At 48.7% G+C, this 206,654-nt stretch overlaps 1 protein-coding gene across 2 annotated transcripts; it reads right to left on the bottom strand.

The window, feature by feature from the left end:
• Nucleotides 1–570: 570 nt before the first annotated feature.
• Nucleotides 571–196,191, bottom strand: GLE1 (GLE1 RNA export mediator). 2 transcript variants are annotated; one of them, XM_069237002.1, is made up of 16 exons: nucleotides 195,969–196,191; nucleotides 182,078–182,281; nucleotides 152,817–152,942; nucleotides 151,266–151,414; nucleotides 146,614–146,674; nucleotides 120,490–120,744; nucleotides 119,491–119,731; nucleotides 118,735–118,847; nucleotides 118,489–118,558; nucleotides 114,100–114,242; nucleotides 112,450–112,640; nucleotides 87,425–87,554; nucleotides 74,132–74,236; nucleotides 43,890–43,972; nucleotides 3,384–3,447; nucleotides 571–1,049 (listed from the first exon to the last, which is right to left on the bottom strand). In XM_069237002.1, the coding sequence occupies exons 1-16, from the start codon at nucleotides 196,062–196,064 to the stop codon at nucleotides 981–983; spliced, it is 2,100 nt and encodes a 699-aa protein (XP_069093103.1). In that variant the 5' UTR covers nucleotides 196,065–196,191; the 3' UTR covers nucleotides 571–980. The 2 variants fall into 2 exon arrangements, 1 of the variants encoding a protein (XP_069093103.1); XR_011204710.1 differs by lacking the exon at nucleotides 43,890–43,972.
• Between the last annotated feature and the right edge of the window lie 10,463 nt (nucleotides 196,192–206,654).

The following is a 206,654-nucleotide window of genomic DNA, read 5'->3' as shown; positions in this document are numbered from 1 at the left end:
GAAGAATTAGAGATGGCAGCAATGCTTTGTCCCTTATGTATCTGGTCTACACAGTGGATGTTGTGAACCATGTTTCTGTAATGAAGAGGGCCTCAAGCGTACGCTAAGAGATGAGGTCTGCGATTCCGGTGCGAGGAGTTGACCATACATGAGCTGGAATGTTTATTTTGTAGTCTGAGGGTGTGCGGTGGCTGGTGGGGTATGTATGAGTCTGGGTCTCTGTGTTTCGTGAATGTTATGTGAGTGTCTGTCTCGTCTACATCTGAGCGTGGTTGTGGGGACTGGCAATATGGACCCCTGAGTGAGTCACATGATTACATTTTACCTTGCAAGTTTCAGTGGAGCTGGGGTTTTTCTTGCCCAAGGCCCTTCCTGGCAGTAACAAGCCATGCCCTTGTGTGTGTAAAGTGTAAAAACCCATCCTAGTACAAATTAAAGTTTCATTAAAAACGTATCTTGTTCCCTTTTTCAGTATTCATATTAACATCTGTGAAGAGCTCCCGCAATCACATTACAGCACAAGATGCAATTCCCTTCTTATTCACAACAGAAAAGGGGTCAAAACGCCAGTCACATTAAAAACGTTTTATTATAAAAGCAGTGAGAGGAGTTTCTTTGAAATTCACAACCCTGAGCAGAAGTCTCTATACATTTATATAAAAGTTTCAATATACATACTATACAAATGTACATTTCATCACCAACGTAACCTGAAAAGCATAAGGTTCCGGAAGAAATCCCTGATTTTCAGGGCAGGTCTAGACAGAAGTTACTACGAGGTGTTCCTCTGTCCGGGGCAGGAACCACTTTGCTCTACTCAGGACCTCAAGGCCACACACAGCAGTGAGAAGCCCACACGTGGCGCTCTTTGGTCCAGGGGAAGCACCTGACACCCCTTTTAACCATCTCACAATCTTCATGACACGAAGACTGAAGCCCACACCAGGTGGTTCGCGTCCAGAGGCACCAGTGGACCCACCTCAGGATCTCCAGAAGGAGGATGGAAGGAAGCCTTTGGGCAGGGGGATGTCCTTGCGCTGTAGGCATTGCTGGAAGAGAGCAAAGGTCAGCGGGGTCAACTCAAAGACACCAAGGAGAGGTGATGAGATCAGGTTGTCAGCAGGGGGCATCTTAGACAGAAGAGACAGCAAGGACGGTCAGGTGGGCTAGGAAGAATGAGAAGGGGCAGCAGGAAGACAGAGGACAGTAGCGGCGATCAGGAGGCCAAGTGGGAGAGAGCATCAGAGAATGCTGTGGAGAGAGAGAGAGCGAGAGAGAGCGCGTGAGAGAGAGCGCGAGCGCAGCAGAAACCAAGATGGCAGCATAAAAAACAAGCACTAGCAAACCCAACTGCTCTTGCCTAAGCCAGAACTATTGGCTTTGCCAATGTCTTTAAGCCATGTTGTACAGCAGCTTGGAGTGGTGCAGAGTAAAGAGGAGTGGAGTAGGTAAAGAGGAATGAGTGGCGTAAAGAGGGGCGGTGAAGGTGGAGTGGCATAAAGGTGTGGAGTGGAGTAAAGCTGCGTAAAGAGGTGTGGAGTGGAGTAAAGCTGCGTAAAGAGGAGTGGAGTGGCATAAAGAGGAGCAGTGTAAAGAGGAGCGGCATGAAGAGGAAAGAGGTACAGGATAGTAGAGCAGCGTAGACTAGAGTGGTATGGACGGCATAGAGTAGGGTGGCAGAGATGAGTTGCGTACAGAAGAGCAGAGTGGAGTGGCGTACAGTGGAATGGGGTAGATTGGGCTGACAGTGGACGGAAGAGTGGAGTGGGGAGATGTAGAGTGCACAGCAGAGTAGGCTGAAGTGCCGCAGAGTGGCGTAGAGTTGAGTGGAATAGCGTAGAGTGGAGTGGAATAGCGTAGAGTGGAGTGGAATGGCGTAGAGTTGAGTGGAATAGCGTAGAGTGGAGTGAAATGGCGTAGAGCGGAGTGGAATAGCGTTGAGTTGAGTGGCAAAGAGTAGTACGGCTGCGGGCGTAACTAACTAAAGCATCACTATTTACACAGCAGAAATAAAAGCCATATGCCTGTGTTACAAGTAGGTTACAAGTAAGAAAGCACAGGGCGGAACAAACAAGAAAGGAAAGGAGGCCTATGGGAGCTAAACAATTGAAAGATTGCAAATGAGAGTGACAAAGAAAACAACTATTGGTTTGCTGAGGGCAGGTCATCGGTCCACTGAATTGTAAACAATAGGTCTCGCAGCACAGGCACCTCAATGTAGGCAAGGTCTAACAAGGGGCAGCCGAGAGGGGGGAGGCCGGCGGGGAGAGAGATGGGGAGGGAGAGAGAGGGAGGCCAGCGGGGGGAGAGAGATGGGGAGGCCAGCGGGGGGAGAGAGATGGGGAGGCCAGCGGGGAGAGAGAGATGGTGGGGTGGGGTGGGGGGGGAGAGATGTGGAGGCCAGCGGGGAGAGGGAGAGAGATTGGGAGGCCAGCGGGGAGAGAGATGGGGAGGCCAGGAGGGAGAGAGATGGGGAGGCCAGGAGGGAGAGAGATGGGGAGGGCAGGGGGAGAGAGATGGGGAGGGCAGGGGGAGAGAGATGGGGAGGGCAGGGGGAGAGAGATGGGGAGGGCAGGGGGAGAGAGATGGGGAGGGCAGGGGGAGAGAGATGGGGAGGGCAGGGGGAGAGAGATGGGGAGGGCAGGGGGAGAGAGATGGGGAGGGTAGGGGGAGAGAGATGGGGAGGGTAGGGGGAGAGATGGGGAGGAGGGCAGCAGGAGGGCAGAAGGCTGCAGAGAGTTTGCAGGGTATAAGAGAGGCTGCAGAAAGGGAGAGAGAGGTCAGCAGGGAGGAGGAGAGGCAGCAGTAGCGGAGAGGGAGGGGAGCTGGGAGAGAAAGATGCCAGGAGGAGAGAGTAAGCAGGAAGACAGGGCAGCAGAGTGAGAGAACAGCAGAGTGATAGACTGCAGCGGGGGAAACATAAGGAGAGCAAGGGTGAAGGAGAGAGGCGAGGAGCCGCAGAGTGCAACAGGGACAGCGAGGGACTGCAGCAGTGAAAAGGAAGAAGGAACAATCAATAGAGAGCAGGATGGGGAAGCAGAAAGACAGGGGTGGCAAAGACCAGCAGGAGAAAGGGAGGGAGGCCAATCAGACGACCATGGGGAGTGAGGACAGCAGGGGTGCAGAGAACAGCAAGGAGAGAGGACAGCACAAGGAGAAAGGGAGCATGAAAAGAGGGCAGCAGCGAGAGCGTGAACAGGAGGACCCAAGGCTGGAGCAGGGTGTGGTGTACCAGGGAGGAAGAGAACAGGGAGGGGGGGAGAAAGGAGGGTGCACCAGACATCCTGCATGTAAGCTACAAGAAGCTGGGAACAGTATAAGAGTGGAAAAGGGGAAAGCATGGACTATGCACCCCACCATACAAAAGGGAGCACAATGCTTACCTCCAGGAACTGCTTCAAGCGTGTGAGCGAGCCCATCTGACCTGAGGAGGTGATCTTCTCAATCCTGCAGAGACAGAAAGAAGTCACTGGGTGCAGAGGGTAAATACTTCTGTGCAGAATGACATGTTCAGCTGCAGTATTTCTTAAGGTGAAAAAGATCTCTGCAGAGTGTAAGGTTCTGCTATAATACAGTACAACACAGTGAGAAGATTGCGGCTTCTCTGCAGAGTGTATGGTTCTGCTATAATACAGTACAACACAGTGAGAAGATTGCGGCTTCTCTGCAGAGTGTACGGTTCTGCTATAATACAGTACAACACAGTGAGAAGATCGCTGCTTCTCTGCAGAGTGTAAGGTTCTGGAATAGTACAGCGCAGTGAGAAGATTGTTGCTTCTCTGCAGAGTGTACGGTTCTGCTATATTACAGTACAGCGCAGTGAGAAGATTGCTGCTTCTCTGCAGAGTGTAAGGTTCTGGAATAGTACAGCGCAGTGAGAAGATTGTTGCTTCTCTGCAGAGTGTACGGTTCTCCTGTGGCACAGAAGAGCGCAGTGAGATTGCTGCTTCTCTGCAGATTGTAAGGTTCTGCTATAATATAGTACAGCGCAGTGAGAAGATTGCTGCTTCTCTGCAGAGTGTACGGTTCTCCTGTGGCACAGAAGAGCGCAGCGAGATTGCTGCTTCTCTGCAGAGTGTACGGTTCTCCTATGGCACAGAAGAGCACAGTGAGATTGCGGCTTCTCTGCAGAGTGTACGGTTCTCTTATAATATAGTACAGCACAGTGAGAAGATCGCTGCTTCTCTGCAGAGTGTAAGGTTCTGCTATAATATAGTACAGCACAGTGAGAAGATCGCTGCTTCTCTGCAGAGTGTAAGGTTCTGCTATAATATAGTACAGCACAGTGAGAAGATCGCTGCTTCTCTGCAGAGTGTAAGGTTCTGGAATAGTACAGCACAGTGAGAAGATCGCTGCTTCTCTGCAGAGTGTACGGTTCTCCTGTGGCACAGAAGAGCGGAGTGAGATTGTTGCTTCTCTGCAGAGTGTAAGGTTCTGCTATAGCAAAAAAGAGCACAGTGAGATCGCTGCTTTTCTGTAGAGTGTACGGTTCTGCTATAATACAGTACAGCACAGTGAGAAGATTGTTGCTTCTCTGCAGAGTGTAAGGTTCTCCTATAATACAGTACAGCACAGTGAGAAGATTGCTGCTTCTCTGCAGAGTGTACGGTTCTGCTATAATACAGTACAGCACAGTGAGAAGATTGCTGCTTCTCTGCAGAGTGTACGGTTCTCCTGTGGCACAGAAGAGCACAGTGAGATTGCGGCTTCTCTGCAGTGTACACGGTTCTGCTATAATATAGTACAGCACAGTGAGAAGATCGCTGCTTCTCTGCAGAGTGTAAGGTTCTGCTATAATATAGTACAACACAGTGAGAAGATCGCTGCTTCTCTGCAGAGTGTACGGTTCTGTTATAATATAGTACAGCACAGTGAGAAGATCGCTGCTTCTCTGCAGAGAGTAAGGTTCTGCTATAATATAGTACAGCACAGTGAGAAGATCGCTGCTTCTCTGCAGAGTGTAAGGTTCTGCTATAATATAGTACAGCACAGTGAGAAGATCGCTGCTTCTCTGCAGAGTGTAAGGTTCTGCTATAATATAGTACAGCACAGTGAGAAGATCGCTGCTTCTCTGCAGAGTGTAAGGTTCTGCTATAATACAGTACAGCACAGTGAGAAGATCGCTGCTTCTCTGCAGAGTGTAAGGTTCTGCTATAATACAGTACAACACAGTGAGAAGATCGCTGCTTCTCTGCAGAGTGTAAGGTTCTGCTATAATATAGTACAACACAGTGAGAAGATCGCTGCTTCTCTGTAGAGTTTAAGGTTCTGCTATAGCAAAAAAGAGCACAGTGAGATTGCGGCTTGTCTGCAGAGTGTAAGGTTCTGCTATAGCAAAAAAGAGCACAGTGAGATCGCTGCTTCTCTGCAGAGTGTAAGGTTCTGCTATAATACAGTACAGCACAGTGAGAAGATTGTTGCTTCTCTGCAGAGTGTAAGGTTCTGCTATAATATAGTACAGCACAGTGAGAAGATCGCTGCTTCTCTGCAGAGTGCAAGGTTCTGCTATAATATAGTACAGCACAGTGAGAAGATCGCTGCTTCTCTGCAGAGTGTAAGGTTCTGCTATAATACAGTACAGCACAGTGAGAAGATCGCTGCTTCTCTGCAGAGTGTAAGGTTCTGCTATAATACAGTACAACACAGTGAGAAGATCGCTGCTTCTCTGCAGAGTGTAAGGTTCTGCTATAATATAGTACAACACAGTGAGAAGATCGCTGCTTCTCTGTAGAGTTTAAGGTTCTGCTATAGCAAAAAAGAGCACAGTGAGATTGCGGCTTGTCTGCAGAGTGTAAGGTTCTGCTATAGCAAAAAAGAGCACAGTGAGATCGCTGCTTCTCTGCAGAGTGTAAGGTTCTGCTATAATACAGTACAGCACAGTGAGAAGATTGTTGCTTCTCTGCAGAGTGTAAGGTTCTGCTATAATATAGTACAGCGCAGTGAGAAGATTGTTGCTTCTCTGCAGAGTGTACGGTTCTCCTGTGGCACAGAAGAGCACAGTGAGATTGCGGCTTCTCTGCAGTGTACACGGTTCTGCTATAATATAGTACAGCACAGTGAGAAGATCGCTGCTTCTCTGCAGAGTGTAAGGTTCTGCTATAATATAGTACAACACAGTGAGAAGATCGCTGCTTCTCTGCAGAGTGTACGGTTCTGCTATAATATAGTACAGCACAGTGAGAAGATCGCTGCTTCTCTGCAGAGTGTAAGGTTCTGCTATAATATAGTACAGCACAGTGAGAAGATCGCTGCTTCTCTGCAGAGTGTAAGGTTCTGCTATAATATAGTACAGCACAGTGAGAAGATCGCTGCTTCTCTGCAGAGTGTAAGGTTCTGCTATAATACAGTACAACACAGTGAGAAGATCGCTGCTTCTCTGCAGAGTGTAAGGTTCTGCTATAATATAGTACAGCACAGTGAGAAGATCGCTGCTTCTCTGCAGAGTGTAAGGTTCTGCTATAATACAGTACAACACAGTGAGAAGATCGCTGCTTCTCTGCAGAGTGTAAGGTTCTGCTATAATATAGTACAACACAGTGAGAAGATCGCTGCTTCTCTGTAGAGTTTAAGGTTCTGCTATAGCAAAAAAGAGCACAGTGAGATTGCGGCTTGTCTGCAGAGTGTAAGGTTCTGCTATAGCAAAAAAGAGCACAGTGAGATCGCTGCTTCTCTGCAGAGTGTAAGGTTCTGCTATAATATAGTACAGCGCAGTGAGAAGATTGTTGCTTCTCTGCAGAGTGTACAGTTCTCCTGTGGCACAGAAGAGCGCAGTGAGATTGCTGCTTTTCTGCAGAGTGTAAGGTTCTCCTATGGCACAGAAGAGCGCAGAGTGAGAAGATTGCTGCTCCTCTGTAGAGTGTAAGTGTAGGAAGTTGGCTCTGTATGCACTATTTCAAAGTAAGGAATAGTGTGCACAGAGTCCAAGGGTTCCCCTTAGAGGTAAGATAGTGGCAAAAAGAGATAATACTAATGCTCTATTTTGTGGTAGTGTGGTCGAGCAGTAGGCTTATCAAAGGAGTAGTGTTAAGCATTTGTTGTACATACACACAGGCAATAAATGAGGAACACACACTCAGAGACAATTCCAGCCAATAGGTTTTTGTATAGAAAAATATCTTTTCTTAGTTTATTTTAAGAACTACAGGTTCAAATTCTACATGTAATATCTCATTTGAAAGGTATTGCAGGTAAGTACTTTAGGAACTTTGAATAATTACAGTAGCATATATACTTTTCACATAAAACACAAATAGCTGTTTTAAAAGTGGACATTTAGTGCAATTTTCACAGTTCCTGGGGGAGGTAAAGTATTGTTAGTTCTTGCAGGTAAGTAACCCACCTACTACAGGGTTCAGATTTGGGTCCAAGGTAGCCCACCGTTGGAGGTTCAGAGCAACCCCAAAGTTACCACACCAGCAGCTCAGGGCCGGTCAGGTGCAGAGGTCAAAGAGGTGCTCAAAACACATAGGCTTCAAAGGAGCGGCGGGTGCCCCGGTTCCAGTCTGCCAGCAGGTAAGTACCCGCGTCTTCGGAGGGCAGACCAGGGGGGTTTTGTAGGGCACCGGGGGGGGGACACAAGTCCACACAAAAAGCACACCCTCAGCAGCGCGAGGGCGGCCGGGTGCAGTGAGCAAACTAGCGTCGGGCTTCCAATGGGAGTCAATGGGAGACCAAGGGGTCTCTTCAGCGGTGCAGGCAGGCAAGGGGTGGGCTCCTCGGGGTAGCCACCACCTAGGCAAGGGAGAGGGCCTCCTGGGGGTCACTCCTGCACTGAAGTTCTGTTCCTTCAGGTGCTAGGGGCTGCGGGTGCAGGGTCTTTTTCAACCGTCGGGATTTTAGAGTCAGGCAGTCGCGGTAAGGGGGAGCCTCGGGATTCCCTCTGCAGGCGTCGCTGTGGGGGCTCAGGGGGACAACTTTGGTTACTCACAGTCTCGGAGTCGCCGGAGGGTCCTCCCTGAGGTGTTGGTTCTCCACCAGTCAAGTCGGGGTCGCCGGGTGCAGTGTTGCAAGTCTCACGCTTCTTGCGGGGATTTGCAGGGGTCTTTAAATCTGCTCCTCTGTAACAAAGTTGCAGTCTTTTTGGAGCAGTGCTGCTGTCCTCTGGAGTTTCTTGTCTTTCTTGAAGCAGGGCAGTCCTCTGAGGATTCAGAGGTCGCTGGTCCTGGGGAAAGCGTCGCTGGAGCAGGTTTCTTTAGAAGGCAGGAGACAGGCCGGTAGGTCTGGGGCCAAAGCAGTTGGTGTCTTCTTTTCTTCTTCTGCAGGGGTCTTTCAGCTCAGCAGTCCTCTTCTTCTTGTAGTTGCAGGAATCTAAAGTTTTAGGTTCAGGGAAGCCCTTAAATACTAAATTTAAGGGCGTGTTAAGGTCTGGGGGGTTAGTAGCCAATGGCTACTAGCCCTGAGGGTGAGTACACCCTCTTTGTGCCTCCTCCCAAGGGGAGGGGGTCACATCCCTAATCCTATTGGGGGAATCCTCCATCTGCAAGATAGAGGATTTCTAAAAGTTAGAGTCACTTCAGCTCAGGACACCTTAGGGGCTGTCCTGACTGGCCAGTGACTCCTCCTTGTTTTTCTCATTATTTTCTCCGGCCTTGCTGCCAAAAGTGGGGGCCGTGGCCGGAGGGGGCGGGCAACTCCACTAGCTGGAGTGTCCTGCGGTGCTGGAACAAAGGGGTGAGCCTTTGAGGCTCACCGCCAGGTGTTACAGCTCCTGCCTGGGGGAGGTGTTAGCATCTCCACCCAGTGCAGGCTTTGTTACTGGCCTCAGAGTGACAAAGGCACTCTCCCCATGGGGCCAGCAACATGTCTCTAGTGTGGCAGGCTGCTGGAACCAGTCAGCCTACACAGATAGTTGGTTAAAGTTTCAGGGGGCACCTCTAAGGTGCCCTCTGGGGTGTATTTCACAATAAAATGTACACTGGCATCAGTGTGCATTTATTGTGCTGAGAAGTTTGATACCAAACTTCCCAGTTTTCAGTGTAGCCATTATGGTGCTGTGGAGTTCGTATTTGACAAACTCCCAGACCATATACTCTTATGGCTACCCTGCACTTACAATGTCTAAGGTTTGGCTTAGACACTGTAGGGGCACAGTGCTCATGCACTGGTGCCCTCACCTATGGTATAGTGCACCCTGCCTTAGGACTGTAAGGCCTGCTAGAGGGGTGACTTATCTATACTTGCATAGGCAGTGAGAGGCTGGCATGGCACCCTGAGGGGAGTGCCATGTCGACTTACTCGTTTTGTTCTCACCAGCACACACAAGCTGGCAAGCAGTGTGTCTGTGCTGAGTGAGGGGTCTCCAGGGTGGCATAAGACATGCTGCAGCCCTTAGAGACCTTCCCTGGCATCAGGGCCCTTGGTACCAGAGGTACCTGTTACAAGGGACTTACCTGGATGCCAGGGTGTGCCAATTGTGGATACAAAACTACAGGTTAGGGAAAGACACTGGTGCTGGGGCCTGGTTAGCAGGCCTCAGCACACTTTCAATTCAAAACATAGCATTAGCAAAGGCAAAAAGTCAGGGGGCAACCATGCCAAGGAGGCATTTCCTTACACAACCCCCCCCCCAAACGAAAGAGGATGAGACTAACCTTTCCCAAGAGAGTCTTCATTTTCTAAGTGGAAGAACCTGGAAAGGCCATCTGCATTGGCATGGGCAGTCCCAGGTCTGTGTTCCACTATAAAGTCCATTCCCTGTAGGGAGATGGACCACCTCAACAGTTTTGGATTTTCACCTTTCATTTGCATCAGCCATCTGAGAGGTCTGTGGTCAGTTTGAACTACAAAGTGAGTACCAAAGAGGTATGGTCTCAGCTTCTTCAGGGACCAAACCACAGCAAAGGCCTCCCTCTCAATGGCACTCCAACGCTGCTCCCTGGGGAGTAACCTCCTGCTAATGAAAGCAACAGGCTGGTCAAGGACATCATCATTTGTTTGGGACAAAACTGCCCCTATCCCATGTTCAGAGGCATCTGTTTGCACAATTAATTGCTTGGAGTAATCTGGAGCTTTTAGAACTGGTACTGTGCACGTTGCTTGTTTCAGGGTGTCAAAGGCCTGTTGGCATTCTACAGTCCAGTTTACCTTCTAGGGCATTTTCTTGGAGGTGAGTTCTGTGAGGGCTGTCACAATGGATCCATATCCCTTCACAAACCTCCTGTAGTACCCAGTCAAGCCAAGGAATGCCCTGACTTGAGTCTGGGTTTTTGGAGCTACCCAGTCCAGAATAGTCTGGATCTTGGGTTGGAGTGGCTGAACTTGGCCTCCACCTTCAAGGTGTCCCAAGTAAACCACAGTTCCCTGCCCTATCTGGCATTTGGATGCCTTGATAGAGAGGCCTGCTGATTGCAGAGCCTTCAAAACCTTCTTCAGGTGGACCAGGTGATCCTGCCAGGTGGAGCTAAAGACAGCAATATCATCAAGATAAGCTGCACTAAAGGATTCCAACCCAGCAAGGACTTGATTCACCAACCTTTGGAAGGTGGCAGGGGCATTCTTTAAACCAAAGGGCATAACAGTGAACTGATAATGCCCATCAGGTGGGGAGAATGCTGTCTTTTCTTTTGCTACAGGGGCCATTTTGATTTGCCAGTACCCTGCTAAGTCAAGTCAAAGGTACTTAAGAATTTGACAGCCCCTAATTTATCAATCAGCTCATCAGCTCTAGGAATGGGATGGGCATCTGTCTTGGTGACAGAATTAAGACCTCTGTAGTCCAAACAAAACCTCATTTCTCTCTTTCCATCTTTGGTGTGAGGTTTGGGGACTAAGACCACTGGGCTAGCCCAGGGGCTGTCAGAGTGCTCAATTACTCCCAATTCCAGCATCTTGTGGACTTCCACCTGGATGCTTTCCTTAACTTGATCAGACTGTCTGAATATTTTGTTTTTGACAGGCATGCTGTCTCCTGTGTCCACATCATGGGTACACAGGTGTGTCTGACCAGGGGTTAGGGAAAAGAGCTCAGCAAACTGCTGCAGGACCTTCCTACAGTCAGATTGCTGTTGGCTAGAGAGGGTGTCTGAATAGATCACTCCATCCACTGAGCCATCTTTAGGGTTTGATGAGAGGAGATCAGGGAGAGGTTCACTCTCAGCTTCCTGGTCCTCATCTGTTACCATCAACAGATTTACATCAGCCCTATCATGGAAGAGTTTTAGGCGGTTTACATGGATCACCCTCTTGGGGCTCCTGCTTGTGCCTAGGTCCACCAGGTAGGTGACCTGACTTCTTTTCTAGGATTGGGTAAGGGCCACTCCATTTGTCCTGAAGTGCCCTGGGAGCCACAGGCTCCAAAACCCAAACTTTCTGCCCTGGTTGAAATTCAACCATTGCAGCCTTTTGGTCATACCAAAACTTCTGGAGTTGTTGGCTGGCCTCAAGGTTTTTACTTGCCTTTTCCATGTACTCTGCCATTCTTGAGCGAAGGCCAAGTACATAGTCCACTATGTCTTGTTTAGGCTCATGAAGAGGTCTCTCCCAGCCTTCTTTAACAAGAGCAAGTGGTCCCCTTACAGGGTGGCCAAACAGAAGTTCAAAGGGTGAGAACCCTACTCCCTTCTGAGGCACCTCTCTGTAAGCGAAAAGCAGACATGGCAAGAGGACATCCCATCTCCTTTTGAGTTTTTCTGGGAGCCCCATGATCATGCCCTTTAATGTCTTGTTGAATCTCTCAACAAGGCCATTAGTTTGTGGATGATATGGTGTAGTGAATTTTTAAGTCACTCCACACTCATTCCACATGTGTTTTAGGTATGCTGACATGAAGTTGGTACCTCTGTCCGACACCACCTCCTTAGGGAAGCCCACTCTGGTAAAGATACCAATGAGGGCCTTGGCTACTGCAGGGGCAGTAGTTGACCTAAGGGGAATAGCTTCAGGATACCTAGTAGCATGATCCACTACTACTAGGATGTACATATTTCCTGAGGCTGTGGGAGGTTCAAGTGGACCCACTATGTCCACACCCACTCTTTCAAAGGGGACCCCCACCACTGGAAGTGGAATGAGGGGGGCCTTTGGATGTCCACCTGTCTTACCACTGGCTTGACAGGTGGGACAGGAGATGCAAAACTCCTTAACCATCTGGGACATGTTGGGCCAGTAGAAGTGGTTGACTAACCTCTCCCACGTCTTGGTTTGTCCCAAATGCCCAGCAAGGGGAATATGATGGGCTAAGGTCAGGATAACCTCTCTGAACTCCTGAGGCACTACCACTCTCCTAGTGGCACCAGGTTTGGGATCTCTTGCCTCAGTGTGCAGGAGTCCATCTTCCTAATAGACCCTATGCGTTCCATTTTTATTGCCTTTGGACTCTTCAGCAGCTTGCTGCCTAAGGCCTTCAAGAGAGGGACAGGTCTCTTGTCCCTTACACAACTCTTCCCTAGAGGGTCCCCCTGGGCCCAAGAGCTCAACCTGATAAGGTTCCAGCTCCATAGGCTCAGTTCCCTCAGAGGGCAGAACTTCTTCCTGAGAAGAGAGGTTCTCTTTTTCTTGTTGGGTTGCAGCTGGTTTCCCAGTTGACTTTCCTTTTCTCTTGGTAGGCTGGGCCTTTCTTCCAGACTCCAGCTCTACTTTTTCACCCTGTGCCTTGCATTGTGCCCTTGTCTTGACACACACCAGTTCAGGGATACCCAGCATGGCTGCATGGGTTTTCAGTTCTACCTCAGCCCATGCTGAGGACTCCAGGTCATTTCCAAGCAAACAGTCTACTGGGATATTTGAGGAGACCACCACCTGTTTCAGGCCATTGACCCCTCCCCACTCTAAAGTTACCATTGCCATGGGATGTACATTAGTTTGATTGTCAGCATTGGTGACTGGATAAGTTTGTCCAGTCAGGTATTGGCCAGGGGAAACCAGTTTCTCTGTCACCATGGTGACACTGGCACCTGTATCCCTCAGGCCCTCTACACTTGTCTGTAAGGAAATGCCTCCTTGGCATGGTTGCCCCCTGACTTTTTGCCTTTGCTGATGCTATGTTTACAATTGAAAGTGTGCTGAGGCCTGCTAACCAGGCCCCAGCACCAGTGTTCTTTCCCTAACCTGTACTTTTGTATCCACAATTGGCAGACCCTGGCATCCAGATAAGTCCCTTGTAACTGGTACTTCTAGTACCAAGGGCCCTGATGCCAAGGAAGGTCTCTAAGGGCTGCAGCATGTCTTATGCCACCCTGGAGACCTCTCACTCAGCACAGACACACTGCTTACCAGCTTGTGTGTGCTAGTGAGGACAAAACGAGTAAGTCGACATGGCACTCCCCTCAGGGTGCCATGCCAGCCTCTCACTGCCTATGCAGTATAGGTAAGACACCCCTCTAGCAGGCCTTACAGCCCTAAGGCAGGGTGCACTATACCATAGGTGAGGGTACCAGTGCATGAGCATGGTACCCCTACAGTGTCTAAACAAAACCTTAGACATTGTAAGTGCAGGGTAGCCATAAGAGTATATGGTCTGGGAGTCTGTCAAACACGAACTCCACAGCACCATAATGGCTACACTGAAAACTGGGAAGTTTGGTATCAAACTTCTCAGCACAATAAATGCACACTGATGCCAGTGTACATTTTATTGTAAAATACACCCCAGAGGGCACCTTAGAGGTGCCCCCTGAAACTTAACCGACTATCTGTGTAGACTGACTAGTTTTAGCAGCCTGCCACAAACCGAGACATGTTGCTGGCCCCATGGGGAGAGTGCCTTTGTCACTCTGAGGCCAGTAACAAAGCCTGCACTGGGTGGAGATGCTAACACCTCTCCCAGGCAGGAATTGTCACACCTGGCGGTGAGCCTCAAAGGCTCACCTCCTTTGTGCCAACCCAGCAGGACACTCCAGCTAGTGGAGTTGCCCGCCCCCTCCGGCCCGGCCCCCACTTTTGGCGGCAAGGCCGGAGAAAATAATGAGAATAACAAGGAGGAGTCACTGGCCAGTCAGGACAGCCCCTAAGGTGTCCTGAGCTGAGGTGACTCTAACTTTTAGAAATCCTCCATCTTGCAGATGGAGGATTCCCCCAATAGGGTTAGGATTGTGACCCCCTCCCCTTGGGAGGAGGCACAAAGAGGGTGTACCCACCCTCAGGGCTAGTAGCCATTGGCTACTAACCCCCCAGACCTAAACACGCCCTTAAATTGAGTATTTAAGGGCTACCCTGAACCCTAGAAAATTAGATTCCTGCAACAAGAAGAAGGACTGCCCAGCTGAAAACCCCTGCAGCGGAAGACCAGAAGACGACAACTGCCTTGGCTCCAGAAACTCACCGGCCTGTCTCCTGCCTTCCAAAGATCCTGCTCCAGCGACGCCTTCCGAAGGGACCAGCGACCTCGACATCCTCTGAGGACTGCCCCTGCTTCGAAAAGACGAGAAACTCCCGAGGACAGCGGACCTGCTCCAAGAAAAGCTGCAACTTTGTTTCCAGCAGCTTTAAAGAACCCTGCAAGCTCCCCGCAAGAAGCGTGAGACTTGCAACACTGCACCCGGCGACCCCGACTCGGCTGGTGGAGATCCGACACCTCAGGAGGGACCCCAGGACTACTCTGATACTGTGAGTACCAAAACCTGTCCCCCCTGAGCCCCCACAGCGCCGCCTGCAGAGGGAATCCCGAGGCTTCCCCTGACCGCGACTCTCTGAAACCTAAGTCCCGACACCTGGGAGAGACCCTGCACCCGCAGCCCCCAGGACCTGAAGGACCGGACTTTCACTGGAGGAGTGACCCCCAGGAGTCCCTCTCCCTTGCCCAAGTGGAGGTTTCCCCGAGGAACCCCCCCCTTGCCTGCCTGCAGCGCTGAAGAGATCCCGAGATCTCTCATAGACTAACATTGCGAACCCGACGCTTGGTTCTACACTGCACCCGGCCGCCCCCGTGCCGCTGAGGGTGAAATTTCTGTGTGGACTTGTGTCCCCCCCGGTGCCCTACAAAACCCCCCTGGTCTGCCCTCCGAAGACGCGGGTACTTACCTGCAAGCAGACCGGAACCGGGGCACCCCCTTCTATCCATTCTAGCCTATGTGTTTTGGGCACCACTTTGAACTCTGCACCTGACCGGCCCTGAGCTGCTGGTGTGGTGACTTTGGGGTTGCTCTGAACCCCCAACGGTGGGCTACCTTGGACCAAGAACTGAACCCTGTAAGTGTCTTACTTACCTGGTAAAACTAACAAATACTTACCTCCCCTAGGAACTGTGAAAATTGCACTAAGTGTCCACTTTTAAAACAGCTATTTGTCAATAACTTGAAAAGTATACATGCAATTTTGATGACTTGAAGTTCCTAAAGTACTTACCTGCAATACCTTTCGAATGAGCTATTACATGTAGAATTTGAACCTGTGGTTCTTAAAATAAACTAAGAAAAGATATTTTTCTATATAAAAACCTATTGGCTGGATTTGTCTCTGAGTGTGTGTACCTCATTTATTGTCTATGTGTATGTACAACAAATGCTTAACACTACTCCTTAGATAAGCCTACTGCTCGACCACACTACCACAAAATAGAGCATTAGTATTATCTCTTTTTACCACTATTTTACCTCTAAGGGGAACCCTTGGACTCTGTGCATGCTATTCCTTACTTTGAAATAGCACATACAGAGCCAACTTCCTACATTGGTGGATCAGCGGTGGGGTACAAGACTTTGCATTTGCTGGACTACTCAGCCAATACCTGATCACACGACAAATTCCAAAATTGTCATTAGAAATTGATTTTTGCAATTTGAAAAGTTTTCTAAATTCTTAAAAGACCTGCTAGGGCCTTGTGTTAGATCCTGTTTAGCATTTCTTTTAGAGTTTAAAAGTTTGGTAAAAGTTTGAATTAGATTCTAGAACCAGTTTTAGTTTCTTAAAAAGTATTCCAACTTTTAGAAGCATAATGTCTAGCACAGATGTGAATGTGGTGGAACTCGACACCACACCTTACCTCCATCTACAGATGAGAGAGCTAAGGTCACTCTGTAAACTAAAGAAAATAGCAATGGGCCCCAAACCTACCAAAGTACAGCTCCAGGAGCTTTTGGCAGAGTTTGAAAAGGCCAACCCCTCTGAGGATGGCAACTCAGAGGATGAAGATAGTGACTTGGAGGGAAATTCCCCCCCTCCAGTCCTACTTAGGGAGAGCAGGGCTTCTCAAGCCCTGACTCCACAAATAATAGTCAGAGATGCTGGTTCCCTCACAGGAGGGACCAACAACTCTGAAATCACTGAGGATAACTCCAGTGAAGAGGACATCCAGTTAGCCAGGATGGCCAAAAGATTGGCTTTGGAAAGACAGATCCTAGCCATAGAGAGGGAAAGACAAGAGATGGGCCTAGGACCCATCAATGGTGGCAGCAACATAAATAGGGTCAGAGATTCTCCTGACATGTTGAAAATCCCCAAAGGGATTGTAACTAAATATGAAGATGGTGATGACATCACCAAATGGTTCACAGCTTTTGAGAGGGCTTGTGTAACCAGAAAAGTGAACAGATCTCACTGGGGTGCTCTCCTTTGGGAAATGTTCACAGGAAAGTGTAGGGATAGACTCCTCACACTCTCTGGACAAGATGCAGAATCTTATGACCTCATGAAGGGTACCCTGATTGAGGGCTTTGGATTCTCCACTGAGGAGTACAGGATTAGGTTCAGGGGGGCTCAAAAATCCTCGAGCCAGACCTGGGTTGACTTTGTTGACTACTCAGTGAAAACACTAGATGGTTGGATTCAAGGCAGTGGTGTAAGTAATTATGATGGGCTGTACAATTTATTTGTGAAAGAACACCTGTTAAGTAATTGTTTCAATGATAAACTGCATCAGCATCTGGTAGACCTAGGACCAATTTCTCCCCAAGAATTGGGAAAGAAGGCGGACCATTGGGTCAAGACAAGGGTGTCCAAGACTTCAACAGGGGGTGACCAAAAGAAAGGGGTCACAAAGACTCCCCAGCAGAAGGGTGATGAGACAACCAAAACTAAAAATAGTAAAGAGTCTTCTACAGGCCCCCAAAAACCTGCACAGGAGGGTGGGCCCAGAGCCTCTTCACAAAACAATGGGTACAAGGGTAAAAACTTTGATCCCAAAAAGGCCTGGTGTCATAGCTGTAAACAGCATGGACACCAAACTGGAGACAAGGCCTGTCCCAAGAAAGGTTCCACTCCAAACTCCCATCCAGGTAACACTGGTATGGCTAGTCTCCAAGTGGGATCAACAGTGTGCCCAGAGCAAATCAGGGTCCACACTGAAGCTACTCTAGTTTCTGAGGGTGGGGTGGATTTAGCCACACTAGCTGTCTGGCCGCCTAACATGCAAAAATACAGACAGCAACTCTTAATTAATGGGACTAGAATAGAGGGCCTGAGGGATACAGGTGCCAGTGTCACCATGGTGACAGAGAAACTGGTTTCCCCTGGCCAATACCTGACTGGAAAAACTTACACAGTCACCAACGCTGACAATCAGAGAAAAGTACATCCCATGGCAATGGTTACTTTAGAATGGGGAGGGGTCAATGGCCTGAAACAGGTGGTGGTCTCCTCAAATATCCCAGTGGACTGTCTGCTTGGAAATGACCTGGAGTCCTCAGCATGGGCTGAGGTAGAGCTAAAAACCCATGCAGCAATGCTGGGTATCCCTGAACTGGTGTGTGTGAAAACAAGAGCACAGTGCAAGGCACAGGGTGAAAAAGTAGAGCTGGAGTCTGGAAAAATGGCCCAGCCTACCAAGAGAACAGGAAAGTCAGTTGGGAAACCAACTGCAACACAGCAAAAGAAAGGGAACCTCTCTTCTCAGGAAGAAGTTCTGCCCTCTGAGGGAACTGAGCCTTTGGAGCTTGAACCTTATCAGGTTGAGCTCTTAGGCCCAGGGGGACCCTCAAGGGAAGAGCTGTGTAAGGGACAAGAAACCTGTCCCTCTCTTGAAGGCCTTAGGCAGCAAGCTGCTGAAGAGTCCAAAGGCAAGAAAAATGGAACACATAGGGTCTATTGGGAAGATGGGCTCCTGTACACTGAGGCCAGAGACCCCAAACCTGGTGCCACTAGGAGAGTGGTAGTGCCTCAGCTGTTCAGAGAGTTCATCCTAACATTGGCCCATGACATTCCCCTTGCTGGACATTTGGGACAAACCAAGACGTGGGAGAGGTTAGTCAACCACTTCTACTGGCCCAATATGTCCAACATGGTTAAGGAGTTTTGCCTCTCCTGCCCCACCTGTCAAGCCAGTGGTAAGACAGGTGGGCATCCAAAGGCCCCCCTCATTCCACTTCCAGTGGTGGGGGTGCCCTTTGAAAGAGTGGGTGTGGACATAGTTGGTCCACTAGAACCTCCCACAGCCTCAGGAAATATGTATATCCTGGTAGTAGTGGATCATGCTACCAGGTATCCTGAAGCTATTCCCCTTAGGTCGACTACTGCCCCTGCAGTAGCCAAGGCCCTCATTGGTATCTTTACCAGAGTGGGTTTCCCTAAGGAGGTGGTGTCTGACAGAGGTACCAACTTCATGTCAGCATACCTAAAGCACATGTGGAATGAGTGTGGAGTGACTTATAAATTCACTACACCCTACCATCCACAAACTAATGGCTTAGTTGAGAGATTCAACAAGACATTAAAAGGCATGATCATGGGGCTCCCAGAAAAACTCAAAAGGAGATGGGATGTCCTCCTGCCATGTCTGCTTTTCGCTTACAGGGAGGTACCACAGAAGGGAGTAGGGTTCTCACCCTTTGAACTTCTGTTTGGTCATCCTGTAAGGGGACCACTTGCCCTTGTTAAAGAAGGCTGGGAGAGACCTCTCCATGAGCCTAAACAGGACATAGTGGACTATGTACTTGGCCTTCGCTCTAGAATGGCAGAGTACATGGAAAAGGCAACCAAAAACCTTGAGGCCAGCCAACAGCTCCAGAAGTTTTGGTATGACCAAAAGGCTGCACTGGTTGAGTTCCAACCAGGGCAGAAAGTCTGGGTTCTGGAGCCTGTGGCTCCCAGGGCACTCCAGGACAAATGGAGTGGCCCTTACCCAGTACTAGAGAGGAAGAGTCAGGTCACCTACTTGGTGGACCTGGGCACAAGCAGGAGCCCCAAAAGGGTGATCCATGTAAACCGCCTTAAGCTCTTCCACGACAGGGCTGATGTCAATCTGTTGATGGTAACAGATGAGGATCAGGAGGCAGAGAGTGAACCTCTCCCTGATCTTCTGTCATCAGACCCAAAAGATGGTACAGTAGATGGAGTGATCTACTCAGACACCCTCTCTGGCCAACAGCAAGCTGATTGTAGGAGAGTCCTACAACAGTTTCCTGAACTCTTCTCCTTAACCCCTGGTCAGACACACCTGTGTACCCATGATGTGGACACAGGAGACAGCCTGCCTGTCAAAAACAAAAACTTCAGACAGTCTGACCATGTTAAGGAAAGCATCAAGGTGGAAGTCCACAAGATGCTGGAATTGGGAGTAATTGAGCGCTCTGACAGCCCCTGGGCTAGCCCAGTGGTCTTAGTCCCCAAACCTCACACCAAAGATGGAAAGAAAGAGATGAGGTTTTGTGTGGACTACAGAGGGCTCAATTCTGTCACCAAGACAGATGCCCATCCAATTCCAAGAGCTGATGAGCTCATTGATAAATTAGGTGCTGCCAAATTTCTAAGTACCTTTGACTTGACAGCAGGGTACTGGCAAATAAAAATGGCACCTGGAGCAAAAGAAAAGACAGCATTCTCCACACCTGATGGGCATTATCAGTTTACTGTTATGCCCTTTGGTTTAAAGAATGCCCCTGCCACCTTCCAAAGGTTGGTGAATCAAGTCCTTGCTGGCTTGGAGTCCTTTAGCACAGCTTATCTTGATGATATTGCTGTCTTTAGCTCCACCTGGCAGGATCACCTGGTCCACCTGAGGAAGGTTTTGAAGGCTCTGCAATCGGCAGGCCTCTCTATCAAGGCATCCAAATGCCAGATAGGGCAGGGAACTGTGGTTTACTTGGGACACCTTGTAGGTGGAGGCCAAGTTCAGCCACTCCAACCCAAGATCCAGACTATTCTGGACTGGGTAGCTCCAAAAACCCAGACTCAAGTCAGGGCATTCCTTGGCTTGACTGGGTATTACAGGAGGTTTGTGAAGGGATATGGATCCATTGTGACAGCCCTCACTGAACTCACCTCCAAGAAAATGCCCAAGAAAGTAAACTGGACTGTGGACTGCCAACAGGCCTTTGACACCCTGAAACAAGCAATGTGCTCAGCACCAGTTCTCAAAGCTCCAGATTATTCTAAGCAGTTCATTGTGCAGACTGATGCCTCTGAACATGGGATAGGGGCAGTTCTGTCCCAAACAAATGATGATGGCCTTGACCAGCCTGTTGCTTTCATTAGCAGGAGGTTACTCCCCAGGGAGCAGCGTTGGAGTGCCATTGAGAGGGAGGCCTTTGCTGTGGTTTGGTCCCTGAAGAAGCTGAGACCATACCTCTTTGGGACTCACTTCCTAGTTCAAACTGACCACAGACCTCTCAAATGGCTGATGCAAATGAAAGGTGAAAATCCTAAACTGTTGAGGTGGTCCATCTCCCTACAGGGAATGGACTTTATAGTGGAACACAGACCTGGGACTGCCCATGCCAATGCAGATGGCCTTTCCAGGTTCTTCCACTTAGAAAATGAAGACTCTCTTGGGAAAGGTTAGTCTCATCCTCTTTCGTTTGGGGGGGGGTTGTGTAAGGAAATGCCTCCTTGGCATGGTTGCCCCCTGACTTTTTGCCTTTGCTGATGCTATGTTTACAATTGAAAGTGTGCTGAGGCCTGCTAACCAGGCCCCAGCACCAGTGTTCTTTCCCTAACCTGTACTTTTGTATCCACAATTGGCAGACCCTGGCATCCAGATAAGTCCCTTGTAACTGGTACTTCTAGTACCAAGGGCCCTGATGCCAAGGAAGGTCTCTAAGGGCTGCAGCATGTCTTATGCCACCCTGGAGACCTCTCACTCAGCACAGACACACTGCTTGCCAGCTTGTGTGTGCTAGTGAGGACAAAACGAGTAAGTCGACATGGCACTCCCCTCAGGGTGCCATGCCAGCCTCTCACTGCCTATGCAGTATAGGTAAGACACCCCTCTAGCAGGCCTTACAGCCCTAAGGCAGGGTGCACTATACCCTAGGTGAGGGTACCAGTGCATGAGCATGGTACCCCTACAGTGTCTAAACAAAACCTTAGACATTGTAAGTGCAGGGTAGCCATAAGAGTATATGGTCTGGGAGTCTGTCAAACACGAACTCCACAGCACCATAATGGCTACACTGAAAACTGGGAAGTTTGGTATCAAACTTCTCAGCACAATAAATGCACACTGATGCCAGTGTACATTTTATTGTAAAATACACCCCAGAGGGCACCTTAGAGGTGCCCCCTGAAACTTAACCGACTATCTGTGTAGGCTGACTAGTTTTAGCAGCCTGCCACAAACCGAGACATGTTGCTGGCCCCATGGGGAGAGTGCCTTTGTCACTCTGAGGCCAGTAACAAAGCCTGCACTGGGTGGAGATGCTAACACCTCTCCCAGGCAGGAATTGTCACACCTGGCGGTGAGCCTCAAAGGCTCACCTCCTTTGTGCCAACCCAGCAGGACACTCCAGCTAGTGGAGTTGCCCGCCCCCTCCGGCCAGGCCCCACTTTTGGCGGCAAGGCCGGAGAAAATAATGAGAAAAACAAGGAGGAGTCACTGGCCAGTCAGGACAGCCCCTAAGGTGTCCTGAGCTGAAGTGACTAACTTTTAGAAATCCTCCATCTTGCAGATGGAGGATTCCCCCAATAGGGTTAGGATTGTGACCCCCTCCCCTTGGGAGGAGGCACAAAGAGGGTGTACCCACCCTCAGGGCTAGTAGCCATTGGCTACTAACCCCCCAGACCTAAACACGCCCTTAAATTTAGTATTTAAGGGCTACCCTGAACCCTAGAAAATTAGATTCCTGCAACTACAAGAAGAAGGACTGCCCAGCTGAAAACCCCTGCAGCGGAAGACCAGAAGACGACAACTGCCTTGGCTCCAGAAACTCACCGGCCTGTCTCCTGCCTTCCAAAGATCCTGCTCCAGCGACGCCTTCCAAAGGGACCAGCGACCTCGACATCCTCTGAGGACTGCCCCTGCTTCGAAAAGACAAGAAACTCCCGAGGACAGCGGACCTGCTCCAAGAAAAGCTGCAACTTTGTTTCCAGCAGCTTTAAAGAACCCTGCAAGCTCCCCGCAAGAAGCGTGAGACTTGCAACACTGCACCCGGCGACCCCGACTCAGCTGGTGGAGATCCGACGCCTCAGGAGGGACCCCAGGACTACTCTGATACTGTGAGTACCAAAACCTGTCCCCCCTGAGCCCCCACAGCGCCGCCTGCAGAGGGAATCCCGAGGCTTCCCCTGACCGCGACTCTTTGAATCCTAAGTCCCGACACCTGGGAGAGACCCTGCACCCGCAGCCCCCAGGACCTGAAGGACCGGACTTTCACTGGAGGAGTGACCCCCAGGAGTCCCTCTCCCTTGACCAAGTGGAGGTTTCCCCGAGGAACCCCCCCCTTGCCTGCCTGCAGCGCTGAAGAGATCCCGAGATCTCTCATAGACTAACATTGAAAACCCGACGCTTGTTTCTACACTGCACCCGGCCGCCCCCGCGCCGCTGAGGGTGAAATTTCTGTGTGGGCTTGTGTCCCCCCCGGTGTCCTACAAAACCCCCCTGGTCTGCCCTCCGAAGACGCGGGTACTTACCTGCAAGCAGACCGGAACCGGGGCACCCCCTTCTCTCCATTCTAGCCTATGTGTTTTGGGCACCACTTTGAACTCTGCACCTGACCGGCCCTGAGCTGCTGGTGTGGGGACTTTGGGGTTGCTCTGAACCCCCAACGGTGGGCTACCTTGGACCAAGAACTAAGCCCTGTAAGTGTCTTACTTACCTGGTTAACCTAACAAATACTTACCTCCCCTAGGAACTGTGAAAATTGCACTAAGTGTCCACTTTTAAAACAGCTATTTGTGAATAACTTGAAAAGTATACATGCAATTTTGATGATTTGAAGTTCCTAAAGTACTTACCTGCAATACCTTTCGAATGAGATATTACATGTAGAATTTGAACCTGTGGTTCTTAAAATAAACTAAGAAAAGATATTTTTCTATAACAAAACCTATTGGCTGGATTTGTCTCTGAGTGTGTGTACCTCATTTATTGTCTGTGTATGTACAACAAATGCTTAACACTACTCCTTGGATAAGCCTACTGCTCGACCACACTACCACAAAATAGAGCATTAGTATTATCTATTTTTACCACTATTTTACCTCTAAGGGGAACCCTTGGACTCTGTGCATGCTATTCCTTACTTTGAAATAGCACATACAGAGCCAACTTCCTACATTGGTGGATCAGCGGTGGGGTACAAGACTTTGCATTTGCTGGACTACTCAGCCAATACCTGATCACACGACAAATTCCAAAATTGTCATTAGAAATTCATTTTTGCAATTTGAAATTTTTCTAAATTCTTAAAAGTCCTGCTAGGGCCTTGTGTGTTAAGTCCCTGTTTAGCATTGTCTTTTAGAGTTTAAAAGTTTGTTAAAAGTTTGAAATTAGATTCTAGAAACAGTTTTAGATTCTTTAAAAAGTATTCCAACTCTTAGCAGAATAATGTCTGATACAGAGATGCAGGTGGTGGAACTCGACACCACACCTTACCTCCATCTTAAGATGAGGGAGCTAAGGTCTCTCTGTAATATCAAAAAAATAACCATTGGCTCCAGACCTACCAAAATTCAGCTCCAGGAGCTGTTGGCAGAGTTTGAAAAAGCCAACCCCTCTGATGATGACATCACAGAGGAAGAAATTAGTGACTTGGAGGCCAATGTCCCTCCTCCAGTCCTAAATAGGGAGAACAGGACCCCTCAAGTCCTGTCTCCAACTGTGTTAGTCAGAAATAGTGAGTCCCTCACAGGAGGGTCCCACATTTCTGAAATCACTGAGGATGCTCTCAGTGAAGATGACCTCCTGTTAGCCAGGATGGCCAAAAGATTGGCTTTAGAGAGACAGCTCCTAGCCATAGAAAGGGAAAGACAAGAGATGGGCCTAGGACCCATCAATGGTGGCAGCAATATAAATAGGGTCAGAGATTCTCCTGACATGTTAAAAATCCCCAAAGGGATTGTGACAAAATTTGAAGATGGTGATGACATCACCAAGTGGTTCACAGCTTTTGAGAGGGCTTGTGTAACCAGAAAAGTGAACAGATCTCACTGGGGTGCTCTCCTTTGGGAAATGTTCACTGGAAAGTGTAGGGATAGACTCCTCACACTCTCTGGAAAAGATGCAGAATCTTATGACCTCATGAAGGGTACCCTGATTGAGGGCTTTGGATTCTCCACTGAGGAGTACAGGATTAGGTTCAGGGGGGCTCAAAAATCCTCGAGCCAGACCTGGGTTGACTTTGTTGACTACTCAGTGAAAACACTAGATGGTTGGATTCAAGGCAGTGGTGTAAGTAATTATGATGGGCTGTACAATTTATTTGTGAAAGAACACCTATTGAGTAATTGTTTCAATGATAAACTGCATCAGCATCTGGTAGACCTAGGACCAATTTCTCCCCAAGAATTGGGAAAGAAGGCGGACCATTGGGTCAAGACAAGGGTGTCCAAGACTTCAACAGGGGGTGACCAAAAGAAAGGGGTCACAAAGACTCCCCAGGGGAAGAGTGATGAGACAACCAAAACTAAAAATAGTAAAGAGTCTTCTACAGGCCCCCAAAAACCTGCACAGGAGGGTGGGCCCAGAGCCTCTTCACAAAACAATGGGTACAAGGGTAAAAACTTTGATCCCAAAAAGGCCTGGTGTCATAGCTGTAAACAGCATGGACACCAAACTGGAGACCAGGCCTGTCCCAAGAAAGGTTCCACTCCAAACTCCCATCCAGGTAACACTGGTATGGCTAGTCTCCAAGTGGGATCAACAGTGTGCCCAGAGCAAATCAGGGTCCACACTGAAGCTACTCTAGTTTCTGAGGGTGGGGTGGATTTAGCCACACTAGCTGTCTGGCCGCCTAACATGCAAAAATACAGACAGCAACTCTTAATTAATGGGACTAGAATAGAGGGCCTGAGGGATACAGGTGCCAGTGTCACCATGGTGACAGAGAAACTGGTTTCCCCTGGCCAATACCTGACTGGAAAAACTTACACAGTCACCAACGCTGACAATCAGAGAAAAGTACATCCCATGGCAATGGTTACTTTAGAATGGGGAGGGGTCAATGGCCTGAAACAGGTGGTGGTCTCCTCAAATATCCCAGTGGACTGTCTGCTTGGAAATGACCTGGAGTCCTCAGCATGGGCTGAGGTAGAACTAAAAACCCATGCAGCAATGCTGGGTATCCCTGAACTGGTGTGTGTGAAAACAAGAGCACAATGCAAGGCACAGGGTGAACAAGTAGAGCTGGAGTCTGGAAGAATGGCCCAGCCTACCAAGAGAACAGGAAAGTCAGTTGGGAAACCAACTACAACACAGCAAAAGAAAGGGAACCTCTCTTCTCAGGAAGAAGTTCTGCCCTCTGAGGGAACTGAGCCTTTGGAGCTTGAACCTTATCAGGTTGAGCTCTTAGGCCCAGGGGGACCCTCAAGGGAGGAGCTGTGTAAGGGACAAGAAACCTGTCCCTCTCTTGAAGGCCTTAGGCAGCAAGCTGCTGAAGAGTCCAAAGGCAAGAAAAATGGAACGCATAGGGTCTATTGGGAAGATGGACTCCTGTACACTGAGGCCAGAGACCCCAAACCTGGTGCCACTAGGAGAGTGGTAGTGCCTCAGCTGTTCAGGAAGTTCATCCTAACATTGGCCCATGACATTCCCCTTGCTGGACATTTGGGACAAACCAAGACGTGGGAGAGGTTAGTCAACCACTTCTACTGGCCCAATATGTCCAACATGGTTAAGGAGTTTTGCCTCTCCTGCCCCACCTGTCAAGCCAGTGGTAAGACAGGTGGGCATCCAAAGGCCCCCCTCATTCCACTTCCAGTGGTGGGGGTTCCCTTTGAAAGAGTGGGTGTGGACATAGTTGGTCCACTAGAACCTCCCACAGCCTCAGGAAATATGTATATCCTGGTAGTAGTGGATCATGCTACCAGGTATCCTGAAGCTATTCCCCTTAGGTCGACTACTGCCCCTGCAGTAGCCAAGGCCCTCATTGGTATCTTTACCAGAGTGGGTTTCCCTAAGGAGGTGGTGTCTGACAGAGGTACCAACTTCATGTCAGCATACCTAAAGCACATGTGGAATGAGTGTGGAGTGACTTATAAATTCACTACACCATACCATCCACAAACTAATGGCTTGGTTGAGAGATTCAACAAGACATTAAAAGGCATGATCATGGGGCTCCCAGAAAAGCTCAAAAGGAGATGGGATGTCCTCTTGCCATGTCTGCTTTTCGCTTACAGAGAGGTGCCACAGAAGGGAGTAGGATTCTCACCCTTTGAACTTCTGTTTGGTCATCCTGTAAGGGGACTACTTGCTCTTGTTAAAGAAGGCTGGGAGAGACCTCTCCATGAGCCAAAACAAGACATAGTGGACTATGTACTTGGCCTTCGCTCTAGAATGGCAGAGTACATGGAAAAGGCAACCAAAAACCTTGAGGCCAGCCAACAGCTCCAGAAGTTTTGGTATGACCAAAAGGCTGCACTGGTTGAGTTCCAACCAGGGCAGAAAGTCTGGGTTCTGGAGCCTGTGGCTCCCAGGGCACTCCAGGACAAATGGAGTGGCCCTTACCCAGTACTAGAGAGGAAGAGTCAGGTCACCTACTTGGTGGACCTGGGCACAAGCAGGAGCCCCAAGAGGGTGATCCATGTAAACCGCCTTAAGCTCTTCCACGACAGGGCTGATGTCAATCTGTTGATGGTAACAGATGAGGATCAGGAGGCAGAGAGTGAACCTCTCCCTGATCTTCTGTCATCAGACCCAAAAGATGGTACAGTAGATGGAGTGATCTACTCAGACACCCTCTCTGGCCAACAGCAAGCTGATTGTAGGAGAGTCCTACAACAATTTCCTGAACTCTTCTCCTTAACCCCTGGTCAGACACACCTGTGTACCCATGATGTGGACACAGGAGACAGCATGCCTGTCAAGAACAAAATCTTTAGACAATCTGACCATGTTAAAGAAAGCATCAAGGTGGAAGTCCACAAGATGCTGGAATTGGGAGTAATTGAGCGCTCTGACAGCCCCTGGGCTAGCCCAGTGGTCTTAGTCCCCAAACCTCACACCAAAGATGGAAAGAAAGAGATGAGGTTTTGTGTGGACTACAGAGGGCTCAATTCTGTCACCAAGACAGATGCCCATCCAATTCCAAGAGCTGATGAGCTCATTGATAAATTAGGTGCTGCCAAATTTCTAAGTACCTTTGACTTGACAGCAGGGTACTGGCAAATAAAAATGGCACCTGGAGCAAAAGAAAAGACAGCATTCTCCACACCTGATGGGCATTATCAGTTTACTGTTATGCCCTTTGGTTTAAAGAATGCCCCTGCCACCTTCCAAAGGTTGGTGAATCAAGTCCTTGCTGGCTTGGAGTCCTTTAGCACAGCTTATCTTGATGATATTGCTGTCTTTAGCTCCACCTGGCAGGATCACCTGGTCCACCTGAGGAAGGTTTTGAAGGCTCTGCAATCTGCAGGCCTCTCTATCAAGGCATCCAAATGCCAGATAGGGCAGGGAACTGTGGTTTACTTGGGACACCTTGTAGGTGGAGGCCAAGTTCAGCCACTCCAACCCAAGATCCAGACTATTCTGGACTGGGTAGCTCCAAAAACCCAGACTCAAGTCAGGGCATTCCTTGGCTTGACTGGGTATTACAGGAGGTTTGTGAAGGGACATGGATCCATTGTGACAGCCCTCACTGAACTCACCTCCAAGAAAATGCCCAAGAAAGTAAACTGGACTGTGGAATGCCAACAGGCCTTTGACACCCTGAAACAGGCAATGTGCTCAGCACCAGTTCTCAAAGCTCCAGATTATTCTAAGCAGTTCATTGTGCAGACTGATGCCTCTGAACATGGGATAGGGGCAGTTTTGTCCCAAACAAATGATGATGGCCTTGACCAGCCTGTTGCTTTCATTAGCAGGAGGTTACTCCCCAGGGAGCAGCGTTGGAGTGCCATTGAGAGGGAGGCCTTTGCTGTGGTTTGGTCCCTGAAGAAGCTGAGACCATACCTCTTTGGGACTCACTTCCTAGTTCAAACTGACCACAGACCTCTCAAATGGCTGATGCAAATGAAAGGTGAAAATCCTAAACTGTTGAGGTGGTCCATCTCCCTACAGGGAATGGACTTTATAGTGGAACACAGACCTGGGACTGCCCATGCCAATGCAGATGGCCTTTCCAGGTTCTTCCACTTAGAAAATGAAGACTCTCTTGGGAAAGGTTAGTCTCATCCTCTTTCGTTTGGGGGGGGGGTTGTGTAAGGAAATGCCTCCTTGGCATGGTTGCCCCCTGACTTTTTGCCTTTGCTGATGCTATGTTTACAATTGAAAGTGTGCTGAGGCCTGCTAACCAGGCCCCAGCACCAGTGTTCTTTCCCTAACCTGTACTTTTGTATCCACAATTGGCAGACCCTGGCATCCAGATAAGTCCCTTGTAACTGGTACTTCTAGTACCAAGGGCCCTGATGCCAAGGAAGGTCTCTAAGGGCTGCAGCATGTCTTATGCCACCCTGGAGACCTCTCACTCAGCACAGACACACTGCTTGCCAGCTTGTGTGTGCTAGTGAGGACAAAACGAGTAAGTCGACATGGCACTCCCCTCAGGGTGCCATGCCAGCCTCTCACTGCCTATGCAGTATAGGTAAGACACCCCTCTAGCAGGCCTTACAGCCCTAAGGCAGGGTGCACTATACCCTAGGTGAGGGTACCAGTGCATGAGCATGGTACCCCTACAGTGTCTAAACAAAACCTTAGACATTGTAAGTGCAGGGTAGCCATAAGAGTATATGGTCTGGGAGTCTGTCAAACACGAACTCCACAGCACCATAATGGCTACACTGAAAACTGGGAAGTTTGGTATCAAACTTCTCAGCACAATAAATGCACACTGATGCCAGTGTACATTTTATTGTAAAATACACCCCAGAGGGCACCTTAGAGGTGCCCCCTGAAACTTAACCGACTATCTGTGTAGGCTGACTAGTTTTAGCAGCCTGCCACAAACCGAGACATGTTGCTGGCCCCATGGGGAGAGTGCCTTTGTCACTCTGAGGCCAGTAACAAAGCCTGCACTGGGTGGAGATGCTAACACCTCTCCCAGGCAGGAATTGTCACACCTGGCGGTGAGCCTCAAAGGCTCACCTCCTTTGTGCCAACCCAGCAGGACACTCCAGCTAGTGGAGTTGCCCGCCCCCTCCGGCCAGGCCCCACTTTTGGCGGCAAGGCCGGAGAAAATAATGAGAAAAACAAGGAGGAGTCACTGGCCAGTCAGGACAGCCCCTAAGGTGTCCTGAGCTGAGGTGACTCTGACTTTTAGAAATCCTCCATCTTGCAGATGGAGGATTCCCCCAATAGGGTTAGGATTGTGACCCCCTCCCCTTGGGAGGAGGCACAAAGAGGGTGTACCCACCCTCAGGGCTAGTAGCCATTGGCTACTAACCCCCCAGACCTAAACACGCCCTTAAATTTAGTATTTAAGGGCTACCCTGAACCCTAGAAAATTAGATTCCTGCAACTACAAGAAGAAGGACTGCCCAGCTGAAAACCCCTGCAGCGGAAGACCAGAAGACGACAACTGCCTTGGCTCCAGAAACTCACCGGCCTGTCTCCTGCCTTCCAAAGATCCTGCTCCAGCGACGCCTTCCAAAGGGACCAGCGACCTCGACATCCTCTGAGGACTGCCCCTGCTTCGAAAAGACAAGAAACTCCCGAGGACAGCGGACCTGCTCCAAGAAAAGCTGCAACTTTGTTTCCAGCAGCTTTAAAGAACCCTGCAAGCTCCCCGCAAGAAGCGTGAGACTTGCAACACTGCACCCGGCGACCCCGACTCGGCTGGTGGAGATCCGACGCCTCAGGAGGGACCCCAGGACTACTCTGATACTGTGAGTACCAAAACCTGTCCCCCCTGAGCCCCCACAGCGCTGCCTGCAGAGGGAATCCCGAGGCTTCCCCTGACCGCGACTCTTTGAATCCTAAGTCCCGACACCTGGGAGAGACCCTGCACCCGCAGCCCCCAGGACCTGAAGGACCGGACTTTCACTGGAGGAGTGACCCCCAGGAGTCCCTCTCCCTTGACCAAGTGGAGGTTTCCCCGAGGAACCCCCCCCTTGCCTGCCTGCAGCGCTGAAGAGATCCCGAGATCTCTCATAGACTAACATTGAAAACCCGACGCTTGTTTCTACACTGCACCCGGCCGCCCCCGCGCCGCTGAGGGTGAAATTTCTGTGTGGGCTTGTGTCCCCCCCGGTGTCCTACAAAACCCCCCTGGTCTGCCCTCCGAAGACGCGGGTACTTACCTGCAAGCAGACCGGAACCGGGGCACCCCCTTCTCTCCATTCTAGCCTATGTGTTTTGGGCACCACTTTGAACTCTGCACCTGACCGGCCCTGAGCTGCTGGTGTGGTGACTTTGGGGTTGCTCTGAACCCCCAACGGTGGGCTACCTTGGACCAAGAACTAAGCCCTGTAAGTGTTTTACTTACCTGGTTAACCTAACAAATACTTACCTCCCCTAGGAACTGTGAAAATTGCACTAAGTGTCCACTTTTAAAACAGCTATTTGTGAATAACTTGAAAAGTATACATGCAATTTTGATGATTTGAACTTCCTAAAGTACTTACCTGCAATACCTTTCGAATGAGATATTACATGTAGAATTTGAACCTGTGGTTCTTAAAATAAACTAAGAAAATATATTTTTCTATAACAAAACCTATTGGCTGGATTTGTCTCTGAGTGTGTGTACCTCATTTATTGTCTGTGTATGTACAACAAATGCTTAACACTACTCCTTGGATAAGCCTACTGCTCGACCACACTACCACAAAATAGAGCATTAGTATTATCTATTTTTACCACTATTTTACCTCTAAGGGGAACCCTTGGACTCTGTGCATGCTATTCCTTACTTTGAAATAGCACATACAGAGCCAACTTCCTACACCACCCTTCCCCTGGGGAGGTTTTGTGACCCCTTTCTTTTGGTCACCCCCTGTGGAAGTTTTGGACACCCTAGTCTTGACCCAATGGTCCGCCTTCTTTCCCAATTCTTGGGGAGAAATTGGTCCTAGGTCTACCAGATGCTGATGCAGTTTATCATTGAAACAATTACTTAATAGGTGTTCTTTCACAAATAAATTGTACAGCCCATCATAATTACTTACACCACTGCCTTGAATCCAACCATCTAGTGTTTTTACTGAGTAGTCTACAAAGTCAACCCAGGTCTGGCTCGAGGATTTTTGAGCCCCCCTGAATCTAATCCTATACTCCTCAGTGGAGAATCCAAAGCCCTCAATCAGGGTACCCTTCATGAGGTCATAAGATTCTGCATCTTTTCCAGAGAGAGTGAGGAGTCTATCCCTACACTTTCCTGTGAACATTTCCCAAAGGAGAGCACCCCAGTGAGATTTGTTCACTTTTCTGGTTACACAAGCCCTCTCAAAAGCTGTGAACCATTTGGTGATGTCATCTTTAGTTACATATTTAGTTACAATCCCTTTAGGGATTTTCAACATGTCAGGAGAATCTCTGACCCTATTTATGTTGCTGCCACCATTGATAGGTCCTAGGCCCATCTCTTGTCTTTCCCTTTCTATGGCTAGGATCTGTCTTTCCAAAGCCAATCTTTTGGCCATCCTGGCTAACTGGATGTCCTCTTCACTGGAGTTATCCTCAGTGATTTCAGAGAGGTTGGTCCCTCCTGTGAGGGAGCCAGCATCTCTGACTATTATGCTTGGAGTCAGGGCTTGAGAGGCCCTGTCCTCCCTAGATAGGACTGGTAGGGGGGAATCATCCTTCAAGTCACTATCATCATCCTCTGTGTTGCCATCCTCAGAGGGGTTGGCCTTTTCAAACTCTGCCAACAGCTCCTGGAGCTGTAGTTTGGAAGGTCTGGGGCCCATTGATATTTTCTTTATTTTACAGAGTGACCTTAGCTCCCTCATCTTAAGATGGAAGTAAGGTGTGGTGTCGAGTTCCACCACATTCACATCTGTACTAGACATTATGTTTCTAAAAGTTGGAATACTTTTTAAGAATCTAAAAACTAGTTCTAGAATCTAATTCAAACTTTTACCAAACTTTTAAACTCTAAAAGCAATGCTAACAGGGACTAACACAAGGCCCTAGCAGGACTTTAAAGAATTTAGAAAAATTTCAAATTGCAAAAATCAATTTCTAATGACAATTTTTGGAATTTGTCGTGTGATCAGGTATTGGCTGAGTAGTCCAGCAAATGCAAAGTCTTGTACCCCACCACTGATCCACCAATGTAGGAAGTTGGCTCTGTATGCACTATTTCAAAGTAAGGAATAGTATGCATCGAGTCCAAGGGTTCCCCTTAGAGGTAAGATAGTGGCAAAAAGAGATAATAGTAATGCTCTATTTTGTGGTAGTGTGGTCGAGCAGTAGGCTTATCAAAGGAGTAGTGTTAAGCATTTGTTGTACATACACACAGGCAATAAATGAGGAACACACACTCAGAGACAATTCCAGCCAATAGGTTTTTGTATAGAAAAATATATTTTCTTAGTTTATTTTAAGAACCACAGGTTCAAATTCTACATGTAATATCTCATTTGAAAGGTATTGCAGGTAAGTACTTTAGGAACTTTGAATAATTACAGTAGCATATATACTTTTCACATAAAACACAAATAGCTGTTTTAAAAGTGGACACTTAGTGCAATTTTCACAGTTCCTGGGGGAGGTAAAGTATTGTTAGTTCTTGCAGGTAAGTAACCCACCTACAGGGTTCAGATTTGGGTCCAAGGTAGCCCACCGTTGGAGGTTCAGAGCAACCCCAAAGTTACCACACCAGCAGCTCAGGGCCGGTCAGGTGCAGAGGTCAAAGAGGTGCTCAAAACACATAGGCTTCAATGGAGAGCAGGGGGGTGCCCCGGTTTCAGTCTGCCAGCAGGTAAGTACCCACGTCTTCGGAGGGCAGACCAGGGGGGTTTTGTAGGGCACCGGGGGGACACAAGTCCACACAAAAAGCACACCCTCAGCAGCGCGGGGGCGGCCGGGTGCAGTGTGCAAACTAGCGTCGGGTTTCCAATGGGAGTCAATGGGAGACCAAGGGGTCTCTTCAGCGGTGCAGGCAGGCAAGGGGGGGGGGCTCCTCGGGGTAGCCACCACCTAGGCAAGGGAGAGGGCCTCCTGGGGGTCACTCCTGCACTGAAGTTCCGTTCCTTCAGGTGCTGGGGGCTGCGGGTGCAGGGTCTTTTCCAGCCGTCGGGATTTTAGAGTCCGGCAGTCGCGGTAAGGGGGAGCCTCGGGATTCCCTCTGCAGGCGTCACTGTGGGGGCTCAGGGGGGACAACTTTGGTTACTCACGGTCTCGGAGTCGCCGGAGGGTCCTCCCTGAGGTGTTGGTTCTCCACCAGTCGAGTCGGGGTCGCCGGGTGCAGTGTTGCAAGTCTCACGCTTCTTGCGGGGATTTGCAGGGGTCTTTAAATCTGCTCCTCTGTAACAAAGTTGCAGTCTTTTTGGAGCAGTGCCGCTGTCCTCGGGAGTTTCTTGTCTTTCTTGAAGCAGGGCAGTCCTCTGAGGATTCAGAGGTCGCTGGTCCTGGGGAAAGCGTAGCTGGAGCAGGTTTCTTTAGAAGGCAGGAGACAGGCCGGTAGGTCTGGGGCCAAAGCAGTTGGTGTCTTCTATTCTTCTTCTGCAGGGGTCTTTCAGCTCAGCAGTCCTCTTCTTCTTGTAGTTGCAGGAATCTAAAGTTTTAGGTTCAGGGAAGCCCTTAAATACTAAATTTAAGGGCGTGTTTAGGTCTGGGGGGTTAGTAGCCAATGGCTACTAGCCCTGAGGGTGGGTACACCCTCTTTGTGCCTCCTCCCAAGGGGAAGGGGGCGCATCCCTAATCCTATTGGGGGAATCCTCCATCTGCAAGATGGAGGATTTCTAAAAGTTAGAGTCACTTCAGCTCAGGACACCTTAGGGGCTTGTCCTGACTGGCCAGTGACGACTCCTTGTTTTTCTCATTATTTTCTCCGGCCTTGCCGCCAAAAGTGGGGGCCGCGGCCGGAGGGGGCGGGCAACTCCACTAGCTGGAGTGTCCTGCGGTGCTGGAACAAAGGGGTGAGCCTTTGAGGCTCACCGCCAGGTGTTACAGCTCCTGCCTGGGGGAGGTGTTAGCATCTCCACCCAGTGCAGGCTTTGTTACTGGCCTCAGAGTGACAAAGGCACTCTCCCCATGGGGCCAGCAACATGTCTCTAGTGTGGCAGGCTGCTGGAACCAGTCCGCCTACACAGATAGTTGGTTAAAGTTTCAGGGGGCACCTCTAAGGTGCCCTCTGGGGTGTATTTCACAATAAAATGTACACTGGCATCAGTGTGCATTTATTGTGGTGAGAAGTTTGATACCAAACTTCCCAGTTTTCAGTGTAGCCATTATGGTGCTGTGGAGTTCGTGTTTGACAAACTCCCAGACCATATACTCTTATGGCTACCCTGCACTTACAATGTCTAAGGTTTGGCTTAGACACTGTAAGGGCACAGTGCTCATGCACTGGTGCCCTCACCTATGGTATAGTGCACCCTGCCTTAGGGCTGTAAGGCCTGCTAGAGGGGTGACTTATCTATACTTGCATAGGCAGTGAGAGGCTGGCATGGCACCCTGAGGGGAGTGCCATGTCGACTTACTCATTTTGTTCTCACCAGCACACACGAGCTGGCAAGCAGTGTGTCTGTGCTGAGTGAGGGGTCTCCAGGGTGGCATAAGACATGCTGCAGCCCTTAGAGACCTTCCCTGGCATCAGGGCCCTTGGTACCAGAGGTACCTATTACAAGGGACTTACCTGGATGCCAGGGTGTACCAATTACAGGTTAGGGAAAGACACTGGTGCTGGGGCCTGGTTAGCAGGCCTCAGCACACTTTCAATTCAAAACATAGCATCAGCAAAGGCAAAAAGTCAGGGGGTAACCATGCCAAGGAGGCATTTCCTTACAGTAAGGTTCGGCTATAGTATAGTGGAGCACAGAGTGATAGTGTTGCTTCTCTGTGGAGTGTAAGGGTTCTGCTGTAGTACAGAAGAGCACAGAGTGAGAAGATTGCTGCTTCTCTGTAGAGTGTAAGTGTAAGGAAATGCCTCCTTGGCATGGTTACCCCCTGACTTTTTTGCCTTTTATTATATGGTTATTATGCCAGGGTTATTATATGGAAGGATTTTTTTGTGGCGATATTTGTGGGAGGAAGGATGAATTGTTGTCGGCACCCTATGAAGATCATTGTTTGAGGCTGGTGTCCCGGCCCAGTGGGGGGCTGCTTCCTTCTTCCACCTTGCTTGCTATAGGCTGCCGAGGGTGGTTGATGGTAGGCCTGCTAATAGGGAGGCTTGTATTACGATTGTGTGGGTGCGGCCTCAGGTAACCACCTCTGAATAAAAGAGAAACCTCTGCCTCTGGCTCCTCGAAAGGGCGATATTTTATACTGCAGCGTACAGAGAGACCTGGCAGTGTCTGTATCCATTTTGATTGCCAATAAAGCTGCATCTATAAGCCTCCCGAATAAAGATTCGCTATTGTACGCCATGTGTAGAATTTTGGATTGGACCTATGGTCGAAATAAAGTGGCCTTCTGTCATCCCTGGCAGGGCAGAACCAGTGCCCCGGCTGGTGGAAACCTGTGGAGGCGATGTCTAAGGAGCAATCAATGATTTCTGCCGAGGTGGGTTTGCCCTCCTGTAATATCTTCCCAGCCTCAGGTTGTTTGTTCTCCAGTATGAGGGCAATGAAGCTACTCACATCCAACCACATCTGGCAGTCATAGCACCCTAGAATCACTAGGGTATTGGGTGCGCGAACAGTGATAGACGACATAAGGGAGAACCTCTTTCCCATATTGTCCAAGTGTCTGCGTTCCTTGTCTGGTGGGGCCGAAACAGGAATGGGAGGGTTCTTGGAGTGGCGTTGGACAGCTCGGGATACAACAGTCTGGTTTTGGATGGCCAATTAATCAAGCCAGGGAGTCCCTGTAGCTTTGTATTTTTTATCTAGATGAGGTGAGGTACTGTAGCTGGATTCAATATTTTAATCCCCTTGCTCCATGTATAGTCAATTATGGGGCTAGCCCTGACAGACTTTGTAAGGAAATGCCTCCTTGGCATGGTTACCCCCTGACTTTTTGCCTTTGCTGATGCTATGTTTTGAATTGAAAGTGTGCTGAGGCCTGCTAACCAGGCCCCAGCACCAGTGTTCTTTCCCTAACCTGTACTTTCGATTCCACAATTGGCACACCCTGGCATCCAGATAAGTCCCTTGTAACTGGTACCTCTGGTACCAAGGGCCCTGATGCCAGGGAAGGTCTCTAAGGGCTGCAGCATGTCTTATGCCACCCTGGAGACCCCTCACTCAGCACAGACACACTGCTTGCCAGCTTGTGTGTGCTGGTGAGAACAAAACAAGTAAGTCGACATGGCACTCCCCTCAGGGTGCCATGCCAGCCTCCCACTGCCTATGCAGGTATAGATAAGTCACCCCTCTAGTAGGCCTTACAGCCCTAAGGCAGGGTGCACTATACCATAGGTGAGGGCACCAGTGCATGAGCACTGTGCCCCTACAGTGTCTAAGCAATACCTTAGACATTGTAAGTGCAGGGTAGCCATAAGAGTATATGGTCTGGGAGTCTGTTTTACACGAACTCCACAGCACCATAATGGCTACACTGAAAACTGGGAAGTTTGGTATCAAACTTCTCAGCACAATAAATGCACACTGATGCCAGTGTACATTTTATTGTAAAATACACCACAGAGGGCACCTTAGAGGTGCCCCCTGAAACTTAACCGACTATCTGTGTAGGCTGACTGGTTCCAGCAGCCTGCCACACTAGAGACATGTTGCTGGCCCCATGGGGAGAGTGCCTTTGTCACTCTGAGGCCAGTAACAAAGCCTGCACTGGGTGGAGATGCTAAAACCTCCCCCAGGCAGGAGCTGTAACACCTGGCGGTGAGCCTCAAAGGCTCACCCCTTTGTCACAGCACAGCAGGGCACTCCAGCTTAGTGGAGTTGCCCGCCCCCTCCGGCCACGGCCCCCACTTTTGGCGGCAAGGCTGGAGGAAACAAAGAAAGCAACAAGGAGGAGTCACTGGCCAGTCAGGACAGCCCCTAGGGTGTCCTGAGCTGAAGTGACTAACTTTTAGAAATCCTCCATCTTGCAGATGGAGGATTCCCCCAATAGGATTAGGGATGTGACCCCCTCCCCTTGGGAGGAGGCACAAAGAGGGTGTACTCACCCTCAGGGCTAGTAGCCATTGGCTACTAACCCCCCAGACCTAAACACGCCCTTAAATTTTGTATTTAAGGGCTCTCCCTGAACCTAGAAATTAGATCCCTGCAACTACAAGAAGGACTGCTGAGCTGAAAAACCCCTGCAGAGGAAGAACAGAAGACACCAACTGCCTTGGCCCCAGACTTACCGGCCTGTCTCCTGCCTTCCAAAGAAACCTGCTCCAGCGACGCTTTCCAAGGGACCAGCGACCTCTGAATCCTCTGAGGACTGCCCTGCTTCGAAAAAGACAAGAAACTCCCGAGGACAGCGGCACTGCTCCAAAAGAACTGCAACTTTGTTACAAGGAGCAGATTTAAAGACCCCTGCAACTCCCCGCAAGAAGCGTGAGACTTGCAACACTGCACCCGGCGACCCCGACTCGACTGGTGGAGAACAACCAACTCAGGGAGGACCCTCCGGCAACTCTACGACTGTGAGTAACCAAAGTTGTCCCCCCTGAGCCCCCACAGCGACGCCTGCAGAGGGAATCCCCAGGCTCCCCCTGACCGCGACTGTCTGAACTCCATTTCCAGACGGGTGGAAAAGACCCTGCACCCGCAGCCCCCAGCCCCTAAAGAAACGGAACTTCTGTGCAGGAGTGACCCCCAGGAGGCCCTCTCCCTTGCCTAGGTGGTGGCTACCCCGAGGAGCCCCCCCCTTGCCTGCCTGCACCGCTGAAGAGACCCCTTGGGCTCCCATTGAAAACTGAAGGAAACCCGACGCGTGTTTGCACACTGCACCCGGCCGCCCCCGCGCTGCTGAGGGTGTACTTTCTGTGCTACTTTGTGTCCCCCCCGGTGCCCTACAAAACCCCCCTGGTCTGCCCTCCGAAGACGCGGGTACTTACCTGCTGGCAGACTGGAACCGGGGCACCCCCTTCTCTCCATTGAAGCCTATGTGTTTTGGGCACCTCTTTGACCTTTGCACCTGACCGGCCCTGAGCTGCTGGTGTGATAACTTTGAGGTTGCTCTGAACCCCCAACGGTGGGCTACCTTGGACCAAAAACTAAAAACTGTAAGTGACTTACTTACCTGTGAAAACTAACAATAACTTACCTCCCCCAGGAACTGTGAAAATTGCACTAAGTGTCCACTTTTAAAACAGCTTATTGTGTTTTATGTAAAAGGTATACATGCTAAAGTAATGATTCAAAGTTCCTAGAGTACTTACCTGCAATACCTTTCAAATGAGCTATTACATGTAAAATTTGAACCTGTGGTTCTTAAAATAAACTAAGAAAATATATTTTTCTATAACAAAACCTATTGGCTGGATTTGTCTCTGAGTGTGTGTACCTCATTTATTGTCTATGTGTATGTACAACAAATGCTTAACACTACTCCTTGGATAAGCCTACTGCTCGACCACACTACCACAAAATAGAGCATTAGTATTATCTCTTTTTACCACTATTTTACCTCTAAGGGGAACCCTTGGACTCTGTGCATGCTATTCCTTACTTTGAAATAGCACATACAGAGCCAACTTCCTACAGACTTCCTGACCTGCTCTTTGAAGTCATGCAGTAAACAATTTGTGTGAGATATAGAAGTTGGCAGATGGAAACATGTGGCAGCCCTATAAATCAAATTGCGGAAAACCTCACCCGACACTCTCACACCCTCACTATCCTCAGGGGGAGAGTCCGATGGGCGAGGATGAGGGGGTGACGGCATAGGGGCTAAATGGCCATCCCATCTGTCATCAGTATGTTGGGGATCAATGAGTTCCCCCTCTCGTCTTCCGAGGAGGTATCAGCCTCTCTGGGAGGTGCAGCCATTGTAGAGGCTGGTGTAACCAGAGGTGTTGTTGGAGGCGGAGATATGTTCCTCGGCGTGACCGTAGAAGTAGTGTGAAGTTGCGTAGGCTGCGGTCACTGATCCAGGGTAGAACCCAGAAACCTATGCTTGTAGTCTTGTAGCATGGTCTGAAGGTCTCGAGTAAGTGACACAGGCATCTGTACTGCATTACCTCCTGGTGAGAATACTGGAAAGGTTGACAGTGTTTGCCTTGATGGGTGTGATACGACTCACAGTCCTGCGGGTTATACTCATCATTGTCATCTTGATATTTGACATGCAGTTCTGATGGACTGTGTGCGTCCCCAGAGGGTCCCTCATCCTCAGACTCTTCCCTGCCCAAAAAGTGGCTGGGCAGCAGTGTGACACTGCTTGGGGACGTTTCATCAGGACTCAAAGTAATTCTCGTGACTTTGGCAATTCGGGGAGCAGTATGCCGAACCAGCAGCTATAGTGTACTGTGACACTAACGCCTCTTTTATGGAAGGTGCTGTAGCCGACGGTGGTGTCATCGGCGATGATCGCGTCGTCAATGATGGACTTGTCGACAATGTTGCCATTGGTGTTCACGGTGTTGTCGATGGTGCTTTGTCAATGGCGGAGTTGTAAATGGTGTAGAAGATCACGTCAACACGGTTCTGAAGGTAGCTTCATCAACAGAAGTTCTTTTCTTAATTGATGGAGATGTTAAATCCACTGTGTAGGAAATACCCTCTTTTTGGCATGGTTACCCCCACTTTTTGTCTGATGTTAGTGTTTTGACTGTGTTCACTGGGATCCTGCTAACCAGGAACCCAGTGACTGTGCTCTCTCCCTCTAAGTTTGGGTGTTCCTATCTTTGTACATCCCACAATTGGCATACAGGTGCCCCCATTAAGTCCCTAGTATATAGTACCTAGGTACCCAGGGCATCTGTGCACCAGGGGTCCTCCATGGGCTGCAGCATGCAAAATGCCTCCAATGGGAGCCAATGCAAAATGTGTCTGCAGGCCTGCCATGGCAGCCTGCGTGAAGTACCTGTGAGTGAGGGGAACCCTGCATGAGCAGAGATGCCCCTACAAACTCCAACTCCATTTTCCTGGACTTCGTAAGTGCACGGAAGCCAGTTTACCCGTGTACTAGGCACCTGTGTCCAGCTACATAATGATAAGTCCGTACCTGGCATGTTTGGTATCAAACATGTCAGAATCATGCCCAACTACTTTTGATAGTATTGGTTTTATGATTCCATGCACTCTGGGGGCTCCTTAGAGGACTTTTTCCCTGGCAGCCCATGTTGCTGCCACCCCTCAAACAGGTTTCTGCCCTCCTGCTGCTTGACTAGCATAATCAGAGAAAGGCAGAACAAAGGATTTCCTTTGGGAGTGGGAGGTAACAACCTCTCCCTTGGAAATAGATGTTACATGGCTTGGGACGGATAGCCTCCCCAAGCCACCGGTATGCTTTGAAGGGCACATTTGGCGCCCTCCTTGCATAAACCAGTTTGTGCCAGTCCATGGACCCCCGTCCCTGCTCTAGCACAAAACTGGACAATGGAAAAGGGGTTGACAACTCCCCTGTCCATCACCACCCCAAGGGTGGTGCCCAGAGCTCCTCCAGGTGGTCACTTTATTCTGCCATCTGGAATCCAAGGTGGGCAGAGGCCCTCGGGAGCATCTGAGTGGCCAGGTCATCCCCTCCTGATAGGTGGTCACCCTGCTAGGTGACCAACCCCCCCCCCCCCCCCCCCTTCCTGGGCTATTTAGGGTCTCCCTCTTGGGTGTGTCCTCAGACTCAACATTCAAGATTCCAGCAGGACTCCTCTGCATCGTTTACTTAATCTTCTGGCCACCAGAACTGCAACTGGACCTTCCAGGAACCAAAAATCTGCAACTCTAGCGACGACTCCGCTTTGCAACATTGTTGCTCAGGCCCCTTCCAGCAACTGCAACATTCCCCTGTCTGTGCATCCTCTGAGGGTAACAAGTCTTCAGCCTGTAAAGAAATAAGAAGGAATCTCCCGTGGAGTGAAGAAGTCACTCCCCTGCATCCACAGGTACCAACTGCAATGACGACCAGCTGCATGGATCCTGTCTCATCAGGGACTGCATGGATCCTGCACCACAGGTGGCGGTACGGAGTGGTTACCTTATCCTCTCTACCAGCTGTCCAACTTGGGAGAGGGTAAGCCCTTGCCTCTCCTTGCAGGACAGTACCCCTGTGCACCGTGATTCTTGCAACTACCAAGGCATGTCGGCTCTTCCTCCAAGTAATCTTCTGGCTCCGTGTAGCCCCGGTCTCCAGCACTCGTCCCTGCAAAGCACAGTCTCCTGCCTGCTGCTCCTGCGACGTGGTACTCGTCTCCAGGTGTGCTGAGTGTGCCTCACTGCGACTCCTGTGCCTGCTGCCTGTGAGGGCTGCATCCTTGACTTCTGGCTCTCCTCACTGCTGAGGGTCGCCTGGGAATCCCCTCCTTGAGTTGAGTCCCCCTGGACCTTCCTGGTCCACAGCAGCTCTGCAACTCTTCATCTTCGACTCTTCCTTTGTCAAGGCTTGTTCGTGGTTCTTCCACACCACTGACTGCAACACTTCTTCAGACGTGCTTCACTCCTGGAAGTCTTCCCCTGCTCCAGTGCTGCACAGCAGACTCCTGGTCTTCACTGTCGACCTGGTCCTCCATCTCCAGAAGGGTGGGTAGTGGCTCCTGTCCCAACCTGACACACAAACTGGAACTGGATGTGGTACCATTTATTTGCAGGTCCTCTTCTGTCAGGATCCATCTTTTTGCAGTCTTGCACAGTCCTTCTACAAAGTTTAAATGTGGGTTTGGGGAAAAAGCATATACTTACTTCTCTCCTGGCCACTGGGCAGCAGTCCGGTACTTACCTTTAGGGGTTCCTAGTTCCTCCAGCTTCCCTCGACAGATTCCACTTCCTCGGGTGGGGGACTGACGTTCGCATTCAACTTACTTAGTATATGGTTTGGTCTCCATTATTATCTGATACTTCACTGTTCTCTACTGCTTTCTATGCCCATTTCTGACTTCTAATGTGTATGTAATAGTGTGTTTACTTACCTGCTAGTAGAGTATCGCCAATACAGTATTTTAGGATTTGTGTTACCATAAAATAAAGTATCTTTATTTTTGTAACACTGTGTGGTTCTTTCATGTGTGTAAGTGCTGCGTGGCTACAGTGGTATTGCATGAGCTTTGCATGTCTCCTAGATAAGCCTAGGCTGCTCATCCAGCGCTACCTCTAGAGAGCCTGGCTTCTAGACACTGCCTACACTACACTAACAGAGGATACCTGGACCTGGTATAAGGTGATAACACCATCAGTGCTCACCACACGCCAGGCCAGCTTCCTACACACCGTGCCTGAAGGTGTTGTGCCACATACCGTCGCTGAGGAAGCAGGCGTCTGAACGGCCGTCGCCGACAGTGTCAGTGACGACGATGTCCTCGTCGACGAGATGGTGGTGACCGTGGATGTGGTCGTCAACAGTATTATCGATGGTGGTGTCGAACGGATTTTCAATGATGTTTTTCTTGATGTCGATGGTTCAGAGGAAGGCGAACAATCACAAGTCTCCTATTCTTTATATATGGAGTGGATGGCTGCAGTGAGGCTCTCCCTGCGGTGACCAGGTGAATTTTCTCCTTTAGAGGGTCCTTATGATGAGTTTTAAGTCTCTCTTCTCGCCTCAGCATGCCCCTGGTCAGAGGATCTTGACCTTTTTGGGGTTTAGAGGCTGTGTCGCTGTCTTCACCTGAAGTGCTGGACTTCGCCTGCAACCATAGGAGAAGCCTTCCTTTCCTCCCTCAGAGTTTTAGAGGAGAAGGCGCGACAGATCTTACAGTGCTTCACCTGATGTTTAGGGTACAGTTAATACAGACAGACTCTGAGGATCATCTACATGCAGCCTTTTCTTCCCACAGGATTTGCTGTGGCGAAAAAGGCTTTTCTGAGAGGAATCTGATATCTTAGCTGTGGAAAAGTACCTTTCACAGGAAAAAAAACAGAGCTCAGGGAGATGCCACACGACGTGCGGTTGAAAATTTGAGGGAGGGAGCCTCTCGTGGGACTATTCTAGCGGGTGCTAGCATCTGATTGGTCATAGGTCAAGTTTGGTTCGTTTTTTAAAAGGACATAGATAGGCTATTTAATTTATGGCTCCTGCCATTATAGCCTGCTGTGATTCTTGCATACTGCTTTCCTAATGTACCGTGGGACTCCCACTTCGATGACGGGGAATGATTCAAGCATTAAAGACCCAATACTGGATAACCCTGGTGCTACCACCATCCTGTGAGCCGCTCATACGGCATGGGGCAGCGGCAGCATAATACCCAAGCAGTACATATGCAGCACGGCCAGAGCCTGTGTAGCACATTCTAAATGAAATGTTCTGCTGCATCGAGAGCAAAGCACAAGTAATAGTTGCAAATGGAAGTCATGTGATGTAGCCACTGTATTGACAGCTACTTTGTTACAGGCCTCTTTGTGGAAGGGAACTCTACCTCTCCTGGCCAGCTGTTGAACTGAGTGCTCAAAGTTGGGGCAAGGAGTGTTGGTCTGAGTGAGTAACTCTCTCGGGACTCCCACATTTTATGCTTTATCGATAGGGTGATGGCTGTGGGTCTTCAATCCACTCTTACCTTGGGAAATATTCCTCCTTAATTAGCTGGATCATCTTCAAGAACTGACCCTGGTACTGCTTCATAAGCGCATTTCCACATACCTGTAAGAGTGAAGAATGGATGAGACATGCACATGTACACAAGAGTCTCAATACTCCCTACACACAGATACCTGGTGGAAGAAACTGCAGGAGGAAAACACAAGATGACCCAACAGCCTCAGGAACCCTCACACACCTCCAAGCTAGAAATGGGTACATGTGGACACACCTGACTCAAACACTCTTCCCACATACCTGCACTCGCAAAATACATATGGGAGTCTTGTTTGTCAAACCTGACATCACATACACCTGGAGGAGTCAAGAGCAGGTAAGAAGCACAAGGGGACACCACTCCAGTGTGAGGAGTACCAGCTCATCCACCCTCCCACTCCCAAGGAAGTGATGAGCAGGTGCAAAATACAAGCACAGAGAAACACACACAACAAAGTGACCGACACAACCAGAAATACATTTTTAGTGAGCTTCCCTACAATCTCACATTTTGGGAAAAACGTGGGAACCAGAAACAGAAAACTACCTGTAGGTCCCTGCGGTATGCACACGCAAGCAGAAACGTGATGCACAATGAGGATTGTAGGAAGTTGGCTCTGTATGTGCTATTTCAAAGTAAGGAATAGCATGCACAGAGTCCAAGGGTTCCCCTTAGAGGTAAAATAGTGGTAAAAAGAGATAATACTAATGCTCTATTTTGTGGTAGTGTGGTCGAGCAGTAGGCTTATCCAAGGAGTAGTGTTAAGCATTTGTTGTACATACACAGACAATAAATGAGGTACACACACTCAGAGACAAATCCAGCCAATAGGTTTTGTTATAGAATGAAAATGTCACTTACCCAGTGTACATCTGTTTGTGGCATCAGTCGCAGTAGATTCGCATGTTTTGCAATAGCTCGCCATCTGGTGTTGGGCCGGAGTGTTACAAGTTGTTTTTCTTCGAAGAAGTCTTTCGAGTCACGGGACCGAGTGACTCCTCCTTTTGTCTCCATTGCGCATGGGCGTCGACTCCATCTTCGATTGTTTTTCCCCGCAGAGGGTGAGGTAGGAGTTGAATTGTAGTAATAGTGCCCATGCAATGGAGTGACTAAGTATGCACCTATTTAAGGTTGAGATGATACATATACAAATAGTTGAAGGTAACTTCCAAACTGCTACAGGCTACCGGGGAGGCGGGTGGGCACATGCGAATCTACTGCGACTGATGCCACGAACAGATGTACACTGGGTAAGTGACATTTTCAGTTCGATGGCATCTGTCGCTGTAGATACGCATGTTTTGCATAGACTAGTAAGCAGTTATCTCCCCAAAAGCGGTGGATCAGCCTGTAGGAGTGGAAGTAGTCTGAATGAAAATGTCACTTACCCAGTGTACATCTGTTCGTGGCATCAGTCGCAGTAGATTCGCATGTTCTGCAATAGCTCGCCATCTGGTGTTGGGCCGGAGTGTTACAAGTTGTTTTTGTTCGAAGAAGTCTTTCGAGTCACGGGACCGAGTGACTCCTCCTTTTGTCTCCATTGCGCATGGGCGTCGACTCCATCTTCGATTGTTTTTCCCCGCAGAGGGTGAGGTAGGAGTTGAATTGTAGTAATAGTGCCCATGCAATGGAGTGACTAAGTATGCACCTATTTAAGGTTGAGATGATACATATATAAATAATTGAAGGTAACTTCCAAACTGCTACAGGCTCCCGGGGAGGCGGGTGGGCACATGCGAATCTACTGCGACTGATGCCACGAACAGATGTACACTGGGTAAGTGACATTTTCAGTTCGATGGCATCTGTCGCTGTAGATACGCATGTTCTGCATAGACTAGTAAGCAGTTATTTCCCCAAAAGCGGTGGATCAGCCTGTAGGAGTGGAAGTAGTTTGAAATAATGTCCTTAATACGGCTTGACCTACTGTGGCTTGTTGTGCGGATAACACGTCTACACAGCAGTGCTTGGTGAATGTGTGAGGCGTAGACCATGTGGCTGCCTTACATATTTCTTGCATTGGGATGTTTCCTAGAAAGGCCATGGTAGCACCTTTCTTTCTGGTTGAGTGTGCCCTTGGTGTAATGGGCAGCTGTCGTTTAGCTTTAAGGTAGCAGATTTGGATGCATTTAACTATCCATCTGGCTATACCTTGTTTTGAAATTGGGTTTCCTGCGTGAGGTTTTTGAAATGCAATAAAGAGTTGTTTAGTCTTTCTGATGTTTTTTGTTCTGTCAATGTAATACATCAATGCTCTTTTGACATCTAATGTATGTAGTGCCCTTTCAGCTACGGTATCTGGCTGTGGAAAGAACACTGGAAGTTCCACTGTTTGATTTAGATGGAACGGTGAAATAACCTTTGGCAAAAATTTAGGATTGGTCCTTAGGACGACTTTATTTTTGTGTAGTTGTATAAAAGGTTCTTGTATAGTAAACGCCTGAATCTCGCTTACTCTTCTCAGGGAAGTAATGGCGATGAGAAATGCCACCTTCCAGGTTAGGAACTGTATGTCGCAGGAGTGCATGGGTTCAAAAGGTGGACCCATAAGTCTAGTTAGGACAACATTTAGGTTCCATGAAGGAACAGGTGGTGTTCTTGGTGGTATAATTCTCCTAAGGCCCTCCATGAATGCTTTAATGACTGGTATTTTATATAGGGAAGTTGAATAGGTAGTCTGCAGGTATGCAGATATTGCTGCAAGGTGAATCTTAATGGAAGAGAAAGCTAGGTTAGATTTTTGTAAGTGAAGCAAGTAACCCACTACATGTTCTGGAGTTGTGTGTAATGGTTGTATTTGATTAATATGGCAGTAGCAAACAAACCTCTTCCATTTACTTGCATAGCAGTGCCTGGTGGATGGCCTTCTTGCTTGTTTTATGACTTCCATACATTCTTGGGTAAGTTGTAAGTGCTCGAATTCTAGGATTTCAGGAGCCAGATTGCTAGATTCAGCGATGCTAGATCTGGGTGTCTGATCTTTTGGTTGTGCTGTGTCAACAGATCTGGCCTGTTGGGCAATTTGATGCAGGGTACCACTGATAGGTCTAGCAGCGTTGTGTACCAGGCTTGCCTTGCCCAAGTTGGTGCTATCAATATGAGTTTGAGTTTGCTTTGACTGAGTTTGTTTACCAGGTAAGGAAGGAGAGGGAGAGGAGGAAAAGCGTAAGCAAATATCCCTGACCAGTTCATCCATAGGGCATTGCCTTGGGATTGTTTGTGTGGGTACCTGGATGCGAAGTTTTGGCATTTTGCGTTCTCCCTTGTTGCAAACAAGTCTATCTGAGGTGTTCCCCAGAGTTTGAAATAAGTGTTCAGAATTTGGGGGTGAATTTCCCATTCGTGGACCTGTTGGTGATCTCGAGAGAGATTGTCTGCGAGTTGATTTTGTATCCCTGGTATAAACTGTGCAATTAGGCGAATTTGGTTGTGAATTGCCCAATGCCAAATTTTTTGTGCTAGCAGGCTTAACTGCGTGGAGTGCGTCCCTCCCTGCTTGTTTAGATAATACATTGTTGTCATGTTGTCGGTTTTGACGAGAATGTATTTGTGAACTATTATTGGTTGGAAAGCTTTTAGTGCTTGAAAAACTGCTAGAAGTTCTAGGTGATTGATATGCAGTTTTGTTTGATGTACGTTCCATTGTCCTTGTATGCTGTGTTGACCGAGGTGTGCTCCCCACCCTGTCATGGAAGCATCTGTTGTTATTACGTATTGTGGCACTGGGTATTGGAAAGGCCGCCCTTTGTTTAAATTTATGTTGTTCCACCACAGAAGCGAGAGGTAAGTTTGGCAGTCTATTAACACCAGATCTAGAAGGTGACCCTGTGCTTGAGACCACTGTGATGCTAGGCATTGTTGTAAGGGCCTCATGTGCAGTCTTGCGTTTGGGACAATGGCTATGCATGATGACATCATGCCTAGGAGTTGTAATACCATCTTTGCCTGTATCTTTTGTGTTGGATACATGCGTTGTATGATGGTGTTGAAATTTTGAATTCTTTGTGGACTTGGAGTGGCTACTCCCTTTGATGTGTCTATTATGGCTCCCAGGTATTGTTGTACCTTGCGTGGCAGAATTTTGGATTTTGTGAAATTGACGGTGAACCCGAGTTTGAAGAGGGTTTGTATGATCTGATTTGTGTGATTTGAGCACTGTATGAACGAATGGGCCTTGATTAGCCAGTCGTCCAAATATGGGAACACATGTATTTGCTGCCTTCTTATGTGTGCAGCGACTACCGCTAGACATTTGGTAAAGACTCTTGGTGCGGTTGTTAATCCGAAAGGCAGTACCTTGAATTGGTAATGTATTCCTTTGAAAACAAACCTTAGGTATTTCCTGTGCGATGGGTGTATTGGTATATGGAAATAAGCATCCTTGAGGTCTAAAGTTGCCATGTAGTCGTGTAGTTTTAGCAATGGCAATACTTCTTGTAGTGTGACCATGTGGAAGTGGTCTGATTTGATGAAAGTGTTCACTACTCTGAGGTCTAGGATTGGTCTGAGCGTTTCGTCCTTCTTTGGTATCAGAAAGTACAGTGAGTAAACTCCTGTGTTTATTTGTGTGTCTGGCACTAATTCGATTGCATTCTTTTGCAATAGTGCCTGCACTTCTATCTCCAGGAGATTGGAATGGTGTGTTGTTAAATTTTGTGCTTTTGGTGGTATGTTTGGAGGGAATTGTAGAAATTCTATGCAATAACCATGTTGGATAATTGCTAGAACCCAAGTGTCTGTAGTGATTTCCTCCCATGCTTTGTAATAATGACCTATTCTTCCCCCCACTGGTGTTGTGTGGAGGGGGTGAGTGACATGTGAGTCATTGTTTAGTAGTAGGGGTTTTGGGGCTTTGAAATCTTCCTCTATTTCTAGGGAATTGCCCTCCTCTATATTGTCCCCGAAAACCTCCTCTATACTGTCCCTGGTAAGTGGACGGTGTTGCTTGTGAGGTGCTGGCTTGTGTGCTTTGACCCCGAAACCCCCCTCGAAAGGGCGTTTTACGGAATGTGCTGTAATTCCCTCTGCTCTGCGGGGAGTAGAGTGCGCCCATGGCTTTGGCAGTGTTCGTATCTTTTTTGAGTTTCTCAATCGCTGTGTCCACTTCTGGACCGAACAGTTCTTTTTCATTAAAAGGCATATTGAGAACTGCTTGTTGAATCTCTGGTTTAAATCCAGACGTTCGGAGCCATGCATGCCGTCTGATAGTTACAGATGTATTAATTGTCCGTGCAGCTGTATCTGCAGCGTCCATGGAGGAACGTATCTGGTTGTTGGAGATGGTCTGTCCCTCCTCAACCACTTGTTTCGCCCTATTTTGGAAGTCCTTGGGCAGATGTTGAATGAGATGTTGCATCTCGTCCCAGTGGGCTCTGTCATAGCGCGCAAGTAGTGCCTGGGAGTTCGCGATGCGCCACTGGTTTGCAGCTTGTGCTGCGACTCTTTTACCAGCTGCATCAAACTTGCGGCTTTCTTTATCTGGGGGTGGTGCATCTCCAGATGTGTGAGAGTTGGCCCTTTTCCTAGCTGCTCCTACAACAACAGAGTCTGGTGGCAGCTGTGTAGTGATGAAAACCGGGTCCGTAGGAGGCGGCTTATACTTCTTTTCCACCCTTGGTGTGATTGCCCTACTTTTGACCGGCTCCTTAAATATGTCTTTTGCGTGCCGGAGCATACCAGGGAGCATAGGCAGGCTTTGGTAGGAGCTGTGGGTGGAGGAGAGTGTGTTGAACAAGAAATCATCCTCGACCTGTTCTGAGTGGAGGCTTACGTTATGAAATTGTGCTGCTCTAGCCACCACCTGAGAGTACGCGGTGCTGTCTTCTGGTGGAGATGGCTTTGTAGGGTAGGCCTCCGGGCTGTTATCTGACACTGGGGCGTCGTATAGGTCCCATGCGTCCTGATCTTGGTCACCCTGGCTCATGGTGGTGTGAGCTGGGGAGTGAGATGGAGTTTGTGCTGGTGAAACGTTAATCACGGGCGGAGGAGAGGGTGGTGGTGTAATTCTTTTAACCACTTTTGGTTGTGGTGCTTGCTCCGTCTGGAACTCCAACCTTCTCTTTCTCCTAATGGGGGGAAGGGTGCTTATTTTTCCTGTCCCCTGCTGAATGAAGATACGCTTTTGCGTATGGTCCACATCAGTTGCTTGTAGCTCTTCCTCAAACCTATGCTTTTGCATTTGGGAGGTTAGCGAGTGCTCTTCTGTATAAGAGCCTGAAGCTGGGTCGCTTGCAGTTTGTTTCGGCGTCGAAACTTTGTCTGCGTGTTTTTTCGGCTCCGAGGTGACTTTTTTCCTTTTCGGGGCCGAAACCTCTCGGCGTCGATCTGTTTCGGTGCCGCTGTCTCGGCGTCGAGCCGTGTCCACACCGGCATCTCGGTGTCGAGGCTTGTCTCCAGCACTTTCTCGGTCCCGAGAAGGCTGCGTGCCGGTGTCTCGACCGGAGTCGGACGATCTCGGCACTGTTTTGGCCTTTTTCGGTGCCGACGGTCGGTCACCGAATTTATGGGTGGAGCCATGGCCTGGTGGCAGTGGCGTCCCCTGGGCCTTGTAAATGTTTCTTTGTGTGGTTTTCGACGTCTTACTCACGGTTTGTGTGTCGTCGAATCCTTCGGAGTCTGAGTCTTGGAACGAGAAGGTACCTTCTTCTTCCTGTTCCTCGAACTCCCGTTGGGCTGTCGGTGCGGACGCCATTTGAAGTCTTCTGGCTCGACGGTCTCGGAGTGTTTTTCGGGACCGGAACGCACGACAGGCCTCGCAGGTGTCTTCGCTGTGCTCAGGTGACAGGCACAGGTTGCAGACCAAGTGTTGGTCTGTGTAGGGGTATTTATTGTGGCATTTGGGGCAGAAACGAAACGGGGTCCGTTCCATCGGCGTTCTTCAGCACGCGGTCGGGCCGACCAGGCCCCGACGGAGGATCGAAAAACTACCCCGAAGGGCACCGGAGCTCTTCGATCTTCGATGCGGTGTGAAATCTAAGTACGCCGATCCCGAACGCAACAATACCGACGAAAATCTTCCGAAATTAGCTAATTTTCCGTTCCGAAACTCGGAGCGACAGGAACACGTCCGAACCCGATGGCGGAAAAAAAACAATCGAAGATGGAGTCGACGCCCATGCGCAATGGAGACAAAAGGAGGAGTCACTCGGTCCCGTGACTCGAAAGACTTCTTCGAACAAAAACAACTTGTAACACTCCGGCCCAACACCAGATGGCGAGCTATTGCAGAACATGCGTATCTACAGCGACAGATGCCATCGAACATAATGTTCTTAATACGGCTTGACCTACTGTGGCTTGTTGTGCGGATAACACGTCTACACAGTAGTGCTTGGTGAATGTGTGAGGCGTAGACCATGTGGCTGCCTTACATATTTCTTGCATTGGGATGTTTCCTAGAAAGGCCATGGTAGCACCTTTCTTTCTGGTTGAGTGTGCCCTTGGTGTAATGGGCAGCTGTCGTTTAGCTTTAAGGTAGCAGATTTGGATGCATTTAACTATCCATCTGGCTATACCTTGTTTTGATATTGGGTTTCCTGCATGAGGTTTTTGAAATGCAATAAATAGTTGTTTAGTCTTTCTGATGTTCTTTGTTCTGTCAATGTAATACATCAATGCTCTTTTAACATCTAATGTATGTAGTGCCCTTTCAGCTACGGTATCTGGCTGTGGAAAGAACACTGGAAGTTCCACTGTTTGATTTAGATGGAACGGTGAAATAACCTTTGGCAAAAATTTAGGATTGGTCCTTAGGACGACCTTATTCTTGTGTAGTTGTATAAAAGGTTCCTGTATTGTAAACGCCTGAATCTCGCTTACTCTTCTTAGGGAAGTAATGGCGATGAGAAATGCCACCTTCCAGGTTAGGAATTGTATTTCGCAGGAGTGCATGGGTTCAAAAGGTGGACCCATAAGTCTAGTTAGGACAACATTTAGATTCCATGAAGGAACAGGTGGTGTTCTTGGCGGTATAATTCTCCTAAGGCCCTCCATGAATGCTTTAATGACTGGTATCTTATATAGGGAAGTTGAATAGGTAGTCTGCAGGTATGCAGATATTGCTGCAAGGTGTATTTTAATGGAAGAGAAAGCCAGGTTAGATTTTTGTAAGTGAAGCAAGTAACCCACTACATGTTCTGGAGTTGTGTGTAATGGTTGTATTTGATTAATATGGCAGCAGCAAACAAACCTCTTCCATTTACTTGCATAGCAGTGCCTGGTGGATGGCCTTCTGGCTTGTTTTATGACTTCCATACATTCTTGGGTAAGTTGTAAGTGTCCGAATTCTAGGATTTCAGGAGCCAGATTGCTAGATTCAGCGATGCTGGATCTGGGTGTCTGATCTTTTGGTTGTGTTGTGTCAACAGATCTGGCCTGTTGGGCAATTTGATGCAGGGTACTACTGACAGGTCTAGCAGCGTTGTGTACCAAGGTTGTCTTGCCCAAGTTGGTGCTATTAATATGAGTTTGAGTTTGTTTTGACTGAGTTTGTTTACCAGGTAAGGAAGGAGAGGGAGAGGAGGAAAAGCGTAAGCAAATATCCCTGACCAGTTCATCCATAGGGCATTGCCTTGGGACTGTTTGTGTAGGTATCTGGATGCGAAGTTTTGGCATTTTGCGTTCTCCTTTGTCGCAAACAAGTCTATCTGAGGTGTTCCCCAGAGTTTGAAATATGTGTTCAGAATTTGGGGGTGAATTTCCCATTCGTGGACCTGTTGGTGATCTCGAGAGAGATTGTCTGCGAGTTGATTTTGGATCCCTGGTATAAATTGTGCTATTAGGCGAATTTGGTTGTGAATTGCCCAACGCCAAATCTTTTGTGCTAGCAGGCTTAACTGCGTGGAGTGCGTCCCCCCTTGCTTGTTTAGATAATACATTGTTGTCATGTTGTCTGTTTTGACGAGAATGTATTTGTGAACTATTATTGGTTGGAAAGCTTTTAGTGCTTGAAAAACTGCTAGAAGTTCTAGGTGATTTATATGCAGTTTTGTTTGATGTACGTTCCATTGTCCTTGTATGCTGTGTTGATCGAGGTGTGCTCCCCACCCTGTCATGGAAGCATCTGTTGTAATTACGTATTGTGGCACTGGGTCTTGGAAAGGCCGCCCTTTGTTTAAATTTATGTTGTTCCACCACAGAAGCGAGAGGTAAGTTTGGCGGTCTATTAACACCAGATCTAGAAGATGACCCTGTGCTTGAGACCACTGTGATGCTAGGCACTGTTGTAAGGGCCTCATGTGCAGTCTTGCGTTTGGGACAATGGCTATGCATGAAGACATCATGCCTAGGAGTTGTAGTACCATCTTTGCTTGTATCCTTTGTGTTGGATACATGCGTTGTATGATGGTGTTGAAATTTTGAATTCTTTGTGGACTTGGAGTGGCTACTCCTTTTGATGTGTCTATTATGGCTCCTAGGTATTGTTGTACCTTGCGCGGCAGAATTTGGGATTTTTTTGAAGTTGACGGTGAACCCTAGTTTGAAGAGGGTTTGTATGATATGATTTGTGTGATTTGAGCACTCTATTAACGAATGGGCCTTGATTAGCCAGTCGTCTAGATATGGGAACACATGTATTTGCTGCCTTCTTATGTGTGCAGCGACTACCGCTAGACATTTGGTAAAGACTCTTGGTGCGGTTGTTAATCCGAAAGGCAGTACCTTGAATTGGTAATGTATTCCCTTGAATACAAACCTTAGGTATTTCCTGTGCGATGGGTGTATTGGTATATGGAAATAAGCATCCTTGAGGTCTAAAGTTGCCATGTAGTTGTGTAGTTTTAGCAATGGCAATACTTTTTGTAGTGTGACCATGTGGAAGTGGTCTGATTTGATGAAAGTGTTCACTACTCTGAGGTCTAGGATTGGTCTCAGCGTTTTGTCCTTCTTTGGTATCAGAAAATACAGTGAGTAAACTCCTGTGTTTATTTGTGTGTATGGCACTAATTCGATTGCATTCTTTTGCAATAGTGCCTGTACTTCTATCTCCAGGAGATTGGAATTATGTTTTGTCAAATTTTGTGCTTTTGGTGGTATGTTTGGAGGGAATTGTAGAAATTCTATGCAATAACCATGTTGGATAATTGCTAGAACCCAAGGGTCTGTAGTGATTTCCTCCCATGCTTTGTAATAATGACTTATTCTTCCCCCCACTGGTGTTGTGTGGAGGGGGTGAGTGACATGTGAGTCACTGTTTAGTAGTAGGGGTTTTGGGGCTCTGAAATCTTCCCCTATTCCTAGGGAATTGCCCTCCTCTATATTGTCCCCGAAAACCTCCTCTATACTGTCCCTGGTAACTGGACGGTGTTGCTTGTGAGGTGCTGGCTTGTGTGCTCTGACCCCGAAACCCCCCTCTAAAGGGTGTTTTACGGAATGTGCTGTAATTCCCTCTGCTCTGCGGGGAGTAGAGTGCGCCCATGGCTTTGGCAGTGTCCGTATCTTTTTTGAGTTTCTCAATCGCTGTGTCCACTTCTGGACCGAACAGTTCTTTTTCGTTAAAAGGCATATTGAGAACTGCTTGTTGAATCTCTGGTTTAAATCCAGACGTTCGGAGCCATGCATGCCTTCTGATAGTTACAGATGTATTAATTGTCCGTGCAGCTGTATCTGCAGCGTCCATGGAGGAGCGGATCTGGTTGTTGGAAATGGTCTGTCCCTCCTCAACCACTTGTTTTGCCCTATTTTGTAAGTCCTTGGGCAGATGTTCAATGAGATGTTGCATCTCGTCCCAATGGGCTCTGTCATAGCGCGCAAGTAGTGCCTGGGAGTTCGCGATGCGCCACTGGTTTGCAGCTTGTGCTGCGACTCTCTTACCAGCTGCATCGAACTTGCGGCTTTCTTTATCTGGGGGTGGTGCATCTCCAGATGTGTGGGAGTTGGCCCTTTTCCTAGCTGCTCCTACAACGACAGAGTCTGGTGGCAGCTGTGTAGTGATGAAAACCGGGTCTGTAGGAGGCGCCTTATACTTTTTTTCCACCCTTGGCATGATTGCCCTACTTTTGACCGGCTCCTTAAAGATTTCTTTTGCGTGCCGGAGCATACCAGGGAGCATAGGCAGGCTTTGGTATGAGCTGTGGGTGGAGGAGAGTGTGTTGAATAAAAAATCATCCTCGACCTGTTCTGAGTGGAGGCTTACGTTGTGAAATTGTGCTGCTCTAGCCACCACTTGAGAATACGCGGTGCTGTCTTCTGGTGGAGATGGCTTCGTAGGGTATGCCTCCGGACTGTTATCTGACACTGGGGCGTCGTATAGGTCCCATGCGTCTTGATCTTGGTCACCCTGGATCATGGTGGTGTGAGCTGGGGAGTGTGATGGAGTTTGTGCTGGTGAGACGTTAATCACGGGCGGAGGAGAGGGTGGTGGGGTAACTCTTCACCACTTTTGGTTGTGGTGTCTGTTCAGTTTGGAACTCCAACCTTCTCTTTCTTCTAATAGGGGGAAGGGTGCTTATTTTTCCTGTCCCCTGCTGTATGAAAATACGCTTTTGCGTATGGTCCACATCAGTTGATTGTAGCTCTTCCTCAAACCTATGCTTTTGCATTTGGGAGGTTAGCGAGTGCTCTTCTGTATAAGAGCCTGAAGCTGGGTCGGTTGCAGTTTGTTTCGGAACCGAAACCCTGTCTGTGTCCTTTTTCGGCTCCGAGGTGACTTTTTTCATTTTCGGGGCCGAAACCTGTCGGCGCCGATCTTCTTCGGGGCCGCTGTCCCGGCGTCGAGCCGTGTCTACACCGGCATCTAGGTGTCGATGCTTGTCTCCAGCACTTTCTCGGTGTCGAGAAGGCTGCGTGCCGGTGTCTCGACCGGAGTCGGACGATCTCGGCACTGTTTGGGCCTTTTTCTGTGCCGACGGTCGGTCACCGAATTTATGGGTGGAGCCATGGCCTGGTGGCAGTGGCGTCCCCTGGGCCTTGTAAATCTTCTTCTGAGTGGTTTTCGACGTCTTACTCACGGTTTGTGTATCGTCGAATCCTTCGGAGTCCGATTCTTGGACCGAAAAGGTTCCCTCCTCTTCTTGTTCCTCGAACTCTCGGTGGGCTGTCGGCGCGGACGCCATCTGAAGTCTTCTGGCTCGACGGTCTCGGAGTGTCTTTCGGGACCGGAACGCACGACAGGCCTCGCAGGTGTCTTCACTGTGCTCAGGTGACAGGCACAGGTTACAGACCACGTGTTGGTCTGTATAGGGGTATTTATTGTGGCATTTGGGGCAGAAACGGAACGGGGTCCGTTCCATCGGCGTTCTTCAGCACGCAGTCGGGCCGACCAGGCCCCGATGGGGGATCGAAAAAACTACCCCCGAAGGGCACCGGAGCTCTTCGATCCTTCGACACGGTGTTGAATCTAACTACGCCGTTCCCGAACGCAACAATACCGACGAAAATCTTCAGAAATTAGCTATCTTTCCGTTCCGAAACTCGGAGCGACAGGAACACGTCCGAACCCGATGGCGGAAAGAAAACAATCGAAGATGGAGTCGACGCCCATGCGCAATGGAAACAAAAGGAGGAGTCACTCGGTCCCGTGACTCGAAAGACTTCTTCGAAGAAAAACAACTTGTAACACTCCGGCCCAACACCAGATGGTGAGCTATTGCAAAACATGCGTATGTACAGCGACAGATGCCATCAAACAAATATATTTTCTTAGTTTATTTTAAGAACCACAGGTTCAAATTTTACATGTAATAGCTCTTTTGAAAGGTATTGCAGGTAAGTACTCTAGGAACTTTGAATCATTACTTTAGCATGTATACCTTTTACATAAAACACAATAAGCTGTTTTAAAAGTGGACGCTTAGTGCAATTTTCACAGTTCCTGGGGGAGGTAAGTTATTGTTAGTTTCAACAGGTAAGTAAGGCACTTACAGGGTTCAGTTCTTGGTCCAAGGTAGCCCACCGTTGGGGGTTCAGAGCAACCCCAAAGTTATCACACCAGCAGCTCAGGGCCGGTCAGGTGCAAAGGTCAAAGAGGTGCTGTAGGAAGTTGGCTCTGTATGTGCTATTTCAAAGTAAGGAATAGCATGCACAGAGTCCAAGGGTTCCCCTTAGAGGTAAAATAGTGGTAAAAATAGATAATACTAATGCTCTATTTTGTGGTAGTGTGGTCGAGCAGTAGGCTTATCCAAGGAGTAGTGTTAAGCATTTGTTGTACATACACATAGACAATAAATGAGGTACACACACTCAGAGACAAATCCAGCCAATAGGTTTTTATATAGAAAAATATCTTTTCTTAGTTTATTTTAAGAACCACAGGTTCAAATTCTACATGTAATATCTCATTCGAAAGGTATTGCAGGTAAGTACTTTAGGAACTTCAAATCATCAAAATTGCATGTATACTTTTCCAGTTATTCACAAATAGCTGTTTTAAAAGTGGACACTTAGTGCAATTTTCACAGTTCCTAGGGGAGGTAAGTATTTGTTAGGTTAACCAGGTAAGTAAGACACTTACAGGGCTTAGTTCTTGGTCCAAGGTAGCCCACCGTTGGGGGTTCAGAGCAACCCCAAAGTCACCACACCAGCAGCTCCGGGACGGTCAGGTGCAGAGTTCAAAGTGGTGCCCAAAACACATAGGCTAGAATGGAGAGAAGGGGGTGCCCCGGTTCCGGTCTGCTTGCAGGTAAGTACCCGCGTCTTCGGAGGGCAGACCAGGGGGGTTTTGTAGGGCACCGGGGGGGACACAAGTCCACACAGAAATTTCACCCTCAGCAGCGCGGGGGCGGCCGGGTGCAGTGTAGGAACAGGCGTCGGGTTCGCAATGTTAGTCTATGAGAGATCTCGGGATCTCTTCAGCGCTGCAGGCAGGCAAGGGGGGGATTCCTCGGGGAAACCTCCACTTGGTTAAGGGAGAGGGACTCCTGGGGGTCACTTCTCCAGTGAAAGTCCGGTCCTTCAGGTCCTGGGGGCTGCGGGTGCAGGGTCTCTCCCAGGCGTCGGGACTTTAGGTTCAAAGAGTCGCGGTCAGGGGAAGCCTCGGGATTCCCTCTGCAGGCGGCGCTCTGGGGGCTCAGGGGGGACAGGTTTTGGTACTCACAGTATCAGAGTAGTCCTGGGGTCCCTCCTGAGGTGTTGGATCGCCACCAGCCGAGTCGGGGTCGCCGGGTGCAGTGTTGCAAGTCTCACGCTTCTTGCGGGGAGCTTGCAGGGTTCTTTAAAGCTGCTGGAAACAAAGTTGCAGCTTTTCTTGGAGCAGGTCCGCTGTCCTAGGGAGTTTCGTGTCTTTTCGAAGCAGGGGCAGTCCTCAGAGGATGTCGAGGTCGCTGGTCTCTTTGGAAGGCGTCGCTGGAGCAGGATCTTTGGAAGGCAGGAGACAGGCCGGTGAGTTTCTGGAGCCAAGGCAGTTGTCGTCTTCTGGTCTTCCGCTGCAGGGGTTTTCAGCTGGGCAGTCCTTCTTCTTGTAGTTGCAGGAATCTAATTTTCTAGGGTTCAGGGTAGCCCTTAAATACTAAATTTAAGGGCGTGTTTAGGTCTGGGGGGTTAGTAGCCAATGGCTACTAGCCCTGAGGGTGGGTACACCCTCTTTGTGCCTCCTCCCAAGGGGAGGGGGTCACAATCCTAACCCTATTGGGGGAATCCTCCATCTGCAAGATGGAGGATTTCTAAAAGTTAGAGTCACTTCAGCTCAGGACACCTATGGGGCTGTCCTGACTGGCCAGTGACTCCTCCTTGTTTTTCTCATTATTTTCTCCGGCCTTGCCGCCAAAAGTGGGGCCTGGCTGGAGGGGGCGGGCAACTCCACTAGCTGGAGTGTCCTGCTGGGTTGGCACAAAGGAGGTGAGCCTTTGAGGCTCACCGCCAGGTGTGACAATTCCTGCCTGGGGGAGGTGTTAGCATCTCCACCCAGTGCAGGCTTTGTTACTGGCCTCAGAGTGACAAAGGCACTCTCCCCATGGGGCCAGCAACATGTCTCGGTTCGTGGCAGGCTGCTAAAACTAGTCAGCCTACACAGATAGTCGGTTAAGTTTCAGGGGGCACCTCTAAGGTGCCCTCTGGGGTGTATTTTACAATAAAATGTACACTGGCATCAGTGTGCATTTATTGTGCTGAGAAGTTTGATACCAAACTTCCCAGCTTTCAGTGTAGCCATTATGGTGCTGTGGAGTTCGTGTTTGACAGACTCCCAGACCATATACTCTTATGGCTACCCTGCACTTACAATGTCTAAGGTCTTGTTTAGACACTGTAGGGGTACCATGCTCATGCACTGGTACCCTCACCTATGGTATAGTGCACCCTGCCTTAGGGCTGTAAGGCCTGCTAGAGGGGTGTCTTACCTATACTGCATAGGCAGTGAGAGGCTGGCATGGCACCCTGAGGGGAGTGCCATGTCGACTTACTCGTTTTGTCCTCACTAGCACACACAAGCTGGCAAGCAGTGTGTCTGTGCTGAGTGAGAGGTCTCCAGGGTGGCATAAGACATGCTGCAGCCCTTAGAGACCTTCCTTGGCATCAGGGCCCTTGGTACTAGAAGTACCAGTTACAAGGGACTTATCTGGATGCCAGGGTCTGCCAATTGTGGATACAAAAGTACAGGTTAGGGAAAGAACACTGGTGCTGGGGCCTGGTTAGCAGGCCTCAGCACACTTTCAATTGTAAACATAGCATCAGCAAAGGCAAAAAGTCAGGGGGCAACCATGCCAAGGAGGCATTTCCTTACAGGTGCCCAAAACACATAGGCTATAATGGAGAGAAGGGGGTGCCCCGGTTCCAGTCTGCCAGCAGGTAAGTACCCGCGTCTTCGGAGGGCAGCCCAGGGGGGGGGTTTGTAGGGCACCGGGGGGGACACAAAGTAGCACAGAAAGTACACCCTCAGCAGCGCGGGGGCGGCCGGGTGCAGTGTGCAGACACGCGTCGGGTTTCCTTCAGTTTTCAATGGGAGACCAAGGGGTCTCTTCAGCGATGCAGGCAGGCAAGGGGGGGGCTCCTCGGGGTAGCCACCACCTGGGCAAGGGAGAGGGCCTCCTGGGGGTCACTCCTGCACAGAAGTTCCGTTTCTTTAGGGGCTGGGGGCTGCGGGTGCAGGGTCTTTTCCAGCCGTCGGGAAATGGAGTTCAGACAGTCGCGGTCAGGGGGAGCCTGGGGATTCCCTCTGCAGGCGTCGCTGTGGGGGCTCAGGGGGGACAACTTTGGTTACTCACAGTCGTAGAGTCGCCGGAGGGTCCTCCCTGAGTTGGTTGTTCTCCACCAGTCGAGTCGGGGTCGCCGGGTGCAGTGTTGCAAGTCTCACGCTTCTTGCGGGGAGTTGCAGGGGTCTTTAAATCTGCTCCTTGTAACAAAGTTGCAGTTCTTTTGGAGCAGTGCCGCTGTCCTCAGGAGTTTCTTGTCTTTTTCGAAGCAGGGCAGTCCTCAGAGGATTCAGAGGTCGCTGGTCCCTTGGAAAGCGTCGCTGGAGCAGGGTTCTTTGGAAGGCAGGAGACAGGCCGGTAAGTCTGGGGCCAAGGCAGTTGGTGTCTTCTGGTCTTCCTCTGCAGGGGTCTTTCAGCTCAGCAGTCCTTCTTCTTGTAGTTGCAGGAATCTAATTTCTAGGTTCAGGGAGAGCCCTTAAATACTAAATTTAAGGGCGTGTTTAGGTCTGGGGGGTTAGTAGCCAATGGCTACTAGCCCTGAGGGTGAGTACACCCTCTTTGTGCCTCCTCCCAAGGGGAGGGGGTCACATCCCTAATCCTATTGGGGGAATCCTCCATCTGCAAGATGGAGGATTTCTAAAAGTTAGAGTCACTTCAGCTCAGGACACCTTAGGGGCTGTCCTGACTGGCCAGTGACTCCTCCTCGTTGCTTTCTTTGTTTCCTCCAGCCTTGCCGCCAAAAGTGGGGGCCGTGGCCGGAGGGGGCGGGCAACTCCACTAAGCTGGAGTGTCCTGCGGTGCTGTGACAAAGGGGTGAGCCTTTGAGGCTCACCGCCAGGCGTTACAGCTCCTGCCTGGGGGAGGTGTTAGCATCTCCACCCAGTGCAGGCTTTGTTACAGGCCTCAGAGTGACAAAGGCACTCTCCCCATGGGGCCAGCAACATGTCTCTAGTGTGGCAGGCTGCTGGAACCAGTCAGCCTACACAGATAGTCGGTTAAGTTTCAGGGGGCACCTCTAAGGTGCCCTCTGTGGTGTATTTTACAATAAAATGTACACTGGCATCAGTGTGCATTTATTGTGCTGAGAAGTTTGATACCAAACTTCCCAGTTTTCAGTGTAGCCATTATGGTGCTGTGGAGTTCGTGTAAAACAGACTCCCAGACTGTAGGAAGTTGGCTCTGTATGTGCTATTTCAAAGTAAGGAATAGCATGCACAGAGTCCAAGGGTTCCCCTTAGAGGTAAAATAGTGGTAAAAATAGATAATACTAATGCTCTATTTTGTGGTAGTGTGGTCGAGCAGTAGGCTTATCCAAGGAGTAGTGTTAAGCATTTGTTGTACATACACATAGACAATAAATGAGATACACACACTCAGAGACAAATCCAGCCAATAGGTTTTTATATAGAAAAATATCTTTTCTTAGTTTATTTTAAGAACCACAGGTTCAAATTTTACATGTAATATCTCATTCGAAAGGTATTGCAGGTAAGTACTTTAGGAACTTCAAATCATCAAAATTGCATGTATACTTTTCAAGTTATTCACAAATAGCTGTTTTAAAAGTGGACACTTAGTGCAATTTTCACAGTTCCTAGGGGAGGTAAGTATTTGTTAGGTTAACCAGGTAAGTAAGACACTTACAGGGCTTAGTTCTTGGTCCAAGGTAGCCCACCGTTGGGGGTTCAGAGCAACCCCAAAGTCACCACACCAGCAGCTCAGGGCCGGTCAGGTGCAGAGTTCAAAGTGGTGCCCAAAACACATAGGCTAGAATGGAGAGAAGGGGGTGCCCCGGTTCCGGTCTGCTTGCAGGTAAGTACCCGCGTCTTCGGAGGGCAGACCAGGGGGGTTTTGTAGGGCACCGGGGGGGACACAAGTCCACACAGAAATTTCACCCTCAGCAGCGCGGGGGCGGCCGGGTGCAGTGTAGAAACAAGCGTCGGGTTTTCAATGTTAGTCTATGAGAGATCTCGGGATCTCTTCAGCGCTGCAGGCAGGCAAGGGGGGGATTCCTCGGGGAACCCTCCACTTGGGCGAGGGAGAGGGACTCCTGGGGGTCACTTCTCCAGTGAAAATCCGGTCCTTCAGGTCCTGGGGGCTGCGGGTGCAGGGTCTCTCCCAGGCGTCGGGACTTTAGGTTCAAAGAGTCGCGGTCAGGGGAAGCCTCGGGATTCCCTCTGCAGGCGGCGCTGTGGGGGCTCAGGGGGGACAGGTTTTGGTACTCACAGTATCAGAGTAGTCCTGGGGTCCCTCCTGAGGTGTTGGATCGCCACCAGCCAAGTCGGGGTCGCCGGGTGCAGTGTTGCAAGTCTCACGCTTCTTGCGGGGAGCTTGCAGGGTTCTTTAAAGCTGCTGGAAACAAAGTTGCAGCTTTTCTTGGAGCAGGTCCGCTGTCCTCGGGAGTTTCTTGTCTTTTCGAAGCAGGGGCAGTCCTCAGAGGATGTCGAGGTCGCTGGTCCCTTTGGAAGGCGTCGCTGGAGCAGGATCTTTGGAAGGCAGGAGACAGGCCGGTGAGTTTCTGGAGCCAAGGCAGTAGTCGTCTTCTGGTCTTCCTCTGCAGGGGTTTTCAGCTAGGCAGTCCTTCTTCTTGTAGTTGCAGGAATCTAATTTTCTAGGGTTCAGGGTAGCCCTTAAATACTAAATTTAAGGGCGTGTTTAGGTCTGGGGGGTTAGTAGCCAATGGCTACTAGCCCTGAGGGTGGGTACACCCTCTTTGTGCCTCCTCCCAAGGGGAGGGGGTCACAATCCTAACCCTATTGGGGGAATCCTCCATCTGCAAGATGGAGGATTTCTAAAAGTTAGAGTCACTTCAGCTCAGGACACCTTAGGGGCTGTCCTGACTGGCCAGTGACTCCTCCTTGTTGCTTTCTTTGTTCCCTCCAGCCTTGCCGCCAAAAGTGGGGGCCGTGGCCGGAGGGGGCGGGCAACTCCACTAAGCTGGAGTGCCCTGCTGGGCTGTGACAAAGGGGTGAGCCTTTGAGGCTCACCGCCAGGTGTCACAGCTCCTGCCTGGGGGAGGTGTTAGCATCCCCACCCAGTGCAGGCTTTGTTACTGGCCTCAGAGTGACAAAGGCACTCTCCCCATGGGGCCAGCAACATGTCTCTGGTGTGGCAGGCTGCTGGAACTAGTCAGCCTACACAGACAGTCGGTTAAGTTTCAGGGGGCACCTCTAAGGTGCCCTCTGTGGTGTATTTTACAATAAAATGTACACTGGCATCAGTGTGCATTTATTGTGCTGAGAAGTTTGATACCAAACTTCCCAGTTTTCAGTGTAGCCATTATGGTGCTGTGGAGTTCGCGTTTGACAGACTCCCAGACCATATACTCTTATGGCTACCCTGCACTTACAATGTCTAAGGTTTTGTTTAGACACTGTAGGGGTACCATGCTCATGCACTGGTACCCTCACCTATGGTATAGTGCACCCTGCCTTAGGGCTGTAAGGCCTGCTAGAGGGGTGTCTTACCTATACTGCATAGGCAGTGAGAGGCTGGCATGGCACCCTGAGGGGAGTGCCATGTCGACTTACTCGTTTTGTCCTCACTAGCACACACAAGCTGGCAAGCAGTGTGTCTGTGCTGAGTGAGAGGTCTCCAGGGTGGCATAAGACATGCTGCAGCCCTTAGAGACCTTCCTTGGCATCAGGGCCCTTGGTACTAGAAGTACCAGTTACAAGGGACTTATCTGGCTGCCAGGGTCTGCCAATTGTGGATACAAAAGTACAGGTTAGGGAAAGAACACTGGTGCTGGGGCCTGGTTAGCAGGCCTCAGCACACTTTCAATTGTAAACATAGCACCAGCAAAGGCAAAAAGTCAGGGGGCAACCATGCCAAGGAGGCATTTCCTTACACAACCCCCCCCCAAACGAAAGAGGATGAGACTAACCTTTCCCAAGAGAGTCTTCATTTTCTAAGTGGAAGAACCTGGAAAGGCCATCTGCATTGGCATGGGCAGTCCCAGGTCTGTGTTCCACTATAAAGTCCATTCCCTGTAGGGAGATGGACCACCTCAACAGTTTAGGATTTTCACCTTTCATTTGCATCAGCCATTTGAGAGGTCTGTGGTCAGTTTGAACTAGGAAGTGAGTCCCAAAGAGGTATGGTCTCAGCTTCTTCAGGGACCAAACCACAGCAAAGGCCTCCCTCTCAATGGCACTCCAACGCTGCTCCCTGGGGAGTAACCTCCTGCTAATGAAAGCAACAGGCTGGTCAAGGCCATCATCATTTGTTTGGGACAAAACTGCCCCTATCCCATGTTCAGAGGCATCAGTCTGCACAATGAACTGCTTAGAATAATCTGGAGCTTTTAGAACTGGTGCTGAGCACATTGCTTGTTTCAGGGTGTCAAAGGCCTGTTGGCATTCCACAGTCCAGTTCACTTTCTTGGGCATTTTCTTGGAGGTGAGTTCAGTGAGGGCTGTCACAATGGATCCATATCCCTTCACAAACCTCCTGTAATACCCAGTCAAGCCAAGGAATGCCCTGACTTGAGTCTGGGTTTTTGGAGCTACCCAGTCCAGAATAGTCTGGATCTTGGGTTGGAGTGGCTGAACTTGGCCTCCACCTACAAGGTGGCCCAAGTAAACCACAGTTCCCTGCCCTATCTGGCATTTGGATGCCTTGATAGAGAGACCTGCAGATTGCAGAGCCTTCAAAACCTTCCTTAGGTGGACCAGGTGATCCTGCCAGGTGGAGCTAAAGACAGCAATATCATCAAGATAAGCTGTGCTAAAGGACTCCAAGCCAGCAAGGACTTGATTCACCAACCTTTGGAAGGTGGCAGGGGCATTCTTTAAACCAAAGGGCATAACAGTAAACTGATAATGCCCATCAGGTGTGGAGAATGCTGTTTTCTCTTTTGCTCCAGGTGCCATTTTTATTTGCCAGTACCCTGCTGTCAAGTCAAAGGTACTTAGGAATTTGGCAGCACCTAATTTGTCTATGAGCTCATCAGCTCTTGGAATTGGATGAGCATCTGTCTTGGTGACAGAATTGAGCCCTCTGTAGTCCACACAAAACCTCATCTCTTTCTTTCCATCTTTGGTGTGAGGTTTGGGGACTAAGACCACTGGGCTAGCCCAGGGGCTGTCAGAGCGCTCAATCACTCCCAATTCCAGCATCTTGTGGACTTCCACCTTGATGCTTTCCTTAACATGGTCAGACTGTCTGAAGATTTTGTTCTTGACAGGCATGCTGTCTCCTGTGTCCACATCATGGGTACACAGGTGTGTCTGACCAGGGGTTAGGGAGAAAAGCTCAGGAAACTGTTGTAGGACTCTCCTACAATCAGCCTGCTGTTGGCCAGAGAGGGTGTCTGAGTAGATCACTCCATCTACTGTGCCATCCTTTGGGTCTGATGACAGAAGATCAGGGAGAGGTTCACTCTCTGCCTCCTGGTCCTCATCTGTTACCATCAACAGATTCACATCAGCCCTGTCATGGAAGAGCTTAAGGCGGTTCACATGGATCACCCTCTTGGGGCTCCTGCTTGTGCCCAGGTCCACCAGGTAGGTGACCTGACTCTTCCTCTCTAGCACTGGGTAAGGGCCACTCCATTTGTCCTGGAGTGCCCTGGGAGCCACAGGCTCCAGAACCCAGACTTTCTGCCCTGGTTGGAACTCAACCAGTGCAGCCTTTTGGTCATACCAAAACTTCTGGAGCTGTTGGCTGGCCTCAAGGTTTTTGGTTGCCTTTTCCATGTACTCTGCCATTCTAGAGCGAAGGCCAAGTACATAGTCCACTATGTCCTGTTTAGGCTCATGGAGAGGTCTCTCCCAGCCTTCTTTAACAAGGGCAAGTGGTCCCCTTACAGGATGACCAAACAGAAGTTCAAAGGGCGAGAATCCTACTCCCTTCTGTGGTACCTCCCTGTAAGCGAAAAGCAGACATGGCAGGAGGACATCCCATCTCCTTTTGAGTTTTTCTGGGAGCCCCATGATCATGCCTTTTAATGTCTTGTTGAATCTCTCAACTAAGCCATTAGTTTGTGGATGGTAGGGTGTAGTGAATTTATAAGTCACTCCACACTCATTCCACATGTGCTTTAGGTATGCTGACATGAAGTTGGTACCTCGGTCAGACACCACCTCCTTAGGGAAACCCACTCTGGTAAAGATACCAATGAGGGCCTTGGCTACTGCAGGGGCAGTAGTCGACCTAAGGGGAATAGCTTCAGGATACCTGGTAGCATGATCCACTACTACCAGGATGTACATATTTCCTGAGGCTGTGGGAGGTTCTAGTGGGCCAACTATGTCCACACCCACTCTTTCAAAGGGCACCCCCACCACTGGAAGTGGAATGAGGGGGGCCTTTGGATGCCCACCTGTCTTACCACTGGCTTGACAGGTGGGGCAGGAGAGGCAAAACTCCTTAACCATGTTGGACATATTGGGCCAGTAGAAGTGGTTGACTAACCTCTCCCACGTCTTGGTTTGTCCCAAATGTCCAGCAAGGGGAATGTCATGGGCCAATGTTAGGATAAACTCTCTGAACAGCTGAGGCACTACCACTCTCCTAGTGGCACCAGGTTTGGGGTCTCTGGCCTCAGTGTACAGGAGCCCATCTTCCCAATAGACCCTATGTGTTCCATTTTTCTTGCCTTTGGACTCTTCAGCAGCTTGCTGCCTAAGACCTTCAAGAGAGGGACAGGTTTCTTGTCCCTTACACAGCTCTTCCCTTGAGGGTCCCCCTGGGCCCAAGAGCTCAACCTGATAAGGTTCAAGCTCCAAAGGCTCAGTTCCCTCAGAGGGCAGAACTTCTTCCTGAGAAGAGAGGTTCCCTTTCTTTTGCTGTGTTGCAGTTGGTCTCCCAACTGACTTTCCTTTTCTCTTGGTAGGCTGGGCCATTCTTCCAGACTCCAGCTCTACTTGTTCACCCTGTGCCTTGCATTGTGCTCTGGTTTTCACACACACCAGTTCAGGGATACCCAGCATTGCTGCATGGGTTTTTAGTTCTACCTCAGCCCATGCTGAGGACTCCAGGTCATTTCCAAGCAGACAGTCCACTGGGATATTTGAGGAGACCACCACCTGTTTCAGGCCATTGACCCGTCCCCATTCTAAAGTAACCATTGCCATGGGATGTACTTTTCTCTGATTGTCAGCGTTGGTGACTGTGTAAGTTTTTCCAGTCAGGTATTGGCCAGGGGAAACCAGTTTCTCTGTCACCATGGTGACACTGGCACCTGTATCCCTCAGGCCCTCTATTCTAGTCCCATTAATTAAGAGTTGCTGTCTGTATTTTTGCATGTTAGGCGGCCAGACAGCTAGTGTGGCTAAATCCACCCCACCCTCAGAAACTAGAGTAGCTTCAGTGTGGACCCTGATTTGCTCTGGGCACACTGTTGATCCCACTTGGAGACTAGCCATACCAGTGTTACCTGGATGGGAGTTTGGAGTGGAATCTTTCTTGGGACAGGCCTTGTCTCCAGTTTGGTGTCCATGCTGTTTACAGCTATGACACCAGGCCTTTTTGGGATCAAAGTTTTTACCCTTGTACCCATTGTTTTGTGAAGAGGCTCTGGGCCCACCCTCCTGTGCAGGTTTTTGGGGGCCTGTAGAAGACTCTTTACTATTTTTAGTTTTGGTTGTCTCATCACCCTTCTGCTGGGGAGTCTTTGTGACCCCTTTCTTTTGGTCACCCCCTGTTGAAGTCTTGGACACCCTTGTCTTGACCCAATGGTCCGCCTTCTTTCCCAATTCTTGGGGAGAAATTGGTCCTAGGTCTACCAGATGCTGATGCAGTTTATCATTGAAACAATTACTTAACAGGTGTTCTTTCACAAATAAATTGTACAGCCCATCATAATTACTTACACCACTGCCTTGAATCCAACCATCTAGTGTTTTCACTGAGTAGTCAACAAAGTCAACCCAGGTCTGGCTCGAGGATTTTTGAGCCCCCCTGAACCTAATCCTGTACTCCTCAGTGGAGAATCCAAAGCCCTCAATCAGGGTACCCTTCATGAGGTCATAAGATTCTGCATCTTGTCCAGAGAGTGTGAGGAGTCTATCCCTACACTTTCCTGTGAACATTTCCCAAAGGAGAGCACCCCAGTGAGATCTGTTCACTTTTCTGGTTACACAAGCCCTCTCAAAAGCTGTGAACCATTTGGTGATGTCATCACCATCTTCATATTTAGTTACAATCCCTTTAGGGATTTTCAACATGTCAGGAGAATCTCTGACCCTATTTATGTTGCTGCCACCATTGATGGGTCCTAGGCCCATCTCTTGTCTTTCCCTCTCTATGGCTAGGATCTGTCTTTCCAAAGCCAATCTTTTGGCCATCCTGGCTAACTGGATGTCCTCTTCACTGGGGCTATCCTCAGTGATTTCAGAGGTGTTGGTCTCTCCTGTGAGGGAACCAGCATCTCTGACTATTATTTTAGGAGTCAGGGTTTGAGGGACCCTGTTCTCCCTAGATAGGACTGGTAGGGGGGAATTGTCCTCCAAGTCACTATCCTCTTCCTCTGAGTTGCCACCCTCAGAGGGGTTGGCCTTTTCAAACTCTGCCAAAAGCTCCTGGAGCTGTATTTTGGTAGGTTTGGGGCCCATTGCTATTTTCTTTATTTTACAGAGTGACCTTAGCTCCCTCATCTTAAGATGGAGGTAAGGTGTGGTGTCGAGTTCCACCACAGTCACATCTGTGCTAGACATTTTGTTTCTAAAAGTTGGAATACTTTTTAAGAATCTACAACTGTTTCTAGAATCTAATTTCAAACTTTTAACAAACTTTTAAACTCTAAAAGACAATGCTCAACAGGGACTTAACACACAAGGCCCTAGCAGGACTTTTAAGAATTTAGAAAAATTTCAAATTGCAAAAATCAATTTCTAATGACAATTTTGGAATTTGTCGTGTGATCAGGTATTGGCTGAGTAGTCCAGCAAATGCAAAGTCTTGTACCCCACCGCTGATCCACCAATGTAGGAAGTTGGCTCTGTATGTGCTATTTCAAAGTAAGGAATAGCATGCACAGAGTCCAAGGGTTCCCCTTAGAGGTAAAATAGTGGTAAAAAGAGATAATACTAATGCTCTATTTTGTGGTAGTGTGGTCGAGCAGTAGGCTTATCCAAGGAGTAGTGTTAAGCATTTGTTGTACATACACATAGACAATAAATGAGGTACACACACTCAGAGACAAATCCAGCCAATAGGTTTTTATATAGAAAAATATCTTTTCTTAGTTTATTTTAAGAACCACAGGTTCAAATTTTACATGTAATATCTCATTCGAAAGGTATTGCAGGTAAGTACTTTAGGAACTTCAAATCATCAAAATTGCATGTATACTTTTCAAGTTATTCACAAATAGCTGTTTTAAAAGTGGACACTTAGTGCAATTTTCACAGTTCCTAGGGGAGGTAAGTATTTGTTAGGTTAACCAGGTAAGTAAGACACTTACAGGGCTTAGTTCTTGGTCCAAGGTAGCCCACCGTTGGGGGTTCAGAGCAACCCCAAAGTCACCACACCAGCAGCTCAGGGCCGGTCAGGTGCAGAGTTCAAAGTGGTGCCCAAAACACATAGGCTAGAATGGAGAGAAGGGGGTGCCCCGGTTCCGGTCTGCTTGCAGGTAAGTACCCGCGTCTTCGGAGGGCAGACCAGGGGGGTTTTGTAGGGCACCGGGGGGGACACAAGTCCACACAGAAATTTCACCCTCAGCAGCGCGGGGGCGGCCGGGTGCAGTGTAGAAACAAGCGTCGGGTTTTCAATGTTAGTCTATGAGAGATCTCGGGATCTCTTCAGCGCTGCAGGCAGGCAAGGGGGGGATTCCTCGGGGAACCCTCCACTTGGGCGAGGGAGAGGGACTCCTGGGGGTCACTTCTCCAGTGAAAATCCGGTCCTTCAGGTCCTGGGGGCTGCGGGTGCAGGGTCTCTCCCAGGCGTCGGGACTTTAGGTTCAAAGAGTCGCGGTCAGGGGAAGCCTCGGGATTCCCTCTGCAGGCGGCGCTGTGGGGGCTCAGGGGGGACAGGTTTTGGTACTCACAGTATCAGAGTAGTCCTGGGGTCCCTCCTGAGGTGTTGGATCGCCACCAGCCGAGTCGGGGTCGCCGGGTGCAGTGTTGCAAGTCTCACGCTTCTTGCGGGGAGCTTGCAGGGTTCTTTAAAGCTGCTGGAAACAAAGTTGCAGCTTTTCTTGGAGCAGGTCCGCTGTCCTCGGGAGTTTCTTGTCTTTTCGAAGCAGGGGCAGTCCTCAGAGGATGTCGAGGTCGCTGGTCCCTTTGGAAGGCGTCGCTGGAGCAGGATCTTTGGAAGGCAGGAGACAGGCCGGTGAGTTTCTGGAGCCAAGGCAGTAGTCGTCTTCTGGTCTTCCTCTGCAGGGGTTTTCAGCTAGGCAGTCCTTCTTGTAGTTGCAGGAATCTAATTTTCTAGGGTTCAGGGTAGCCCTTAAATACTAAATTTAAGGGCGTGTTTAGGTCTGGGGGGTTAGTAGCCAATGGCTACTAGCCCTGAGGGTGGGTACACCCTCTTTGTGCCTCCTCCCAAGGGGAGGGGGTCACAATCCTAACCCTATTGGGGGAATCCTCCATCTGCAAGATGGAGGATTTCTAAAAGTTAGAGTCACTTCAGCTCAGGACACCTTAGGGGCTGTCCTGACTGGCCAGTGACTCCTCCTTGTTGCTTTCTTTGTTCCCTCCAGCCTTGCCGCCAAAAGTGGGGGCCGTGGCCGGAGGGGGCGGGCAACTCCACTAAGCTGGAGTGCCCTGCTGGGCTGTGACAAAGGGGTGAGCCTTTGAGGCTCACCGCCAGGTGTCACAGCTCCTGCCTGGGGGAGGTGTTAGCATCCCCACCCAGTGCAGGCTTTGTTACTGGCCTCAGAGTGACAAAGGCACTCTCCCCATGGGGCCAGCAACATGTCTCTGGTGTGGCAGGCTGCTGGAACTAGTCAGCCTACACAGACAGTCGGTTAAGTTTCAGGGGGCACCTCTAAGGTGCCCTCTGTGGTGTATTTTACAATAAAATGTACACTGGCATCAGTGTGCATTTATTGTGCTGAGAAGTTTGATACCAAACTTCCCAGTTTTCAGTGTAGCCATTATGGTGCTGTGGAGTTCGTGTTTGACAGACTCCCAGACCATATACTCTTATGGCTACCCTGCACTTACAATGTCTAAGGTTTTGTTTAGACACTGTAGGGGTACCATGCTCATGCACTGGTACCCTCACCTATGGTATAGTGCACCCTGCCTTAGGGCTGTAAGGCCTGCTAGAGGGGTGTCTTACCTATACTGCATAGGCAGTGAGAGGCTGGCATGGCACCCTGAGGGGAGTGCCATGTCGACTTACTCGTTTTGTCCTCACTAGCACACACAAGCTGGCAAGCAGTGTGTCTGTGCTGAGTGAGAGGTCTCCAGGGTGGCATAAGACATGCTGCAGCCCTTAGAGACCTTCCTTGGCATCAGGGCCCTTGGTACTAGAAGTACCAGTTACAAGGGACTTATCTGGCTGCCAGGGTCTGCCAATTGTGGATACAAAAGTACAGGTTAGGGAAAGAACACTGGTGCTGGGGCCTGGTTAGCAGGCCTCAGCACACTTTCAATTGTAAACATAGCACCAGCAAAGGCAAAAAGTCAGGGGGCAACCATGCCAAGGAGGCATTTCCTTACACAGACCATATACTCTTATGGCTACCCTGCACTTACAATGTCTAAGGTTTTAGGTTTAGACACTGTAGGGGCACAGTGCTCATGCACTGGTACCCTCACCTATGGTATAGTGCACCCTGCCTTAGGGCTGTAAGGCCTGCTAGAGGGGTGTCTTACCTATACTGCATAGGCAGTGAGAGGCTGGCATGGCACCCTGAGGGGAGTGCCATGTCGACTTACTCATTTTGTTCTCACTAGCACACACAAGCTGGTAAGCAGTGTGTCTGTGCTGAGTGAGGGGTCTCTAGGGTGGCATAATACATGCTGCAGCCCTTAGAGACCTTCCCTGGCATCAGGGCCCTTGGTACCAGAGGTACCAGTTACAAGGGACGTATCTGGATGCCAGGGTGTGCCAATTGTGGAATCAAAAGTACAGGTTAGGGAAAGAACACTGGTGCTGGGGCCTGGTTAGCAGACCTCAGCACACTTTCAATTCAAAACATAGCATCAGCAAAGGCAAAAAGTCAGGGGGTAACCATGCCAAGGAGGCATTTCCTTACAAGGATACATTCTCTTTCAACATCCCTCAGCCTTTTACTTAACCACACATTTTAAAGTCGAAAATTTCATGGCTCTCTGTCACAGATATCAGCTCAACCCCTCCATTAAAAATGGGTTCCATGGAGTACCAAAGTAAGAAAGATGGGAATAAGAGAAAGGAAGGGTAGCAGACACATTCAACACGAGCCAGTGCTAAAACAGGAGCCGGAGGTAGATAGTCCAACACAATCAATCATAACCTAGAGTTCAGAACGCAAGTCCTGTAGCTCCCCAAGCGCCCATCGGGCTTCTGGCATCGAGTCCCAGAAACAGATATGACCCACAATTAATTGGAATTCAAGCAGTTCTTACCCAGGCTCCAAGCAGGAGGACTGGAGCACAGTGCACTTACTAATGACCAAAGCAGGAGGACTGGAGCACATCGCACTTACTCATGACCCAAGCAGGACTGGAGCACAGTGCACTTACTAAAGGCCCAAGGAGGAGGACTGGAGCACAGTACACTTACTAATGACCCAAGCAGGACTGGAGCAGAGCACACTGCACTTACTCATGACCCAAGGAGGAGGACTGGAGCACAGTGCACTTACTCATGACCCAAGCAGGAGAACTGGAGCACAGAGCACTTACTAATGACCCAAGGAGGAGGACTGGACCACAGTGCACTTACTCATGACCCAAGCAGGAGGACTGGATCACAGTGCACTTACTAATGACCCGAGGACGAGGACTGGAGCACAGTGCACTTACTAATGACCCAAGGAGGAGGACTGGAGCATAGGGCACTTACTCATGACCCAAGCAGGAGGACTGGAGCACAGAGCACTTTTTCATGACCCAAGCAGGAGGACTGGAGCACAGTGCACTTACTAATGACCCAAGGAGGAGGACTGGAGCACAGCGCACTTACTCATGACCCAAGGAGGAGGACTGGAGCACAGCGCACTTACTCATGACCCAAGGAGGAGGACTGGAGCACAGCGCACTTACTCATGACCCAAGCAGGAGGACTGGAGCACAGCACACTTACTAATGACCCAAGCAGGAGGACTGGAGCACAGCACACTTACTAATGACCCAAGGAGGAGGACTGGAGCACAGTGCACTTACTAAAAGCCCAAGGAGGAGGACTGGACCACAGTGCACTTACTAAAGGCCCAAGGAGGAGGACTGGAGCACAGTGCACTTACTAAAGGCCCAAGGAGGAGGACTGAAGCACAGTGCACTTACTCATGACCCAAGCAGGAGGACTGGAGCACAGTGCACTTACTAATGACTCAAGCAGGACAGATGGAGCACAGTGCACTTACTCATGACCCAAGGAGGAGGACTGGAGCACTGTGCACTTACTCATGACCCAAGCAGGAGGACTGGAGCACAGTGCACTTACTAATGACCCAAGGAGGAGGGCTGGAGCACAGTGCACTTACTAATGACCCAAGGAGGAGGGCTGGAGCACAGTGCACTTACTCATGACAGAAGCAGGAGGACTGGAGCACAGTGCACTTACTAATGACCCAAGGAGGAGGAGCGGAGCACAGTGCACTTACTGATGACCCAAGCAGGAGGACTGGAGCATAGGGCACTTACTCGTGACCCAAGGAGGAGGACTGGAGCACAGTGCACTTACTAATGACCCAAGGAGGGGGACTGGAGCACAGTGCACTTATTAATGACCCAAGGAGGAGGACTGGAGCACAGTACACTTACCCATGACCCAAGGAGGAGGAGCGGAGCACAGTGCACTTACTAATGACCCAAGGAGGAGGACTGGAGCACAGTGCACTTACTCATGACCCATGCAGGAGGACTGGAGCCCCTTAAACCTTTATAGGGAGAGCACATAATTAACAAACTACAGCTGGTCCTCCAACACTAGACGCCCAAAAGTACTGCAGATGCTGAAAACCACTGCAAACCATGCTTCAGAACACACTTTGCTAATCTCTCTGTCATACTGCACACCTGGTGAGACAGCTGCTGCATGCAGAGATGAAAAGACACTCACCTCCAGGAAATCAAACAGCAGCGTGGCGGTCACATCCACCAAAGGCTCCGTGTTTAACATCTGAGCGAACCACTGCCACCCATGATTCAACCCGTGAGGATGACCCTGCAGGAGAGGACACAGGTACAAACACTGAGTCAGCAGTAAACTCCATCAGACACTAACCTTCACCTAGCCAAGAGCTCATTTAAATTTAATAGGATGCACTCAAAGGAAACAAATGCTTTTTATAATACACAGAGAAAGGATTGTGCAAAACAAATGCAGAAAGGAAGAGTTCAAAGTAAATCAAGGAGAGAAATTTAACGGCAGAGTCACAGGAGGGTAAAGGGAGCATGGTGGTCACTCTTGGAATCAGTTTCTGTGCCTCGCACTTCAGACACACACATCTGCCTGAATGAGATTCCAGTGTCTTCCAGGGAGTGTCTCCAATGCACCTCACAGCTCCAGCCCACAAAAGAGTCAACAGTATGTGTGTTGTTAGCAGGTGGTTTTAAAGATCAGGAGTCAATCTGCACAGTTGCAGTCCCCACTTCGATGGTCCACTGCAAACAAAGGTTGCATACCAGATGTCTGGCATTCTGGGAGAACTTGTGGTGGCAATTTCTGCAGAACTGGAAAGGTAGTTCCCCATTAGGCCGTCGAGGGAGCTGTCAGCACGGGCATTCTCCATAAAAAGTCGAAGAAACTCCCTCTTCTTCTCCCTCGATCTCCCAACCAGGTATCTTGGTGTTCCTTTGTACCTTCCTTAAACGTTTGACGATTTTCTCCCAGAAAATCGTGAAATTTTCCTTCCAAGTGTTGGAGACTCTGCAGTATGCGTCCAGACCCAACAGTGGAAAAAACAAAACAAACTGAAGATAGAGATCTTTTTGCGCCCAAGGGTGGAAGCTTCTGGAGGAAGCACAACGACAACACAAGGGACATCAAATGGAGGTACATCTGTGCTCAACAACAAAAAAACAAAAATAGTGGGAAGACAAGACTTTTGGAGACCATTCGTGGCCCAGCCACTAAATGGCAGAATAATGCACAGCAAGCGAATCCAGAAACGATTCACATTGCAAAACTGTTAGTAGATGGTTTTAAAGATCAGGAGTCAAAATCTGTACCTCTTGCATTTAAAAACATCATTAATTATTCTAAAGAGGTATAAATGTTTATTTATATAAGGCTTCATGAAAACCCTGTCAGAAAAATCACAGTATTAGAATGTTGGTGTTCTAGAATAAAAATGAAAAGTTACAAATGTCACCGGATTTCACAACCAACAGTGTGAGAGAGGGCAAAAAACAGAACAGATTTTCCAACTTTCCCACCGATGTCCTTGGAATACAAAAAACCGTCTGCCCTGCTGTTCACTGGAAGTAAATTGTTTTGTGAAAAGAACACACATCTACTCATCAAGCACATTCTGCAAGTATCTAGAAGAAGATCGAACAGGTTATACTAACCTTAGTGGTTTTGAGCTTGAAAAGCTTGGGATTCACATGCTCTGCATTATTCTGCCATCTAGTGGTTGGGGCCAGAACTGTTCCCATTTACATCTATCAGACAGACACAGACAGACAGACACACACACCGGTCACACCTACCAGAAAGAGCAAGCTGTCTGAATGGAAAAACACCTATTGTTAGCTTACGAAGAACTTAATAGGTGCCTATAGCCCTCCCATTGTTTACCATTAGCCTACTTTGCTGCCACTCATTCACATGCGTCTTAGGCGATTGCTTGCCTTGTCCCGCCCCTGTGGCAGTCTTGGAGTCCTTCCACCACCCACTTTTAGGGAACTACTTGCATTCATTTGGTTAAGTGCTCCATGAGAGTGTATGTTTTTCCAGCTGTCTTTTGTGCTTCTCCTCTCCCTCCCCCATGCTCTCTGCTGCGGTTTCACCCATGTGCTTCTCTCCACTTCCCTCATGCTGTACTCTCCCCTGTGTTGCGCTCTCCCTTGTATGCTTCTTCATCTCTTCTTCCACCCTTTGACGGTCCCTTTCTGGTTTGCTGCTTTTCTACCCTCCTCCACCCACTCCGCGTTACTTTAACCCATCCGCGCCCCATCTGTTCTTCTGCTGCCCTCACGCCACCTGCGGTCCTTTAAAGGTTTTTTTCTTATTTGGGGCGCCGAGCAGCTCTCATATTCTGCTGGGCCACTCCACTGTGAGAAATGCGTTTTAGCACCAATAAAGGTTTATTTCTATTCACCTGTCCACGGCGCTACCATCTTGGATTGGTATAACAATGACACAGGATGTCACGGCCACTTTTTATTTGCTTTCTAAAGTATTTCCGATATTAATGCTCAGGTGCACGATTTTACAGCAAGTCTGATTTTGTTTTTACTTCAGTGGTGCAAACTCGACAAAGTGGCGCGCCACTCACCTGAGGATTGTGCGTTTCATAAGCGTGCAGAGTCCACGAGGAAATGATGCAGCGTGGCAGTAGCTGTTGGGCTCAACTGAAGTAATTCTAACTTGTGCCCTCGCCCTGCAAGGGTTGGCATCAATGATGTCATAGAACGTTTCATGAGTGATGTAATATGTGAGGGTGCACAATACAGTTACTTCAGTTAACTATAACTAAGGCTGCCTGTTTTGCATTTTTACAGGTAAATGCAGAAAACTGGACTTCATTGGAGCGACTATCCATGCTGTCGTATATGAATTTCAGGCCAGGAAGTCAGGGCTCTCTAGTGGTAGCTGTGGTGAGCAGCCAAGACCTATCTAGGAGGAGTGTGAAGCACTTGCAATGCCACAGTAGTAGCACAGTAACTTATCACACATCAAAGGAACCACACAGGGTTACAGAAATACTTTATTACAGAAACACTGAACTAGATTACTTATGGGCAGTCCCCCAACTGGAGGTAAGTATACACCATATACATATACACAGTAAGTACCAGGAATTAGTATATAGAAACAACAAGCATTGTCAAGAAATAGTGGAAAATAGCTGGGGCCCTATAAAAGGATGAGGGGGGCATATACTAAGATAGTGGAATGCAAAGTTACACCCCCGCCCAAGAATGTGGAGTAGTTAGTAGGGAGGTAGGAGAAATAGGAACCTCAAGAGGGGAGTACCTGGGTCACCCCCAGCAACCAGTAGAGTAGAGGTAAGTTACCTGGTCTCCCTAGACACTAACAAGGGGACTTGGGAAAGGAAGTTTGTAAGAACAGGGCCAGTCCGGTGGAACTCAACTGTAGATTCCACATGAACAGCACCTGCAAAAGAAGGAGACAGCGTCTAGTCAACGCAGGAATGCCCAGGTGGGGCAGGAGCCACTGCCCACCCTTCTGTAGAAGACCCAAGTCGAAGATGGAGGTCAGCTGCGGAGCCCAGGAGCTGCAGAGGAGTCCCTGAAGTCATGCAGACGTTGTCCCACATCGGTTGTAGATGGGCCAGTGGTCAGGAGGACTACCAACAAGCCTTGGCAAACGCAAACCCGGGCAGAAAAGGATTTGCAAAGCTGAAGAGGACCAGCAAGGACTAGAGGACTTGACCCTTGGAGAGGAGTCCAGGCTGACCCTCAGCAGTCAGGAGAGCCAGCAGAAGCAGTCACAGCCCCCACAGGCAACCCACTGGCAGCGGGGGCAGTAAGTTGCAGTGAGGTCCAGTCAGCACACCTGGAGAGGAGTCCCACGCCGCTGAAGCAGCAGAAAGGATGAAGTGCTGGAAGCCGGGGCTACTTGGAGCCTGAAGATCTCTTGGAGCAGGAGTGTAGGAAGCTGGCTCTGTATATACTTTATTAAAGTGAGATAGAGTGTGCACAGAGTCCAGGGGTTCCCCAGAGGCTTAGCAGAGCTAAAGTAGATAATGCTCTCTTGTGGTAGTGTGGTTGAGCAGTTATGCTTATCAGAGGGTAGTGCAAAGTATTTGGTTTACACACACACACACACACACACACACACATTGGAAGAAGCAAACACTCAATAACTTAACTCCAGACCAATGTTTTTTATATAGCAAAAATATATTTTCTTAATTTATTTTCAGAATCACAAAATTCAAGTTGTAGGTGAGTACTTCAATAGATTCGGATTTCACACATGTATCAACAGTACTTGGTTTGAAATCGATAAGTTATGCAGTTTTTGAAATATTGGCAATAATCTGTTTTACAACAGAGTGCAATTTTCAGAAACAGTTCCTATGGGGGGGAAGAAAAGTTAGATAGATTTGCAGGTAAGTACAACACTTACAGTTCCAGTCTCCGGGGGTTAGGAAGTCCAAAGGTTGGGGTTCAAATTAACCCCAAACACCCATCACCAGCAACACGGGGCCGGCCGGGTGCAGAGGTCAAAGTGCAGGCAAAATTAAAGTGGGCTCCTATGGGGACTGGGGGCACTTTGTTTCAGATCTGCAGGCAGGTAAGTACCCACATCTTTGGAGGAAAGACCTGGGGGTTTTACAGGAGCACGGGGGGATGGGTGTGGGCACAAGTAGGCACCAAACATACACCCTCAAAGGCACAGGTGCGGCCAGGTGCAGGGTGCAAACAAAGCGTCAGTCTCCAATGATTCTCTAAGAGGAGACCCCGGGGTCACTCAGATGCTGCAGGCGAGGTCTAGGAGGTTGTCTCGGGCAAACCACAGGCTGGACGGGGAGGAGGGCCACCTGTGGAACATTGCTACACCAGAGGTCAAGTTCTCCAAGGCAGGGAGACTGCAGATGCAGTAAGTCGGCGGTGGATATCTTTGTCTGGAGCTTTTGCGTCCCAGCTTGGGCACTTGCTCAAAACCACCTCGGGATACTCTCTAGCTGGTGGGGTCACCTGGACACGGGCCGTGGGCATTAGGTGCAGAGTGGTCAAAACATACGCATTCAGAGTGGGGCTGGAGTCATTAGTTGTTGTTTCTTCTTGGGCAGGGCCTCTGTCCACAGGAGTTCTTGGTCCTTTCGAGTGCAGGGCAGTCCTTTGGAGCTTTGCGGAGGTGGTTGGTCCTGCGGGATGCATCGCTGTTCTTTTGCAGGTTCTGTGAAGCAGGAGACAGGCCGGTAGGGCTGGGGCCAAATCAGCTGTCGTCTTCCTTCTCCTCACCAATGGCTACTGTCCCTGAGGGTTGCTACACCCCTTGTGTCCACTCCCTTTGGGGAGGGAGGCACAATTCTAACCCTATTGGTCCCTGCCCTCTAAACCAAGATGGAGAATTCTGTGGGGGCGTCACCTCCGCTCTGGACACCTTAGGGGTGGCCCTAGCTGGGGTGTCACTCTTCACTGTTTTTCCTAAGTTTCCCACCAAACTTGCCGCCAAAAGTGGCCCTTTGTCTGGGGGGTGGGCATCTGCACTAGCTGGGATGCCCTGGGGCACTGTAACATGAGGCCTGAGCCTTTGAGGCTCACTGCCAGGTTTTACAGTTCCTGCAGGGGGAGGTGTGAAGCCTGTCTGCTAGTGGCAGGCTGGCACAGACCAGTCAGTCCTACACTAGAGGATTGGGTAAAATACAGGGTGCATCTCTAAGACGCCCTCTGAGTGCTTTTTAGAATAAATCCCACAATGGCATTATTGTGGGTTTATTGTGCTGAGAAGTTTGATACCAAACTTCCCAGTAATCAGTGTAGCCATTATAGAACTGTGGAGTTCGTTTTGGCAAACTCCCAGACCATATACTTAATAAGGCCACATTGCACTTACAATGTCTAAGAATAGACTTAGACACTGTAGGGGCACATTGCTCATGCAGCTATGCCCTCACCTGTGGTATAGTGCACCCTGCCTTAGGGCTGTAAGGCCTGCTAGAGGGTTGACTTACCTATGCCACAGGCAGTATTTTGTGGGCATGGCACTCTGAGGGGGATGCCATGTCGATGTTGCCTTTTTCTCCCCACCAACACACACAATCTGCAATGGCAGTGTGCATGTGTTAGGTAAGGGGTCCCTCAGGGTGGCACAACATATGCTGCAGCCCTTAGGGACCTTCCCTGGTCACAGGGCCCTTGGTACCACTGGCACCGTTTACAAGGGACTTATCTGTGTGCCAGCGGTGTGCCAATTGAGGAAACAATGGTACAGGTTTATAGAAAGAACACTGGTGCTGGGGCCTGGTTAGCAGGGTCTCAGCACACTCTCAGTCAAGTCAGCATCAGTATCAGGCAAAAAGTGTGGGGGTAACTGTAACAAGGGCCAGTTTCCTACAAAGAGTCAACAAGCTTTGGTTGCTGCGAGAGTCACGGTGCCCAGGGATTTGGTCCTGTAAGGAAAGGCAAGGACTCACTGTCTCCCAAGTTGGACAGAAGGCAGAAAGGACCAAGAAAGCCACTCAGAATCACCACCACCTGTGTTGGCGGATCCACGCAGATCCTGTGGAGAACAGATCCCAGCAGCCAGACGTTGTTGCCTTAAGTGCCTGTGGATGTAAGGGACTGACTCCTTCACTCCAAGCGAGATTCTTTCTTGCTTCTTTGGTGCAATCGAAGTCTTGCAGACCCCAGAGGATGCGCAGCCGTGGAAACGTTGCAATTGATGGAAGGAGCCAGAGAAACAATGTTGCAAGGCGAGGTCGTCTCAGGAGTTGTAGGCTTGTGTAAGGAAATGCCTCCTTGGCATGGTTGCCCCCTGACTTTTTGCCTTTGCTGATGCTATGTTTACAATTGAAAGTGTGCTGAGGCCTGCTAACCAGGCCCCAGCACCAGTGTTCTTTCCCTAACCTGTACTTTTGTATCCACAATTGGCAGACCCTGGCATCCAGATAAGTCCCTTGTAACTGGTACCTCTAGTACCAAGGGCCCTGATGCCAAGGAAGGTCTCTAAGGGCTGCAGCATGTCTTATGCCACCCTGGAGACCTCTCACTCAGCACAGACACACTGCTTACCAGCTTGTGTGTGCTAGTGAGGACAAAACGAGTAAGTCGACATGGCACTCCCCTCAGGGTGCCATGCCAGCCTCTCACTGCCTATGCAGTATAGGTAAGACACCCCTCTAGCAGGCCTTACAGCCCTAAGGCAGGGTGCACTATACCATAGGTGAGGGTACCAGTGCATGAGCATGGTACCCCTACAGTGTCTAAACAAAACCTTAGACATTGTAAGTGCAGGGTAGCCATAAGAGTATATGGTCTGGGAGTCTGTCAAACACGAACTCCACAGCACCATAATGGCTACACTGAAAACTGGGAAGTTTGGTATCAAACTTCTCAGCACAATAAATGCACACTGATGCCAGTGTACATTTTATTGTAAAATACACCACAGAGGGCACCTTAGAGGTGCCCCCTGAAACTTAACCGACTATCTGTGTAGGCTGACTAGTTCTAGCAGCCTGCCACAAACCGAGACATGTTGCTGGCCCCATGGGGAGAGTGCCTTTGTCACTCTGAGGCCAGTAACAAAGCCTGCACTGGGTGGAGATGCTAACACCTCTCCCAGGCAGGAATTGTCACACCTGGCGGTGAGCCTCAAAGGCTCACCTCCTTTGTGCCAACCCAGCAGGACACTCCAGCTAGTGGAGTTGCCCGCCCCCTCCGGCCAGGCCCCACTTTTGGCGGCAAGGCCGGAGAAAATAATGAGAATAACAAGGAGGAGTCACTGGCCAGTCAGGACAGCCCCTAAGGTGTCCTGAGCTGAGGTGACTCTAACTTTTAGAAATCCTCCATCTTGCAGATGGAGGATTCCCCCAATAGGGTTAGGATTGTGACCCCCTCCCCTTGGGAGGAGGCACAAAGAGGGTGTACCCACCCTCAGGGCTAGTAGCCATTGGCTACTAACCCCCCAGACCTAAACACGCCCTTAAACTTAGTATTTAAGGGCTACCCTGAACCCTAGAAAATTAGATTCCTGCAACTACAAGAAGAAGGACTGCCCAGCTGAAAACCCCTGCAGCGGAAGACCAGAAGACGACAACTGCCTTGGCTCCAGAAACTCACCGGCCTGTCTCCTGCCTTCCAAAGATCCTGCTCCAGCGACGCCTTCCAAAGGGACCAGCGACCTCGACATCCTCTGAGGACTGCCCCTGCTTCGAAAAGACAAGAAACTCCCGAGGACAGCGGACCTGCTCCAAGAAAAGCTGCAACTTTGTTTCCAGCAGCTTTAAAGATCCCTGCAAACTCCCCGCAAGAAGCGTGAGACTTGCAACACTGCACCCGGCGACCCCGACTCGGCTGGTGGAGACCCGACACCTCAGGAGGGACCCCAGGACTACTCTAATACTGTGAGTACCAAAACCTGTCCCCCCTGAGCCCCCACAGCGCCGCCTGCAGAGGGAATCCCGAGGCTTCCCCTGACCGCGACTCTTTGAACCTAAAGTCCCGACGCCTGGGAGAGACCCTGCACCCGCAGCCCCCAGGACCTGAAGGACCGGACTTTCACTGGAGAAGTGACCCCCAGGAGTCCCTCTCCCTTGCCCAAGTGGAGGTTTCCCCGAGGAACCCCCCCCTTGCCTGCCTGCAGCGCTGAAGAGATCCCGAGATCTCTCATAGACTAACATTGAAAACCCGACGCTTGTTTCTACACTGCACCCGGCCGCCCCCGCGCTGCTGAGGGTGAAATTTCTGTGTGGGCTTGTGTCCCCCCCGGTGCCCTACAAAACCCCCCTGGTCTGCCCTCCGAAGACGCGGGTACTTACCTGCAAGCAGACCGGAACCGGGGCACCCCCTTCTCTCCATTCTAGCCTATGTGTTTGGGGCACCACTTTGAACTCTGCACCTGACCGGCCCTGAGCTGCTGGTGTGGTGACTTTGGGGTTGCTCTGAACCCCCAACGGTGGGCTACCTTGGACCAAGAACTAAGCCCTGTAAGTGTCTTACTTACCTGGTTAATCTAACAAATACTTACCTCCCCTAGGAACTGTGAAAATTGCACTAAGTGTCCACTTTTAAAACAGCTATTTGTCCATAACTTGAAAAGTATACATGCAATTTTGATGATTTGAAGTTCCTAAAGTACTTACCTGCAATACCTTTCGAATGAGATATTACATGTAGAATTTGAACCTGCGGTTCTTAAAATAAACTAAGAAAATATATTTTTTTCTATATAAAAACCTATTGGCTGGATTTGTCTCTGAGTGTGTGTACCTCATTTATTGTCTATGTGTATGTACAACAAATGCTTAACACTACTCCTTGGATAAGCCTACTGCTCGACCACACTACCACAAAATAGAGCATTAGTATTATCTATTTTTACCACTATTTTACCTCTAAGGGGAACCCTTGGACTCTGTGCATGCTATTCCTTACTTTGAAATAGCACATACAGAGCCAACTTCCTACAGCTTGTTTGGTTCCTGTGAAGTCCAGCAGCGGTTCCGGTGGCCAGAAGCTGAAAAGGTTGATGCAGAGGAGCCCTGGTGAAGCCTTGCACAACGAACCCGCAAAGGAGTCCCTAAATAGTCCTAAAAGGGGGGTTGGAAACCCTGCATGGTGATCACCTATCAGAGGGGATCACTGATGTCAGTTACCTGCCCCGACAAACCAGATGCTCCCAGGCACCTCTGCACATCTTGTTTCCGAAATGGCAGATTAAAGTGGCCACCTGAAGGAGCTCTGGGCACCACCCCTGGGGTGGTGATGGACAGGGGAGTGGTCACTCCCCTTTCCTTTGTCCAGTTTCACGCCAGAGCAGGGACTGGGGGCACCCTCTGTGCTTCCTTTAAGATTCTCTCAGAAGCACAAGAGGCCGCGCTAGTGTCCGTGAGAGACCCGTGGGATCGAAGCACTGCAAAATAATTATTTATATATTACATATATATATATATGTATGGGGGTCCCTCTCGAATCCCGCATCCATCTGTTCCCTCCCTCCCCTCCACTCCCCACAAGGCCATTTTAAGCCTTAATCTGAAAAACTAGTGAACAGATTTACAACATATAACAAAGAACAAGCTTTCTGGGCAAAGATATAGCTTTCTGCCAAATTTGGTTTAACTTCGTTCAGCCATTTTGGCAGGAGTGGTGTCCAAAATTCCCTATAGGAGTTGCATGGAGAAATCGCATTTGGGACCTCCCTTTTTTCTCAGCCTCCACTTGACAGATCAACTCAAAACTTTCAAGGAAGGAGCTGAGGTGGATGAAGCTTTTTCAGAAAGTTTCATGAAATTTGTCCAACGGTGCCTAAGTTATTAGCAAACCCAAAAAACATATTTCCTATGGTAACTAGATACAAACTAGTAACCACTGTGTAAAACATATATATTATAGATATATAGGGTCTTGCTTGGAGTATTCATATTTCACCACCACTCTGGGTGTTGCTGCTTTATAAGGGGCACGATCCTTCAAAGCTAATCATGGAGCGGGAGCCTCTCTTCACAGCTAATCATGGAAGCGGGGGGCATCTCTTCACAGCTAATCAGGGGAGCGGGGAGCCTCTCTTCACAGCTAATCAGGGGAGCCTCTCTTCACAGCTAATCAGGGGAGCGGGGAGCCTCTCTTCACAGCTAATCATGGGAGCGGGAGCTTCTCTTCACAGCTAATCATGGGAGCGGGGGGCATCTCTTCACAGCTAATCATGGGAGCATCTCTACACAGCTAATCACGGGAGCGGGAGCTTCTCTTCACAGCTAATCACGGGAGCGGGAGCCTCTCTTCACAGCTAATCACGGGAGCAGGAGCTTTTCTTCACAGCTAATCACAGGAGCAGGAGCTTTTCTTCACAGCTAATCGCGGGAGCTTCTCTTCACAGCTAATCATGGGAGCGGGAGCCTCTCTTCACAGCTAATCATGGGAGCGGGAGCTTCTCTTCACAGCTAATCGCGGGAGCGGGAGCCTCTCTTCACAGCTAATCATGGGAGCGGGGGCATCTCTTCACAGCTAAGCACGGGAGCAGGAGCCTCTCTTCACAGCTAATCATGGGAGCAGGAGCCTCTCTTCACAGCTAATCATGGGAGCGGGGGCATCTCTTCACAGCTAATCATGGGAGCGGGGGCATCTCTTCACAGCTAATCATGGGAGCGGGAGCCTCTCTTCACAGCTAAGCACGGGAGCGGGAGCCTCTCTTCACAGCTAATCATGGGAGCGGGAGCCTCTCTTCACAGCTAATCATGGGAGCCGGAGTCTCTCTTCACAGCTAATCATGGGAGCGGGGGCATCTCTTCACAGCTAAGCGCGGGAGCCTCTCTTCACAGCTAAGCGCGGGAGCCTCTCTTCACAGCTAAGCGCGGGAGCCTCTCTTCACAGCTAAGCACGGGAGCGGGAGCCTCTCTTCACAGCTAAGCACGGGAGCAGGAGCCTCTCTTCACAGCTAAGCACGGGAGCAGGAGCCTCTCTTCACAGCTAATCATGGGAGCGGGGGCATCTCTTCACAGCTAATCATGGGAGCGGGGGCATCTCTTCACAGCTAATCATGGGAGCGGGGGCATCTCTTCACAGCTAATCATGGGAGCGGGAACCTCTCTTCACAGCTAATCATGGGAGCGGGAACCTCTCTTCACAGCTAATCATGGGAGCGGGAGCTTCTCTTCACAGCTAATCATGGGAGCGGGGGGCATCTCTTCAGAGCTAATCATGGGAGCGGGAGTCCATCTTCACAGCTAATCATGGGAGCGGGAGTCTCTCTTCACAGCTAATCATGGGAGCGGGAGCCTCTCTTCACAGCTAATCATGGAAGAGAGGGCATCTCTACACAGCTAATCACGGGAGCGGGAGCTTCTCTTCACAGCTAATCGCGGGAGCCTCTCTTCACAGCTAATTATGGGAGCGGGAGCCTCTCTTCACAGCTAATCATGGGAGCGGGAACCTCTCTTCACAGCTAATCATGGGAGCGGGAGCCTCTCTTCACAGCTAATCATGGGAGCGGGAGCCTTTCTTCACAGCTAATCGCGGGAGCTTCTCTTCACAGCTAATCATGGGAGCGGGAGCCTCTCTCCACAGCTAATCGCGGGAGCGGGAGCCTCTCTTCACAGCTAATCATGGGAGCGGGAGCTTCTCTTCACAGCTAAGCGCGGGAGCCTCTCTTCACAGCTAATCATGGGAGCGGGGGCATCTCTTCACAGCTAATCACGGGAGCTTCTCTTCACAGCTAATCATGGGAGCGGGAGCCTCTCTTCACAGCTAATCATGGGAGCGGGAGCTTCTCTTCACAGCTAATCATGGGAGCGGGGGGCATCTCTTCACAGCTAATCATGGGAGCCGGAGTCTCTCTTCACAGCTAATCATGGGAGCGGGAGCCTCTCTTCACAGCTAATCATGGGAGCGGGAACCTCTCTTCACAGCTAATCATGGGAGCCGGAGTCTCTCTTCACAGCTAATCATGGGAGCCGGAGTCTCTCTTCACAGCTAATCACGGGAGCCGGAGCCTCTCTTCACAGCTAATCACGGGAGCCGGAGTCTCTCTTCACAGCTAATCATGGGAGCCGGAGTCTCTCTTCACAGCTAATCACGGGAGCCGGAGCCTCTCTTCACAGCTAATCACGGGAGCCGGAGTCTCTCTTCACAGCTAATCATGGGAGCCGGAGCCTCTCTTCACAGCTAAGCACGGGAGCCGGAGTCTCTCTTCACAGCTAATCATGGGAGCCGGAGTCTCTCTTCACAGCTAATCATGGGAGCCGGAGCCTCTCTTCACAGCTAATCACGGGAGCCGGAGTCTCTCTTCACAGCTAAGCGCGGGAGCCTCTCTTCACAGCTAAGCGCGGGAGCGGGAGCCTCTCTTCACAGCTAAGCGCGGGAGCCTTTCTTCACAGCTAATCATAGGAGCGGGAGCCCCTCTTCAGAGCTAATCATAGGAGCGGGAGCCCCTCTTCAGAGCTAATCATGGGAGCGGGAGCCCCTCTTCAGAGCTAATCATGGGAGCGGGAGCCCCTCTTCAGAGCTAATCATGGGAGCGGGAGCCCCTCTTCAGAGCTAATCATGGGAGCGGGAGCCCCTCTTCAGAGCTAATCATGGGAGCCGGAGCCCCTCTTCAGAGCTAATCATGGGAACAGGAACCTCCCTTAACAGCTAATCCACTGAACAGGAGGCTTACTTTATATTTAATCATGGGAACGGGATACTTCCTTCATGCAATCACAGGTAAATAAGGGAACAGGAGGCTACATACATATATAAACTAAGAATAGAAGCCTGCCTTTATATCCAGTAATATGAACAGAACCTCCCTTTATAGCTGATGATCTGAAACTGGGCTCCGTCCTAACCTAATCAGGGGAACAGAAGCCTGCCTTCTTATCCAATCATCTGAGCCGAGACTCTTCCGTACCTAATCACAGTAACAGGGGCCCTGCTTCACTGGTAATCATGACAATCGTAGGAACAGCAGCATCCCTTGAAAGCATATCATGAGAACGGGAGCCTTTTTCACAGGTGCACATGTAGTGACATCACAGCGACGTCAGCCCTTGGCGCGCAGCACACCTACCCCTTGTTTGTCCCTGTATGGCCATCGGAGCTGTATGACGGCAGCGTACAGCCGGATCATCCCAGACATCCTTTTCAAGAAGTTGTCCTGCTGCTCCACATTGCCATCTAGTACCTGGTACCCAAGTGCCCTGTGCCAGAGAAGAGAGACGGGTCAGTGCAAACATGATTCAACATCCAGGACACTTCATTGTATTCAATGTACATGCTCCAGGAGCACACCGTTATCTGCATCGATGCTGGCAGCGTCTTCTGCCTGCAACCGTGTCATCATTACCCGCTCCCTCACTCTTCGCCAGAACCCACGTTCTCACCCTTAGTCGCCATCTTCAGATTGTTTTTTTTCTCTTCCATCTTCTAGGTGGAGGTGGGTGGCTCACCTGTGAATCCTGAAAATTCTTCAAGCTGCAAAACTACACCTACAGGTTAAAAAAACCTTTATTTTGCAGCATGAATTCTTTCTGGATTCACAGGCTGTGCATTGATTTTAAAGCGGTATTTATTCTTGTTGTGGCTGGGTTGAAGATGGAACCCAATTTGAAAATAAATGTAGAACCTTTTGCCTACTTGTGCTTCCTTGTTCATTTGAGTATCAACACAATAATGTTTTGTAAACGTGTGAATTGACTATGTTGCTGCCTTGCATATTTCCTGTAATGGAGTATTTGCTAGAAAAGCAATAGTTGCTCCTTTTTTGCTGGTTGAGTGAGCTTTTGGCGTTTCTTGCAAAGCTTCTCTGACATTTTGTGACACAATGAGATTGTCTGTGCAAACCACCTGGCTATAGTGTTATTTGTTACTGGTTTTCCTAGGTAACCATCTGCAAAAGAGACAAATAATTGTTGTGTTTTTCTGTGAGGGTTTGTCTTTTCAATGTAGTACGAGTGACCTTCTTGCGTCTAATGTATGTAAAGTTCCTTCTGCTTGTGTCTTTGGATTTTGAAAGAAACTTGGGATTCCTACTTTCTGGTTTATGTGAAACTGAGATACCACTTTTTGGTAAAACTTTGGATCTGTCCTCACGACTATTCCATCTTTGTGAACGAAATGAAAATGTCACTTACCCAGTGTACATCTGTTCGTGGCATCAGTCGCTGTAGATTCGCATGTTTTGCATAGCTCGCCATCTGGTGTTGGGCCGGAGTGTTACAAGTTGTTTTTCTTCTAAGAAGTCTTTCGAGTCACGGGACCGAGTGACTCCTCCTTTTGTCTCCATTGCGCATGGGCGTCGACTCCATCTTCGATTGTTTTTCCCCGCAGAGGGTGAGGTAGGAGTTGAATTGTAGTAATAGTGCCCATGCAATGGAGTGACTAAATATGTACCTATTTAAGGTTGAGATGATACATATACAAATAGTTGAAGGTAACTTCCAAACTGCTACAGGCTACCGGGGAGGCGGGTGGGCACATGCGAATCTACAGCGACTGATGCCACGAACAGATGTACACTGGGTAAGTGACATTTTCAGTTCGATGGCATCTGTCGCTGTAGATACGCATGTTTTGCATAGACTAGTAAGCAGTTATCTCCCCAAAAGCGGTGGCTCAGTCTGTAGGAGTGGAAGTAGTTTGATATAATGTTCTTAATACGGCTTGACCTACTGTGGCTTGTTGTGCGGATAACACGTCTACACAGTAGTGCTTGGTGAATGTGTGAGGCGTAGACCATGTGGCTGCCTTACATATTTCTTGCATTGGGATGTTTCCTAGAAAGGCCATGGTAGCACCTTTCTTTCTGGTTGAGTGTGCCCTTGGTGTAATGGGCAGCTGTCGTTTAGCTTTAAGGTAGCAGATTTGGATGCATTTAACTATCCATCTGGCTATACCTTGTTTTGATATTGGGTTTCCTGCATGAGGTTTTTGAAATGCAATAAATAGTTGTTTAGTCTTTCTGATGTTCTTTGTTCTGTCAATGTAATACATGAATGGTCTTTTGACATCTAATGTATGTAGTGCCCTTTCAGCTACGGTATCTGGTTGTGGAAAGAACACTGGAAGTTCCACTGTTTGATTTAGATGGAACGGTGAAATAACCTTTGGCAAAAATTTAGGATTAGTCCTTAGGACGACCTTATTCTTGTGTAGTTGTATAAAAGGTTCTTGTATTGTAAACGCCTGAATCTCGCTTACTCTTCATAGGGAAGTAATGGCGATGAGAAATGCAACCTTCCAGGTTAGGAACTGTATTTCGCAGGAGTGCATGGGTTCAAAAGGTGGACCCATAAGTCTAGTTAGGACAACATTTAGGTTCCATGAAGGAACAGGTGGTGTTCTTGGTGGTATAATTCTCCTAAGGCCCTCCATGAATGCTTTAATGACTGGTATCTTATATAGGGAAGTTGAATAGGTAGTCTGCAGGTATGCAGATATTGCTGCAAGGTGTATTTTAATGGAAGAGAAAGCCAGGTTAGATTTTTGTAAGTGAAGCAAGTAACCCACTACATGTTCTGGAGTTGTGTGTAATGGTTGTATTTGATTAATATGGCAGTAGCAAACAAACCTCTTCCATTTACTTGCATAGCAGTGCCTGGTGGATGGCCTTCTGGCTTGCTTTATGACTTCCATACATTCTTGGGTAAGTTGTAAGTGCCCGAATTCTAGGATTTCAGGAGCCAGATTGCTAGATTCAGCGATGCTGGATCTGGGTGTCTGATCTTTTGGTTGTGTTGTGTCAACAGATCTGGCCTGTTGGGCAATTTGATGTAGGGTACTACTGATAGGTCTAGCAGCGTTGTGTACCAGGGTTGCCTTGCCCAAGTTGGTGCTATTAATATGAGTTTGAGTTTGTTTTGACTGAGTTTGTTTACCAGGTAAGGAAGGAGAGGGAGAGGGAGAGGAGGAAAAGCGTAAGCAAATATCCCTGACCAGTTCATCCATAGGGCATTGCCTTGGGACTGTTTGTGTGGGTATCTGGATGCGAAGTTTTGGCATTTTGCGTTCTCCTTCGTCGCAAACAAGTCTATTTGAGGTGTTTCCCAGAGTTTGAAATAGGTGTTCAGAATTTGGGGGTGAATTTCCCATTCGTGGACCTGTTGGTGATCTCGAGAGAGATTGTCTGCGAGTTGATTTTGGATCCCTGGTATAAATTGTGCTATTAGGCGAATTTGGTTGTGAATTGCCCAACGCCAATTTTTTTGTGCTAGCAGGCTTAACTGCGTGGAGTGCGTCCCCCCTTGCTTGTTTAGATAATACATTGTTGTCATGTTGTCTGTCTTGACGAGAATGTATTTGTGAACTATTATTGGTTGGAAAGCTTTTAGTGCTTGAAAAACTGCTAGAAGTTCTAGGTGATTTATATGCAGTTTTGTTTGATGTACGTTCCATTGTCCTTGTATGCTGTGTTGATCGAGGTGTGCTCCCCACCCTGTCATGGAAGCATCTGTTATTACGTATTGTGGCACTGGGTCTTGGAAAGGCCGCCCTTTGTTTAAATTTATGTTGTTCCACCACAGAAGCGAGAGGTAAGTTTGGCGGTCTATTAACACCAGATCTAGAAGATGACCCTGTGCTTGAGACCACTGTGATGCTAGGCACTGTTGTAAGGGCCTCATGTGCAGTCTTGCGTTTGGGACAATGGCTATGCATGAAGACATCATGCCTAGGAGTTGTAATATCATCTTTGCTTGTATCTTTTGTGTTGGATACATGCTTTGTATGATGGTGTTGAAATTTTTAATTCTTTGGGGACTTGGAGTGGCTACTCCTTTTGTTGTGTCTATTATGGCTCCTAGGTATTGTTGTACCTTGCACGGCAGAATGTTGGATTTCGTGAAGTTGACGGTGAACCCTAGTTTGAAGAGGGTTTGTATGATCTGATTTGTGTGATTTGAGCACTCTATTAACGAATGGGCCTTGATTAGCCAGTCGTCTAGATATGGGAACACATGTATTTGCTGCCTTCTGATGTGTGCAGCGACTACTGCTAGACATTTGGTAAAGACTCTTGGTGCGGTTGTTAATCCGAAAGGCAGTACCTTGAATTGGTAATGTATTCCTTTGAATACAAACCTTAGGTATTTCCTGTGCGATGGGTGTATTGGTGTAAGGAAATGCCTCCTTGGCATGGTTGCCCCCTGACTTTTTGCCTTTGCTGATGCTATGTTTACAATTGAAAGTGTGCTGAGGCCTGCTAACCAGGCCCCAGCACCAGTGTTCTTTCCCTAACCTGTACTTTTGTATCCACAATTGGCAGACCCTGGCATCCAGATAAGTCCCTTGTAACTGGTACTTCTAGTACCAAGGGCCCTGATGCCAAGGAAGGTCTCTAAGGGCTGCAGCATGTCTTATGCCACCCTGGAGACCTCTCACTCAGCACAGACACACTGCTTGCCAGCTTGTGTGTGCTAGTGAGAACAAAACGAGTAAGTCGACATGGCACTCCCCTCAGGGTGCCATGCCAGCCTCTCACTGCCTATGCAGTATAGGTAAGACACCCCTCTAGCAGGCCTTACAGCCCTAAGGCAGGGTGCACTATACCATAGGTGAGGGTACCAGTGCATGAGCATGGTACCCCTACAGTGTCTAAACAAAACCTTAGACATTGTAAGTGCAGGGTAGCCATAAGAGTATATGGTCTGGGAGTCTGTCAAACACGAACTCCACAGCACCATGATGGCTACACTGAAAACTGGGAAGTTTGGTATCAAACTTCTCAGCACAATAAATGCACACTGATGCCAGTGTACATTTTATTGTAAAATACACCCCAGAGGGCACCTTAGAGGTGCCCCCTGAAACTTAACCGACTATCTGTGTAGGCTGACTAGTTTTAGCAGCCTGCCACAAACCGAGACATGTTGCTGGCCCCATGGGGAGAGTGCCTTTGTCACTCTGAGGCCAGTAACAAAGCCTGCACTGGGTGGAGATGCTAACACCTCCCCCAGGCAGGAATTGTCACACCTGGCGGTGAGCCTCAAAGGCTCACCTCCTTTGTGCCAACCCAGCAGGACACTCCAGCTAGTGGAGTTGCCCGCCCCCTCCGGCCAGGCCCCACTTTTGGCGGCAAGGCCGGAGAAAATAATGAGAAAAACAAGGAGGAGTCACTGGCCAGTCAGGACAGCCCCTAAGGTGTCCTGAGCTGAAGTGACTAACTTTTAGAAATCCTCCATCTTGCAGATGGAGGATTCCCCCAATAGGGTTAGGATTGTGACCCCCTCCCCTTGGGAGGAGGCACAAAGAGGGTGTACCCACCCTCAGGGCTAGTAGCCATTGGCTACTAACCCCCCAGACCTAAACACGCCCTTAAATTTAGTATTTAAGGGCTACCCTGAACCCTAGAAAATTAGATTCCTGCAACTACAAGAAGAAGGACTGCCTAGCTGAAAACCCCTGCAGCGGAAGACCAGAAGACGACAACTGCCTTGGCTCCAGAAACTCACCGGCCTGTCTCCTGCCTTCCAAAGATCCTGCTCCAGCGACGCCTTCCAAAGGGACCAGCGACCTCGACATCCTCTGAGGACTGCCCCTGCTTCGAAAAGACAAGAAACTCCAGAGGACAGCGGACCTGCTCCAAGAAAAGCTGCAACTTCGTTTCCAGCAGCTTTAAAGAACCCTGCAAGCTCCCCGCAAGAAGCGTGAGACTTGCAACACTGCACCCGGCGACCCCGACTCGGCTGGTGGCGATCCAACACCTCAGGAGGGACCCCAGGACTACTCTGATACTGTGAGTACCAAAACCTGTCCCCCCTGAGCCCCCACAGCGCCGCCTGCAGAGGGAATCCCGAGGCTTCCCCTGACCGCGACTCTTTGAACCTAAAGTCCCGACGCCTGGGAGAGACCCTGCACCCGCAGCCGCCAGGACCTGAAGGACCGGACTTTCACTGGAGAAGTGACCCCCAGGAGTCCCTCTCCCTTGCCCAAGTGGAGGTTTCCCCGAGGAATCCCCCCCTTGCCTGCCTGCAGCGCTGAAGAGATCCCGAGATCTCTCATAGACTAACATTGCGAACCCGACGCCTGTTCCTACACTGCACCCGGCCGCCCCCGCGCTGCTGAGGGTGAAATTTCTGTGTGGACTTGTGTCCCCCCCGGTGCCCTACAAAACCCCCCTGGTCTGCCCTCCGAAGACGCGGGTACTTACCTGCAAGCAGACCGGAACCGGGGCGCCCCCTTCTCTCCATTCTAGCCTATGTGTTTTGGGCACCACTTTGAACTCTGCACCTGACCGGCCCTGAGCTGCTGGTGTGGTGACTTTGGGGTTGCTCTGAACCCCCAACGGTGGGCTACCTTGGACCAAGAACTGAACCCTGTAAGTGTCTTACTTACCTGGTAAAACTAACAAAAACTTACCTCCCCCAGGAACTGTGAAAATTGCACTAAGTGTCCACTTTTAAAACAGCTATTTGTCAATAACTTGTAAAGTATACATGCAATTTTTATGATTTGAAGTTCCTAAAGTACTTACCTGCAATACCTTTCGAATGCGATATTACATGTAGAGTTTGAACCTGTGGTTCTTAAAATAAACTAAGAAAAGATATTTTTCTATATAAAAACCTATTGGCTGGATTTGTCTCTGAGTGTGTGTACCTCATTTATTGTCTATGTGTATGTACAACAAATGCTTAACACTACTCCTTGGATAAGCCTACTGCTCGACCACACTACCACAAAATAGAGCATTAGTATTATCTATTTTTACCACTATTTTACCTCTAAGGGGAACCCTTGGACTCTGTGCATGCTATTCCTTACTTTGAAATAGCACATACAGAGCCAACTTCCTACAATTGGTATATGGAAATACGCGTCCTTGAGGTCTAAAGTTGTCATGTAGTCGTGTAGTTTTAGCAATGGTAATACTTCTTGTAGTGTGACCATGTGAAAGTTGTCTGATTTGATGAATGTGTTCACTATTCTGAGGTCTAGGATTGGTCTCAGCGTTTTGTCCTTCTTTGGTATCAGAAAGTACAGTGAGTAAACTCCTGTGTTTATTTGTGTGTTTGGCACTAATTCGATTGCATTCTTTTGCAATAGTGCCTGCACTTCTATCTCCAGGAGATTGGAATGATGTTTTGTCAAATGTTGTGCTTTTGGTGGTATGTTTGGAGGGAATTGTAGAAATTCTATGCAATAACCATGTTGGATAATTGCTAGAACCCAAGTGTCTGTAGTGATTTTCTCCCATGCTTTGTAATAATGACTTATTCTTCCCCCCCACTGGTGTTGTGTGGAGGGGGTGAGTGACATGTGAGTCACTGCTTAGTAGTAGGGGTTTTGGGGCTTTGAAATTTTCCTCTATTCCTAGGGAATTGCCCTCCTCTATATTGTCCCCGAAAACCTCCTCTGTACTGTCCCTGGTAACTGGACGGTGTTGCCTGTGAGGTGCTGGCTTGTGTGCTCTGACCCCGAAACCCCCCTCTAAAGGGTGTTTTACGGAATGTGCTGTAATTCCCTCTGCTCTGCGGGGAGTAGAGTGCGCCCATGGCTTTAGCAGTGTCCGTGTCTTTTTTTAGTTTCTCAATCGCTGTGTCCACTTCTGGACCGAACAGTTCTTTTTCGTTAAAAGGCATATTGAGAACTGCTTGCTGAATCTCTGGTTTAAATCCAGACGTTCGGAGCCATGCATGCCTTCTGATAGTTACAGATGTATTAATTGTCCGTGCAGCTGTATCTGCAGCGTCCATGGAGGAGCGGATTTGGTTGTTGGAAATGGTCTGTCCCTCCTCAACCACTTGTTTTGCCCTATTTTGTAGGTCCTTGGGCAGATGGTCAATGAGATGTTGCATCTCATCCCAATGGGCTCTGTCATAGCGCGCAAGTAGTGCCTGGGAGTTAGCGATGCGCCACTGGTTTGCAGCTTGTGCTGCGACTCTCTTACCAGCTGCATCGAACTTGCGGCTTTCTTTATCTGGGGGTGGTGCATCTCCAGATGTGTGGGAGTTGGCCCTTTTCCTAGCTGCTCCTACAACGACAGAGTCTGGTGGCAGCTGTGTAGTGATGAAAGCCGGGTCTGTAGGAGGCGCCTTATACTTTTTTTCCACTCTTGGTGTGATTGCCCTACTTTTGACCGGCTCCTTAAAGATTTCTTTTGCGTGCCGGAGCATACCAGGGAGCATAGGCAGGCTTTGGTAGGAGCTGCGGGTGGAGGAGAGTGTGTTGAATAAAAAGTCATCCTCGACCTGTTCTGAGTGGAGGCTTACATTGTGAAATTGTGCTGCTCTAGCCACCACTTGAGAATACGCAGTGCTGTCCTCTGGTGGAGATGGCTTCGTAGGGTATGCCTCCGGACTGTTATCTGACACTGGGGCGTCGTATAAGTCCCATGCGTCTTGATCTTGGTCACTCTGGCTCATGGTGGTGTGAGCTTGGGAATGTGATGGAGTTTGTGCTGGTGAGACGTTAATCACAGGTGGAGGAGAGGGTGGTGGGGTAACTTTTTTCACCACTTTTGTTTGTGGTGTTTGTTCAGTTTGTAACTCCAATCTTCTCTTTCTTCTAATAGGGGGAAGGGTGCTTATTTTTCCTGTCCCCTGCTGTATGAAAATACGCTTTTGCGTATGGTCTACATCAGTTGAGTGTAGCTCTTCCTCAAACCTATGCTTTTGCATTTGGGAGGTTAGCGAGTGCTCTTCTGTATAAGAGCCTGAAACTGGGTCGGTTGCAGTTTGTTTTGGCACCGAAACCCTGTCTGCATCTTTTTTCGGCTCCGAGGTGACTTTTTTCTTTTTCGGGGCCGAAACCTCTCGGCGTCGATCTTCTTCGGTGCCGCTGTCTCGGCGTCGAGCCGTGTCTACACCGGTATCTCGGTGTCGATGCTTGTCTCCAGCACTTTCTCGGTCCTGAGAAGGCTGCGTGCCGGTGTCTCGACCGGAGTCGGACGATCTCGGCACTGTTTGGGCCTTTTTCGGTGCCGACGGTCGGTCACCGAATTTATGGGTCGAGCCATGGCCTGGTGGCAGTGGCGTCCCCTGGGCCTTAAAAACCTTCTTCTGAGTGGTTTTCGACGTCTTACTCACGGTTTGTGTTTTGTCGAATCCTTCGGAGTCCGATTCTTGGATCGAAAAGGTTCCCTCCTCTTCTTGTTCCTCGAACTCCCGGTGGGCTGTCGGCGCGGACGCCATCTGAAGTCTTCTGGCTCGACGGTCTCGGAGTGTTTTTCGGGACCGGAACGCACGACAGGCCTCGCAGGTGTCTTCACTGTGCTCAGGTGACAGGCACAGGTTGCAGACCAAGTGTTGGTCTGTATAGGGGTATTTATTGTGGCATTTGGGACAGAAACGGAACGGGGTCCGTTCCATCGGCGTTCTTCTGCACGCGGTCGGGCCGACCAGGCCCCGACGGGGATCGAAAAAATTACCCCGAAGGGCACCGGTACCGACGAAAATCTTCCGAAATGAGCTATCCTTCCGTTCCGAAACTCGGAGCGACAGGAACACGTCCGAACCCGATGGCGGAAAAAAAACAATCGAAGATGGAGTCGAAGCCCATGCGCAATGGAGACAAAAGGAGGAGTCACTCGGTCCCGTGACTCGAAAGACTTCTTCGAAGAAAAACAACTTGTAACACTCCGGCCCAACACCAGATGGCGAGCTATGCAAAACATGCGTATCTACAGCGACAGATGCCATCGAACATACTGTTTCTGTAGTTTGAGTGCCAGTAATTCACTTACTCTACTTTTTTTTTTTTTTAAACAATATTTTATTGTCATTTTATTTTTATACATTATTAATATAATTATAACTTGTACAATAGTCCGCATTAATTATTGCCAACAGTTGTTGTAACGTTCTAATCTGTGGATAGTGCCTGCATGAGCGTATTCGTGGTCTATGTAGCTTCTCAGTAGGTATTCTTAAGAACTATTTACATGATGGTGGTTAATTGAGGTGAATGTTCCTAGTAGGGAGGGTTAAGGACTAGTTAGCTGGGACTGGAGTTCTCTTGTTAAGTTTAATCTCAACTGTCTACTCAGGGGTTATTTGGTTGTGTGTGTGGGTGCCTGGGCTGGCTCCTGATCAGAGTTATGTAGCGTCGCTCACTCCCATGTGGCTGCTGCCCTCCTTGGCTATCTTACACTCTGTGCTAGATTCAACTATCTTCCCCTTCAGTTCGTAGTGTGTGTTTATGTGTTCTGGTCTACCTAATTACTCCTGGCCAGATGGTGTCTCGGCTACTCTCCTTGTGTTTCCTCGTCGCTATCTCGAGATTCCCATCCTCTTAATATTTCCTCCCATAAAGGGGCAATGGGTTTCTGGCGCAGTCCCCTCAATTCTTTGCGCTCCAAGACCTGAAGTTCTGCTCTGGCCCATTTCGTGACTTCACGTCGCCAAGCTTCCAATTGGGGGGGGGGGGGGAGGGGGGGGGGAGTTAGAAGCTTTCCAGTTTAGTGTTATTTGTCTCCTATAGAGTGCCAGTGCCAGGCCCAGAAATCGGGTAGCTACTGCACCCAGCGCCAGTCCCAAGTGCAGTCCCAGCAAGCACAGCAATGGGGTCTGTGCCAGTTTGACACCCAGTGATTTCTCAAGTTCGCCCAGTATCTCCTCCCAGGACCGCCGGATGCCCGGGCAGTGCCATACCATATGGTCCAGGTCTGCATCTGGGGTCACTTACTCTACTTAGTGAAGTAATTGCTACCAGAAACGCTGTTTTGAATGTTAACATTTGCAGGGTAACATTTTGTATAGTTTCAAATGGTGTCCACATTGGCTGTGTTAGTACCACACTGAGGTTCCATTCAGGAGCCAGTATTTTTCTTGGAGGTGCTAGTCTCTTTGATCCTTCCAAGAATTTATTAACTACCGGTGCTGTGAACAAGCTTGTCTTTACATATCCTCTTGGCTTTGCCTCCTTTAGTACTGACATTTTTTTTTGGGTAGTTTTAAATGTCCAAACTCTTAAGTCTTCATGAGCCAGGCTTTTTTCGATTCTAGCTCTGGGTGTAACACCTCCCCCATTCTATCAAAAGTAGATCTTGATGTTTGGGCAATCTCTGTACTCTTCCTTGAGCTAGATTAATTATTTCTGAGTACCAAGCTTGTCTTGACCACTGTTGCATTTGCTGAGTACCCTGTGCAACAATGGGATTGGAGGAGAAAGCATATGCAAATGTCCCTGACCAACTTATAGAAAAGGCATTCCCCAGAGACTGATGGTGCAATTGTCTGGAGGCAAAGAACTGGCATCTCTTGTTCTGTGGTATTGCAAGCAAGTCTGTTGCTGGAGTCCCCCACCTGTCGAATAGTTTCAGTACTACTGACTGTTTAAGTTCCCACTTGTGTGCGCATGAAGCTTGTCTGCTCAGTCTGTCTGCTTCTACATTTTCCTTCTCTGGTAAATGTATTGCCCGTATCTCTATATTCCTCTCTATTGCCCATTTCCATAGTTATTGAGCCAGCTTTGATAAGGGTGATGACTGCCGCCCCCACCTTTGCTGATGTAAAACATGATTTTGTGTTATCAGTTTGAATCAAGATTTATTTTTCCCAGAGGTGTTTTTGGAATGCTTCGAGTGCTAGCCAAGCTGATCTAGGAAGCTGGCGTGTTTGACTGCATCCTCTTCCCTCCAAAACCCTTTTATCCCGAGGACCCCCATATGTGACCCCCATATGTGCCCCCCTCCCTATATGAAGTGTCTGTTCTGAATGTCACTGATGGAGTTGGCTGTGCAGAAAGCCTTCCTAGTACATTTTTGTCCTTCCACCATGCGATTTCCTCTTGCATCCTCTGCGTGACAACCACTAGATCTTCCTAACTCCCCATCGACTGTGACCATTGGTTGTGCAGCCATTCCTGCCTGTATAGGTCTTGTATGAAGTTTCGCATATGGGATTAAGGGAATGCATGAAGTCTGCTTTCCTAGTACCTTCCCACCGTCCTCGTTGTCAGAGTTTGCCTCCTGCGGTAATGGTCGAGTTTCCTCCTGCAACAACTGTGTCCTCATCATGCTGGGAAAGGCTTTCCCCTTTTATAGGGTTTAGCTTTGCACCCAAAAATACCTTTCCTTGTTTTGATTCTGGGAATCATTTTTCTATATCTAATGAGAATCCTAGAGTATGCAGTGTTCTCATTACCTCTTGGATGTCTTGTTTGCATTTTTGGTACGACTCCGATCCAACCAGCCAATCGTCGAGATATGGATACACATGTATTCCCATCCTTCTGGGTGTGCGGCTACTGCAGCGAGGCAGTACCGTAAATTGATAAAATGTTTTTTGCACCACAAATCTTGGGTATCTTTTGTGTTTGCATTCATTGGAATGTGCAAGTAAGCATCCTTTAGGTCTATAGTTGCCACGAAATCTCTTGTATTTGTGTTAAGATCTCCTGCAGAGTTGTCATCTTGAATCTCTGGGTTTTTATGAATTTGTGGACTTAAGGATCAGTCTGGTTTTGGAATTAGGAAGCATGTTGAGTAAATTCCCTTGTTAGTTTGTATTTTTTTGGACCAGCTCTACTGCCTGCTTGTCTAACAATTCTTCTACTTCTTTGAGAAGTTGTTTTGCCTCCTCTTTTGAGTGTAACTTTGTTGTTGGTGGTTTCTTTATTGGAGGGAACTTTGTCATCTCTATGCAGTATCCATATTGGATTGTGTTTAGTATCCATTTGTCTGAAGTTATTTTCCTCCACTCCTGGAGGATTTTTTTTTTTTTATCTTCCACCCACTGCTGAGATGTGACTTAAGTCTTGCTTTGTGTGTACGGTTATCACTTGTGCCGGTTTTTACCCTCTATGTAGTCACTTATTTGTAGTGTTTGTACTTCCTCTATTTGATTGACCCCTTCCTCTAGGTCTTCCTCAAAAGGAGCCACGCCCCCTTTGTTGATAGTGCCAACAGCCTTGTTGTGTTGGGGTACCCTGTTGTCCACTTTGAAAAGTTTGATACGAACTCCCCGCTTCAAAACTACCCTTTGCAGAGGGTCGTCTTGATGTGAATGTGCGTCTTTTTAGTCCTCCTCGAAACTGTAGCGTCCCCATGGAGTTTGCGGTTTCATTATCATTTCTGAGTTGATTTAAACTTTCATCCACTGAACTTCCAAATAACTGCTTTTCTGTTAGAGGGGGTATTTATAACATTTACCTCAGGATTAAAACCTAAGATTATCAGCCTTCAATGTCTTCAAAGTTTAATTCCCATCACCATTTGTCTACTAGCAGTGTCCGCTGCATCTTGAAAGGATTTTCAACATGCTTTTGCATTCTTTCCACTCTCTATTAAACGCACTATTTTAATGCATTGTTCTGGGAGGTGTTTTAGTAATTCTCCCACCTCCTCTTCCTCCTCCTCCCAATGTTCATGGGCGCGTCTATTGAGAAGTGCGTTTGAATTTGCAATGCGCCATTGATTCGCCACACTGCATTCAAGTCTGCGTCCCATGAGGTCTATTCTTTTGTTTCCCTTTTCTGGTGGAGGCCCATATGTGGATGGGATATTGGCTCTTTTCCTGGCTGTGGAGGTAATAACTGAATCCGCATGCACCGTGCCCTTAATATATGGTGGTTTTTTTTATAACTATTTATACTTCTTTTCAGCCCTTGAGTCACTGCTCTACAAGTAGCTTGTTCTTTAAAGGATTTTCTACCCTGGTCGAGAAGGCTGGGATGCATGGGCAGGAATTGGCTTTCAAGAAGGAAACTGGCTTGAGGCTTATCCTTCTTGAGCTGCACATTAAACCTGTCTTCTGCATTTTCATCACCATATTGTATGCACCAAGGTCGTCTGGTGGCGAGGGTTTCGATGGGTAAGCCTCAGCACTCTCATCCGGCGAGTACATCTCAAGTGTCTTCCCACTGTTCAACGAAATCCCCTTCAACTGAGGCCGGATACAAAAATTCTTGTTCTTCGTCGAAGAACACCTCTTCTTCCTCGTCCTGTAGCTCAGGAGTGAGAGGAGCCTGTATTTCGCCGACCTCCATTTCTGCAGAATGTCTTTTTGTTGTGGATTTATGAGGAATCCTGAATTCTTTGAGGCTTACGTGAAGTCTCTTCTTCTTTGTAGAAGTGCCTGCATTTCGTCTTTAAGTCCCTTTCTTTTTCTCTCTATTTCGACCTCCCAATCTTCGAGATTTGTGGTGCTTGATTTAAACGTCAAACCGTCTTTCAACGACGATGATTCAGTTTTTGAGCTTTTCTGCTCAGCCTTTGACTGTAGTGTAGGAAGTTGGCTCTGTATGCACTATTTCAAAGTAAGGAATAGTATGCACAGAGTCCAAGGGTTCCCCTTAGAGGTAAGATAGTGGCAAAAAGAGATAATTCTAATGCTCTATTTTGTGGTAGTGTGGTCGAGCAGTAGGCTTATCAAAGGAGTAGTGTTAAGCATTTGTTGTACATACACACAGGCAATAAATGAGGAACACACACTCAGAGACAATTCCAGGCCAATAGGTTTTTGTTATAGAAAATGAAAATGTCACTTACCCAGTGTACATCTGTTCGTGGCATCAGTCGCTGAGATTCACATGGGCTGCATAGCTCGCCATCTGGTGTTGGGTCGGAGTGTTACAAGTTGTTTTTCTTCGAAGAAGTGTTTGAGTCACTGGACCGAGTGGCTCCTCCTTCTGTGCTCATTGCGCATGGGCGTCGACTCCATCTTCGATTGTTTTCCCCGCAGAGGGTGAGGTAGGAGTTGTACTATAGTAATAGTGCCCGCGCAATGAAATGTGTAAGTATGTACCTATTAAAGGTTTAAATAATATATATACAAATGTACAAAATTGAAGGTAACTTCTGAACTGCTACAGGCTTCCGGGGAGGTGGGTGGGCCCATGTGAATCTCAGCGACTGATGCCACGAACAGATGTACACTGGGTAAGTGACATTTTCAGTTCGATGGCATCTGTCGCTGTAGATACACATGGTCTGCATAGACTAGTAAGCAGTTATTTCCCCATAAGCGGTGGATTAGCCTGTAGGAGTAGAACTTGTCTGAAATAGAGTTCTTAATACAGCTTGACCTACTGCGGCTTGTTGTGCGGATAGCACATCTATACAGTAGTGTTTGGTGAATGTGTGAGGCGTAGACCATGTGGCTGCCTTACATATTTCATGCATTGGGATGTTTCCTAAAAATGCCATTGAAGCACCTTTTTTCCTGGTTGAATGTGCCCTGGGAGTAATGGGCAGTTGTCTTTTTGCTTTAAGGTAGCAGATTTGGATGCATTTAACAATCCATCTGGCTATACCTTGTTTTGATATTGGGTTACCTGCATGAGGTTTTTGGAATGCAATAAATAGCTGTTTAGTCTTTCTGATGTTCTTTGTTCTGTCAATGTAGTACATTAATGCTCTTTTGACATCTAATGTATGTAGTGCTCTTTCAGCCACAGAATCTGGCTGTGGGAAAAAAACAGGTAGTTCTACCGTTTGATTTAGATGGAACGGTGAAATAACTTTTGGTAAAAATTTTGGATTAGACCTTATTTTTATGTATTTGTATAAAAGGTTCCTGCGTTGTGAACGCTTGAATTTCACTTACTCTTCTCAGAGATGTAATGGCGATGAGAAAGGCAACTTTCCAGGTTAGGAATTGTATTCCGCAAGAGTGCATGGGTTCGAAAGGTGGGCCCATGAGTCTTGTTAGGACCACGTTTAGGTTCCATGAAGGAACAGGTGGTGTACTTGGTGGTATAATTCTTTTAAGACCTTCTATGAATGCTTTGATGACTGGGATCCTATACAAGGAAGTTGAATAGGTATTCTGCAGGTATGCAGATATTGCTGCAAGGTGTATTTTAATAGAAGAGAAGGCTAGCCTTGCTTTTTGTAAATGGAGCAAGTAATTTATTATATGTTTTGGAGTTGCGTCTAGTGGTTGTATCTGATTATGATGGCAGTAACAAACAAATCTTTTCCACTTACTTGCGTAGCAGTGTCTAGTGGATGGCCTTCTGGCCTGCTTTATGACCTCCATACACTCTTGGCTAAGTTGTAAGTGTCCGAATTCTAGGATTTCAGGAGCCAGATTGCTAGATTCAGCGATGCTGGATCTGGGTGTCTGATCTGTTGGTTGTGTTGCGTTAACAGATCTGGTTTGTTCGGCAGTTTGATGTGGGGTACTACAGAAAGATCTAGCAGTGTTGTGTACCAGGGTTGTCTTGCCCACGTTGGTGCTATTAAAATGAGTTTGAGTTTGTTTTGACTCAATTTGTTCACTAGATAAGGGAGGAGAGGGAGAGGAGGAAAAGCGTAAGCAAATATTCCTGACCAGTTCATCCATAGGGCATTGCCTTGGGATTGCTTGTGTGGGTATCTGGACGCGAAGTTTTGGCATTTTGCGTTCTCTTTTGTTGCAAATAAGTCTATCTGAGGTGTTCCCCAGAGTGTGAAGTAGGTGTTCAGAATTTGTGGGTGGATTTCCCATTCGTGGACTTGTTGGTGATCTCGAGAGAGATTGTCTGCCAGTTGATTCTGGATCCCTGGAATAAACTGTGCTATGAGGCGAATTTGATGGTGGATTGCCACTTCCATATGTTTTGAGCTAATAAGCTTAACTGCGTTGAATGTGTCCCTCCTTGTTTGTTTAGATAATACATCGTTGTCATGTTGTCTGTTTTGACAAGGATGTATTTGTGGGTTATGATTGGTTGGAAAGCTTTTAGTGCTTGAAAAACTGCTAATAATTCTAGATGATTTATATGCAGTTTTGTTTGATGTATGTTCCATTGTCCTCTTATGGTGTGTTGATTGAGATGTGCTCCCCACCCTGTCATGGAAGCATCTGTTGTTATCACGTACTGTGGCACTGGGTCTTGGAAAGGCCGCCCTTTGTTTAAATTTATACTGTTCCACCATAGAAGCGAGAGGTAAGTTTGGCGGTCTATTAACACCAGATCTAGAAGATGACCCTGTGCTTGAGACCACTGTGAGGCTAGGCATTGTTGTAAGGGCCTCATGTGCAGTCTTGCGTTTGGGACAATGGCTATGCATGAGGACATCATGCCTAGGAGCTGTAGTATTGTTCTTGCTTGTATTGTTTGATTTGGAGACATGTGTTGAATGACTCTGTTGAAATTGTGAATTCTTTGTGGAGTTGGCGTTGCTACTCCTTTTGTCGTGTCTATTATGGCTCCTAGATATTGCTGTACTTTGCTTGGCTGAATGTTGGATTTTGCAAAGTTGACGGTGAACCCTAGTTTGTAGAGGGTTTGTATGACTTGATTTGTGTGGTTTGAGCATTGTGTGAGCGAACTGGTTTTGATTAGCCAGTCGTCTAGATACGGGAATACATGTATTTGCTGCCTTCTGATGTGTGCAGCGACTACTGCGAGGCATTTTGTGAATACCCTTGGAGCGGTTGTTAAACTGAAAGGCAATACTTTGAATTGGTAATGTATTCCTTTGAATACAAACCTTAGATATTTTCTGTGTGATTGATGTATTGGTATATGGAAATATGCGTCTTTGAGGTCTAGGGTTGTCATGTAGTTGTGTTTTTTGAGCAATGGTAACACTTCTTGTAGTGTGACCATGTGAAAGTGGTCTGATTTGATGAATGTGTTTACTACTCTGAGGTCCAGAATTGGTCTCAGTGTTTTGTCCTTTTTTGGTATCAAGAAGTACAGTGAATAGACTCCTGTGTTTATTTGTGTGCTTGGTACTAATTCTATTGCATTTTTTTGCAGTAGTGCTTGAACTTCTATCTCTAGAAGCTGTGAATGGTGTTTTGATAAATTCTGTGCTTTTGGTGGTATGTCTGGAGGGAATTGCAGGAATTCTATGCAATAACCATGTTGGATAATTGCTAGGACCCATGTGTCTGTAGTTATTTTCTCCCATGCTTTGTAATAATGACCTATTCTTCCCCCCACTGGTGTTGTGTGGGGGGGGTGAGTGACGTGTGAGTCACTGCTTGTTGGTAGTGGTTTTGGGGCTTTGAAATCTTCCTCTATTCCTAGGGAATTGGCCTCCTCTATACTGGCCCCGAAAGCCTCCCCTGTACTGTCCCTGGTAGGTGGACGGTGCGGACTGTGAGGTACTGGCTTGTGTGGCCTGACCCCGAAACCCTCCTCTAAAAGGTGTTTTGCGGAAGGTGGTATAAGATCCTCTGCTCTGCGGGGAGTAGAGTGCGCCCATGGCCTTGGCAGTGTCAGTGTCCTTTTTGAGCTTTTCTATGGCTGTGTCGACCTCCGGACCGAACAGCATTTTTTCGTTTACTGGCATGTTAAGTACTGCCTGCTGAATTTCCGGCTTGAATCCAGACGTTCTGAGCCATGCGTGCCTACGGATGGTAACCGACGTATTAATGGTCCTTGCGGCTGTGTCTGCTGCATCCATAGAGGAGCGTATTTGATTGTTGGAAATGTTTTGACCCTCTTCAACAACCTGTTTTGCTCTTTTTTGTAGATCTTTTGGGAGATGTTCAATGAGATGCTGCATCTCATCCCAGTGGGCTCTGTCGTATCGCGCTAGCAGCGCTTGTGAGTTTGCGATGCGCCACTGGTTTGCTGCCTGGACAGCGACCCTCTTCCCGGCTGCATCAAACTTTCTGCTTTCTTTATCTGGGGGAGGTGCATCCCCAGAAGTGTGTGAATTTGCCCGTTTTCTGGCAGCCCCTACCACCACAGAATCTGGTGGCAGCTGAGAGGTGATGAATACAGGGTCCGTAGGAGGCGCCTTATACTTTTTGTCCACTCTAGGCGTTACTGCCCTGCTTTTGATTGGCTCTTTGAAGATCTCCTTTGCATGGCGAAGCATGCCTGGGAGCATAGGCAGGCTTTGGTAGGAGCTGTGGGTGGAGGAGAGGGTGTTAAATAAAAAGTCATCCTCTACTTGTTCAGAGTGTAGTTCCACATTATGGAACTGAGCTGCTCTAGCCACCACTTGTGAATAGGCTGTGCTGTCCTCAGGTGGTGATGGCCTAGTTGGGTATGTGTCTGGGCTGTTATCAGACACTGGTGCATCGTACAAGTCCCACGCGTCTTGATCTTGGTCGTCGTGGCTCATGGCGGTGTGAGCTGGCGAATGTGACGGGGTGTAAGTTGGTGAAGCCGGAGTTACAGGTGGAGGCGAGGGAGGAGGTGTTACCGTCTTTGCTGTTTGTTGCTGAGGAGCCTCTCGTGCTACAAACTGAAGTGTTCTCTTTCTTTTGACAGGTGGAAGGGTACTGATCTTCCCTGTCCCCTGCTGAATAAAGATACGCTTCTGCGTGTGATCCACTTCAGTGGATTGCAGTTCCTGTTCGAATCTGTGTCTTTTCATTTGTGAAGACATAGAAAGTTCTTCAGTATAGGAGCCTGAAACTGGGTCTGTTGGTGCTTTTTTCGGCTCCGAAAACCCTGTTGTTTGTTTTTTCGGCTCCGAGGTAACCTTCCTCTTCTTTTGTGCCGAAAAATCTTGGCCTCTATGATCTTCGGCGCCACTGTCTCGGCGTCGATCCGTGTCGACACCGAACTCTCGGTGTCGATGCTTCTCTTTAGCACTCTCTCGGTCCCGAGGAGGCTGCGTGCCGGTGTCTCGACCGGAGTCGGACGATCTCGACACTGAATGGGCCTTTTTCGGTGCCGATTGTTGGTCACCGTGAATTTGGGTTGAGCCATGGCCGGTTGGCAGTGGCGTCCCCTGGGCCTTTTTGCCTTTCTTAATTTCTGATCTCGACGTCTTACTCACTGTTTTTGGATGGTCGAGTTCGTCGGAGTCTGAATCCTGGATGGAAAAGGATTCCTCCTGTTCCTCTTCTGTCTCGAACTGTCGATGCTCTTTTGGCGTGGACGCCATCTGCAGTCTTCTCGCTCGACGGTCGCGCAGAGTTTTTCGGGACCGGAACGCCCGACAGGCCTCACAGGATTCTTCGCTGTGCTCGGGTGACAGGCACAGGTTACAGACCGAATGTTGGTCCGTATAAGGATATTTGTTGTGGCATTCAGGGCAGAATCGAAACGGGGTCCGTTCCATCGGCGTTGTTCTCCACGCGGTCGGGCCGACTAGGCCCCGACGGTGTGCCGAAATCTACCCCGAAGGGCACCAAAGCGCTTCGATGTTCAATGCGTTGTCGTATGTGTTTATCTCGAACCGGATCGCAACGATACCGTCGAAAATCTTCCGTTTTCAGCTATCTTTCCGTTCCGAAACTCGGAGCGACAGGAACACGTCCGAACCCGATGGCGGAAAGAAAACAATCGAAGATGGAGTCGACGCCCATGCGCAATGAGCACAGAAGGAGGAGCCACTCGGTCCAGTGACTCGAAAACACTTCTTCGAAGAAAAACAACTTGTAACACTCCGACCCAACACCAGATGGCGAGCTATGCAGACCATGTGTATCTACAGCGACAGATGCCATCGAACATATATTTTCTTAGTTTATTTTAAGAACCACAGGTTCAAATTCTACATGTAATATCTCATTTGAAAGGTATTGCAGGTAAGTACTTTAGGAACTTTGAATCATCACAATAGCATTTATACTTTTTACATAAAACACATATAGCTATTTCAAAAGTGGACACTGCAATTTTCACAGTTCCTGGGGGAGGTAAAGTAATGTTAGTTCGTGCAGGTAAGTAAACCACCTACGGGGTTCAAATTGGGGTCCAAGGTAGCCCACCGTTGGGGGTTCAGAGCAACCCCAAAGTCACCACACCAGCAGCTCAGGGCCGGTCAGGTGCAGAGTTCAAAGTGGTGCCCAAAACACATAGGCTTCAATGGAGAAGGGGGTGCCCCGGTTCCAGTCTGCCAGCAGGTAAGTATCCGCGTCTTCGGAGGGCAGACCAGAGGGGTTTTGTAGGGCACCGGGGGGGACACAAGTCAGCACAGAAAGTGCACCCTCAGCGGCACTGGGGCGGCCGGGTGCAGTGTGCAAACACGCGTCGGGTTTTCAATAGGTTTCAATGGGAGACCAAGGGGTCTCTCTAGCGATGCAGGCAGGCAAGGGGGGGGGGGCTCCTCGGGGTAGCCACCACCTGGGCAAGGGAGAGGGCCTCCTGGGGGTCACTCCTGCACTGGAGTTCCGATCCTTCAGGTCCTGGGGGCTGCGGGTGCAGGGTCTTTTCCAGGCGTCGGGATTTTGGATTCAGACAGTCGCGGTCAGGGGGAGCCTCGGGATTCCCTCTACAGGCGTCGCTGTGGGGGCTCAGGGGGGGGACAACTTTGGTTACTCACAGTCTCTGAGTCGCCGGGGGGTCCTCCCTGTAGCGTTGTTTCTCCACCAGTCAAGTCGGGGTCGCTGGGTGCAGTGTTGCAAGTCTCACGCTACTGGCGGGGATTGCAGGGGTCTTTAAATCAGCTCCTCTGGACACAAAGTTGCAGTCTTTGTTGAACAGGGCCGCTGTTCTTGGGAGTTTCTTGGTCTTTTGAAAGCAGGGCAGTCCTCTGAGGATTCAGAGGTCGCTGGTCCTGGGGAAAGCGTCGCTGGAGCAGTTTTCTTCTGAAGGAGGGAGACAGGCCGGTAGGGCTGGGGCCAAAGCAGTTGGTGTCTCCGTCTTCTCTGCAGGGGTTTTTCAGCTCAGCAGTCCTCTTCTTCGTAAGTTGCAGGAATCTGATTTCCTAGGTTCTGGGGAGCCCCTAAATACTGAATTTAGGGGTGTGTTTAGGTCTGGGAGGGCAGTAGCCAATGGCTACTGTCCTAGAGGGTGGCCACACCCTCCTTGTGCCTCCTCCCTGAGGGGAGGGGGGCACATCCCTATTCCTATTGGGAGAATCCTCTTTCTACAAGATGGAGGATTTCTAAAAGTCAGAGTCACCTCAGCTCAGGACACCTTAGGGGCTGTCCTGACTGGCCAGTGACGACTCCTTGTTTTTCTCATTATCTCTCCTGGACTTGCCGCCAAAAGTGGGGGCTGTGTCCAGGGGGCCGGCATCCCCACTAGCTGGAGTGCCCTGGGGCATTGTAACAAGAAGCTTGAGCCTTTGAAGCTCACTGCTAGGTGTTCCAGTTCCTGCAGGGGGGAGGTGTGAAGCACCTCCACCCAGAGCAGGCTTTGTTTCTGTCCTCAGAGAGCACAAAGGCTCTCACCCCATGGGGTCAGAAACTCGTCTCTCAGCAGCAGGCTGGCACAGACCAGTCAGTCCTGCACTGAACAATTGGGTAAAATACAGGGGGTATCTCAAAGATGCCCTCTGTGTGCATTTTTTTTAATAAATCCAACACTGGCATCAGTGTGGGTTTATTATTCTGAGAAGTTTGGTACCAAACTTCCCAGTATTCAGTGTAGCCATTATGGAGCTGTGGAGTTCGTTTTTGACAGACTCCCAGACCACATACTCTTATGGCTACCCTGCACTTACAATGTCTAAGGTTTTGCTTAGACACTGTAGGGGTATAGTGCTCATGCACCTATGCCCTCACCTGTGGTATAGTGCACCCTGCCTTAGGGCTGTGAGGCCTGCTAGAGGGGTGACTTACCTATGCCACAGGCAGTGTGAGGTTGGCATGGCACCCTTAGGGGAGTGCCATGTCGACTTAGTAATTTTCTCACCACCAGCACACACAGGCTTGTAAGCAGTGTGTCTGTGCTGAGTGAGGGGTCCCTAGGGTGGCATAATACATGCTGCAGCCCTTAGAGACCTTCCCTGGCATCAGGGCCCTTGGTACCAGGGGTACCAGTTACAAGGGACTTACCTGGGTGCCAGGGTTGTGCCAATTGTGGAGACAATGGTACATTTTAGGTGAAAGAACACTGGTGCTGGGGCCTGGTTAGCAGGGTCCAAGCACACTTCTCAGTCAAGTCAGCATCAGTATCAGGCAAAAAGTGGGGGGTAACTGCAACAGGGAGCCATTTCTTTACATGTAGTGTTTGACACTGAACAGTATTCTACCGCTTCGCCCTTTGACGCTCTGCATTTTTCTTTTTTTAGAGCCTTGCTTTCCGCGGAGCCCCCTTTGAGGTTTTTCTAAGACTCCTTTTTGAGGGTACTGCCTATGGGGGTTGGAGGGGCGAGTGTTTTGACTCCAAAGCATTTTTTAGAGTGAGTGTTTTTTTGTTAATCAGAGAATTCTGCGGAGCGTCCACTGTCTCTTACTTCCTGCTTTTCTTGTGTCTCTGTTCTTTGCCATTGGTGATGTCTCGATCTCCAGCCGCTGGGTTCACCTTCAGCACCTTCAGCGACGCTCTCCTCATTGCTCACCAGGCCAAAATCTTATAGGGATGGCGCAGACTTGTGGCCCTGCAACGCCTGGGGGGGCCATTCTCTGTTGTGATCTTACTTTTAGAGTCTTCGGTGCGAACGCGCCGCTGGCCACGTACTCTTCACTCCTGTGATCTAGGTGGAATTGCTGATCTTTCTGTGCTTATTTGTGTGAACGGGGTGTTCTCCATTACCGCAACATGTAGGCCCTCTGACAGGCACTCCAACTGCTCCGTCGTGAGACACCACAATTTCTGCTGCCTTCTTCCTTCCACCGTTCTCCGATGATTTTTACTTCGGTAAACAAGTACTGGTACAAAAACATTTGACATTTTTCATTTTTTCGTCAAACTTTTCCTCGTGTTGGGGTCCTCTTCTGTAACATCCAGACCAAATGCAGAAAACAAATCTGAAGCTGGCGACTGAGGGTGAGAACATCCGGAGGAAGTAGGACGGCGTCACCAGGGGACATCAAATAGTATTGCCATCGATGTCCACCAACAAACAAACAAACAGCATATATGAGACATGAATAGTATGCAGATCAAAGGTAGCAGAGCTCAAACGAAATCAATCACTCGGCTATGGAATGACAACTGCCGAGGTTGGTATTCTCATCAGGTAGGGAATGGTAACAGCCCGGCTGGGTTTGTCATCAGCTAGGGAACGGTAACTGCTCAGCTGGGTTTGTCATCAGCTAGGGAACAGTAACTGCCCAGCTGGGTTTGTCACCAGCTAGGGAACGGTAACTGCCCAGCTGGGTTTGTCAACAGCTAGGGAACGGTAACTGCCCAGTTGGGTTTGTCATCAGCTAGGGAACGGTAACTGCCCAGCTGGGTTTGTCAACAGCTAGGGAACGGTAACTGCCCAGCTGGGTTTGTCAACAGCTAGGGAACGGTAACTGCCCAGCTGGGTTTGTCATCAGCTAGGGAATGGTAACTGCCCAGCTGGGCCGGTCACCCGAACCAAGTGGAAAGGCTCACATAACCAAAAACACCAACTGACGTCACAAGGTATTTTAGTAACAGCAGAAATAATCATTGAAATCAAACACTCAAATCCATTCACCCTGTATATGTGACATGTAAGCAACATATTAAGCCCTCCATGACGAACTATAAATTATAATGTTTTTTTTTTTTTTAAAGTCTTCTTTTAAAAAATGTTTGAACCTTTCTTAATAAGAAAAACATGCATACTAGTAAGAAACATGCCAACAACAAATGCACAGAGGATTTGTTTTTTAGACAAAATAAATCTGTTTTTAAGAAATTTTAACCAATTCATTAGTGCCACTGTACAATTATGATTTCATATCTCATGCACAATTGTTCAGTGCAGAGCAAACATGGACAGAAAATCGTTGACTTGTTTCCAAGTCTTTTCATTCCACCTTCTTCAGGACTTTAATTCATTTACACTTACCTCAGCAAATATCTAAAACATGTAAATCACAAGCTAGAACATAAAAAAGTAAGAGATTATAGCAGATTGCACATTGGAAAACAATCATGCGGCTTGTACTATCCAATAGTCCTTACTCTGCTCTGCCCCTGCAGGGTATGTGGCTTAGCACAACTAGGAACAGAGGGTGATTATTATAAAATAAACAAGCTTCCATTTGCCCTAATGTTTGATCTGTCGTCCTAAGGGCTTGTGTCACTGGAGGGTACAGAGGAGCCAGGTGTAGTCAAAGAAACGGAGCCAGTGGCCTTTACATCTTTAGTGAGAATCACAGGCACAACAGTCCCTTCCCTCTTCAGCAGACTAAGATGCAGCGACGATGTTGGTAAACGTCACTATACTCACTCGTGACTGTTCCAGAAATAAAGCAGTGACTCCGTTTCTTTGACTGCACCCAGCTCCTCATTTGTGCCACTTGTTTGCAGACACTTTGGATGTGTACAGTGGGTAGGCCACTAAGCTGTAGATTCAATGGTTAGCTGTGTAGGCTGCACGATTGAGAATATACTGGAACCAAGGCCGGTCCATCTCAGAGGGGGTCAGAGTCAACATCATAAGCTTACCTCTGATATTCCTCCAGGGGGGTTCCCTCCTTGTAAGCAGGATAAAAGGGTACAGCGTATGGGCACTTCTTTTGCAAGTGAGCGAGCAGAAGGTCCCCCACTTTGGGATGCAGCTCCCATATTCCAGATGCCACCACAGCAATAGGGAACGCTGCCTCATGGTGAGAGGCCACTTCCTCCTCGCCTTGTTTCTGTAAATATAAACAGGTTGCATAGTCCAAGTGCTCACTTTCAAGTGGAAACAGTAAGATCACTGCAAACACTCTCAACGAGGGGTTCCACGGTCTACAGAATAACACTAGCTCACTTCTATGACCACTCTAGAAAACATCTAAACACCCATCATGTCAAAAGGAAGCACTTGTGACTTCAGCATGTCTGCTCTTTCCTCCACAAATCCAGGCAAACACTGGGGTCACTAGTCACCCAATCGTGCCAGCCAAAACACCTCCACATCTGTGGAATTCCCAACACTTTCACACTGACAGGCCACCAACAAATGCACTTGACGACCTGCTCAAGGCACTTTGACTTCTCAAGCGCCTCACTGAGGAACATATTCAGGGCTTGTGAGAACAACAGACTAGCAAACCTTCTCAAAGGAGGCAGGATCGCCTCTCTTGTCCAACAGCCAGGAGCCCCACCTCCCATGGAACACTTCTTGCATAGTCTGTACAGAAAGGTATAAAAAGAATGGCGTCCAGGTGGGGAGTCAAAACCGTCAGGCTAACGATGATGCTCTGTCCATAGGGAATGTCCTCACCCTCAAAACTACACTGAGGCCTGGAGCAGAAACTGCTGATGCCAAATGCCTTTGGGGTCACATTTACAGCAAGGGTGTATGTGGAGTCCACAAAAGAGCTGAGCAGGGGCTGCTGCACTTCTGATGCTAGTCTGTCTACAGAGGTCATCTACACAGGTGGACCCTACATGAGGCAGAACAAGGCAGAGACTTACTACTGAGGCCCAGACCCATCACTTCAAAGTTTACGAGGAAGATCCTAGCCAGAAATATGCTGAGAGTTTTTATTCAAGGAGTGACCTCAATAAGACACGCTGCATGGCTTTAAATAAGGGGCACCCTCGTAGCACATATGTGAGACAGAATCACGATGCAGCAAGTTACCAAGCTGCAAGGACTTTAAGCATTGCTCACTGCCGTGCGGCTGGAGCATAAGGCAGAAAGTCAAAGGGCACGTTGTGATGGCTGCACCATGCAAGTAAGGACTGGAGCAAGCGGAAGTGCAGAGATCTCATCCAGTGACTAGGAGGCAAAGCTCATGATGCGGTCCTTAGCCATCTCCCCCACTAATCCCTTCCCCCTCGAAGTGTGATGTGTTTGGGGCAGTCCCATCTGGGCTTGCCTCATTCTGTAAGGCTTCTTGTTTCTGCTGTAATTACTTGCACATTTCCTCCATTTATTACAACAATTCAGTTGTATTTTGGCTACTTCAGTCTGTACCAACACATTCTGCAACCATTCAGTACTCCTCAGAAGGAAAGCATCCTCTCTCGATACCTCTTTCTTCCATTAGGTGAATCATGCCAATGAGTTTGGATCAACACCCCCAGCACAGAGCAGCCCCTCCCCATTAAACAGTAAATGCAGAAGAGGAATGGGACATCGCTTAACAATGGGACTTGACTCACCACAAACTTCTCTGCCAGTTTATAAAGCACAAAGTCCAGGCCCTCCGGATGCTGAGTCACGGAGACACTATGACCACCAGACTTGATCGGTTTCCCAGAAAGTAGGTTATTGATCTTATCAAATATCTCCCTCAGCTGTGAACCTGCAGAGAAAAAAAAGATCACACAACAATAGGAAAAGAGGCAGAGAACAACTCAAAATCCACAGCCAAACAAACATCTTCAAACAAGAGCTGTATGATTCCTTGGAATAGCAAGTTTAGTGCAGTGCACGTGCAGCCCCAGACATCTAAAAGCATCACAGGCCTGTTATTGCTTGAGCTATAGCTGTTAAAAAAGATATTAGCCAAGCTGTTCTAAAAGCAGAGATAATGAGGGAACCCATTTATGAAGAAGTATTAAACAATGTCGCAACAGAATATGGTGAAGATCACAAAAGCAACTGCCTCTTGTATTCGTAAGCAACTGCCTCTTCTAAACGTCTGCAGCAAGAACCTATTGCGGACTCCCATGCTCTCCATTATCCTGGTGGGACTAGCATTTCAAAAGATGGCGTCAGCCATGGGCATGTCTTGTCAGAGACCACTGTGATACTTCCGGGGCCCTCACATAACCTCACAACTATCACCATCAGATTGTTTTTTCCTTTTTATTGGTTAAGGGTCACAAGAGAGTGGATAAAAGCTGGATGCTAACACACAGGAAGAGACATTCAGCTCTGTATGTGCTTCTTAGGGTCACCAATCAATGCGCTGCACACGAGAGTAGGTAAAATGTTTACGTAGTTATAGAAATTGTAGTTACTGGTTTGAGAACATCTGTTGCAGTAAACTTTCCCTTTGAGCCTTGCAGCAGGGCATCTGTTGGCACCCCTGATTAGACAAGCAGACACTGTTCAGGCCTTGTGTGCTTTAAGACACTGACACATCACGTAAAGACAAGAACAGTACACTCAGGTATCTCAGGAGACAAAATCTCTAAAATCAGAAAACGGATCATGCTGAAGTCCCCAGAGGATGCCATCTTGAACTCGAACATAACACTGAAAAAAACAAACGTTGAGTCCAAAGCCTCCTAATTTGAACCTGTTGGTCTCAAAGATATCAACAGGCTTGACCCCCAAACACCCAACTGCACACACATCTAAAGGGAAGTTGAAGAGCAAACGACAAAAGAAAGGGCGGTCCTGTCCACCCAACTCCTAAGTTAAAGCCTGTGGGGACCAGCCACCGAAGCTTCAAGGAAATGTTGGCCTCAGCCACTAACAACTCTGAGCCAAATCATCCAAAAAAGTAGAAACTAAAGAACACAGTGAGGTCATTAGCCAATCCACCGCTGACCCAAAAGAACAAGACAGAAGAACATAGTTTCACAATCAATCCAACGGAATAGCAGAATAAATGTATCATAATTTTGTTCCGGGCTGGAATTCTCAGCAGGATAAAATAATTTATTAGGTGCTTGACCCATCTACAGAGGGCTCAGGAATATTTAAACAAAACTTCAGAAGGTAGCCCCCTACGCTTGTTACTTCTTTGCAAATGCCAGAATCATAGTGTAAAATGTGCTATTCTACTATGAACTCATGGAATGGCTCAGCAACTGCGCCAACACCCTCGCCCCCCTCAAGACACCCCACTACAGAAGCACAGCCAAGAAAGCAAACTGGTTCACCCCCCACACTGAAAGAATTGAAGCAGGTCTGCAGACGTCTAGAGAGGAAATGGCACACCGACAAGACCCCCGCAAAGCACAAAACCTTAAAAAACGGCATCAAACATCACCACCAGCTCATTAGGACCACCAAAAAACGTGCCCTGCAAAAACGCATTAATATAAATGCCCACAACAGCAAGGAACTTTTCACCATCAAAGAGTTCACCAACTCCACCGACATCCCCCCTGCACCAAGAACTCCGCAAAAGCCTCGCCAACTACTTCCATCGCAAGATCGCAGACATTTACGACAGCTTCACCACCCGGGCCCCCCTCACGACTCACCACCACCCCGTCGACCGAAGCATCACCACACCCCCAACCCTCCTCCGCTGGAATAATATCACCAACAATGAGACCCACAACCACATGGCAACCTTCCACTCAGGAGCACCCACCAACCCCTGCCCTCACCACATCTTCAACAAAGCCAGCGACACCATCGCACCCAAACTGCGGCCTACCATCAACCGCTCCTTCGAGACTGCCACCTTCCCAGAGAGTAGGAAGCACGCCGAGATCAAACCTCTACAGAAGAAACCCACTGCCGACCCGACAGATCTCAAGAATTACCGGCCCATCTCTCTGCTCCCCTTTCCAGTCAAAGTCATTGAGAAGGCAGTCAAACAACTCACCGCCTTCCTGGAAGCCAACACCATCCTGGACCCCTTTCAGTCAGGATTCAGAAGCCACCATAGCACCGAGACCACCCTCCTCGCCGCCACAGACGACATCCGCACCCTCTTTGACCGAGGCGAGACCTTCGCCCTCATCCTCCTGGACCTTTCTGCCGCCTTCAACACAGTCTTACACGACACGCTACGCACCCGTCTCCACGACTCCAGCATCTAAGGCTCTTCTCTGCAATGGCTCTCCTTGTTCCTCACCGGCAGAACACAAAGGGTCCGACTCCCCACTTTCTCTCGGAAGCCACCAAGATCAGCTGCAGCGTCCCCCAAGGATCCTCGCTGAGTCCCAGCCCCTTCAACCTTTACATGACCCCACCAGCCACCATCGTCAGAAGCCACGCACTCAACATTGTCGCCTACACCGACAACACCCAACTGATAGTCTCCTTCACCAACAACCCAACCACCGCCAAGAATAATCTTGACAAAGGAATGAAAGCAGTCGCCGCCTGGATGAAAGATAGTTGCCTCAAACTCTACTCGGACAAAACAAGTCCTCATCCTCTGCTCCACACCCTCCGCCTGGAACGATTCCTGGTGGCCGACACCCTCGGAAACGCCCCTACCGACCATGCCTGCAACCTCTGCGTCATCTTAGACTCCTCGCTCTCAATGGACCGACAGGTGAGTCTCATCGGGTTGCTTCCACACCCTGCGCATGCTTCAATAATCTATAAGTGGATCCCCACCGAAGCCAGAAGGACAGTCACCCAGGCCCTTGTCAGTCGCTGCCTCAACTACAGCAATGCACTCTACGCTGGAACCACCGTCAAGACCTGAAAAAGACTACAACGCACCCAGAACGCCTCCGTCCGTCTCATCAAGAACGCTCCACGACACAGCCACACCTCTGCCCTTCTAAGAGACCTACACTGGCTGCCTATCGACAAGAGAATTACCTTCAAGCTCCTGACCCATGCCTACAAGGCCCTACACGACGCCAGACCAGCCTACCTCAACCACAGACTTTCCTTCTACACTCCCGCCAGAGAACTCCGCTCCACCAACCAGGCCCTCGGCAACATCCCCTACATCCAGAAAACCACGGCCAGAGGAAGATCCTTCTCCCATATCGCCGCCAAGATCTCGAACACCCTCCCCATCCACCTCATGCAATCCCCCACCATCAGTCCAGAAAGGACCTCAAGACCTGGCTCTTCAACTTATCCTCCACACCTGTCCCCACCACCTTCAGACCCTCACAGGTGAGTAGCAGCGCATTACAAATCCCTGACTGATTGATTGATTGTAAATTTCATTGGAATTCTAACCTTCTCATAGTGCTTTGATCACTAATACCTCTCGGTGGTAATTCAAATCTTTGCATCCATCAGTTTCTTGATGTGGGGTGGAAGTCACTCAAGTTAAAAGGAGTTCTACTTTGGGTGGAGCCTCATGTCCAGCAGAGATGAGACCTCTGCTGGTGAGCAACATCAACAAAATCACAAAGGGCAGCTGCAGGGGCGGCCTAGGACAGTCTCCATGGAATAGAACATACCATGGAGGTCCGAATGGTGAAAGCAGGAAGCAGAGCGGCACTAGGATACTGTTCCCAGACATTTAAATAATACAAACTATGCAGGTACCAACCTAATATCAAATGATGGTCATCCTTTGCTACACAAGTGTGCCACAGCTGGATTCCCTCACTCACCCAACACCACCCCCTCCCTCCAGGACCAGAGCCCGAGACCCTCGTGTACTCAGTCCAGCATCTACTCATCACTAACATTATATCCAAACTGCCCCCAGCTCTTGCTCCATCCAAGCCCACCTATAACCCCAGCACATGTATAGGCTGCACCCTCTATGAAAGCCTCATGCAATCCATGCCCGTTCACTCCCCCGCACCCAATGTCCGATTAAACCCATTCTAGGTCACAAGACTAATCCCAAACAATCCCTAAACACGTCACCCGACCCACTCACGCAGAGGCAAAGACTGCGCTCTCAGTAAGGTCCACCAGCCTCGGATGGTGCTCACCGGAGATAGTGCTGATCTGACTCACAGGAATCGTTGCTGCTTTCTGTAATTCCATCTTTATCTTCTTTGTCTGCAAAAAATGAGAGAATCACGAAGATGACTTGGGATGCACTGGACCAGCTAACAATTTCTCAAGAACCGGAAGAAAAGTTTGAGAGCTTTACCTGATAGAAAAGAAGGTGGAGTTCAGCAAACGGCAGAGTGACAAGGAAGAACAACCCACTGAGGGCTTCATGCTGCACTCACCTGAGTATCTTTGGGGCTTGCTAGCCCGCTGAAGGCAGAGAGGCACTGAGCACAGTTGTCCTGTAGCTGCTTATACCGCTGCATTACCAGGGTGTCGGGCTTAACACGCAGACCTGGGAGAGGGAGGAACAGTTACTAGGCCAGTGGTATCACAGGTTGCTCAGAAAAGGATGAAAGAAGACAAATACATTTGTGAAGTGTGCGGTCACCCTGAGGGGTTTCCCAGATCTCAATGATCTTGGTCCGGCTCCTGAAGATGAAAAGTTCAGGGAAGCTGAAAGACCACATCTTCAGAGGAAGTCAGATGGTCATGGGTACTGGTACTACGAAGGAGGCTCCAAGAGCATTAATAAGATTTGGGGTATTGACTTTGGACATTGTCTGGAAAGGACAGGCTTGGGAATGTCGCAAAGAGTGAAGTTAGGTTTAGGAAACTGATGGGAAAAGGGTTACATAGTGGTAAGTCTCAATAGAAGGAGTGGATGGCATGACTGGGATACAACAAAGATAAGAAAATATGGGGTCAAAAAGATGTCCCCCAACATGCATGGGGCTTTTAACTCTTTGCTGGAGGCCAAACACTGAAAGTGTTAAGGAGCTCAGCAGTGTCAGACCACTCAGACATGGTAAGATGGACAATTCGTCCCTACATCACCCATATTTCCTGCTACACCCTCCTATCCTACAGTCTCCTGCGGTTCTTTGGCTCCCTGTGTCACTTGGGGCAGAACCGGATAGGGTCCGACTAGCACACACCTTCTACTGGCGGTTTTCCCCCAGTATCCTCGAGCGGTGTCGCTGAGTGAAGCTTCATCTGTTGCTGCTGCTTCTCGGCCTCCTTCTGGCGCTCGGCTGCAGCCGCCGCCGCTGCCTCCGCATCCTTTCGTATCTTCTCTACGGCAGCCGCTAGCTCCTGCTGCATGCTGCCCACCAGTCCTCGCATTTCCACAAGTGCACGCTCTCCAGTGCTCACATCGTCCTGCGTAGGAAGGGCCCGCTGCCAGAACAGAGAGGAAGACAGCGTGAAATCAGCCAAGGGAATAAGAGGAAGAGGTTAGAAAGGTAGAAAAGGAGAGGAATCCAAAGGTGCTCCCCAGGATATAGGAGGTACTCAGTATGACAAAGGAGCGCTCAATTAGGTACCCAAGGGAACAGGTGTCCTTACCAGGACAAACAAAAGTTCACAGATCTACGTAGGCATGCCGGAGGACTCGCCAGGGGAAGGAGCCCAGAGGTCTATGCAGGGGTACAGGAGGCCTCATTGGGAGCAAGAAGAGCTCACACATCTATCCAAGCATAAAGGGGGACATCACCATGTCAGACAAGCTAAAAAGGCACCTGAAAGTCCGGAGGCCTTACCAGAGTAAAGAGGAGCTTATAGACCTAAGCAACAGACCTCACAGGACAGAGGAATTCTTAAATCCATGCATGGGAGGCTGCATGAGGCAAGGAGGAGCTCACAGATTTATACAAGGTTAAAAAAAACACTTCACCAGACATCAACCCATGTATACGACGAAAGCTCAAAGAGGTACCTAAAAGTGCAAGAGGATGTAGCAGGACCAGGAACACACGTTTACCAAGAGGCACAAGAGGCCACCATCATGACAAAAAGAGCCACATTCGCATATCTTGCAGGGGTACAGGAAGCATTCATCAGAAGAAAGTCCCCCGGAGCTATGCATGAAGCAAAGAAAGGCAGTAACTCCCAGAGGAGCAAATGAGCCAGTGCACACCAGAACGAGCGCTAGTTACCTCTCTGCTGCTCCGGATGATGCCAGAAAGAAGCCCACAGATCTGGTTGCCACGGTTGCTATATCCTGAAATGTCGACATGCAGCACCTCTTTGTGTTCGTAATTTGGGTCAATTTGCTGGTTGAGCTGCAGCACCTCTTCCTGGATGGAGTAGAGGCGCTCAAGGCGGGCACGGCCCTCTTCCTGCCTAAGGCGCTCTTGCTCCTCCTGTCGCTGCTTCTGCAGCTCTGCGTCACGCAACTTGAGGTTAATGATCTGAAAAAAAAGTCATTAAGTAATGCAATGCAGGTGCACAACTCAAGTGAGATCTGGTGCCCCTTGGAACATCGACCTCTTCTGTGTAGCGAGGTACTCTCAGTTTAACTAGTGTCACCCCCATCAGACTCTCATGGATTAGGGTCTTCAAAAGTCGTCCTTACCTGTGAACTCCCACACCAATTTCCTAAACTGAGTGTAAGGAAATGCCTCCTTGGCATGGTTGCCCCCTGACTTTTTGCCTTTGCTGATGCTATGTTTACAATTGAAAGTGTGCTGAGGCCTGCTAACCAGGCCCCAGCACCAGTGTTCTTTCCCTAACCTGTACTTTTGTATCCACAATTGGCAGACCCTGGCATCCAGATAAGTCCCTTGTAACTGGTACTTCTAGTACCAAGGGCCCTGATGCCAAGGAAGGTCTCTAAGGGCTGCAGCATGTCTTATGCCACCCTGGAGACCTCTCACTCAGCACAGACACACTGCTTACCAGCTTGTGTGTGCTAGTGAGGACAAAACGAGTAAGTCGACATGGCACTCCCCTCAGGGTGCCATGCCAGCCTCTCACTGCCTATGCAGTATAGGTAAGACACCCCTCTAGCAGGCCTTACAGCCCTAAGGCAGGGTGCACTATACCATAGGTGAGGGTACCAATGCATGAGCATGGTACCCCTACAGTGTCTAAACAAAACCTTAGACATTGTAAGTGCAGGGTAGCCATAAGAGTATATGGTCTGGGAGTCTGTCAAACACGAACTCCACAGCACCATAATGGCTACACTGAAAACTGGGAAGTTTGGTATCAAACTTCTCAGCACAATAAATGCACACTGATGCCAGTGTACATTTTATTGTAAAATACACCCCAGAGGGCACCTTAGAGGTGCCCCCTGAAACTTAACCGACTATCTGTGTAGGCTGACTAGTTTTAGCAGCCTGCCACAAACCGAGACATGTTGCTGGCCCCATGGGGAGAGTGCCTTTGTCACTCTGAGGCCAGTAACAAAGCCTGCACTGGGTGGAGATGCTAACACCTCTCCCAGGCAGGAATTGTCACACCTGGCGGTGAGCCTCAAAGGCTCACCTCCTTTGTGCCAACCCAGCAGGACACTCCAGCTAGTGGAGTTGCCCGCCCCCTCCGGCCAGGCCCCACTTTTGGCGGCAAGGCCGGAGAAAATAATGAGAATAACAAGGAGGAGTCTCTGGCCAGTCAGGACAGCCCCTAAGGTGTCCTGAGCTGAGGTGACTCTAACTTTTAGAAATCCTCCATCTTGCAGATGGAGGATTCCCCCAATAGGGTTAGGATTGTGACCCCCTCCCCTTGGGAGGAGGCACAAAGAGGGTGTACCCACCCTCAGGGCTAGTAGCCATTGGCTACTAACCCCCCAGACCTAAACACGCCCTTAAATTTAGTATTTAAGGGCTACCCTGAACCCTAGAAAATTAGATTCCTGCAACTACAAGAAGAAGGACTGCCTAGCTGAAAACCCCTGCAGCGGAAGACCAGAAGACGACAACTGCCTTGGCTCCAGAAACTCACCGGCCTGTCTCCTGCCTTCCAAAGATCCTGCTCCAGCGACGCCTTCCAAAGGGACCAGCGACCTCGACATCCTCTGAGGACTGCCCCTGCTTCGAAAAGACAAGAAACTCCCGAGGACAGCGGACCTGCTCCAAGAAAAGCTGCAACTTTGTTTCCAGCAGCTCCAAAGAACCCTGCAAGCTCCCCGCAAGAAGCGTGAGACTTGCAACACTGCACCCGGCGACCCCGACTCGGCTGGTGGCGATCCAACACCTCAGGAGGGACCCCAGGACTACTCTGATACTGTGAGTACCAAAACCTGTCCCCCCTGAGCCCCCACAGCGCCGCCTGCAGAGGGAATCCCGAGGCTTCCCCTGACCGCGACTCTTTGAACCTAAAGTCCCGACGCCTGGGAGAGACCCTGCACCCGCAGCCCCCAGGACCTGAAGGACCGGACTTTCACTGGAGGAGTGACCCCCAGGAGTCCCTCTCCCTCGCCCAAGTGGAGGTTTCCCCGAGGAATCCCCCCCTTGCCTGCCTGCAGCGCTGAAGAGATCCCGAGATCTCTCATAGACTAACATTGAAAACCCGACGCTTGTTTCTACACTGCACCCGGCCGCCCCCGCGCCGCTGAGGGTGAAGTTTCTGTGTGGGCTTGTGTCCCCCCCGGTGCCCTACAAAACCCCCCTGGTCTGCCCTCCGAAGACGCGGGTACTTACCTGCAAGCAGACCGGAACCGGGGCACCCCCTTCTCTCCATTCTAGCCTATGTGTTTTGGGCACCACTTTGAACTCTGCACCTGACCGGCCCTGAGCTGCTGGTGTGGTGACTTTGGGGTTGCTCGGAACCCCCAACGGTGGGCTACCTTGGACCAAGAACTGAACCCTGTAAGCGTCTTACTTACCGGGTAAAACTAATCAAAACTTACCTCCCCTAGGAACTGTGAAAATTGCACTAAGTGTCCACTTTTAAAACAGCTATTTGTCAATAACTTGAAAAGTATACATGCAATTTTGATGATTTGAAGTTCCTAAAGTACTTACCTGCAATACCTTTCGAATGAGCTATTACATGTAGAATTTGAACCTGTGGTTCTTAAAATAAACTAAGAAAAGATATTTTTTCTATATAAAAACCTATTGGCTGGATTTGTCTCTGAGTGTGTGTACCTCATTTATTGTCTATGTGTATGTACAACAAATGCTTAACACTACTCCTTGGATAAGCCTACTGCTCGACCACACTACCACAAAATAGAGCATTAGTATTATCTATTTTTACCACTATTTTACCTCTAAGGGGAACCCTTGGACTCTGTGCATGCTATTCCTTAATTTGAAATAGCACATACAGAGCCAACTTCCTACATTGGTGGATCAGCGGTGGGGTACAAGACTTTGCATTTGCTGGACTACTCAGCCAATACCTGATCACACGACAAATTCCAAAATTGTCATTAGAAATTGATTTTTGCAATTTGAAAAGTTTTCTAAATTCTTAAAAGACCTGCTAGGGCCTTGTGTTAGATCCTGTTTAGCATTTCTTTTAGAGTTTAAAAGTTTGTAAAAGTTTGAATTAGATTCTAGAACCAGTTTTAGTTTCTTAAAAAGTATTCCAACTTTTAGAAGCATAATGTCTAGCACAGATGTGAATGTGGTGGAACTCGACACCACACCTTACCTCCATCTACAGATGAGAGAGCTAAGGTCACTCTGTAAACTAAAGAAAATAGCAATGGGCCCCAAACCTACCAAAGTACAGCTCCAGGAGCTTTTGGCAGAGTTTGAAAAGGCCAACCCCTCTGAGGATGGCAACTCAGAGGATGAAGATAGTGACTTGGAGGGAAATTCCCCCCCTCCAGTCCTACTTAGGGAGAGCAGGGCTTCTCAAGCCCTGACTCCACAAATAATAGTCAGAGATGCTGGTTCCCTCACAGGAGGGACCAACAACTCTGAAATCACTGAGGATAACTCCAGTGAAGAGGACATCCAGTTAGCCAGGATGGCCAAAAGATTGGCTTTGGAAAGACAGATCCTAGCCATAGAGAGGGAAAGACAAGAGATGGGCCTAGGACCCATCAATGGTGGCAGCAACATAAATAGGGTCAGAGATTCTCCTGACATGTTGAAAATCCCCAAAGGGATTGTAACTAAATATGAAGATGGTGATGACATCACCAAATGGTTCACAGCTTTTGAGAGGGCTTGTGTAACCAGAAAAGTGAACAGATCTCACTGGGGTGCTCTCCTTTGGGAAATGTTCACAGGAAAGTGTAGGGATAGACTCCTCACACTCTCTGGACAAGATGCAGAATCTTATGACCTCATGAAGGGTACCCTGATTGAGGGCTTTGGATTCTCCACTGAGGAGTACAGGATTAGGTTCAGGGGGGCTCAAAAATCCTCGAGCCAGACCTGGGTTGACTTTGTTGACTACTCAGTGAAAACACTAGATGGTTGGATTCAAGGCAGTGGTGTAAGTAATTATGATGGGCTGTACAATTTATTTGTGAAAGAACACCTGTTAAGTAATTGTTTCAATGATAAACTGCATCAGCATCTGGTAGACCTAGGACCAATTTCTCCCCAAGAATTGGGAAAGAAGGCGGACCATTGGGTCAAGACAAGGGTGTCCAAGACTTCAACAGGGGGTGACCAAAAGAAAGGGGTCACAAAGACTCCCCAGCAGAAGGGTGATGAGACAACCAAAACTAAAAATAGTAAAGAGTCTTCTACAGGCCCCCAAAAACCTGCACAGGAGGGTGGGCCCAGAGCCTCTTCACAAAACAATGGGTACAAGGGTAAAAACTTTGATCCCAAAAAGGCCTGGTGTCATAGCTGTAAACAGCATGGACACCAAACTGGAGACAAGGCCTGTCCCAAGAAAGGTTCCACTCCAAACTCCCATCCAGGTAACACTGGTATGGCTAGTCTCCAAGTGGGATCAACAGTGTGCCCAGAGCAAATCAGGGTCCACACTGAAGCTACTCTAGTTTCTGAGGGTGGAGTGGATTTAGCCACACTAGCTGTCTGGCCGCCTAACATGCAAAAATACAGACAGCAACTCTTAATTAATGGGACTAGAATAGAGGGCCTGAGGGATACAGGTGCCAGTGTCACCATGGTGACAGAGAAACTGGTTTCCCCTGGCCAATACCTGACTGGAAAAACTTACACAGTCACCAACGCTGACAATCAGAGAAAAGTACATCCCATGGCAATGGTTACTTTAGAATGGGGAGGGGTCAATGGCCTGAAACAGGTGGTGGTCTCCTCAAATATCCCAGTGGACTGTCTGCTTGGAAATGACCTGGAGTCCTCAGCATGGGCTGAGGTAGAACTAAAAACCCATGCAGCAATGCTGGGTATCCCTGAACTGGTGTGTGTGAAAACAAGAGCACAATGCAAGGCACAGGGTGAAAAAGTAGAGCTGGAGTCTGGAAAAATGGCCCAGCCTACCAAGAGAACAGGAAAGTCAGTTGGGAAACCAACTGCAACACAGCAAAAGAAAGGGAACCTCTCTTCTCAGGAAGAAGTTCTGCCCTCTGAGGGAACTGAGCCTTTGGAGCTTGAACCTTACCAGGTTGAGCTCTTAGGCCCAGGGGGACCCTCCAGGGAGGAGCTGTGTAAGGGACAAGAAACCTGTCCCTCTCTTGAAGGCCTTAGGCAGCAAGCTGCTGAGGAGTCCAAAGGCAAGAAAAATGGAACGCATAGGGTCTATTGGGAAGATGGACTCCTGTACACTGAGGCCAGAGACCCCAAACCTGGTGCCACTAGGAGAGTGGTAGTGCCTCAGCTGTTCAGAGAGTTCATCCTAACATTGGCCCATGACATTCCCCTTGCTGGACATTTGGGACAAACCAAGACGTGGGAGAGGTTAGTCAACCACTTCTACTGGCCCAATATGTCCAACATGGTTAAGGAGTTTTGCCTCTCCTGCCCCACCTGTCAAGCCAGTGGTAAGACAGGTGGGCATCCAAAGGCCCCCCTCATTCCACTTCCAGTGGTGGGGGTTCCCTTTGAAAGAGTGGGTGTGGACATAGTTGGTCCACTGGAACCTCCCACAGCCTCAGGAAATATGTATATCCTGGTAGTAGTGGATCATGCTACCAGGTATCCTGAAGCTATTCCCCTTAGGTCGACTACTGCCCCTGCAGTAGCCAAGGCCCTCATTGGTATCTTTACCAGAGTGGGTTTCCCTAAGGAGGTGGTGTCTGACAGAGGTACCAACTTCATGTCAGCATACCTAAAGCACATGTGGAATGAGTGTGGAGTGACTTATAAATTCACTACACCTTACCATCCACAAACTAATGGCTTAGTTGAGAGATTCAACAAGACATTAAAAGGCATGATCATGGGGCTCCCAGAAAAACTCAAAAGGAGATGGGATGTCCTCCTGCCATGTCTGCTTTTCGCTTACAGGGAGGTACCACAGAAGGGAGTAGGGTTCTCACCCTTTGAACTTCTGTTTGGTCATCCTGTAAGGGGACCACTTGCCCTTGTTAAAGAAGGCTGGGAGAGACCTCTCCATGAGCCTAAACAGGACATAGTGGACTATGTACTTGGCCTTCGCTCTAGAATGGCAGAGTACATGGAAAAGGCAACCAAAAACCTTGAGGCCAGCCAACAGCTCCAGAAGTTTTGGTATGACCAAAAGGCTGCACTGGTTGAGTTCCAACCAGGGCAGAAAGTCTGGGTTCTGGAGCCTGTGGCTCCCAGGGCACTCCAGGACAAATGGAGTGGCCCTTACCCAGTACTAGAGAGGAAGAGTCAGGTCACCTACTTGGTGGACCTGGGCACAAGCAGGAGCCCCAAAAGGGTGATCCATGTAAACCGCCTTAAGCTCTTCCACGACAGGGCTGATGTCAATCTGTTGATGGTAACAGATGAGGATCAGGAGGCAGAGAGTGAACCTCTCCCTGATCTTCTGTCATCAGACCCAAAAGATGGTACAGTAGATGGAGTGATCTACTCAGACACCCTCTCTGGCCAACAACAAGCTGATTGTAGGAGAGTCCTACAACAGTTTCCTGAACTCTTCTCCTTAACCCCTGGTCAGACACACCTGTGTACCCATGATGTGGACACAGGAGACAGCATGCCTGTCAAGAACAAAATCTTTAGACAGTCTGACCATGTTAAGGAAAGCATCAAGGTGGAAGTCCACAAGATGCTGGAATTGGGAGTCATTGAGCGCTCTGACAGCCCCTGGGCTAGCCCAGTGGTCTTAGTCCCCAAACCTCACACCACAGATGGAAAGAAAGAGATGAGGTTTTGTGTGGACTACAGAGGGCTCAATTCTGTCACCAAGACAGATGCTCATCCAATTCCAAGAGCTGATGAGCTCATTGATAAATTAGGTGCTGCCAAATTCCTAAGTACCTTTGACTTGACAGCAGGGTACTGGCAAATAAAAATGGCACCTGGAGCAAAAGAAAAGACAGCATTCTCCACACCTGATGGGCATTATCAGTTTACTGTTATGCCCTTTGGTTTAAAGAATGCCCCTGCCACCTTCCAAAGGTTGGTGAATCAAGTCCTTGCTGGCTTGGAGTCCTTTAGCACAGCTTATCTTGATGATATTGCTGTCTTTAGCTCCACCTGGCAGGATCACCTGGTCCACCTGAGGAAGGTTTTGAAGGCTCTGCAATCTGCAGGCCTCTCTATCAAGGCATCCAAATGCCAGATAGGGCAGGGAATGAAAATGTCACTTACCCAGTGTACATCTGTTCGTGGCATCAGTCGCAGTAGATTCGCATGTTCTGCAATAGCTCGCCATCTGGTGTTGGGCCGGAGTGTTACAAGTTGTTTTTCTTCGAAGAAGTCTTTCGAGTCACGGGACCGAGTGACTCCTCCTTTTGTCTCCATTGCGCATGGGCGTCGACTCCATCTTCGATTGTTTTTCCCCGCAGAGGGTGAGGTAGGAGTTGAATTGTAGTAATAGTGCCCATGCAATGGAGTGACTAAGTATGCACTTATTTAAGGTTGAGATGATACATATATAAATAATTGAAGGTAACTTCCAAACTGCTACAGGCTCCCGGGGAGGCGGGTGGGCACATGCGAATCTACTGCGACTGATGCCACGAACAGATGTACACTGGGTAAGTGACATTTTCAGTTCGATGGCATCTGTCGCTGTAGATACGCATGTTCTGCAATAGACTAGTAAGCAGTTATTTCCCCAAAAGCGGTGGATCAGCCTGTAGGAGTGGAAGTAGTCTGAAATAATGTCCTTAATACAGCTTGACCTACTGTGGCTTGTTGTGCGGATAACACGTCTACACAGTAATGCTTGGTGAATGTGTGAGGCGTAGACCATGTGGCTGCCTTACATATTTCTTGCATTGGGATGTTTCCTAGAAAGGCCATGGTAGCACCTTTCTTTCTGGTTGAGTGTGCCCTTGGTGTAATGGGCAGCTGTCGTTTAGCTTTAAGGTAGCAGATTTGGATGCATTTAACTATCCATCTGGCTATACCTTGTTTTGAAATTGGGTTTCCTGCATGAGGTTTTTGAAATGCAATAAAGAGTTGTTTAGTCTTTCTGATGTTCTTTGTTCTGTCAATGTAATACATTAATGCTCTTTTGACATCTAATGTATGTAGTGCCCTTTCAGCTACGGTATCTGGCTGTGGAAAGAACACCGGAAGTTCCACTGTTTGATTTAGATGGAACGGTGAAATAACCTTTGGCAAAAATTTAGGATTGGTCCTTAGGACGACTTTATTTTTGTGTAGTTGTATAAAAGGTTCCTGTATAGTAAACGCCTGAATCTCGCTTACTCTTCTCAGGGAAGTAATGGCGATGAGAAATGCCACCTTCCAGGTTAGGAACTGTATGTCGCAGGAGTGCATGGGTTCAAAAGGTGGACCCATAAGTCTAGTTAGGACAACATTTAGGTTCCATGAAGGAACAGGTAGTGTTCTTGGTGGTATAATTCTCCTAAGGCCCTCCATGAATGCTTTAATGACTGGTATTTTATATAGGGAAGTTGAATAGGTAGTCTGCAGGTATGCAGATATTGCTGCAAGGTGAATCTTAATGGAAGAGAAAGCTAGGTTAGATTTTTGTAAGTGAAGCAAGTAACCCACTACATGTTCTGGAGTTGTGTGTAATGGTTGTATTTGATTAATATGGCAGTAGCAAACAAACCTCTTCCATTTACTTGCATAGCAGTGCCTGGTGGATGGCCTTCTTGCTTGTTTTATGACTTCCATACATTCTTGGGTAAGTTGTAAGTGCCCGAATTCTAGGATTTCAGGAGCCAGATTGCTAGATTCAGCGATGCTGGATCTGGGTGTCTGATCTTTTGGTTGTGCTGTGTCAACAGATCTGGCCTGTTGGGCAATTTGATGCAGGGTACCACTGATAGGTCTAGCAGCGTTGTGTACCAGGGTTGCCTTGCCCAAGTTGGTGCTATCAATATGAGTTTGAGTTTGCTTTGACTGAGTTTGTTTACCAGGTAAGGAAGGAGAGGGAGAGGAGGAAAAGCGTAAGCAAATATCCCTGACCAGTTCATCCATAGGGCATTGCCTTGGGATTGTTTGTGTGGGTATCTGGATGCGAAGTTTTGGCATTTTGCGTTCTCCCTTGTCGCAAACAAGTCTATCTGAGGTGTTCCCCAGAGTTTGAAATAAGTGTTCAGTATTTGGGGGTGAATTTCCCATTCGTGGACCTGTTGGTGATCTCGAGAGAGATTGTCTGCGAGTTGATTTTGTATCCCTGGTATAAACTGTGCAATTAGGCGAATTTGGTTGTGAATTGCCCAATGCCAAATTTTTTGTGCTAACAGGCTTAACTGCGTGGAGTGCGTCCCTCCCTGCTTGTTTAGATAATACATTGTTGTCATGTTGTCTGTTTTGACGAGAATGTATTTGTGAACTATTATTGGTTGGAAAGCTTTTAGTGCTTGAAAAACTGCAAGAAGTTCTAGGTGATTGATATGCAGTTTTGTTTGATGTACGTTCCATTGTCCTTGTATGCTGTGTTGATCGAGGTGTGCTCCCCACCCTGTCATGGAAGCATCTGTTGTTATTACGTATTGTGGCACTGGGTCTTGGAAAGGCCGCCCCTTGTTTAAATTTATGTTGTTCCACCACAGAAGCGAGAGGTAAGTTTGGCGGTCTATTAACACCAGATCTAGAAGGTGACCCTGTGCTTGAGACCACTGTGATGCTAGGCATTGTTGTAAGGGCCTCATGTGCAGTCTTGCGTTTGGGACAATGGCTATGCATGATGACATCATGCCTAGGAGTTGTAATACCATCTTTGCTTGTATCTTTTGTGTTGGATACATGCGTTGTATGATGGTGTTGAAATTTTGAATTCTTTGTGGACTTGGAGTGGCTACTCCTTTTGATGTGTCTATTATGGCTCCCAGGTATTGTTGTACCTTGCGTGGCAGAATTTTGGATTTTGTGAAATTGACGGTGAACCCTAGTTTGAAGAGGGTTTGTATGATATGATTCGTGTGATTTGAGCACTCTATTAACGAATGGGCCTTGATTAGCCAGTCGTCTAGATATGGGAACACATGTATTTGCTGTCTTCTGATGTGTGCAGCGACTACCGCTAGACATTTGGTAAAGACTCTTGGTGCGGTTGTTAATCCGAAAGGCAGTACCTTGAATTGGTAATGTATTCCTTTGAATACAAACCTTAGGTATTTCCTGTGCGATGGGTGTATTGGTATATGGAAATAAGCATCCTTGAGGTCTAAAGTTGCCATGTAGTCGTGCAGCTTTAGCAATGGCAATACTTCTTGTAGTGTGACCATGTGGAAGTGGTCTGATTTGATGAAAGTGTTGACTACTCTGAGGTCTAGGATTGGTCTCAGTGTTTTGTCCTTCTTTGGTATCAGAAAGTACAGTGAGTAAACTCCTGTGTTTATTTGTGTGTTTGGCACTAATTCGATTGCATTCTTTTGCAATAGTGCCTGCACTTCTATCTCTAGGAGATTGGAATGGTGTGTTGTTAAATTTTGTGCTTTTGGTGGTATGTTTGGAGGGAACTGTAGAAATTCTATGCAGTAACCATGTTGGATAATTGCTAGAACCCAAGTGTCTGTAGTGATTTTCTCCCATGCTCTGTAATAATGACCTATTCGTCCCCCCACTGGTGTTGTGTGGAGGGGGTGAGTGACATGTGAGTCACTGTTTAGTAGTAGGGGTTTTGGGGCTTTGGAATCTTCCTCTATTTCTAGGGAATTGCCCTCCTCTATATTGTCCCCGAAAACCTCCTCTATACTGTCCTTGGTAACTGGACGGTGTGGCTTGTGAGGTGCTGGCTTGTGTGCTTTGACCCCGAAACCCCCCTCGAAAGGGCGTTTTACGGAATGAGCTGTAATTCCCTCTGCTCTGCGGGGAGTAGAGTGCGCCCATGGCTTTGGCAGTGTCCGTATCTTTTTTGAGTTTCTCAATTGCTGTGTCCACTTCTGGACCGAACAGTTCTTTTTCATTAAAAGGCATATTGAGAACTGCTTGTTGAATCTCTGGTTTAAATCCAGACGTTCGGAGCCATGCATGCCTTCTGATAGTTATAGATGTATTAATTGTCCGTGCAGCTGTATCTGCAGCGTCCATGGAGGAGCGGATCTGGTTGTTGGAGATGGCCTGTCCCTCCTCAACCAATTGTTTTGCCCTATTTTGGAAGTCTTTGGGCAGATGTTCAATGAGATGTTGCATCTCGTCCCAGTGGGCTCTGTCATAGCGCGCAAGTAGTGCCTGGGAGTTCGCGATGCGCCACTGGTTTGCAGCTTGTGCTGCGACTCTCTTACCAGCTGCATCAAACTTGCGGCTTTCTTTATCTGGGGGTGGTGCATCTCCAGATGTGTGAGAGTTGGCCCTTTTTCTAGCTGCTCCTACAACAACAGAGTCTGGTGGCAGCTGTGTTGTGATGAAAGCCGGGTCCGTAGGAGGCGGCTTATACTTTTTTTCCACCCTTGGTGTGATTGCCCTACTTTTGACCGGGTCCTTAAATATGTCTTTTGCGTGCCGGAGCATACCAGGGAGCATAGGCAGGCTTTGGTAGGAGCTGTGGGTGGAGGAGAGTGTGTTGAACAAGAAATCATCCTCGACCTGTTCTGAGTGGAGGCTTACGTTGTGAAATTGTGCTGCTCTAGCCACCACCTGAGAGTACGCGGTGCTGTCTTCTGGTGGAGATGGTTTTGTAGGGTATGCCTCTGGGCTGTTATCTGACACTGGGGCGTCGTATAGGTCCCATGCGTCCTGGTCTTGGTCACCCTGGCTCATGGTGGTGTGAGCTGGGGAGTGTGATGGCGTTTGTGCTGGTGAAACGTTAATCACGGGCGGAGGAGAGGGTGGTGGTGTAACTCTTTTCACCACTTTTGGTTGTGGTGCTTGTTCCGTCTGGAACTCCAACCTTCTCTTTCTCCTAATGGGGGGAAGGGTGCTTATTTTCCCTGTCCCCTGCTGAATGAAGATACGCTTTTGCGTATGGTCCGCATCAGTTGCTTGTAGCTCTTCCTCAAACCTATGCTTCTGCATTTGGGAGGTTAGCGAGTGCTCTTCTGTATAAGAGCCTGAAGCTGGGTCGCTTGCAGTTTGTTTCGGCATCGAAACTTTGTCTGCGTGTTTTTTCGGCTCCGAGGTGACTTTTTTCCTTTTCGGGGCCGAAACCTCTCGGCGTCGATCTGTTTCGGTGCCGCTGTCTCGGCGTCGAGCCGTGTCCACACCGGCATCTCGGTGTCGAGGCTTGTCTCCAGCACTTTCTCGGTCCCGAGAAGGCTGCGTGCCGGTGTCTCGACCGGAGTCGGACGATCTCGGCACCGTTTGGGCCTTTTTCGGTGCCAACGGTCGGTCACCGATTTTATGGGTTGAGCCATGGCCTGGTGGCAGTGGCGTCCCCTGGGCCTTGTAAATGTTTCTTTGTGTGGTTTTCGACGTCTTACTCACGGTTTGTGTATCGTCGAATCCTTCGGAGTCTGAGTCTTGGATCGAGAAGGTACCTTCCTCTTCCTGTTCCTCGAACTCCCGTCGGGCTGTCGGTGCGGACGCCATTTGAAGTCTTCTGGCTCGACGGTCTCGGAGTGTTTTTCGGGACCGGAACGCACGACAGGCCTCGCAGGTGTCTTCGCTGTGCTCAGGTGACAGGCACAGGTTGCAGACCAAGTGTTGGTCTGTGTAGGGGTATTTATTGTGGCATTTGGGGCAGAAACGGAACGGGGTCCGTTCCATCGGCGTTCCTCAGCACGCGGTCGGGCCGACCAGGCCCCGACGGAGGATCGAAAAACTACCCCGAAGGGCACCGGAGCTCTTCGATCTTCGATGCGGTGTTGAATGTAAGTACGCCGATCCCGAACGCAACAATACCGACGAAAATCTTCCGAAATTAACTATTTTTTTCTGTTCCGAAACTCGGAGCGACAGGAACACGTCCGAACCCGATGGCGGAAAAAAAACAATCGAAGATGGAGTCGACGCCCATGCGCAATGGAGACAAAAGGAGGAGTCACTCGGTCCCGTGACTCGAAAGACTTCTTCGAAGAAAAACAACTTGTAACACTCCGGCCCAACACCAGATGGCGAGCTATTGCAGAACATGCGTATCTACAGCGACAGATGCCATCGAACCTGTGGTTTACTTGGGACACCTTGTAGGTGGAGGCCAAGTTCAGCCACTCCAACCCAAGATCCAGACCATTCTGGACTGGGTAGCTCCAAAAACCCAGACTCAAGTCAGGGCATTCCTTGGCTTGACTGGGTATTACAGGAGGTTTGTGAAGGGATATGGATCCATTGTGACAGCCCTCACTGAACTCACCTCCAAGAAAATGCCCAAGAAAGTGAACTGGACTGTGGACTGCCAACAGGCCTTTGACACCCTGAAACAAGCAATGTGCTCAGCACCAGTTCTCAAAGCTCCAGATTATTCTAAGCAGTTCATTGTGCAGACTGATGCCTCTGAACATGGGATAGGGGCAGTTTTGTCCCAAACAAATGATGATGGCCTTGACCAGCCTGTTGCTTTCATTAGCAGGAGGTTACTCCCCAGGGAGCAGCGTTGGAGTGCCATTGAGAGGGAGGCCTTTGCTGTGGTTTGGTCCCTGAAGAAGCTGAGACCATACCTCTTTGGGACTCACTTCCTAGTTCAAACTGACCACAGACCTCTCAAATGGCTGATGCAAATGAAAGGTGAAAATCCTAAACTGTTGAGGTGGTCCATCTCCCTACAGGGAATGGACTTTATAGTGGAACACAGACCTGGGACTGCCCATGCCAATGCAGATGGCCTTTCCAGGTTCTTCCACTTAGAAAATGAAGACTCTCTTGGGAAAGGTTAGTCTCATCCTCTTTCGTTTGGGGGGGGGTTGTGTAAGGAAATGCCTCCTTGGCATGGTTGCCCCCTGACTTTTTGCCTTTGCTGATGCTATGTTTACAATTGAAAGTGTGCTGAGGCCTGCTAACCAGGCCCCAGCACCAGTGTTCTTTCCCTAACCTGTACTTTTGTATCCACAATTGGCAGACCCTGGCATCCAGATAAGTCCCTTGTAACTGGTACTTCTAGTACCAAGGGCCCTGATGCCAAGGAAGGTCTCTAAGGGCTGCAGCATGTCTTATGCCACCCTGGAGACCTCTCACTCAGCACAGACACACTGCTTACCAGCTTGTGTGTGCTAGTGAGGACAAAACGAGTAAGTCGACATGGCACTCCCCTCAGGGTGCCATGCCAGCCTCTCACTGCCTATGCAGTATAGGTAAGACACCCCTCTAGCAGGCCTTACAGCCCTAAGGCAGGGTGCACTATACCATAGGTGAGGGTACCAATGCATGAGCATGGTACCCCTACAGTGTCTAAACAAAACCTTAGACATTGTAAGTGCAGGGTAGCCATAAGAGTATATGGTCTGGGAGTCTGTCAAACACGAACTCCACAGCACCATAATGGCTACACTGAAAACTGGGAAGTTTGGTATCAAACTTCTCAGCACAATAAATGCACACTGATGCCAGTGTACATTTTATTGTAAAATACACCCCAGAGGGCACCTTAGAGGTGCCCCCTGAAACTTAACCGACTATCTGTGTAGGCTGACTAGTTTTAGCAGCCTGCCACAAACCGAGACATGTTGCTGGCCCCATGGGGAGAGTGCCTTTGTCACTCTGAGGCCAGTAACAAAGCCTGCACTGGGTGGAGATGCTAACACCTCTCCCAGGCAGGAATTGTCACACCTGGCGGTGAGCCTCAAAGGCTCACCTCCTTTGTGCCAACCCAGCAGGACACTCCAGCTAGTGGAGTTGCCCGCCCCCTCCGGCCAGGCCCCACTTTTGGCGGCAAGGCCGGAGAAAATAATGAGAATAACAAGGAGGAGTCTCTGGCCAGTCAGGACAGCCCCTAAGGTGTCCTGAGCTGAGGTGACTCTAACTTTTAGAAATCCTCCATCTTGCAGATGGAGGATTCCCCCAATAGGGTTAGGATTGTGACCCCCTCCCCTTGGGAGGAGGCACAAAGAGGGTGTACCCACCCTCAGGGCTAGTAGCCATTGGCTACTAACCCCCCAGACCTAAACACGCCCTTAAATTTAGTATTTAAGGGCTACCCTGAACCCTAGAAAATTAGATTCCTGCAACTACAAGAAGAAGGACTGCCTAGCTGAAAACCCCTGCAGCGGAAGACCAGAAGACGACAACTGCCTTGGCTCCAGAAACTCACCGGCCTGTCTCCTGCCTTCCAAAGATCCTGCTCCAGCGACGCCTTCCAAAGGGACCAGCGACCTCGACATCCTCTGAGGACTGCCCCTGCTTCGAAAAGACAAGAAACTCCCGAGGACAGCGGACCTGCTCCAAGAAAAGCTGCAACTTTGTTTCCAGCAGCTCCAAAGAACCCTGCAAGCTCCCCGCAAGAAGCGTGAGACTTGCAACACTGCACCCGGCGACCCCGACTCGGCTGGTGGCGATCCAACACCTCAGGAGGGACCCCAGGACTACTCTGATACTGTGAGTACCAAAACCTGTCCCCCCTGAGCCCCCACAGCGCCGCCTGCAGAGGGAATCCCGAGGCTTCCCCTGACCGCGACTCTTTGAACCTAAAGTCCCGACACCTGGGAGAGACCCTGCACCCGCAGCCCCCAGGACCTGAAGGACCGGACTTTCACTGGAGGAGTGACCCCCAGGAGTCCCTCTCCCTCGCCCAAGTGGAGGTTTCCCCGAGGAATCCCCCCCTTGCCTGCCTGCAGCGCTGAAGAGATCCCGAGATCTCTCATAGACTAACATTGAAAACCCGACGCTTGTTTCTACACTGCACCCGGCCGCCCCCGCGCCGCTGAGGGTGAAGTTTCTGTGTGGGCTTGTGTCCCCCCCGGTGCCCTACAAAACCCCCCTGGTCTGCCCTCCGAAGACGCGGGTACTTACCTGCAAGCAGACCGGAACCGGGGCACCCCCTTCTCTCCATTCTAGCCTATGTGTTTTGGGCACCACTTTGAACTCTGCACCTGACCGGCCCTGAGCTGCTGGTGTGGTGACTTTGGGGTTGCTCGGAACCCCCAACGGTGGGCTACCTTGGACCAAGAACTGAACCCTGTAAGCGTCTTACTTACCGGGTAAAACTAATCAAAACTTACCTCCCCTAGGAACTGTGAAAATTGCACTAAGTGTCCACTTTTAAAACAGCTATTTGTCAATAACTTGAAAAGTATACATGCAATTTTGATGATTTGAAGTTCCTAAAGTACTTACCTGCAATACCTTTCGAATGAGCTATTACATGTAGAATTTGAACCTGTGGTTCTTAAAATAAACTAAGAAAAGATATTTTTTCTATATAAAAACCTATTGGCTGGATTTGTCTCTGAGTGTGTGTACCTCATTTATTGTCTATGTGTATGTACAACAAATGCTTAACACTACTCCTTGGATAAGCCTACTGCTCGACCACACTACCACAAAATAGAGCATTAGTATTATCTATTTTTACCACTATTTTACCTCTAAGGGGAACCCTTGGACTCTGTGCATGCTATTCCTTACTTTGAAATAGCACATACAGAGCCAACTTCCTACACTGAGGCACTGAGAGAAACCAGTCTTATTCCGAGAGAGGACTATTGCACCAACAGATGCAATGGAAACAAAGCCCCACAAACAGAACAGCCAGCTGAGACACGCCCATCACAAACAAGAGTCCTAACAAAAACTGAAGCTCTCAGTGACCTGCAAAGAAACAAAAGGCCACGTACTACAATGTACACAAACGTCTCTCACCTGAAGGATTATTAGACTTAAGTAAACACTATCAGCAGGTAGAACCTGCCACAGAACCACGCTCAACACTGGATATGGTTTGGACATCAATGGAACAAAAGAAAACAGAAAAGCTGAAGTGCTGTGAGAAAGTAGCCTCTTTCTAGCCTTGTTACCCCCACTTTTGGCCTGTTTGTGAGTGTATGTCAGGGTGTTTTCACTGTCTCACTGGGATCCTGCTAGCCAGGGCCCAGTGCTCATAGTGAAAACCCTATGTTTTCAGTATGTTTGTTATGTGTCACTGGGACCCTGCTAGTCAGGACCCCAGTGCTCATAAGGTTGTGGCCTATATGTGTGTGTTCCCTGTGTAGTGCCTAACTGTCTCACTGAGGCTCTGCTAATCAGAACCTCAGTGGTTATGCTCTCTCATTTCTTTCCAAATTGTCACTAACAGGCTAGTGACCATTTTTACCAATTTACATTGGCTTACTGGAACACCCTTATAATTCCCTAGTATATGGTACTGAGGTACCCAGGGTATTGGGGTTCCAGGAGATCCCTATGGGCTGCAGCATTTCTTTTGCCATCCATAGGGAGCTCTGACAATTCTTACACAGGCCTGCCACTGCAGCCTGAGTGAAATAACGTCCACGTTATTTCACAGCCATTTTACACTGCACTTAAGTAACTTATAAGTCACCTATATGTCTAACCTTTACCTGGTAAAGGTTAGGTGCAAAGTTACTTAGTGTGAGGGCACCCTGGCACTAGCCAAGGTGCCCCCACATTGTTCAGAGCCATTTCCCTGAACTTTGTGAGTGCGGGGACACCATTACACGCGTGCACTACATATAGGTCACTACCTATATGTAGCTTCACAATGGTAACTCCGAATATGGCCATGTAACATGTCTATGATCATGGAATTGCCCCCTCTATGCCATCCTGGCATAGTTGGCACAATCCCATGATCCCAGTGGTCTGTAGCACAGACCCTGGTACTGCCAAACTGCCCTTCCTGGGGTTTCACTGCAGCTGCTGCTGCTGCCAACCCCTCAGACAGGCATTTGCCCTCCTGGGGTCCAGCCAGGCCTGGCCCAGGATGGCAGAACAAAGAACTTCTTCTGAGAGAGGGTGTTACACCCTCTCCCTTTGGAAAATGGTGTGAAGGCAGGGGAGGAGTAGCCTCCCCCAGCCTCTGGAAATGCTTTGTTGGGCACAGATGTGCCCAATTCTGCATAAGCCAGTCTACCCTTAGCCCTGCTCTGGCGCAAAACTGGACAAAGGAAAGGGGAGTGACCACTCCCCTGACCTGCACCTCCCCTGGGAGGTGTCCAGAGCTCCTCCAGTGTGCTCCAGACCTCTGCCATCTTGGAAACAGAGGTGCTGCTGGCACACTGGACTGCTCTGAGTGGCCAGTGCCACCAGGTGACGTCAGAGACTCCTTCTGATAGGCTCCTTCAGGTGTTAGTAGCCTATCCTCTCTCCTAGGTAGCCAAACCCTCTTTTCTGGCTATTTAGGGTCTCTGTCTCTGGGGAAACTTGAGATAACGAATGCAAGAGCTCATCCGAGTTCCTCTGCATCTCTCTCTTCACCTTCTGCCAAGGAATCGACTGCTGACGGCGCTGGAAGCCTGCAAACCTGCAACATAGTAGCAAAGACGACTACTGCAACTCTAACGCTGATCCTGCCGCCTTCTCGACTGTTTTCCTGCTTGTGCATGCTGTGGGGGTAGCCTGCCTCCTCTCTGCACCAGAAGCTCCGAAGAAATCTCCCGTGGGTCGACGGAATCTTCCCCCTGCAACCGCAGGCACCAAAAAGCTGCATTACCGGTCCCTTGGGTCTCCTCTCAGCACGACGAGCGAGGTCCCTCGAATCCAGCGACTCTGTCCAAGTGACCCCCACAGTCCAGTGACTCTTCAGTCCAAGTTTGGTGGAGGTAAGTCCTTGCCTCACCTCGCTGGGCTGCATTGCTGGGAACCGCGACTTTGCAGCTACTCCGGCCCCTGTGCACTTCCGGCGGAAATCCTTTGTGCACAGCCAAGCCTGGGTCCACGGCACTCTAACCTGCATTGCAAGACTTTCTAAGTTGGTCTCCGGCGACGTGGGACTCCTTTGTGCAACTTCGGCGAGCACCGTTTCACGCATCCTCGTAGTGCCCGTTTCTGGCACTTCTCCGGGTGCTACCTGCTTCAGAGAGGGCTCCTTGTCTTGCTCGACGTCCCCTCTCTCTGCTGGTCCAATTTGCGACCTCCTGGTCCCTCCTGGGCCTCAGCAGCGTCCAAAAACGCTAACCGCACGATTTGCAGCTAGCAAGGCTTGTTGGCGTTCTTTCGGCGGGAAAACACTTCTGCACGACTCTCCACGGCGAGAGGGATCCGTCCACCAAAGGGGAAGTCTCTAGCCCTTTTCGTTCCTGCAGAAACCTCAGCTTCTTCTGTCCAGTAGAAGCTTCTTTGCACCCACAGCTGGCATTTCCTGGGCATCTGCCCATCTCCGACTTGCTTGTGACTTTTGGACTTGGTCCCCTTGTTCCACAGGTACCCTAGATTGGAAATCCACAGTTGTTGCATTGCTGGTTTGTGTCTTTCCTGCATTATTCCTCTAACACGACTTCTTTGTCCTTAGGGGAACTTTAGTGCACTTTGCACTCACTTTTCAGGGTCTTGGGGAGGGTTATTTTTCTAACTCTCACTATTTTCTAATAGTCCCAGCGACCCTCTACAAGGTCACATAGGTTTGGGGTCCATTTGTGGTTCGCATTCCACTTTTGGAGTATATGGTTTGTGTTGCCCCTATCCCTATGTTTCCCCATTGCATCCTATTGTAACTATACATTGTTTGCACTGTTTTCTAAGACTATACTGCATATTTTTGCTATTGTGTATATATATCTTGTGTATATTTCCTATCCTCTCACTGAGGGTACACTCTAAGATACTTTGGCATATTGTCATAAAAATAAAGTACCTTTATTTTTAGTATAACTGTGTATTGTGTTTTCTTATGATATTGTGCATATGACACTAAGTGGTACTGTAGTAGCTTCACACGTCTCCTAGTTCAGCCTAAGCTGCTCTGCTAAGCTACCATTATCTATCAGCCTAAGCTGCTAGACACCCTATACACTAATAAGGGATAACTGGGCCTGGTGCAAGGTGCAAGTACCCCTTGGTACTCACTACAAGCCAGTCCAGCCTCCTACAAGTGCCACTTTGGTACGGTTAACCCCACCATCAGAGAAGCTGGCGTGCTACTTTCCTACACCATTTCGGGCCAACATCACTTCCCAGTGTCACTTCAGCGTGGCCCATCTCAGTCAGTTCACTTCATGGTGATCCTCATCTTGGTCTGGTATGGACACAACCAGTGCTTATGAATGTCCCACGGCACAGTACATCAACACCTCATGTCCCTCCAAGGAAGAGCCCTCACTAGTCACCTAACAATTTGCAGGCTCCTATTTTAATGGCAGTGGTGCAGACAATCTGCAATATTTTAATCAACATCACAAACTCAGCTTCCAGTGCACAGCTTCTACCTGCTGTTATTGGCACACAAGCCACAAACATCCTTGCAATCCTCAGCTTGCACCCACTCCAACTTCTAAACCCTCGTCAAATTCTACCATCAACACTCAGGAACGGACAAATGTTACAACCCATTAATCCTGTGCCTTATCACTCAACCATTGCTCACATAATGACAACCCTACAACATACTTCTGCATGAGCCTCCTATACCTAGCCTCTCCGCAACACTTTGCAACGCTAGCTGGGTTTCCACATTTTCTTCTTTCATCGCTTGCATCTGTAAGGTCAGGTCCTCAGACCTATTCATCAATCCCTTACTTTGCATACTACAAATACTGTCAGATCTACCGCCAGTGATATCTGCACAACAATTTCCAAAGTCGCCATTTGAGCTAAGATGCACTTCCCTGCCCACCAGGTGACCACGTCGACTGGCCACTATCTACACATTCCAGTGTCACTCTCTGGTTGAAACAATGAGCATGGATTTCATGACTTTCTGTACGCACTACGCCTCACATCAGGGTAAAGTGCACACTCACTGCTTCCACAACACTAAGCCTCTTTTACAATGGCCTTCTCATATACTGCTGTTAGATGCATTACTACTCATCTCATCCTCTGTAAACCACTCCTGTTCTACTCCTTCGGCAGCAAGGACACACAGATACAGCATTCCCTCCCCTTGGCATTTGAAGGAAGATACGTTCATATAGAACGTCTAGACTCCTTTCTGCATCTCCACTAGCCAAAGGCAACTGCACACTCTCTTTAAACAACATTAAACTCCTCCAATGGGCTATTATATTGCGAATGATAAAGGGTGGCTATTGAGCATTTCACAATATACTCTACATTAAAGTCTCACCGGCATGAAAAGCACTGATATGTTATTATCCTGATTACTGACTCTCAATCAATTTTGTGAAGAGAAAGCCCACGTCAATAGCTCTCTTCTCATCTGTTCCTAGTTAACCAACAATTAGGGGTCTCCCTTACGACGAACAGTGCTGATCCCAGGCAATTAATACCTTAGCACCCAGACTCAATGTGTAGACTGGTTTATAGAACCGCTACAAAATAAAAAGGTACTGGATTAGAAGTGAAATAGCGGGTGGAGGTGGCTACTGTACACTGTCAGCAAGAAAAGGCACCTCAGAATATCACTGTGGCGTCTGATTCCAAGACCTTTTAAACTCAATACAATGCGTTCTCAACCTTAAGGGATCCTCACTCACCAGCAATAAATCAAAGGGGCGATGGGATGCAATTCCAGTCAAGTAACTGCTAAACTCGGTGTCATCCCAATTGTATTAACTCAACCTGGCACCCCTTGCAATCTCAGTTCACCCAGCAGTCCTCTTTAGTCCCGTCTTGGAGGATAAGGTAGTTATTTGTTGAAATATGTAAAAGGAAGACGCATGCCTTAAGATGCTGCACAATGGTGGTTTTTATCCCCGTTTCTGAATTGGTTTGCCAAGACTAATGTGTCTCTCATCAAAGCCTCCATCAGCGGAGGGACAGTACCAGGACTGCTAAAGTAGGCTTCACCTCTCCAGGAGACCGAACCTAGATCAGAGAAAGTGAAGGCTTCGTGCAAGGGTATCAGTTTATGGTGGGCACTTGAGGGACAGTAGCAAAGCAACCAAAGAAGCTTCTTGAAAATGCCCAATCCTTGGATTCCAAGCACCTGAGATGTCGCCATAAACATGGCAGAGGCACCTCACTGGTGTGAATGTATGGTCAGTCACAAATGGAGAAAGACAGGTCAGGTCAGCTGGTCTGGCTGGACCTCGGACACCAAGGATTAGGATTTATGAAGCCAGCGCTCGAGGAGACTGTTGGTGCTGGTCACCCAATCATTAGCTGGTTGTAGTCTGTAAGCCAAAGGGGCTAGCAAGTTGAACTTTTTATTTCTCCACCCACTACAGCAGTCAGTGTTGTCCTCAAGGGTTCACCCCTTCCCTTTCATTTTCAATGTCTGTACGAGATATCTTTTGGATATTACACGTGGTCATCAGTTATTGTTTCAAACATATGGTTATGACTTGCAAATTATGTTGAGGCCATATTGGCTGCCTATGTCGAGCTGGTGATCCTGCAGTATCTTCAATCTTCTCCCATTCCAGAATAATACCCATGCTGCCCATATCTCTGACACAGATGGACTAGGAGGTCTATCTGTCTTCCGCACAGTCTCAGGGTGGGAGCAAGGGAAGGTCATCCCGAGTCTGAAGCGTTGCCCCGAGTCTGAAGCATCGTCCCAGCGACATGATGTCAAAGATACTGACATTTAAAGTCCTGGTTCAAGTCCGCTTCCAACAAAAACTGGCAAACTCTTTGGTTTCATTGAGTGTTCCGAGTCCTGTGGATGGTTCAATTGTAATACAGGGCCCCTCGAAAGGGGGTACCTCCGGGAACAGCACACTGACTTACTATAATATCTGCTCCCATTCGGAATATAAACAACTCAGCCCTATACAGGTTCTTTGAATCCAGGAGACCGTGACCTGACAAGGCTCCTCTCCAGTCACCACCGATTAAAACATCACAACTTCGAACACTCCAAACTGCACCAGTGACTTCAGGGGGTGAGACCTTTGCTGTCTGGGTGGTGGGTTTTGGGATCCAGGTATACTGGACTATTTTGCTGTAGACTGCCTGCGCCTATGCAGCCAAAGCATTTGCCCACCAAGAAGCCTCACCTGGTATCCAGTACAAGGACTTAACCAAAAACACTCAGTAAGTATCTCAAGCTCAATCGGAATGCCATGCGAGGGAAAGTCCTCACTTAAAGAGCAGATCTGAACTACTAGGTAGAGCACAGATCTACAGGTTATCAGAGACCACAGAGCCAACGCTACGGAAACATTAGCACTTCCTGCTAAGGTTTCTACCAGACCAATGACGATTCTCTCTGCCCTAAAGCGTGGAAGCTTCTTATGGTTCTTAACTTTTCATTTTACAAACTTGTTAAGTTCTAGTTACCTTTGAAATTCTACAACAAGCTGAACTATTAAGTGTTATGTAATGTATGACTCGAAGCCTTTGCACCTCATGGAGTAAAACTTATGAGACTACAGGGCTCTCCGCCTTGTGGGGTACGTTTTTAACAGAACTGATGAATTGGTATATACGAAATAAGAGTAGCATGGTTATCTAACTACAGTATGTTGAAGAAGGACCATACCCAAACTGGGTACCGCCCAGTAACTGCTGATGTTCAACGAGCCCATGAAATATAGGCGCCCATGATATACACCCACCCCGCTCTGGACCTCAGCACACACCTCAGAACAGGCAGACCATGCAAGACAATCCTACATCAGCACCACCAGTGCTCCAAGAGCCAATGAAATACACCCAGCAAACTCTGGACCTCAGCATGCACCTCAGAACAGGTAGACCCTCGTTGACAATTATCCTCCATCAGCACCACTGGTGCTCCAGAAGCCCACGAAATACACCCAACTCAGGAGCCCATGAGATACACCCACACTGCTCTGGGCCTCACCGTGCACCTCATAAGAGGAACACCCTACTTGGTAATCCTCCATCAGCAGCAGTGGTGCTACAGGAGAGAACAAAATACACCCACCCAGGAGCCAATGATCTACACCACCATGCTCTGGACCTCAGCACACACCTCAGAACAGGCAGACCCTCCAGGACAATACATCAGCATCGCTGCTGCTCCAGGAGGCCATGAACTACACCCACCCAGCTCTGGACATCAGTGCGCACCTCAGAGCAGGCACAGACTCCCGGACAATCCTACTTCAGCACCGCTAGTGCACACTGAACCCATGAACTACATCCACCCAGCTCTAGACCTCAGCACCCACCTCAGAGCAGGCACAGAGTCCCGGACAATCCTACTTCAGCACCGCTGGTGCTCCAGGAGCCCATGAACTACACCCACCCAGCTCTAGACTTCAGCACGCACCTCAGAGCAGGCACAGACTCCCAGACAATCCTACATCAGCACCGCTGGTGCTCCAGGAACCCATGAACTACACCCACCCAGCTATGGACATCAGCACGCACCTCAGAGCAAGCACAGACTCCAACACAATCCTACATCAGCACCGCTGGTGCACCCAGAACCCATGAACTACAACCACCCAGCTCTGGACATCAGCACGCACCTCAGAGCAAGCACAGACTCCCGGACAATCCTACTTCAGCACCGCTGGTGCACCCAGAAGCCAGGAACTACACCCACCCAGCTATGGACATCAGCACGCACCTCAGAGCAAGCACAGATTCCCAGACAATCCTACTTCAGCACCGCTGGTGCACACTGAACCCATGAACTACATCCACCCAGCTCTGGACATCAGCACGCACCTCAGAGCAAGCACAGACTCCCGGACAATCCCACTTCAGCACCGCTGGTGCTCCAGGAACCCATGAACTACACTCACCCAGCTCTGGACATAAGCACGCACCTCAGAGCAGGCACAGACTCCCGGACAATCCTACATCAGCACCGCTGGTGCACCCAGAACCCATGAACTACACCCACCCAGCTCTGGACATAAGCACGCACCTCAGAGCAAGCACAGACTCCAACACAATCCTACTTCAGCACCGCTGGTGCTCCAGGAGCCCATAAACTACACCCACCCAGCTCTGGACATAAGCACGCACCTCAGAGCAGGCAGACGCCCAGACAATCCTACATCAGCACCGCTGGTGCTCCAGAACCCATGAACTACACCCACCCAGCTCTGGACATCAGCACGCACCTCAGAGCAGGCACAGACACCCAGACAATCCTACATCAGCACCGCTGGTGCACTCTGAACCCATGAACTACACCCACCCAGCTCTAGACATAACCACGCACGACATATAAATGCCTGATAGCTACACATTGGAAGGCCCCAAATGCCCCTCGCTACTCTCTCTGGCTTCGAGACCTACACGACTACACATTGGCGGAATCCCAAACCCTGAGGCAATTACAACACAGAGGCCAGATACAGAGCGGGACTGAAAGCTGGGACCTCTTTGTAGTCAGAATTGAATCCAGAGATGACAAATACCCACCATGAATCAGCCCCTTCAAAATTCCTAGGATACGCTATTACTAAAATTATTAATAATAATTGAGTTTGCCCTAAACAACCCCAAGATATTGTACCACTGGGCCTTGCCCTTATTATACCTACTCATCAGCCGCTCCATGATACTGCTATACCCTCATACCAAAGCGCACATACGGAAATGTAGCCCTTTAGAGCCTGTACAATTATATGCTTCCACTATAATAATTGACGCCAACATATATATGTAAGAATAACATATCTCCATGTCAAGTGTTACTAGTTATATAATGTTTAAGGAAAGCCAGTACACTAAAATACAGCAGTGTTGTGCAAAGAAATGTACAAATGCTCAGAAAAGCATTTGGAGAGAGGATGGGTGTTTTCCCACCAAATCATATGTAAAGTACTGATATTTTTGTGCCTTGTTTTATATCAAGTTTAATAAACAGATTAAAAAAAAAAAAAAAAAAGACATAAGCACGCACCTCAGAGCAGGCACAGACTCCCGGACAACCCTCCGTTGGCACCCAACTTAAAAGATCCCGCCCCACTCCTAGCCACACACCTTGGCCCTGTGACGATGCTCCTCTTTTAGCTTCTCCTGCTTTCCCAGCACTTCCTTGGAGCTAAGAGGCAAAAGAAAAGTTTTTTGTTACACTATTCTATATCATATATAAATATACAAAATGATTCAAATAGCAAAACCATACTAATATCAAAAATGCTAATTATACTAGTAAAACAATAACAAATGTATTACTCATTTTCTGCCAGTCGATAAAAAATGTACAATTGCCCTCTCTGGACACACCGCTCAATATTATTTCTCTAGATTCAACACAAGGCCTATCAACTAACAAAAATAAGAGTTTGTCCTGGGTGCTGGCGAAGTTCTGTGAGGCCCTTCAAATGCCAAGGACATAACATTTATGGCATTTATGCCAAGGACATAACATTTATGGCAAGAAAGTTCACAGCAATCCTTTAATTTTCAGGAATAGACTTGGGATCACTCCCACACCCAGGAACACATGTCAAGTGTGAATGAAGCCAAGATATCCATGGATGGTTCAGCTCCAAGGAATCCTTCAAGTTCCAAGGAATAGTTGCAAAGGTGATTCAAATGAAGGTATCTCTGAATTAGAGACTGCCTGGGACTTTTGCATAATTGCCTTCAGATGCAGTCAATGCAGTGATAGGATGTTTGCAACAAAAAAACAGCCTCAAATAGTTTAGTCTTCTTGTTTGGAAAAATGGACCAAAGTCAGAACCTGATAAGGCCTCCATAGGCCTTACTTAGCTGAGACGTATATATAATATTAAGGGATAGGGTGGATTTGCCATTGGTTGAAAGCAAGGTCAAACTGGCAGTGAAAACACGGTCCTTCAAGTTTGCAGTGGTCGCTGGGAGCCATCTTGTGTCTTGTCACATGAAGGGTGGCACAAACATGGCTCCACCTTAAGTGGACACACTGCCTTACATGTCTTGGGTACCATATACTAGGGACTTATAAGTAAGTCAGGCCTTGCCAACTGGGGATATCTAATTGTAAGGAAATGCCTCCTTGGCATGGTTGCCCCCTGACTTTTTGCCTTTGCTGATGCTATGTTTACAATTGAAAGTGTGCTGAGGCCTGCTAACCAGGCCCCAGCACCAGTGTTCTTTCCCTAACCTGTACTTTTGTATCCACAATTGGCAGACCCTGGCATCCAGATAAGTCCCTTGTAACTGGTACTTCTAGTACCAAGGGCCCTGATGCCAAGGAAGGTCTCTAAGGGCTGCAGCATGTCTTATGCCACCCTGGAGACCTCTCACTCAGCACAGACACACTGCTTACCAGCTTGTGTGTGCTAGTGAGGACAAAACGAGTAAGTCGACATGGCACTCCCCTCAGGGTGCCATGCCAGCCTCTCACTGCCTATGCAGTATAGGTAAGACACCCCTCTAGCAGGCCTTACAGCCCTAAGGCAGGGTGCACTATACCATAGGTGAGGGTACCAGTGCATGAGCATGGTACCCCTACAGTGTCTAAACAAAACCTTAGACATTGTAAGTGCAGGGTAGCCATAAGAGTATATGGTCTGGGAGTCTGTCAAACACGAACTCCACAGCACCATAATGGCTACACTGAAAACTGGGAAGTTTGGTATCAAACTTCTCAGCACAATAAATGCACACTGATGCCAGTGTACATTTTATTGTAAAATACACCCCAGAGGGCACCTTAGAGGTGCCCCCTGAAACTTAACCGACTATCTGTGTAGACTGACTAGTTTTAGCAGCCTGCCACAAACCGAGACATGTTGCTGGCCCCATGGGGAGAGTGCCTTTGTCACTCTGAGGCCAGTAACAAAGCCTGCACTGGGTGGAGATGCTAACACCTCTCCCAGGCAGGAATTGTCACACCTGGCGGTGAGCCTCAAAGGCTCACCTCCTTTGTGCCAACCCAGCAGGACACTCCAGCTAGTGGAGTTGCCCGCCCCCTCCGGCCCGGCCCCCACTTTTGGCGGCAAGGCCGGAGAAAATAATGAGAATAACAAGGAGGAGTCACTGGCCAGTCAGGACAGCCCCTAAGGTGTCCTGAGCTGAGGTGACTCTAACTTTTAGAAATCCTCCATCTTGCAGATGGAGGATTCCCCCAATAGGGTTAGGATTGTGACCCCCTCCCCTTGGGAGGAGGCACAAAGAGGGTGTACCCACCCTCAGGGCTAGTAGCCATTGGCTACTAACCCCCCAGACCTAAACACGCCCTTAAATTGAGTATTTAAGGGCTACCCTGAACCCTAGAAAATTAGATTCCTGCAACAAGAAGAAGGACTGCCCAGCTGAAAACCCCTGCAGCGGAAGACCAGAAGACGACAACTGCCTTGGCTCCAGAAACTCACCGGCCTGTCTCCTGCCTTCCAAAGATCCTGCTCCAGCGACGCCTTCCGAAGGGACCAGCGACCTCGACATCCTCTGAGGACTGCCCCTGCTTCGAAAAGACGAGAAACTCCCGAGGACAGCGGACCTGCTCCAAGAAAAGCTGCAACTTTGTTTCCAGCAGCTTTAAAGAACCCTGCAAGCTCCCCGCAAGAAGCGTGAGACTTGCAACACTGCACCCGGCGACCCCGACTCGGCTGGTGGAGATCCGACACCTCAGGAGGGACCCCAGGACTACTCTGATACTGTGAGTACCAAAACCTGTCCCCCCTGAGCCCCCACAGCGCCGCCTGCAGAGGGAATCCCGAGGCTTCCCCTGACCGCGACTCTCTGAAACCTAAGTCCCGACACCTGGGAGAGACCCTGCACCCGCAGCCCCCAGGACCTGAAGGACCGGACTTTCACTGGAGGAGTGACCCCCAGGAGTCCCTCTCCCTTGCCCAAGTGGAGGTTTCCCCGAGGAACCCCCCCCTTGCCTGCCTGCAGCGCTGAAGAGATCCCGAGATCTCTCATAGACTAACATTGCGAACCCGACGCTTGGTTCTACACTGCACCCGGCCGCCCCCGTGCCGCTGAGGGTGAAATTTCTGTGTGGACTTGTGTCCCCCCCGGTGCCCTACAAAACCCCCCTGGTCTGCCCTCCGAAGACGCGGGTACTTACCTGCAAGCAGACCGGAACCGGGGCACCCCCTTCTATCCATTCTAGCCTATGTGTTTTGGGCACCACTTTGAACTCTGCACCTGACCGGCCCTGAGCTGCTGGTGTGGTGACTTTGGGGTTGCTCTGAACCCCCAACGGTGGGCTACCTTGGACCAAGAACTGAACCCTGTAAGTGTCTTACTTACCTGGTAAAACTAACAAATACTTACCTCCCCTAGGAACTGTGAAAATTGCACTAAGTGTCCACTTTTAAAACAGCTATTTGTCAATAACTTGAAAAGTATACATGCAATTTGGATGACTTGAAGTTCCTAAAGTACTTACCTGCAATACCTTTCGAATGAGCTATTACATGTAGAATTTGAACCTGTGGTTCTTAAAATAAACTAAGAAAAGATATTTTTCTATATAAAAACCTATTGGCTGGATTTGTCTCTGAGTGTGTGTACCTCATTTATTGTCTATGTGTATGTACAACAAATGCTTAACACTACTCCTTAGATAAGCCTACTGCTCGACCACACTACCACAAAATAGAGCATTAGTATTATCTCTTTTTACCACTATTTTACCTCTAAGGGGAACCCTTGGACTCTGTGCATGCTATTCCTTACTTTGAAATAGCACATACAGAGCCAACTTCCTACACTAATTCAACATGTAATTTGTATGGGGTTAAAACACTGGCACCGAAGTCTGGTTAGCAGGCCTCAGTGCACTCTCAGAGTCAAAAAGCCAGAAGCATCAGTCCAAAAACGTGAGGGTGACCACACAAAAGAGACATTTCCTTAAAGATTCAAGTTCAAGGGCCCTCCTGCACTATCCTTTGCTGACTCTTACTCCCCCATCTTCTAAGTTCCTCCCCTCCGTATCTAGGCCTATATCACAATCAAACCACAGTTCTGATTAGTTGCTCCCTTCATAGTGAAGGCCTGGGATAACCCCTGTGCGACTACTTTATATGATTGTGCTCGATTTGTGGTCTGAGAAACATTTTTGAATGAAATCAAAATAAAACACTTTAAAAAAAACACTCAAGAACCATACAATAGACTAGAGTGAATAAAAAAACCTGAGCGCATCACCTCAAGGAGGCAACACACAGGACATGCATCAACAGTAAAACTTTTAGGCAAGACAAGATTGTGCCACGGTGCTGAGAAGGTGATTATTAAGAGTTGAATGGCTGATGTACCTTGTAAACATGCTGCAGGGGCAGAAAAACAGACAATGATGAAATATCCACACAGAAAAGTACAGCAATATGAGACTTCCCTTCCTAAGTGGACCAAGGGGGTGCTTCCTCGCACCTAGGACTAGCTCCCAAGAAGTCTTTAAACGCCATAACCGTCATTTGTCGTTAAGAATTGTGCTAGAAAAGTGTCAATGTGCAACATATATTTCATACTATTTTTGACAAAGCGTAAACACCCGGTGCAAATAATTCTTCCCATTTCCCGGTGACAAGGTGGCTTGACAGAGAAGCTTCCCGGTGACACTTGTCAGGATTTTGGGACAAGACAAAACGTGTCTCCTACTCATCTCCCCGTCAACTGCCCTTGCATGTTCAGATATTCCTAGTGCCATCCGAGTCATGACTAGGGAGACAAACGGAGCGTCACACCTCACTCACCTCTCCTCCATCTGCTCCTGCATGCTCTGGTACTCCTGGTGACATTTCACCTCCATCACCTCCTCGAAGCGCTTCAGCTTCTCTGATGCAATGTCCGAGGCAACCCTTCCAGTCTCCTCCTGAAGTGCCTGTCGAAGCATCAGTTGTTCCTAGACACCGGTAGGAAACTAAGTATTAAATGTCATCTGTCAGAGAGCTCAGGGGATAGATCCCATCAAGAAACTGAGGGTGGTGACTCAAGAGCCCAAGAAATGGAGGCCTGTTAAGCAGACCCATAGGATGAGAGGCCTTCTTGCCTGAATGCCCTAAGGGAAAAGGAACCAATGTCATGCAGCCCCAGAGTAGTTGGTCTGTACAAGATGTCCAATGGGAAAGGTCCTCTAGTTAGGGAGTGTCAGGGAGAAAGGCAATAGAGCAGACAAGTGAGACCAACCACCTTCATCCCAGGAACTGGTTCTAGGACCTCATCTTTACTTCCAGAGCAAGGTTCTTCCACACTCACTCTTCAACAGAGGGATAGGCTCCAGCTCCCTTCACACCTAGGCCAAAGCTCCTGCGCCTTCACTCTTTACCTGCAGGGATCCATATACGATCCCCCACACTCACCCTTCAACAAAGGAATAGGCTCCAGCTCCCTTCAAATCTAGGGCAAAGCTCCTTCACATTCACTCTTTACCTGCAGGAATCCACACCCGATACTCCACACTCACCCTTTAACGAAGGGATAAGCTCCAGCTCCCTTCAAATCTAGGGCAAAGGTCCTGCACATAGACTCTTTACCTGCAAGGATCCTCAATCAATCCTGCACACTCACCCTTCAACAAAGGGATAGGCTCCAGCTCCCTTCAAACCTAGGGCAAAGCTCCTTCACATTCACTTTTTGCCTGCAGGAATCCACACCCGATACTCCACGTCCACCCTTTAATGAAAGGATATGCTCCAGCTCCCTTCAAATCTAGGCCAAAGGTCCTGCGCATTCACTCTTTACCTGCAAGGATCCACATACGATCCCCCACACCCACACATCAACAAAGGGATAGGCTCCAGCTCCCTTTAAACCTAGGCCAAAGTTCCTGTGCATTCACTCTTTACCTGCAGGGACCCACTCCTGCAAGCTCACCCTTTAGTGCTAAGGAGAGGCCTCTAATCAATCGACCAGTTAGCCAAAGGGATTGACACCCTCACCAGTCACATCCAGAATAAAGCTCCAGCAAATTCACCTTTCACACGCTGCAAATGGTTCTTGCGTTTAGACTTTTAGCACACAAAAAGGCTTCAACACCTCATCTTCACCCAGGGAGAGGTGCTGGCACCTTCACACTCACCCAACGAACAGGCCCGGCACCCTAACATTTCACTCAAACGTCAGGCTCTGGCACCAGACTGTACAGTAAAGCTTTGGCACTCTCCAGGGAAGCTTTGCCACTCTCCAAGGAATAGTGCTTACTCAGTGCAAGAAGTGCTAAATGGTAGAGCTGCAGACATTCATAGTGCATGCACGGAAGGCATCACTCGCTCAATGCAGAGGGTCTACTGAACTCCAAATCTCACCTTTCCTCTGATCCTAAGGTCTTCTTCATATCGCCGAATGAACGCTTCCACCTCAACCGATCTGGGTGACAGCAGCAGAAAAGGCGCCTCTGGAACTGCAGGAGCAGACCGTGAATCTGCAGGACTCTGGGATATAACAACATTGTTACGTTACACATCACAGTCAATTTACAAACAACAAAGGCTTCATTTACCATAGTAAACTGTTCTACGTGGTTAGACCAACACAGTGAGCATAGATCTGTCTGTACAGACAGCGCTACATAAAATGGTCCATAAAGAAGAATATTAAAGAGGTAGGACCATAGAGAATAGAGTGTCTATAGAAAGAGTATTCTATGCAGCCGACAGGTCCATACAGAAAGCATTTCCTTTAATGTGACAGGTTTTTTATTTGGGTGCTTTATATAGCTCTGCGTGTCACCCAAATCACTTCCCAGGCCTGAAAAAAAGAGGCAGATACAGTGGAAATTCCTGATTACATGACGGTTAAGAGTACAGCCAGGGGCAGAAGACTGACACAGATCAGGTGTCAATCTGGAATGGACCATGGAAATCATTAAAAGTCTGAATGAAAAGTTCAGTTTCCTGAACTAAAGCAGCTTCAGTTCTAGGATGAAACCCAAGACTAATTTCTGACTCTGGACCCCCAAAGAACTTAAGTGCCTTAAAGAAGTTATTTGGCCCGGTGAGTTGATGAGGAGCATTGCGTCTGATGGGAGAAGTGTGGAATTTTAGAAGCTCACTCACTTAGTCTGCCTGGTATAATACTCTTTCCAAACTAGAGGCTAATGCGGCATACATTACGGTACTCCAGTGGGGCCAAGGCCTGATCACCTCTATTCAATGCTCAGTATGGAAAAGGAAGACCTTGTGGAGTCTGATACACAAAGAGTTGTGTGTGCGTAGGTTTGACTTATGCTTCAGTTACTGCTGATTTTTAAATGGCCTGATCGCAACAGGACACAACATATTTACAGAAGTAATACTTCCTTATGTGCATTCATTACTTTAACTTAAAATTTTCTACAAAATATTTTTGACAGTCGCTTTGTGCCACTGCTCTGTGCTAGCTTAAACACAAAATCTTGAACAAGTAGTTGTGTGACACCGGTTCTGTGGAGTGGACAGTGACGTTTTCACTCTGCCCACTCACTACCTTGTCGAAGGATTGTTTCCATCTGGAGCTAATTTGTGCTTTTGTTGCTTTAATTCATTGCACATCCCAGGCTGCTCGCTAAAAGATTTATGCCAGATATCAATTTATTTATGTTCCTCATTTAACACATATATAAAAGAGGAAATGGCTGCTCAAATTAGTAATTCTACAAATGCGTAGACACCATATTGCACCGTCATGCGCGGCAGGAGGTTCTCAGCCATTTATTTTGCGGGACTTAAACTAGTCATGGGCTGAAAGTACAATAATCCATCAACTGCACTATATGTAAGGGATTCCACACGTATGCTATTTAAGTGTTTTCACACAGCAACTTAACTAGTATATGGTATTTATCATTTTTACACTCCATCTGCAATATCGTTCATGTGCTCCGTTTACAGTAATCCTGACCTGATGATGGCCTTTCATTCGCATGTAGGCTGAAACGCTGTCAACACTTGTGGTTTTAGATTAGCGGCATGCGCTCTAGTTCAGGCTAACTGGGAGTTCATCAGCTACGTGGTTCTCAATACAATAGATTTCCAGTCCATACCTTGTTTTTGTAACCTGCACTGCCTTTGATTTTGCAGTGCGAGCACCACTGAGCACTTTATTTCAAACTTGTGTTCGTAACTTGATGAAATGTTACTGGGAAATGTAATTCTGGATGCTTGTGATTACTTGGAGTGCTTCTATTCAGATAAACTGCTATTCAATAATATCCATGACTTGTTAAAATGGATCTAGAGTAGCCTACTATTATAGAGTATTCTAAGTAGGCTGGTGGATTCAGAGAGAGCACAGAACATTATTTAAACCAGATCTATGCAAAAGACAGGAAGTATTCTACACAGACTGGTGGACACAAAGAGAGCCGAACAATCTACTGAGCTATTCACAAGCCCAGTCTGCACAGCTGCTAGGCCCACTGAACACCAGACTGCTGGCTACACTTAAGCCCAGGTCCTCACTCTCACACTGAACTGTCTATCTGAAAGACTGATCTTTCATGACTGATCCATGCTCAAGACACAAAATCTTCTCCATGCTTGACCAACTCATCCACCTCCTGGCATCAAGAGCAACGAGCGAAGAACAAGGGTAGCTGGAACAGCCTGACAGCTAAACCGGGCTGATGACCCTGCCAAGCAGACATTGTCAATCAATCAATGGCCAAACAATCAACCAACAACCCTGCAGCATACCAGAAAAGATGCACTTGGCATTTTAGAAAAAAACATGCCTTACTTATCTGCCCTAAAGATTATGTCATGTTGGATTTCTAAGAGGTACACATGCCAAACATAGCTTGGTTTTGACATGAAAATAAAAACACACTGACCACATACCTACCCTGCACAAAGAAAGCTTTTAAGCGTTTTTTGAATTTCTGGGGGTCCTCAACTGTACAAAAACACTGGAGAGATGGCTGCTAATTCACCCTTGCAAGTGTTGCTGGGATGTGCTCGGCAGCAGAGACTGAAAGCGGAGAATGAGTGGGTGTACACAAGGCTGAAATGAGCTACTGCTCACAAGGAGTGTGCCACATTTAGGGGCACTGAATTTACATGTTACACGTTTTCTCTCCCTTGCTCCCCCCCACCTTGCCTCTGGAGGGCTTCCAGGCTCTTGTGAACACTTTTTTTAGTTGGATTAATTTTCATTTTTATGATTTCCTTCTAATAGGGTACTTCTTGGCACGCCATTTGTTTTGTTCTTTGAAATTTAGTTTGCTTTGTCTGGTGAGTTTTTTTTGGCCCATTTTTCAGACCCTCCCTGAACATGGGAGGTGCAGCCTGGTAACCTTGTTTTAATCAAGGAAGACCAGTGAATGCCATAAATGGCTGCGCACTGTGGAGTTTTAATGCACCTTAGGCAATCGCATCTGTGCCTGTCCACTCTATGAGGTGACCAACCAATAGTCCCACTGACTCAAGGAATAAGTCACCTATTGTCTATGATGAGTGGTTTCTTCTTTTATTACTTTTTTCACTTTATCATGTAGAAGTTGCATCAAAAAAAGTTAAAAGGACGAAAACCATGATCATCAGGTACCATGAAAACAGCACACTCAGGTTTTCCTGTTCAGAATTTAATGTCAGAGATTTGCTAGAGAAGTGTTTGATTGCTTATGAAAAACTGGCACTGTGGAATTTCATCACAAATTAAATTTGTGGAGCCGATTCTACATAATATGATTTTTTTTCTTTTATCTAAACAATTTGATACACAAAAAACTGTGAACCAGAGAGAGACAAACAGAACAGAGCAGTAAACACCGAACAATGCAAAGTGGAGCATGTACACAACACAAAGGCCCTCATTTCAACTTTGGTGGTAAAAACCACCTACCGCTTCGTCGACAGCCTCCAAAAGACCGTTGCGCAGCTACCAGCCTTCCACCATATTATGACCACAGCCGGATTTGTGCCACAAGAAGGGCGGAAATCCGGCTGTGGCCATGCCGGCGGATGGCGGTAAGGTGGCGCTGCTACCACCAGCAGGGCCACGCCAGTAGACCACCGCCAGCCGTATTATGACCAATAATACGGCCTGGCGGTGTTCTGCTGCGGGGGCTGCTGGCGGTAGCAGCGCCCCGTTTCGTCTTCTGCTGGAGGACCCCCTGGATCCAGGTACGTCGGGTCTCCGACAGGGGAGGAGGGTGTTGTGTGTGTGTGTGTGTGTGTGTGTGTGCATGTACGGACGTGTGAGTGTGAGTGTGTGTATGTTGAGAAATGTGACTGCGTGTCTGCGTGCATAGAACATTCCTCAAATTCTACTCTATGTAGGGAAGAAAAAGCATGACAGAGTCTGCTCTTGTGTAGAGAACACTGACCTTTCTCAAAAACGAGGCAAAGAGCCATCTGTATTGTAAGGAGAAATCAGGGCAGACCAGCTCCAACATAACGTAAATCAAATGTTGAACAAATACATGTACCCTGGAATAAATAAATACTTTGCTTTTGTAAAATCGTACACAATAGTAAAACATAACCTGAATAAAATGACCTCTACATTAAAAAAATCATAGGCACATAAAATATATTTCTCACACAAATAAAGTCAATAAAATATGAGCCATCCTACAAACAGGACAGCTTCCATGCTGTTTTCTGATGTTGTCTATCATTGCTGTAGGAATTTTAAGAAGTTATCTGTAAAAGACATGAATTTAATCGTACACTCAAAACTTTTACCAGGCTGTCCCTTGTAACAGAGCAATCGCCTCCTGGATTGTCCTAACTCTATTGATCTTAAACACAGGGTTGAGATATAAATAGGAACCATTGTTTCCTGGTTTTAAAGGAACAGACATTCAATGTTAGCAATTTTATACCAAGATCCTGCAAATTGCAGCAGCAGTGTGCCATCCTTTTTAAGAGCCACACACGACTCTTCCACCAGATACCCTAGGCTCACACTGCAAGCACAGGGCCCTAGACACAGCACTGCATCCAGCTGTTAAGAACTGAAGCATCAGACACTGGTGGGACTGGGAGAAATGGAACAATCCATGCAGTGACATTGCACATAATGTAAAATAAAACATTTCTGTACAGTAAAAAGGGTCTCTCGGACAGCACTTTAAAAACAAAAACTGGACATGACCAATGCAACCCTCCCCCATTTATACAGCACAGTTTCAGAGAGGTAAGACAACACTTCTCTCTCAGACACTAAGGCTCAAGCGTCCATCACACTCACAATACAGCACACGCAGCAGCAGTGCAAGCTTCTCAAACACACAGAGAGCATGCAGTATGATTAACAGCACTGCTAGCTCACAGCACAAGCAGCAGCAGTGCAAGCTTTTCAAACACAGAGCTCTGGCAGAGGAGTAACAGCATTGCTAGCACCCAGGACAGGCAGCTGATGTGCAAGCTTCTCTTACACAGCACACATGCATCAAAGGCAGCAGCAGTGCAAGCCTCTCTCACAGCACAAGCAGTGTAAGCTTCTCAAACACACAGAGTGCATGCAGTATGATTAACAGCACTGCTAGCTCACAGGACAGGTAGCTGCTGTGCAAGCTTGTCAAACACATAGATGGCACGCAGTATGAGTAACAGCATTGCTAGCTCGACGCTGCTGCGCAAGCTTCCCTCACACAGCCGTCGCATAGGCTCTCATTATCCTAATGAGACTACTGGATTTTGAGCGGCAAGATCATGCACAGTGTGGGGGACTAAGTCTGACCCACGGTGAAGGACCCTTGTCACTCTAAATCCGGGTTTTGCTCCGGCTCACTAGCAGTGCCTCATCTCTCCCAAAGGGAAGAGACAATTGGGCAACCGAGCGCATTACATCTTTGCACTTCCCAAGGAAGTCGTGGTCACTCAGGGCACAACCGGTTCTCTCATACACAGTACGGTCTCACATAGAAATGACAAAGGCAGTTTAAGTTTTAAAGATTGGTTTAATAAAACGACTGCATTTTTGATAGCAAAGCGTGACCTGCAATAACCAGAACTACACAACACAGTAGGATTAAAATAGTAACAATGAGAGTGAAGCACAAGAATAAGGCTATCAGTGCCGCTAGATTATGTTCTCTCTAAGTTATATTTCGAGCACAGCATGTGAAGCTCTAAACCTGCCTTTCAGGTTCCCCTGGGAGGACATCAACCCTCATACCTGAGCAAAGGCCTGTAATCTGCATCAGCATCTGCAACGGGGCAGTCAGCATCTAGTTGTGGGTTCCTGGCCGGAATCTCCCTCTGACGTGTACTAGGACTAGGAAGTGTTTTTATAACTAACATGCAGATGTTCTAAGAAAATGTCCCTACGTAAGGATGTGTATTTTCTACTAATACTGGAGACTAAAATTCTACCACGTTTATCGGCAATGTACCAGACTGTAGCCTTGACTGAAGCACAGGGTGATCAAGAATGCATTATTTGAGAACACAGTGCTGAACTAAGCTAAACAGTGTGATAGAAGGAAATTAAAACAAGGCCGTAAAACTGGTTATTGTAAAATAACAGTGCGAGGCTGAATAAAATGTATCTAGGGCAAAGTGCACAGTGGCCTAGTGTAGGAAGTTGGCTCTGTATGCACTATTTCAAAGTAAGGAATAGTATGCACAGAGTCCAAGGGTTCCCCTTAGAGGTAAGATAGTGGCAAAAAGAGATAATACTAATGCTCTATTGTAAGGAAATGCCTCCTTGGCATGGTTGCCCCCTGACTTTTTGCCTTTGCTGATGCTATGTTTACAATTGAAAGTGTGCTGAGGCCTGCTAACCAGGCCCCAGCACCAGTGTTCTTTCCCTAACCTGTATTTTTGTATCCACAATTGGCAGACCCTGGCATCCAGATAAGTCCCTTGTAACTGGTACTTCTAGTACCAAGGGCCCTGATGCCAAGGAAGGTCTCTAAGGGCTGCAGCATGTCTTATGCCACCCTGGAGACCTCTCACTCAGCACAGACACACTGCTTGCCAGCTTGTGTGTGCTAGTGAGAACAAAACGAGTAAGTCGACAAGGCACTCCCCTCAGGTTGCCATGCCAGCCTCTCACTACCTATGCAAGTATAGGTCAGTCACCCCTCTAGCAGGCCTTACAGCCCCAAGGCAGGGTGCACTATACCATAGGTGAGGGTACCAGTGCATGAGCATGGTACCCCTACAGTGTCTAAACAAAACCTTAGACATTGTAAGTGCAGGGTAGCCATAAGAGTATATGGTCTGGGAGTTTGTCAAACACGAACTCCCCAGCACCATAATGGCTACACTGAAAACTGGGAAGTTTGGTATCAAACTTCTCAGCACAATAAATGCACACTGATGCCAGTGTACATTTTATTGCAAAATACACCCCAGAGGGCACCTTAGAGGTGCCCCCTGAAACTTAACCGACTGTCTGTGTAGGCTGACTAGTTCCAGCAGCCTGCCACACTAGAGACATGTTGCTGGCCCCATGGGGAGAGTGCCTTTGTCACTCTGAGGCCAGTAACAAAGCCTGCACTGGGTGGAGATGCTAAAACCTCCCCCAGGCAGGAGCTGTAACACCTGGCGGTGAGCCTCAAAGGCTCACCCCTTTGTCACAGCCCAGCAGGGCACTCCAGCTTAGTGGAGTTGCCCGCCCCCTCCGGCCACGGCCCCCACTTTTGGCGGCAAGGCTGGAGGGAACAAAGAAAGCAACAAGGAGGAGTCACTGGCCAGTCAGGACAGCCCCTAAGGTGTCCTGAGCTGAAGTGACTAACTTTTAGAAATCCTCCATCTTGCAGATGGAGGATTCCCCCAATAGGGTTAGGATTGTGACCCCCTCCCCTTGGGAGGAGGCACAAAGAGGGTGTACCCACCCTCAGGGCTAGTAGCCATTGGCTACTAACCCCCCAGACCTAAACACGCCCTTAAATTTAGTATTTAAGGGCTACCCTGAACCCTAGAAAATTAGATTCCTGCAACAACAAGAAGAAGGACTGCCTAGCTGAAAACCCCTGCAGAGGAAGACCAGAAGACAACAACTGCCTTGGCTCCAGAAACTCACCGGCCTGTCTCCTGCCTTCCAAAGAACTCTGCTCCAGCGACGCCTTCCAAAGGGACCAGCGACCTCTGACTCCTCTGAGGACTGCCCTGCTTCGACGACGACAAGAAACTCCCGAGGACAGCGGACCTGCTCCAAAAAGACTGCAACTTTGTTTCAAGAAGCAGCTTTAAAGAACCCTGCAACTCCCCGCAAGAAGCGTGAGACTTGCAACACTGCTCCCGGCGACCCCGACTCGGCTGGTGGAGAACCAACACCTCAGGGAGGACCCCCGGACTACTCTACGACTGAGTACCAAAACCTGTCCCCCCTGAGCCCCCACAGCGCCGCCTGCAGAGGGAATCCCGAGGCTTCCCCTGACCGCGACTCTCTGAAACCTAAGTCCCGACGCCTGGAAAAGACCCTGCACCCGCAGCCCCCAGGACCTGAAGGACCGGACTTTCACTGGAGAAGTGAGCCCCAGGAGTCCCTCTCCCTTGTCCAAGTGGAGGTTTCCCCGAGGAAGCCCCCCCTTGCCTGCCTGCAGCGCTAAAGAGATCCCTTGATCTCTCATAGACCAACATTGAAAACCCGACGCTTGTTTCTACACTGCACCCGGCCGCCCCCGCGCTGCTGAGGGTGAAATTTCTGTGTGGGCTTGTGTCCCCCCCGGTGCCCTACAAAACCCCCCTGGTCTGCCCTCCGAAGACGCGGGTACTTACCTGCAAGCAGACCGGAACCGGGGCACCCCCTTCTCTCCATTCTAGCCTATGCGTTTTGGGCACCACTTTGAACTCTGCACCTGACCGGCCGTGAGCTGCTGGAGTGGTAACTTTGGGGTTGCTCTGAACCCCCAACGGTGGGCTACCTTGGACCAAGAACTGAACCCTGTAAGTGTCTTACTTACCTGGTAAAACTAACAAAAACTTACCTCCCCCAGGAACTGTGAAAATTGCACTAAGTGTCCACTTTTAAAATAGCTATTTGTGAATAACTTGAAAAGTATACATGCAATTGAAATGATTCAAAGTTCCTAATGTACTTACCTGCAATACCTTTCAAACAAGATATTACATGTTAAATTTGAACCTGTGGTTCTTAAAATAAACTAAGAAAAGATATTTTTCTATAACAAAACCTATTGGCTGGATTTGTCTCTGAGTGTGTGTACCTCATTTATTGTCTATGTGTATGTACAGCAAATGCTTAACACTACTCCTTGGATAAGCCTACTGCTCGACCACACTACCACAAAATAGAGCATTAGTATTATCTCTTTTTACCACTATTTTACCTCTAAGGGGAACCCTTGGACTCTGTGCATGCTGTTCCTTACTTTGAAATAGCACATACAGAGCCAACTTCCTACATCTATTTTGTGGTAGTGTGGTCGAGCAGTAGGCTTATCAAAGGAGTAGTGTTAAGCATTTGTTGTACATACACACAGGCAATAAATGAGGAACACACACTCAGAGACAAATCCAGCCAATAGGTTTTGTTATAGAAAAATATATTTTCTTAGTTTATTTTAAGAACCACAGGTTCAAATTCTACATGTAATATCTCATTTGAAAGGTATTGCAGGTAAGTACTTTAGGAACTTTGAATCATTACATTAGCATGTATACTTTTCACATAAAACACAATAAGCTGTTTTAAAAGTGGACACAGTGCAATGTTCACAGTTCCTGGGGGAGGTAAGTTTGTTAGTTTTGTCAGGTAAGTAAGTCACTTACAGGTTTCAGTTTTTGGTCCAAGGTAGCCCACCGTTGGGGGTTCAGAGCAACCCCAAAGTTATCACACCAGCAGCTCAGGGCCGGTCAGGTGCAAAGGTCAAAGAGGTGCCCAAAACACATAGGCTATAATGGAGAGAAGGGGGTGCCCGGTTCCAGTCTGCCAGCAGGTAAGTACCCGCGTCTTCGGAGGGCAGACCAGGGGGGTTTTGTAGGGCACCGGGGGGGACACAAGTCAGCACAAAAAGCACACCCTCAGCAGCGCGGGGGCGGCCGGGTGCAGTGTGCAGACACGCGTCGGGTTTTCAATGGTTTCCTATGAGAGATCAAGGGATCGCTTCAGCGTTGCAGGCAGGCAAGGGGGGGCTCCTCGGGGTAGCCACCACCTGGGCAAGGGAGAGGGCTTCCTGGGGGTCACTCCTGCACAGGAGTTCCGTTCCTTCAGGTGCTGGGGGCTGCGGGTGCAGGGTCTTTTCCAGCCGTCGGGAAATGGAGTTCAGGCAGTCGCGGTCAGGGGGAGCCTCGGGATTCCCTCTGCAGGCGTCGCTGTGGGGGCTCAGGGGGGACAACTTTGGTTACTCACGGACTCGGAGTCGCCGGAGGGTCCTCCCTGAGGTGTTGGTTCTCCACCAGTCGAGTCGGGGTCGCCGGGTGCAGTGTTGCAAGTCTCACGCTTCTTGCGGGGAGTTGCAGGGGTCTTTAAATCTGCTCCTTCGAAACAAAGTTGCAGTCTTTTTGGAGGAGTACCGCTGTCCTCTGGAGTTTCTTGGTCTCTTGGAAGCAGGGCAGTCCTCTGAGGATTCAGAGGTCGCTGGTCCTGGAGAAAGCGTCGCTGGAGCAGGGTTCTTTAGAAGGCAGGAGACAGGCCGGTGGGACTGGGGCCAAAGCAGTTGGTGTCTTCTTTCTTCTTCTGCAGGGGTTTTCAGCTCAGCAGTCTTCTTCTTCGGTAAGTTGCAGGAATCTAAATTCTTAGGTTCAGGGAAGCCCTTAAATACTAAATTTAAGGGCGTGTTTAGGTCTGGGGGGTTAGTAGCCAATGGCTACTAGCCCTGAGGGTGGGTACACCCTCTTTGTGCGCCCTCCCAAGGGGAGGGGGTCACATCCCTAATCCTATTGGGGGAATCCTCCTTCTACAAGATGGAGGATTTCTAAAAGTCAGAGTCACCTCAGCTCAGGACACCTTAGGGGCTGTCCTGACTGGCCAGTGACTCCTTGTTATTCTCATTATTTCTCCTGGACTTGCCGCCAAAAGTGGGGGCTGTGTCCAGGGGGCGGGCATCTCCACTAGCTAGAGTGCCCTGGGGCATTGTAACACGAAGCTTGAGCCTTTGAAGCTCACTGCTAGGTGTTACAGTTCCTGCAGGGGGAGGTGTGAAGCACCTCCACCCAGAGCAGGCTTTGTTTCTGTCCTCAGAGAGCACAAAGGCTCTCACCGCATGAGGTCAGACACTCGTCTCTCAGCAGCAGGCTGGCACAGACCAGTCAGTCCTGCACTGAACAATTGGGTAAAATACAGGGGGTATCTCTAAGATGCCCTCTGTGTGCATTTTTTAATAAATCCAACACTGGCATCAGTGTGGGTTTATTATTCTGAGAAGTTTGATACTAAACTTCCCAGTATTCAGTGTAGCCATTATGGAGCTGTGGAGTTCGTTTTTGACAGACTCCCAGCCCATATACTCTTATGGCTACCCTGCACTTACAATGTCTAAGGTGTTGCTTAGACACTGTAGGGGCATAGTGCTCATGCACATATGCCCTCACCTATGGTATAGTGCACCCTGCCTTAGGGCTGTAAGGCCTACTAGAGGGGTGACTTATCTATACTGCATAGGCAGTGTGAGGTTGGCATGGCACCCTGAGGGGAGTGCCATGTCGACTTACTCGTTTTGTTCTCATCAGCACACACAAGCTGGCAAGCAGTGTGTCTGTGCTGAGTGAGGGGTCCCCAGGGTGGCATAAGATATGCTGCAGTCCTTAGAGACCTTCCCTGGCATCAGGGCCCTTGGTACCAGGGGTACCAGTTACAAGGGACTTACCTGGATGCCAGGGTGTGCCAATTGTGGAATCAAAAGCACATTTTAGGTGAAAGAATACTGGTGCTGGGGCCTGGTTAGCAGGGTCCCAGCACACTTCTCAGTCAAGTCAGCATCAGTATCAGGCAAAAAGTGGGGGGTAACTGCAACAGGGAGCCATTTCTTTACACCTAGTATGTAAAACTAACGTGCATAAAGCTATATTAAAAATAGCTACTCTACACCCTCCCCTTGTCGGTAGAAAGTGATTAAAGCCGAAGCAAAAATGCCCTAAGCTAAAATATATTTAAAACCCTATCCAAATTTTAACAAGTCAAGAGGACACACAAGCATACTAATTTGCCAATTTAAAAAATGAGCAGGCAGCCAAATGCCGAATTCAAAGAAAAATTACAATTTTAGGATAAGCCCAAATCAAGCATTATTCATAGAAAGCAGGAGATTCTCCACCTCGGCAGATGACACAACCAGTAAATCCACACCAAAAACTACCAAGAAGCAGGTGTGTTCCAGAGCCCCAGTATCAACCAAGGTGGCATCCCGTGCAGTGCCTACGAACGAGTTAATATCAACTTCCTCCAGGAAGGGTAGCTCGTAATCTGCTTCTCTGAGCAAACGCAGCCACAGCGCGCATGTCTGGTAATGAACCCTCATCGAGAACATCAGCAGATAAGCATCAACCACTGGGGGGCGTTGCTGTGAGAGACAAACGTCCAGTGCATGTTCAAAAGAGCACCAACGGCACCGAAACACGGGCTGCACACAATCCAAAACCGGTCTGAATGACAGAGACCAGTCACACTCCAAATCTTCCAGGAGTGTTGCTCCAAAGTGCTGCATCATGCGTTCACGACACAGCTGCACTGATGGGAGCGCCCACATTCGTCATTGTTGCGGCGAGACAGCCATTGCGGAAAAACAACAGCAAAATGCCGGCTAATAAAGCCAAAGTTATCGGAAATCCCACAAAAATGCTTCCGAAAATGGAATGAATAGCCGAAGGTATTACATCGAATATGAAGGAAAAGGTGTGAACAAAACCAATACCAACAGCTTTGAAAAAAATAGCTAATCCAGCTGTGCTGGACGCATTAAATATACGTCCCACAAGTTCAAAGTATCTCGGAAAGTTTGTATTTAACAGGGACTGTATTTCCACCAATGACCTTGCCACCTGAAGTGCGTAGGTCTTACGTGCAGATGTTAGGGCCACATGCTTCTGAAACAATAAAGCCTTTAGTCTACTTAACTTATCGAAATTCACCTTGGAAGTAGCAATGTGAGGCCAAATATCTGCTACCTCCCTAATTCTGGTGGGGGGAAACAACACGTTCCCGCAGCAAGTAACGACCTTAGTGACCGAAACAACGTAAACTATTCCGGCCCGCATGCCACAACAGTCTTCACTATGGAGGAGGACGTAGCTGCCGTTTGAAAGCACCTGGAACGTGCGTTTAATCAAGGGGACTGGAACCCCCTTCAGATAGCAAGCCAAATTCGCAACCGAAGCATTACACGCCCCATGCAAGGATAGCTGCTTACAAATCATCGAATGGCTGACTGAAGTCTCACATTCACTACCGCTAAGAAAGACCTCTTTCATGCCATTGAGGCATTTGTACGAGAAGGGAAGCTCCCACACCTCATGGATGTAACTATCTCCCAACTTTTCATATCTGCCTACCGAACATGTTTCAAACAAGAAGTGAATTGTAATGTAGAAATAGGCAGATTAATAACCCCGTGTATCAACCACTCTGCTGAGGGAATCTCAGCCACAGTAAAAGTCAATCTTTCTAACTTTTCAATGTTGAGCATGACGTAAGTCGCCTCCTTCTTAGCCATTAGTAGTAGTTGTCGCGTTAAATTAAAGGAAAAAAATATTTCCCTGGCACCGATGTGCTGCCACGGAACATGACCAGCCTTCAGTGTCTGAAGCGTCCAACCCAACTGCATAATGGACATGGTCTGACTCTGTCCATGATATAAAGAAGACATATCAGATCGTATAATGTCTATAGCAGAAGAAACAATGTTGTTAATTGTATATATCCGGTTGGACAAGATGTGAATTCCATTATCCACAACAGCTAATGTCTTCTTCAGATTTTCCTGATCTATCTGCCTTAACCAGGCTGCAGCCTCCTGTTGGGAAAGTTTCCATATTTCATTGTATACTTCATACAAGAAACATTTCCTACGTGGTATCTTTGGACCTGACAAAAAATCTTATAAGTCAGTGTTATTAGACAGGAGAGTGAGATGTGTCTTAACTGCATCTAGTGAGGATGATTTTAGCCACTGTTGGCACAACTTTCCCACACTATATGTCATAATTATTTCAGCATGTCCTGGAGATATATAGTGAGGGTCTGACCTACTCATTCAGAAACCCCCCCGAGGAGGTGACAAAACGTTGATGACAACCATTGGTATCTATTGGCCACAATAACCACCCGCCTGGACGTGTCAGTGAAGTGTTAAATGTACCATTCTGGACCCATTCATTAAGCTCACTAAAAGTTGCATTTGTGTACTTTTGCCAGTTATTACATTTGCAGGGGCAGGTATGCTGGGCATGTTTAATTCTCCGATTGTAGCTAAGTGTAGGAAGTTGGCTCTGTATGTGCTATTTCAAAGTAAGGAATAGCATGCACAGAGTCCAAGGGTTCCCCTTAGAGGTAAAATAGTGGTAAAAATAGATAATACTAATGCTCTATTTTGTGGTAGTGTGGTCGAGCAGTAGGCTTACCCAAGGAGTAGTGTTAAGCATTTGTTGTACATACACATAGACAATAAATGAGGTACACACACTCAGAGACAAATCCAGCCAATAGGTTTTTGTATAGAAAAATATCTTTTCTTAGTTTATTTTAAGAACCACAGGTTCAAATTCTACATGTAATATCTCATTCGAAAGGTATTGCAGGTAAGTACTTCAGGAACTTTAAATCATAAAAATTGCATGTATACTTTACAAGTTATTGACAAATAGCTGCTTTAAAAGTGGACACTTAGTGCAATTTTCACAGTTCCTGGGGGAGGTAAGTTTTTGTTAGTTTTACCAGGTAAGTAAGACACTTACAGGGTTCAGTTCTTGGTCCAAGGTAGCCCACCGTTGGGGGTTCAGGGCAACCCCAAAGTCACCACACCAGCAGCTCAGGGCCGGTCAGGTGCAGAGTTCAAAGTGGTGCCCAAAACACATAGGCTAGAATGGAGAGAAGGGGGTGCCCCGGTTCCGGTCTGCTTGCAGGTAAGTACCCGCGTCTTCGGAGGGCAGACCAGGGGGGTTTTGTAGGGCACCGGGGGGGACACAAGCCCACACAGAAATTTCACCCTCAGCAGCGCGGGGGCGGCCGGGTGCAGTGTAGAAACAAGCGTCGGGTTTGCAATGTTAGTCTATGAGAGATCTCGGGATCTCTTCAGCGCTGCAGGCAGGCAAGGGGGGGGTTCCTCGGGGAAACCTCCACTTGGGCAAGGGAGAGGGACTCCTGGGGGTCACTTCTCCAGTGGAAGTCCGGTCCTTCAGGTCCTGGGGGCTGCGGGTGCAGGGTCTCTCCCAGGCGTCGGGACTTAGGATTCAAAGAGTCGCGGTCAGGGGAAGCCTCGGGATTCCCTCTGCAGGCGGCGCTGTGGGGGCTCAGGGGGGACAGGTTTTGGTACTCACAGTATCAGAGTAGTCCTGGGGTCCCTCCTGAGGTGTTGGATCTCCACCAGCCGAGTCGGGGTCGCCGGGTGCAGTGTTGCAAGTCTCACGCTTCTTGCGGGGAGCTTGCAGGGTTCTTTCTTGGAGCAGGTCCGCTGTCCTCGGGAGTTTCTTGTCTTTTCGAAGCAGGGGCAGTCCTCAGAGGATGTCGAGGTCGCTGGTCCCTTTGGAAGGCGTCGCTGGAGCAGGATCTTTGGAAGGCAGGAGACAGGCCGGTGAGTTTCTGGAGCCAAGGCAGTTGTCGTCTTCTGGTCTTCCTCTGCAGGGGTTTTCAGCTAGGCAGTCCTTCTTCTTGTAGTTGCAGGAATCTAATTTTCTAGGGTTCAGGGTAGCCCTTAAATACTAAATTTAAGGGCGTGTTTAGGTCTGGGGGGTTAGTAGCCAATGGCTACTAGCCCTGAGGGTGGGTACACCCTCTTTGTGCCTCCTCCCAAGGGGAGGGGGTCACAATCCTAACCCTATTGGGGGAATCCTCCATCTGCAAGATGGAGGATTTCTAAAAGTTAGAGTCACTTCAGCTCAGGACACCTTAGGGGCTGTCCTGACTGGCCAGTGACTCCTCCTTGTTGCTTTCTTTGTTCCCTCCAGCCTTGCCGCCAAAAGTGGGGGCCGTGGCCGGAGGGGGCGGGCAACTCCACTAAGCTGGAGTGCCCTGCTGGGCTGTGACAAAGGGGTGAGCCTTTGAGGCTCACCGCCAGGTGTTACAGCTCCTGCCTGGGGGAGGTGTTAGCATCTCCACCCAGTGCAGGCTTTGTTACTGGCCTCAGAGTGACAAAGGCACTCTCCCCATGGGGCCAGCAACATGTCTCTAGTGTGGCAGGCTGCTGGAACTAGTCAGCCTACACAGACAGTCGGTTAAGTTTCAGGGGGCACCTCTAAGGTGCCCTCTGGGGTGTATTTTGCAATAAAATGTACACTGGCATCAGTGTGCATTTATTGTGCTGAGAAGTTTGATACCAAACTTCCCAGTTTTCAGTGTAGCCATTATGGTGCTGTGGAGTTCGTGTTTGACAGACTCCCAGACCATATACTCTTATGGCTACCCTGCACTTACAATGTCTAAGGTTTTGTTTAGACACTGTAGGGGTACCATGCTCATGCACTGGTACCCTCACCTATGGTATAGTGCACCCTGCCTTAGGGCTGTAAGGCCTGCTAGAGGGGTGGCTTACCTATACTGCATAGGCAGTGAGAGGCTGGCATGGCACCCTGAGGGGAGTGCCATGTCGACTTACTCGTTTTGTCCTCACTAGCACACACAAGCTGCAAGCAGTGTGTCTGTGCTGAGTGAGAGGTCTCCAGGGTGGCATAAGACATGCTGCAGCCCTTAGAGACCTTCCTTGGCATCAGGGCCCTTGGTACCAGAAGTACCAGTTACAAGGGACTTATCTGGCTGCCAGGGTCTGCCAATTGTGGATACAAAAGTACAGGTTAGGGAAAGAACACTGGTGCTGGGGCCTGGTTAGCAGGCCTCAGCACACTTTCAATTGTAAACATAGCATCAGCAAAGGCAAAAAGTCAGGGGGCAACCATGCCAAGGAGGCATTTCCTTACACTAAGCCTAAGCAACTGGTCTGTTGTACAGTTTCATTTAAAGAAATCATTTGAACGGGGATGAGACATGCTCTAAACAATGTTTCTCTACCCTTGGTTTGCCAATTTTTTGTTCCCCAAACACTTTTCATATCAACATTTTTTTTACCAACATTCATAACCTTCAATTGATAACTGGGAAACAAAGGAGTCCGAATATATACATTTCGTGTTGGTCAACAACATCTGTTTATCCCTAATTGGAGTTATCTTAAAATAATATGACTCAACATTTCTTTGATGATGCCCAGAAAAATACGTACATTTTTCAAAATAAGTTTTTGAACTCCCTTGTGGGGGAGTTGGGCAATGTTCCCTTTGCGTATAATCAAATATCGTTTTTGGACTGCTCGCTTTATGTATGAAGTGGTGCCCATAATAACCATAATTGTCCTTAAACTGGTAAACATCCTCATTTTCATAGACAGTATAATGTTGCAATTCTGTCATCATTGAGTCAACTGTTTTCACATCCCAATCATCAGATACAATGCCTGGTATGACTATATCATTCATGGATAACTTTAGCACATACTGTATTTGAATTATTTTAGTGGGACTGTATATATCAAACATTACTTTATCCCACACAATCCCATCTGGAATTGGCACTGCAGAAATGTTCACAAAGGACAAGTCTCTTCGAACCTTATGTGATGAAAAATGTGGTTTCAATACCTCCTCCACCTGTTCAACCGCTGATCTCCCGGGAAGAAAACGCCCATGTATTAACAGAAAAAAAGGTAATGACAAACCTAATTCAAAGGAAAAATGCTAGGACAGTCAATAAAAGCCACAAATAGTTCCATGGAAAAATAAAATATGTATCTTAAAGCCAATGTATCAGCTTACGTGGACCTGACAGGTCAGCAGTCGAAGAGGCAAACGAGTCCGATAGACCATCGTTGTTGTCGGCAAAAGTAACCAGAGGCAGTTCGTGCAAAAGGCGTTGCTGTTGTCAATGGAGGAGTTGGTGTTTCCCGTGGTGGTACACTGTAAACAGCACCATCCGTCACGTTTGTAGTCATGGTGACTTGATCAAATGTTTCTAAATTGCTCGTTGTTAGTGGAACTAATGTGAGATCATCATCCACCCTCCCCAAGCTTGGAGAGGCAACAGTGTTGGTATAGACAACTTGAAGCGGAACTTCTTCTCCAGTAGTGAGAGGGATTTGGGAACTACTGGACGTTCCTCTTGGTCAGCTGTGTAGAATCGGCCACATGTTGTAACTTGACATTGTCAATAGAAACAAAGCGATTTTCTTTGGCACCTGGCAACGGAGGTAGAATAACAGTTCTGGTACCGTGTATCCCCAACACAGGGACTGGTGCACGATAAGAAGGGCCAAATTATTTTTTCACTGCGACCTTTTCACGCACAAGATCCCCAACCCTGGGAATCCAGCCGGTAGGTGTTACTGGCACATCCTTGATTCCTGTGGAGGCAACACTTTTAGAAGAGTTATCTTCGCGGAACTGCTGTAAATCCTGCAAAACAGCAACACGATCATTTATGTCAAAAGGTGTTTCCGCCGCCTCCACACCAGGACCATCAAGATCCGGAACAAACATTTGTGTTCCGAACAGGTACTCATATGAAGTATGACCCCCCAGGGACCTTCTAGGCAGGTTGTTTAGTGCTCTCTGAACTCCAACCAGGTGGGTTAGCCAACTGCGACCCGTACCTAAGACTCTGGCTGTTAAGGATTGCTTTAAATCGCGGTTTAATCGCTCCACAACAGAATTTCCCTCGGGATGAAATGGAGACGAGTACTGGAGCTGGACCCCCAACGAAGCCATTGTGTCCCTGAATGCCCTTGAGGCAAAAGCAGGGCCCTGGTCCGAATGGAACGCCGCAACTGCATATGTACCGACAAAGACTTGCAAATCTTTAATAACAGCCTGAGCGTCAGCCGAGCATTGTGGCCATACCCACACAAATCTGGAGCAAGAATCAACAGCGACTAGTATATATTTGTATGCACTAGCTGGTGTTAATGGACAGCAATGATCCAGGTACACCCATTGTAATAGTCTGTTTGAGATTAAGAGGGGGCGTCTGTGGCGGTCGCTTAGCTGTTGAAACTTTAATTTGTTGACAGATGTCACAACAAAGGACATACTGCTTAGTCTCTTTATAGAGACCAGGCCACCAATAACAGGCCTGCAAGAGTGAAATTGTGGCGGCCACACCAGCATGTGCAGATGCCACCCCCTCATGCGCTGCTTTAATCAATTGTGGTCTTAAATCTTTATTGGGGATGTCGCGTACGCCTACGCCTACGCCTGGAATTTTAACTTCAACGTTCAGCATACTTCCCATCTAGTATTGATACTTATTAGGAAATCCTTTAGGATAAGGCGAACCATCAACTGTAGCTTTTATGGCAGCCATAATGTCTGTGTCTGGTTTGGAACTCGAACAAGCCACTGCAGCTACAGTGGCAACTGCCACTGCTGACTTTGCGGCTTCATCAGCCAAGGTGTTTCCAGCTACGTGTATTCCAACGCGCTGGTGTCCAAGTGTATGCACAACATGGACTTTGGGTAGCGTCTCTTTCAGGTCTGCTACCTTCCCCCATAGTAGTCTGTGTTTTATGGTGTTGCCTTACGAATCTCTGAACCCATTCAAGCGTCAGTAATGCAGGTATTCATTAAAAGACTGGATGCAATAATCCGAATCACAAACAATCAGCGTGAACTGTGTCGGATCTGTATGTTCTAGTGCCATTAGAAGAGCTTTTAGCTCAGCCAATTGTGCTGTACAATCCCCTAGGATTTGTGTATAGGTATGTTGGGGACAGAATTTCTTCCCCTCCATATATGCGCCAACAACCGCACATGCAGCAGAATATTGATGTTTTGTTACAATCGCTGGTTGCGCAGCCATCGGTGTACATGACTACCTGATATCGATCAATAGGCAATGTGTCAGCGGGAACTGGATATTCAACTTCATATTGTAAAAACGCCTGAGTTTGTAACTTTGGGTCAAAAATGTAGTCTACATCAGTTGCTGTTAAAGACGTAGCCCATTGTATCCATCGTGGGTGAAGTGCTTTTGCGTTCAGGGCGCTAGCTTTTTTAACAGGCTCCAGGGCCGGAATAGGAGAAACAACAATAATGCGTCTTCCTTGGGAAAGAGGTCTTTCTTTAATAACAGCCATCTGTACAGCAGTGAGAATTTTCTCTCGGGGTGCAAAGCGTTGTTCAGCAGCGGAATACAAGTGTGACTTGTATGCAATCGGGACTGTCTCGCCTTCATTAAATGTTACATAAGTAAACCCAATGGCCCCAGCTATCACCCTGATGACCAAATGCGTCTTATTGTTCCGTGTGTGTAAATGTTTTGCTGCTAGCATATCTGCTTGTAACTCTCGAAGAGTATGTGTATGTTCAATTGTCCAGAATTTGCTTGAAAAATCAGGACGTATCAATTCATATAAAGGTTTTATGCGCGTAGCATAATTAGGAATGTATGTTCTGCCAAAATTTAGAATTCCCAACAATGATTGTAGTTTGTTTAATCGTATTTGGTGGTTGTAATTGTGCAAATTTTTCTAAAAGTTGTGGCGCTAGGCTCTTCCCTTCATTCGACAGCTCATATCCCAGGAACAGGAAGCGGAGGAAGGCAATCTTAGATTTTTTGAAGTTAAATTTTTAACTGATTTCGGCAAACCCTACAACGATGCGGGCTACCCGTCTTAAATGTTGTAGTATCTCGTCATCCGTGAGATATATATCATCCACATATGACAACGCTTCAGGGTCTATCTCGTGTAAGATAGCAGTCACACAAGCTGAAAACAGTCCTGGGCTGTTCTTATACCCTTGAGGCAAACAACAGAATTTTTTCTGGGAGCCTAGTGCGCTAAAGCTTGTTAAATCTCTGCTTTCAGGTGCTATATTCTGGCAGAAGAATCCATTCGAGATATCCAAAGCCGTTTTATATTTTTTCCGCACAATGTTGCTCCTTAGTGCAGTGCTATGCGAATTCTGTATAGCATATGTACGTGTATGTCCATTTAAATGTCTGTAGTATAAGACTATTCTATATGAATGGTCCGGTTTAGCTACAGGGTATAAGGGATTATTCATCGGCAAGACACAGGGTTCAATCACCCCCTGGTATTCTAGCTGCGTATGTATTTCTCTCACCGGTGCCCTTGCTTCATGTTTTATGGGATACTGCGGTTGTGGCTGCGGTTCACCTTTAATGGGAATTACATGGTATGGAGAATCCCGGTCCCACCCTACGTGATTTCTATATAACGCAGGTGCCTGTGCGAGAGCCCATTCAATAGAACAGCACTCAGCGAGTTCCTCAGGAACAAGGGGCGAAAAGGAAGGTTTAATAACTTCCTCCCCAGCAGGGCAGGTGCGGACAAAATCAGACGGCCAATCTTGTCATATTTTGACTACACAATCCCAAAAAATTGCGTGTATGGTGCGTTCAATGTCTCCTTCCAATTGTAGAGTTACTCTATACACCCTATCGGGTTCGGAGACACGCATATCTGCGGTTTCTACTTGTATGAAGTCTTCAGCTGCTTTCACCTCCAGATGCTCTAGAAGATTCCGGCGAACTATTGTGACCTCTGCCGCGCTGTCTAGCAGTGCTAGAGCCCAGTTCTTGTTCTTCAAGAGAACCCTCTTCCTGAGTGCCATGTCGAACTGAGACTGCTGCCACTTTTTTTCTTTTTAAACTGTTGTCTTTGTTGTACTGGTTTCTCTTCCTTCTTAACAGAAACCACGAAGAGCGTGGTGATTCCTGTCTCAGTTTCACGTACTCTGTTCTCCGCTCACCTCTCTTATTTCTCTTTTCCGATGAGTCCTGAAAGGAACGAGATTGGCGTGTATCAGTATATTGATGTCTATCAGGCGATTTTTTATTCTCTCTATTTCTGAGATTAGACCTATTCAGTGGGGCCTCCGTGCGTGGAGATTTCCCCCCTTTCTTTTTTAGGTGTTTGTTGTTTTTTCTCCCAGCGCTTCTTATTACCCTCAGGTTGTTGTTTAGTATTGTCTTTATTCATTTTACCCTGAAATTGAGGTTTTTGTGGTCTGGCACCCAGGCTATCTCGACCAATACTGGAATAAGTTTCCGCTATTATTTTAGGCAGATCCCGCTCCTGATCTTGTTGCGGAACGTCAAGAAGGCGCACGCGCACTGCAAGTGCAACTGCTTCCCCTTTAAGATTACTTAGGATAATTGAAGAAACCGTGGCAACGTTGCCCATCAGTTGCATTCCTAAATCTAAGGCCGGGGCAGCCCCGTATTCATCTTGAATTTGTTTAAGCACTTCCGGGAGGTTGGCTAGTGTCAGTGTGCCGTGTGCCGTTGTATAGCATGCGGCAAATACCGTGCCCCATACAGTGTTCAACTGTAGGAACCATCCCAAAGGGCAAGCACATAGTTAATATTCTATGTTTATCCTGAGGTCCCGTATGGGGAAATAATGCCTCCAGCGTTTTAAGACAGGGTCTTTTTTCCTTTTAAGGTTCAAGCTTGAACAACCACCGCTGTAAAATAGGGTTACCTATACAGCGGTGGTGGAAATCCTCAGTATCACGGACGTCTCCGTATACGAAACCGAGGGGTCATTATATTATATGAGACCAAGGTATACCGGTGGAGCCGAAAATTACAGTCTGGCCAAACGTTGGCGGCGCCATGTCACGTAGGCTCTCATTATCCTAATGAGACTACTGGATTTGGAGCGGCAAGATCGTTCAGAGTGTGGGGGACTAAGTCTGACCCACGGTGAAGGACTCTTGTCACTCTAAATACAGGTTTTGCTCCAGCTAACTAGCTGTGCCTCATCTCTCCCAAAGGGAAGAGACAATTGGGCAGCAGAGCGCATGACATCTTAGCACTTCCCAGGGAAGTCGTGGTCACTCAGGTCACAATCGGTTTTCTCATACACAGTACAGTCTCACATAGAAATGTTAAAGGCAGTTTAAATTTTAAAGATTGGTTTAATAAAAACGACTGCATTTTAGATAGCAAAGCGTGAGCTGCAATAACCAGAACTACACAACACAGTAGGATTAAAATAGTAACGATGAGAGTGAAGCACAAGAATAAAGCTATCATAGTGCCGCTAGATTATGTTCTCTCTAAATTATATTTCGAGCACAGCATGTGAAGCTCTAAGCCTGCCTTTCAGGTTCCCCCGGGAGGACATCAACCCTCATACCTGAGCAAAGGGGCAGTCAGCATCTAGTTGTAGGTTCCTGGGCAGAATCTCCCTCTGACGTGTACTAGGACTAGGAAGTGTTTTTATAACTAACACGCAGATGTTCTAAGAAAATGTCCCTACGTAAGGATGTGCATTTTCTACGAATACTGGAGACTAAACTTCTACCACGTGTACTGGCAATGTACCAGACAGTAGCCTTGACTGAAGCCCAGGGCGATCAAGAATGCATTATTTGAGAACACAGTGCTGAACTAAGCTAAACAGTGTGATAGAAGGAAATTAAAACAAGACCGTAAAACTGGTTATTGTAAAATAACAGTGCAAGGCTGAATAAAATGTATCTAGGGCAAAGTGCACAGCGGCCTAGTATGTAAAACTAACGTGCATGAAGCTATATTAAAAATGGATACACTACAGCACAAGCAGCTGCTGCACAAGCTTTCCTCACAAGCTTGTCAAACACACAGAGCGCAGGCAGTACAGGTAACAGCCCTGCTAGCCACCAGGACAGGCACCTGCTGCGGAAGCTTCCCTCACATCACACATGCAAAGACAGCAACAGTGCAAGCTTCTCAAACACACAGCACAGGCATTACGGGTAAGAGCGCTGCTAGCACAGAGAACAGGCAGCTGCTCTGCAAGCTTCTCTCGCAGCACACAGGACAGGAAGCTGCTGTACAACCTTCTCAAACATTCAGTGCCTGCAGTATGAGCAACAGCACTGCTAGCTCCCAGGACACACAGCTGTTGTGCAAGTTTCCCCTCACATAGCACACAAGACAGGCAGCTGCTGCTCACGATTCCATCACACAACACTTGCATTAAAAGGCAGCAGCAGTGGCAGCCTCTCTCCCACACAGCACAAGCAGTGCAAACTTCTCAAACCCTCATAGCGCATGCAGTATGAGTAACAGAGCTGCTAGCACCCAGGACAGGCAACTGCTGAGCAAACCTCTCAAACACAACACACATGCATCAAAAGCAGCTGCTGTGCACTCTTCTCAAACACACAGAGCGCATGCAGTGTGGGTAACAGCACTGCTAGCCCAGAGGACATGCATTAAAGACAGCAGCAGTACAAGCTTCTCACACACAACACAAACAGCAGCAGTGCAAGCTTCTCAAACAAACAAGAGCGCAGGCAGTACAGGTAACAGCACTGCTAGCCCACAAGACAGACAGCTGCTGAGCAAGCTTCTTTCACAGCACACATTCAGCAAAGGCAGCAGCAGTGCAAGCTTCTCAAACAGAGCACAGGCAATATGAGTAACAGCACTGCTAGCCCACACAACAGGTAGGTGCTGCGTAAGCTTCTCAAACACAGCGGATGCAGAATGGGTAACAGTATTGCTAGCTCACAGGACAGGAAGTTGCTGTGCAAGCTTCTCTCACACAACACCCATGCAACAAAGGCAGCTGCCATGCAAGCTTGTAAAACAGAGTGCATGCACTGGTAACAGCATTGCTAGCTCACAGATCAGGCAGCTGCAGTGCAAGCTTTTCACATACAGCAGCAGTGCAAGCTTCCCAAACACACAACACAAAGGTACAGCACAGGCTACAATATGCAGGATTCATTTTCCTCACCAAAAAGCACAACCCATGGAGAAAATCAAAGGCGCAGAATGCTATTGCGATACTCTCTCAAGACCCCAAGCTAGCTCGAGGTGTCTCACATATGACTTGAGGACACTTTACAGCTACAAACAGCAACAATTGAAAGAACACTCTCTAAACTGTCTTCTACAACAATGGCAATTTACACCTTTTGGAAATGGACAACGCTGTATTAAATGCATGGGTAGGAGTGATTTCTTTCAGAGCCCCCAATGCAGAGTCCAGAAAGCTGCCATGGTTTCTAAATGGGATATCTTTGAACTTGAGGGCATGTCCATCTCAGATTTTACAAGTTAACTTGAAGTTTACAGTCTATACGGTTTGCCTTTATTGGACCCCCTCACCAACTAATCAAAGAATTCCTAATCTCAGCTGAAATACCGTTCACGTTACTGGCTCAATCACAACCACCAATACACATTGAAAAGGCAGCAGCAGTGCATGGCCCATTCGCATAAACGGCCAATCGCAGCTAAGGGTTTTCACTTGGCAGCCAAGTGGAAGCAACAAGAGCACGGGTGAAGGAGATGGGTTTCAGTGCTGTGTGCCATCCTGAGCTGCCCTCACAGGAGTTGGTGGACAACCAGACATGTAGAGGAAAGATTAGCAAGTGTGTTTCACAGGAAATACAATTCCGTCATCAGCCTGTAAATTACTTCCAGTTCAGCTGTGAATAGGAAACACCATTATAAAGGAAATGGAATTTAATATTTGTTTCATCCCCTGTTGTGGGGAACTAGGGGTTCCTGTTTCAAACAAATTAAATCCTCTATTTGGATACAAAGGGAGTGTACCACCTTGCCTGCACCAATATGCACCAAGATACAAGCAAGGAAGGGCTCTTCTAATACCAACACAATAATTTCAATCTAGTGCTAAGCCTCCCCATGCAACACAAATCTGAGAAAAGTAATAAGCGCCCTCCTGTAGAAGTAGGCTGGAGCCGCGAGGCACCCTCACAACCAATCACCACAGACATTAAAACCACTAAACCTGGCTTAAAAGGGTTTCCTCTTTCCACAGGCGAAGTCTGTATCCAGTAGTATGTAGTAGACAGCAGTGGAAATCACATTATTACTTTCCTGTTTACTCTTACTTTGTTCTCATGCAAAAGGTATTTGCATCAAGTCTTTTTACAAGTTGTAAGGAAATGCCTCCTTGGCATGGTTGCCCCCTGACTTTTTGCCTTTGCTGATGCTATGTTTACAATTGAAAGTGTGCTGAGGCCTGCTAACCAGGCCCCAGCACCAGTGTTCTTTCCCTAACCTGTACTTTTGTATCCACAATTGGCAGACCCTGGCATCCAGATAAGTCCCTTGTAACTGGTACTTCTAGTACCAAGGGCCCTGATGCCAAGGAAGGTCTCTAAGGGCTGCAGCATGTCTTATGCCACCCTGGAGACCTCTCACTCAGCACAGACACACTGCTTACCAGCTTGTGTGTGCTAGTGAGGACAAAACGAGTAAGTCGACATGGCACTCCCCTCAGGGTGCCATGCCAGCCTCTCACTGCCTATGCAGTATAGGTAAGACACCCCTCTAGCAGGCCTTACAGCCCTAAGGCAGGGTGCACTATACCATAGGTGAGGGTACCAGTGCATGAGCATGGTACCCCTACAGTGTCTAAACAAAACCTTAGACATTGTAAGTGCAGGGTAGCCATAAGAGTATATGGTCTGGGAGTCTGTCAAACACGAACTCCACAGCACCATAATGGCTACACTGAAAACTGGGAAGTTTGGTATCAAACTTCTCAGCACAATAAATGCACACTGATGCCAGTGTACATTTTATTGTAAAATACACCCCAGAGGGCACCTTAGAGGTGCCCCCTGAAACTTAACCGACTATCTGTGTAGGCTGACTAGTTTTAGCAGCCTGCCACAAACCGAGACATGTTGCTGGCCCCATGGGGAGAGTGCCTTTGTCACTCTGAGGCCAGTAACAAAGCCTGCACTGGGTGGAGATGCTAACACCTCTCCCAGGCAGGAATTGTCACACCTGGCGGTGAGCCTCAAAGGCTCACCTCCTTTGTGCCAACCCAGCAGGACACTCCAGCTAGTGGAGTTGCCCGCCCCCTCCGGCCCGGCCCCCACTTTTGGCGGCAAGGCCGGAGAAAATAATGAGAATAACAAGGAGGAGTCACTGGCCAGTCAGGACAGCCCCTAAGGTGTCCTGAGCTGAGGTGACTCTAACTTTTAGAAATCCTCCATCTTGCAGATGGAGGATTCCCCCAATAGGGTTAGGATTGTGACCCCCTCCCCTTGGGAGGAGGCACAAAGAGGGTGTACCCACCCTCAGGGCTAGTAGCCATTGGCTACTAACCCCCCAGACCTAAACACGCCCTTAAATTGAGTATTTAAGGGCTACCCTGAACCCTAGAAAATTAGATTCCTGCAACAAGAAGAAGGACTGCCCAGCTGAAAACCCCTGCAGCGGAAGACCAGAAGACGACAACTGCCTTGGCTCCAGAAACTCACCGGCCTGTCTCCTGCCTTCCAAAGATCCTGCTCCAGCGACGCCTTCCGAAGGGACCAGCGACCTCGACATCCTCTGAGGACTGCCCCTGCTTCGAAAAGACGAGAAACTCCCGAGGACAGCGGACCTGCTCCAAGAAAAGCTGCAACTTTGTTTCCAGCAGCTTTAAAGAACCCTGCAAGCTCCCCGCAAGAAGCGTGAGACTTGCAACACTGCACCCGGCGACCCCGACTCGGCTGGTGGAGATCCGACACCTCAGGAGGGACCCCAGGACTACTCTGATACTGTGAGTACCAAAACCTGTCCCCCCTGAGCCCCCACAGCGCCGCCTGCAGAGGGAATCCCGAGGCTTCCCCTGACCGCGACTCTCTGAAACCTAAGTCCCGACACCTGGGAGAGACCCTGCACCCGCAGCCCCCAGGACCTGAAGGACCGGACTTTCACTGGAGGAGTGACCCCCAGGAGTCCCTCTCCCTTGCCCAAGTGGAGGTTTCCCCGAGGAACCCCCCCCTTGCCTGCCTGCAGCGCTGAAGAGATCCCGAGATCTCTCATAGACTAACATTGCGAACCCGACGCTTGGTTCTACACTGCACCCAGCCGCCCCCGTGCCGCTGAGGGTGAAATTTCTGTGTGGACTTGTGTCCCCCCCGGTGCCCTACAAAACCCCCCTGGTCTGCCCTCCGAAGACGCGGGTACTTACCTGCAAGCAGACCGGAACCGGGGCACCCCCTTCTATCCATTCTAGCCTATGTGTTTTGGGCACCACTTTGAACTCTGCACCTGACCGGCCCTGAGCTGCTGGTGTGGTGACTTTGGGGTTGCTCTGAACCCCCAACGGTGGGCTACCTTGGACCAAGAACTGAACCCTGTAAGTGTCTTACTTACCTGGTAAAACTAACAAATACTTACCTCCCCTAGGAACTGTGAAAATTGCACTAAGTGTCCACTTTTAAAACAGCTATTTGTCAATAACTTGAAAAGTATACATGCAATTTTGATGACTTGAAGTTCCTAAAGTACTTACCTGCAATACCTTTCGAATGAGCTATTACATGTAGAATTTGAACCTGTGGTTCTTAAAATAAACTAAGAAAAGATATTTTTCTATATAAAAACCTATTGGCTGGATTTGTCTCTGAGTGTGTGTACCTCATTTATTGTCTATGTGTATGTACAACAAATGCTTAACACTACTCCTTAGATAAGCCTACTGCTCGACCACACTACCACAAAATAGAGCATTAGTATTATCTCTTTTTACCACTATTTTACCTCTAAGGGGAACCCTTGGACTCTGTGCATGCTATTCCTTACTTTGAAATAGCACATACAGAGCCAACTTCCTACACAAGTGCACTTCACAAAATACACAGAACCAGAAACACTTGCTTGATTAAAAATTGAAGAATAAAGTTGGCACGTAAACTGGTCACCTTAGCGCTCCACATACTTTGGGAACAGCTTAAGCCTTACTTAGAAAGTCGGGAGTACAATAATTTCTTAGGCAGTAATAAAAACGAATTTTGTTCAATATTTTAAAAAGGTAAACAGTATTTTTACTTTTAAAAAACTGGACATTTATTACATAACCCATGCTTTCTTTGCAGCTGGAAATTCCATTAATGATACTGTATTTTTCACATAAAGCCCCACGTCAGATCAGGCAGCTTTAAAGATGGCGCACTCTCTTGCGGAGGGTCACAGCTAATACTATCAGACTGGCTGTATTGCTGTGCGGCTTAAAGTTTTTTGCCTCCATTATTCCCTGTGTTGTTCCATTAGGCATGACTCCTACATTTAAGGGTGTAAAAAAGGCTGGCACACTCCTTGTCTGGCAGATAATGATTTCAAGGCACACACTGGTAAAACTGGCTGTGCCAACAGAATAAATGTTATTCAAAATGTTTTGCAATCAAATTTCTAAAAGCATAAAGTACACCAAGACTTAGGGGCCAACACACCAAACAGAGCATTTACATCAAGCATAATCCCCTGTTCAGTGCTCCATCGCTCTCCAGCCAGGTCTGTGCAATATCATTAACCCTAGATAAACAAAGTCCATACACCCAACAACGTTCATTATGCAGCTGCAAAGTGATCAGGTCAAAAGTATACGTTGAACTGGGCCTAATCATTCATACACTCAGATGAAAGCCGACATACTTCAACTAATATAGCAGGCCCAGAACATTCCTTACAGGATCACTCGCATACAATGTAACATGTCGGCTTTATCCATGAGCTCCTTCTGAAGAACACCTGGTCTTACCTTTGGTCCATGGGTGCCCACCATGAGTGGTGGGGAGATGTCCTCTGCTGGAAGGAGGACCTTGGGAGGAGACGCAATCGTGAGGCTGGACTCGCTGCTGCTACAGCGAGTGCCCTCTTGTAAATTCTGAGCAACCATCCTGTCCAACACCCGCCCTGAGCAGGGGGACAGCTTTGGAGAGCAGTGACAGAGGGCCAAGAGATCCTGAAAGGAAGAACAGGCTGCTTAGAACAAATTGACATATTGTCTATAAAAGACGAGCTTTAGGTGGCATTACGCAATGGAGGCCTGGGCTCCGATCTCTTTACCTTTTTGGTGCGCTCCACCAAACTCACTGCCTTCAACTATCCAGACCTGCCATTTACTCAGTAAGTTTAAAACTACATTGAAGGGCCACCTCACGTGACAAGTAAGAGAAAGTAACTAATGCGGCTCAATACATCTTAACTGCTAATACATCTAGTGTGAAAATCCACTGTTCGTCTTTTATAGTTTTGTACTTCTATCTGTGGCTTTTTAACAATACTACTTCAAAAAAAGAAAAAAACAAGGCAACAGTTCTTGACCATATATGCACCCTAAGTCTCTAAAAGCGCACATGTATAGATGAGGACACCCTACTCTCTACCAGTTTAGAAAAGAGATGAAGAGGCACCCCTTTAAAGAGCACGACATCACAATGCAGTAACAGACTACTTTTGCTCCCAGAACCAAGCCACCTCTCCAGCTACTTCTTGACAGCATCCCAGCCTTTGGCAGAGCTCCACTGCCTTTTGACAAGGGGTCACGTTATACAAATACTACAGACATATTCTGAATACTTTGGTTAATGCCCTCCTTGCACTCTGTGGATCAAGCTACCTAAGTCTATCCCCACTTGTATACAAATCATTCTTGCTCCTGCTCAATAAGGAACAGTCCAGCCTGAACTCTCAAGCCAGGTCATCTTCGAACAAAAGCAAACCAAGACCAGTTTTGGACTCTTCAGCTAGATGTAGCTTGGCACAGTGAGCTACAGACCCATGTCCGGGCATACCCTTGGATACTTAAGGCGTTACATCAAACACACAAAAGGTGATGGAAGGAATGCTTGCAATAAAACTTGTGGTCCCTCCTGGAAGGGGCCTCGTTTGGAAAAGACTGCTGCCATGAGCAGCAGGTTTGGTACTGATCTGCATAAACCAGGGCTCCCAATGACTTGCACCTGAAGGACGTAACAAGCCTAACCTTGAACTGGCATTGGGATTATTACTGTGACCCTGTGCTCATGAAAAGAGTAAAATGTCTAAAACGTCAGTCTGAAAATACCAAACTTCTGAACAATAAATCTCTTCACCTATGAACCCCATTATATTCTGACAATTCAAAGGGAACACAAAATTATCTACAAGCATCAATGGGGGTGAAGCACATTTTCAACATGCTTAAATAGAACAGATGCAGCACTTTCAGATAAGCATTAGACAATAAAACCATGTTCAATGTGCGATTAGGTCATTCTGCAAGACGGTCCATTGAAATATTACACTACTACTTAACATGTTTCCTGAGTTATCTATTCTGTTTTCAGGTAGTAACCATAGGTGTTAGTGACTCAGACACTTTGATTTGTATGTTCACTAGTTACTTAGGGGGTCATTCTAACTCTGGCGGGCGGCGGAGGCCGCCCGCCAGAGTTCCCCCCTCCGAAATACCGCACCGCGGTCAGTAGACCGCGGAGGGTATTCTAATTTTTTCCCTGGGCTGGCGGGCGGTCGCCAAAAGACCGCCCGCCAGCCCAGGGAAAAACTCCCTTCCCACGAGGATGCCGGCTCGTAATCGAGCCGGCGGAGTGGGAAGGTGCGACGGGTGCTGTTGCACCCGTCGCGTATTTCACTGTCTGCCAAGCAGACAGTGAAATACTTGTAGGGGCCCTCTTACGGGGGCCCCTCGACCCCCCCTACCGCCATCCGGTTCCCGGCGGGCGGACCGCCGGGAACTGGATGGCGGTAGGGGGGGTCGGAATCCCCTCGGCGGCGCAGCTAGCTGCGCCGCCTTGGAGGATTCCAAAGGGCGGCGGTACACTGGCAGGAGACCGCCAGTGTTGCCGGTCCGACCGCGGCTTTACCGCCGCGGTCGGAATGCCCTTGGAAGCACCGCCGGCCTGTCGGCGGTGCTCCCGCCGACCCTGGCCCCGGCGGTCTTAGACCTCCGGGGTCAGAATGACCCCCTTAGTCTGTTCAGTTCCAACTTCAAGGGATAAATTACGCCAAACCTCTTACCCTTGTGTGCCGCTGATCCTGTGATGAGAGTTTACCTTCTGAGTGGTCTCCTGAACATTTTGCCATTACGTTACTTGTTCTGCTGACATATTCTAACTCTAGGTGCTTGGAAACTTCAAGGTGCTCAGTCAAACACAGTGAAAGCACGACTAATCCCCCAGTTGGCTTATTTAACTTTTTTTAAAGGCCGTACCAGTATGCCACAAAAGATGCAGAAGTGGTTTAAAAGTTAAAATTCATACTTGTGCAGTGTACAGATCTACACCCCCGCGAGTGAATGGGTCTGCCCTGGGGCCATGAATGGCTGTAAACTGCTGCAGCTAAAACATATCAAAAGGAAAACATATGCATGTACAAATGCATACTTTTCAGATTACTTCCGTCACATCTAAATGGAGCTCTGAAGCCCATGGTGCCAGGGTGCGAGCTCAGTGAAAGTGGAACACGTCCAACTGTAACTGGCATATCCCTGGCCTACCCAGAGACAGTGCTGCCTCACTGTGCCGTCCCCTGAACCTGCCCCGAACCCCATTTGCATTAAAAGCCTATATCCACGAGTTGACTAAAGTGCACCTGCAGGGAAATGAAAACACGGCTGTAATCTTGATCATAATTCTAGGTCAATGGCAAGCCTAGATGTTGACAAATATGTAGCCCAGCTGTGCCTATGAGCTTGGCCAGTAATTAATTTAGGCAGGTTATTTTCTTTGAAGTGGAGTGAAATGCTATCCTCTGGAACCAAAGATAACCTTAGCTGCTCCAGCAGGAAGGACAAGTGACGCTTATCACTAGCAGAGGAAACTTAGGGCCGGAGTTAGAGTCTGGCGGAGGGGTTACTCGTCACAATGGTTATGGATATCCTGTCCGCTGAAATCCTAATCCCATTACATCCTATGGGATTTATACTTCGGCGGACGGGATATCCATCACCGCTGAGACAGAGTAACCCCTTAACCAACCTTGAAATCAGACCATTAGTTACTGCAGTGGTGGTGGGAGCCTCCGCTCCCAAGTACCACTCTGGTCTCCTGCACCGAGCTTTCTTTTCAGTACAAGTGTGATGAAAACCCTGGTCTCTGTCCAAAACTGCTGTGAATAGCTCACTCACATTCTTCTGTTCAATCTTCTTAGCTTCATCTCTCTGCGCTCAAATTCGTTTTGGGGTTATTTGTGTATCGCAATTTGACTTTGTCACTGTTTTAATAATACTTAAATACTCTGTACATTGCCTTAAGTTAAGACTGTCTGCTCTGTACCACAGCTCCCTGGGGGTTCAGTTCAAGATAATTTAGTCACTTTGACAGTTCACTCTGACAAGGGTTCTGATTATTGCTCGCGGTAGGTAGTCACCCACCCCAAATAATCCAGTTTGTTACAGAAACCCCAACACCTCTGATCCTGCTTTTCTCTTTGACAGATCATAAAGTGCCAATATCTGTCAAGAGAATCTTTAAGTATTTTGGATAAATAAGGCTGTAAAGAAATGGCTCCCTGTTGCAGTTACCCCCCACTTTTTGCCTGATACTGATGCTGACTTGACTGAGAAGTGTGCTGGGACCCTGCTAACCAGGCCCCAGCACCAGTGTTCTTTCACCTAAAATGTACCATTGTCTCCACCATTGGCACAACCCTGGCACCCAGGTAAGTCCCTTGTAACTGGTACCCCTGGTACCAAGGGCCCTGATGCCAGGGAAGGTCTCTAAGGGCTGCAGCATATCTTATGCCATCCTGGGGACCCCTCACTCAGCACAGACACACTGCTTGTTAGCTTGTGTGTGCTAGTGAGGACAAAACGAGTAAGTCGACATGGCACTCCCCTCAGGGTGCCATGCCAACCTCACACTGCCTGTGGCATAGGTAAGTCACCCCTCTAGCAGGCCTTTCAGCCCTAAGGCAGGGTGCACTATACCACAGGCGAGGGCATATGTGCATGAGCACTGTGCCCCTACAGTGTCTAAGCAAAACCTTAGACATTGTAAGTGCAGGGTAGCCATAAGAGTATATGGTCTGGGAGTCTGTCAAAAACGAACTCCACAGCTCCATAATGGCTACACTGAATACTGGGAATTTTAGTATCAAACTTCTCAGAATAATAAACCCACACTGATGCCAGTGTTGGATTTATTAAAAAATGCACACAGAGTGCATCTTAGAGATGCCCCCTGTATTTTACCCAATTGTTCAGTGCAGGACTGACTGGTCTGTCCCAGCCTGCTGCTGAGAGACGAGTTTCTGACCTCATGCGGTGAGAGCCTTTGTGCTCTCTGAGGACAGAAACAAAGCCTGCTCTGGGTGGAGGTGCTTCACACCTCCCCCCTGCAGGAACTGTAACACCTAGCAGTGAGCTTCAAAGGCTCAAGCTTTGTGTTACAATGCCCCAGGGCACTCCAGCTAGTGGAGATGCCCGCCCCCTGGACACAGCTCCCACTTTTGGCGGGCAGTCCAGGAGAGATAATGAGAAAAACAAGGAGGAGTCACTGGCCAGTCAGGACAGCCCCTAAGGTGTCCTGAGCGGAGGTGACTGACTTTTAGAAATCCTCCATCTTGTAGAAGGAGGATTCCCCCAATAGGGATAGGAATGTGACCCCCTCCCCTTGGGAGGAGGCACAAAGAGGGTGTACCCACCCTCAGGGCTAGTAGCCATTGGCTACTAACCCCCCAGACCTAAACACACCTTTAAATTTAGTATTTAAGGGCTCCCCTGAACCTAAGAATTTAGATTCCTGAAACCTACAAGAAGAAGAAGACTGCTGAGCTGAAAAACCCCTGCAGAGGAAGAACAGAAGACACCAACTGCTTTGGCCCCAGACTTACCGGCCTATCTCCTGCCTTCCAAAGAAACCTGCTCCAGCGACGCTTTCCAAAGGACCAGCGACCTCTGAATCCTCTGAGGACTGCCCAACTTCAAGAAAGACAAGAAACTCCTGAGGACAACGGCACTGCTCCAAAAGAACTGCAACTTTGTTTCAAGGAGCAGATTTAAAGACCCCTGCAACTCCCCGCAAGAAGCGTGAGACTTGCAACACTGCACCCGGCGACCCCGACTCGACTGGTGGAGAACCAACATCTCAGGGAGGACCCTCCGGCGACTCCGAGACCGTGAGTAACCAAAGTTGTCCCCCCTGAGCCCCCACAGCGACGCCTGCAGAGGGAATCCCGAGGCTCCCCCTGACCCCGACTGCCTGAACTCCATTTCCCGACGGCTGGAAAAGACTCTGCACCCGCAGCCCCCAGCACCGAAAGGAACGGAACTCCTGTGCAGGAGTGACCCCCAGGAGGCCCTCTCCCTTGCCCAGGTGGTGGCTACCCCGAGGAGCCCCCCCCTTGCCTGCCTGCGACGCTGAAGAGATCCCTCGATCTCTCATTGAACAACATTGAAAACCCAACGCTTGTTGGCACACTGCACCCGGCCGCCCCCGCGCTGCTGAGGGTGTACTTTCTGTGTGGACTTGTGGCCCCCCGGTGCCCTACAAAACCCCCCTGGTCTGCCCTCCGAAGACGCGGGTACTTACCTGCTGGCAGACTGGAACCGGGGCACCCCCTTCTCTCCATTGAAGCCTATGCGTTTTGGGCACCATTTTGAACTCTGCACCTGACCGGCCCTGAGCTGCTGGTGTGGTGACTTTGGGGTTGCTCTGAACCCCCAACGGTGGGCTACCTTGGACCCCAATCTTAACCCCGTAGGTGGTTTACTTACCTGCAAAAACTAACATTACTTTACCTCCCCCAGGAACTGTGAAAATTGCACTGTGTCCACTTTTAAAACAGCTTATTGTGTTTTATGAAAAAAGTATATATGCTACTGTGATTATTCAAGGTTCCTAAAGTACTTACCTGCAATACCTTTAAAATGAGATATTACATGTAGAATTTGAACCTGTGGTTCTTAAAATAAACTAAGAAAAGATATTCTTCTATAACAAAACCTATTGGCTGGATTTGTCTCTGAGTGTGTGTTCCTCATTTATTGCCTGTGTGTATGTACAACAAATGCTTAACACTACTCCTTTGATAAGCCTACTGCTCGACCACACTACCACAAAATAGAGCATTAGTATTATCTCTTTTTGCCACTATCTTACCTCTAAGGGGAACCCTTGGACTCTGTGCATGCTATTCCTTACTTTGAAACAGCGCATACAGAGCCAACTTCCTACAAAGGCCATATAAAAAATTACAGTACAAAGTCATTCTGAAAACAATGAAACTCCAGTATTACACAAAGTTCACTTCATTCCTCTTCTCGCGAGGAAACCTCAGGAAGAAAAGTAAAAAAAAACTGTGAGGAAATAGGGGGTATTATATGATGTAGTTGTGCGATCTCATTGTGTAATACACTTAGCCCTTTAGTACCCTTAGGCTTCATTTGTAAAACCTTCAGCCCAACCCTGGGTAGTTGTGGCTCTAAGCAGTCAGGCTGCCACAGAGGAATAAGTATTAAGCATTTAAACGAGAGGTCTCCAAACTTTTAAGTACAAGGGCCACATCATATATTTTACAAAATGTCAGAGGGCTGAAAAAAATAAATTGTATAAACGAATGGATAAAATTTAAATGAATACGTTCTACTTGGATCTTTTTTGTAATCAGCATGAAATGATTCAGAACAAAAGAGAAATATGACAGTTACAAAGAAACAATGCTGTGCTTAAACTGAGATAGGATACATAATGAGTAGGAATGTCAAACATTAGAAATGCTCTGACAAAATAATCAATTGGTTAGCTGTAAATAAGAAAAGCAGAACATTCATTTTTAAATACTGAAAGTTTACAAATGTGTATAAAATTAGAATTTGTCCAATTTTGTGGCACACAATAAGAAAAATAAACACACTCCAAGAAAGACCTTTTCAGGTCTCCATCCTCTTCCCAAGGCATTTCTTTGTTTACCACTACCCTCCGAAGGCCTCAGCGTCTGCCCCCAGCTCACTACGTTTACCCTCTTCGTAGGCTGCTCTGACTGCCTCCTCCCGCTGTCTCCTCCTGCCAGCACCCAGATGAGGGTCTCCTACCCGGGAATATCGGTGCCTCCTTGCCTGCTTCCTGGACCAACATATCCACATTCCCTTCTGGGATCCTCATGCCTCCTCACTGGCCCCGGTGCTCCAGCCCAGTACATGGCAACAATATCAGTGACAGGACCCCAAGTGAAACCAGAATGGGCACAGGGGACTAAAGGCAATAAAGTGGCAATGTTGCTAAATTTGCAACTGCAAATTGTAACATAAATTTCGACCTGGATTAAAGTCGGGCTTAATGTAAAGAGTTGTTTGATATCTTGGAGACTGACGATGGTTGCCCTGTTCCAGACCTGGCACAGCTGAGCAGTCAGTGTGCAACCCTGTTCTCACCAATTTGGTGACCAAGTGTTTTCATAGTAAAAACAACAGTTTTTACTATAAGAACATGTTCTGCCCTTGGGATTTGCTGCACCCTGTCTTGGGACTCGGTGTGCCTGCCACAGGGGTGATATATGCATACCAGGGGGGAAGTCTTGCTTTGCCATTATGTCCAAAAGCAACGTTGGGCTAGCAGTTCAAACAGTTCTTCCAGGCCTGCACATGGCAGGCTGACAGTATTGTTTTACTCATGTTACACACAGGGGGTGCAATCAATGCTGCAAAGCCATTGGGGGGGGGATTGTGACTAACTGGTAACCATTTACTAGGGACTTACAGCAAAGTCAGCTTAGCCAACTGGTTAACAACCATTTTGACATACCAGTTTAAGGATAAGGGAGCAGGCACTGAAGCCTGGTTAGCAGGTCTCCGAGAGCTCTCAGAATTGAAAACTCAGTAGCATCAGTCAAAAACTTGGGGTGACCATACAAAAAGCAGCATTTCCTTACAAACAGGTTAGTGCTTGAAGGCGCAACTCAACCTATGGAAGCAAAGAATGGCTTGCCTCCTATTATAAACTAACTAATTGGGTGGAAGGAGAATAAGACTGTAGATTAGCGTTGTCTCAATGCTAAAATGTGGGTAGATCAATATCCCTGATCCAAGATAAATGAACTGCTTAATATGGTGAGTAATGCTAGTTGTGTCCGCATGATCAACTTGTCTTCTGCTTATCACCAAGTGGACCTCAACAAAATCCAGGCACCTAACCTCCTTTACATCACTGGGAGCACACATAAGTATGACTCTTAAGCTGGCATCAGCCTTCCAAAGAATCATGCAGAACTCCATGAAGGATCTCCCAACCACTCTTTCCTTCCAGGATGATATATTTAATGGGCAAGATGTGGGTGAATACAATATACATTTAAGGACTGATATGGCTGAAATCCCTAACCCTTAAGGACAAATGTCAGACCGGGGAGGCTGTCAGGTATTTAGGTCAAACCATCTCCCAAGAAGAATTAAAACCAGACTGGATTTAGATGAAGCAGACAAAGAAGCCGCTCCATCCCAGGATAAAGAGCAGCTTGAATCATTCATGAGTTTGGTTGACTACTGCTTGTAATTGATGAGATGATTTCCTAAAATTGTAGTCCCACATAGGATGATATTACAAAAATAATCATTTTTATATAGTGTAGGAAGTTGGCTCTGTATGTGCTATTTCAAAGTAAGGAATAGCATGCACAGAGTCCAAGGGTTCCCCTTAGAGGTAAAATAGTGGTAAAAATAGATAATACTAATGCTCTATTTTGTGGTAGTGTGGTCGAGCAGTAGGCTTATCCAAGGAGTAGTGTTAAGCATTTGTTGTACATACACATAGACAATAAATGAGGTACACACACTCAGAGACAAATCCAGCCAATAGGTTTTTATATAGAAAAATATCTTTTCTTAGTTTATTTTAAGAACCACAGGTTCAAATTCTACATGTAATATCTCATTCGAAAGGTATTGCAGTAAGTACTTTAGGAACTTCAAATCATCAAAATTGCATGTATACTTTTCAAGTTATTCACAAATAGCTGTTTTAAAAGTGGACACTTAGTGCAATTTTCACAGTTCCTAGGGGAGGTAAGTATTTGTTAGGTTAACCAGGTAAGTAAGACACTTACAGGGCTTAGTTCTTGGTCCAAGGTAGCCCACCGTTGGGGGTTCAGAGCAACCCCAAAGTCACCACACCAGCAGCTCAGGGCCGGTCAGGTGCAGAGTTCAAAGTGGTGCCCAAAACACATAGGCTAGAATGGAGAGAAGGGGGTGCCCCGGTTCCGGTCTGCTTGCAGGTAAGTACCCGCGTCTTCGGAGGGCAGACCAGGGGGGTTTTGTAGGGCACCGGGGGGGGGACACAAGCCCACACAGAAATTTCACCCTCAGCAGCGCGGGGGCGGCCGGGTGCAGTGTAGAAACAAGCGTCGGGTTTGTAATGGAAGTCAATGGGAGATCTAGGGATCTCTTCAGCGCTGCAGGCAGGCAAGGGGGGGGGTTCCTCGGGGAAACCTCCACTTGGTCAAGGGAGAGGGACTCCTGGGGGTCACTCCTCCAGTGAAAGTCCGGTCCTTCAGGTCCTGGGGGCTGCGGGTGCAGGGTCTCTCCCAGGTGTCGGGACTTAGGATTCAAAGAGTCGCGGTCAGGGGAAGCCTCGGGATTCCCTCTGCAGGCGGCGCTGTGGGGGCTCCGGGGGGACAGGTTTTTGTACTCACAGTCTTAGAGTAGTCCTGGGGTCCCTCGTGAGGTGTTGGATCGCCACCAGCCGAGTCGGGGTCGCCGGGTGCAGTGTTGCAAGTCTCACGCTTCTTGCGGGGAGCTTGCAGGGTTCTTTAAAGCTGCTGGAAACAAAGTTGCAGCTTTTCTTGGAGCAGGTCCGCTGTCCTTGGGAGTTTCTTGTCTTTTCGAAGCAGGGGCAGTCCTCAGAGGATGTCGAGGTCGCTGGTCCCTTTGGAAGGCGTCGCTGGAGCAGGATCTTTGGAAGGCAGGAGACAGGCCGGTGAGTTTCTGGAGCCAAGGCAGTTGTCGTCTTCTGGTCTTCCTCTGCAGGGGTTTTCAGCTAGGCAGTCCTTCTTCTTGTAGTTGCAGGAATCTAATTTTCTAGGGTTCAGGGTAGCCCTTAAATACTAAATTTAAGGGCGTGTTTAGGTCTGGGGGGTTAGTAGCCAATGGCTACTAGCCCTGAGGGTGGGTACACCCTCTTTGTGCCTCCTCCCAAGGGGAGGGGGTCACAATCCTAACCCTATTGGGGGAATCCTCCATCTGCAAGATGGAGGAGTTCTAAAAGTCAGAGTCACCTCAGCTCAGGACACCTTAGGGGCTGTCCTGACTGGCCAGTGACTCCTCCTTGTAGCTTTCTTTGTTCCCTCCAGCCTTGCCGCCAAAAGTGGGGGCCGTGGCCGGAGGGGGCGGGCAACTCCACTAAACTGGAGTGCCCTGCTGGGCTGTGACAAAGGGGTGAGCCTTTGAGGCTCACCGCCAGGTGTCACAGCTCCTGCCTGGGGGAGGTGTTAGCATCTCCACCCAGTGCAGGCTTTGTTACTGGCCTCAGAGTGACAAAGGCACTCTCCCCATGGGGCCAGCAACATGTCTCTGGTGTGGCAGGCTGCTGGAACTAGTCAGCCTACACAGATAGTCGGTTAAGTTTCAGGGGGCACCTCTAAGGTGCCCTCTGGGGTGTGTTTTGCAATAAAATGTACACTGGCATCAGTGTGCATTTATTGTTCTGAGAAGTTTGATACCAAACTTCCCAGTTTTCAGTGTAGCCATTATGGTGCTGTGGAGTTCGTGTTTGACAGACTCCCAGACCATATACTCTTATGGCTACCCTGCACTTACAATGTCTAAGGTTTTGTTTAGACACTGTAGGGGTACCATGCTCATGCACTGGTACCCTCACCTATGGTATAGTGCACCCTGCCTTAGGGCTGTAAGGCCTGCTAGAGGGGTGTCTTACCTATACTGCATAGGCAGTGAGAGGCTGGCATGGCACCCTGAGGGGAGTGCCATGTCGACTTACTCATTTTGTTCTCACTAGCACACACAGGCTTGTAAGCAGTGTGTCTGTGCTGAGTGAGGGGTCTCTAGGGTGGCATAATACATGCTACAGCCCTTAGAGACCTTCCCTGGCATCAGGGCCCTTGGTACCAGAGGTACCAGTTACAAGGGACTTATCTGGATGCCAGGGTGTGCCAATTGTGGAAACAATGGTACATTTTAGGTGAAAGAACACTGGTGCTGGGGCCTGGTTAGCAGGGTCCCAGCACACTTCTCAGTCAAGTCAGCATCAGTATCAGGCAAAAAGTGGGGGGTAACTGCAACAGGGAGCCATTTCTTTACATATAGCATGAACAATGTCAAGAAACTTCCAATTGTATAAAAAAATGAAATTGCCACGTAAAAAGGAAAAACATTCTCACCACTGACGCCAGTACCAAAGGGTCGAGGAGCCACCCGTTCCCAGATTTTTGAGGGAGATATTGTGGGGTTGCTTTAAGGATACTCAACGAGGTAGAATACAATTATTCAGTAGCGAAGGAAAGCCTATGCCCTGTTACTGGGCTGCGAAACATTTTAAATTCTACCTATGGAGCATGCTATTCACAGCCCATTCAGAACAGAAATCCCTAATTCACATATTCTCTTCCAAAAATTCCAAAACTATTACTGGCTTTATAGGATTAAAATGTAGTGACTTAGTCCTTGACTAACGGGACCCCTTCCTACACCGACTCCTGGTCCTACAGTACTGTAACCTCAATTCCTATACAAGCTACTGGCCCACCTTCCTGCACTGACTGCTGGTCCTACAGTACTGACCCCGCTTCCTGCACTGGCTGCTAGTCCTTCAGTACTGACCCCCCTTCCTGCACTGACTGCTGGGCCTACACCACTGACCCCCCTTCCTGCACTGACTGCTGGGCCTACACTACTGACCCCCCCTTCCTGCACTGACTGCTGGGCCTACACTACTGACCCCCCCCTTCCTGCACTGACTGCTGGGCCTACACTACTGACCCCCCCCCCTTCCTGCACTGACTGCTGGGCCTACACTACTGACCCCCCCTTCCTGCACTGACTGCTGGGCCTACACTACTGACCCCCCCTTCCTGCACTGACTGCTGGGCCTACACTACTGACCCCCCCCTTCCTGCACTGACTGCTGGGCCTACACCACTGACCCCCCCTTCCTGCACTGACTGCTGGGCCTACACCACTGACCCCCCTTCCTGCACTGACTGCTGGGCCTACACTACTGACCCCCCCTTCCTGCACTGACTGCTGGGCCTACACTACTGACCCCCCCCTTCCTGCACTGACTGCTGGGCCTACACTACTGACCCCCCCCTTCCTGCACTGACTGCTGGGCCTACACTACTGACCCCCCCCATTTCCTGCACTGACTGCTGGGCCTACACTACTGACCTCCCCCTTCCTGCACTGACTGCTGGGCCTACACTACTGACCCCCCCCTTCCTGCACTGACTGCTGGGCCTACACCACTGACCCCCCTTCCTGCACTGACTGCTGGGCCTACACCACTGACCCCCCTTCCTGTACTGACTGCTGGGCCTACACTACTGACCCCCCCTTCCTGTACTGACTGCTGGTCCTACAGTACTGACCCCCCCCCTTCCTGCACTGACTGCTAGTCCTACAGTACTGCCCCCCCCCCTTCTTGCACTGACTGCTGGTCCTACAGTACTGACCCCCCCTTCCTGCACTGACTGCTGGTCCTACAGTACTGACACCCCCTTCCTGCACTGACTGCTGGTCCTACAGTACTGACACCCCCTTCCTGCACTGACTGCTGGTCCTACAGTACTGACACCCGCCCTTCCTGCACTGACTGCTGGTCCTACAGTACTGACACCCCTTCCTGCACTGACTGCTGGTCCTACAGTATTGACCCCCCTTCCTGCACTGACTGCTGGTCCTACAGTACTGACTCCCCCATTCCTGCACTGACTGCTGGTCCTACAGTACTGACACCCCCTTCCTGCACTGACTGCTGGTCCTACAGTACTGACACCCCTTCCTGCACTGACTGCTGGTCCTACAGTACTGACACCCCTTCCTGCACTGACTGCTGGTCCTACAGTACTGACACCCCTTCCTGCACTGACTGCTGGTCCTACAGTACTGACACCCAATCCCTGCACTGACTGCTGGTCCTACAGTACTGACCCCCCTTCCTGCACTGACTGCTGGTCCTACAGTACTGACACCCCTTCCTGCACTGACTGCTGGTCCTACAGTACTGACACCCAATCCCTGCACTGACTGCTGGTCCTACAGTACTGACACCCCTTCCTGCACTGACTGCTGGTCCTACAGTACTGACACCCAATCCCTGCACTGACTGCTGGTCCTACAGTACTGACCCCCCTTCCTGCACTGACTGCTGGTCCTACAGTACTGACACCCCCTTCCTGCAGTGACTGCTGGTCCTACAGTACTGACCCCCCCTTCCTGCACTGACTGCTGGTCCTACAGTACTGACACCCGCACTGACTGCTGGTCCTACAGTACTGACACCCCTTCCTGCACTGACTGCTGGTCCTACAGTACTGACACCCCTTCCTGCACTGACTGCTGGTCCTACAGTACTGACACCCCTTCCTGCACTGACGCCTGGTCCACATCTCCGGGGTCACCACTGACCTGAGCCAGGAGCCCCCCCAATGAACCAGCCTCAGAACCCCCCGCTCCGGTCCCAGGACACCCCACGCCCTCTCACCTCGCCCCGCCGCAGCCAGTCCCGATCATAGCGCAGCCGGCCCTTGGGGGAGGCCTTGAGCGCCTCCAGCGTGTCCCAGCGCAGCTCCACCGCCATGACCGACCGGTGCACGGCGCCGCCGACAGCGAGGAGGGACTACACACAGGAAGTGAGGTGAGGCACCCAAGAAGCACTCAGAGACAGCGAGGAGGGACTGCACACAGGAAGTGAGGTGAAGACACCCAAGAAGCACTCAGAGACAGCGAGGAGGGACTGCACACAGGAAGTGAGGTGAGGCACCCAAGAAGCACTCAGAGACAGCGAGGAGGGACTGCACACAGGAAGTGAGGTGAGGCACCCAAGAAGCACGAAGAGACAGCGAGGAGGGACTGCACACAGGAAGTGAGGTGAAGACACCCAAGAAGCACGAAGAGACAGCGAGGAGGGACTACATACAGGAAGTGAGGTGAGGAACCCAAGAAGCACGCAGAGACAGCGAGGAGGGACTACATACAGGAAGTGAGGTGGGGAACCCAAGAAGCACGAAGAGACAGCGAGGAGGGACTACACAGGAAGTGAGGTGAGGCACCCAAGAAGCACGAAGAGACAGCGAGGAGGGACTACATACAGGAAGTGAGGTAGGGCACCCAAGAAGCACGCAGAGACAGCGAGGAGGGACTGCAGACAGGAAGTGAGGTGAAGACACCCAAGAAGCACGAAGAGACAGCGAGGAGGGACTACACACAGGAAGTGAGGTGAAGACACCCAAGAAGCACGAAGAGACAGCGAGGAGGGACTACATACAGGAAGTGAGGTGAGGAACCCAAGAAGCACGCAGAGACAGCGAGGAGGGACTACATACAGGAAGTGAGGTGGGGAACCCAAGAAGCACGCCGAGACAGCGAGGAGGGACTGCAGACAGGAAGTGAGGTGGGGAACCCAAGAAGCACGCCGAGACAGCGAGGAGGGACTACATACAGGAAGTGAGGGTATAGAGCAGAGAGAATGACTTCATGGACAGCGAAGAAGGACTGCTTACAGGAAGTGGGCGGGAAGAAGTGCAAGATAATGGTTCGCCTCCTTTGCAGTTTAACCCCTTCGCTGCCAGGCCTTTTCCCCTCCTGTGCCGGGCCTTTTTTTGGCTATTTGGGGCAGTTCGCGCTTAGGCCCTCATAACTTTTTGTCTACATAAGCTAGCCAAGCCAAATTTGCGTCCTTTTTTCCAACATCCTAGGGATTCTAGAGGTACCCAGACTGCGAAATTTCCTAGCTATCGTGAAGGGAAGTAAAAAAAATTCTAGCTTTCGCGTCAAGAATTTTCAATTCTATTAAGGACACGGAGGCGAGGATTATGCTTCTCTCTCTATGCTTTATTTACCACAGCAGCCAATCACAAGAGAGTAACCAAAACAAAACATATCCCATCATTCAATGGGTAACGTCACAACCATCGAGACCGACACTGTATATATAAACTAACGAGGATAACGCACTTCCTCATTCTTTGCGAATGCTGAACAAAATTCAACAATAACAGTCAATAACAGGATCCCAACGAAATCAAAACAACAGTGTAAATGTAAATCTTAAAATACTTAACTCTTAAGTATGTTAATTCCTGTAATCCTGGTGGGATAATCCTCGCCTCCGTGTCCTTAATAGAATTGAAAATTCTTGACGCGAAAGCTAGAATTTTTTTTATTCTATGTCAGGACCAGAGGCTTCGTATTATGCTAGTTCAAAGCTGACTAACCACGACTGACGCGATATCCACAATGGGTTTATAATAGAAAGTCTTAAAAGTAGACTCCGCAGACCAGTCCGCCACTCTCATAATGTCTTCCAATCTAACCCCAAGAGAAAAAGATTTTGAAGCCATAGCTCCACGAACCGAATGGGCCCCAAAAATGGAGATGTCAATGCCAGCCTCGGCCAGAAGCCACCGAATCCATCTCGCTAGAGTAGCTGAGGAGACAGGGTTAAAAGGCTTATGGAGAGCAATCAAAAGTTGACCACCAGGGTCTCTCCGGAATTCCTCTGTAGACGCTTCATAAGCCTTCAGGCACTGAACTACACAAAGTTTAGGATTGTGAGGAAACGAAGGATAGGAAACCGAAGAAGTACCTGTCTTAGTACGACGGAAAATCGAAAAAGAGACTCCGGAAGGAGTAAACATCCTTCCTGACAGATCCAGAGCTTTAACGTCAGACACTCTTTTACATGAAACAAGACACAGAAGTAATGTAAGCTTGGCCGACAGTTGTTTACATGACAAGTATTTATTGTCAGGCCATGAGGAAACAAAAGACAGGGCCACGTTAACATCCCAAAGAGAGGAATAACGTGGGAGAGGAGGTTTAGCAAGCCGAATACCTCTCATCAGTTTACAAACAACAAAGTGTTCGCCTATAGGCTTACCTGACACGGGACATGGCCCGCTGAAATGGAAGATCGATAATTGTTAATAGATCTGTGCGCGAGACCAGAAGCCGCTAAAGATGCCAGAAAATTGACTACTAGATTGACATCTGCTTTAAAGGGATCGGAATCCCATTCCGTACACCAAGAAGCCCAACGCTTCCAGGCGGAGGCATATCGTTTGTGCGTACCAGAGGACCATGCCTGAAGGATGAGCTTTGAAGCTTGTTCTGAAATACCTGGCAAAAGCCATTGTCTCCGGAAAGTTTCCACGCCACTAGTTGTAACTGGCCTGACAACATCAGAGGATGAGTATTCCCCAGAGGGTCCAGCAACAGGTTGAGATGATGCGGAATCAAGAGCGGAAAATCGCACAATAACTCCAGAGCTAGGGGAAACCAAGCCTGTGCCCTCCCAAGGGGGGTCACAAGAGAGATCACCACACGCTGGCGTCGAACCTGAGACAAAACTCGGGGGATCATGCTGAATGGAGGAAACGCATATCCCAGATGGGGAGACCAGTCCTGAAGGAAGGCATCCGTGGCTGCCGCTTCCGGATCCGGTCTCCAACTGAAAAACAACGGAAGCAAAGAGATCGATGGAGAAGGGACCCCACAACTGGTGGAGGTGACGGAACACTTGCGGAAGGAGCCTCCAGTCGCTGCCGTCCCGCAGAAACCTGGAGTTCCAATCCGCTACGGTGTTGTCCACTCCTGGGAAATGTTCCGCAATCACTGAAATGCGGTGCTGAAGACAGAACTGCCAAAACTCTTTGGCAATCTGAGCAAGAATCGGAGATCTCGTACCACCCAGTTTGTTCACATATCTGACCGCAGATATGTTGTCCATCCTCAAAAGGATGCAACAATCTGATTTCAGGGGAGAAAGACTCTAAATCGCAAAGGAACCGGCCAGAAGTTCCAGGCAATTGATGTGGAGGAGAAGTTCTTCCTGGGACCAACGGCCGCCCGCGGTCAGAGAACCGCAGCGAGCTCCCCAGCCCCATCTGCTGGCGTCTGCCTCCAGTATCACATCCGGCGAAGAACCGAATATCGCCCGACCATTCCAGGCATCCATGTGGTCCAGCCACCACTGAATCTCCGAACGGGCCTCCTCCGACAGAGGAATCTTGTCTGAATACGACAGGCCCTTCTGAAGGTGGGAAATCTTGAGACGTTGAAGGGCCCTGTAATGAAGAGGGCCCGGGAAAATGGCCTGAATCGAGGAGGATAAAAGACCTACCATCCGCGCTAAGCTCCTCAAGGACACATTCTGTTTCGACAACAGAAGACGCAACTCCTTCTTGATGTTGCAAATCTTCTGGGAAGGAAGGATCAGAAGGGAGCGAATAGAGTCTATTTGGAACCCCAAGAATTCCATCTGTTGGGAGGGGACGAGGCAAGATTTGGGCTGATTGATGAGAAAACCCAGACTCTGAAGAAGGTTGATTGCCCAGGACAAGTGTTCCAGAAGAACCAACGGGTCTTGAGCCATAATGATCAGATCGTCGAGATAGACAATCAGACGAACTCCCTTGCCACGCAGGGATTCGACCACAGGGCGCATCATCTTGGTAAAGCACCAAGGAGCGGAAGAAAGCCCAAAGGGGAGAACTTGAAACTCGAAACATTGGTTCATCCAGAAAAACTGGAGAAAACGTCGATGCGGAGGGAAGATAGGAATGCTTAGGTATGCGTCTTTTAAGTCTAGACGAACCATCCAATCTGATTCTTGGAGCACATCTCTTAGGAGGTGGATTCCCTCCATTTTGAAATGCCTGTAAACTACCCAGGCGTTGAAATCCTTGAGGTTTAGAAACAGTCTCGAACCGCCGCCCTTCTTTTCTACTAAAAAGATGGGGCTGATGAAACCTCGAGGATGAGGGTCTGCCCGACAAATAGCCCCTTTTTTGAGAAGGGCAAGAATTTCCGTATTCATGATTTCTTGGTCGGGATGGGAAAAACGGTGAAGGGGAGGGATGAAAGGTTGGACAGGAGAGCGATAGAACTCCAGTTTGAAACCTCGTGCGGTTTCCAACACCCAAGGGTCCTTGGTTATCTTCTGCCATTCCCCCAGACATGTTTGGACCCTGCCCCCCAGCAGCACCTCCGAAAAAGGAATGAGTCTCACCTGAAGAGGAGGCATCCTGGGAGCTTCCCTGCTGACCCTTGTAGGCGTTTCTACGGAAACGGGACCTCCCTGCGCGGGGACGTGTGGGATAGAAGGTATTCTCTGCCTGCTGATCTCTGTAGAAACCTCTGCCACGGGAGAATGAGTCTCTTCTGGGGCCTTGATAGAAAGAGCGGCCTGAAGAGCGGCCCGACCGCGTCCGGCCCTACGAAAAAGAGTCTCCCTGAAGACCTTCTTAAGGGAAAGCTGCGCCTTATCCATGGAATTAAACGTAGCCGCAAACTTGGACAAGTCCTTGAGGAAAGGAGCTCCGAAAAGGAGGCCTTGGGCGGCCTGACCTGCTTCCGAGGAAGCCAGTTCATTGAGCTGGGGATCAACCCGCATCAATATCGAACGACGTCGTTCCGATGAGATCGCCACATTGGCATTCCCCAGGAGGCAGATGGCACGTTGTGCCCAACCCATAAGAATGTCAGGATCAATGGGGGCATTAGACTCTTTGGAAACATAGGCTAACTCCAAAATTTTTGCTAGGGGGCCGGTGAGATCAAGCAGTTTATCTTGGCATGATCTCCATGCCCGATCAAGGCCCTTCTTAGGGTCTTTAGCCCACTTCTTTAAGAATGTCACCATTGTGGGATCGACATCTGGAGTATCGGTGACTTTGCCCTCTAGATCTGGCCTGGGGCATTCCGTCTTTAGTCTCGCCCGAACTTCTTTATCGAAGCCAGCTCTAACATGCTCCTGCATGTACAATGCTACCTCCGGGGGAGGAGTCCAGCTGGAGGAACGAGGGTGAACAATGTCTTCGGGCTTAAAATTAAGAAGACGAGGAGCCTTGGGGACCTGATGTTTGGTCTTGGAATGTTTCTTGCGCTTAGTAGGGGCTGAAGGGACACTTCACGCAGAGTCGGAGTCAGAATCTGACGAGACATTTGGAGGGGAGTTATTAGAAGAGGTGTCCGAATCTTGAACCTCTTGCAAATTAGTTGAGCTATAACCATGCTCAGATTGAATGGAGGCGGCCAGCTTGTCAAACATTTCTGAATGCGCCCATTTCTGGAGTTTAGACTTGCCCTTGGAGGTAGAGGGGCGATTCTCATGGGTGTCTTTATGGGCATCTTCAGCCGGGGGGATGGGAGGGACCCAACCCTTCTGGCGAGCAAAGTTTTCAAAGTGGTGAGTCAGGGGTCCCAAAGCCTTAGCCAAGGCTTTGTTTACGGATAGCTGGACGCTATTGTCAAGGGCACCCACAAGGGACTCTTCCAAAGAAGGGGCGTCTTCGCCATAATAATAATCCTCCTCCTCATAAGCAAAGGAGTGAGACATGTTCAGGGCAGTATGGGTAACTGCGATCAAGGTAGCCAAGGACTACAATCAGGGGGAGTGCGAACCCCAGCAGGCTATAAGGCACCAAAGGATAGTTGAGCGTGGAGGGAGCAGCCTGCTGCACTCTAGGCAGAGCCTATGCCAATTATTTCAACCCTGGGCCGACCAGATGGCCCCAGGGCGTCAGGGAGTATCACCAAGCCTGAAGGCAGGTCAAGGTGGGAGTCACCGGCAAGACAGGGAGTGCAGCGTAGCAAATACCAGAAAAGAAACGGGCTGCGATCCACGTGCGAGCACCCCGTTGCAAAATGCCGCCAAGCCTTGAATGGAAAGGGCTGGTCGGCAGGAAACGGAATGAGCGCGCGCGTGCGGGGGCAAAAACAGCCGGTACTCCGATCGGAAAACCGATCCTCGCCAGGGGCAGAGCCTCGTAGGCGAACTCCCGCTCCACGGTGCCAATAGACGCGTAGCGCGCGCTCAATATAAACAGTACAAAATTCTGGAGAGAACTTGAAAGGCACTTAACTGGCTGCGGCAGCAGCAAAGAAAGAGGAAGTGCGTTATCCTCGTTAGTTTATATATATAGTGTCGGTCTCGATGGTTGTGACGTTATCCATTGAATGATGGGATATGTTTTGTTTTGGTTACTCTCTTGTGATTGGCTGCTGTGGTAAATAAAGAATAGAGAGAGAAGCATAATACGAAGCCTCTGGTCCTGACATAGAATTTCAATTCTATTAAGGACACGGAGGCGAGGATTATGCAGATCTTTCTTCACTTTTTATTGTATAGCAAGTTCAAAGTTAGACACAAAATGAACAAAAAAACTACAAGTTCCATGAAGCCGCCGCCATGGTAACCAGTATCCAATGAGGTTCCTTCATTAACGCTGGTATAAATATCCCCAAATGCGTCACACTTCCTCGACTTCACTGCGGAAAGAATCCTGGTAGAGTCAATTGGTTGTAGTTTCGGAACCTACAAAAAGATGGTGTAATTAGGGACTAAACCGATAAGACAATGTCGCATTCCAATGGCAATAATGAATGGAACATACGATCCTTAAAACTTGAATCACAAATACAAGCATAATAGCAATCAATTCCGCTTAACGTAAACTAGAAATATGACCAGTCACAATAAATAAGGGGATAAATGCAAGCATACCACCTCAATACGAAGATACAAGTGTTCGGGTGGGAACAAACTCGTGAGTAGTCTGTGGGTGGGATAATCCTCGCCTCCGTGTCCTTAATAGAATTGAAACTTTCCTTCACGATAGCTAGGAAATTTCGCATTCTATAGCAGGACCGGAGGCGAGGATTATGCAAGTTCAAAGCTTACCCACCACCAGGGAGGCTACTTCATGAATTGGTTTAAAATAAAACTTTTTAAAAGTAGATTCAGAAGACCAATCAGCAGCATGCATGATGTCCTCTAATCTACCCCCCACCTGTATGGCTTTTGAAGCCATGGCCCCCCGAGTAGAATGGGCGCCAAACACCTGAATATTGATACCTGCTTCGGACAGAATCCATCTGACCCATCTGGCAATAGAAGGAGAAGAAACTGCCTTAAACGGTTTCTTTATGGAAATCAACAGTTGATTTTCACCTGGAGGTCTAAGAGTCATGGTCACTTCATCATAGACTTTGAGACATCTAACGACGCATAATTTTGGGGAATTAGGAAAAGCTGGATAGGATACTGACCTGGTATTATTCTTCGTTCTCCTTGAAATAGTAAACGTGACTCCTTCTGGAGTAAAGACTCAGGCTGATACATCCAAGGCTCTGATATCCGACACCCGTTTACATGAAATGAGGCACAAAAGCATGGCTAATTTGTCTGACAACTCCTTCCTCGACAGATGCTGATTATCCTGCCACGAGGATAAAAGATTAAGAACTATGTTTACGTCCCAGAGTTCTGCTTATCTGGGCTGTGGAGGTCTGGAGAGTCTAATACCCTTAAGGAGTTTACATATCCAGGGATGCTCGCCGATCGGGTGGTTGTTCAGAGGGGGGTGACCCGCGGAGATGGCTGAACGAAAAGAATCGATCGTACAATAAGCCAGACCGGATTCCGCTAATTCTGCAAGGAAATTGATGATGTCGGTAATACTGGCCCCCATGGGATCGCAGTGTTTGCCCACACACCAACGAGACCATCTATTCCACGCTGATCTATATCGTTTGCATGTACCAGGGGCCCAGGCTTGTGCAATGAAATTTTTAGCTTCCTGCGAAAGTCGGCCGTCCTGTCAACGATACCTGAAATCTTCCAAGCTATGAGAGTCAGATGACCCTGAAGGACCAGGGGGTGAGAAAACCCTGACGGGTCCCGGAGGATCGAGGGAAAGACCGGGAGACGAAGAGGACACTCGCAAGAGAGTTCCAGCAGAGTCGGGAACCACGCCTGAGACCTCCACCAGGGGGTTATTAGAATCACTGTCGCCTCCTGACGGCGAACCTGTGCTGCGACCCGTGGGATAAGAAGGAAAGGAGGAAAAGCATAACCTTGAAGCTTCGCCCAGTGCTGGAGAAATGCATCCACTGCTGCAGCTCCCGGATCCGGGCGCCAGCTGAAGTATAGGGGAAGATGAGCATTCCATCTGGACGCAAAAAGGTCCACTGAGCAGGGACCCCAACGATCCATGATCGCCTGAAAAATCGATCGATGTAGTTGCCAATCGCTGGAATCCGTGAGAAAAAGGGAATTCCAGTCCGCCCAAGTATTCTGGGCTCCCGGAAGATACTCTGCTGTGACCGAGATTTAGTGTTGGAGGCAAAAATGCCAAAAATCCTTTGCTAGTTCCGCTAGGGCCCTCGATCGTGTCCCCTCTAAACGATTTATGTATTGTACAGCCGACACATTGTCCATCCGTAGTAGCACTACACATGAGATCTTGTCTCTCGTTAGAGACTTGATCGCAAACAATCCCGCCAGGAGTTCCAGACAATTGATATGCATGGTGAGCTCCTGCGGGGTCCAGCGTCCCCCAAACGAGATGTCCCCGCATCGAGCCCCCCATCCCTGGCGACTGGCGTCTGACTCTATCACCAGGTCCGGGGCGGCCCCGAAAATGGCCCTGCCATTCCATGCTTCCATGTGGTCCAGCCACCAATGTAATTCCGTCCTTGCCTCCTGAGACAGGGAGATCAGCTCGGAATACGTCACCCCTCGGCGAAGATGAAATGCCTTCAGACGCTGCAGGGCTCGGTAGTGTAGGGGACCTGGAAAGATGGCCTGAATTGAGGAGGAAAGCAGGCCAACCACTCTGGCTAACTGATGTAGCGAAATCCTGTCGTGCCGAAGGACTTTTCTTAGTTCCTTCTTTATCTTGGATATCTTTGTCGTTGGAAGACTGAGGGAAGCCGATCGGGAATCTATGAGAAAACCCAGGAAGATTAGCGATTGGGTCGGGGTAAGTTCCGACTTCTGTTGGTTGATCACGAACCCCAGATCCTGGAAGAGAACAATAGTTGTGTTCAAATTGAATAAAAGCTGAGACCTGGATTGATCCATTAAAAGGATGTCGTCCAGGTAAATAATGAGGCGTATGCCTTGCAACCTCAGTGCCTCCACCACCGGTTTGAGGAGTTTGGTAAAGCACCATGGTGCTGACGAGAGACCGAAGGGGAGAGTGGTGAATTCGAATACCTGATCGTTCCAGATGAATTGCAGAAACCTGCGATGGGGAGGAAAAATAGGGACGGTGAGGTATGCGTCCTTGAGATCTAGACAAACCATCCAGTCCCCTTGTAAGAGGAGGTCGCGGAGCATATGAATACCCTCCATTTTGAAATGCCTGTAAACAACCCATTCGTTGAATGCGCGAAGATTGATAACAGGCCGAAAACCCTTGTCCTTCTTTTCTACCAAGAAGATGTTGCTTATGAAACCTGTGGGATGAAGGGATGCGACTGATATGGCGCCCTTGTGAAGAAGAGCCTGAACTTCTAAGTCTATGAGCTAGGAGTCTGCTGCAGAGAACACTATTGGCGGTGGCAGTTTTTCCTGAAGTGGGGTACCCCAGAATTCTATCTGAAAACCTGAAACTGTCTGTAGAACCCATGCGTCGGATGTGACGCGCTTCCAGTTGGTCTTGAAAAAAACGCAATCTCCCTCCGAAATTTTGAGGGGAAAAAGGGATAAGCCTTACCAGATGGACCACCTGGGGCATTAGATGCTCCTCGTGCATTCCTGGAAGTTCTGCCTTTCCCCCTGCCTCTGTTGGGGAAGAAAGTTCCCTGTCGGCCATCTCGCCAACCGTTGTTCCGGAAGGAACTGGGGCCTTGCTGGTAGTGACGGCCGGAAGAGCGACCCCTGCCTCGTCTGGCCCCGCCAAAAACCTTATTGGGGAAAATCTTTTTGATGGATGATTGGGCTTTATCGAGAGCCGAAAAAGTAGCAACGAATTTACCCAATTCCTTTACAAAAATGGTCACCAAATAAATTGCCTTGGGCAATAGCCCCTGCCTCCGAGTTAGAAAGCTCCCCTAATTTGGGGTCTATTTTTATCAATAAAGACCTGCGCCTTTCCGCCGAAATGGCACAGTTCGCGTTGCCCAGGAGACAGACAGCTCTCTGGGCCCAACCTGCTACAATGTCTGTCTGAAGGGGAGTGTTTGATTGCTTGGCACGTTCAGCCAATTGAATTATCTGTGTGAGGGGTCCCAACACATCGAGAAGTTTATCCTGGCATGCCCTCCAGGATCGATCGATCCCCTTCTTGGGGTCTTTGGTGTACTTGGCAAAAAAGGTACACATTTTAGGGTCTATATCAGGTGTGAAAGCGACCTTATCTGATAAAGACGGGCGTGGGCA

Source organism: Pleurodeles waltl, chromosome 6 (genome assembly GCF_031143425.1).
Source record: "Pleurodeles waltl isolate 20211129_DDA chromosome 6, aPleWal1.hap1.20221129, whole genome shotgun sequence".
NCBI classification, from domain to species: Eukaryota; Metazoa; Chordata; class Amphibia; order Caudata; family Salamandridae; genus Pleurodeles; species Pleurodeles waltl.
The sequence above is the reverse complement of the archived record's forward strand: the minus strand, read 5'-3'. Positions and strand labels throughout refer to the sequence as shown.

What these genes read in the sequence shown, in the direction of transcription:
- GLE1 (XM_069237002.1), bottom strand. Translation starts at nt 196,064, where the DNA reads ATGGCGGTGGAGCTGCGCTGGGACACGCTGGAGGCGCTCAAGGCCTCC. An exon ending in ACTGGCTGCGGCGGGGCGAG is followed by an intron (nt 182,282 to 195,968) that starts GTGAGAGGGCGT and finishes TCTTCCTTTCAG; the next exon opens with GATCTCTTGGCCCTCTGTCA. An exon ending in ACCTTAGGATCAGAGGAAAG is followed by an intron (nt 151,415 to 152,816) that starts GTGAGATTTGGA and finishes ACCGGTGTCTAG; the next exon opens with GAACAACTGATGCTTCGACA.